This window comes from Vulpes lagopus, chromosome 6 (genome assembly GCF_018345385.1).
Source record: "Vulpes lagopus strain Blue_001 chromosome 6, ASM1834538v1, whole genome shotgun sequence".
In the NCBI taxonomy this organism is placed as follows: domain Eukaryota; kingdom Metazoa; phylum Chordata; class Mammalia; order Carnivora; family Canidae; genus Vulpes; species Vulpes lagopus.
The window spans coordinates 106,199,349-106,487,706 of record NC_054829.1 but is presented as its reverse complement, the minus strand read 5'-3'; the positions used below and the strand labels follow the sequence as shown (position 1 = coordinate 106,487,706).

Below are 288,358 nucleotides of genomic sequence, written 5' to 3'. Positions count from 1 at the left end.
TGAAGTGAAATTCAGGATTAGTCTTAGTACTACATAAGGTTAATGTTCTCAAGGACAACCATATGTGAACTTTTGACTTTTTTTGAGGGGGGACATCTTAGCACCCATTTTCCCTTCCTCAAAGCACTTTGGAGGAATTATTTCTCCCAGCTATAAGCAGTCTTGTTGGTATTATGTTCAGGATTTCTTCCTTCCCCTAGCAAAAGAGCATCTAATGCCAGCTAGTCTAATAGGAATCTCTCTCCTGGGACTTGGAATTACAAGCAAACTGAATTAAGAGGATGACAACAACTTTTGGAGCTTTTCCTTCTATCATGGAGTCCAGAGTATCCTGCTGCCTAGATATCCAGAGACTATTCGAAGTCTTGTCTTCATTCTTTGTCTGGTCTCATCTATTCTCTAACTTCCCTTCCACTCTGTGAGACACCCACTCCAAAAATCATGTTGGTACTTGTTAATTACAGCACCAGATTCTCAATTGCTAGGTCCCCAGCAAAGTACCATAGAGTAACCACTGTTAAAGCATGACTAAATGAATCATTAAGTTTGGGATTGAAAAAAAAAAAAAAAAAAGTTTGGGATTGAACAAACCTAAGGAATAATGTATGCTCTTCCACTGACTTATTTTGTGATTCTGAAAAACTTGCTTAACTTCACTGAGCCTTGCCTATGAAGTGAGAACAAAGCCCCCATTTCAGGTTATTGTTGAAATTAGGTGAGCATTTCCATGAAAGTTCCTGGTATACATAGAAAGAAAGCCTATGAATTTCCATATCAAAGTGGTCTGTTAATAATGAAAAATTGGACATTACTGATTTGGCCAGCGATGACAAGATAGAGTGTTGGGCAATCACTTAAAAGCAAAGATGTTGTAAAGAAAGTTATACTTAATAGTCAAAATACATTTTCCTCCTTTACCATGCTAAACAGAGGTCAGAACTAGCTGTGCATGTATCTATTAATTCTGGCAATCATTCTTGTTTGTTGGCAGTAGGTGACATAAAGTTTCCCATATGAATATTTTTAAAATAACTTGCTCTGAAGTTAAACACTTACCACTTCATTCTTGGCAGGTTTAAAACTGCATCTCTGTTTACAAAGAAATGAAAATGCTGCTTTACACAAAAGTTAGTTTCAGTCTAAAATAAAGAATAGACAGCACCAGTTTCTGAAGAAAGAAATTTTATCCTGGGAAGTAACAGTAGACAGAACAGGCCTTTCCGAGAAACAACTAGAACCATGACTGAGGGGTACTGCTCTCTTGCACCTCCATTGCTTTGTGTTGGTCAGTACATTCAGGGGCTTCCAAATCCTACGTCAATTCTCGGTAGAAACTATGAAAGCAAGAAATCAAGTCGAGTTACTCTCCTGTAACTAAGGAATTTTTAAATCTTGCATTGGTGTAATAGCAAATTTTTAAAAACAGAAGAACAGTAAAGAAAAAACCATCCTATAATAGGCCCCACTCCCTGCTAAGTCATTTGGAGCCGTGGGTCTATGCAACCAAGTGATCATGGCCCCAACTCCACTCCCACCGCATCAGGGGGGAGAAGGGAGCACAGTGCCAACCACTAGCCTTCCTTACCTGTGAACAACCTGGATCGAGTGAGCACATTCTGTTATGGAAATTTCTGGAAACTGAATAGTCTGTAGTAGGAACTAGCCAGAGAAGAAAGAGGAGCTCATCCTCGGGGCTCAGACGCCCATGCTCTCCCCGCGCTCGGCCCTGGGCCCTGGGCCCTGGGCCCCCCCCCCTCCCCGGGCCTAGCCTGCTCGCGCGCCCCAACTCGGGAGGGTCCTCCTGGACTCGAGGGCGGGCCCTGGTTGCAGTGAAGCCAGATGGGGTGCAGCGGCGGCTTGTGGGGATGTGATCCAGCGCTTGAGAGGAGGGGCTTCAAGCTGGTGGGGATGAAGATGCTGCAGGCGCCAGAGAGAGCCTTGCTGAGCACTACGGTGACCTGCAGAGGAAGCCCTTCTCCGCAGCCCTCATGGGCTACGTGACCTCCGGCCCCGGGGTGGCCATGGTCTGGGAAGGCCCCCCTGTGCTGTGCCCCCCGAGGACCATGATAGGACACACCGACCCAGCAGAGGCCGCCCCCGCACCAGCAGCGTCCACATCAGCAGGAGCATCATTCCCGCCAGCGGCTCTGGGGAGGCGCCCAGAGGCATCTCCAGCTACGGTTTCAGAGCCGTGGCCTGGGGGGCTGGGCAGACGGAAACCCCCGGAGCAGCATCTACGCAGCCTGCGCACTCAGGCTACCCTCCGCCACCCCAGCAGCCACCCAGGATCAACTACCTCTGTCGTCCAGAACCCCAGCCCACACCCACGGTCTGCCCTGCTGTCCCAGACCCCGTCTACCTTCCGGCCCACCCTACCCCAGAGGGGTTGAGCAGCCAACTTTATGTACTATTTACTATCCTGAGCCAGTAAGAAATTGGACCAAATCCTTTCTGTACCAAAGTGCCAGACAATCTTTGGGGTGTCTCCAAAAGTGTGTAGTGTAAGCGCCCTTCCCCCAAAGCGGGTGGGACATTAGCATTCACTGTGTTGTGGAGTGACATCTCTGAGATTAGGGATGAGGACTTCATGCAAAGTCCTAGGAGTTTGAGAGTATAAATAAAGCTCACCTGCTCACACACTGGTAAGAAAGAAAGAAAGAAAGAAAGAAAGAAGAAAGAAAGAAAGAAAGAAAGAAAGAAAGAAAGAAAGAAAGAAAGAAAGAAAAGAAAGAAAAAGAAAGAAAGAAAGAAAAGAAAGAAAAAGAAAGAAAGAAGAAAAGAAAAGAAAAATGATTGCACAACCACAACTTTAGGGCAACATTTTTCAACTGTGTCAAATGAGATGGTTCTTCAGCCAAATCACCTTGAGATTGTGAAAATAAGTGTATATCTAGATTCACTGTTGATTCAAGGAATCAGAAGCTCCGTGGTGAAAACTTAGGAGACTCTTTAGCTAAACTGATGTCAAAGAAACCCTGACCTGGAAGCCCTCAGAAATCTAATTTGTGCCGTTTCCAAGTTTACCTTCTAGTCAAAGACAAAACTAGAAGACACAATGCATTTAATAAACAATTATTGCTTCAGTTTTATGAGAGCCAAATCAAGAGAGAATTCTGCACAAATGGACCGTGAGAGACTTGTATTAATGATCGTTTTTGCCCCAGTACCACATCTCCCTAACCTAGGAGTCATTCAGTGGCCACTGGAATCTGGCACAGGTCATATTTTTCTCCCATAAATATTATTGGTCAGCACAGCCATTTTTGAAATTTCTGTTATTAACTAGCCTTAAAACTGGCAAATATGACATAAAAATCAATATCTCTAGTCCTTCGTGAGAAACCTAATTGACAACACTTGGTGGTCAGTGAGTAGCAGCCACCCCCACCTTAGGCATTTGGAGTTTGTTTCATCACATATCCAACATTCTCTTTTCCCCCAACCAACCAAAGGATCAGCTGATATTTACTATTGAGCGTATGCTGGTATTTTTGTTGCTGTTCAATTAAAAAGAAAGTTAAGGTACCCTCCCTGAAGGTAGTCACTCATTTCCTCCCCAGCCCCAACACCTTGAAGCATTTGAGTTTGAAAACCATCCAACAATGACGATGGAAACCCTAATCCTAGCAGTCCTGACCTTGCTTTTTGCAAAATTGAGGCATAGGAGAGCTCTTTATCAGAAATGTAGGCTTTCCATTTTGTAATAACTTGGCAAGTAAGCAGCATTCTTTTTCAAAACCCTTGGAGGACCGTTCAGAAGAGACTTTTGGATTCATAAAATCGCCTGGTTAATAGCAAGAGACGGAGAGACTTGGAAAATCCAGAACACTCAATTCTGGAGCTATAGGAGCAGTCTGACATTGACCATACAGACAGTAGTGTACTTAACTTCATTGCTCAAATAGGAAATGCATACTTAGGAAGGTTTAAAAACAGAATTTTTATAACATGCCAGTGAAACAATTCACAGAGTACAGCACTTTACAGGTTATAAAGTGAAATTATATTATTCCTTTCAGTTTTCACAGCAACCCTGAAAAGATTATATTATTATCTTCTTCTATAGACCAGGATTCTGCTTTTGGGTAGTCACCTGACTTATACGCAAACAGCTATGAAGCTGCAAAGGTGGAGTTTAAACACAGTTCTTTGGATCTATATGTATTTTTCTCTCCACTACACAACAACCACCTCCCATTATAATTTCAGAAGCACATCCATAATTTTCAGAAGTACATTCACATAAAGCCAGAAGAAGTATAACACCACAAACCATACTAGCCACAGGGAGAGATCTCACACTCCCAAGCACTCAGATCTTTATTTCCCCCAAATAAGATAGAGAAATACAGGGCTAACTGTCACACAATTCTTCTCTCTGTTCAGGTTTTAAAAGAAATGTGTCTCTTTCATTTGTTTTTTCATATTCTAGACAACTATCCAAGATATTTACTGGAGGCAATGAAAGGCCATGGAAATGCTTATGCTATAGTCAAGTTCAAAGATTTAAAAAGAGAAGGTTCTATAGGCATGGCATATTAAAGCTGAAAGAGATCCATAAAATTGTTTAACCCGCTTCTCCTATGTAGACATGAGAATACAGGGCCCAGAAAAATGACATCACTTCTAAAGCTGACATCTAAACTCCAATATCTTGAACCCTAAGAATGCACATTTCTTATTACATTTCTTTTGGAATTTATCTTTTTTTGTTCATGTTGTAACTCTGGTCTTTTCCCTCTCGCTATTCTCTGTCTTGGAAGTTCTTTCTTCTATAATAATTGGTCTGTTAGAGTTTATTTCTTTTCTGGTATCCATTTTTGTAAAAGAGTTACTTTTAATAAAATAATAGCCACCACTCATTCAAACAAAAAGCTAGAACCTTGTCCTTAACTTGCTACAGATTAACACATGTCCCCACCATCCAACCTCACAGCCTCACCTCAACCCAGGGAACTGTCATGATGGATCTCAAATTCATTCTTTCCTTCTTGTTTTCCTTAATATTTAGGTTTATTGCATCTACATGTATTCCTAAAATGTGTGTGTGTGTGTGTGTGTGTGTGTCTAGAAATAAATCATTTGGGTTTCCTTTTTCATTCTTTTATTTTTTTGCTCATTTCTTCTCTTCCTCCCACCCACTAACAAAGATATCTTCAAGTAGTAATTGACTCTCTACTTTTCTTTCCAGTGACTCTTTTCCTTGCAGACTTGATTCTCTCAGATTCCAAACTCCAGAACCTTCACCTCTCACCTGGGTTCTGATGATTTCTAATCTCTCCTCACCTCTAATTATGTCATCTTAATTGCACACATACTTGGACATTGTTCTTTGTATTCACAATTTTTAAAGTTATTAAAAACATCCCATAAAGCATCAAGGTTTGGTTGGATAAAGACAACTACAGTGACCCTCCTTAATCCACGGTTTCACTTTACTAAGTTTCAGTTACCCCAGGGCCCCAAAGCAGATAACCTTCCTTCTGAAGTATCATTAGCAGGTGAGTAGCAGCCTAACCACATTACAACACCTACATCAGTCACCTCACTTCATGTCATCACACAGGCATTTTATCATCTCTCATCATCACAAGAAGGAGATTGAGTAAGGTACAATGAGATATTTTGAGACAGGCCATACAGAACTTTACACTATATTGTAATCATTCTATTTTATTACTGTTGTTGTTATTCCCTTATGGTGCCTTGTTTATAAATCAAATTTCATCATAGGCATGTATGCACTGGGAATATATGCAGCGTTTTGTACTGTCTGTGGTTTCAGGCATCCACCGGGGGTCTTAGAACGTACCCCCTGTGGATGCAGAGGGACCACTGAAGTACAGATAGTATTTAAATTGGAAGAAGGGCTTCATGGAAAAAAGCCACCGTTCTAGTCACAAATAACAAAACACTGGACTTTTACATCACAGAGGATACATTCTTATCTTGTTGAAGCTACTGTTATTTGACTTCTGTTACTTGCAGTCATACCTAGTTATGACTAATACATTGAAGCCATGAAATAATAATGGCTGACATTAACTGATCATTATTTTCCAGGGTCAGTGCTATGTATTGAACATCTATTACCTCATTTAATCTTCACAACTCTCTGAGTTGGTTGTTATCATTATTTTCACTTTTAGATGATTTAGATGAGGGAGCTAAGCTTTTTACAAGCACCAGGGCCCCATATTGGTAAGTGATTGAATTGGATTCCCAGACCCCAATTTTTTTTTTTTAAGAGAGCAAGAGCAGCATGAGTGGGGAGGGGTGTAGTCAAAGGGAGAGCGAGAATCCCAAGCAGGCTTCATGCCCAGCACAGAGCCCACTGCGGAGTTCAATCTCATGACCCTAAGATCATGACCTGAGCCAAGAGTTAGTCGCTTAACTGAATGACTGACCAGGTGCTCCAGAAGTTGTATTTTAAATGAAGATTATGGTTTTGCTCCTATTCAGGAAGACATTTACTGGGACACCAGGGTGGCTCAGTGGTTGAGCATCTGCCTTCAGCTCAGGTCATGATCCCAGGGCCCTGAGATCGAGTCCCACATCGGGTTCCACATGGGAAGCCTGCTTCTCCCTCTGCCTGGGTCTCTGCCTCCCTCTGTGTCTCTCATGATTAAATGAATAAAATCTGTTTAAAAAAAGACATTTCCCTATGATATTTTCATTTTAATTTACTTTCATTAATAAATTTTTTTTTTAACTTTACATTATCTAAATCTGTTATACCTAATCGCAAAAAAAGAAGGGCTGACTTTGTCTATCCTTCGTTTAGCCACTTAGCAAACAGGCAAGCCTAATGTGGCACACGCACATGTATTAAAGGCAAAGCCATTACCTATGAATAGATTCTTTCTCCTGTTGTGCACAGTATAGCTATTGGTTTTGATAAATTGATCATGTTAGACCACTTTCTAGATCACATTTAACTTTTTTTTTTATAATAAATTTATTTTTTATTGGTGTTCTTTACCAACATACAGAATAACACCCAGTGCTCATCCCGTCAAGGGCCCCCTCAGTGCCTGTCACCCATTCACCCCCACCCTCCGCCCTCCTGCCCTTCCACCACCCCTAGTTCGTTTCCCAGAGTTAGGAGTCTTTATGTTCTGTCTCCCTTTCTGATATTTCCCACACATTTCTTCTCCCTTCCCTTATATTCCCTTTCACTATTATTTATATTCTCCAAATGAATGAGAACATATAATGTTTGTCCTTCTCCGATTGACTTACTTCACTCAGCATAAAACCTTCCAGTTTCATCCACGTTGAAGCAAATGGTTGGTATTTTCGTTCTAATGGCTGAGTAATATTCCATTGTATACGTAGACCACATCTTCTTTATTCATTCATCTTCCAATGGACACTGAGGCTCCTTCCACAGTTTGGCTATTGTGGACATTGCTGCTAGAAACATCGGGGTGCAGGTGTCCCAGCATTTCATTGCATCTGAATCTTTGGGGTAAATCCCCAAAAGTGCAATTGCTGGGTCATAGGGCAGGTCTATTTTTAACTCTTTGAGGAACCTCCACACAGTTTTCCAGAGTGGCTGCACCAGTTCACATTCCCACCAACAGTGCAAGAGGGTTCCCTTTTCTCCGCATCCTCTCCAACATTTGTGGTTTCCTGCCTTGTTAATTTTCCCCATTCTCACTGGTGTGAGGTGGTATCTCATTGTGGTTTTGATTTGTATTTCCCTGATGGCAAGTGATGCAGAGCATTTTCTCATGTGCCTGTTGGCAATGTCTATGTCTTCCTCTGTGAGATTTCTCTTCATGTCTTTTGCCCATTTCATGATTGGATTGTTTGTTTCTTTGCTGTTGAGTTTAATAAGTTCTTTATAGATCTTGGATACTCGCCCTTTATCTGCTAGATCATTTGCAAATATCTTCTCCCATTCTGTAGGTTGTCTTTTAGTTTTGTTGACTGTATCCTTTGCTGTGCAAAAGCTTCTTATCTTGATGAAGTTCATTTTTGCTTTTGTTTCTTTTGCCTTCGTGGATGTATGTTGCAAGAAGTTACTGTGGCTGAGTTCAAAAAGGGCGTTGCCTGTGTTCTCCTCTAGGATTTTGATGGAATCTTGTCTCTCATTTAGATCTTTCATCCATTTTGAGTTTACTTTGTGTATGGTGCAAGAGAGTGGTCTAGTTTCATTCTTCTGCATGTGGATGTTCAATTTTCCCAGCACCATTTATTGAAGAGACTGTCTTTCTTCCAGTGGATAGTCTTTCCTCCTTTAGCGAATATTAGTTGACCATAAAGTTCAGGGTCCACTTCTGGATTCTCTATTCCAGAATTGACCTATGTGTCCGTTTCTGTGCCAGTACCACACTGTCTTGATGACCACAGCTTTGTAGTACAACCTGAAATCTGGCATTGTGATGCCCCCAGCTATGGTTTTCTTTTTTAAAATTCCCCCGGCTATTCGGGGTCTTTTCTGATTCCACACAAATCTTAAAATAATTTGTTCTAACTCTCTGAAGAAAGTCCATGGTATTTTGATAGGGATTGCATTAAACGTGTATATTGCCCTGGGTAACATTGACATTTTCACAATATTAATTCTGCCAATCCAGGAGGATGGAATATTTCTCCATCTCTTTGTGTCTTCCTCAATTTCTTTCAGAAGCGTTCTATAGTTTTTAGGGTATAGATCCTTTAGCTCTTTGGTTAGGTTTATTCTTAGGTATCTTATGCTTTTGGGTGCAATTGTAAATGGGATTGAATCCTTAATTTCTCTTTCTTCAGTCTTATTGTTAGTGTATAGAAATGCCACTGATTTCTGGGCATTGATTTTGTATCCTGCCACGCTACCAAATTGCTGTATGAGTTCTAGCAATCTTGGGGTGGAGGCTTTTGGGTTTTCTATGTTAAGTATCATGTCATCGGCAAAGAGGGAAAGTTTCACTTCTTCTTTGCCAATTTGAATGCCTTTAATGTCTTTTTGTTGTCTGATTGCTGAGGCTAGGACTTCTAGTACTATGTTGAATAGCAGTGGTGAGAGTGGACATCCCTGTCTTGTTCCTGATCTTAGGGGAAAGGCTCCCAGTGCTTCCCCATTGAGAATGATATTTGCTGTGGGCTTTTCATAGATGTCTTTTAAGATGTTGAGGAATGTTCCCTCTATCCCTACACTCTGAAGAGTTTTGATCAGGAATGGATGCTGTATTTTGTCAAATACTTTCTCTGTATCTAATGAGAGGATCATATGGTTCTTGGTTTTTCTCTTGCTGATATGATGAATCACACTGATTGTTTTATGAGTGTTGAACCAGCCTTGTGTCCCAGGGATAAATCCTACTTGGTCATGGTGAATAATTCTCTTAATGTACTGTTGGATCTTATTGGCTAGTATCTTGTTGAGAATTTTTGCATCCATGTTCATCAGGGATATTGGTCTGTAATTGTCCTTTTTGGTGGGGTCTTTGTCTGGTTTCGGAATTAAGGTGATGCTGACCTCATAGAACGAATTTGGAAGTACTCCATCTCTTTCTATCTTTCCAAACAGCTTTAGGAGAATAGGTATGGTTTCTTCTCTAAACGTTTGATAGAATTCCCCTGGGAAGCCATCTGGCCCTGGACTTTTGTGTCTTGGGAGGTTTTTGATGACTGCTTCAATTCCCTCCCTGGTTATTGGCCTGCTCAGGTTTTCTATTTCTTCCTGTTCCAGTTTTGGTAGTTCATGGCCTTTCAGGAATGTGTCCATTTCTTCTAGTTTGCCTAATTTATTGGCGTATAGCTGTTCATAATGTTTTTAAAATCGTTTGTATTTCCTTGGTGTTGGTAGTGATCTCTCCTTTCTCATTCAAGATTTTATTAATTTGAGTCTTCTCTCTCTTCTTTTTAATAAGGCTGGCTAATGGTTTATCTATCTTATTAATTCTTTCAAAGAACCAACTCCTGGTTTTGTTGATCTGTTTCACAGTTCCTCTGGTCTCAATTTCGTTGAGTTTTGCTCGAATCTTAATTAACTCTCTTCTTCTGCTGGGTGTAGGATCTATTTGCTGTTTTTTCTCTAGCTCCTTTATGTGTAAGGTTAGCTTTTGTATTTGAGTTCTTTCCAGTTTTTGAATGGATGCTTGTACTGCGATGTATTTCCCCCCTTAGGACTGCTTTTGCTGCATCCCAAAGATTTTGAACGGTTGTATCTTCATTCTCATTAGTTTCCATGAATCTTTTTAAATCTTCCTTAATTTCCTGGTTGGCCCTTTCATCTTTTAGCAGGATGGTCCTTAACCTCCACGTGTTTGAGGTCCTTCCAAACTTCTTGTTGTGATTTAGTTCTAATTTCAAGGCATTATGGTCTGAGAACATGCAGGGGATGATCCCAATCTTTGGTATCACTTCAGACCCAATTTGTGACCCAGTATGTGGTCTATTTTGGAGAAAGTTCCATGCGCACTTGAGAAGAATGTGTATTCAGTTGAGTTTGGATGTAAAGTTCTGTAGATATCTGTGAAATCCATCTGGTCCAGTGTATCATTTAAAGCTCTCGTTTCTTTGGAGATGTTGTGCTTAGAAGATCTATCGAGTATAGAAAGAGCTAGATTGAAGTCACCAAGTATAAGTGTATTATTATCTAAGTATTTCTTCACTTTGGTTATTAATTGGTTTAAATATTTGGCAGCTCCCACATTCGGGGCATATATATTGAGGACTGTTAAGTCCTCTTGTTGGATAGATCCTTTAAGTATGATATAGTCTCCCTCTTCATCTCTCACTACAGTCTTCGGGGTAAGTTTTAGTTTATCTGATATAAGGATGGCTACCCCTGCTTTCTTTTGAGGACCATTTGAATGGTAAATTGTTCTCCAGCCTTTTATTTTCAGGTTGTAGGTGTCCTTCTGTCTAAAATGAGTCTCTTGTAGACAGCAAATAGATGGGTCCTGCTCTTTTATCTAGCCTGAAACCCTGCGCCTTTTGATGGGGTCATTAAGCCCGTTCACATTCAGAGTTACTATTGACAGATATGAGTTTAGTGTCATCATGATATCTATTCAGTCCTTGTTTTTGTGGATTGTTCCACTGAACTTCTTCTTAAAGGGGAATTTTAAGAGTCCCCCTTAAAATTTCTTGCAGAGCTGGTTTGGAGGTCACATATTCTTTCCGTTCCTGCCTGTCTTGGAAGCTCTTGATCTCTCCTTCCATTTTGAATGAGAGCCTTGCTGGATAAAGTATTCTTGGTTGCATGTTCTTCTCATTTAGGACCCTGAATATATCCTGCCAGCCCTTTCGGGCCTGCCAGGTCTCTGTGGAGAGGTCTGCTGTTACCCTAATACTCCTCCCCATAAAAGTCAGGGATTTCTTGTCTCTTGCTGCTTTAAGGATCTTCTCTTTACCTTTGGAATTTGCAAGCTTAACTATTAGATGTCGAGGTTTGAATGGTTTTTATTGATTTTAGGGGGGGATCTCTCTATTTCCTGGATCTGAATGCCTGTTTCCCTTCCCAGATTAGGAAAGTTTTCAGCTGTGATTTGTTCAAATACATATTCTGGCCCTCTGGCCCTTTCGGCGCCCTTGGGAACCCCAATTAAACGTAGGTTCTTCTTCCTCAGGCTGTCGTTTATTTCCCTTAATCTATCTTCATGGCCTTTTAATTGTTTGTCTCTTTTTTCCTCCGTTTCCCTCTTTGCCATCAACTTGTCTTCTATGTCACTCACTCGTTCTTCCACGTTAACCCTTGTCACTTCTAGTTTGGATTGCATCTCATTCAATTGATTTTTAATTTCTGCCTGATTAGCTCTAAATTCTGCAGTCATGAAATCTCTTGAGTCCTCTATGCTTTTTTCTAGAGCCACCAGGAGCTGTATAATAGTGCTTCTGAATTGGCTTTCTGACATTGAATTGTAATCCAGATTTTATAACTCTGTGGGAGAGAGGACTGTTTCTGATTCTTTCTTTTGAGGTGAGGTTTTCCTTCTAGTCATTTTGCTCAGTGCAGAGTGGTCCAAAACACGTTGTATTAGGAAAAGGAGAAAAAGAGAGGAGAGAAAGAAGGAAAGAAAAGAGAAAAAGAAAAAAGAAAAAAGGAAGAAAAAGAGAGAGAAAAAGAAGGGGAAAAAGGGTGGGGGAAGCAAACAAATCAAAAAGCCAAAAAACAAACAAACAAACAAACAAACAAACAAAAAACCACAGGGGAGTATCTTCTGATTCTGTATACTTTAAGTCCCTTGACTTCCCCTGGAACTGGTCCGTCCAGCTGGTCTTCTGGGGGGGGGTGGCTGTTGTGCTGATTTTCAGGTGTTAGCACTTTGGGGAGCTGCTCTGCCCCCTGCCTGGTGCAGGGCTCAGTGGGGGTTGTTTACCCCGTGAGGCCCCAGGAGGAACAACCCCAGTGGCAGCAGCAGCTCTGGAGCCCTGGAGTCAGCCCCCGCAGTAACTCTGGAGCTCTCTGTCTGCAGGGCCTGGAGGCTCCGGGGCGGTGCTGCTGATCTGCTCAGCTCGGGGCAGGAGCGTCCTTGCTGTCCTGGGCCCTCCTGGCCTCTGCCTGTCCCGGGGAAGGCCGGATCCTGGGCTGTGTCCCGGTGCCCTGTGCTCCGGAGCCTGCGCTGGTTGATTCACGCTCCCGCCCCGCAGCCCCCTCCGCGGAGCCGCCGCCCGAGCCCCTCCGAGCTGCTCCAGGGTCCCGCCGTGGGCGCTGCACCCCTTTAGGGAGCTCGGCGCACTCTCCCCGGGGCGCAGGTGTCTGTTAGTGTCCCAGGGATCCTGAGGGCATCCCCGCCCTCCTGGGTCCTGCTCTAACTCCCTGCGGGCCCCTTTCCGCGGGGAAGGTTGGTGCAGCTCCTGCTTCCCCGGGACGGGGCTCTCCTGTCCTGGGGACACTCGCCCCGGCCTCAGCCCGGCTCCTCGCGGGGCCCCTCCCCCTTGGAGGCCTTTTGTTTCTTTATTTCCCCCCCCCCCGCCCCCCGTCTTCCTACCTTGATAGAAGCGCGAACTCTTCTCACTGTAGCATTCCAGGTGTTCTCTCTTTAAATCTCAGGCCGAATTCATAGATTTTCAGGAGATTTGAAGGTTATCTAGGTAATTTGGTGGGGACAGGTGATTTGGAAACCCTACTCTTCCGCCATCTCGCCCCTCCTCCCACATTTAACTTTAGCAGTTCTATGAGTTGGTTGGTTCTGTGGATTTTTAAGATGGATGGTAAATATTCCATACAAATAAGTAATAACCACAGACTTAAACAATAAAGAGACTTATAATGCACATCCCTGGGGCACACACTTCACACTTGGTTTGATCAGCAGCACCTCAGGGATACCATCCCTGACCCAGGATTTGGTTTGGTTTTGTTTTGTTTTTACATCTTTCCAGTTCTAGTGACTAAGCTTTTTCTTAGGCCGCTTCACCTCATGATTACAAGATGACTGCAGCAGCTCCAGATGTCACGTTCACCATGACGATACACAGAAAAAAGGGACAAAACTTGGGTTCTCATTAGTGTGGAATTGTATGAAATTTCTGGACATGAGAGAATCCATCTGAAGCTCAATTTCCTCCCAACCAATGAACTCTTGAGCTGAGCCAGAGTAGCATAACTTTACAAGGAGCGGTTCATTAAGTATCAACAAGCAACTCACATCCAGACCAGGTGAGGACAGTGATATTGATTAATACATACCAGGGACAGCTTCATTTACTAGCACACACGCACAAAAAGTCAGTAAGATAGTAATGAGAAGCATCTCAACTAGTCAGCTCCAAATTAGCAGGGTTTTTTCTATCTCTTCTTTATTTAAATTGTATAATCACCCCTTCTTTCTTCCTCATAAAACCCCCTTGCCTCCCCTATAGGAACAGGACACTTTTCTGGTGACTCCAGAATCTATGTCCTCCAAATTGCAATTCTGAGACCCCAAAGAAAGGCCTTTGTTTCTTTTCAGTTTCCCACCCTCCTCAGGAGAACTTAGCAAGGAAGAGAGATGAATAAATGCTGGATATAAAACTCCTTTTCAAAATTTATACCTCTTGTTACCTTCTTTTATTTTCTGCCACAAACATTACCTGAGATTTCTTTCATAACACTTGAGCAATGGCAGCAATAGTGGGAATCCTTATTTGTGCACGAATTTAATGAAAATATACCTAAGATTTCAGTTTTTGAATATTACTAACTGTAGATTAGAGCTTGCCAGGCTAAGGGCTATTTGGCCCACGGCCTGTTTTTGTAGGGCCTGGGAGCTAAGAATGCTTTTTACCTTTTTAAAGGATAGTAAAGGGCAGCCCAGATGACTCAGCAGTTTAGCGCCACCTTCAGTCCAGGGCGTGATCCTGGAGACCCGGATCGAGTCCCACGTCAGGCTCCCTGCATGGAACCTGCTTCTCCCTCTGCCTGTGTCTCTGCATCTCTCTCTCTGTATCTCTATGAATAAATAAATAAAATATTTTTTAATAAGTAAAATCTTAAGAAAATAAAGGATAGTAAAAAAACAGGAGGAGGAGAATATGCAATAAAGACATTATGTAGCCCACAAAGCTTAAAATATTTACTATTTGTCCTTTTTTTTTCTATTTGTCCTTTTTTAAGAAGTTTTACTACCCTGCGATAGACTATCCTCTAACACACTAATATTCTTCATCAAATTTAAACAATTCCTAGTTTCCTAATTTTTTAAAATATCAAGAATGATTGTTCAATTTTATTAAATGGCTTCATACCATCTATTGAAATGATCATAAGCATTTAATCTGGGAGTGTACTGAATACTATTAATGGAGAACCATTCTTGGTTCTCGTTCTCTTTCTCTTTTTTTAAGATTTTATTTATTTATGCATAAGAGACATAGAGAGAGGCAGAGACACAGGCAGGGGAGAAGTAGGCTTCCTATGGAGAGCCTGATGTGGGACTCGATCCCAGAACCGTGGGATCATGACCTGAGCTGGAGGGAGACCATTAACCACAGAGCCACACCGGTCCCCCATCCTTGGTTTTCTGTAATAAATTTTTCCTTGGTAACAATTTCCGAACTGTAATGCTGCAAATCCAATGGCCAATTCTCACTGTTCAGATTAGGTGATATATGTATGGGTGGTATTTGACATTATACATCCTTCCCTCCTCCTTGACACATTTTTGCAATTTTACTTAGAGAACAAGATAGATTTATGGTTTTCTTGCTAGTTGATCCCTTTTTCTCCTCAGCCTTTAAACTCTGGTCTAATGGCCAACAAGCTCATGAGAAAATGCTCTGCATCACTTGCCATCAGGGAAATACAAATCAAAACCACAATGAGATACCACCTCACACCAGTGAGAATGGGGAAAATTAAAAGGCAGGAAACCACAAATGTTGGAGAGGATGCGGAGAAAAGGGAACCCTCTTACACTGTTGGTGGGAATGTGAACTGGTGCAGCCACTCTGGAAAACTGTGTGGAGGTTCCTCAAAGAGTTAAAAATAGACCTGCCCTACGACCCAGCAATTACACTGCTGGGGATTTACCCCCAAAGATTCAGATGCAATGAAATGCCGGGACACCTGCACCCCGATGTTTCTAGCAGCAATGTCCACAATAGCCAAACTGTGGAAGGAGCCTCGGTGTCCATCGAAAGATGAATGGATAAAGAAGATGTGGTCTATGTATACAATGGAATATTACTCAGCCATTAGAAACGACAAATACCGACGACCATTTGCTTCAACGTGGATGGAACTGGAGGGTATTATGCTGAGTGAAATGAGTCAATCAGAGAAGGACAAACATTATATATTCTCATTCATTTGGGGAATATAAATAATAGTGAAAGGGAATATAAGGGAAGGGAGAAGAAATGTGTGGGAAATATCAGAAAGGGAGACAGAACATAAAGACTCCTAAGTCTGGGAAACGAACTAGGGGTGGTGGAAGGGGAGGAGGGTGGAGGGTGGGGGTGAATGGGTGACGGGCACTGAGGGGGGGCCCTTGACGGGATGAGCACTGGGTGTTATTCTGTATGTTGGTAAATTGAACACCAATAAAAAATAAATTTATTATTAAAAAATAAATAAATAAACTCTGGTCTAAGGTTGTTCCAAAACTCAATCCTTAGAACTGTTCTTTTCTCTACCTTCATTTACTGAGTGATCTCAGCATTCCCATAGCTTTGAATTTCACATTATATATTAATAAGTCAAAATCAGTATATTCATTCATGAACCTCTCCTCAAACCCTGGATGTTTATATCCCCCGCCTACTCAACACTTCCAGTCATATTTTTAATGGGTCCTTCAAATTTAACATGTCCAAAGCTGAATTTGGCTCATCTTGTGCTTGCTTCAGCAGCACATATACTGAATTTGGCTCATCTTGAGCTCCAGTTCTGCTCCTCCCACAATCTTTTCCACATCACAAATGGTGACTTCATCTTTCTAGTAGCTAAGAACAAAAACCTTGGAATTGTCCTTGTCCATCCATGTATTCACTCAACAATTGTTGATTGTACAATCTAGATTTTATCATCTAGATGCTGATGATACAGCAGGTGAGCAAAGCAATCAAGTCATTGCATTCATCAAACTCTTCTTGTTAGGGATCCCTGGGTGGCGCAGTGGTTTAGCGCCTGCCTTTGGCCCAGGGCGCGATCCTGGAGACCCAGGTTCGAATCCCACGTCGGGCTCCCGGTGCATGGAGCCTGCTTCTCCCTCTGCCTCTCTCTCTCTCTCTCTCTCTCTCTCTCTCTCTCTGTGACTATCATAAATAAATAAATAAATAAAAATTTTAAAAAAAACTCTTCTTGTTAAAATAAACAAAATATAAAAACAATATATGTAGCATTTCCAACAATGAGAAGTGCTGTCAGGGAGAAGCAGGGAGGGAGGATAGAAAGTTCTGGTTGTAGAGAAGGCTTGTGATTTTAGGTGGTCAGGGATAATTTCATTGTGCAGGTGAGATTTGCCATTCACTGAGGGGGAGGTGGCAAGAGGAGCAGAATTGGTGGGGGGGGGACATAAAGAGTTCAGCTTTGAATCTTAAGTTTGAGGTGTTTATTAGACATCCAAGTGGAAATATCAAGTAGGCAGTTGAATGTAAATTTAGATTTCAGAGGAGAGGACCAGCCCAGAAACAAAAATTTAAGAGCTTTTGGCGTATGTATAGTACGTAAAACTTTAAAGCTGGATGGAATCAACTGGGAGTGGGTGTGGGTAGAGAAGAGAAAATGCCACCCAAATGTCTCTTGATATGCACCCCATCATTAAGAGATTAGGATATGAAACAAGTAGGGAGACTGAAGAAGCAGCCAGTTACATTTTCTCAGAAGAGAAAATCTGAAGAGGGATGGTTTTCTGGAAGCCATATGGGGCAGGTATTTCAAGAAGCACATGGTTTGCTGTGTCAAAGGCTGCTTGCTGCAGCTCATGGATGATGACCAGGAACTGACCATGGGGTTTATAAATATGGAGGACGTTGTCCAAGCAGACAAGAGTGGCCTCTGAAGTGTTGGGGCCATGATACCTATCATGGAGCAAGGATTCCATAGAAAATAGATGGAGATAATAGAAATTAGAGATCTAAAGTAGTGACAACATTTTTGAGAACTCTGCTATAAAAGGAAGCAGGAAAGTGGGGTCATACCCAGAGAGGGATGTGAGATCAAGAGAGGGTTTTGGGTTTTGTTTTTGTTTTTTAATGATGAAATATAATAACAGCATACTAGTAGGCTGATGGAAATGACTGAACCAGGAGGGAAAACCCAATGAGACAGGACAAAGGACAATTACCTGGGGCAACTTTCTGAGATGTGGGCTGAACTTGGACAGTGGCCCAGGCAGCTCACTCAAGCTGAGAGCCAAGGGGAGGGGTGCAGTGGAGGGAAGCCAGTAGATGTTGGAGGACATGTTCTGATTGCCTCTGTACCTCCAGTGAAATCAGAAGCAAATTTTTCAGCTGAAATTTAGGATAGAGGGAGCAAATATTGGAAGACAGAGGAGAGAGAGAAAGAGGAAGAGATAAAGGGTGGTCTAAGAGAGAAGAGTGACAGGTTGGCAAATGTATTAGGGTTGCTCAGAGGTTTCCTTCTCATTTTGTAATAAGCGGAATTATTTTTATGAACCTGTCTCTGAACACTGCTTTAGCTAAACTCTACAGACACCTAATGCCTCCCCTATTCATTGCTAAATATTTTGTAATTCTCTCAAATTCATGTTTTTTAAAGTATATTTTCAAATTTTTCAAGGATCATTTTGTTAGATTGTTTTGGTTTGGGATATCCTTTTGTTATTAATTTCAACATTATTGCATCATGCCAGTGAAAATGGTTTATATGATTCCTGCTTTTCTAATTTTGTGAAGATTTCCTTTATGGCTCAATACAGTGTGAAGGTTTAAAATGTTCTATGCATGGTTGAAAAAAAGTATGTTAATTTATGTGATGTATTAATATAGATTTTTGTAGAAGAATATATATTACCTTCAGGTCAAGATTCTTAAGTTTAGCATTCAGATTTTTATATACCACTGCTTATTTTTTTAGTCTACTTGACCTACCAGTTTCTGAAAGGAATGTGTGTATGAATAGGCATTTGGTCAATTTTCCCTGTACTTTCCTCAGCTTTACTCTGTATTCTGAGGTATAAAATATCAATGACTGTTGTATCTTTGGGGAATGATTCTTTCATTATGAAATACTGCTTTTTCTCCTTTAGTGCTTTTAATATTGATTCTATTTTGTATAATATGAATATTTCTATACTAGTTTTTCTGTTGCTGCTGTTGTTGTTATTAATTTAACCAATATTTTTCTACTAGTGTTTATTTTCTATTTTTTAGAGTTATTTCATTGTGAAGATATATTACTCCAATCTGAGAGTATTTTTCTTTTAATATATATCATAGATAGGTTTGGATTTTTGTGGCCATTATATTGATTTCTCTCTGCTATCCTTTCTTTTTATTTTCTCTTTATATTCCTTTGTTAGATTAAGTTGTCTTTTATTTAATACATATATGAAATAACATATGTATGGTATATATGTAATACACACACAATATCTATCCTTTTAGTGGTTAACGTTGCTTATACAACATTTTACTTTAATTGCTGTCCAAGTAATGCTTTCACATAAGTTAAAAAAATTAGATGGTACTCAAAATCTCATAAAGAACATTAGAAGGTCTCTATAATTTTTCTCCACAGGTTTTACCACAGCATGCCTCCTGAGATGGTGAGAGGAGGGCAGGATGAGCTTCCAGCAGACTGTCACAGGAGCAGGGCTTCTGGGCTCCTGGTTTCTCGTGGTGTGGCAGCCACAAGGACATCTGCTCCGTCTCTGGAGCATTCCACATGTGGCTCCTTCCTGGGGTATGCACCTCTCCTTGCCACTGCTAGGCACAGAACCCAGCTGCTCCAAGTCAGGTGCCCCAGTCCTTTCCCTGGGAGCTTCCACAAAGCTACCTCCTACTTCTTAAATTTTCTTCTGAAACCCCTCCAAAGCCACTCCCATCTTTGGTAGCAGTTCTCTGTTGAAAGTTGTGGACTGTAGTTCTTCCTGGCTATTTTCCATCTTTTAGGAGTTTCTCACTTTCTGGTCCACCAAAAACACCAAACACCTCTTCTTATTTTCCAGCACTGTTAGAGACATCATTTTTCATTGAGATGAATAGGAGGCAGGAATATGGATTCAATCCACTATTGAACCTAATTCCAGGTATTCCTTTAATATAGGAGGTAAAGTGTGACATGCTCCCCCTTTGGAAGAAAAATTAATTCTGAGTTTTTGATTGATCTGATCAAATGAGGAGAAGAGGAAGTTGGACCCTCAGGCTTCAAAATCTAGGGAATATGCAGTGAGGGTATCATTATGTCCTGTCTGACAATTTCAGTTTCTGCCTTTCAAGTCTCTCACTTGTAGCTTATTCACGTCTTCCCACTCCACATCCATGTTCTTTCCCAGTTCTCATACCAGCTGTGACTTGAAGCAGAAACTTTCCCTAAAAGTGTGGGAGATGATAAATAATTAATATATCCATAGATCAGGGGATATCACTCAACAAAATTCAGGAGATCTTTATCATCAATATTCTGAGAACATGGTTTAGACTTTGAACTGAGGATTGTGCTTCAAAGAATCTGTGTGTGGGGACGCCTGGGTGGCTCAGTGGTTGAGCATCTGCCTTCGGTTCAGAGCATGATCCCAGGATCTACTCTTCCTGTGGGGAGCCTGTTTCTCCCTCTGCCTGTGTCTCTGTCTCTCTGCGTGTGTGTCTCTCATGAATAAATAAATAAATATTTTTTTTAAAATGAATCTGTGTGTAGAAGAGAGAATATGGCCTGTGGGGAAAGTCAGAAATGAGATTGCACCCCAATGTTGCTGTCACCAGCTAGTTTACTTTGGGCCAGTTGCCTAGCCTCTCTGAGCCTCAATTTTTCAACTGATAAAACTGGAATAAGAATACTTTCTCTGATGCAGAGAAAAGGGAACTGTGTTATACTGTTAGTAGGAATACAAACTGTGCAGCCACTGTGAAAAAAAGTAAGGAGGATCCTCAAAGAGTTAAAAGTAGAACTACCCTATATAGTCACACTACTGGATATTTACATCAAAAATACAAAAACATTAATTCAAAGGGATCTTTGCACTCCTATGTTTATAGCAGCATTATTTTTAATAGCCAAATTAGGGAAGCACCCCAAATTTCCATCGATTGATGAATGGATAAAGGAGATGTGAGATATATAGATACAGATATGTACATACATGTGTGTATACATATATATATATATATATATATATATATTTAATGGAATATTATTTGCCCATAAAAAATAATGAAATCTTGCCATTTGCAACTACATGGATGGAGCTACAGAGTATAATGCTAAGTGAAATAAGTCAGTCAGAGAAAGGCAAATACCATATTATTTCACTTCTATGTGGAATTTAAGAAACAAAAAAAAAATGAGGAAAGGAAAAAGAGAGAGAACCCAACCAAGAAACAGACTTTTAACTATAGAGAACAAACTGCTGGTTACCAGAAGAGGGATGAATTAAATAGGTGATGGAGATTAAGGAGGATACTTGTCATTATGAGCAGAGGGTAACATATAGAAGTGTTGAATAATTATATTGTATACCTGACACCAATAGAACACTGTATGCTAACTACATTGGAAATAAAAATAAAATAAAATAAAATAAAATAAAATAAAATAAAATAAAATAAAATAAAATAAAATAAAATAAAAAATGTTTAGACCTCTGAAAATAGATACTGAGGCAATCCTACACCCTCTGGCCCAAACCACCATAATCTCTAACTGAAATATTGCAAAAGCTCCTGAAAGGTCTTCCTGCCCTCACTGCAGCTCCCCCTCCACTCTATGTCCAGCCCTATAGCTGGTCAGATCAGGTCACCAAGTCCCTACTAATACAGTCATACCAGATCTGTTCCATTGTTACTTCTCTGACCTCTTATCCTATTATTCTTCCATACTAGCTGCACACCAGCCCCACAGGGCTCTTTACCATCCCTCAAATATGCCAGGCACACTTCTACCTGAGGGGCCTTGGCACTGGCTCTACTCTCTTTCTGGGGTGTGCTTCTCTAGGTATCCGCACAGCTTTCTTTACTCAAATATCACCCTTTTAAGGCCTCTCTTTGATGCTGTCAAAAATTTCAGCCCTCCAAAAAAAAAAAAAAAATTCAGCCCTCCTTCTTATACTGTTTTCCCTTAGCAGTTATCAGTAGCTAACAAACTATGCATTTTACTTATTTGTATTTGCTTTTGTCTGTTTCTACAACTAGAATGGAAGTTCCATGAGGACAAGAATTTTTATTTTTTATTTATTTTTTAAAGAACTTTTTAAAAACTTATTTATTCACGAGAGACACAGAAAGAGGCAGAGAGAGAAGCAGGCTTCCTGCAGGGAGCCTGATGCAGGACTCTATCCCAGGACCCCGGGATTGTGCCCTGAGTCGAAGACAGACACTCAATCACTGAGCCACCCAGGTGTCACAGAATTTTTTTTTTAATTTTGATGGCTACTATCCTAGCACTGGGAACCATTTCTAGCCCCCAGTAGATGTTTCATATATATATATTAGATACAGTATTTGTTTATAAAGCAAAACAGTTTCATTTAGTGGTCAAGAATGCAGCTTCAGAAAGTGGATTTTAACCTACTGCTAATATTTACTAGGTATGTAACCTTGGGCAAGTTATTTAACTTCCTGGGCTTCAGTTTACCACCATTAATATGGAAGTGGTGGGAGCACCTGTGTGTGGAACTATGGAGAAGATTAAAGGAGGTAATCCCTGGGTGGCTCAGTGGTTTGGCGCCTGCCTTTGGCCCAAGGTGCAATCCTGGAGTCCCGGGATCGAGTCCTGCATCAGGCTCCCTGCATGGAGCCTGCTCCTCCCTCTGCCTGTGTCTCTGCCTCTCTCTCTGTGTGTGTGTGTGTGTGTGTGTGTGTGTGTGTCTATCATAAATAAATAAATCTTTTTTTTAAAAAAAAAAGGAGGTAATACATGTAAAGAATTCAGAACAATGGCTGACACATAGAAGCCATCAATAAAAGATAACTATTGCGACTGACATACCTAGTATACAGTAGGTGCTCAGTTTAATGGTAGTTGTAATTATCATCAAACTTAAGCTTTAACAGTCTGAGAACCTCAGAGAATGAGCGGGTTTAAGAGATGGAGAATGCAGTTGTCTCAGTTTTTTAGAACTAAAAAAGCCAAGCTTGCATCCCATCAGGAATGTGCTGCTAAGTTGACCGTCTCTGATTCAAGTTCATGCGTGCAGCTTAGGCTAATAATATCGGTCTCCAAACAGCTGATGGAGCACAATATGACTGAAGGAGAAATGGCAGCAACAGGACAAAGTGTCCAAGCTGAGGTCACAAGGTTGGTCTCAGTTAGAAAGCTCACTTCATCTGTCAAGCAGCGCCGAGTATAATTACCCAGAGAGGAGCACAGAAGCCTTCTTTTTTGAGTCTCCCGAGCAGCCTTGTCACGGCCCAGTGAGGAGGCAGGCACAGGATATTATTAACTGTCCTACAAGTGAATGCCCATAAAAGCAAAGTTGTGCTGTTCAGCAAATTCCATTGCAGACATATCCAGCAACAGAAGGTAATTTCTGGAAGCAAAGGAGCTATTAAACACATGATTCTGAAACAATAAGACAAAGCCAGGGCCTCTCCTTCATTCAATCAACTATTTCCCTTTCTGAATATAAACAATATTTTATAAAACAGAAACCCCAAACTAAAAAGTATATGAACAGATGCTCAAATTCAAAATGCAAATTAAAATAATGAAATATCCATTTACATGTATAAGATTGGCAACGTTAGGAAGATGGCCCATGCCACAGGTTGGAGGACATGTGCACACAAATACCGTGCAATACTGGCAGGAGGTGTTTGGAAGCACCATGTGGACTACTTCATCAAATTAGGAATATGAGTCCCTAGGAGCCCATGATTCTACTCCCAGCTATAGATTCCAAATATGCTCTTATGCAGGTCTATAAGGGGATATTTATGGAGATGTTTATTGTAGCTCTATTTGTGTGGCAAAGAGGTTTTTCTGGGCATCCATTACTGAGAAACTAAAGAAGTAAATTATGATAGATTTACTACTAAGCAGTTAGAAACTATAGATGAAGTATTCATATATTGTTTATTATAAAAAAAAACAGAATGACATATAATACAACATATTTGTGTAAATAAAAAATATATTCCTAAAAAAAAAAAAACAACTACTTCCCTTTCTGATGCTCAGTTTGTGGATTTAGGGGATTTTCTATAAATAATTAGTATTTTTTTAAAAAATATTTGTTTATTTTAGAGAGAGCATGTGTGAGTGGGGGTCGGGCCAGGGGGAGAGAGAGAACCCTGAAGCAGACTCCTCACTAAGGGAGGAGTCCAACTTGGGCTTGATCCCAGGTCCCTGAGACCACAGCCCAAGCCAAAATTAAGTCACTTGTTTAACCGACTGAGCCCCCCAGGTGTCCCTATAATTAGTATTCTTAAACTACATAAGCCCTTAGATAATCTAAAGGAATTATAGGCTTTTCTACAATTGTACTTCTAAAATAATAGCTAAATAATGGACAAAACAGGGCATGTGGGTAGCTCAGTGGTTGAGTGCCTGCCTTTGGCTCAGGTCATGATCCCAGGGTCCTTGGATCGAGTCCCACATTGGGCTCCCTGCAGGGAGCCTACTTTTTCCGCTGACTACGTCTCTGCCTATCTCTCTTTCTCTGTATCTCATGAATAACTAAACAAAATCTTTAAATAAATAAATAAATAAAAATATTGGACAAAGCTAAGGATTTTCTGTTGTTATTACATTGATGTGATGCATTTTTTTTGCCAATCTTTTATCTTCTACTTTTCAAAATTATTTAATTGTAAATATATTTTATTGTCCAGTCTGAATACATTTATATTACTATTACTGATTACTGATATTTAATATTTTTGATAGTTTGGGATTTTATGATCATTGTATTTTGTCTTATCTCTAATCTTTCCTTATTCTTTCTCTTTTTATTCCTTTGTTAGATTAAGCTGCCTTTTATTTCACTCACATAACATAGTTTAATACATACATTTTATATATTTAACAACACAATATGTAGAAAATTAGAAGTTCTCTGTAATTTTTCTCCACAGGCTTTACCACAGCCTGCCTCCTGAGGTGGTGAGAGGGGGGCAGGATGAGCTTCCAGCCAGACTATCTCAGGAGCTGGGCTTCTGTGTTCCTGGTTTTTCTCTGTGCAACAGCCACAGAACATCTGCTCAATCCCTGGGGCATTTCACACATGGTTCCTTCCTGGACAGGAAACAGAGTTTGTTTTTCAAATAACCAGTTTTACTGACCTTTTCTTGACTGATTGAACTGGTTATTGTGATGTCATGGAGACACAATCTACATAACACAGAGTTATGGGGAAGAAAAGAATGAGCCCTGGCCACATATCACATGAATCTCTGCATAAAACGCTACTTAGGTAGGTGTCCTGCCTCAACGCCCACGTCTCCTCTCCCCTTTCCAAGGAGGGAATTTTGGGGCTCAATCCTGCCCCTGGAAGATGTAAACTCTGGTGCAAGTAAACCCAGCATCAAAGAATCTTAGAACCAGACAGACTCAGAACCCTCTTTCTAACCGCATTTTGTTCTCTCATATTCCTACTGCGTGTCTGCTTAGAGACAGAGTCCCTATCTGGATGACAGCTCCTTCCTTAGGGACAGTCTCCTTCCTTTAAACAACAAGTCTATCCCTAATCCCCAAAGAGGGCTGTCTCATCTTTTTGTGGCAGTGTCTGAATTTAGCAATTCCTAGATGCCCCGAAGCTGTGTTCCAGCCATCAGTGTGACACTGTTTTTCTTTCAGCTGAGTTTTTCTGAGGCTGACATTTTGCCTTGATATACACCTTTAGTTCCTTGTCCTCTCTCCCAAGCTAGAGTTCTTTCTGCTGCTTGCAGCCCTTCTCTCCAGCTCCACTCCAAGAAGTAGATTTGGGTCTGGGTCTAGCATCTGCCACTGGACTAGATCAAGTAGCAGGCACTTTCACGTACACTCTCATTTTATACACACAACTCTGTAGCATGAGTGTCCAAACTGGTATAACTATCCTTATTTTAGAGTTCAGAAAATTGAGACTTAGAGAGGCTAAGTGTCTTGCCCATCTGAAGCCAAGAATTAAGTGGAGTCTATTCTCAAAACCAGATGTTATATCCACACAATAAAATATTATTTACCCATAAAAAGGCATGAAGTGCTGATACATGCTACACTGTAGATGAACGTGGAAGACATAATGTTAAGTGAAAGAAGCCACACACAAAAGGTCACATATTGTACTATTCCATTCATCCGAAATATCTATAATAAGTAAATCCACAGAGACAGAAGAGATTGTCAGCGGCCAGGGAAACTGCTTTCCCCTGGGGTGATGAAAATGTTTTGGGGCTATATACAGATAGTGGTTTCACAACATGATGAATGCACTAAATACCATTGAACCACTCACTTCAAAAATGGTTAATTTTATGCCACATGAATTTCACCACAATTAAAAAAGAAAAAGCAGACTTTTAGATTTCCAGAACCTGAGCTTCTTTCACAGAAATACTTGTTTCCTAAGTTTGAAAATAGAAAAAAAATAAATGATATTCTCTCACATCTTAAAATTAGAAATGGAGTGACTTTGCACATCCGTTCAACCTCTGTGTAGGCATTACTTAGTTCCTGGCCTTGCAGAAACTCAGTTTTCATCTTCTCCTGCACAGGAGACCTCTGCTGCAACCATGTTACACCAGGTCATCGGTCAGGCCAAGAAGCATCCAAGCTTGATCCCCCTTTTCATATTTATTGGGGCAGGAGGTACTGGAGCAGCACTGTATGTGTTGTGCTTGGTATTGTTCAATCCAGATGTTAGTTGGGATAGGAAGAATAACCCAGAACCTTGGAACAAACTGGGTCCCAATGATTAATACAAGTTCTACTCAGTGAATGTAGATTACAGCAAACTGAAGAAAAAAGGTCCAGACTTCTAAATAAAATGTTTCACTATAAAGCTGCTTAGAATGAAAGTCTTCCAGAAGCCTTCTGCACAATTTTCCACTTATCCAGGAAATATTTCCTCTCTAAATGCACAAAATCATGTTGGTATATTGTGTTGGAGTTTACACTGAATGACAAATATCTGAAACTTGAAAAATAAATAAATATATAAAATTAGAAATGGAAAAGCAATGTATTACTTTAATATTTAATCACAAAGAAAGATTTTAAATTTAAATAATTTGGGGGCTCCTGGGTGGCTCAGTGGCTGAGCATCTACCTTTGGGTCAGGTCGTGATCCCAGGGTCCTGGAATTGAGTCCCACATCAGGCTTCCCACAGGGAAGCCTACTTCTCCTTCTGCCTATGTCTCTGCCTCTCTCTGTGTATCTCTCATGAATAAATAAATAAAATCTTTAAAAATAAATAAATAAACTTAAATAATTGTATCATAAAAGTAAAACTGGTAAGTGAAAAAGCTCACACAGTATTGACGAGTGCAGATAATGATACAAAACTACACCTGGCCCAACCACCCAGTCTCACTCCCAAGAGATAAACAGTATTATAAGGTGTCTTTGTAAACTTCCAGAAGACTTTGTGAGCATATGTATAACCACATGGTTCTTACTTTGCTTTTTATTTTTTTAAATTAACAATAGTTCTTGGAGAACTTCATAAGAGAAAATATATCCATCTCGTGAATTCTAATAGCTGCATGATATTGCATTTTATGGGCTTACCAAAAATTTATTTACCTTTCCCCTTGTCCTAATACTTAGTCCTTTACTTCTCCATTCTTATGCATTATATCTAAAAGCTATTTGTAGATCTAGGCAATACTAGTGATTTTCAAACTTTAGAGTGAATGAAATCACCTATGAAGCTTAGTAAAAATAAGGATTCCAGAGCCTCATCTCAACATGGCCTGACTTGGCATGTCTGTGGTTTGTCCACTCATTTTCACTTTTTAATAGCCACCCAGGGTTATTCTGATGCAAGTGGTTCTTAATCCTACTCTGAGTAATACTGAAACAGAATGGAACTCATTCCAGCAAACCACTGTTGAGCTGTTGCTATGTTCCAAAATTTGTACAAGTGCTGGGAGTGCAAACAAGGCCTCTGCCCTGACAATAGAAAATACAAGTAAATCAGCCAATGTTATACCATAAGGGACACACGGTGGAAGTACATAAAAGGTGCTGGAGCTGGGGAACACTTATGGGCAGAGGCCAGAAGAGGCCTCATGAAGGAGGTGACAGATGAGCAGAACAGAAATGGATTAACATGCATTTTCCAAGGAGATGGAATTGAAATGCTACAGAGACAAAGATGCCAGGCTGCAGTAGCATCATGAATAGTCATGGCACTGACAGAAAACAGAGTGATCGCTAGAATAGCCTACAGGGGAGAAAAAAAAGTAATGGTCACATCACTGAGTGTGCCATGTTAAGAAGCTAAACTTTGTGGGTTATGGAAATCATGAATTGTTTTAAACAGTAAAGTACCAGGGTTCAACTTATATTTTAAGGGTCATTGTGGCTACAATATGAAGGATGGATTCAAGGAGTCCTGAAGATGGAGGAAAGGAGATTCATTTAAAAGCTGTCACCGGAACACCTGGGTGGCTTAGTCAGTTAAATGTCTGACTCTTGGTCTCAGGGTCTTAAGTTTAAACCCATGCTGAGCATGGAGCCTACTTAAAAATAAATAAATAAAAAGAAAGGCTATCACAATATCATGCCAAAATTATGATAGTTAAAAAAGAAATATGTGAAAATAATAGAATGAAATCACCTTTTTATGATTTTAGGTAGGAAAAATGCTCTTTATGTATGTTATAAAGCTCAGAAGTCAGAAAAGAATGATAAATTGGATGACATAAAAATGTAAAGTTCTATGTGTATAATAAAAAAAAGAAGATCAAAATATAAGCAACAAACTGAGGAAAATGTTTCCAACCACAAGTCACAAGGGCTAATTTCTTTAATAAATGAAGAATTTTCATTAATCAATGAGAATAGGGATGGCTCAGCGGTTGAGCATCTGCCCTTCAGCTCAGGGCATGATCCCGGGATCCAGAAGTCCCACATTGGGCTCCTTGCAGGAAGCCTGCTTCTCTCTCTGCTGTGTCTTTGCCTCTCTCTCTCTCTCTCTCTCTCTCTCTCTCTCTCTGTCTCTGTCTCTCATGAATAAATAAATAAATATTTTTTAAAAAGAGAATAGATTGATGATCGAATAGAAATATAAACAAAATATAACTAGACAGGGGCAGCCTGAGTGGCTCAGCCGTTTAGCGCCGCCTTCAGCCCAGGGCGTGATCCTGGAGACCCAGGATGGAGTCCCACGTCGGGCTCCCGGTGCATGGAGCCTGCTTCTCCCTCTGCCTGTGTCTCTGCCTCTATGTGTGTGTGTGTGTGTGTGTGTGTGTGTGTGTGTGTGTGTGTGTATTCTCATGAATAAATAAATAAAATCTTTAAAAAATAATAAAATAAAATAAAAATATATATATATATAAGTAGACAGTTCACAACATACAAATGGCTTTTAAATATTTGAAAAATATTTAATCTCATTCATAATTAGAGCCAATGCAAAATAAAACTATAATAAAATACCATTTTAACTTATTAAATTATATTACCTTTTCAAAATTTTAAACATTTTTTAAGAAAAAAATCCTCCCCAATGAATACCAAAAATTACAAGGGAATGAACTAATGAAATGCTTGTCAAGCAGATAAATGTAAAGCCAAATGCACCAGACATAGGATGGGGACAGGCATCTACATAACTGCCCATGCAAAAAAACCCCTAAGGTGTTAGCTGGCAATAAAAGTAGTAATGCTAGAGCAGAGCTGAAAACCAATGTTCTCAGTATGATCCCATTCATGTAAAAATGTTTTTAAGTAACTTCGCAAAATCCAAACAGTTTTATGATGTGATGTGGTTACAAAAAAAACAAAACAATCAAAAACAAAGGAAAGGATCACTTGGGGTTTTAGGTTGCCATAATAGAAACATATGATCCAGCTTAAGGGAGATAAAGGCTCACATAGTAAATATAGAACGACTTTAGATTGAGACATAACTGAATTTCAATCTTTCCTATTGAATGATTAGGGTCAAATAATCTAAGGTCTTTGATCTTTTGCTTTTCCTATCAGGAAAATGAGGCTACAATAACCCATTCTCAAAGTTTTAAAGTATTAAAGAGAGAACATGCAAAGCATCTTAATACGGTTCCTGGCACAGAATCTGTGCTTAATTAATGTCAATTCTCCTTCCCCTTTCCATCTTCTCTTTTTTTTTTCCTTTCCATCTTCTCTTTCCCTTTCCCACAATATCATATCATACCACTTCCCCATAAGAATACTATATTGCCATGAGAAGCTGGTGGGAGGTACTCAATCATCAAGAGACACTGGGAGAGAGTTAAAGCTATGGAATTAAAAACCACTTGAGTCAGCCCCAGCAGAGCTTGCAGATAATGGTGAAATAGAAAGATCTGGAGTTCCAAGTAGAAAGAAGGGAAGAAGGCCCAAAGGTAGTTACAGAGAAGTAGTGCTGGGCAAGCAGATCAGTAGTCTGAATCCCCTGCAGAAACTTGTAGAAATTACTCACATCAGCAGCACATTTTCAGAAATGTCTCCTTGAACGGTAAGAGGAGGATAAGAGACACATTGAGGTTTCTCTGCTCAGAGCCAAAATAGGAGCAATAACCATAAAAAGCCACCCAACTGGATCCAAACAGCTCAGAAGACCAATGGGCTGGAAGCCAAAGACCAATTAGAGCAGTCCTCTGGCAATAAGCTGTAGCCCTGATGAGAATATCACCTAGCTATCTTCTCAGCTGACAGTGCTGCTCTAAGAAATGAGGAAAAGTCAAAGGGAGATAAGTACAGGGGAGAAGTGAGTGCCTTTCTAAGAGTTTCCTAATTGTGGAGAGACAGAAATTGATTCTATAGAAAACTCTTTACAAATGAAACAAAAGTGCTTATGAACATGAGAGGAAAAGGTTAACCCTAGCAACAAAGGTCAATCCTATGAAATGACCTCCATAATCTACATGTATTAATCAGGATTCTCCAGAGAAATAAAACCAATAGGATATACAGAAAGAGACACATAAGATATTTATTATAGGAATTGGCTTACACAATTATAGAGATGTCCCTATACCTGCCATCTACAAGGTAGAGAAGAAGAAAAGCCAGTGGTGAATTTCAGAGTCCAAAGGCCTGAGAACCAGGGGAGCTCATGGTTTATGCCTCAGTCTGAGTCCAAAAGCCTGAGAATGGGATGAGAGCAAGATGATAGTGTAAATCTGGGTACAATGTCTGAGGGTAAGAGAAGATGTATATCCCAGCACACACATAGAAGAACAAATTTTCCCTTCCTCTACTTTTTGTTCTATTCAGATCCTCAGTGGATTGGGTGATGCCCATCTTCATTGGTGTGCATAATCTTTACTTGGGCTACCAAATCAAATGCTAATCTCTTTCCGAAATATCCTCAAAGACACACCCAGAAATAACATTTTACCAACATTCCTTAGCCCAGTCATATTGATACATAAAAATAACCATCGCACCATGAGATAACCCCAAGCATTACTGACAAGTCATTTGTCAGAAAATTTGGTGAGTGGGACACCTTCTCTGAGGATAAGGAAAAAAATATATGTCTTGGTTTCAAAGAAGTTTCAAAGAGTCAGGCCAAAACTAGAGTTAGAAACAGGCTCCTTAGCTCCATTCTCAGTCCTTTTCTCTCTTCTTTCTCTCTCACATGGTATTATAATCCATTTCTGTGGCTTTAAATACTACCCATAGTCAATGACTTCCCACTCAGACTTCAATACTATCATTTCCTTCCTACGCCACCCCACTCAAGCATGGATGCCCTTCTTACTTCGTTCAGGTTCTGAGGTTTAATATTTCTTCATAAATACTCAACTTCACATATAATTGCAGAAATAAAACTTTTTTAAGTTTTTATTTATTCATTCATGAAAGACAAGAGAGAGAGGCAGAGACAGAGGCAGAGGGAGAAGCAGGCTTCTTGCCAGGAGCCTGATGAGGACTCCATGCTAGGACCCTGGGATCACGCCCTGAGCAGAAGGCGGGTGCTCAACCACTGAGCCACCCAGGTATCCCAGAAATAAAACTTAAAATAAAAAGTTACCATGAACATAGAAGCAAAATCCTCAACCTTAATATTAGCAAACCAAATCCAAAAGAGAATTATACACCATGATCAAGTGATATTTATTCCGGGTATGCAAGGCTGGTTCAAAACTTGAAACTTCACTACTATCCATTACATTACAGGCTATAAAAGAAAAATCACATAATCATATCAATATACACAGGAAAAGCATTTGACAAAGTCCAATATCCATTTACGAGAAAAACACTTTGTAAACTAGGAATAGAGGGGATTACGAGAAAAACACTTTGTAAACTAGGAATAACTTCCCAACTTAATAAAGAATACCTAAAGCTAATATACCTTATGATGAGAAACTCATAGCTTTCTAACTAAGATCATGTAGAAGGCAAGGATGTCCTCTAACCATTACTTTTCAACATTATGCTGGACATCTTAGCTAATTCAATATGACAAGAAAAGGAAATAAAATGTATATAGATTAAAAAAAGAAGACATAAATTGTCTTTGTAGAAAATCTGAAAGAATTGACAAAAGACAACTCCAAGAACGAATAAGTGACTGTAGTATGCTTGCAGGATATGAGGCTAATATACTGATCATAACAAAGGAACAAATGGAGCAAAGATATTCTCTTCAACAAATGGTACTAGAACAACTGGACATCTACATGCAAAGAAATGAATCTAGACACAGACCTTACACCCTTCACAAATATTAAGTCAAAAAGGATCACAAAGCTAAATGTAAAATGCAAAACTATAAAACTCCTGGAAGATAACATAGGACAAAACCTAGATAACTTTGGATGTTGAGATGACTTCTTGGATACAACAATAAAAGCATGATCCATGAAAAATATAATTAATAGGCTGGACATCACTAAAATCAAAAACTTCTGCTCTGTGAAAAATGTTAAGAGAATGAGAAGATAAACCACAGACTAGAAGAAAATATTTGTAAAACATGCATCTCATAAAGAAGTGGTATCTATGATATTCAAAGAACTCTTACAACTCAACTATAATAAAACAATCCAATTTAAAAATGGGCCAAAGGTCTTAACAGATATTTCACCAAAGAGATATATAGATGGCATATAAGCATAGGAAAGAATTACCACAACATATGTCATTAGATAAATGCAAAACAAAACAATAATGAACTATTACTACACACCTGTTAGAATGGCCAAAATCCAGAATACTTACATCAAAGGCTGGAGGGGCAATAGGAACTCTCACCCACTTGTGGGAATGTAAAATGTAACAACCACTCTGGAAAACAGTTTGGCAATTTCTTTTCTTTTCTTTTTCTTTCTTTCTTTCTTTCTTTCTTTCTTTCTTTCTTTCTTTCTTTCTTTCTTTTTGTAGGATTTATTTATTTGAGAGAAAAAGAGAACATGAGCAGGGGAGGGGCAAAGGGAGAGGGACAAGCAGACTGCCTGCTGAACACAGAGCCCAACGTGGGGCTTGATCCCATGTCCCCGAGATCATGATCGGAGCTGAAGTCAGAAGCTTAACCAACTGGGTCATGCAGGTGTCCAAGTCTGGCAATTTCTTACAAATCTAAATATACTCTTACCATATGATTCAGCAATTGTACTTCTCAGTATTTACTCAGCCAGAAGAATTGAAAACTTATGTCCAACAAAAACTTTCATGCAGATGTTTATAGTGCATTATTCATGATTGCCAGAACTGGAAGCAACCAAAATGTCCTTCAGTAGGTGAATGGATAAATAAATGTTGGTACATTCAAACAATGTTATTCTGTACTAAAAAAGAAATGAACTATTAAGCCATTAAAAGACATGGAGGAACATAAAATGTGTATTACTAAATAAAAGAAGCCTACCTCCAAAGACTACATACTACATGATTCAATCATATGACACTCTGAAAAAGGCAAAACTACGAATACTAAAAATATCCATGGTTGGCAAGAGTAGGGTTAGAGGGTTGGGGAAAGATGAATTGTCAAAGCATAGGGGAGGTTTTTTTTTTTAAGATTTATTTATTTATTCATGATAGACATGGAGAGAGAGAGAGGCAGAGACACAGGCAGAGGAAGATGCAGGCTCCACTCAGGGAGCCCGATGTGGGACTCGATCCCAGGACTCCAGGATCAGGCACTGGGCCAAAGGCAGGCACCAAACCACTGAGCCACCCAGGGATCCCTGCATAGAGGAGTTTTAGGGCAATGAAAATACTATGTATAATAGTATAGTCATGTATATATGCCATTATACATTTGCCCAAAGCCATAAATATACAACAAGAGCAAACCCTAAAGTAAACCATGAGTTTTCAGTAACTATGATCTGTCAATGTAGGTTCATCCTTGGTCTAAAGAAAAAAGAAAAAAAATACCATTCTGGTGAAGGATGTTAATAATGGGGGAAGCTATGCATGGGTGGGAGAAGGAAGTTTATGTGAAATCTCTGTATCTTTCTCTCAATTTTGCTGTAAACTTAAAATTTCTCTTAAAAAAAAAAAATGAAGCCTTCCGGTGCACCCCGCCCGGAGCCACCGCGGTCGTGCAGTCCCCGGCGGTGCTCGTCACCTGCAGGCGAGTTGCGAGTGTCCACACCAGCGTCCGCCGCGGTGCGGGGCAGGACGATGTCCGGCCACGTGGGGCACAGCCGGGGGCAGCCCTCCTGGGGGCGTTCAGGCGGCCAAGCAGCGGCCCGCGGACCTGGTCCAGTTCTCGGGCTCCAGAAAGACAGGGAGATTGAGGAGCTCTCCCAGAAGCCGAGCGGCCGTCATCCCACGGCCAGCCTTCCCCCGCTGCCCCAGAAGGTCCTGTTGGCTGGGGGGTCTGACATCCGGGAAAGGAGAGCCGTGTTCAAGGAGATTCTGCGCTGTGTCCCCGAGGACGCCGCGCGGGCGGGAGGCCCAGAGCTGCCAGGGTTCCTGCGCGCCGGAGCTCCAGGGCCGCAGAGGCCGCTCTGTCCTGGCTGCACACCCCCGGGCCCAGGAGGACGGGAGGCTTTTGACTTCTTCGGGCAGCAGGACCGAGCGGAGGGTGAGGGTCTCCCCATCCCAGACCTGAAGGGTGCAGGATGCAGGAGAATCTGAGGAGGAAGAGGCAGAGGGACGCACTGGGCCCTCTGGGCATCATGCGCTCTAAGAAGCCCAAGAAACGCCCCGAAGTGGCTGTGAAGCCCAAGCCCTCACCCCGACTCACCATTTTTGATGAGGAGGTGGATCCTGATGAGGGGCTCTTTGGCCCAAGCACGAAGCTCTCCGCCCAGCACCCTGCAGAGGACGTGCCCCTCAAGGACCACCGCTCGCCAACTGTGATGGGGGGCTCAGCCTGCAGGCCTGGAAGGGGTCACGGATGGAACCTGCCATCCAAGTGGGGGTTCATCCGCTGCAGGCTAGCCTCCCTGGAGGCCTGGCACCACCTAGACACTTGAGTGAGGATGTGCACATCCCCAGATGATGATGCTCACTCTGTGGTTGGTTCTCCACCACAGGTCTGTGACCTACTGGTAAATTGATGACACCCAGTGATTCAATAAAGTTAATTTCCGTGACTCAAAAAAAAAAAAAAAAAAAAAGACTTTGTAAAAAAAACAAATAAATAAAAGTAAAATCCATTTAAACCAATTAATTTGTCAAAGATTAATAAGACTGAGAATACTTTGTGTTGGTAAAGGTATGGGAGTACTGTCATATATACACCTTACACAAAACTACATTACAGAGCAAACTCCTTGAAGAACAATTGGGAACTACTTTACAAAACTTAAAAATACTATGCTTTTGAACCAGCAATTCCATTTCTAAGAATTGTTTAAACAATTGTTTAAACAAATGCCCAAAAATAATTAGAGGAATTTTAATTGCAACATCACTTATAATCACGCATGCATGCACACTCACACGCGAACTAGCCTAAATGTCCAATAGAGAAATAGTTAAGTAAATCATGGTACAATGGAATAATGTGAAGCCATGAAAAAGAACGAAGTAGATTTTAATGTACTAATAAAGAGTTCCAGGAGACATTGTTCAGTAAAACAAAACAAAGCAGAAATGGATATGCAGTGCAATATGATTTCATTTGCTTTAATTATATATATATATATATATATATATATATATGTTTATAAATTGGAATTTTCTGGAATGATAATATAACCACTATCATAGTGTAATTCCATTTGTAATATATATAGAAAATTTCTGGAATGATGAAGAAGAAACTGTTAATAGTGATTTCCCCAAAAAAGCAAGACTGAGTCAAGGAAGAATGAAACAATCTTAATTTTTATTCTATATTATTCTGTATTGTTGAAAGTTTCTTATTATATATATGCATTGCTTTTATTATTAAAATTATTTTTAAAGATTTTATTTATTTATTTGACTGAGAGAAAGAGAACAAGCAGGAGGATCTGCAAGCAGAGGGAGAGAGAGAAGTAGGCTCCCTGCTAAGCAGAGAGCCAGATGTGGCTCCATCCCAAGACCCTGGAAGCATGACCGGAGCCGAAGGCAGATGTTTAATGGAATAAGCCACACAGGTGCCCCTAAAATTATTTTTTTGAATATTTTTGTGATTATTAGTTATTTCTATTTCTCTGGTCAATTTTCTTCTGGATTGTTTGAGTTTCATTATTATTTTGCATTTACGTTAGTCATACTCATGAAATATGAGTTTACTTTTGCCTTTCTCTGTTTGCCTTTGACTTTTTATTGGTATATATACACATACATATGAATATAAAATAAGTGCACCACTCAACAAGAAGTGTATTCATGAGATAACCAGCCCAAGACTAAGAAACAGACCACAGCAGCACCTCAGAAGCCCTCATATCCCTTCCAGTCTCTACTTGTATGGCTGCTTTTTAATTTTATTTACAACTTTTGGTTAGGAAAATTTTCCATGCTTTGGTTCTCAAACTTGGTGCTCTCTACCTTTGAGAATTCTTTCATTGTTTTTGTGCTTATAAAATTTTTCTTCATCTAGAAATCAAATGAATATTCACCCATATTTTTTATCCAGTATCAGTAGTGTTTTATTTCTTTACATTACTCTTTACTGGACTTTACATTAGTGTAAGTGGATGAGAATTTCAATTAAATTGTTTTGCCAAATAGCTAATCTTGCAAGATCTTTTGTTCCTGAGTGGGCACTACTGAAAGAAGTTAATCAGCTCTATCATCCTCAAGATCCCACAGCACAAGATTCACAATTTCAGTTCAGGGAGAAGAGAGAGACCTCCCTGAAGTATTGATTATGACTGCTTAGCACTGGAAAAATTAGAAGAAACATATTTATAACAGCATTCTTATGGTACAATTTTAAAGTTAATAAAAAACTTTACATACATACTTAGACATAGTTATATAGATGTTCTAAGAAGGGGCAGGGAGGAGTTTGGCTAAATGTCACCCCATAATATTAAGTGGATGAGAAAATTGAAACAAAGGCCACCAGCTCAACCATGGTACATCACAATGGCAGCCTTAGACTTTTTCTGGAATAAAGGCCACAAAAGTATTCATGAAGAAGCTAGGAGATAATTAAAAGGGAGGCTCAGTGAGGCAGTCTAACCACAAAGCATAAGAAAAATACAGAAGCGAGAAATCAAAATCTGGATTCTTTCTCTGCTCCTTACAAGCCACATACACTTTGGCTCTCTACCTTTTCAAACTTGAGTTTTCTGGCTCTGCTTTTTTTTTTAAAATCTATGTGTTTCTTAACTTCTCTTTGAACTTCACGTCCATTCTGTAGAGTGAAGAAAAGAGGAATACTTTTTTCATAGAGTTTTAAGGACATAATGCCTAACACAGAGTCGTCACTTAATTAATCTTTATAATTTCTGTGAATTGCTCATATTTGCCTCTACTGATTTTTTTTAAAAAAATTAGATTTTATTTATTTATTCATGAGAGACACAGAGAGAGGCAGAGGCACAGGCAGAGGAAGAAGCAGGCTCCCTGTGGGGTGCCCAATGCGTGACTCGATCCCAGGACCCAGGATGATGACCTGAGAGGAAGGCAGATGCTCAACCACTGAGCCACCAAGGCGTCCCCCTCTACCGAATTTTAAATATCAGTTTTGCTGTTTTAATGCCAATTAAATATCAACTAGGAAGCAATTAGATACAGATAGGTCCTCTAAGTAATGGTATGAAGAACATTTTCTAAATGCTTGGGAGTTTGGGTGGGTAATGAGTTCTACAATGGCCTTGTGATTCACCTCACAATGTGAGGATCTGCCTCAGCGCTATTTATAGGAATTCTCATGCTCATCATTGAAATGGAGACTCCTCCAGGGTGAAAACTGCACCTGTTTAACCATCATCAGTATTTATGCTGAAGTTTAGAAGCAAGGAACAGTATTTCCAATGAAGACCACAGGGTCACTTCACAAGTTGATAAATAGGGACTCTCAGGCAGCGCTCACAGCAAGGAATCTGCCCCTAGCCCTGTGATCTAAAAGAACCACAGCTAACCACTGAATGCCATTTCTTCTTTCTAAAACAACCTCTTCAAAGTCTTCATTTAAAACCTTTCAGAGGGGTGCCTGGCAGGCTAAGTTGGTAGAGCATGCAACTCATCTTGGAGTTGTATGTTCAAGTCCCACATTGGGTGTAGAGATTTTTTTTTTTAATTTTTTAATCTTTTTTAAAAAGCTGTTAAAATTTTTTAAAAATTCATTTGGAAAGATTTGTTATAGAAATAAAGAACTATATGAGGGTAGCTTTGAATGTCTGATATGAAGTCATTTATTTCTTCCACAAACAAGTATAACACTTGTTTGTTAAGTACTGCCTAGGGATTAGAAACAGCAGTAATCAAGATAGTTCAGTTTCTTCCCATTTTGTCTGGTGAAGGCGTAGGATCAGCATCAGGCAAAAATAAAGAAGTAAGATTTCTGTGTCTTTCTGGTCTTCCCCATTCTTGACCTCTAAGTGCACTTCAGTAGCAAGGCCTCAGGGAAATAATTCAGAGCACAAATTGTGAGATCTAGGTTCAAATTCTGATTATACTATTTGCTAGCTGTGCAACTCTGTGAAAGTACCTAACTTTTCATTATCCAGTTCCCTTATCAGTAAAGTGGAATGAAATAATAATATCTGTATAATAGGATCAATAAGGGACTGAATAATAAAATATATATAAACATTAAATACAAAGTAAATGTACAATCAGTAGTATCCAAAATAGCAATAACAACAACTGCACATTCATCCAGGACTTGGTATATCATGCCATATTTTGTTTATTCAGAGTTCTAAAGAATTTTTTTTAAGATTTTATTTATTTGTTTATTTGACAGAGTGAGAACAAACACAAGCAGGGGGAGCAGGAGAGGGAGAGGGGAGAAGCAGATTCCCCACTGAGCAGGGAGACCAATGTGGGCTTGATCCCAAGACCCTGGGATCATGACCTGAGCCAAAGGCAGATACTTAATTGACTGAGCCACCCAGGGGCCCCTTGTCCAGAGTTCTAAAGCATCACTAGCATCCTCTAGTCATCATAATTTTCAAATCAGATTTGCCCAGCCTCTCAGAGCTTGCACTGTAGATCACTCAAATTCTAAGTTTGGTTCCTTGCTTTCTTAGGGTTGGAATTGTTGAGAATGAGAGAAACTAGAAGGCATCCTGTAATTATGCGGTTGCAATAGACCTATACCACACTTGCTATGCTGAGTCCAAAAATGAAAACTAACAGTATTTAAAATCATGGTATTAGAGAAAATAGAGAAAAGCTAGAAAGCAGTTTTCATGAAATGTAATAACATTTTAGGACCCAGTAGAAATTCTGAATTGCAAAAGCTAGACACAGAAGAACACTTCACTACGTAATGAGTTTTATGTGGGTGAGATGAGAAACATCTACTGCAGTAGCATCATAGACCAACTACTAACTTAGAGCTGGCCCAATGAGAGAGAAGACCTACCTTCAGCAGGAACAGCAAAGAGTTGATGAACTATAGGTACTAGAAGTGGGTGCTGGGGTGCCTGTTTGGCTCAGGTCGTTGTTCCAAAGTCCTGAGATTCAGTTCCACAGCAGGCTCCCTGTGGGAAGTCTACTTCTCCCTCTGCCTATGTCTCTGCCTCTCTGTGTCTCTCATGAATAAATAAATAAAATCTAAAAAAAAAAAAAAAAAAACAATGAAGTGAGTGCTAGTCACATGGACTTTGCAGATATAATGCCCATAAGTGTCAGATTATATTTGTAAATTTAGCCCACTGGGAGCAAAAGGTTGACTTGAGGTCATTTGGTTTGATTTAGATGAAGGATAGTGGATGGATTCTATTATGAATGCCAATCAGAGCACATGGTAGTGGGCAACTAGAACAATGTATGGGAAAGATTATGTGAGCCTACATACCAACTCGGTACAGAGTGTGAACTGTTGATGATCATGATGGGCAGATGGAAGCATTATCAGCTTAATACTACCAGTTGACACCAAAGATTAGATCAAGTCTTCACCTTTTTCCCCATTTAATTAAAAAGTAGATATTTAGAATCCAGGAGAGTTTATTCAATAGATATATCCAAATAAAATGAACTTGATACAAAGAATTAGTTTCTCTTCATTTTTTGTTCAGCATATATATTTTACACACTGCGCTGGATGCTAGGGGAAAAGAGAATAGAATAAATATGGTTTCTACCCTCATGTAGCTTAAATGGAAAACTAGATCTTAAATAATCACCCAAATAAACACGGAATTGCAAACCAAAATAAATGTTCTAAAGGAAATTTCAGGGAGCTATGAGTAAAGAACAAGATATAACACTTCCTCGGGGACTACGTTGGAAAGAACAATGCATGGCACTTCCATAGGGGGCTTTTTGCTTTCCCTTTGTGACTAGCAGAAAACACTGTCATTGAACTGAAAAAAGTACTTATTGAAAGCCAACTGCGGAGTTAGATGTTGAAGACAGAAAAATTAAAAAGGACTTTGTCATTTTTCTACTATACTCACTGCCTCGGTAATCTCTTCTAATACCAAGGCATAAGAATACCATCTATAAACTGACAGCTCCCAAAATATTATTTCCATCCAGGGCCTCTTCAGTTGCCTTCACAGCATGTGCTTCTGCAATTGTAACAGAGAATTTGTGATTCTCCCCCAATAACTTCTCCCTCAGTCTTCCCCAACTTAGTCAATGGTAATGCCATTCAGCCTTTTGCTCAGCCCAAAATACTTGTTGTCGTCCTTGGCCTCTCTTTCTCTCACAACCCATATTCCACCCATCAAGAAAGTCGATCAACCTCATGTTTAAAATATTTACAGAATCCATCCACCTCTCATCGTTCCCTGCTGCAAATACCCTGGTCCATGCCACTATCTCTGACTAGCTCGATTATTACCTGGGTTATTAACTGGTTCCCCCTCCTGTCCACGCCCAATCATCCAATCTCTTCTCAACACAACACTCAAAAAGATCCCTTTAAAATATAAATCAGGTCAAAATATAAGTCAGAGTTCTTACAATAACTTTACATAACCCCACATGATCTGGCCTCTACCCACCTCTTTGACTTCACCTTTTACTCCTCTCCTGTTTGTTTTTCTCTTTGTACATGCACTTTAGTCATACTGGCCTCTTTGCTGTCATTCAAACTTCAAGCATCTTCTCACCTCCGGGTCTAAGCATTGCTGCTCCTTCTTCCAAGAATAATCTCTGTCCATGTATCAAACACATCATTCACCTCTTTCAGTTCAACTCAAATGATTATTTGCTCAGGAAACTTTGCTTCTGAAACACCCTATCTAAAATTTAAGCACCCCTTTCCCTAATACTTCTAATTCCCATTTTTAATTTTTTTCCAATATGCTATATGTTTTACTTTTAAAATCTTGGTTATTGTCCATTTCCCTCTAGGCTGCATATGACTTTCACAGATGCTAGGCATTTTGCTTTTGTGAGCCCCTCTTACTCACACACAAACACATACAAAATATTAAAAATTTCATATGATGACTATATTGGTACAAAGACATAGTCTGACTCCATTCATTATTTTACATTCTTTTTCTTCTGATTTTAAAAGAAATGAAAGTTAAAGGCCTTAGGCACTGTGTTTACTTTGTCTAATGGGTAAGTCAGCCTTGGTCTTTCCAACTAGAATGCAGATACCATAAGGGGCAAAGGTGTTTTCCAATATTATTCACTGCTGTGTCCCCGATACCTAGAATACTACCTGGCACATAGTAGACACTTAATAAATACTTATTGAATTAATGAATAAATTAATGCATTATCTTGAGATGCTTGAGTATATAAGAACATGCCCTGCAAATTTTTAACTTTCAACAGCATCAAACTGTGGTTTAATAATTTTAAAGCATGAAGGCCTTAACACTGCCTGCAAATGCCTTTGTGAGAAACTGCCCTATCTTTACTGATTTTTGATCAAGCACAGAGCCACTTGAGAGTACAAGACTTCAGGGCAAGTACACCCTGCCCTGCCCTCTATAAATTTGATACCACCCTGAGGCTTCAAAGTCTTGTCAAAATATAAATTGCTTTAACCCAGGTGATGTGAGAGGCAATGGCGATCCCTAGATTTTGCTAACGGATACCAAGAGGCCTGTTCATTCAAAGCACCCCCTCTGTGGTTGACTTCTTAATTTGTACCTTTGAAACTACAAGTAGAGACTTGGAAGCTGAGTGTTAACAAGTGTTGGCATGGTACTGAACTGGCCTGCAGACATCTTATAGAGACAGTTCCCTGCAAGTGTCCTCTGCTTCAGATGGTTTTATTTTAGAAGATGCTCACTTAAATGTCTGCTACATGAAATGATGTTGCCTTATCATCCAGGGCTTCTAAAAACATCAATTATGCTCAATCATGAAATGTCTTTGAAAGGCTCCATTTTCAAACTACACATATAAGGCAGTTTTGCAATGTATCCCCAAGGACATCTCTAAAACCACAGTTAGGTTGATGGAAAAACAAACAACAATGTCTTCTCTAAGTTGAAGATTATATTTGGGAAATTAAAATCTTTTCATCTTCAAAATAACAAGTTTACTTGACATTTTATCTTGGGTGATGTTTATGTGTTCTTTAAAATGTGAGACAGTCATCAGATTTCTTTGTTTTCAAGCAAAGGTCCCAATCTAATTTATTCTATGTTTACCCCCAGAGCCAAATGGAGTGAATCATCATAAGTCTATTTATACAGGCGGCCTAGGACATCTTGAAAAATAATTTTTTTAGAGAAAAAAGCATCACCGTTTCACAAATTTCATTCAAGAATAATGAAAAAGTTTCTAAAGGAAAGAGAGAATTGATTTGGGGCTCCATGTTTGTCACATATTTATTATCCTCTCCCACACCACAGACAAGAATACAAACTCCATGAGAGCAAGGACTTTATCTATTTTATTCACAGATGTGTCCCTAAAATCTAGAACAATGTGAGTACATTGCAGATATTGCAATGTAAATATTTGTTGAATAACTAATGTGCATTCTTCACCACCCCCCACAGATTTCTCTGAACTGTAGCATGAGGAAGCTACAAAAAAGAAAAGATTAGAACTGCTTAGCAAACTACCTGAAAGCGCAACATAGCCGCTGCGCTGGTGATTTTGGGCCACTGGCTTCAAAAGATACCCTCTTACACCATATCAATGCTCTTGGCTTCAAGCATGAGAGACCTAAGCAAAATTACTGGTTGGTATTGGAAGTCATGCCCTCAGGGGCCACTGACAGAAGACCTGTTGCTTTTCGTAGTGATGGGAACCATCACCCCCTGAGAAGCAGAGCTGAGAAGAGGAAAAAATGGATTCCAGAAGGTAGCCAATAAAACTAGTTCATGGCTCATGAAGCACTGAACTAAATTATGTTCTAAGGTAGTTACTTTCAAGCACCAGAGCCTGTCTTGAATTGGCTATTGTACTTTAAAGTTGATTTGCCCTGCCTATGGCTATCCAACTTTCTTCTTTAAACAGGATTCTAATCTTGGTGATGAGATGTTTTGTAATGTATACTGCTACCATGAATGGGAAACAAGCAAGTTTCAACACCACTCCTTCATTGGGACATTACTTTGCAATAACACTGCCCAGTGACATGATTTAACAGAGCATCAGGGACTCAAAAGGAACCAAAATGAACCACAATATGTTTTGACTTATAAGCGCCCATGAAGTCTCACACCCTTTCTCAGGTAGCATGTGTAGTTTAACAAAGACTTTCTAGAAACACCTATTTGTTTAATTTGCTGAATTCCAAAAATAATTTGGGGAAGGGAATTAGAGGCCCATCAGGAGGGATGCACAGTTCAGTGATGAGCAGTTTGGGGAGGGACTCTCAGGGAGATATTTCAGTGTCTCTCACAGCACACACAACACACTGCTGTAGGGGCAGTCATGGGATCATTAATCACTAGTATCTGTTAGCCATGGATAAATTCAGCTAGGATTTGAGAGAAACACATTCACCTTCCTTCTTATTGGGAGTCTTTTTGATCTTACGAGTCTTGGACTAGGGCTAAATGGACTAGGGCTTGGGACAAGAAGAGGAGCTACCAATGGACCTGGAGAAATAGCCCCAAGAGAGGCTGACATCTGGAGTGGTATCCCCTTCGTGAGCCATTTAACTTGCTTTTGGAGTTAGGAGCATAGTCTACAGTGTAAAAACAACGTGAAGAAAACAACAAACAAGAAACAGGAAAACTATGACACAGAAGCCAAAGGGAGGGTGTTTTGAGAAAGAAATGATCAATGGTATAGAATGTGCTGAAAAGTCAAATAACATGAGGCCTTAAATTGATGAGTAAATTTAGAGATATGAAGGTCCTGAGAAATAGAGAGAGAACAAGCCAGGCATGCAGAAATTTGTTGTATCCCAATATCTGTTCTCCCCTTACTCTTTGGTAATAGAATTTTTATTTGGACACATGATGCCCAGAATAAAAATTCTATTTCCTAGAGCCCCTTGCAGCTGGCTGTGACCATGTGATTGATTTAAGTTCTTAAGATATCAGTTAAAGTATCTTGAGCCAACTGCCAGAAATGTTCCTTATAAGCTAGCTAGCACTTGTCTTTGCCACCTCTTTGTCCTTCCTTCATCCCGTCTTCTGAAACATGGGTATAACTGCAAATTCAAGTTCAGCTCTTGAGGCCCAGGACCAAGGGATGGCAGATCAGAAAGCTGGAAACAGTCTTAAATCCTAGGGACCTTGTCAAGCAGGTCCAGCCTTGGATTGCCTACCTCCAGACTTTTGTGATAAAGAAAAATAAAATTCCATCTTACTGAAACTATCATTATAGCCATATCTAATCAGAGCTGAAGTCATGGCCTAGCATCTCATATATATCATGGCCAAAGCATAACTCTTGACATCCCTTCCCCCAAAAAAGTCTGCTCCTTACACATTCTGCTCCATCTCAATTAATGACACTTCTATAAACTCTGTTGCTTAGGCCAAAAATTAAGCATCAGCTTTGATTTCTCTCACAGCCTAGTTTAATCCATCAGGAAGTCCTGTCATCAGGGAGCACCATGATTACAGCTACTTCTACCTCCTCACCCCTACTACTCGAAACAGGTTGCTAGAATTTCCCTCCCAGATCATTGCCGTAGCATCTTCTCTAGTCTTTATGCTTCTATCTTTCCCTCTGTAATCCACTCTCCATGAAAGATTTGAAAAGATCTTTTCAAAATGTAAATCAGGCCATACCTAAAATTCTCTTCCAACCCATCCCATTGATGTGGGAAACAAAGGCAAAAGAAAAAATTAAATTTCCTTACTACTCATAGCACATCGACAAGTCCTTGAAACAGGCAGAATGACATTCCTCTAGGAACTCAGCTGCCTCAATGTTAATACTTTGCTAAGGGCAAAAGGCAATCCTAGCTTAATATTATCTCAATCCCCCAGGATCCTGCAAGTCTACTTTAACATATAAAAATTCCTTTTGCAACTTCCTTTATCTCTACCCCCTCAAGAGATATGTTAGCAATCATCCTCCAAGCATATGGCCCACGGATATACATCTAAAGGGTCTCCTGACTCAAGTTTTATTAGACCATAATAAATAACCTTTTCTAACAATTGCTTGCCCCCTCAAGGTCCTGGAACCTTGCTTCCAAAATTCCTTCGAGACTTATGCCATCCCTAACCCTCTCGAAAATTGAAAGTATATAATGGGCCACTCCTCATGACCCTGATGCAGCTCTTTCTGCCCCCAGGTCCTCTCCCCACGCTTTAATAAAACCACTTTTTTCTGCACCAAAGATGTCTCAAGAATTCTTTTATGTCCATTAGCTCCAAACCCCAACACTTCCACATCACCATGGCTTTCCTTATACTTTGAACAAAATTTTAAGTTTTTGCCATGATCTGCATGGACTTACACAATACACCTTCTGACTACCTCCCAATTCCATCTCCTACCTATCTCCTCCTGGCACATGTCATTCAGGTTCCATTGGCCTTCCTCTTGTTCCTTGAGTACCTTGCCTCATAATGATGTACACACACTTGTAAGCCAAGTGCCGTGGGTTTTTGAAAAGCAGTTATTACATATTAGTTGCTGTCCTTGTGTCCTTCTCTGTCAGCAGAAGCCTTGCTGCTTATCCCCAGCAGATCTCCTGCTTCACCTCAGTTGCCTTTGCCAACAAGCTCCTAGCACTGAGTGAGGAAGAATTATTAAGAATCAATACAAGAGGTGATATTTATGAAATGCTTACTTTGCACCAGAGAAGTTTCCAGATGTTATCTCTCTTTTGTTAAATAGCGAATATCATCATTTCCATCTTCCTGATAAGGAAACTAAGAATTAAACAGGGTAGGTGCCTGGACAAAATCAAGAAATAGGAGGAGGTGTCAACGGAAGTGTGTGTCCCCCCAAACATCAGTGTGATGCGCAGCTCTGATATTCACATGCCAGCGAGAAGGAAAGTCAACAGAAGAGATATGAATGCATCTCAGGGCTCAAATCCTGAGAAGAGGAATCAGCTGCCGAATATCAGAGGAATGAATTTCTATTGCCTGGAAACCACCGTGAAAGTGGCAATACTGAGTAGAAGGCTCTGGGAGAAAAAAAAAACAAAGGGAAACCATTTCCCTGTCTCACTTGAACTGTCACCAATTTAAACTTGTTTAATCTGTCTTACTTACCAAGCTCTAGAAAGAGCTCCAGTTGAACAGTAAGACCAGATAAAGTACCTTTTAAAGGCACTAACCCAAGCCAGGGCACTAAACTGTTTGGCTAAGATTTAAATTTGAACAAAACATTGCTATAGGAAAATTATATTCTGCAAGAATAATTTGTTGTTTCTACATTGTATCATCTAGTTATGAAAAGGAGTCATGGAAATTTATCTAGTAAAGATATCTATACATATATCTCTCTATATATTACTATTAGTTCGATTTCTCTGGAGAAACTACTACAGCACCCAAGCTAGCAGCCGACATAATCATAGGCATTGGAGCTTTATGTGCTCCAAAGTGTTGTCAATTATCTTCAGTCAAAACCAGCTTCATTTAAACTTACTTTGCCATGTTAGGCTCCAGATCAGAAAAACAACTTTTTATTTTTTTTTTTAAGATTTTATTTATTTATTCATGAGAGACACAGAGAGAGGAGCAGAGAGGCAGAGACACAGGCAGAGGGAGAAGCAGGCTGCACGCAGGAAGCCTGATGTGGGACTCGATCCCGGGTCTCCAGGATCATGCCCCGGGCCAAAGGCAGGCACCAAACTTCTGAGCCACCCAGGGATCACCCGAAAAACAACTTTTTAAAACAATGTTCTGCTTTTGATTTGTAAAAATCACAGGTAATGGGATGCCTGGTGGCTCAACAGTTGAGCGTCTGCCTTCAGCCCAGGGTATGATACCGAGGTTCTGGGATTGAGTCCCACATTGGGCTCCCTGCATGGAGCCTGCTTCTCCTTCTGCCAATGTCTCTGCCTCTCTCTGTGTGTGTCTCTCATGAATCAATAAATAAAATCTTAAAAAAAAAATCACAGGTAACACCGGCACCTGCAATCATAGCTTATATGTAGTACACATGCAGAAAATATTTGTTAAATATCTATTAGACTCTGTGAGCTAAGGTATCAACCATTACCTAAGGGCACCATATTCTAATTGCTAAGAAACAAATGACTCCTTGGGAGCTTAATCTGAAAATCTAAAGCTAAAGGAATAATGAAAATACTGTGTGGAACAGAGTAGTGGTGGAATTATGGACATCAGAAGTCCAGAGAATGGTCATAGTTTTTAATTCTTCCTAAAAAATCATTTTCTTCTGAAAAGTCAATTTTTCAAAAAACAACACCATGCAAAGAACACTTTTTTCTTCATAGCATACGTAATTACAGTTAACGTAGCCAAGGTAGAGTGGCTCCTGTAAACTAACAAATATTAGTGCAGGGATACAAACTGCTGAACCGGTGCAAGTCAGTTGATTTAAGATTTACGCATCTTCATGTGAATCATACAGGCCATCATCTCCAGCAGAGGTAGAGCTGAATGAGCAGGAACTGATTCTAGCATTCCAAATAAAGTCAGCTTTTTAAAATCATAGAAGTTACTGAAGAAACAACTGATGCTTTTGGTGGAAACAGAGGCCAAAGATCTTGTTTAAAAAAAAAAAAAGAAAAAGAAGAAGAAAAGAAGACAGAGTTCTTAAAAAAAAAAAAAAAAAAAAAAAAAAGGAGGACAGAGTTCTCTCAGAGGAAGAAACAGGAGAAATCTCTTAAGGACCAGAAATTTCAACTATTATCTATTACTAGGCGAAATCCAAATAAATAAATGCTGTCCTAACATTGCAAAACTCCCTGGTTTCCTGGCTAGAAGCTGGGCATGCTACTCACCAGAAGTAGCGCTGTCCTTTTAATTGGGCACTTACTCAGGGAGTTGCAAGAAGCTGGGCGTTCTATTTCCAAATAATAAAAAAAAACAAAAGAGCAACTGACACAATTCAATATTTTTTAAAATATTTTCTTTTTCTGTTTCTCTCACCACTGCAGAATTTAGTTCCAGCATGTTAACTAATCCCCCAGGGGAGATACTTTCTCAGATAAATCTGTTGGATTACTAAATTCAAAAGCATACCACTGGTCTTGGACTTCCAGCCATAATGGACAAACTGCTACAGCACTAGACTGCATACAATTTTTTTTTAATTTTACAACTGGAGAAAATATAAGAAATGATGGCTTTTAGACACTGGCAGCACAAAACTGTGTTTCCTAAAAGAGAAATATGATGCGTGTTATGATATCCTCCCACCCCCAGCTTTCGGTCTGAGCAGAGGCCCGGGGAGGTATAGATGCTGAGCTGGCTCTCCAGGGGGTTCAAAGGCCAAGTAAGTGCCCACCGTCAGAGAGCAGTAGTTCCCATATCTGGCCCTTGTTCTGCATTTCAAATCTCATGACTCAGAGACCCTTACTTTTTCTGAATTATGGATATTTCTTCCTAATTTGCCTTCTTCCTTTCAGTTTTGCACCTAAAAAGTCCATCCTTAAATGTATGTCACATGGATATTTTAAAATATAAATTTAGTTTCAGTTCTTCCAATTAACATTATTCAGCAGCTTCCTCTGCTTTTGAGATAAAATGACATTATTAGCACAGAACATTAAAATTTTACTGCTCTAGCTTCTAGGAATTACTGCCTATCCACTCTGCTTTACTTTTTCATGTCTTTTTTTTTTTTTTTTTTTTTTTACGATTCATTCTTACTGGAGGTTGCCTAAATAGGGAGCATTCTTTCACATGCCTATGACCAGCCTGGTGGCACTCAAGAACTATGGAATATCACATGGGATGGGGTGTTTACAGGAGCCGAGCACTTGGTTTAAGGCTCTGCTGCCAACATCTTGAAATTCCTAATATTTTAATGATATGCCCTAAATTTGTGTTTTTCACTGCATCCCACATATTATGCAGCCAGTCCTTTCTAGCTTTATATATGCTGTTCTCTTTGATTCGAATTCACACATGCACACACCCCACTAAGACTAAGGTAGGCATGATGGAAAATGGTGCAATAGAGTTTGAGTGAAATACAAAGAACACTGGCATATCTGGATTTGAGTTTTAGCTCTATCAGATTTTACTTCTTAACCCCTCTTAATTTGTTTCATTATCTCTATGGGATTAAAGTATTTTTTCTGCTTACCTTGCAGGGCTATTGAAAGGATTGACTGAGATAACATAAGAATTTTTAAAGAGTAAAATACAGATAAGGATTTTAACTGTATCACCACATATTAATTGTCTTACTTGCTTTACTTAATATCAACTAATACCTATTTCTAGGAGGAAGTATTAGGCATGTCAAAGCAACTTATTTTCTAGACTCCAGTAGAAACTAGGAGTGCTTCAATAATAGGCTTGTGAAGTCCTTATTCAAGAATTGCATGAGTTTAGAAAAAAATTGTTTATCATACACTTACATGGGTGAGCACATCCTGAGCATTGTATAAGGGCAAAAGTATAGGTCAACTAGAGCAGCAATTACGATGTATTTTACAACTGAATGATCTATTAATTTCTTTTGAAGAGGATATCAATTCCTGTGAAATGGGCACACTCAAATATTACTGGTGGAAACAGATAAAATGTAAATCCACACAATAAAATACTATTTAGCAAATAAACTGAAAAGAGCTACTGATTTATGCTACAACACAATGAACCTAAAAAACAAAAGCTCTTCTCTTTCATAAATGGACAGATCCAGCAGGAAAAAATCAGTAAGAACATGGTTGAATTTAACACACCATCAATCAACTGATTATTATTGATATCTATAGACTACTACTTCATCCAACAAGAGCAGAATATACATTCTTCTAAAGTTCACATGGAATATACACTCAGATAGACCACATTCTGGGCCAAAAGATACACTTTAGGAAATTTAAAAGAATAGAAATTATACAATGTCTGCACTCAGATTACAATGGAATTACACCAGAAATCAATAGCAAAAAGAGATCACAGAAAATCCCAAATTCATGGAGCTTAAACAATATACATCTAAATAATATATGGATCAAGGAAGAAACATCAAAATAAATTTTTAAATATTTTACTAAAAGAAAATGAAAACATAGCTTAACAAATTTTGTGAGATGTGGTGAAGGCAATGCTTGGAAGGAAGTTCATAGCATTGAATGCATATATTTAGAAAAGATGAAGATCAGGAACCCTGGGTGGCTCAGTTGGTTAAGCATCTGCCTTTGGCTCAGGTCATGATCTCAGGGTCCTAGGATTGAGCCCCTTATCAGGCTCCCTGCTCAACAGGGAGTCTGCTTCTCCCTCTCCTTCTGCCCTTCCCCTGCTCATGCGCCCTCTTGCACTTCTCTCTCTGTTTCAAATAAACAAATAAAATTGTTTAAAAAAAAAGAAAAGAAAAGATGGAAGATTGAAAATCAACAATATATGTTTCTAATGTTTCTACCTTAGGAAAACAGAAAAGGAAGAGTAAATTAAATCCAAAGTAAGCAGAAGAAAAAAATAAGAATTAGAGTAGATATCAGTGAAATTCAAAACAGAAAATCAATAGGGGAAAAAAAAAATCAATGAAACCGAAAGCTGGTTCTTCCACAGATCAGTAAAATAGATAAGCCTCTAGCCAGGCTAACTAAGAAAAAAAAAAAGAGAGAGAGAGAAAGAATACAGATTAGTGTCAGAAATGAAAAAGGGGATGGGACACCTGGGTGACTCAGTCAGATAAGCCCAGATCTTGGTTTCTGCTTAGGTTATGATCTCTTGGGTGGTGAGATGGAGGCCCGCATTGGGCCCTGTTCTCATCAGGGAGTCTGCTTGAAGATTCTCTCCCTTTGCCTTTACTTCCATTCACTCACACACTCTCTCAAATAAATAAATAAATTTTGGGGGAAGAAAAAGAAATGAAAGAGGGGAAATTAAAATGATAATAAAGAAATAACTATAAACAACACAATGCCCACAAATGTGACAACCTAGATGAAATAGACCAATTCCTTGCAAGACATAATTTGCCAAAACTCACATAAAAAGAAACGGAAAATCTGAATAGTCTATATCCATTAAAGAAAATGAATCAGTATAAGTAATAACCTTCCAAAACAGAAAGCACCTGGCCCAGACAGGTTCATCATTTAAGGAAGAAATTATCCCAATTTTCTACCATCTCTTTCAGAGTTTAAAAACAGACAGTATGTCCTGACTCATTCATTATATGAGGCCAGCAACTCTAATGCCAAAACCCAAAAAAGACATTACAAGGAAACTACAAAACAGTATCTCCCATGAACATAAACCACAAAAATCTTCAACAAAATATTAGCAAATTGAATCCAACAACATATAAACCAAATTATATACCATGACCAAGTGGGATTTATCCCAAGTGTGCCAGGCTGTGTCAACATTCAAAAATCAATCAATGTAATCTACCATATCACAGCTTTAAAAAGAAAAATCACAAATCGTATCAAATAGAAACAGAAAAGGCATTTGACAAAATTCAAGACCAATTCATGATTAAAAAAAAAAACAAAAACACTGTCAACTAGAAATAGCGGAGAACTTTCTGAACTTGATAACGAATATCTACAAAACCCTTACAGCTTGCAGCACTTGGGTGGCTCAGTGGTTGAGCATCTGCCTGTGGCTCAGGTCATGATCCCGCGAACCTGGGATGGAGTCCCACATCGGGGTCCCCGCAGGGAGCCTACTTCTCCCTTTGCCTATATCTCTGCCTCTCTCACTGTGTCTCTCATGAATAAATAAGTAAAATCTTAAAACAAACAAACAAACCTACAGCTAACATCATACTTCATGGTGCAAGACTCTAGGCTTTCCCACTAGCATCAGACACATGGCCAAGATGTCCCCTGTAACCACTGCTTTTCAACATCATGCTGGTCGACTTAGTTAATGCAGTAAAATAACAAGAATCAAATGGTATACAGAATGGAAAGAAAGGCACAAAACTGTCTTTGTTTGCAGATGGTATGATTGCCTATTTAGAAAATCTGAAAGGATAAAAAAAATAAAACATTCCTAGAACTAATAAGCAATTATAGCAAGGTTGCTGCATAGAGGCTAATAAACAAGAGTCAACTGCTTTCCTATATACCAGCATTGAACAAGTATTTTTTAAGATTTTTTTTAATTTATTTATTCACGACACACAGAGAAAGAGGCAGAGACGCAGGCAGAGGGAGAAGCAGGCTCCATGCAGGGAGCCGGATGTGGGACTCAATCCCAGGTCCCCAGGATCACGCCCTGGGCTGAAGGCGGCGCTAAACCGCTGAGCCACCGGGGCTGCCCTGAACAAGTATTTGAACAAGAATTTGAAATTAAAAACACAATACCACTTACATTACCACTCCTAAAATGCAATACTTACGTATAAATCTAACAAAATATGTACAAGATACATACTATACACTTATTAGAATGGCCAAAATCTAGAACACTAACAACAACAAATGCTGATGAACATGCAGAGCAACAGGAAGTCTCATTCATTGCTAGTGCGTGTGCAAAATGGTAGTCACTTTTTTTTAAAGATTTTATTTATTTATTCCTGAGAGACACAGAGAGAGAGAGGCAGAGACACAGGCAGAGGGAGAAGCAGGCTCCTCACAGGGAGCCTGATGTGGGACTTGATACCTGGACCCTGGGATCAGGCCCTGAGTCGAAGGGAGACGCTCAACCGCGGAGACACCCAGGTGTCCCAGTATAGTCACTATTAAGTGATAGTTTGGTGGCTTCTTGCAAAGTCAAATAAACACACTCTTACCATAAGATCCAGCAATCATGCGTTTATTTGCATTTACTTGGCACTTACGTACCCAAAGAAGTAGAAAGAAAACATATCCATGTGAAAATCTGCACACAGATGTTTATAAGCATCTTTATTCATAATCGCCAAAACTAAGCAACCAAGATGCCCATCAGTGGATGAATGGATAAATAAATAAATGATGATACCTCTCAATAGTGGCATATTACTCAGTGCTAAAAAGAAGTGAGCTACCAAGTCGTGAAAAGACATAGAAAAAACTTAAATATATATTCTTAAGCAAAAAAAAACCAATCTGATAAGGCTACATACTGTATGATTCCAACCATATGACATTCTGGAAAAGGCAAAACTGTGAAGACAATAAAAAAAAAAATCAGTGGTTGCCATGGTTTGGGGGGGAATAGTTAGGGGGAAGCACAGATAGTTTTTAGGACAGTGCAAATGCTCTGTAAGATACCATAATAATAGTCATGTCATCATATTTTCGTCTAAATCCACAGAATGTACAAGAGTGAACCTTAATGCAAACTATGGATTTTAGGTGATAATGAGGTCAATGCAGGTTCATTAGTTGTAACAAATGTACCACTTCCTGGGGGATATTGACAACAAGGGAGGCTGTGCACCTGTGGGGGTAGGAAACATACAGGAAATCTCTTTGCCTTCCTCTCAGTTTTGCTGTGAACCTTAAACTGCTCTAAAAAAGATTAAAATCTTAATTAAAACAAACAGTTGCAAGGAATGAAACTAAATGTAGAATTACATATTTTATGATTTATTTGAAATTTATAGAAACAGCAAATATATAAAGACATAAAGTTGGAACTGTGATTGTCTTGGCCTGAGGATAAGAGTGGGATTGACTGCAAATGGGCACAAGACAACTTCTGAAGTGATAAGAATGATCTAAAACCCATTGTGGTGATGGTTACACAGCTATAGATTACTAAATTCATCTAATTGTACATAGAGTGGGTGATTTCATGGTATGTAAATTGTGCTTCAATAAAGCAGCTCAAAAAAGAAAAGAGAGAAGAGAAGAAGAAAAGGAAAGGAAAGAAAAAAAGGGAAGGTGAGGGGAGAGGAAAGGAGGGAAGAGCAGGGCAGGGCAGGGCAGGGCTCATGGCTTTGCATCTGGCAGCCCTGGCCCAAGTTTTGCAGTCTTGGCCAGTTGCTTGATAAATGAAGACTTGGAACTCCTAATCATCTTCAAGGAAAACGAAATGGATTTTTAAATTATTAGTAGGTATTGAACTAACCTTCCATCCTCTTCATGAGAACTTAACTTTGTATCATTTCTGCTAAGAAAAAGATAATTCTAGAAAAAAAAAACCCTCCATTTGCTACTTAACACTGTTTTCACATATGCACCCTTATCCTTTGCAAGAAAATGCTTATTCTGTATTTTTGATTCTATAATCTTTTTTCCTTTTGTCATCATCCTTTTTCCTTCCATGGGTCCTCCTGGGCCTATAATTGTACTCAGCCATCTTAAAACAAAAAAGGTCATTTAACAATGCTACCTACCTCTACCTACGTTCTGTTCTCTGACACCGTTCTTAAAAAAAAAAAAAAAAAAACTCATAATCACCAACTGAACATGCCTTAAATCTTCCTGTATTGAGAACCACCAATAATCTTATAAATTCTAGATCAGTCGAAGGTTCTCAAACCTTTTATTAGGCTTTCTAAGGCTTGTATCTCTATGATGCAATACTTTTTGAAACCTTTATTCTGGCGCCGTTAGACTACTAAGTCTTTTCTCCGGCCTTGCTCACGTCTTCAAAAGCTAATTTTCATGCTTCACATTCTCTAGCTCTCCTTAATTGGAGCTTCCCAACTATGTTCAAGCACATATTTTCTGTCCTCCTTCTGTATTCTACACACTACCCCTACCACCATATTTCGTAGATTTTTTCAGCTTTTAACTCAGATTTTCCATCCTGATTTCTGTCTCTATCTCCAATCTGTATGTTTTACTTCTTTCTGGATAACTTCACTTGAATGTGCAACTTCCAACACAAATTTAACCTATCCAATCCAATTTCACTAGCTTGTGCCCATTTCACTCTGCCATAACAACTTTTTAAAAAAATATTTAAAATGCAATATCGATTTCCATTCTAACAGGGCATAGGGAATTTTAAAAGGAAGGGAAAAGGACATCAAGCTGAGTATGTTTCTAAGAGAGTTTGATGGACACAGAAAGAACTGAACATTCTGTAACATTGCAGAAAAAAGCAGGACTCTTTCCAATAAATCTTACTTTAATTCAATTTAGTTTTGATAAGTTCTCTGGACCCATCCTAATTCACCCTAACAGACAGCACCCTCAAGCTTCCCATATTGAGTCTTATTTACTTCCTTGAGATGACCAGACTAGGAAGTTCTGCACTTGATTGCCTGCAGAGAGACTATACCACTTGACTTGGTGATTTCTGTGTCAGAATATGCATCTTAAAGAATGAGCACCTTAAGATCTGTCTATACTTGAGTGTAGTTCTAAGTACTGCAGCAACCTGTGGAAGGTGGAGGCAATAACCATGGACAGAATACTAACACAGCTGCTGTTTGAAATTCCACTGTGGCCTTAGAAGAACAAGCAAAAGATAAGGCATCTTCCCCACCAATTTAGTAATCAATTACTTTAATTTCAGAAATCATTTGCATTTAGGGACACCTGGGTGGCTCAGTTGGTTAAGCATCCAACTCTTGGTTTCAGCTCAGCTCACTATCTCAGAGTCATGAGATCAAGCCCCATAACAGGCACCAGGCTCAGTGAGGAGTCAGCTTGAGATTCTCTCTCCCAACTTCTCAATTAAATAAATAAATCTTTAAAAAAAAAATAAAGAAATCGTTTGCATTAAAAAAAAAATGTTAGTCTCAGACTTAATAGTGCTTTGGTGGGCCTTGATTGTCAGCATACTTCAATTAGGTCAAGATGTCACTAGCTTCTAATCATATGATAGGAAAGGCTGAAATTATATCACTAGAAGTTTTTTTTTTTAAGATTTTATTTATTTATTCATGAGAGACATAGAGAGAGGCAGAGACACAGGCAAAGGGAGAAGCAGACTCCCTGCAAGGAGCCTGATACGGGACTCAATCCCTGGACCCTGGGATCACACCCTGAGCTGAAGGCAGCCACTCAACAGCTGAGCCACCCAGGTATCCCTAGAAGTTGTTTCTTAATTCTAAATACACATCACTTCTGAGGTTGAAAAAAGAGAAACAAATGCTTTCACAAAAGCCTCAGTCAAAATCACTTATTTCTCTCTTCACCACAGCCATATGCTTTAATCTATATTTTTTCTTTTAAACTTTATGGTTAAAAATTTCAAAATACCACCCACCACCCAGATATGGCAATTTTTAATATTTTCAATATTTCATTATTTTTTAAAATATTTTATTTTTTATTTGAAAAAGTGCACACATGAGCAGAGGAAGGGCAGAGGGAGAGGGAGGAGCAGGTTATCTGCCAAGATCATGACTTGAGCCAAAGGGAAATGCTTAACTGACTAAACCATCCAGGACCCCATATTTCATTAGTTTTCTCTGACATTTTTTTTAAAGATTTTATTTACTTAGACAGAGAGAGATAAAGAAAGGGGGGGGGGGCAGAAGGAGGATCAGGCTCCAATGCAAGGAGCCCAACGTGGGACTCAATCCAGGTCTCCAGGATTAGGCCCTTGGCTGAAGGCAGCGCTAAACCACTGAGCCACCCGGGCTGCTCTTTCTCTGACATTTTAATCCTAATTGTTTCTATGTGCTTCCCTAACAGATGAGAATCATTTCCTACTTAAACACAAGGCTACTACTGTGCCTAACCAAATTAATAATAGTTTATTATGATCAATAATTATTTATTTAGTATCCAGTCCACATTCAAAGTTACCCAATGTCCCCAAAATATCTTTTTGCAGTTGCTTCGAATTAGCATCCAAACAAAATCCACATTTTACATTTAGATTTCGCCTAAGTCTCTTTTAACGTATAAAAGGAAAAGTTGACACTTTGGAGGGTACTTTTTATTTAAAGTAAATAGGTTTTGAAATTACCAATAAAGTTTCTTACACAGATGAGTGTTAAGGGGCTAGTTAGAAGTGAAAAAGCTGGCGCATCTGATTGGCTCAGTGGTTAAGCATCTGCCTTTGGCTCAGTTTGTAATCCTGGGATCAAGTCCTGCATCGCGCTCCCCATGGGAACTTCTCCCTCTGTCTATGTTTCTGCCTCTCTCTCTATGTCTCTGGTGAAAAAATAAATAAACCCTTAAAAAAACAGGTCATATCCTGTGTAAACCTATTTATAACTCTCTATAAATGATGAAATCATAGAGATGGAAAATAGGTTAGTGGTTACCAAGTGTTAGGGGAGAGCCCTGGAGGAGAATGGGCGTGACTATAATGTCACAAGAGAGATATCTGTGGTGATGGAATAGCTCTGTATCTTATCTGGAGTAGATCACACATCTACACGTGTGATCAAATTACACAATACTATGTGACACATCGGTACCAATGTCAAATCCCCGGTATAAATATTGTGTTATAGTGCTGTAAGATACAACCAGTGGGGGAAACCAGATGAAAGATGCCTGAGACCCATCTGTCAGGTTTTCACAACTTTCTATGAATCTGAAACTTTTCCAAAATAAAAAAAAAAAGTAAAGATTTTAAAACTCTAGTGACCTTAGGTCTCTGGAAAAGGCAAAAAAAAAAAAATTCCAAGGATAAATATCTAAGGAAAAAAAATATTCCATTTATTTTGGAGCAGAGGCTCTCTGATCAGAGTTGATTTTAATTGAACATATTTATACTTCACAGAATGGCATAAAATTTTAAGTGTACTCTAGAATAGCATAGATTTTAATCAGAAAGAATGTCTAAAATATCTCTCTACAGCTTCTGAAAAAGTTGGAGTCTGACCTGATAACAGGCACAGATTCAGGACAACTCAGGTCCGCTTGACTTCTGTCTGGTAGCCGAAGCAATCAATCACCTCATCCTTTTGTTCTTCCAGGTCAAAAGAGATCAGCAGGTTTTGCACCTGTGGTAAGTAAAGGTCAGGCTAGTCTACACAAGCTGGCAAGAGCAATGTGGCTGTCTGTAATATGGCTGCTAGTCCCTTCTTTTGAGTGGCTGTGTTTGTAGAATGATCCTTGGTGTTTACTACTCAATTCAAGGAAGTTGTCACATTTATGGCCAATGGTTTTGGGTTGCTATATATTTGATTGGATTTAAAAAATATTTGATTGGACTAGTTCTCTACTCTTGGAAGTCTTATTTATGGCATTCAACTCAAGTGCCATGTCTCCTTCAAATTTTCCCTGATCTCTGTCCCCACCTCACACCCACTAGAATATATTGTTTTTCTTCCATAGGCTCTCAACATGTAACTTACGCCCTCAACCCCTAGGTCATTCCACCATGGCTGATAGAATTTCAAATCAACTATAATTCCACTGAATTTTAAGCTTTGGAAGGCAAACAGCCTATTATCAAAGAATCTACCATAGTATTTATCACAAAATAAGGAGTAAAGAAATCTTGGTTAAATTTAATTTATACAACTTGCATAATAAACTGCTGCTGCAAACTCAGGTCCTACAAATTAGGGGATTCCCAAGAGGTAAAATTAGAAAAGAAAATAAACTTTGCATTTCTAAGGTGAAAGAGGGAAAATTGTATTTTTTTTTTTTTAGAAAGAAAGGGAGTTAATTTTTATTTATTTATGATAGTCACAGAGAGAGGCAGAGACACAGGCAGAGGGAGAAGCAGGCTCCATGCACCGGGAGCCCGACGTGGGATTCGATCCCGGGTCTCCAGGATCGTGCCCTGGGCCAAAGGCAGGCGCCAAACCGCTGCGCCACCCAGGGATCCCGGAAAATTGAATTTATTGATAATTTAGTTAGAAAACTGTAAAGCAAATATCTTCCATTTTCTGAGGGAAATTTCCACATTCTGGACAGAACTTTAACTTGCATGCAAGTTCAGTGCATGGTAAGCATTTAGCATAGTTTCTGGCACAGAGTTAGTGTTTAATAAACGTTATCTAAAACTTATTTCATCAATTTTAAGAAGCATTTTTTTTCACATTTTGACCAGTAAAATTTAAATGCAATCTGTAATCCACAATAGTTTACAATCTGTCAAGCAGGGGCAGTCTTAATGTAGTTGTTTAAAACTTTTCTCTTGACGTGGTTTGGTAAGATCAAGAAAGCACCAATAGCAAAATATCTTAAGCTCAGTGAATTATGAGCATCATAATTGTGCATGGTCACAACCTGATCTAGTGACTGTCATATAGTAGGTGAGAATTTGTGTCGAGTAATAACTAATATGATGATCTTTGATTATAATCTAAATTTTAAAGTGCCTTATAATTTGGAAAGATGCATCTATAAGACAAGAGCTCCCTTCATTTGGTAATATCTATAAATGTGAGTAGAATGTCACCCTTGTTTTAGCTCATCTTCAGAAACATTCCCAGTTATAGGAAAAGTGCAAATGAGAAAGGCATTTTGCAAAATGACGCAAAGGAATTGTGTGGTATTTTGCAAATATATGCATTGAAGGGGCAAATACCTAAGTGCTGATGCAGACTGGTGCCTATTGCCCTTTCTTGTCAACAGAATTGATCTTGAACTGTTTCCTGCTTTCTATTCCCTATATTATTCATTACCAAAAGCAGTACAGGTTACTTCACCTTAAGAAGCAATGTGGGGGATCCCTGGCTGGCTCAGCGGTTCAGTGCCTGCCTTTGGCCCAGGGCACGATCCTGGAGTCTCGGGATGAGTCCTGTGTCGGGCTCCGGCATGGAGCCTGCTTATTCCTCTGCCTGTGTCTGCCTCTCCCTCCCTCCCTCCCTCTCTCTCTCTCTCATAAATAAATAAATAAATAAATAAATAAATAAATAAATAAATAAATAAATCTTTAAAAAAAAGAAGCAATGTGAATTTCATGGTTTCAACAGTAAAATAAACATAACTCAAGTGAGATTTATCTAAAAGAATCATAATGGAAAGAAAGTATCACAAGTTTTTCCCCCTAAACCCAGTAGGTTGTATTTCCCAGTTTCTTTGAGACTTTTTAGAGAATTTTATAGAACACAAGAGAACTGAGGAATGAATATACAAATATATACACAAAGGGAAAATATCTTCTGCAATTCATCTCTTCTATTTTACTAATGTCACTAACTACCGTATTATAACCCAGGCATGTAATCTCTTTCTCCCCCTATATACCTAACCAGCCATTAATGCTGGACCTTCTGCCCGTGCAATTATCACTGCCCTTCTCCCCATTTCCCTACCTACTGCCAATTCAAATTCAGGCTCTCATTATCTGAGCCTGGTTATAATCGCCTTTAGGCCATTTCCTCTATTCCAGCCTCTGCTCTGAGGCATTCCATGCTGAGTCAAAAATCTTCAGAAACTCCTTCTTGCCACTTTAATGGCTAATAGGCATCTTAAATTCAGTATGCCCAAAACTGTGGCCCTCATGTTCCCCTCCACACTCTTATTTCCCATAATCTTTCCACCTCAGTTAATGGTAGACATTTCAAAATCAGTATGTCCAGCTGGGCAACTCCTAATTATGCTGCAAAACTCACTCTTCCTATAGTTTTCCCTGTCATTCCAGTCAATCAAGGAAATACCCTTGAGATCTTTGACCCCTCTCTTATGCCCACACATAACATCCAATTCATCAGAAAAAAATATATATCTGTCTGCTCTAATGTAATAATATTCAATAAACATCCTGGTAATAAAAATCCAGATAAATAAATAGCTAAAATCCAGCTACTTTGCAATGCCTCCATTGCTAGCTAGGCTGAGCCACTATCAGCTTCTGCCTGAATTGCCACAGTAGCTCCCTGTTAGTTTCACATCAGTTACTCTTGGCACTCTACAGTTTGTTATTCTCATCACAGGACAGAAGGTTCTGACTAAGGGATGGGCAGAGCTAGGTAGGGCACCACGGAATCAGGCTCACACAAAAAAAATCCCAAAAATATGAAACCAGAGATAAACAAACCAGACCATCCTGTCCCAAGTGTTAGAGGTGGGGCCTTGTTATAACAGCTACTTGTGACCAACAAAGAATTACCAGACCCTAAAAAGGAGGTAAGCCATTGAAGGTGTTATCACTAGTCCTTACTCAAGGGTGTTATCAATAGAGATGTTAAAAGGATGTAGGTTCCCTGGTTGGCTTTTAATAAAAGACCAATCTTATAAGCCCTCAATGGCAACCCTGTCCAGACCCTTCTCACTCCTGAGAGCTTTTTCTGTATCCTTGTTTAATAAACTTCTATTGCTTTACTCACTCTCGTATGTCTAAGAGATTCATTCTTTGATCCGTGAGACAAGAACCTCCCTCTCTCGTGTCAATCCTTTAAAAACATAAATCAGGTTTTGTTACACCTTTATTCAAAACCTCAAATAGGCACTCTTTCTCATAATGCTCTGCAAGTCTTTGCATGATCTGCTTTTCACCCTACCTTTCTGATCTCATTTCCCTACTATCTTCCTCCTTGCTCACCCCACTGTAGCCCTGCTGGCCTCCCTGATGACTTCTCTCAACAAGTCAGACAGGCTTCACCTTAAGGTATTTGAATGGGTTATTCCCTCTTCATGGACTACTCTTTGTTCAGATATTTACCTGGCTATTTCCCTTATATCCTCATTTGTTTGTTTGTTTAAATTTCACCTTATGGGGCACCTAGGTGGCACCATCTTGATCTCAGCTTGGGTCATGATCTCAAGGTCTTGGGATCAAGCCCCACACTAGGTTTCACCGTCAGTGCAAAGTCTGCTTGAAATTCCCTCCCTCTCCTCTGCCTCTCCCACTTGTGCTCTCTCCCTCTCTCTGTCTCAAACAAATAAACAAATTTTTTTTAAAAAAAACCCCACCTTCTCAGTGAATAAACACCCTCTAAAAAAGTTGAATCCTCCCTATCATCCTATACTCTAAAGCTGCCTTATCATGCTCAACATTTATCTTTTCATGATGACACTCACCAACTTCTAACATTCTATACAATTTTCTTATTTCTTATTTTTATTGACTTTCTCGCTCTGCTACAATAGAAGTACCACAGCTATAGGAATCTTTACCTATTGTGTTCGCAGATATACACTAAGCACCTATTACTTTGCTGGACATATTGGGAACTGAATTAATTAATTACCAACCAATTAAGAATGGACTTTCTGAGCATGGTGAGAAAAATGCCCATGGCACAAAGTCCTACCCTATTATCTTATCTTTATCTCCTACTTCACTCCTTTAATTTTCTGCATTTCAGTCAATGAATAGAATACTCACGTAGATAGTTTTCATGAAAGTAAAATACTTGGAGAAAGACATGTTCCCATAAAAAGCATTTTTAACTCTAGGTCACTTGTTGAAGTTAAAATGCCAAAAGAGGGTACAGTTGCCACTATCTCTCACAATCATTTCTGATTGTGGTTGCTTATACAGTTCCTAAGAAGTAAAGATGGAACAGCACCATCTGCTGTCAGTCTGCTGATCTTGATGAAATAACGAATTTGGGGCTATCAGGAAGCAATGTGTTCTCTAAGATATTTTAATAGTTAGCTTTTTGAACTTTGTATTATTTTACCTCCCTTGCTGTCACACAAAACTTTTTTATCTGGCCATCTAAAATTTTTTCTCTTCTTTCATAAAAATATAAATTTGGGGTACCTGACTGGCTCAATCTGTACAGAGTATGACTCTTGATCTCAGAGTTATGAGTTGGAGCCCCATGTTGGGTGCAGAGATTACCTTAAAAAAAATCTTTATTTTTATTTTTTTAATAATAAATTTATTTTTTATTGGTGTTCAATTTACCAACATACAGAATAACACCCCATCCCATCAAGGGCTCATCCCATCAAGGGCCCCCATCAGAGCCTGTCACACATTCACCCCCACCCCCCGCCCTCCTCCTCTTCCACCACCCCTAGTTCGTTTCCCAGAATTAGGAGTCTTTATGTTCTGTCTCCCTTTCTGATATTTCCCACACATTTGTTCTCCTTTCCCTTATATTCCCTTTCACTATTATTTATATTACCCAAATGAATGAGAACATACAATGCTTGTCCTTCTCCGATTGACTTACTTCACTCAGCATAATACCTTCCAGTTCCAACCACGTTGAAGCAAATGGTGGGTATTTGTCGTTTCTAATGGCTGAGTAATATTCCATTGTATACATGAATCACATCTTCTTTATCCATTCATCTTTCCATGGACACCGAGGCTCCTTCCACAGTTTGGCTATTGTGGACATTGCTGCTATAAACATTGGGGTGCATTTCATTGCATCTGAATCTTTGGGGGTAAATCCCCAACAGTGCAATTGCTGGGTCATAGGGCAGGTCTATTTTTAACTCTTTGAGGAACCTCCACACAGTTTTCCTGAGTGGCTGCACCAGTTCACATTCCCACCAACAGTGCAAGAGGGTTCCCTTTTCTTCGCATCCTCTCGAACATTTGTGGTTTCCTGCCTTGTTAATTTTCCCCATTCTCACTGGTGTGAGGTGGAATCTCACTGTAGTTTTGATTTGTATTTCCCAGATGGCAAGTGATACAGAGCATTTTCTCATGTGCATGTTGGCCACGTCTATGTCTTCCTCTGTGAGATTTCTCTTCATGTCTTTTGCCCATTTCATGACTGGATTGTTTGTTTCTTTGCTGTTGAGTTTAATAAGTTCTTTATAGATCTTGGAAACTACCCTTTATCTGATACGTCATTTGCAAATATCTTCTCCCATTCTGTAGGTTGTCTTTTAGTTTTGTTGACTGTATCCTTTGCTGTGCAAAAGCTTCTTATCTTGATGAAGTTCATTTTTGCTTTTGTTTCTTTTGCCTTCGTGAATGTATCTTGCAAGAAGTTACTGTGGCTGAGTTCAAAAAGGGTGTTGCCTGTGTTCTCCTCTAGGATTTTGAGGGAATCTTGTCTCACATTTAGATCTTTCATCCATCTTGAGTTTACCTTTGTGTATGGTGAAAGAGAGCGGTCTAGTTTCATTCTTCTGCATGTGGATGTCCAATTTTCCCAGCACCATTTATTGAAGAGACTGTCTTTCTTCCAGTGGATAGTCTTTCCTCCTTTAGCGAATATTAGTTGACCATAAAGTTCAGGGTCCACTTATGGGTTCTCTATTCTGTTCCATTGATCTATGTGTCTGTTTCTGTGCCAGTACCACACTGTCTTGATGACCACAGCTTTGTAGTACAACCTGAAATCTGGCATTGTGATGCCCCCAGCTATGGCTTTCTTTTTTAAAATTCCCCTGGCTATTCGGGGTCTTTTCTGATTCCACACAAATCTTAAAATAATTTGTTCTAACTCTCTGAAGAAAGTCCATGGTATTTTGATAGGGATTGCATTAAACGTGTAAATTGCCCTGGGTAACATTGACATTTTCACAATATTAATTCTGCCTATCCATGAACATGGAATATTTTTCCATCTCTTTGTGTATTCCTCAATTTCTTTCAGAAGTGTATAGAACACTATACACTTTAAAAAAACTATAGAAGTTTTTAGGGTATAGATACTTTACCTCTTTGGTTAGGTTTATTCCTAGGTATCTTATGCTTTTGGGTGCAATTGTAAATGGGATTGACTCCTTAATTTCTCTTTCTTCAGTCTCATTGTTAGTGTATAGAAATGCCATTGATTTCTGGGCATTGATTTTGTATCCTGCCATGCTACCAAATTGCTGTATGAGTTCTAGCAATTGTGGGGTGGAGGCTTTTGGGTTTTCTATGTAGAGTATCATGTCATCAGCGAAGAGGGAGAGTTTGACTTCTTCTTTGCCAATTTGAATGCCTTCAATGTCTTTTTGTTGTCTGATTGCTGAGGCCAGGACTTCCAGTACTATGTTGAATAGCAGTGGTGAGAGTGGACATCCCTGTCTTGTTCCTGATCTTAGCAGAAAGGCTCCCAGTGCTTCCCCATTGAGAATGATATTTGCTGTGGGCTTTTCGTAGATGTCTTTTAAGATGTTGAGGAATGTTCCCTATATCCCTACACTCTGAAGAGTTTTGATCAGGAATGGATGCTGTATTTTGTCAAATGCTTTCTCTGCATCTAATGAGAGGATCATATGGTTCCTGGTTTTTCTCTTGCTGATATGATGAATCACACTGATTGTTTTACGAGTGTTGAACCAGCCTTGTGTCCCGGGGATAAATCCTACTTGGTCATGGTGAATAATTTTCTTAATGTACTGTTGGATCCTATTGGCCAGTATCTTGTTGAGAATTTTTGCATCCATGTTCATCAGGGATATTGGTCTGTAATTCTCCTTTTTGGTGGGGTCTTTGTCTGGTTTCGGAATTAAGGTGATGCTGACCTCATAGAACGAATTTGGAAGTACTCCATCTCTTTCTATCTTTCCAAACAGCTTTAGGAGAATAGGTATGGTTTCTTCTTTAAACGTTTGATAGAATTCCCCTGGGAAGCCATCTGGCCCTGGACTTTTGTGTCTTGGGAGGTTTTTGATGACTGCTTCAATTTCCTCCCTGGTTATTGGCCTGCTCAGGTTTTCTATTTCTTCCTTTTCCAGTTTTGGTAGTTTGTAGCTTTCCAGGAATGCGTCCATTTCTTCTAGATTGTCTAATTTATTGGCGTATAGCTGTTCATAATATGTTTTTAAAATCGTTTGTATTTCCTTGGTGTTGGTAGTGATCTCTCCTTTCTCATTCATGATTTTATTAATTTGAGTCTTCTCTCTCTTCTTTTTAATAAGGCTGGCTAATGGTTTATCTATCTTATTAATTCTTTCAAAGAACCAACTCCTGGTTTTGTTGATCTGTTCCACAGTTCTTCTGGTCTCGATTTCGTTGACTTCTGCTCGAATCTTAATTAACTCTCTTCTTCTGCTGGGTGTAGGATCTATTTGCTGTTTTTTCTCTAGCTCCTTTATGTGTAAGTTTAGCTTTTGTATTTGAGTTCTTTCCAGTTTTTGAATGGATGCTTGTATTGCGATGTATTTCCCCCTTAGGACTGCTTTTGCTGCATCCCAAAGATTTTGAACAGTTGTATCTTCATTCTCATTACTTTCCATGAATCTTTTTAATTCTTCCTTAATTTCCTGGTTGGCCCTTTCATCTTTTAGCAGGATGGTCCTTAACCTCCGTGTGTTTGAGGTCCTTCCAAACTTCTTGTTGTGATTTAGTTCTAATTTCAAGGCATTATGGTCTGAGAATATGCAGGGGATGACACCAATCTTTTGGTATCGCTTCAGACCCAATTTGTGATCCAGTATGTGGTCTATTCTGGAGAAAGTTCCATGTGCACTTGAGAAGAATGTGTATTCAGTTGAGTTTGGATGTAAAGTTCTGTAGATATCTGTGAAATCCATCTGGTCCAGTGTATCATTTAAAGCTCTCGTTTCTTTGGAGATGTTGTGCTTATAAGACCTAATGAGTATAGAAAGAGCTAGATTGAAGTCACCAAGTATAAGTGTATTATTATCTAAGTATTTCTTCACTTTGGTTATTAATTGGTTTAAATATTTGGCAGCTCCCACATTCGGGGCATATATATTGAGGACTGTTAAGTCCTCTTCTTGGATAGATCCTTTAAGTATGATATAGTGTCCCTCTTCATCTCTCACTACAGTCTTCGGGGTAAGTTTTAGTTTATCTGATATAAGGATGGCTACCCCTGCTTTCTTTTGAGGACCATTTGAATGGTAAATTGTTCTCCAGCCTTTTATTTTCAGGTTGTAGGTGTCCTTCTGTCTAAAATGAGTCTCTTGTAGACAGCAAATAGATGGGTCCTGCTTTTTTTTCCAGTCTGAAACCCTGCACCTTTTGATGGGGTCATTAAGCCCGTTCACATTCAGAGTTACTATTGACAGATATGAGTTTAGTGTCATCATGATATTTATTCAGTCCTTGTTTTTGTGGATTGTTCCACTGAACTTCTTAAAGGGGAATTTTAAGAGTCCCCCTTAAAATTTCTTGCAGAGCTGGTTTGGAGGTCACATATTCTTTCCGTTCCTGCCTGTCTTGGAAACTCTTGATCTCTCCTTCCATTTTGAACGAGAGCCTTGCTGGATAAAGTATTCTTGCTTGCATGTTCTTCTCATTTAGGACCCTGAATATATCCTGCCAGCCCGTTCTGGCCTGCCAGGTCTCTGTGGAGAGATCTGCTGTTACCCTAATACTCCTCCCCATAAAAGTCAGGGATTTCTTGTCTCTTGCTGCTTTAAGGATCTTCTGTTTATCTTTGGAATTTGCAAGCTTAACTATTAGATGTCGAGGTTTGAACGGTTTTTATTGATTTTAGGGGGGATCTCTCTATTTCCTGGATCTGAATGCCTGTTTCCCTTCCCAGATTAGGAAAGTTTTCAGCTATGTTTTGGTCAAATACATATTCTGGCCCTCTGGCCCTTTTGGTGCCCTTGGGAACCCCAATTAAACGTAGGTTTTTCTTCCTCGGGCTGTCGTTTATTTCCCTTAATCTATCCTCATGGTCTTTTCATTGTTTATCTCTTTTTTCCTCAGTTTTCCTCTTTGCCATCAACTTGTCTTCTACATCACTTGCTCGTTCTGCCACCTCGTTAACCCTCGTCGTTAGGACTTCTAGCTTGGATTGCATCTCATTCAATTGATTTTTAATTTCTGCCTGATTAGATCTAAATTCTGCAGTCGTGAAGTCTCTTGAGTCCTTTATGCTTTTTTCTAGAGCCACCAGTAGCTGTATAATAGTGCTTCTGAATTGGCTTTCTGACATTGAATTGTAATACAGATTTTGTAACTCTGTGGGAGAGAGGACTGTTTCTGATTCTTTCTTTTGAGGTGAGGTTTTCCTTCTAGTCATTTTGCTCAGTTCAGAGTGGTCCAAAACAAGTTGTATTGGGAAAAGGAGAAAAAGAGAGGAGAGAAAGAAGGAAAGAAAAGAGAAAAAGAAAAAAGAAAAAAGGAAGAAAAAAAAGAGAAGAAGAAGAGAAAGAAAAAGAAAGAAAGGAAAAAAGAGTGGGGGAAGCAAACAGAAATCAAAAAGGAAAAAAAAAAAACCACGGGGGAGTATCTTCTGATTCTGTATCCTTTAAGTCCCTTGACTTCCCCTAGAACTTGTCCGTCTAGCTGGTCTTCTGGGGGGAGGGGCCTGCTGTGCTGATTTTCAGGTGTTAGCACTTGGGGGAGCTGCTCTACCCCCTGCCTGGTGCAGGGCTCAGTGGGAGTTGTTTACCCCGTGAGGCCCCAGGAGGAACAGCCTCCTGCAGTGGCGGGGCCAGCTCTGGAGCCCTGGAGTCAGCCCCCGCAGTAACTCCGGGCTCTCCGTCTGGAGGGCCTGGAGGCTCCGGGGCGGGGCCGCTGATCTGCTCAGCTCGGGGCAGGAGCGTCCTTGCTGTCCTGGGCCCTCCCGGCCTCTGCCTGTCCCGGGGGGAGGCCGGATCCTGGGCTGTGTCCCGGCGCCCTGTGCTCCGGAGCCTGCGCTTTTGGATTTGCTCCCGCCCCGCAGCCCCCTCCGCGGAGCCGCCGCCCGAGCCCCTCCGAGCTGCTCCGGGTCCCGCCGTGCGCGCTGCAGCCCTTAGGGAGCTCAGCGCATCTCCTCCCGGGGCGCAGGTGCCTGTTAGTGTCCCAGGGAGCCCAAGGGCATCCCCGCCCTCCTGGGGTCCTGCTCTAACTCCCTGCGGGCCTCTTTCCGCCAGGGAAGGTTGGTGCAGCTCCTGCTCCTCCGGGACGGGGCTCTCCTGTCCTGGGGACACTCGCCCCGGCCTCAGCCCGGCTCCTCGCGGGGCCCCTCCCCCTTGGAGGCCTTTTGTTTCTTTATTTCTTCCCCCCCCCCGCCCCCCGCATCTTCCTACCTTGAGAGAAGCGCGAACTCTTCTCACTGTAGCGTTCCAGCTGTTCTCTCTTTAAATCTCAGGCCAAATTCGTAGATTTTCAGGATGATTTGAAGGCTATCTAGGTAATTTGGTGGGGACAGGTGATTTGGGGACCCCACTCTTCCGCCATCTTGCCCACCTGTCTCAAAAAAAATCTTTAAAAAAATAAGTTTGTGTTGTAATTATCACCTCCCCCAAATATAGTCTAATTGATATTGTGGAATTTAAATATGCTCCAAATAAGAAAATGATTAATCCATGGAAATGTAAAAAATTTCAGTACTTAGGAGGCTCAGCCAATTGAGCAAACTCTTAGTTTTGGCTCAAGTCATGGTCTCAGGGTCATGAGATTGAGCCCCACGGGGTTCCATGCTCAGTGGGGAGTCTGCTTGAAATTCTCTCTCCCTTTCCCTCTGCACACCTCCTTCCCCCCTCCCACCCCACCCAGCTCACACAGGCATGTGGCATCTCTCTCTCCCTCTCAAAATAAATAGGAGTGCCTGGGTGGCTCAGTTGGTTAAGTACCTGCAGTCGACTCAAGTCATGTTCGCAGGGTCCTAGGATGGAACCCTGAGTTGGGGGGAGGGTTGTTCCCTGCTCAACAGGGAGTCTGCTTCTCACTCTGCCCCTTTCCCTACTTTTGCTCTCTTGCACTCTATCTCTCTCAATAAATAAATAAAAATCTTTAAAATTAAATACATAAATCATTTTTTTAAAAAGACAATTTCAGATCTCACCTCTGGAAAATCATGGAAAGTGTTAAGGGGGTAATTCTAATTTTTCTGATGTATTAGTTATTCCACAACATGATTAAAAGTCATGAATAAAGAATATTTCCTCCCAGTGAAAATACTTTTTTCATGTCCTGATTTTCAGAAATACAGATGTCCCTCTTTTTTCTCCATAAGTAACTGTTAAAATTTTTGTTTACGAAAGAGTCTCTAAAATAAAGGCAAGATTGGGCTATCTAATCCTAAACATCATTAGTTCATCCAAGAAGTATTTACTGAATGCCCACTGTGTGCCAGATTTTGTTATAGGCAAGGGTGATTCAACAGTCAAAACTGACAAATTCCCTGTCTTCAAGGAATTACACTCCAGTTTTTATTCACTTGTTGGTTAACTAGTTTGGGAAGACTGACAATACTTGCTGTCCCAGTAGCTAGTATTCAACTAAGAGGAAACACACAAGAAGCAAAATAAATAAAATATATACTATGTTGGATAGTGTTAGGGATTGAGTTGTGTCCCCCATCCAAACTCATTTGTTGAAGTCCTTATCCTCAGTATCTCAGAGTGACCATATTTGTAAATAGAATCATTGCCAATGTCATTAGTTGAGGTCTTAGTAGAGTAAGGTGGGCCTTAATCCAGTATGACTGATATCCTTTTAAAAAGGGTAAATTTGGGGCAGCTCCGGTGGTTTATCAGTTTAGCGCCACCTTCAGCCCAGGGTGCGATCCTGGAGACTCAGAATCGAGTCCCACATGGAGCTCCCTGCATGGAGCCTACTTCTCCCTCTGCCTGTGTCTCTGTATCTCTCATGAGTAAATAAATAAAATCTTTTTTAAAAAATAAATAAAAAATAAAAATAAAAAGGGTAAATTTAGACATAGAGGCACACAAGGAGAATGCCATGTGAGCATGGCAGAGATCAGAGTGATGTGCCTACAAGACAAGAAATGCAAAAAAAAAAAAAAAAAAAGACAAGAAATGCCAAAGATTGCCAACAAATTTCAGAAGCTAAGAGAGAGGTATGGAACCAATTTTATCTTAAAGCCCTCAGGAAAAACCAGCTCTGCCAGCATCTTGATCACAGACTTCTAGTCTCCAGATCTGTAAAGCAATACATTTCTGTTGTTCTAAGTGCCTAGTTTTTGGTACAGTTTCTAGTGCTTTCTTCCTTAGAAAACTCAAATGGAGGAGAAGTATTGTGGCTTGCATACAAGGTTAAACTTCAGGGGATCAACAAATATTCATTTGTGTAAAACTATGGGCACAAAATTATGTAGTCCATACCATTAGATCTCTCTGATTCACAGTTTCCTTGTCTATAAAAGGTTAGGTTAAATAATCTCTAGCTCCAATTCTAGATTGCATTAGAAATAGATTCTTCTTCTCCTCAATTTGTATTTTCTGGGAAAGAAAGCACTAGAAGGTGGTTACTTCTTTTAGGTCAGAGACCAGTCTCTTCATAAGTTTTCCCTTTTGTTGATTACCTTCCAGCCTCAGGGAGTTATAGAAGTCTCCAAAATTGTGCTGGAGGATGAAGAACTTTTTTAAAAAAATTTTAAACAACTTGACAAGACGAATTAATAATAATAATAGGGGATCCCTGGGTGGCGCAGCGGTTTGGCGCCTGCCTTTGGCCCAGGGCACGATCCTGGAGACCCGGGATCGACTCCCACATCGGGCTCCCGGTGCATGGAGCCTGCTTCTCCCTCTGACTGTGTCTCTGCCTCTCTCTCTCTCTCTGTGTGACTATCATAAATAAATAAAAAAAAATTAATAATAAAAATAATAATAATAGTTGCCATCCATTAAAGATGTCCTATTCACAGCTCTGTGCTGAGTTTTACTAAAATTTCCTCATTTAATCCTCCCAACAACCCTGTAAAGTATTATTACTATCCTCATGTTTCACAGGAGGAAACCAAAGCATGGATAAAGTGATGGACTTTCCCAAGTGTTCACAATTAGTAGTTGGCAAAGTCAGAACACATTAACCCAAGATCCATTGGCACCAAATTCCATGGTCTAAATTATTATGTAAATGAAAGGGAAGGTTGGTTGCTCACTACTTTTATATGCCATCTGACTGAAGCCTTTCTCTTTGTAACCATGTCATTCCTAATTACTAATAGGAAACTCCTTGAGCACATTGTGCTCTTTCCAAAATCATCCTCTTCTGCTACATAATGATTTTCCTTCTGTGTCAGTGTACCAGGAAGAGTACACAATGTACATTGTAGTAGATAGTGACATTCCCCATTCATAAATACAGGAGCATCTAATTAGAAATTTTTATTCAATTTGAGTATTTGCAGAAATAAGAAATGTGTTACTGAGGTGCCGTGGTAGTACAGTTGATTAAGAGACCAACTCTTGGTTTTGGGTGGGTAGGTGGTCTCAGGATGTGGGGTCCAGACCCGCGTGGGGCTCTGGGCTCAGCACAGAGTCAGCTTGGGACCCTCTCTTCCTCTCCCTCTGCCCCTCCCATGCAGTCTCTCTCTCTCTCTCCAGAATAAATAAATAAATAAATCCTTTAAAAAAATGTATTACCTTATGCCCATATTCTTGCAGCTTTTACTCCTTTTTGTGAAAAAAAAAGTGATTTTTTTAGGGAAAAATCAAAGTTTCTGTCTTTTATAAAATTACTGATGCCTCCTGGGTTTGTTATTGTGAAATAGAAGGCTAAAACCACTATTCTCTCACATTTCTTCATGAACACTTCATGAAGGGTTCTATTCTAGTCTTCATCTTTCCCCAATTTATTTCATGTGTCTTTGCTTTGAACATACTTCTTTCCTGAAAAAAATGATCCTCTCCTTAAGTCATCTCTCATCTACTTATTCTCAAGCCTTGGTTCAAAAGTCTCTTCTGCAAAGCCCCTTCCATCTGCCCACCAAGAAGCCACTTACTTGGCCCCTCCGTTTCCCACCATGTTTGGTTCGGCTCTCTCTTAGGCCCTTCCCTCATTGGATTTGACCCATCTGCTAATATGGCTCTTTCCTCTAGGCTGACAGCAACATAACAACATGAACATGTCTTTTGCTGTTCTGAATCCTTAATACTTCAGCTAGTTCTTGCCAAATAGTAGGTAGATAAATATTCACTTATTGAATAAACGAATGAAAAAACCCAATGAGGGAAAATGGCATGTGACTGTACTCTTCTCTGGATACAGTAAACTAATAACAATATTTAAAATAATGAATTTGGGGTAGTTTTATTATTATTTTTTTATTTTTTTTTAATTTTTTTTTTTTTTTATGATAGTCACAGAGAGAGAGAGAGAGAGAGAGGCAGAGACACAGGCAGAGGGAGAAGCAGGCTCCATGCACCGGGAGCCCAATGTGGGACTCGATCCCGGGTCTCCAGGATCGCGCCCTGGGCCAAAGGCAGGCGCCAAACCGCTGCGCCACCCAGGGATCCCCAGTTTTATTATTTTTAAATATTGAGTTCAAAAATAATTTAATGTATAAGCAAGAAATTGCCAAAACAATTCCTCAAAGTCTTTTTTGTCATAATGAGGCTAGACATTTCTACTACATATTTGGGATTAAGTTTACAAAAAATGTAGATTTAAGGGGGTTGATGGTTCTGAGTTTTCTTTTCATAATATTCATATATTCTATCACATCAAATTCAAATGGAAATGTCAGTGGGAGGCACCCCGGGGTGCCTCAGTGGTTTAGCACCGCCTTCAGCCTAGGGTGTGATCCTGGAGACCCGGATAGAGTCCCACGTCAGGCTCCCTGTATGAAGCCTGCTTCTCCCTCTGCCTGTGTCTCTGTATCTCTCATGAATAAATAAATAAAATCTTAAAAAAAAAAAAAAAGAAATGTCAGTGGGTTAATAAATCATTACTTCTTTTACAGTTGTGAATTGTATTCCTTTCTAACCTTACAAAAATGCTAGATGTTGAATAATTTTGACCAAAACTAAAGGTGCTAATTGTTGAAGATAGTTATCAATTGTTTTTTACAGATGGACATGTTTAACTTATGAACATACAATATGAACATGACTGTATATTCTTTCTCTTATTCAAATAAATAATTATTCATATAATTTCTTGTATAGTTTCAAAATGTGAGTTATTTTGCCAAGAATGAAATCATTGAAATTAAATAGAAAGGGCTTCAAAATTGTGAGTGTAGTAATAAGTTACTCAGAACAATAATGCCCTTGAGATGATTAGCTATTATGTAGCTCATTGTCTCTGATAATAAAACATAATTTTAAAAGGAATCTTTTTTCTCCACTGTCTAGTTCTGAATTTTTTTCCTTCACCTGCCTGTCTCTAGAACAGTATGCCCATAACCCTTGCATTAGAAAAAAAGGTGAAATATTCCTGACACAGAATAACTTGAAAATCTGAAAAAGACACTTGCTCCTTTCATGAGCACATTTGTCTTCATGTAAATGTCTCTTAACTTATTTGCAAGGTCATAAAACATCTATATCTATTGCAATTACTTATATATTTATTTCCACCATATCTTCCCTGATTTCTACTCACTATGCTTCTTCTTTTCTTGCCTTGTAGTAGGCAAATATCTTCCTACTTTTCATCCTTCCTTCTGGAATATTCTATAGCTATGTTGTCCAATACAAACACAATGTGAGTCACATATGCAAGTCTAAAACTAAAGTAAAAATAAAGAGCTAAAATTAATTAGAATACATATATAATATTCAACCCAATATATCCAAAATGTTGTCAATTCAACATATAATCAATAATTATTTTACATTATTTTTGTACTAAGACTTGAAATCTGATGTGTATTTTATACTTACAAAACATTTCAATCTGAACTAGCCAAATTTCAATGCTTAATAGCTACACGTGGCTAATGGCTACTGTACTGAACAGTGTAAGCCTAAGATATACTCTTCTTTGTCAGCCTTAGGAAAACTTTATTTAAAAAATGACAACTTGGGGTCACCCAGATGGCTCAGTGGTTGAACATCTGCCTTTGGCTCAGGTCATGATCCCGGGGTCCTGGGATTGAGTCCCACATCAGACTCCCCACAGGGAGCCCGTTTCTCCCTCTGCCTATGTCTCTGCCTCTCTCTCTGTTTGTCTCATGAATAAATAAATAAAAATCTTACTAGGAAATGAAGCTTAAAAAAGAAAAACTCTAATGAAGTGTCAAACCCAGAAATAAACCCATACCTATATGGCTAATCAATTTACAACAAAGGAGCCAAGAATATAGAATGGGAAAATGACAGTCTTTTTCAATAAGCGGTGCTAGAGAAACTGGACAACCACATAGAAAAGAATGATACTGGTCTTATGTATGGTCTTACACAATACACAAAAATTAATTCAAAATAGATTAAAGACTTGAATGTAAGATCTGAAACCATAAAGCTCCTGGAAGAAAACATAGGCAGTAAGCTTCTTAACATTGGTCAATGATTTTTTTTTTCCATCTGATGCTAAAAACAAAGGCAACATAAACAAACAAACAAACAAAAAAACCAATGGGCCTACATTAAACTAAAGTCTCTGCACAGTAAAGGAAATCATCAGTAAATGAAAAGGTAACGTAGTGAATGGGAGAAAATAGTTGCAAATCATGTATCTGACAAGGGGTTAATATCCAAAATATATAAAGAACTCACACAATTAAATAGCAAACAAAACAAAACAAATCTGATTTAAAAATGCATAGATCTGAATAGACATTTTTCCCAAAAATATACACAGTCTACAAGTACCTGAAAAGATGCTCAATATCACTGATCATTAGGGAAACGTAAATCAAAACCATAATAAGATATCACCTCATACCTGTTAGAATGGCTATCACTAAAAAGACAAGAAATAATAAGTCTTGGCGAAAATGTGGAGAAAAGGGAACCTTTGTACACTATTGACAGGAATGTAAATTGGTGAAGCCACTATGAAAAGTAGTGTGGAGGTTGCTCAAAAAATTAAAATAGAACTACCATATGATCCAGCAATTCCACATATGGATATTTATCCCAAAGAAAATGACAACACTAACTCAAAAAGACATATGCACCACCTGTTCATTATAGCATCATTTACAATAGCCAAAATGTGGAAACGATCTAAATGTCCATTGATGGATAAAGTAAATGTGGTATATATACATATATATATATATATATATATATATACACACACACACACGCAAAGGAATATTATTTACCCATTAAAAGATGAAATCTTGCCATTTGTGACAACATGGATGAACCTTGAAGACATTATGTTAAGTGAAGTAAGTCAAAGACAAAGACTGTATGATCTAACTTATATGTATAAACTCAAACAAAACAAAACAAAACAAAACCCAACAACAACAAAATTAGTAGATGCGGAGATGGTTGCCAAGGCCAGGGGGGTAGGGGTAGTTGGTGAGGATGGGCAAAATGGATAAAGGAAGCCAAAAGGTACAAACTTCTAATTATAAAATAAATAAGTCACGAGAATATCAAGTACAGCATGGCAACTATAGTTACTAAAACTGTAATGCATATCTGAAAGTTGCTAAGGCAATAGATCTTAAAAATTCTCATCATAAGAAAAAAAATTTTGTAACAGTGATAGATGTTGATTTATTGTGTTGATCATTTCACCATATATACAAATACCAATCATTATGTTGTACACCTAAAACTAATATGATGCTATATGTCAATTATACCTCAATTTTTTAAAGTTCCTAAAAATACAATCTATGAAAACGAACACAGAAAAATCGTAAAATCTCTATCACAATTACTAACCTCTGCCTTAGTAATTGCCTTAGTGTAAATGTAGCCATAGGTAATATGCAAACAAATCATTGTGTTTGGGTTCCAATAAATCATTATTTACATAACCAGAAGAGAGTTGCAAATGGCCCCAGTGCTATAATTTGTTAACCATTGCTATAGTTGAATGGCAGGTAAAATTAGATAATTATATTACAGTGTATTTAACAACATGATCAAAGTTTTCATAAGTTTATGCAGAAATGTGGTCACTTAGCCTGACTTGAGACATCAGAGATGATAATCTGAAGGAGAAAGAACATAAACAGAACCTTTTTTTTTTTTTTCAGATTAAGAAGTTAGGCAAAAAGAGCAATTCCAGGGAGAAGGAAGAGCAACAGCAAAGACACAAAAATTGAAATAGCATGGTGAGTGTGAGGAACCAATCATAAGGGTAAAGGAAATGAGAATGGTGGTGGTGGGTGGTGATTGTGACAGCAGCTAGAGTTTAGTGAGTGCTTACTCTATGCCAGGAAAAATAGAATACAATAATGCACTATCACCAAACTACTGTTTGCCAAAGATTGTGTCAGAATTCATTCAGAAGTTATTCCAGAGGTGGGATCAAGGCCATCATAATATATATAATATATATAATATATATAATAACATCAAGAGCTCTAGGCGACTACAGGGAGTAGGAAATGCATTCATCAGAAGGTAAGATCTAAATTTTTTTGCCATTTTTTTAAGATTAACTATCCAATAAATCCATATTTGAATTCAATATGGATAAAAACCTGATACTGGCATAAATTGAAGAGAACAAACATGATATCATTTAATAATTTTGACATCATCAATTCCTCTGAGAACATGATAAATCCCCCCAGTGACAGGATCATTCTCCATTCCATGAACACAGTGAATAAAGGACACAGATTAACTTGTGCTCTGAATGCCCTCTACCCATTGCCAAAGGCATTCCATGTGCATTCCTTGGCCACATATAACATCTCTAAAACACTCAACCCACAGCTGGGGAGGTTATAATTCTGCTGCCAAAGTTCTAATTGGACTAATTTCAATGTAAATGTTGGACCTATCTTATCCCCTCGTTTTGGGTAGGTGCACAAAGAGAGAAAATGAACTATTGAAATAACTCAGTTCAGTGTTAACAGAAACTATTTCAAACTGTCAGCACAATTGTTCAAAATGTTCTCCACATAAATCAGTCTAAAGGAGCCTGTTTAAAGTGACCAAAATCAGGACGCCTGGGTGGCTCAGCCGTTGAGCTTCTGCCTTTGGCTCAGGGTGTGATCCTGGAGTCCCAGGATCGAGTCCCGCATTGGGCTTCCTGTGTGGAGTCTGCTTCTCCCTCTATGTCTCTGCCTCCCTCTCTCTGTGTCTCTTGTGAATAAATAAATAAAATTTAAAAATAAAGTGACCAAAATTGTGCCTCCACTGCCAGCAATTTGACAAGAAATATATAGAAGATTTTTTTCTCCTCCCTTTTAGAAGCTGTACTTCCAGGGGAAAAAAATCATACCATTTCCTATTGCATAAGATAGATATGGTTTAAATATAAATAATTTAAAATTTTAAATCGTTTTTCTCACAATTCATGTGATATTCTTTTCGTTTTTCTTTATTTCTTTAGTGATCTCTTATTAGAAGAGATAAAATGGTTACACATAGCACACAGATTGCATCATTAATGAGACTTAATTACATAATTTAGAGTGATTTTAAAAAGAAATGAATGCTTTCATAAATGCATTACTCAGTAATTAGGTTAAATATGAGCATGTAGTCAAAACCAATTGATAAAGGACCTATCCATTATTCTACAAATGCTCACCATGGCCCCTCTTGTCACATGGCACCCAAAAATCCTGTAGTTAATTCATCCCAGACCCTTACAGTATATCATGAATAATGTTTGGAATGGCAGCTTTCATGCAATCTTTTCATTTTCTCTACAATTTGATGCATATTACAATTTGATGCATATTCAATAAAAGATTATTGAAATATATTTGGCTATTTCTGTGGTTGATGGTTTAGATATATATATTTTTTTAAGATTTTATTTATTTATTCATAGAGACAGAGAGAAAGAGAAGCAGAGAGACAGGCAGAGGGAGAAGCAGGCTCCATGCAGGGAGCCTGACGTGGGACTCGATCCCGGGTTTCCAGGATCACACCCCCGGCTGCAGGCGGCGCTAAACCGCTGCACCACCGGGTCTGCCCGGTTTAGATATATTTTATGTATATTCACCTATAGCCATAATAGTCTATTACACTTTTCTTATTTACAGATACCAAATCCTTTTGAACCATATTGTCTATTCTTTATTATGGAAAGGGTAGTGTAAGCTACTCATTCATAGCACCTAATTCTTGAAACCAAGGCAACTCACAAAGGTGACCACCAATCACAAAATAAGAGAAAGTTGATGACCCAAGAAATAGCAATCTAAACATATTAAGGAAATGAAAAATAACTCTCAGAGTAACTAAAAATAAAAATTACTAGAAGAGACTGCCTTAGTAGAACAGAATTGGATATGAAAAGAATAGAGCCCAGAGTGAATGATTTCATAAAAATTATTTAGAAAGCATTCAGTAAATGGGTAGAAGACCCATTATTATTATTATACTATCATTACATGCTCTTCTATATTATTTGAAATTTTTAAACATACATTCATTACACTGGTTTAATTTTTTATTTTAAATGAAACAAAGGTACTGTCTTACTTGTAAATATTGCAATATTACAATCCAGAACTTTGTTGCCCCTCTAATTCTTACTTATAATACTTCCATTTTCTTCTTGGTATTTATGGTCTCTCTCAACTAAACAACTACTAAAACATCTGACCTAGGAACTGGATTCCTTTCAGTCTGGATTTATTTGAGAAAGCAGATCACTCTAAGGATTCCAGAAATAAAGGGTTTCTTATTAGAATCAAAATTTACCTGCAGGATGGAAGAGCTGGGGGAGCAACAGGCAGGGAATTTACCACCAATGGTCTGAAAAAAGCGAAACAGATACTAATGCCCACAGGTTGAAGCACTAAGGCAACAAGTTATCTACCTAGTATCTATTGTGAAACTTGGAATTTTCAAATTTCTCTGAAAAAGTTTCCTTCTACTAATTAACTCCAAAGCAGTGAAGCAGGTGGTTCTCAAATGCCTAGGTAGATCTCTTTCAAGTTTGGCATTAGCAAAATCTAACTCAGAATCATGAGTAGAAGGGGATTATAGAACATGCCGTTCCCTGGAATACAATACAGAGAAGACTTTGAACAGTTCTAATGATGGTCTTCTATCATCCAGCTCCAACTCATGGGATAGAGGCTCTACCTTTGGGGGAGTGCCCTGAGAATTTGGGGGTCCCAATTACCCTTGTTCTGGCTCTTTTTTTTTCATAAATATAGCTTTATTATTATAATATTTATTTCATAATCTAAAAACTTTTTCTTTTCAATTCTAGGAAAAGAACATTCCAACTTCCATACAACTGATCTACCCTGCAGAATGCTGGAAAACAGTGTCTAAGCAACCTGAATTTTGCAAATGAAAATCTATAACCTAGTTTGGGAAGAAAGAATGAAAGATCAGTTCAAAGAAAGATTTCTTCCTTACAAAACAAATAATAAAATTAGATCCATTCTTCAGTTTAGCCTTGAACATGTTTTCCCAGAAACTTTGGTAATTTCTTCAAAAATCAACTCGCAGGCTGGCTGCCCATGTGGACTATATATATATATATATATATATATATATATATATATATATATATATATTTAAAAATAAGACCCAAGTGGGACATGGTACATGGCTCAGGCCATGGCATGTAAGTGGAATATCCCTTAGAGAGAGCCAGCTCCCATGTTTCAACAGCAAATTTATGTCTCTAAGGAAGATACATTTCCTTATATGAAGGTGAGAATACATTTCCTTATATGAAGGTGAGAATTTAGTTGGAATTAAAAAGAACTTTTTAATATAGTAACTCTTAAAATCATTTGTCTTGGGTAATGTACATAGAGTAGATATGACATTATGGTGCTTTCTTAATAAAGAGAAATTCCTTGCCCAAGCTGAGAAGACCAGAGACTACAGCTGCACCCACCTTCCATGTGCCCAGTTGCTTTCACTCAGAAAGAAGCACATCACTGTTCCTCCCTACAATGCCAAAGAACTGGCTCAGAGATTTTGCAAAGCAGGAAAGGCAGGCCATAAATCAGAAGACTTTGGATATCTTCCCAAAGAAACCGATTTCACTTGCAACAGAGTAGAGGGAAGTTCAAGCCTAAGAATGCTCTCAAAAAATGATAGATCTTGAGTTGAAAAGCAATTAACAGGAGACTGGCAAAAGCATTGAAGGTATAAACTGAATAATCAACCAGTTAGTTTAGCAGAGAAAGTCAAGGAAAGAAACAGCTGGTAAGAGCTCTCTTGGACTCAGAACAAGTCTCAAACACTGGGGTAAAAACAACTCCTTCAAAGGAGCCCAAATTGAATTGGATCTGTTGTGGGATAATTGGGACGCTAGGGCATTGTTAAAAATAATATAGCAATCACATGGCAATTAGTGAAGCTTAATAGCTGAGTGTGGCCAAAGTCAAACAGAACCCTTGATTGTGTAAAGCCAATATTACGTTGATACCAAAACCAGACAAAGACATCAACATAAAAATTAAAAAGGATAAACCAATATCTCTTATGAATACAGATGAAAAATCCTCAACAAAATATTAGCAAATCAAATCCAAAATTGTTTAAAAATAATTATACATCAGAACGCCTGGGTGGGTCAACAATTGAGTGTCTACCTTTGGCTCAGGGTGTGATCCCGGGGTCTTGGGATCAAGTCGTGCCTTGGGCTTCCTGTGGAGAGCCTGCTTCTCCCTCTGCCTGTGTCGTCTCCCTCTCTCTGTGTGTGTCTCATGAATAAATAAATAAAATCTTTAAAAAACAAAAACCAAAAAATAAAATAAAATAATTATACATTATGACAAACAGTAGAATTTATTCCAGGTATGTAAGTCTGGTTCAACATTTGAAAATCAATTAATGTAATCCATCATATCAACAAGTTAAAGAAAAAAAAACTCCATGTGATCATATCAACAGATGAAAAAAAATTGACAGAATCCAGTACCTTTTCATGACAAAAACTCTTATAACACTAGGAGTAGAGAGGGTAAATTCCTCAAGATTAAAAAAAAAAAAATCTGCAAAAATCTACGACTGACATACTTGGTGAAAAATTGGGTGCTTATATCTGAAGATCAGGAGCAAGACAATGATATCTACTATCATCACTTCTATTCAACATTGTACTAGTTCTAGCCAGGGTAATTAGGCAAGAAAATAAAAGCATCTAGATCGGAACAGAAGAAATAAAGCTAATTCTATTTATAGATGACATGGTTATATACATAGAATACCCTAAGGAATATGCTTAAAAAGCTATTAGAATTAGTAAACTTTATCAGAATTAATAAAGTTCAGCAAGATTGTAAGATACAAGATTAATATACAAAAATCAATGTATTCTATACACTTGCAATGAAAATTAAAACAATTCCATTTACAACAGCATTACAAGTAATAAATACTTAAGGTTAAATTTCACAAAATTGTAAAATTTATACTCTAAAAATTACAAAACTCTGTTGAAAGAAATTGAACATCTAAATAAACAGATTCTCATGTTTATAGATCAGAAAACTTAACATTGTCAAGATGGCAGTACTCCCCCAAAATTATCCACAGATTCAATGCAATCCTATTAAAATCTCAGTTGACTTCTTTGCAGAAATTGACAGAATGATATATCTGGTGATATATCTATATAAACTCCAAGGACCCAAAATAACCAAAACAATCTTGAAAGAGGAAGAAGAAAGTTGAAGGACTCAAGCTCCCCAGTTTCAAAACTACTTTGTAACAACTGTTACAAAGCAACAGTACTGGCTAAAGACAGACATTCAGACTGATGAAATAGAAAGCCTGGAAATAAACCTTTGCATGTATAGTCGCCAAGAAAGAATAGTCTTGTTTGTTTTTTTGTTGTTTTGTTTTCTGTTCCAAGCTTCTAAGAGAATCCAGGTGATTGGATTCTCTGGCAAGTATCTAATCACCCTACTTCTTTCTTCTTCTTCTTCTTTTCTTCTTCTTCTTCTTCTTCTTCTTCTTCTTCTTCTTCTTCTTCTTCTTCTTTCTTTTAATATTTTATTTATTTATTCACGAGAGACAGAGAGGCAGAGGCAGGCAGAGGGAGAAGACTCTGGGATCAGGGATCAGACCATGAGCCAAAGGCAGATGCTCAACTGCTGAGCCACCCTACTTCCTTTTTTTTTTTTTTTTTTTTTTTGAGCCACCCTACTTCTATTAAAATCTTTTTGTCACGTATACAAACTATCCAATTGAACAACAGCTTCATCTTCATCTCCAAATAATTACCATATGTTCATTTTTGTCTCATTTGTGTACAAAACATGTGTGCAGAGAGGTGCTCAAAACCTGAAAATCCAAAGCTGGCAGAGCATATCTACCGTGTTTACTGTGGAGATTGCAAGAACTAATTGCACTGGCAGCTGGAGGGGCTGAGGAGAATGCAGTGCCTACATAACAGCAGGCCCACAATATCAGCTCTAAGATTGCAGCCTAAAATATAACATTACAAGGTAGCAGAAACCTAAGTAAAATGTTTAAGAAAGGAGGCAGTCATCCAAGGAGCATGCATGTAGGAACATAACTGTGCCAAAATTTCCTAGTACCCAGGATTCTTTCTGAATACAAACTATGCATTTGTGGAAGTTGGGAAAATCTATAGGAACAACTTTGATCATGAGACCGGGCTTGTTCACAAATTTGCCAAATGATCTGGAACAAAATAACCTCTTTAGCACCTCAGATTCCTCTTCTGATTTTTTTTTTAAGTCTAACTTAATGATCTCCAAGGGATACTATGAAAATCAAAGACAATCTAATATGTAAAGTAAACAAATACACATACACAAACACACAGATTAAAATAAAAGGAAAATTATTATTTCCCAAAGACTAACTCAATTAAACACTGAAAAAGTCAGGCTCATCTGTTTCATATTATGTAGTGATTAAAGTGGTAATATATCAATGTTTCCCTCTCTTTTCATTAATTTTATGTTTTTTTTTCTTCTTCAAAACTCAGCTCAAGAGTTCTACAAGTGTGACTGTATTTTTAAGAGAGTATATGGAAATATTCATAGGTGAAGTATCATTATTCCTGCAACTTATTTTCAAATGTAGCAAGATGTTGAAGTTGTGAATCTAAGGGAAAGATGCTCATTGAACTAGTCCTTTCTCTTGTCTCTAAGTTAAAACATTTTCAAAATAAAAAGTCGTTGGGAGGAGGGGGAAGCAGAATACATTCTTTCACTCACTTTAGTCCTCACACAAACTGTTCTTTCTCCTAGAGCAGCCCTTCCCTTCACCCTGGGTATCTACCCTATGAATGTATTCATTTTAGAATGACACAAAGTATCTCCAGTAACCTTTTGAGCTTCAACTTTCTTGCTTATAAGAGAGGAACAATGACACCTAATAAAATTGTGCAAATGAAAGAGATGAAAATTGTGAACATATTCTGCAAACCACAAAATTCTATTCTTATTATGAATATCTATATTATAAGGGTCTAATATTATAGTAGCCACCTGGTTTGAGCTTAGAAACAATTATGAATGGGTCTTTGAATTTTAAACTATTAGTAAAAAAACTTTTCTACAATAATCTGCTAAAATATACTATGCTCTGTTCCCCTCAGCAAGTGTATACCATTCATACAGCAAGAATTTGTTGCTTATGTACCAACTTCCCTAGTTGTTAACTGGTGGGAGGAAATCAAATATTGGTCATGCTGGGGGCCCTTACCCTCCCTCAATATTGTACAAAACTCCTAATATTTATACAGTTTGGGAAAGTTGAGGAAGATCTTCGATGTTCAGTCCATTATGCTCATGGCTGAGATGCTCGTTGTCCAAGTCTGCATGGTCCAGGTGAAGATTAGTAAGTCAGTTGGCACTGTATACACCTTCGGTGATAAGTTCTACAACTAGGACCTTTGCCACTCAACTAAGGCAACAGTGTGAGTGCTAGGTCTATAGGCATCCACACACAGACCCCCATCAGGCTGGTGCACTGGTCTCCATCGAACCCATCATCCCTTCATCCTTCTAGTTTTGATAAATCCAACTCTCTTCCAAAGGTAAGCCGTATCCATCTCTTACTCTGACCAAGCAAACACTTCCTTTCCCCACTAAGTAAAATCTAGCTTGGTCTCAGTGGTCATGATACACCCAGAACACAGAGACCCAGCTGGACATTCACAGAGGCAACAGGGGAACTAACTTTGATTCTTATGTTCGTTTCTTGACACCAGAAACCGAAACGCCAAGTTACTAGTCAGTAACTCATCCATGACTGCAGAAAATTACAGTAACTCTTAGTTGGTCATCAGGATAACCTTCTATCCAAGTTATTAAGTCCATGATATGACTTAAAAGAGATTTCTCATGCCGAAGTCATGTAGTTTCAGATATCCACGGGTCTCAGGTTTAACAAATAGTGATTTAAGGTAAGCAGGTACTGATCAAAGCAAGCAGATGACATCAGGACCCTGATAGGATTTCTTCCCCCTCTAGAATTCTTTTTTCAAAAGTACAAGAACCAATTTTAAATGTGGCTTTGTGTCTTTCTTCCTAGTCATCTTATTGAAAGATTTTCAAATGCCTGAGATTATTAAAACACTGAATATATGGTCTTGATAGAAGAAATTGGCATTAGAGCCTGTTACACCATAGAATTAAATGTGAGTTTTTTCCTTTCTTCATCTGTTCTCTTGACTCATCACTTTCATAATCTCTGACACCACTGCAGTTCGTGGAATCCTGTTATCTAAGAAGTTGGGATTGATAAGATCAAAACTAGAGGGAAATCTCCAATTTGCTGGGTTTAGACTATAAATATCTAAGATTCATTTAGTTCAATTCAAGATGAAAGGACCCAAAGAAGTTATTTGTATAAGGTCACACATTAAAATAGTTATTATTAAATGTAGTTATTATTAAGTTATTTGGTTCAATAGAAGGACATTTCTCATAAACATATCTAGCTGAGTGGACTGGTTTGCTATCATATTAGACTTGGCGATTGGCATTTCCTATTGCTTTTTTTGTTACTTTTAATTTAGAAAAAAGAGGAATGTACCTAACCTTTCAATTTAGTTTCTATATTTTTTCTTTGATTGCTTTCTTTGGCTAAGCCTTTTTTCACTTAGTTTTATCAACAAGTAAGCTGTGACTGTCCCTTTTGTGTAGACTTCCTCTTCCATCCCATACTCATTGAGATAAAGTCACAGCACTTAATCACAAAACAATATGCAAACCTAATCTAGAAAGCATTATCATTTAATGCAGATTTTGTAAATATTTATTTAAAACTCTCTTCTCAAAAATAAAATAAAAAATAAAACTCTCTTCTCAGGGTGTCTGGGTGGCTCAGTCAATTAAATGTCTGACTCTTGATTTCAGCTCAGGTCATGATCTCAGGGTTGTGAGATCAAGCCTCCTTTTCAGGCTCCATGCTGGGTCTGGAGCCTGCTTAAGATTCTCTTTCTCTCTTCCCTCTGCTGCATCCCCAACCCTGCCCCTGTTTGTGCACGTATCCTCTCTCTCTCAAAAAGAAAGAAAGAAAGAAAGAAAGAAAGAAAGAAAGAAAGAAAGAAAGAAAGAAAGAAAAAAGAAAAGAAGAAAAGAAAAGAAAAGAAAAGAAAAGAAAAGAAAAGAAAAGAAAAAAGAAAAAAGAAAAAGAAGAAAAGAAAAGAAAACTATCTTTTCTCTGGCTTCTGCTTTTTTTCTTTAGATATTTGTTCTCCTGATTTTAGACTTTTTAAGATTTTCTTTCCCCCTATTTTCGTCCACATGTAACATCTCTGCATCAGATATGTAGCTGTAGTCTCTCAGCTTCAAACCTGACCTTATTATAGCTTTGTGATACTGGGACTGGGCTTCTGTAAAATAGTTCTCCTTGGCCATCTGGATTCTGTTAGATTTCACCTGTGGGAGAAACTAGTGGGAAACTAGAAGGCAGGAGAAAGGAAAAAGAAACTCATACTATTTCCCTTTTGCTTTCTCTTTTTGCCCGGCCACTCCAGTGTGGCTTTTTACCCAAGCAGCACAGGTGGTTCCAGTTCCCAGTTTTGTCCCTCCTCTTAGTTAGAACCTCACAATGATGACCCTTAGAGATACACTAGCACCAGCCACACAGTTCTGAGGGCCTCTCCTTCAAGTTTCCAGGTTTTCTGAGAACTCCAATCTCTTCTTATGGTGCTCTCAGGACTAGGAATGAAGCTACTTCCTGACATTATCATCTCTATGTTCCTTTTTTTTTTTTTTTAAGATTTATTTATTTAGTTTGAAATTCAGAGAAAGGTATGCACACAAGTGGAGAGAGGGAGAGAGAGAGAAACTCAAGCAGACTCCCTCTTGATCACAGAGCCTTACCCAGGGCTCCATCTGACAACCCTGAGATTGTGACCAGAGCCAAAACCAAAAGTCAGACACTGGGGATCCCTGGGTGGCGCAGCGGTTTGGCGCCTGCCTTTGGCCCAGGGCATGATCCTGGAGACCCGGGATCGAATCCCACATCGGGCTCCCGGTGCATGGAGCCTGCTTCTCCCTCTGCCTGTGTCTCTGCCTCTCTCTCTCTCTCTCTGTGACTATCATAAATAAATTAAAAAAATTAAAAAAAAAATCAAAAGTCAGACACTTAACTGACTGAGCCACCCAGACGCTCTTCTGTGCTCCTTTTATTACTCATTTAACTGATTCCTAGAAATGTTCTTTGTTAAAATAGCTCTTGTGCTTTTTCTTTTCCTGATTGGACCCTGACTGACACATGTTCAACATCACTTCTATTGACTCTGTCATCTGTCTCTTGGTTTCGAAAACCCACCTATCAAAATGTTAAGAGAGGTATTTTCTTTCCATATTCTTCAGGTATGGGCTTCAGTTCACTCTGTATCATTCCTTTGATCCTCCATTTATAAGTGATGAACAGAAAAATTGTGCTGAAAGGAAATGAGTCCACGATTGTCTTGATTCCAAATAAAGAAGCTGCATGCTCACGCCCCTTACACTGGCTGACAGAAACTCTTCATCAAAACAGATGTCCTAGACCAATTTTCCATAAACCTTCAGCCTAAACCCAAGATATTAAAAAAGACTTGGAGATCTGCTAGAAGTCTTTTATCTGGGTAACTCAAAGGATCACAGATTAAACTTTCCCCAGAATAGAAAAAGGCGATATAACCCAAAAAGGCCGCTCAGGCTATGACACTTTTGTATGTATTAAAAGCTGTAACCAGGAAATTACACAGCTAGTAGGTTTAGGCCGAATCGTCCATTATTTAAATGGTTCACAGAATGAAATGGAAAAGAAGTAATTGACATACGTACCTTAGGCCTGAGAAATTACCTAATAGTTGTGAACTTTCCAAAAAATAATTTTGGAGAGTGTACACAATAAAGAATGCGTAGGTAATTAGATGTCATTTATCATCAACAGGGAAAATGCCCAACCTATAAATTACCATGCTGACAACTTTTAAATTATTTTTCTTAGACTCATATTATGTTTGATAACTGACAACAAAGCCTCTCAGGTGAAATATGATGCTTCATGAATCTTGATAACCTGACCTCCTGAATATTTCATTAACAGCTGCTTCATTTAGTAAAATTAATAATACAAAAGAATGAGCAAATCAACCGCAGTGTTCTGCATTTCATATATATAAAGCAATTAAACTATTCTACATATTTTTTAAAGACATCAATTTTACTGTGCATTTTTCACATTTAATAACTGACATGTAGGATAAATTTTTCAATCAGTAAAATACAAAACTGGGAAAACACTGGGTGCAGAAAAGCTGAAAATTATAACTAAAAGGTCTGTTCTTGGGCAGCCCAGATGGCTCAGTGGTTCAGCACTGCCTTCAGCCCAGGGCCTGATCCTGGAGACCTGGGATTGAGTCCCACATCAGGTTCCCTGCATGGAGCTTGCTTCTCCCTCTGTCTGTGTCTCTGTCTCTCTGTCTCTCTGTCTCTCTCTGTGTGTCTCATGAATAAATAAATAAATAATCTTTAAAAAAAAGGTCTGTTATTCTTGAGCAATTCTTATTTATTTATTAACTTACTCTTAGATTTACACTTACATTGAAAAAGGATTTGAGGCAACTGATAAAAATACATACAATTAAATGGGATAAAGTAGAATTTTTTAAAAAGTTAAAGCAAAGGAGTACCTAGGAAGAAAATTAAAATTTACAGGAAATTCCTACACATCTGCCAAAGGTAAGGAACAAGTTTGGCTCTGGGTTTCTTAGCAACCCAGAAACAAAGAAATTAATAAAATATATGAATACGGTATGCATTCAAAGCCTACCTGCTACACATGACAAGCATAGCTTTTTCTGGAATTATGGCCACTTCTTCCATGGTTCCTTATCAAGGTTGAGACATGGATATGTGGTAGTTGACACTCTCAACATCATCCATACACTAACTATGGATGTAATAGTGAATTCTTACTCTGTCTCTATTGAGTCTTATTGTGTGAAAGTGAAAGTATTATTTCAAAGTTGATTTCAGCAAAAATAGTCAAGGGTGAGGAAGATGTCTTAAGTATAAATTTCTCTGATCCAGGACAAGTAAAATTAATAATACACAAGGGGATGAAAAGATAGCATGACCTGTAGACATGGATGTCATTTCTCATAAAGCAGTTTTTGCCAAGGGGCACCTGGGTGACACAGTCAGTTAAGTATCCAACTCTTGGTTTCAGCTCAGTACAGGATCTCATGGGTCATTGAATTGAGCCCCCAGTTGGGCTCTGAGCTCAGTTGAAAGCTGCTTGGGATTTTCTCCTCTTCCTGACCCTCCTCACTCATGCTTGCTCTCTCTCTCTCAAATAAATAAATCTCTCCTTTTGAAGATTTTATTTATTTATCTGAGAGAAAGAGAAAGAACAGGAGCAGAGGGAGAGGGAGAAGCAGACTCCTCACTGAGTAGAGAGTCCAATGTGGGACTCCATCCCAGGACCCTGGGATCATGACCTGAGCCAAAGGCAGACACTTAACCAATGGCGCCATCCAGGTGCCCATTTAATAAATCTTTAAAAAAAAAAAAAAAAGTTTCCACCAAGAGTTAGAACTTCTCTGGAATTAAAGAACATCAGGAATGACCAAAGGCTTCTATTGACATTCTTTTGTCTAAAATAATTTGACTAACCAAAGGCCAACCTGAATGGATGTGGAGATGGGTTGATGGAGTTCTGAGGATAGGACCAGCATGTTCCTCAAATAATGATTATGAAATCCTACAACCAAAGACAAGTAGACTAACGAGGAACCGAAGTTCCACAAGAATATGTTAGCTAGAAACCTTCCAGAGCATGTTTTTCTAGTAGCCTATCAAGTCATAAAAACAAAAATTAAAATCTCAATAAAAGAATCATAAAATGGCTTCCACATGTGCTCCTTGACCTTCTTTAATGTGAGGAAAACCATACAGGTTTGTAGGATGTGAGCCAATTAAATTGCTTAAAGATGTGTGCCCAAAATACTAATTTGGGGCTTAAGTTAGTCATGTTCATAATAATTAGATACTATTCATTCATTCAGCAATAATCACTGACAATCTATTAGGTACTAGCAACTGCTCTAGACCTAGAGACAGAAATGCCAGCCTTTCGAGGGACTGAAATTATTACAGCAGAATTATAAGTAAGCACATGAAAGAGTGAAATGGAAGTGCAACAGACAAATATTAAGGTAGTGAAGGGGGATAGAAATACAGGGGTGAAAATAGGGTTGAAATTTTACACAAGAATGTTCGGGAAAAGCCATACTGATGCTGAATAGTTGCTCCCCAAAATAGCACTAGGAAACTTGTTGGTTAGACAAACTAAGCTTCTATTCACCTTGGGAAAAGAGAGCACAGAGTCTTAGCAGCATCTTATGACTGGGCAGGCAATGTTGGGATATTTGTTGAGACCCTCAGTCAGTTTAAGGCAAGGCTTTCAAAAACAGTGCTTGGTTAACATTGTTTAAGGATCAAAATTCGGTCCTTAAACAAATTTTGGTCCTTTTACCTTGTGGTCCCAGCAAGATAAAAATGTTAAGATGATCTCTTCCTAGAGTCATCAATTCAAGTAATCATGGGGTATAAGTTGCAATTTGATGCTTTCCAGAAAAAGCTGATAATCTTTCAGGAAGTTTTTGGAATGAACAATAACATTACTTGCAACTTTTCTCTTACTCAGCAAGAGTTTCCTGGACTAGTAAAGCTATGTTGATGAAAATAATAAAAAAAGTAAAGTCCTGTTAATATCACAGTAAATTATGTAAGTATATATGGTTTTGGTTCTCATTGAGGTAGGGAAATTTGAGCACATACCCAAAAAAGTAAGGGAATGAACCATGCCAATATATGAGGGAAAAGGGTTCCAAGCCAGGCCCCAACATTTGCATGGCCTGAGGCAAAAGTGTTAATGAGGGCCCACATACCATGTCTAAATATTTAGAAGTTTGAAATAATATATGAAGTTTGAAAATTCTTAAATAAAATGTTTTCATCTTCTACTTTGATACTTTATAATGACGAAATGTAAAACATGTAAAGTTCGTTCTTATATGCCTGAAAAATGTCAAAGACGATTTATTCATACTTGTGCATGTCTGGGTATTCTGTTGATATTTGGATAAATAATAAAAGAAAAACACACATCCTTTATAAATCAGTACACACTTTATTTATTTCATAACACCTCATTCCCGTAACTTCATTTCGGCAAAATCATGAATTAAGTTGATTTAATACACATTTTCACCTATTTTATTTTTCTATTGACCACAAGGATCTAAAGACATGTGTCCTTTATAGTAACTGCTAGCCATATGTAGTTACTGAGCACTGATATGTGGCTTGTCCAAATTGAGATGAGATGTAAGTATAAAATACACAATTCCAAGACTAAATATTTAAAAAATGTAAAAAAGATATAAAATATATTAATCATTTTATATTGATTATAGTTTGAAATACTTTTAATATATTGATAAAGAAGATATTACTAAAGTTAATTTCATCTTCTTTTACTGTTTTAATGTGACTACTAGAAAATCTTAAATTTCTTATACGGCTAATGTTTGTAACTCACATTATATTTCTACTGGATAGTGCCTATCTAAAGAATTATAAAAATCAAATGTCATTATATTCAAGGTAAACAATTTTATATTATAAAATTAATATATTATAGTATATGATAATATATTATCATTAAACTAAAGTACAAACATTTTAATTATTTGTCATGTTTTGGTAAAAATAATTTCTTCTAAAACACTCAAACTTGGAACGACTGGTTGGCTCAGTGGTTGAACGTATGCCTTGAGCTCAGGGCTTGATCCCAGAATCTGGGATCGAGTCCTGCATTTGGGCTCCTTGCCGGGAGCCTGCTTCTCCTTCTATGTTTCTACCTCTCTCTCTGTGACTCTCATGAATAAATGAAAAAAATTAAAATAAAATAAAACACTCAAATTTAAGTTAAAAAGCAAGCTAAAATTATTAATTAAAACCAAAGTTTTTTTTTTTTTTTAATTTTTATTTATTTATGATAGTCACAGAGAGAGAGAGAGAGGCAGAGACACAGGCGGAGGGAGAAGCAGGCTCCATGCACCGGGAGCCTGATGTGGGATTCGATCCCGGGTCTCCAGGATCGCGCCCTGGGCCAAAGGCAGGCGCCAAACCGCTGCGCCACCCAGGGATCCCTAAAACCAAAGTTTTAAATCAAAATGATTTAAATAATGCTAGATTGCTAATTATTTAAAATCTAATTGTATCTTATTAAATGTTTACAAAATAATCTGTTCACAATTCTGAAGTCCAAAGGCCATCGCATTGATCTTACTTCCTCCCACAGCTGTTTCTCTCGGCCTTCATTAACATATAGGTCACTTCTTGTTGAAGGGGTCTTACTCCCTCCAACCCTTTGCAATTTTATCCATTTCACTCCACAGACATTACCCCCTCAGAGATCTAAATAATTTTCTATTCATCAAGTTGAATGGCATCTTTGTGGCATTCTTACACTCCACCTTTCTGCGGCATTTGACCTATTCAACTTCTCTGTTGGAAGTATCTCACCAATTTGTGACGGTTGATTTCTTTATTTTCCTCCTGCCTCTCTACACATACCATTCTCCACTAGCTCCACCCTTCAGAACACCTTTAAATATTGGCATTTTTCCCTAAGCCCTTTCAAAATCTCACTATCTTCCTGGAGAAGGCGTCAGCTACTATTTATTTGCAGTGACTCACAAATCTTACCTCACTGACAAGCTCCAAATACAAATTTCTAACTCAACATTCCAAAGCCTTTCTTGCTCCTGAAAAACCGGTTCTCCTTCCTGTATTCCCGGTCTAAGTTAATGATGGAGGAATCCTTCCAGTGACTCAGGCTAGAGCCCTATGATAACCCTCCCTTTCCTTGATCTCTCACATCTAATCAGTGGCCACACCCTGTCATACTACCTCCCCAGTGATTCCCAAATCCTTTCCATTTGCAGAGCTTGTGTGTGGATTTTCATTCGAACAACCTCCTAAAAGGGATTGTCATTTTAAAAATCTTGCCCAATATGATAGGATAAAAAATAGTATTTCTCTATTGTTTTTATTTTCAAATTTTGGTTGCTAAATATATCAGATACCTCTTGTAACCTGTGTCACTTCTTCTCTGCCCACTTTTAACTCTAGTTTTTGCTCTGCTATACAGCTCTGAGCAAGTGCAACCCAACAGCACCCTGCCTCACCTACAAAGGATATTTCTTTCTTTCTGCTCTTGAATCTCTCTGGTTGCAGTGAGAGATGCTGTGGGGACCCACTGGCCACCACTACATGTGGTTAAAACTGGAATGCAAAGGAGCAGTTATAGGAGTAAGTGGATGGAGGTTTCCTTAACCTTCCTTATGGCTAATAATTTTAAGGTGCTTGCTATCCCTGTATTGTCCAAGATGGGAGCTACCAGACGCATGTGTTCACTGTGAAAGGATTTCAATATCTAAAATGTAATTGGAAGGTATGAATGGAAGAATCTTGTGCATGAGCTCTCAGAAAAATAGAACTTAAGAACTGAGAGAGACTGATTTTCTGTAAGTGACTTATTTACAAAAGACCAACACTTACCTCCTGACCAATGAACATCCACGAAGAATCTCTCCCCATCCTCAACCCAATGAACTTATTGCTTGGACTCTAGCTGGATTTCTCCCTCTTTGCACTTCTTGCCCATAAATAAAACCAGCCCCAACTCCTGACAAACATGCCTTAGTTTGCTACACTATACATTGCAATTCCCCTGCTTTTCCCAAATAAATTCCATTTCTGGTCATTCAAGCTTGTCTCAGTTTACCTCTTTATTTAGGTTGACACCACTGTGCACCTGAAATGTGAATAGCCCAAACTGATTATGCCGTAAATGTAAAATAAACAAACATCAGATTTCAAGGACAATATGAACATGAAAAAAAAAAGAATGAAAAACTCTCAACCAAAAAATGTGCTCAAGTCCTGCCCCCAGGACCTGTAAAATGCGTTCATATTTGGAAATAGGGTCTTTGCAGATGTTATCAAGTTATGGTGAGGTATTACTAGGTGGGGTGGAGGGGACCTGAAATCTAATGACTAGTGTCTGTACAAGAAAAGAGAGTGAGATTTGGATACAGAGGCACAGAGCCCACACCAGTACTAAGGTCATGTGATGACAGAGGCAGAGACAGGAGGGGTGCGGCCACAATCCAGGGACCCCAAAGACTGCAGGAGCCACCAGTGGCTAGAGTGGGAAGGAAACCTTTCCTAGGACTTTCAAAGGGAAAGTGGACCTATCAACACCTTGACTTCTAGACAAGAACTGTGAAAGAATAAATTTCTATTGTTTAATTCTGGGTTAAACCACCCAATTTGTGGTAAATTGTCACAACAATCCCAAGAAAACTAATACAGATTAAAAGTGTGAGGACTCAACATGTAGTTGCCCACTGGCAACGATAGGGGGCCACATGGAAAGCAGGAGAAGAAACGAGTCCATCAACATTTTAAAGGAGCTTGGCAGCAGATTCTCCCCAGAACTTCCAGAAGGAAATGTGGCCCCGGGATCCCTGGGTGGCGCAGCGGTTTGGCGCCTGCCTTTGGCCCAGGGCGCGATCCTGGAGACCAGGGATCGAATCCCACATCGGGCTCCCGGTGTATGGAGCCTGCTTCTCCCTCTGCCTGTGTCTCTCTGCCTCTCTCTCTCTCTGTGTGACTATCATAAATAAATAAAAATTTAAAAAAAAAAAAAGAAAAAAAAGAAATGTGGCCCCACCAGCACTTTGGTTTCAGCCTTGTGAGATCCTAAGCAAGGAATCCAGCAGCACGATAAGTGCTATTTTAAACTGCTAAATTTGTGGTAATTTGTTGTGAAACACAGAAAACTAATACACCAGGAAACTGAAGAACATGAAAGAAGCAAGATATTCAATATAATCAGTAGGAATTATTTCAGTGTATGAATCATAAGAGATGAATCTGAAAGAGCCTTTCTTTTCCCAAACCTCTACAGCTCATGAGTCCAGTGACGGATGCAGATGAGCTGGAACCCATTCTAAGCTAAAGAGAAGAGGGTCAGTCATTTGTCACCTGGTCCAAGATATCCATTCAGACATGTACGTATACATATACACACACAAACACACACAGATTGGGAGAGAGGGAAATTAACTGTCTTTGGAGGGATGCCCAGATCGATAATGGGTAAGCCTCATGCAACTGCAATGCCAAAGCTGAAGCTTAGAATTTCAGACTGATGAATGGCTCACTGAATGCATATGCTATCAGTGACCCGAGTCAGTAACCCTGGGGACATTATCATCTGTCATCTTGGTTCATCTGAAATACATTTGCCAGAATTGGTTTTTCTGTTCAGTTCTGTTTACGGACATCACGAAAGAATCTCGTGGGAAATTTGAAGGGCAGAAGTGAAGCCATCAGCCCACATGTCACTGATCTACTGGCTCACTCAGTTGGCGTGAGGTCGCAGCGGACCTACAACGTCTCTGGCTTCCCCAGGCTCCTCCTCCGCTTCTCTGACTTCTGGGCCAGGTGTGTGTGTTTATACCGTGAGGAGGGGCCTAGCTTCTGCTCTGGATCTGACACGGGCTTCTGTCTGTGCTCATGGGCTCCAGCTCTTGCTCGTGGTTTCCTGCTTGATCTTGCTCTTTCTCCCCTTTACTGTCATCCTCTTCCTGACTGCCTGCCCTGTGGGCTTCAAAACTCCTGCATAAGTCGGGGAGGTGACAGCCTTGGAGGGATCGCACATTCCCACCACTGTGAAGGTCACATCATGCACACATACATATGTGCAAACAGATCCTAGAGTTTCTTTTTTTTCTTTTTTTTTTCTTTTTAAGGAATTTATTTATTTACTCATGAGAGACACACAGAGAGAGGCAGAGACGCAGGCAGAGGGAGAAGCAGGCTCCCTCTGGGGAGGCCCCGCCCCCCCCATGCAGGACTCCGGACCCTAGGATCTCCGGACCCTAGGATCAGGCCCTGAGCCTAAGGCAGACGCTCAACCACTGAACCACCCAGGTGCCCCATCCTAGAGTTTCTACGTCTCTGACTAAAACCTGACCAAAACACCAATCCACACAGTAAGATTTTATAGTGTTTTTTTTTAATGACCATAGAGGAAAAAAACTCTAAAATTCTGAAAATGAGGGAGCACAATTTAGGTTATCTGTTGCACAAGTTTTTTATTAAAACGTCAAGAAAACTGTTAACACACCGATATCTTTACATTTGGTTTCTCCATCTGGCTATATCCCTCTAAGACATTTTATCCAATAAAATTTTCCTGACACTGATAATACCGCAAGAAATTTTGTTGACGACTTCAAACAAATTGAGGTGTCTAAATATGCATATTTAGTCATGGCATGTAAAACACAATATTATAAGCAATAGCAATAGCAAAATGCCAGGAAATTTATGAAGAAATTTTTAATTGAATAGCTATAATGAACACTAATTTTGAATTGAGAAAAATAAACAGAAAGCTATCTTATCATAGAATGAGAACTAAAGGCATTTGTCTCTACAATACTGAACTATTCTTATAGATCGAAGAATTCATTAATTTTGTCCTCATTACCCCTATGAATCTTTACATTAATACTATTGTGAAATATTATTTTTTATATGGTAGGAGGCACATTCTATCTACATATTCGGTGTAAAATTAATAAAAATTAAATTTTGAATATATATCATCACACATTTAGCCAAACATTCTGGGTGTATCTGTGAGGTTTTTCTGGATGAGATTAACATTCTTCTTTTAAAGATTTTATTTATTTATTCATGACAGACACAGAGAGAGAGAGGCAGAGACACAGGCAGAGGGAGAAGCAGGCCCCATGCAGGGAGCCTGATGTGGGACTCAATCCCATGTCTCCAGGATCACGCCCTGGGCTGAAGGCTGGCGCTAAACCGCTGAACCACCCAGGGATCCCCGAGATTAACATTTGAATTAGTAGATTAAGTAAAGAAAATTGCCCTCCTTGGTGCAAGTGGGCCTCATCCAATCAGTTGAAGACTTGAATAGAACAGAAGGGTCAGTAAGTGGGAACTCCTGCTGCCTGACTGCTTTGTCCTGGAACAATGATCTTTTCCTGCCTTTGAACTACAACTGAAACACTGGATCTTCTTGGGTCTGGAGCCTGCTAGCTTTCAGAATAAAACTACACCATTAGCTCTTCTGGGTCTCTAGCTTGCTGACTACAAACCTTGGGACTTGTCAGCATCCATAATCATATGAACCAATTCCTTATAGTAAAGATAAATATATACATATTTACTATGTATATATATTTGTTTATCTGGAGAACCTAATACACGATGTATTTCATCTTCTAACTACTTTGGTAAACTAAAGTTCATTGTGACTGGCTAATAGCATGGGTTTGGGGATCAAGGAAGGTATGGATTGAACTAGAAAGCCTTCAAGCATACAAAAAATACATAAATAGTATTTGTTATGTAAGATTATTGTGACATTTAATGAGTAAAAAATTAATAAGATCTCAAAAATTTTATAATAATAATAATCAGGATAAAATATTCCAGGACACTTTTACTGCCTGCTTATGTAGTGACAACCAGAGCATTAAAGCTTTCCCTTAGTGTGCTTGCTACATCAGCCTCAACCTAAGGAATTCCTTCCTAAGTGAGACAACAATGGACAAAATCAGAGGTAACAGTACAACTCCAAACACATTTCAGTAACCTTCACCAAGCTAAATATGCAATGCTTTTTATCTGCATTATCTCAGATTTACTCCTCTGATATTAATAGACCTGAAGATCACTAAATATTTACGGAGAAGAACAGAAACTTTCCTCAAAAACAAAAACACCTTGGGCACCTGGGTGTCTCAGTGGTTGAGCATCTGCCTTGGCTCAGGGTGTGATCCTGAGATCCTGGGATTGAGTCCTATATCAGGCTCCCTATGGGAGCCTGTGTCTCTGCCTCTCTCCCCGTGAATCTCATGAATAAATAGATAAAAATCTTAAAAAATAAAAAACAAAAATGCTTTAAGATGAAGTTCAATTTGAAGACTTCTGACCCTGACTGAAGTATCTGAAGGAAGAAAAACAGAGCTTTTTCTGTGAATTTTCTAAAAGATCATCATGAATAGCATGTCTACAAAAGAAATTTTTCTTAAAATTTTGGTGAGAGTAAGTTTCTAATTATTTTATGTCCAGTGTATTTTCAAAGATTTTAAAATCCAGATTAATGTCAATGCTTATGTGTAATTAAGGATTTTGCAAATATATTTTCTTAATTTCAGTTATAGATTTTGTGACTGTTTTCCCAAAAAGTAGTTTTTTTCAGTCTAAAATGCCTGATTTTTATTCACCTTCTTCTAGCCTTGTCTTCTGTTGTTGACGTGCATGGATGCATTTAATATGTACAGAGTTAACAAATGAGATTGGCTTTTCTGCCAGTGTGAGCCAGTCTTGTCCCAAGCCCCCTCCAGACCCTACACTGGTGTTCAGTGTAGCTCTGAGTCTCAGCCTAACAAATCACTTGTGAATGGCTCAGTGTACCATTAGAAGTGCAGAGGAGAGGGAGGCCTGGAGTGTTAGTCTCATTACGAAGGTCTTGAGAGAAGCAGAGGCCCACAAATAGTCCCAGTAAGAGCCACAGGGGTCAGAATCAGGCAAGAGTCAACACATTTGCCCCATCCCCTTGAAGGATCAAGACTGCTCTTATTTCTTTTCCCCATTCTGACCCTAAAGGTAAAGTAGTTGGAGAGAATGACAGGGGAAGGAGATGCATATAAGATCATGTGTATATCACATATTATTATATGATGCATGTATCATGTATTTTTACATCATATATTTTTTCAATATGTATCATGTGTTCTTTTTTTTTTTAAGATTTTATTTATTTATTTAAGAGAGAGAGGGAGAGAGTAGGGACAGAGGGAGAAGAAGAAGCAGACCCCTGACCAGCCAGGGCTCTATCCTAGGACCCCGGGACCATGACCTGAGCTGAAGCTAGCTGCTCAACTGACTGAGTGACTCAGGTGCCCTTCATGTGTTCTTTTAATCGCACAAAGTACGTAGTTTAATTTAGGATTCACTCTTGGTGTTCAACATTCTATGGACCTTGATAAATGTGGAATATCCACCATTACGGTATCATACAGAGTAGTTTCACTGCCCTAGAAGCCCTCTGTGCTCCTTCTATTCATTCATCCTCCCCCTTAGCCCTGGTAACCCCTGAGCTTTTTTACTATCTCCATAGTTTTGCCTTTCTTGGAATGTCATAGAGTTGGAATCATACAATATGTACCTTCTCAGGTTGGCTTCTTCCACTTAGTAATATGCATTTTAGATTCCTCCATGTCTCTTCAGGGCTTGATAGCTCATTCTTTCTAGTGCTGACTAATATTTTGTTGTCTGGATATCCCACCATTTATTTATCCATTCACCTACTAAAGGTCATCTTGATTGCTTCCAAGTTTTTCAATTATGAATAAAGTTCCCATAAACACCTACCTGGTATTTGTACAAGTTTTCAACTTGTCTGGAGCACAATGTAACTTGCACAATTTAAAATAATATGAAGTAAGTTTCCTGTTAATATTCTTATACCATTAAATCTGATTTCAGAAATGAATTACTAGAATTAACCACGAAATGCCTATCTATGCGTAGAAAATAAACTCAGAAGCAGAACCAACCTAGCACTCCAGCACGGACAAAGGAGTCACACAAAGGAGTTAGGCTCTCCTCTGACTTCATGTCTCCACATGCATAAAGGGACAAAAGACTTGTTCACCTAGAGCCCAGAGCTCATTCTAGGCTACTCTCTGAGTTCCTAGAATCTTGGAATTCCCCTCAGAGGAAGAACGGCAGAAGCAAAAAGGGATTTTGTCAGCAGAATCAGCACCTTTTGATGAGCTTCTAAAAACACTTTCTTCCCATCACTTCTACTTACATCTTATTTGCCAGAACATTGTATCAGATTATACCTCTACCTGTAAGAGAGGCCTAGAAATATAGCTGAAGCATTGCCACAACCAAAACCAAGGACGACGGGGTTTTGTTGTACTTAAGGAAGAAAGGGAAATTTGATTTAGTAAGGCAAATAAAAGTTTCTGCCATGGATGGGATTATTTGGAGGAGGAACTGTAATCTTCTCCCAAGCCATCATTCCCAAGTATTTTGTTTTTGTAGCTGGTTAACCTCACAAGTTCAACAGCAATTCAATGGTCAGTTAGCAGGGAAGAATATCAGAGTATGTTGTCAGGAAATAATCAATGCTTCCAGGTATCTGTCCTTCAATACCTTGTGAATATGTCTACTCTTAATCTAGAAACATCTGAAATAATCCAGAATGGGCTAATTTTTTTTCAAAGATTTTATTTAATTATTTAATTATTTATTTATTTAAGAGAAAGAACGAATGAGTGAAAGAGAGCAGGAGGGAGAGGAGGGACAGACGGAAAGGGAGAGGTAGACTCCCCGCTGAGCAGGGAGCTCATTGTGGAGCTTGATTGTGGGACTCCAGGATCACAGATCATGATATGAGCTGAAGGCAGATGTTTAACCTACTGAGCCACCTAGCACCCCCTCACTCCGGAATAGACTATGAATTCAATCTTAAAATCACACCATATACAATTGTCTGTACTGATCTCATTGACATCCAAAATTAAGACTGACTGCCTTTGGTTCAAGATAGCAGATAACAAAAGAGAACAAGGAGTCATCAGGTGATGTGAGAACTCACGCATTTCTAGAGACCAGAAAGAAGACAAGCATAGCAGGGTCTGGCAGGGAGAAATGGGAGGGATTTCAAAAAGAAAGAACCCCTGAGTTCTCAGACTCTGAATATGCAAGTCTGAAGTAGAGTGGAGTGGGGGGAAGTGATCAAAAGCAAGGGTGTAAGGACAATTCTGACCATGGAAAAGATGCCCCAGTCAGTGACCCACAGCCTGCCCTTTCCATCTCGGGATATCTCTATCTCTACTCACATGAGCACCAGCATTTTACCTATAGGAAAAAAATTGAGGATATTTTTTAAAATATTGATACCAATTTCCTGGAGAAAAGTAGAGCTTCTAGTGTGAGAGGCAACCCACAGAACAAAGGCCTTTCCATTCTGGTATTTGGGCCTTCCTTGTCCCCTGTAGATTAAAGTCTACACCTGCAGAAAGTAAAGTCTGCCTAACCAAATATCCAGTCCATATACATAAGGGTCACTGGGAAACAACCTACACATACCACAGCAGATAAAACTCATGCTAGATCTTCAGAACAATCTGAATAAGCTTTGCTAAATTTTCCAACCGAATTCACCAGAAGGGCTGCACAGCATAAATCACATGAGAACACAAACTTGAAATGCCAATGCCGCTGTATGAAATCCTTGTACTTGGCCACCACCCTATAAATTTGAGATGAAGCTCCTCCTACTAACAAGTCTATTTTTGTTCCAAAAATAAATTATTGCCCCTTCCTACCTGCAGATCTCTCCTTCAATTTTCCACATAAAGCTTCCAAATAGGTAAGAAATGTTTCCCTTCCCCAAATGATTTTTTTTCTCTGGCCTTTTAGGAGGGCTCACACACAGGTGCTTGGCTTGAGTCTTATCCCTACTTCAGCAGCTTACACCAGCTTCTATATTTTTATTTACTGGGTCACATTGGAGTAGCACCAACTTTAGCACCTTTAAAGCTGGATTGTTCCCAACCCCGTGGCTTCATGTGTCCCCTGTTTACCAATGTCCACAAAACCAGTCTCACTGAGTATAGAAAACTTTATGGAAGTCTCCAGAACAAAATGCAAAACCTATGTTTATATCTCAACAACCATTTACCACTAACAGCATTCCTTAAGTCAAAGTACATATTACAGATTTATACTACAACCTAAACACATATAATTGTTGCCAGCCATAGGCTGTAGCAGAGACAGTATTATTGAGTGGAAGAATGTAGACTATGGAGAACAATAAAAGCATTCTACTTATTGATGAATCATATCACTTCCTCAGTTAAAGGCAGCTGAAGACCTAGAACCAAGGCAGGCCAAATGACCTACTTAGGCCCTTATTCCCTAAACACCTGACTCTTGAACTTTTCCTTTTTTTTTTTTTTTTTAATTTATTTATTTATGATAGTCACAGAGAGAGAGAGAGAGAGAGAGGCAGAGACATAGGCAGAGGGAGAAGCAGGCTCCATGCACCGGGAGCCCGACGTGGGACTCATCCCGGGTCTCCAGGATCGCGCCCTGGGCCAAAGGGAGGCGCCAAACCGCTGCGCCACCCAGGGATCCCGAACTTTTCCAACCCAAAAGGAAAAACTCATCCAACAAAAAGGATTGAAAAGATAGAGCAGAAGAGCTGAGGTTTCCCCACAATGGCCAGAGACTCATTCCTTCCTCTGAAGACCAGAGGAAGAGTCAGGGCCAGCTTACTTCATCAGCTGTTGGAAGAGAATGCCCACAGAACACCAGAGTCTACCAAAGAGATGATAGAAATCAAAGTAGTGGGTACCTGGCAATAGAAAACTTTCAGGTCATGGAAATGTATGTGTTTTGATCTCGGTCATGACCACAAAAAATTTTCCAAGCTGTTCACTTAAGATTTGTACATTTCATTGCATATAAATTATACTTCAAGAAAAAAAGAAAGGAAAAAAAGAATTCACCAAAAGAGAGAGAGAGTCAAAGTTGTTGCCAATAAGAACACCCCCAGGGGAATCTGAGTGGTTCAGTTGGTTAAGCGTCCAACTCTTTTTTTTTTTTTTTTAAGATTTATTTATTTATTCATGAGATACAGAAAGAGAGAGGCAAAGACATAGGCACAGGCAGAAGCAGGCTCCCTGTAGGGAGCCCCATGTGGGATGCTCAATTGCTGAGCCCCTCAGGTGTCTGTAGTGTCAACTCTTGATTTCAGTTCAGGTCACAACCTCAGGTTGGTAAGATCGAGCCCCACATCACACTCCATGCTCCCCGAGGAGTCAGCTTGAGATTCTCTCTCCCTCTCCCTCTGCCCCTCCCCACTCCTCTCTCTCTTTCTCTCTCAAATAAATATACCCTTTTAAAGAAAGAAAGAGCCTCAGACTTTCTCTAAGTCTCCAGATTTCTAGAAGCCATAGATTCCAAAGACAAAATTACGCGGCAGCCAAATAGAGGAAGACAAGGATCCCAGGGCAGACTTGTTTCCATCTCCCTTCAATCTCATAGAAAAGCAAAAGTATTAAGGCATTGCCATACCCCCAGCCCCAATATATTTTTCCAGTTTCCCCCTTACTTTCTCACACACAAACCACTACCACCATCCAGAAACCTAGATTGTCTGTCTCCTTGACTAGGGAAAAAAAGTATGTGTCAGCAGATAACCAGATTTAGAGAGGCTCATTTTTAGAATGAGAATTTTGAAACTTAGGCCATTTGGGGAAAAAAAATAAAAGAGCCATAACACATAGAACACACATAGGGGAATACATGATAGGTTAGAGTAAATTGTCCCAGCCTCACCCTACTCCAACCTCTGGACTAGAAGAGTCTTCAGGCTAAGGGAAATCTCCATCTTACTAAAATGGAATAAGAGAAGTGGTAACAGCATCTAGTGGGGTCCCAGAAAGAGGAATTTTGTCCCCACCTCTTGGCTGAGTTCTGGGAAAGATTCAAAACCCCTATAATAGACTGATAATCTCTAGGAGGAAAAGAAACCTAGACCCATTGTTCAGGCAAAGCCAATAGAAATGGCAAGGCGGGAAGGCCTGGTGGATTAGTGGTTAAGCATCTGCCTTTGACTCAGGTCGTGATCCTGGAGTCCCAGAATCGAGTCCCATGTTGGACTCCCGGCATGGAGCCTGCTTCTCCTTCTGCCTGTGTCTCTGCCTCTCTCTCTCTCTCTCTCTCTCTCTCTCTCTCTCATGAATAAATAAATAAATGAAAGAAAGGAAGAAGAAGAAGAAAGAAAGAAAGAAGAAAGAAAGAAAGAAAGAAAGAAAGAAAGAAAGAAAGAAGAAAGAAAGAAAGGAAGAAGAAAGGAAGAAAGGAAGAAAGGAAGAAAGGAAGAAAGAAAGAAAGAAAGAAAGAAAGAAAGAAAGAAAGAAAGAAAGAAAGAAAGAAAGAAAGAAATGGCAAGGCGTCCAAGAAATGGCTGATGGTGCACCTAGCCAGATGGCACTGGGAACAATGTTATAGGTTTCCCGTGTCCCAGCACAGCCTGAGAACGGAATGATTTCCATGTTCACTCAAAAGAAGCACCGCAAGAGAGAGGAAGAGCCAGTGGAGATGAGAATGAGGAATTTCTGGGCAATTGCATGGACTGACCTCTAAGGACTAGATAGGATGATGACTATTCCAGTGGATGTCAGGGTCAGCAGATGACACTGAGGACCACATTGACCCTCTGCTTTCCCCTCAACAACCCAGTCATAGTCATTGCTATCACATAGGGTACATTTGTGCAACTTAGGAAAAAGAACACCAAAAAGTGTGTACTGCTTAGTAAATGGATTATAAGTTAGGTTTCAGCCCCCTTGACTCTGTACCCCATCCCCACCCCCAAGCTGTGGCACTTGAAAAATAGAACTCAGATGGTCTGCCTCTTAAACTTGTACCACATCACCCCCAAACTTGGCTGAAAAGTTAATATTATCCCATGTTAAGAAATTTATCTAAAGCCTTAAATAAAATAAATCAATAGCAAAATAAAATAGTGATGTTAAAATAAAAACCCAAAACTATAATTAAGAAAACTCCACAATGTCCACCAATACATGAAACTTCCCTTTATTGTAATAGGTGTTTTGGTGCTTAGTTTATTACAAAATTCTATCTCGCACACAATTACTTTTTTTTAAGATTTTATTTATTTATTTATGAGAGACACAGAGAGAGAGAGAGAGAGAGAGAGAGAGGCAGAGACACAGGCAGAGAGGGAAGCAGGCTCCATGCAGGGAGCCCGATATGGGACTCAACCCAGGGACTCCAGGATACCCCCTTGGCCAAAGGCAGACGCTCAACCGCTGAGCAACCCAGGTGTCCCCATAATTACCTTTTTTGTCTGATTATTTTTCCCACATTTATTGATATGTAATTGACTGTGTAAATTTAAAGTATGCAACATGATGATTTAACACAACCATGGAGAGGAACATCCAGTCCAAATTCTGAGTTCTATAAAAGAGAAAACTGAGAACAAGAGAAAGTTATATTAGTATAGAATTTAGGAATCTTTAAATCATTTTGATATATATAAATCATTTTGTTTTTTTCCTAGAATATCCCTGCTTCTCTGGAACAGAAACTACTACCCTCTGTTCAAAAGAATGGGATAGTATCTGGGTGGCTCAGTCAGTTAAGAATCTGAGCTATGGAAAAAAAAAATTAAAAAAAAAAAAAAAAAGAATCTGACCTGTGATTTCAGCTTGGGTCATGATCTCACAGGTTGTGGGATCAAGCCCAGTGTTCAGTTCCACACTTAGGGAGTCTGCTTGAGATTCTCTCTCTCCCTCTGTGCCTCCTTCCCCTACACCTGAACATGGGCACACTCTCTCTCTCTAAAATAAATAAATAGGGATGCCTGGGTGGCTCAGTGGTTGACCATCTGCCTTTGGCTCAGGTCATGATTCCAGGGTCCTGGGATCAAGTGCTGCATCGGGCTTCCTCAGGGAGTCTGCTTCTCCCTCTGCCTATGCCTCTCTCTCTCTGTCTCTCATGAATAAATAAATGAAAGAAAGAAAGAAAGAAAGAAAGAAAGAAAGAAAGAAAGAAAGAAAGAATATTTTTTTAAAAATTAAAAAAATAAATCTCTAAAACAATGGGATTAAAAAAATTTAAAAAGATTTTAAAATGGGATAAAAAGGTGATAAAAGGGGAAGCAGGAGATATCAAACTTTTATTTTCAAACACAGATATCCCTTGTGTTTGAAAAATGGGAAACACAATGGGAAAAATATGTGATAGGACTCTGAATGATCATTATTTCTTTACATTTTTCTACAGATTTTTAATATGTGGAAATTAAAGAGAAGGAAAAAGACTTAAAATTAATAACAAATTAAGTTTTAATTACTAGTTATTTATTTCTAAAATCTAGCTACCAATTACTTATCACAATAATGTCAACCCTTAGAAAGGAAAAAGCCCTGAAGTAAATGCATTTAACTTAAAGTAACTTCAATATGTTTTCTTTTTTCTGTTTGTGTTTTCCAAGTTTTCTATAACAATACAATATTAATATTTAAGATAAAAATAACATTATTTTTTTAAATTCCTGAATGAATATTTTTAAGTATACAAGTGATATCTCTTGCCTTAGCACATTTCTCAAAATACAGGTTTTGGGTACTATTGATTGGATGAAAACCAAGTAATGATACGCACACACAATTTTTTTAAAAGATTTTATTTATTTATTCATGAGAGACATAGACAGAGGGAGGCAGAGACACAGGCAGAGAGAGAAGCAGGCTCCATGCAAGGAGCCCAATGTGGGACTCGATCCCGGATCTCCAGGATCACACCCTGGGCCAAAGGCAGGCGCTCAACTGCTGAGCCACCCAGGCATCCCCCCGGCACACAATTTTTTTAAAGAAAATTAAAAGCAAATCATTGAAACCCAATGTGACTCTGAAGTGGCATAGACATCAGAATCAATTGGAAATCTACAAGTTTTACCCTAACCTGAGGCTTTCTAGGTGAGCTTCCTTATTCACGGAGAAGGCACTTCCTGCTCAGAACCTCAGTTTCCCTCTCTGTAAAGCCTGCTTTCCCTTCCTTTACAAGGAAACTGAGGTTTGTGGGAAGTTAAGCAACCTGCCCAAGATCACCATAGCTACTAAGTCCCCAAATGAGGGAAGGAACTCAGATGGCCTGACTGTGACACTGAGCAGGCACTTTCTAATGTGCCACAGGGTTACAACAGTACTCTCATTCCATGTCCCATGATCCTGTCTTTTAAGATAGTGATGATCTCTAAAATGAAAATGATAATATCTCTGGAAAAACCAACCCATTATACCATCAGGAAAACTATTTACACAGGACTGATCATTTACACATCCCTTTCAACTGGGGAACACAGATAGGAAATGGAACTTTTCATAACAAATGATGTTTAAAAAAAATTGGGAGAACTTCCACTTCTGTTTCATGTCAATCAATTAAACTCTGTCCTTTGTCTTTTGCCCATGCCACCCAAAGTGACATCAAATCTTGTACATACCTCTGACCCTTAAGAAACATTCACAAGGAAGTCATCTTTAAACACAGAAGTTATATCACCAAGGGATACACTTGTGTGAAACAAGAGATTCTAGATCTTCTCTGTCAAATTCACATGAAATAGAGGCCACTTTAAACTGCTAGAGCTGGGGCTCCTGGGTCGTGCAATCGGTTAACCTCGGACACTTGGTTTCTGTTCAGGTTGTGATCTCAGTGTCTTAAGATGAAGCTCCATGTCGGGCTCTGAGCTAAGTAAAGAGTTACTTTCTCCCTCTGCCCCTCTCCACACTCGCTCACGGTCTCTCTCAAAAATTAATAAATAAATAAGTAAATAAATCTTTAAAAACAATTTAAACAATAAATAAACTGCTAGAGCTAACTGCCAGTGATTCCTTTGCCAAAGGCCATTTCTTTCTCCTAAGGTATACTGATACAAAGATCTGTTCAGTAACATTAGAAAACTGAGGGACAAAGGCTAATATTGGTTTCAGAAAAGGACATTTTGGACGTAATGTTTTTTATTTTTTTTAAGATTTTATTTATTTATTCATGAGACTCAGAGAGAGAAGCAAAGCAACAGGCAGAGGGAGAAGTAGGCTCCTCACAAGGAGCCCAGTGTAAGACTCGATCCTCAGACCCCGGATCACACCCTGAGCCAAAGGCAGATGCTCAACCACTGAGCCACCCAGGTGTCCCTTGAATGTAATGTTAAAAAAAAAAAAGCAGAGTAAACATTTTTGGTACTAATACTGGTATTCCTCCCCCCACTTCCATTCCACCTTTTTGTTTAAGCATGATTTTTTAAAGAAGAAAATAATGTAATCACAATGTAGAATATTACTAATCCAGAGAGAAGAAACAGTCACATAATTTTAACACTATAATAAATTTTGCCTAACACCTTAGAGAATCTTTTCTAGATCATTTTGAAATTTTGAGAATAAAATCTTTACTATAAATAATAGAGCTCATTGCTGTAAAACTCACTACCTCTTTAAATTCATTCATCTCGGGGATCCCTGGGTGGCGCAGCGGTTTGGCGCCTGCCTTTGGCCCAGGGCGCGATCCTGGAGACCCGGGATCGAATCCCACATCGGGCTCCTGGTGCATGGAGCCTGCTTCTCCCTCTGCCTGTGTCTCTGCCTCTCTCTCTCTCTCTCTGTGACTATCATAAGTAAATAAAAATTAAAAAAAAAATTCATTCATCTCCTGATGTACAAAGGAGAAAATAAAGCAGTGGGAAATTTTTAAAAACAGGCCTCAGTACTGAGAGAGAAAACAGGTTCTTATTAATGAGATTTGGGGTGAGTCATACTGAGGTGCAATCAAGCTTCCCAGTGGTAGGAGACTGGATCAACCCTACTGTACTTAATGATGATATTTTATTGTTAGAAGGCAAGAGGAAAATAATCTAGCCCAAACTTGCAAGTCTCAAGGTTAAGAAACATTGCCTATTCCATATCTGAGCACAAAGAACCCCTGGAGTCCATGGAGGAGAGAGAGGAAAGATACTCATGTCTGTGAATGATTCTTGTAAAGTTCATTGTCCAGGCATACCTTGCACAACAACAAAACAATAGTAGATATAACATAAGGCATATTTTTCAGATCGGAGAACTGAAGTGGAAAGAGTAAAATGAAAATAAATAGGCAAGCTCAGAATTTAACTCGAGGATTCTCCTGTCCTCTCCTTTTTTTTTTTAATTATAACACAATTTTTGTTTGCTCCACTCGAAGGATCAAGCACCTATGTTTATGCTGACTGCCAGACCAAAAAAGGATTTGTTTAGATTTCACTTGAATTAAGGAAAAAAGCTAAATTTAGACACTTAAATATATCATCTTCTCTAAGCTGTTCCATTTGTAAACCGCACCACTTCATCTGAAATCCCAAGGACCGCTTAGTCATGTATATGGGTATATTTTGAGGAATACTACATTGTTCCAAGTAACATAAATATTTCCCCCCAAATAAGCAGATGTTTATGTTTAATAAAAAGATATTTGGAAAAAAAAGATATTTGAGCATGAAACTCCAAACGCTCATTTAAAAAAAAATTAAGACATGCCTAGTGCAAACAAAACTCAAAATGGATACCTGTTTTCATTCTCTTTTCTCAGGAAAACTCACACACACTCCTAGGGTGTTGGAATTTGCAAGGGGTTTGCCAGCATAAATTTGAGCTCAACATCACCTTTATAATTTCTACCTAAATGTGTTACCTTATCTTTGGAGGTGGTGTGTCCTTTTTTTTTTTCTCATCTGTGAAATGAATATACAAGACAGTACCTGTCTCAGCAAGACTGCAAACTTGTTTGCATTATGACCACCTTCACCAGTGGTTTTCCTGGATCCACTGCAGAGGACTGCTGCGGCTTCATTGGCAGTGAAAGCACCACCAACCCTCCTTTTCATACCATGCAGTTCTATTCAGTTCTTACTCCTCTCAAGCCATTTCCAATCCACTGCGAAACTTGCTGCCTTCACCTCACTTGTGATAGATGGCCTCATTGGCTCCAAGTTGTCACATTTCTTGATATCCACACCTTTTGTCATGGAACTGGCTAGCTCCTCTCTTTTCTAAGGCAAGGTGTATTTCCCCCTCATCTGCAGCTTTGAGGCCAGCATATGACTGCTTAGGCTTATGCAGTGATAGTAGGTGGGATGTCTCCAAGGGCATTAAAGTCATACGAAGGATTAGGCTTGCCCTCATATACCTCAAAGAGGAACATGCCTGGAATAGCCTGGTAGTTTAGAGAGAGAATGAGAAAATCATAAGGATGAATCCCCATTCACCTTAGATGCAAGAGCAAGCCTAGCTGAGACAACAGAACCACTTTCTTGAGCTCAGCCCAGTTCAGCTGAACCCCCTAATAAATGCTTATTGTTATAGCCACTGAAATTCTGTAACTGTCAGTTACATGGCATACTTGTGGCCACATTTAACTGATACATAACCCATAGACTGTTATATTAGTTATCTAGTTATCGATTGCTGAATAACAAATTATCCTCAAACTTCATGGTTTAAAATGACAGTATCTTGGGTACCTGGGTGGCTCAGTCGGTTAAGTGCCTGCCTTCAGCTCAGGTCATGATCTCAGGGTTCTGGGATTGAGCCCCATGTTGTGGGGCTCCCTACTCAGTGGCGAGTCTGCTTGTCTCCCTCTCTCCTCCTCGGCCCTGCCCCCCACTTGTGTGCATGCTCACTCCCTAATAAATAAAGTAAAATAAATGATAAAATGACAGTTATTATAATTTCTGTGATAGGAAGTTTTAAGAATCTTAGCTGGATGATTCTGACTCAGAGCGTTTCACGTAGTTGTAGTCAGGATGTTGGCAGGGGCTGTAGTAAAAAGGCTTAACTAGGACCGGAAGAGCTGCCCCCAAGATGGCATACTCACAAAGGTTTTGACAGGGAGCCTCAGTTCCTTACATGCTATGGACAGTACACCCCAGTCCGTTGTCATGTAGACCCTTTACATAGGCTGCCTCAGTGTTCTCATGGCAGGGTGGCTAATCTCTCCCTGCAAGAAAAAGCACAAAGGAAGCTTCAATACCCTTTTGACCTTGTCTCCAAAACTATATACTGTCACTTTTGCTTTACCATATTCATTAGAAGAGAGCCAAGAAGGCCAAACCCGATACAAGAAGAGGAAAATTAAGCTCATCTCTTAAAAAAGAAAAGTAGCCAAGATTTGTGAACATATTTAAAAATCACTACAGGAGGGTGCCCCAAGTGGCTCAGCAGTTTAGCGCTGCCTTCTGCCCAGGGTGCGATCCTGGAGACACAGGATCAAGTCCCATGTGGGGCTCCCTGCATGGAGCCTGCTTCTCCCTCTACCTGTGTCTCTACCTCTCTCTCTGTGTCTCTCATGAATAAATAAATAAAATATTTTCCAAAAAATCACTACAGAATGCATTCCATACATTCCTACTCCACTTAGGTTACACTTGCTCTTTTCCAAGGCTTTCAAAAGTCTCATCCATTATAGCACCAGAGGAAAATCCAGACCTCATCATGTAAATTCAGTTTTAGGGTCCTGAGAACAGCTCCTGGAGTCCAGTTCCTCTTCATCCAAAGGCCTGTGCACTAAAGGGACCAGTTAGCTGCTCCCACCATCATATACTCAACATATAATGGTGAGACAGGTATGGGAGAAAACTAAAATCATACTCAGATTTTCAGAAATAGGCAACATAACTTTTACAGATTTTTTTTCTCATCAAATCTTTAGGAGAAGTATTATTTATATTTCACAAGAGTAAATAGATTTATGAATTCATATTTAGCAACAAAAAGGTAACCCCTAGTGAAAGGACAAAATGATCATAAAGAAAACTAAGTTGTCAAGTCACTGGAAACTTGAGTAAAGTTATTAGTTAACAGGATAGTGGAAAAGACAGAATGCCTAGATTATAAAAGGCTTAATTAGTCTTATATCAGCGCTATTTAAAAGACTTTCCATATGAGCAGCTATGAGTAATGAGAAGATATCTATTCCCACTTTACTGGTATTACCTGCTAGAACAATGTTTTTATAGTATAGAATTTCTGCTTGGAATTCTACTGAATTCAAGACTATCAACAGACCAGGTGTGAAACCAAGTATCATATTTTTAAATCACGTAGAAAGATACACCATAGTATATCCATTCACAGTACAAAAATGGCGTGTAGGTAGAAAGGAATTGGAAAAGTACTTTGGAGCATTGAATTATATTAAATAGGTGTTTTATTTACACTCAGAGATAAAAAGACAGAATAGTATGCATTTTATATGGTTACAGTTCTCCAGGTACAGAAATCCTACTGAATCCTATACATAACATTGTATACAGTCCAAACTGATAAAAACATACCACCAAACCAAGTACATTCATAGAGATGGACCTTTCACGTAAGCCCCCTAAATAAGACAGCCTCCTGTTTATTTCTTCATTGCTTTTGGATTTCTTTTCTTCTTTATGAGTAACAATTCTTGCATTTAATTTAAAATAACCAATAAAGTCCTTCCTCCTGCTCCTCCTCCTGCCTCACTCCACTCTGCTTGCAGACGCCAGCATGGCCACCATGACAGCAAGAGGCAGGGCAACATGAGAGATTCTACTGTTCCCTGCACTGGACAGCTTACTGGAGGAAGAATTAATCCCTAAAGAGATTAAAATGGGTTTCAAGATGGCAAAAGAGGAGGCCCCGAGTATCTCAGAGGACTTGCAGGAGATATAAAGGAAGCCATCTTTGCTGACAGAGTCCATCCTGAATAACTCAAAGGTCAGTTTCCAATGAGGACATATAGTGGAAAATCCCAAAATAACACTAACTTAAACACCATAGAAAGTTATTTCTCTCTCAAATAGGAGAAATTTGGAGGTAAAGCAGGAATCTTTCTAGCTCACCACCCTGCCACGTCTAAATTGTGCCCTTCAAACTCATTGTCCAAGCTGATTGTTAGAGCATCAGCCATTGAATCCACATTCCAGGCAATAGGATGGAGGAGGGAGGAAGAGAAAGACTTTCAAACCAGTCTCCAATTTAAGGAGACTTCTTGGAAGCTGTTTTGTTTTTCTTTGAAAGTTTATTGTTATATATTAAAAAAAAAAAACCCCTACGGTTTTTACATTTTACATTCACCTCTCAGAACATTTAACAGTACCAGTTAATGATGATATGTAAAAAGCCCACTAGCTGCTTGAAATGGCTGCAAATTTTTACTGTGTTCTGGTATCAAAGTGGTTTGAACTCTTTGGAAAAAATTGGTGTAATATGAGGTCCTGTGATTTCAAATCTCCAGATTACAAATGAAATTTTTAGGTCAGGAGAAAATTTCGTAAAAATTCAAGGCTAAAAGGTAATGTTAATAGAAAAGAAAAACCAAAAATATAGTAAAAATAGGATTTCTCCTCACCCCCACATTAGGTAAAAAAAAAAAAAAAAAATTGCAACCAAGCCCCCGGCACACACACACACACAATATTTCTTTTAGAAAAATCAGCCAATCCATATAGGATCTCCCACAAACAACACTTCCAATTATACCTCATAGACAAAATCTAGTCTCATGACTATCTGGCCAATGCAATACTTGAGCTGGATACAGAGATGTGGCTCTCAGTCTGTGTCATAGATACCATCTTTTTTCCTTTGTTGTTAATTTTGATCTATTACCCTAAAAATGAGGGTCTAACACCTACTTTAAGATTTGATTATAGAGTTCTACTAGGAATCTAGTGTCTGATAAAAACATGATGTGAGCCACATACATAATTTAAAACTTTCTAGTAGCCATATTAAAAAATTAAAAGGAACCAGGTAAAAATAATTTTAATAATGTATTTTATTTAGCCTAATATATCTAGAATATTTCAATATGTAATCATTATAAAAATTACTAATTAAAATAAAATAGCCAATAATGCCTAAAACCGGCTTAGTGAAAATTAAGATAATGGTAATTAGGGGAAAATGTTTGTAGTATAAATAACAAAAAAAAAATGGTTAATACTCATATATAGAGATTCTCCTCTATAAAAAGGGAAAAGAGCGTAAGTTCAAAAGTCCACAACACTGTTTCCATTTCAGTTGTTTCATTTTTTAAAATCATATAAGTTGGTTCCTTTCCATCCATTCCACTAGCCTATCCATCCATCCATTCATTCATTCATCCATCTGTCCATTTATGTTATTCAACAAATAGTCTTTCTCTGTAGAATCCCTAAAAAACCTTCAGTATAGTAGAGGAGATGCTATTGTTGGCCCATCCACATGCCTTAGAACCTATGGCTGTCAGCCCACAGATGTATGCCTAACCTGAGGAGAAGGCCAGAAGCACTGAGTTCACATCTCTGAAGTAACCCTTCATCAACGGTGAGCAGCTGGGGATGAATACCATAATGCTTCACTCCCCAGATGGGACAACTGGGAGCATACAGTTCACTGTTTCCCAGTGATCCCTGTGGGATTGAACCCTAATTGCTCTGTAAACACATTGGCTTCCTTCCATTCCCTGACTCATTTCCCATTCCCTTTTCAGTCCTTCTTAAAATTGCTTCTCAAATCCTTGCCACAAAGTCAGCTTCTAGGACAGCCCAACCTAAGAAAAAGTCTAACTCAAACTTTTCCTCCACAAATGAGGGATTGCTCTCCCATCTATGCTCTCAGAGTATACATTTGTATTGTTCTCACAGCACATTTCATTTGTTGAATTGTATTTTTTTAAAGATTTTATTTATTTATTCATGCGAGACACACACACACAGAGGCAGAGACACAGGCAGAGGGAGACGCAAGCTCCATGCAGGGAGCCTGACGTAGGACGCTGAAGGCGGCGCTAAACTGCTGAGCTGCCTGGGCTGACCTGTTGAATTGTATTTTAAAGGTTTCTATCTCTCACCTGTTTTAGATTGTAAACTGCTTGAGAACAAGAATCTTTTTTTTTTAATTTTTTTATTTATTTTAATTTATGATAGTCACACAGAGAGAGAGGCAGAGACACAGGCAGAGGGAGAAGCAGGCTCCATGCACCGGGAGCCCGACGTGGGACTCGATCCCGTGTCTCCAGGATCGCGCCCCGGGCCAAAGGCAGGCGCCAAACCACTGCGCCACCCAGGGATCCCGAGAACAAGAATCTTGTTTACTTCTTGTCTACCTCATACCAAATGGCACTTTTCCTATAAAATTTATCTTTTTAATTCTTTTAAGTTTTTATTTTAATTCCAGTATAGTTAACATAAAGTGTTATATCAGTTTCAAGTGTACAATATAGTGATTCAACACTTCTGTAATTACCCTGCGCTCATCACGAAAAGTACACTCCTAAATCCCATCCCCTGTTTTACCCTTTGGTAACGTTCAGTTTGTTCTCCATTGTTAAGAGTCCTTTTATTTCTTTTAGCTTTCTTCCACATTTTCTTTCATTTTAATTATTAGGTCAACATTGCCCTTTTTCCTTGAACATATTTGTCCTCTTTTCCTCAGAGTGTGTTTATTGAGTATTCCTTGGAAGCCTGATACATAATTGTTGAGGGAAGTCATTGAGAAGACATGACCACCAGTTAACCGGTGAGCAGGACCCCAGCCATCAGAGGCACCTCACCTCCACTTTTGTCCTTGGAATGTGTGTATTGCTTGCCTTCCCTGCTAAGCAGAGGCTGCTCCAAGGACATAGCTTTGATATAGCGATGTGGTGTTGAGACCACCTGGACAATATATGTGACTGAACCCAGGTAAGGGCTGTATATAGACATTTAAGATTTAGTGGTTCGGGGACAGCGTATGGAGATCCACTCACCTTGCTATGCCTAAGATAACCCTTGAATATAAGTTCCCTTGCTTTTTAAACCTGCCACCTACCAATGTGGAGTGGCTTGCCTTTCTTGGATCTCTCCCTGCCCTCTGAATAGAAGAGCTCGTTTCAGAATATACCTGAAACCAAGAAGCTGAGAAACCAAAAATAATCATATTTTGTATCTTTACTATGGACATTCTCTAGTTTTAATACCTATCAATCAAATCTACTTTAGTGTAATGGTATTTAGGTATTTTATATCCTTACTTTTGCCCAGTTGTTATATTTTGAACTGAGAGGTTAACCAATGTCTATTAACGTTAACATATTTCTAATTCTCCTTTCTTTCTCATAATTTTGGCTTAATGAATATCATGGTTATTCTATTATATGCATAGATATTCATGATTTCTATATCTTCACTGAACTCTAGTTTTATAAAGTCACCACTTGTCTCTTAATTTCAATTATACTTTGATCACAGCCTCTATTCTTTTCTGCTCACATATGTCTGTTAGAATTTTATGCATTCTTTAACTTTTAATCTGTCTAAATTACTTTGCTACAGGTAATTCCTTGTGTACAGCATTCAGGTGGGTTTGATTTTGTGATCCAACCCATTATTAAGTTCTATGAATTTATTGTTATGCCTTCCTAATGAATTGAGCCTTTTATCATTATGAAATCTCCTTTATTTCTGACAATACTCTGTCTTGAACTCTATCATAGCGGATATTAATATAGCCATTCCATCTTTCCTGTGCTTATTGTATGAATGATATATCTTTTCCCTGAATTTATTTCAACCTATCAATATCTTTATATTTGTAGTGCATCTGCAATAAACAGCATACAGTTGGGTCTTGCTTTGCAATCTATTTGGAAAATCTTGCTTTTTAACTCTCCCATCTGTGCTGTGTGTGTATGTGTGTATTTTAAAGATTTTATTTATTTATTCATGAGAGACATAGAGAGAGAGAGGCAGAGACATAGGCAGAGAGAAAAGCAGGCTCCTCATTGGGAGCCTGATGCAGGACTCGATCCCAGGACCCCAGATCACAACCTGAGCTGAAGGCAGACGCTCAACCACTGAGCCACTCAGGCACTCCTGTGCTTGTATGTTTTGAGTGTTTGAATATTAGTATTTAATATAATTATCAACCATTATTAAGTTTAGATCTACCATTTTACTGATTTCTGTTTTCCCCCTTCTTTGTTTGTTAGAATATTTTTCTGTTTCATGTTTCCTTCTTTTGATTTTTTTTTTAGAATACTTTATCTATGGGCTTATAAACTGTATCTGTGTGTATTAATTTTAGTGATTATGGTAAAGATTTCAATGTACATCCTTAACTTTTTGCAATTGATCTAGAGTTAATATTATACCACTTGTAAAACATAGAGATCTTACAATCCTATAGATCTACTTATGGCCTTCTAGCTTTTATTCTACAGTTGTCATATATGTAACGTCTGCATGCATTATAGTCCCTACATGACAATGTTATAATTTTTGGCTTAAGCAGTAATATATTTTAAGAAAGGGAGGGGAAATATTTTATATTTACTCAGGTACTTATGATTTATTCATTTTCTCATAAAATGGATGTCTGAAAGAAAGTGGTAGTACCAGAGTTGGTTCAATGGCTCAATAAAATCATCAAAGACTAGAGTTTTTGTTTTTGTTTTTCTATCATGCCATCACATCAGATTGGTTTGGACTCCAAGCTTGTTCCTTCAAATGCACACACTGTAGGTGTCAAATTTGAGGAATCATCCTTTATAGGTTTACTAACATTCAGCTGAAGAATAAGAGTGTTTCATTCAATATTTTTAAGAAGCCCAGTAAGATCCATGCCTTTGAATAAGAATCTTAAGAAAGCATATTGTAATATATTTTCATCCTCTATCATGGGAGGCAGGGTCTCTAGTAAGGAGATAAGAAATAAAAATAGCTCCTAGGAAAAAAAAAAAAAATAGCTCCTAGGTAGGAAGTCAACAGCTCCTGCCATTCCCTCTTACATCTATTTATTTATTGGTAGTGGCTGCTAAGTGTGCTATATTTAAAAGAACTGATGACTCAACTTAGAAGAATTGAAAACTGATCAATATGCAATATCGGCCATGCATATGAGAAAGAAGAATGCTGGGGGTGTTTTTCTTCCATTGGCCTAAAATATGTCACTCAATCCTGGAACTATTGCCTTCAATGCTATATTGTCAAGTCACTGCTTTAGAAAGCCACCGTCTGAACTGAAATTCTAGTTTTAGTACACACCACTATTTAAGACACTCACCTGCCTCTAGAACTCCTGATCTGCATTGAAGGTTAGCTTTTATATCCAACTTTAGGTCCAAACTAGATACAAATTCCATGTTACTCATTATGGAATAATAAGAGCCCAGTCTTAACCTGAACTGAACTAGCGTCTCACATAAATCTACATATAACTGACTCCCCCAACACGCCCACATGCTCTAGTATAATACCTAAAGAGTAAAGCTTAGCATAAAGTAATAATTATTACAGGTGATGCTTCTGAACATGTTAATTAAGATCATCTGTGGTAGAGGAAACTTCCTGGAGACCCTCAAATTACTTTGCATATTTCAAAGCCATGCAGATTAAGACCAGATTTGAAATTCCTCTATTGTTTATTAAGCTACAGAATATTTTTAATATTTACTGAATTGGTCTACTGTATCATAGAAAACTATTTTTTTTATCAGTAAGTGCATACAATTAAAGCCAATGATTACCATTTCAAGCATCAGCTCATAAATCAAATGAATAAACAAGCCATCTCAGCTTCAATAAAGTTAACATTTGGCCTGGCTTTAGCTAACACATAGTTTTTTTGCTTTCCAACCTCTAGTTTACATAAAAGATTTTTAAAAGGAGAGTAGACTGTGACTGCTGGGCCATTCTTCAGTTATCTATCATAGTCATCATGTCACAGTCCTTATATATTGTATTTGTACATTCTGAAATTATACAGTGCCATAAAAATGTGATGGAAGTTATTCGCTTTGGGAAATAAATTATTTTAAGTAAATCTATTCTATTGAAAGCAGAGGAAATGCAAGTGTTACCTGGAAACTTTGAATATCAGTGAAATGATTTAGCATATAGTTTCCATTTATTCATGAGCTATAGCTACACAATGCCAAATTTCCAACTGTCTGATATTACAAGGAAGGAAAAAAACGGATCTGACACATATAGGGTTCATTTGATCTTAAAAGAAAGTGTTTCCAAACCTTAACTTCCCCCAAGTTTATTCATTCTTTCCCATGGGGAAAAAATAAATCCAGGAAGGAATTCACTCCAGCTTGTATCACATAAAAATCTAAAAACTCTAAAATTCTAAATAAAATGTTTCTCTAGACTGAATAATGGCCACCCAAGGATATCAGATACTAATCCCTAGAACCTGTAAATATTATGTTCTGTGGCAGAAGAAGTCTTTGTAGATGTGATTCAGTTAAGGGTATTGAGATAGAGAAATTATCCTGGTTTATCCAGGTGGGCCAAAATATAAATCACATTTATTGTTATGTGAGGGAGACACAGGGAGATTTAACACAGATACCCAGAGAAGAAGGTGATACAAGACAGAGCAGATAGAGATTTGAAGATGGTGGTTTTGAAGGATGGAGTGGCACTCCCAAGGAGCCAAGAAATGCCTACAGTCATCAAAAGCTGGAGAAACTAAGGACCAGACTCTTCTCCAGATTTCCCAGGGAGCATGGCCCTGTTGGCACCTTGATGGTGGCCCCATGATACTGATTTTGGGCTTCTGGCCTCTAGACCTGTGAGAGAACAAAGCTTTTGTTTTAAGCCACCAAATTTACGGTAATTTGCTACAGCAGCCATAAAACAAGTATTTTACCAGTACTGTTAAAATCTGAGCCTGCTAGCTCAGTTGCTCAAAGCAATTTTTCTTCACTGACATGTTGCCACAGAGCATGAGAGTGTGCCAGTTGTACAGATGAGAAAAGTGTGGGTCAGATATATAACACAATGATTAAGATCACACAAGGCAGGCAGTGAAGCAGCAAGGCTTTCTGTTTGGGTTGTTCTGTTCCAGAGGCTGAGCACTTTACCACACTAATCCCTGAACACTGGGATAGAGGCTTCTTGTCTTAGCCTCTGGAATCATCTTCCATTCTACTCCTAGCGGAAACCCTGGTTTCTTCCTCAATGTCTCCCTCTTCCTCATGTCCACACCTATTCAATAATGCAGTTCTTTCTATCCAAACTCAGTTATAGTTCCTGAATCCATCTCTTCTACCCATCCCATTGCCACTTCCTTAGCTCATGCCTTTATTATATTTTCCTAAATCATGGCAATAGTTTCCCAACTCTCTCTCCTTACTCAATGGTTCTGTTACCTAAGCTATAACATCACGACCTCAGCATGGCATAAACAACCCTTCATCATCTGATCTGACCTATTGTTCTTTATTTCTCTCTCACACCAGAACACTAGGTGTTCTTTATTTCTCTCCCACACCTAGTGTTCTGGTGTGGGAGAGAAATAAACCATGCTAAAGTTTGCATCCCTCTCCTGTACACTAGGCTTTCACAAATGTATGATTTTTGTCCTGCTATTCTTTCTGTGTGAAATGAACTTCCTCTTTTCTACTGGCCATCATGCTTGCTCATTCTTCACAATTCAGGACCAATGTCACCTGGTTCATAAAGCCTTTCCTGATTCTTCCAGGGAACCCTAGATGCTTTCTCAAATAACATGTACCACAGTGCATATACTGACAGGATCATGAACTCCTCAAGAGTCATATGGAGATATTATAGACTTTTTATTCTGGTTCAACGATCTCCAAACTAGGGTAAAGAATACCTGTTTGGTGAGCACGAAGAAAATCATTTAAATTTTTTAGTTTCTATTTTTCTTTATTATTTTAAATTTTGATTTATCTAATGTTTTATAAAATATACATAAAATATACCAGTAGTACATGTATGTAATTTTCAAAAAAGAAATATATACAGGGAGATGATCACTATTTTTTTTTAAGATTTTATTTATTTATTCATGAGAATACACAGAAAGGAGAGAGAGAGAGGCAGAGCCACAGGCAGAGGGAGAAGCAGGCGTCATGCAGGGAGCTCGACGTGGGACTCGATCCAGGGTCTCCAGGATCGCACCCTGGGCTGCAGGCGGCGCTAAACCGCTGAGCCACCGGGGCTGCCCGATCACTATTTTTTTAACTGATAAAAAAGCACCATAACATGGCAACCTTTGGTTTTGCCTCTGAGGGGATTCAATAATAAATCACTCAGATCCAGCAGATGAATTTCATTGTTTCTGAAAAATTAGCATCTAGGACAGTTCTCCACATTTGGCAGATACTCTGTTAATGTTAACTGAGTGAATATAAATAAGTACATGAGAAATGCATTCTTAGCATGCATGTTTTCATGGAAGAAATAACAAATAGTCTTTTGATCCTGATGGTCTTGAGTTAGAATTCTGAACTTCACACTTTAGAAGTTTATGTCTTTGGGTAAGTTACTTATCATTTGAAACATCAATATTCTCATCTTGTGAAATAAAGACAATACGGCAAGGTGACTACGAAAATTACAAGATATAACAAATGCTAGCCACTTAGCCTGTTCCCACGACACATGAAGAACACAGTGCTTGGGGATCCCTGGGTGGCGCAGCGGTTTGGCGCCTGCCTTTGACCCAGGGCGCGATCCTAGAGACCCGGGATCGAATCCCACGTCGGGCTCCTGGTGCATGGAGCCTGCTTCTCCCACTGCCAATGTCTCTGGCCTCTCTCAAAAACACAGTGCTTGAAGCCATGTCTGCAGTTCTGTGTGACAGTTAGCCCAAACCAGAAACCCCTTGGACCTCATAAGTACACCTTTCCTTTTACCAAAATTACTTTGCCTTACAGTCACCTGAGAAAAAGGCTTGTGTCTGTAGATGTGGATGAATTACATGGCTGAAATCCAGGTAATTTTATTTATTTATTTATTCATGAGAGACAGAGAGAAAGAGGCAGAAACATAGGCAGAGGGAGAAGCAGGCTGCATGCAGGAACCCCAATGTGGGATTTGATCTCAGGACCCCAGGATCATGACCCAAGCTGAAGGCAGATGCTCAATCATTGAGCCACCCAGGTGTCCCAATCCAGATAATCTTAAAGTCAGAGAAGACTCTTATAAAGTCAGGGTTACTGAGGCACCTGGGTGGCTCAGCTCAAAGCACCTTGAGCATCTGCCTTTTGCTCAGGTAGTGATCCTGGGGTGCTAGGGTCCTGAGATTAAGTCCTGTACCAGGCTTCCCACAGGGAGCCTACTTCTCCCTCTGCCTATGTCTCTGCCTCTCTCTGTGTGTCCCTCATGAATAAATAAATAAAATCTTACAAAAAAAATCAAGGTTACTCATGAACTTCCCCATTCTGCCACACTTCAAAAAAAGTTTGCTGAAATGAAGTTACTTTCTTCAGAATTTAGACCTGTGTGCTCTCTGAGCTCATCTCGGTTAAAGAGTGACATTGCTCCTAATGACTTGCAGGTAGGAAGGGGATAAACCTCTTCATTTAGTCATTGATGGGAAGTCCCCAAGAGCAGAAAGAAGGTCATCATCTTCTATGACCTGTGAAAACACAACTAGGTCCAAAGGCACTTAACAATATCAGAGAGGAGGCATGGAGAGAGAAATCAGGTAGGCTGCTAAGTCCTGAGTGATAACAGAGCAGCTAACTGGCAGAGCTGTTTTAATAAAGTGTTAACCTATGAGATCCCCAGAGGACTGACTTGTCCAGGCCCTTTCCAGATGGACTAGGAAGTTGTATGGCAGGAGTCTAGGGCTGTTCTTGCATACAGCTTCCTAAGGGGATTATGAGTCAGTCCAAGTTACAGCACAGGTGCCGAGTGTTCAGTCACCAAGTCCCCGGAGGACAGGACAGGAAAGGGCAGAAGAGGAGGGACAGAACAGTTAAACCAAACCAAATGGCCTCTGAGCCTTCCAGCTCTTAGTTTAGTAGCTCCTCTTCTGTAAAGTCCTTCTTGATCCCCCAGGACAGAAAAGCTTGAGAGCTGAACCTTCACCATCTCCATAGAGGTATCATTTAGGGTCTGCTCCCCAAATGTGCCTTTCCCAAGGCCCACTCTCCAACACCATACTGGGCATGGAAAAGTTTCATCAGTCTATTCATAGTTGTAGCTTAGTTAATGGTACCTACTCAGAATAGAAATCTAGGGATCACTGGTGATGTCTTGTTCTCTTTCTTTCCAAAGAGTCACAAGTCCTAAACATTCAACCTCAGATTTTTCCCTTAGATGTATGCTCTTTCTTCCACATTGCCATGAGCTTAGTTAGCCTTCAACGTTTTCCTCTCCAACTATAAAATTCCTTTTCTAGTCCCCAGTCCCCAGACAAGAATTTGCTCTCTCAGGGCTTTTTCAGGAATGTAAGTCTGGTCCTGTGACCCTCATCTCAAGCTGTTTTAATGATTTCCCACCCCTATACAATGATTGCAAACTGATCGCCCCTTGGGTCAAATCTGGACCACAGACATGTTTTGTTTTGCCTCAACAATGATTTGTTTGAAAAGAAAATTAATTTCTGGCCAATATTGAAAAATCTTAACATGTCATACACCTACATACACAAGCATATTTAACTTTTTCTTAGGAAATTAAAGATCTGGGAACACTGGGCCCAATTCAAACAGGGCCACAGCCACAGCTGCTGCCTTTTTTAAATGGGGCCTAATTCTCAAGTTCTTTTTTTTTTTTTTTTAAATTCATGAGAGACACACAGAGAAAGAGAGAGGCAGCAACATAGGCAGAGAGAGAGGCAGGCTGAATGAATGCAGGGAGCCTGATGTGGGACTCGATCTTAGGACTCCAGGATCATGCCCTGGGCCAAAGGCAGACATTCAACCACTGAGCCACCCAAGCATCCTAATTCTCAAGTTCAACATAATACCCACCATGCCTTATTGTTTGTCTACACCGAGGCTGCCATCAGCTGCCATTTATTATTACTTTTGTGGTGTTCTTTCCTCAGACAAGGAAGAGGAAAGAGAAAAGTAAAATATTATGATACCTGAGTTTATGTTAATTGGGAAAGCAGAAGAAAAATTTGAAATGGCAATGAATTCAGAAAAAAAAAATGAGAAAAAGTAGATTTCTATCAGAAGCAAAGACATACACATGATGTGTATCTGAGTCAATATAAACACCATTTTCTAATAACCTACTTAAGTCATTCATTTGTCACCTAATTCTGGTCCCTGGAGACATTTGTGTTTTTGACACTGTCTTAAAGAGTGAAGCCCAGGGATGCCTGGGTGGCTCAGCAGTTGAGGGTCTATCTTTGGCTCAGAGCCTGATCCTGGATTCCTGGGATCAAGTCCCACATTGGGCTCCTTGCATGAAGCCTGCTTCTCCTCCCTCTGCCTGTGTCTCTGCCTCTCTTTCTGTGTCTCTCATGAATAAATAAATAAAATCTTAAAAAAAAAAAAGAAGCCTTAATCGCTTACCATGACAGACAGAGCCTCTCACCTCATCAGCTCTCAGTTTTTTCTTCTCCCATCTCTACCCTACCAATGTTACCCTTAATCCATTCTTCCCAGATAACTGCTATGCATGGACATAATAAGAACAACTACTACTGAATCTTTCCTATCAGCTAAAAATAGGTAGGTGTATAATGGGTCTGTTTCCCAAGGCCATTTATTCTCACTACTAAAATCTTTCATAAGCAAGACAATAAATCTAAAAAATCTAAATTGAGGCTTTAGGATGCACTTAGAATTTTGTGCCTGGTACTGCTTTAAGCTCTATCTACAATACTCTTAAAAAATAGGTTCTGACATCTTGTATTATAGCTGGGAACACAGAATCCTAGAGGAGTTTAGGAGTTCCAGAGATAATATGGTTAGTGAGAAGCTCAGGCAGGAATTGAATTCAGGTTTATCTGATACCAATGATTCTTTTTTTTTTTTTTTTGATACCAATGATTCTTGACCTTAGTTCCTCCCCAAAAGTATTCCTTGATCTATAGTGCACTTCTCTGTCATTATCTACATAAAATTTTTACCAATTCTCGGTGACTCAGCTCAGACATCCTCTGCTATATGAAATCACTCCTGAGTTCCCCTGCCCTTCTTTGGCTACAACATTAATTCCAAAAAATACATATTTATTGAGTTCCTGAGATAATATGCATAAAGAATTTATAAGCCTGGCACATAATAAGTGAAAAAGCAATCAATTCTAACCCTTACTACCCACTTACAGTACATTGTGATTATTTGGAATTATTTTACCTCTGATGGCACTTATAATCTGGAAGGAAAGAAGTGTGATCAAAGAATGCTAAATCCATTCATATGTAGGGCAATGGAAAGTTGTTTTGAAAACTGTAAAAAAGTGGACAAACCGAAACCCCTTTTAGCAGGGTATCAGATGGTTTCAGCAGATTTGAACATTGAAGTCTGAATGAATATTGAAATTCTTTGAGTAGAGTAATAATGCTCTAGAAAGGAACCTGAAGTGATTATTGAAAACACCTACCCAGTAGAATAGGAAGAGAAAAGAACAATAAAGTGAGAACCTAACTGAGGACAGAAATAAATAAGCTGTCGTAGGCGGGATCCACATGGAAGCATTGTGTTTCAGAAAATGCCAAGGGCAAAGATTCTGAAGTCACAATGAGCTGAGCTTTATGCTTTTGTGAACTGAGGATTTTTACAAATCTTCCTGTATTGGAATGTTGCAAGAATTAAGCTAAATGAGATAATCTATGTGAAAAGTTTTATTCTTTGCCTGTCATTTGATTAAATCCATCCAAAATGTGTGTTCCCTGCTCCTTATCAACCTTTTCTGAATGCTAGTATCCAGCTTGTCTATTTTTTTTTCTTTTTGTAATAGCTTTATTGAGATCTAAAACATACCATACAATTCACCCATTTAAAGTGCACATTTCGGGATCTCTGGGTGGCGCAGCGGTTTGGTGCATGCCTTTGGCCCAGGGCGCGATCCTGGAGACCAGGGATCGAATCCCACGTCTGGCTCCCGGTGCATGGAGCCTGCTTCTCCCTCTGCCTGTGTGTGTCTCTGCCTCTCTCTCTGTGTGTGACTATCATAAATAAATAAAAATTAAAAAAAATAAATAAAGTGCACATTTCAATGATTTTAGTATATTCACAGAGTTGTATGGTCATCATTACAATCAATAGAACATTTCTATCACCCCTCCCAAGAGGAACCCCATACCTTTTAGCTATTACCCTGACACCTATGCTTCCCTGCACCAGGCAGCTAGCAATCTAATATCTGTCTCTATAGATTTGCCTATTTTTGAGACTTTATATACATAGAATCACATGAGAGCTCTTGTGACTAGCATCTTACACTTAGCATGCTATCTTTAAGATTCATCTATGATGTAGCATGTAGGGAAATCTGGGTGGCTCAGTGGTTGAGCATTTACCTTTGGCTCAGGGCATGATCCTGAATCCAGGGATCAAGTCCCGCATCCGGCTCTCTGCAAGGAGCCTGCTTCTCCCTCTGTCTATGTCTCTGCCTCTCTCTTTGAGTTTCTCACGAATAAATAAATAAATCTTTTTTAAAAAAATAAAGATTTTATTTATTTATTTGTGAGGGAGAGACAGAGATCACATGTGTCCATGGAAGTGGGGTGGGGGGAGCAGAGGGGCAGCAAGATAGAGGGGGAAAGAATCTCTAGCAGACTCAGCACTAAGCACAGAGCCTGACTTGGGGCTGATCTTACGACCTTTCCATTTTCTCTGATTCCTACACCTTATCCCTTCTGCATTCTGGAAACTCCCTTAAGGTATAAGAAACCCTGAATGATCCCCAAGAGACAGAGGCCCTTTAGCCTGACTTGAAAATTGTCAGACCATGATTTAACTTAGCTTGGAGCTCTTCATGGACCACGAATGGCTGTATGTCTAACATACCAACATAATGTACGGGTCAGCAGGGTTAGGTCACTCCAAGCTTCTCTCTGAAGAGGAATCATGAAGATAGCTGAAGTTCATTGAATCAGATTTACAGTATTACCCTAAACAAAACTTTTATTGGTTCTACTTGGGCTTGTCTGTGTCCACCTCTGGAACACTAACCAGGCCCAGGGATTGGGATGCTATGATTCTCAAGCCTGATGAGTCAAATGCTCACTTTATCCCTGTGATTGAGGAGAACAAGTTGAGAGGGAAGCTTGCCCCATGATGCGGTCCATGTAGAATTAAGGAGTTTCCCAAAGTTCCCCACATAGAAGTAGGATGCAGTTACCAGAGGGGAAGAGGCAAAAGCAGGAACGTCCATGTCCATATAAAAAAAATCAGAGTATAGGCTCTGTTTTTCTGAAATTTTTCTGATACTCCAAACTGATACTGCAAACTAAGACTTTTATATCATTGATTTTCTTATCTCCCCAGATCTTCCTTTGGCTTTGGAAAGTTTTTCTTTCAGTGTTGCTTACTTTCAAATCTCTTTTCAAGTTGATGCTGCACCTCTTCTGTGTCCAGTTCCATATTATCTATCTCCAATTATCTCATTTTTTTCTTTCTCTACATCCTGATTGAAAAGTCACTTGTAAAAACTCAAAATGATTAGAAAATGCACTCAAATTCATGACACCCCATAAATCATACTTTATAACTATTATTATTTAATACTAATTTTTAAAAAATAGTTCATAGCTTTAAAAGCCTAAAGTATGACATTTCAAACCAAGAGTCCACACATGAATAAATCAGTGTGATCTTGGAAAACCCACGTTTTGGTACTATTTTACTCACATGGCAGTTTGGAAACTATTATTTTCTCGGTGGCATTTTTTTTTCAAGGTAATCTTAATTTTCAACACCCTCTCATCTCTTCCAAAGATTTTTCTCAAGAATGTTGAGTAAGTACAAGAGTTCTCCACATAGTCTAATTGAGAAAGACTCTAGGTCGAAGTTGAATTGGTTGAAAGGAATTTGCTCCTGTGAGAGCCTGCCACACTCAGAGCACATGAACCATAGATGGTCAGACTAGGAGTAGCAAAGCTATCTGCAGGCTGGCCAGTTTGCAAAGTCATCTCTCCCTGCCTCCTTTGCCTGCTAAGAACCATAAAACATTAGATCTGGACGCAACCTTACTGTTCACATTGTCCACTGTCCTCATTTCACGGAGGATGAAACCAAGGGCCAGAAATGTGAAGGGTTTTGCCAGGATTGCCCAGTACGTTAATAGACGGGCTAGGAAAGAACTCAGGCCTTCTGACAATAGTCTAGTACTCTTTCCTGCCTTCATTTGAGGCTGTTAGGTCTCTCTCCCTCTCAACCTCCTCATTCCCTCCCTTCCTCCCTTCTATCTTTTCTTACGTCCGCCCATTTGTTTCCTACTCTGCTGTATATAAGATACAGCAGAAGGATGCATAAAATACCTCAAGATCATAAAAACAAGTAGAAGAAAAAGTAAGGGTAAAATTATAAGGCGAGAGGAACGAGATAAAAAATGTATATTGTATTAAGCTAAATACCTGCTACAAGGGCAAGTCCCAGATTTGCCTCCAAACATCCTAACAATGAAGACCTGATACACAGGAGTCTTTCTAATAGATCAATTACTTAAGATGACACAATTGGTCTTAGTACTGAAACCAGATGTATATATTCTACAGAAGTTCTTCATAAGAAAAATTCTTGATGCTTTCCCCCCACCCCCCTTTAGGTTTTGGTATATGTCCTGCTGAAGCAAGCACCCCCCCCCTTTAAGTTATCTGGCCTGGAACAGGCTGAAAATAAGCCTTTAGGAGTTTTATTGGTATTCATCATTAAGGAGTCTTAGCCCAAGTCACAGAGATGGTAAACGCCCTCCTAAAACTTACGTGAGAGTGACCTCTATGCTGGTCCAACGGCCCAGTCCCTGCCATGATGTCCCCAGCAGGTAAAATGTTGTTCTCTGCTACTCACTACCAAAGTGAAGAGCCTCAGCTTGCAGACTCAGCCAGTTCCAGGCAGTCTTCAGTGAGGAAGGCACGTGCCCACAGTGTTGTGAAAACCCCAGGGTAAAACTAGACTTGTGAGCACCCGTCACATTCTCTTATTACATTTTTTTTTTCTTTTCTTTTAAGATTTAAATTTTTTTTTATTTATTCATGAGAGACACACAGAGAGAGGCAGAGGCATAGGCAGAGGGAGAAGCAGGCTCCCCACGAGGAGCCCAATGCAGGACTTGATAGCAGGACCCCAAGGATCATGACCCCAACCAAAGGCAGACGCTCAAACACTGAGGCACCCAGGCCGTCCCCCTTATTACATATTCATAAGTGAAATTTCTTCTTGAACTGCTGTGCTCACTGTTCATTTAATTAAACTTCTGTAGGTATCTATTTTAGAGTATGACTCCATTTTTGCCTAATTATTTGCACTTCTCTTATTTACGTAAAATAGCTGATGTCTTTTATATTTACCTCAATTCTTTCCAACATCAATAAGGAACGCTTGTCAGTATAATAATATCTCTTAAGGCAGGTCTATTTGGGAAAAGTTCTGAGGTAACCCAGGCCCACCCCAACATGCAGGGTCAAGGGAAGGAGATACTCAGAATTCTGATAGGGAGATTGGAGATACTACCCTGGGCCTCACAAGCATCACTGGAAGGCAGTAGCAAGATCAGAAGGTGGATACCTAGCTTAGCTAGTTCCTCTTACTGCCTGGGAGATGGTTCAGTCCTGCTGGAGTCTTTAAGGAAGGCCTGGGCCTCAATGCCCCTGTTCCAGCCAAAAGCCTTGTGAGGATGTAAAGAGCCATCTCTACTGTCAGGTTTTGTTCAGGAAGGGGCTTAGAGGTAGGCTAAAGGCTCCTTGGTCTCTTTGGTTTGTAAATAAATTATGTCTTTGAGAAAAAAATAATTCTTCCTAGAGTTCAGAATTTTCAGAGAGGTCTAAAATGAAAATGTTCAGGAACCAAATATTGATTTTTCTTCTCTATGGCAGTTATCCGTTTATAGATGAGTTTTTAATATGCAATTTCAGGAACACAAAGAGCATTTCTCTTTTACAAAACAATATGCTGTCCAACTTTTGAAAATATCTCCAATAAACAGCACTATGCAACTCTGGGAAGATGTGATGGTTTGTGGTAATTTGTTACAGCAGTTCTAGCAAATTAACACAATAAAAAAATCATCGTCCCTGCCCTTAAGGAAATTTATAATCTACATGGAAGTGGATGGCTCAGGCAGGGCCTTAACTAACAAGAGCTAACAAGGGCTTGAAGAGCAGAGCTGGGGGGATCCCTGGGTGGCTCAGCAGTTGAGCGCCTGCCTTCAGCCCAGGGTGTGATCCTGGAGTTCCAGGATCGAGTTCCAGGATCGAGTCCCAGGATCGAGTCCCAGGATGGAGTCCCACATCCGGCTCCCTGCATGAAGCCTCCTTCTCCCTCTGCCTGTGTCTGCCTCTCTCTCTCTCTGTCTCTCATGAATAAAAAAAAACAAAACAAAAAACAAAAAAAAAAAAACAAAACAGAAGGATTTCTGGTAGGCCCTTTATTTAAAAAAATAAAATAAAATAAAATAAAATAAAATAAAATAAAATATAAGAGCAGAGCTGGCAAGAGAGTGAAAGATGATCCCTGTCAGCAGGAAGGGCCTCAAGTATGGGGTAGCTTGTGAATATCTAAAGCATGGACTGAATTGGATAGAAACGGAAAGTTTGTGATGGAATGGTATTCTGAGTAGAGGGAATTATAGGAGAAAAAGTGTCCAAACTTAAGATGTTCAGAGGATCTTAAATGATTCAGCTTGGTTAAATTCTACCTATGGAATAGAGTTCTAGAAAAGTAGGTTACTCCAGTAAGGCCCAGAAACAATGAGTATATTTTAACATATGATTTCTGTGCCAGAGAAATTTGAGATGGTATTAAGATCATCCAGCTTAGTACTGTTATTTTACATATAGAAATCAAAGGATAGATTTCCTTTACCTAAGATCTGATATTTGGGTTTGAAATAAAGTTAGTACTAAAATCCAAATCTTTTGCTTAGTAATTAAGTCATCTTTGCAGTAAATTTCTGTCTTTTAAATACTCCTTACTCTCTGGCCTAATTTTTAACAATTTTACTACTAAATATCAATTAACCGTTAATTTTTGAGCTCAGTTATTTATATTCAATAATAATTACCTATCTGGTTATGGGTCAGAAACACCTACAATAAGTCTTTTCATAAAGATTCCTAGTGGTGTTGCTGGGCACCCTCCCAACCAACCTTCCCCTCCATCTTTCCCAACTGTCTATAGCCCCTAAAATAAGTCTAGAAAAGTCACCATATAGAATGTTTTATTTCTAATAATAAACTACATTTGAAATCTTTCAATATAGAAAATTAAAAACAGAATGCTATCTCACTACTCTAATTCCCGATGACTTTTTTTTTAATGAAATACAAATACATCATAAGAAAATTCAAATGCCTCAGAAAAATAAATTGTATAAATAGCAAGTAGGGAATCTCTTTAGTTTGCTCCCAGGTCTTTCTCCAAGCATGCATCACCAACAGATTCTTATTTGTCTTTCCAGAAAAAAACATACGTGCAATTGTAGATGCTTTTGTTTCCTTTTTCTTTTTTCTTTTTTTAAATATTTTATTTGTTTATTCATGAGAGACACACACAGAGACAGAGACACAAGCAGAGGGAGAAGCAGGCTCCATGCAGGGAACCCGACGTGGGACTCGATTCCGGGCCTCCAGGATCACGCCCTGGGCTGAGGAGGCGCTAAAGCGCGGAGCCACCTGGGCTGCCTAGTAGGTGCTTTTCTTGATGTAACACTAAACACAATGTGTTATACTTTGCTTTTTAATTTTTCCTAAAGATATATCTGGAAACTTTCAATATTACAACCTACAGAACCATTTTATTTAACAAAGCTTTATAATATACCATTATAAGGATATGTTGTTATCCTTTAGTTAACCAGCCCCCTTTATTTCCAGTGTTTTATTATTACAAACAGTGCTGAACAATATCTTATACATACTTCTAGAATGTTTTTTGTTTTGTTTTGTTACATCTAGAATGTCTTTGCAAGTCTACCTTCAGAATAAGTCCCTAGTTGTAGAATTACTAGGGATTATCATGCAATATTGCCAAGCTAAACACCCTGCAATACTCCCCCACCCTGCTGAAGGTAGAATCAAATCCAAATATCTTATCTTGATTACCAAGTTGCTAAGACCTAGTCTGCCTGTCTCTCTAACCTGTCAGTTACTCTTTATTATACCCTGGGGTCACAGCAGCCTTTTGCCCTTTCTTACCCCAAGGCTTTTGTACTTGCTCTTGATTCTAGCTAGTAACTTTCTGGAAGAGGTTTCAAATCAAAGTCATTTACTCTGTGAGGCCTAAAAGGGCTTAAATCATGACTTTTACCCCTTCACATCATACTGATTTTTATTTACTTATTTTTAAAAAGATTTATTGCTTTTTGAGAGAGAGTGAGAGAGCAAACTGGTGTGCGCATGCACGTGCCTGTGGCAGGAGTAAAGGGGAACATAAGGAAGGAGCAGAGGGAGAGAGAGACAGTCCTAAGCAGACTCTGCTAAACACAGAATCACGTTTGGGGCCTGGATCTCATGATCCTGAGATCACTACTTGAGCCAAAACCAAGAGGCTTAACCGACTAGGCCACCCAGGCACCCCTGATTTCATGTTAGCATTTCACTCTATATGAAATTATTTTGCCTTGCCCTCTGTGATGTGAGCTCCAAAAGAGCAAGAGCCCTATCTCATTTCCACAGAGTCACAAGAGCTCAGAAGAGCACAGGCTCAAGGAATAGCTGGTAAATAAATGGTGAGAGGGTAAATGAGTTTAAAATGACCAAAAATGGCTTGAAAGCACATGGTACTACCAAGTATTTACCATTTTTTGTAATTGTCCATTTTAAAAGTAAAAAATAGGGACTTATACCCTACTGCGGAGTAATTTTTTTTAGATACTGTTAAGAACAAATCAGATATTTTAATTGACCTCATATCTATCTTTGAAAAACAGGCAATAATATTATTTGAGTAAGAAACATAGTAATTGAGAATTTTTCATACTGGTTTGAAATTGATGTGACGACTAGTAAGAGCAATGAATTTGAAAATCAAATCTTTTTTTTTTTTTTAAGATTTTATTTATTTATTCATGAGAGACACAGAGAGAGAGGCAGAGACATAAACAGAGGGAGAGGCAAGCCAGATGTGGGACTGGATCCTAGGACCCTGGGATCAGGCCCGAGCTGAAGGCAAATGCCAAACCACAGAGCCACCCAGGTGCCCTGAAAATCAAAAAAAATTTTTAAAGAAAATACCCTTGCAATATACTGTAAAAGGTTCACTAGAATTTCTTTCTCAGTTCCCTACTTTCTTTCATTTATTTAATCAATCATTCATTCAGCCTACAAATATTTATTGATTGTTCACAGGCCCAGGTGCTGTTAGTAAAATCTTTATCTCTCACCAGACCACACCCATCTTCTGGGTCAATTATCCCCAAGCCTCTGGCCTGGGCTTTATTTATTTATTTTTAAGATTTTATTTATTTATTCGTGAGAGACACACACACACAGAGAGAGGCAGAGACACAGGCAGAGGGAGAAGCAGGCTCCATGCAGGGAGCCTGATGTGGGACTTGATCCCAGGACTCCAGGATCACGCCCTGGGCGGAAGGCAGGCGCCAAACCGCTGAGCCACCCAGGGATCCCTGGGCTTTATTTTTAAATTCATTCTGACTTGTACTGCGGAAGTATTTAGAATGACACCCTTAAAGGGAGAGACAAGGAAAGCCTATACATGAAATCTTTGGGAGGATCAACTTATAAATTAATTTTCTAATCATCAACTAGCGTAGCCCTTTGATTTATGCAATATTGCCTGGATTTTATAAACCCTGTCCTTCATGTCTTATTATACCTTCCTCCTTTATAGAGATATTTCTTCCAGTTCCCACTGCTCAGAGGTTCCAGGCAACCTAATTTTGAATGAAAATACCCTCTTCTGGGACTACAGGTGAGGGAAGGGATTTTTCTTCTTGGTCCTAATACCCACCTAATTTTTAAAGCATAGGTTCCTTGACATATGTTAAGCTTACAGTTACAGCCATAGATGAATTATTAGATACCTCCAGGTCTCCTACAACTCCTTTTCTGAACCTGTGGCTAATGAGTGGAAAATCCTTTTCCTCCTAAGAAGACAGAGGAGTGTAGACAGAAGCTGAGTTTAGGACAGTGCTAGGAGGCTGGGGGTTCAGCAGGGGGTCAACATTACATTTAGCCTTCTCCTCAACATGATTCTCTTCCACCTACCCGTGCAAATATAGAATATAAAACGGGATTTCTCGTGCATATGAATGAAGTTTTTGCATTGGTCCAGTTGGTCGAGTTCTCTCTGTTAGTTAACTCCTTCCCCGTCTTTGTCTCAGTTCATCAACTCTAACCTCCTGGGGGACCCAAACCCTCCACCTATCCTCCCTCTCTGTCTCTCTTCCGGCCACTGGTCGGTCGCTCTCCACCTTCCACCTCCTCATCCTCAGCATCCCCGGCCCGCGAGTGACTGAGGAGCCCTGGGGGCCGCCGGGCCTCGGGTTTGCGTGAGTCAAAGCCCTCGCTCTGGGGCGGGGGACCCCCCCCCCGAGTACCGCGGGGGGCAGGGAGGCGGGGAGCGCGTTCGTTTCACGAGTGACCTCAGCGCAAATTTGCCCGGAGCTGTCCCGGCGAGAGGGCTGGCAGGTTTTGCTGTTTCCGTCCCGCCTGCTGGGCGAGCTCGCCGGTCCGCGTGCGAAGGGCTGCGCCCCGCAAGCCGAAACTACATCCAGAGGCAAGGCTAGGCTGCCCTCGAGGTTGGGATGGGGGTTGGGGGTGACCTCGAGGCCACTTCCTCCTTGTCGGCGCCCTTCCTCCATTCCCCCAGTCACCTTCACGTCAGCAAAACTGCCCCTCGGGGCGAGAGGTCTCGCTCTCTCTCGCAAAGGGTTAATTTTCCGATCGCACGAGGGGGAGGAGATTTCCCCGTAGACAAGTAAAAAGGGTGATGGACAAACGTGCGGGCACTAAGACCGCAAGGCAGTCATTTCCTCCGACGGTGGATGCGGACGCCGGGAGGAGGCGAGCCCCGGAGCGAGGAGCTGCGAGCCGCGGCTGCACAGGCAATGCTCGACCCTGGATGTAGCTGAGAGGCTGGGCGAGGCCGGCCCCGGAGACCCAGCGGCGCGGGGAAGACGAGGGGGGCGGGCGGGGAAAGCAGACAGGAGAGCCCCCGAAATCAAGCGCTTTACAGATTATTTTATTTTGTGTAGAGAACACGTAGCGACTCCGAAGATCAGCCCCAATGAACATGTCAGTGTTGGCTTTACAAGAATATGAATTCGAAAAGCAGTTCAACGAGAACGAAGCCATCCAATGGATGCAGGAAAACTGGTGGGTGATGCCTTCGCGTGACCCTCTCCCCGGGAGCCCTGCGCGTCCCCCGCGTGTGCCTTAATGTCGGGGTTTTCTGTCCGGGGCGTGGACCGAGCGATGAATCGCGGGCAGCGGGGAGCTGGTCGCCCAGTTCCCGGTCTCCCGGGGTGCGGGAACCGCCGGGGCTGCAGGGAGCGCGTGGGTCTCCGAGTGCCCCCGGGCGACCCGCGGCTACACACGCATCTTTAACACCGATTATATAACGTGTCACATACGTGAATGTATAGAGTCGATGTCTGCGCGGCGCGGAAGGCGCGAGGGATGCCGCGGTTCAGGCTCCCTACCTGGGCTCCCTCCCTCCTGGTTGTCGCCGAGATTTGCGTTTTCTTGCTTGGCTTCCCGCAAACTGAGTGTGTGTGAAAGGCAGTGGTGGAAGGAACCCAGTCCTCTGTTCCGTTTAACCCTCTCCTGCCCGCGCTCCCTGGTCCTCGCCCTCTCCCCATCCCTCGTGTCCTTCCTTTCTCCTTGCAGCCCTCCGACTTCAGCGCCTGCCCTGCTCTGCTCCGCTGCTCCCAGGCCGGATTTCTCCTTTCCTGGACCCTTTCCCCACGCGGATCCCTTTCCGGTTTCATTAAGAGGCGGGGGGTGGCGGCGGGGGGGGGAGGGGAGGGGACAATGAAAACAGTAATAAAAATGAATGAACCCGAGCAGTGCAGGGAGCCACGCCATTATTTAAGTTTGTTTTACGGAAACGCCTTTTGGACACACTCCGCTCTAATTCGGTAGGAAGCTGTGGATCGGAGTTGAGGCACAGACGACAAACCCCTCGGCCCGCAGAGCCCTTGGGGGCTCCTCCCCAGACAAACTTCTACTAGGGAGAGAGTTGGCTTGTTTGCGGGGTTCTCTCCGCCGGCCCTTTTGAAAGTCCCCGTGTGGGAGGCGAGCCTGTGTCACCCTGCAGGGCTGAGCAGGGGAGGAGGGTGTGCTCGCCTCGCTTCTTCCTGGCAGAGCGAGCTGCACACATGCCGGTCCTCCCTCTGCTTGAGCCTGGGTCTGGCGGGCGATAGCGTGCGAGCTCCAGGCGCCCGGGGCCGGGCGGAGGGGCTCTGGGCGCCGAGGGGTCCCGCCCGCCGCCGCGTGCGCAGCGCGGGCCCCGCGCCGTCACGACCCGCCTTCCCTCCCCCATCTCATCAATGGGAAACCCAAGACGCCGGCGCTGGGAGTGCTGCAGTGGGAGGGGGCGCGGCGGGCCGGAGCCGGTGGAGGAGGCCCCACTTCCTTTCCTCGGGTCCGCGGCAGTTGCGCCGGCCCGGGGAGCCTTGGCCGCGCTGCCTGCCTCCGCCCGCCCGAGGCCCGCTGGCCGTTTGCGGCTGCAGCCGGGCGGAGCCCGCCCTCTGCGCCGGCTGGGCCCGGCCCGCGGGGGGCGGGTGTGCAGGGCTCGGCGTGCTCACACCCGCTGCGGCTGGCCTGGGGGCGCGCGGGGCGCGGGGCCGCGTGGGGCCAGCCCGGGAGCCCGGGGGACGCGACCCGCTCCGAAGCCCAGGGCGTGCGGCAGCCACTCGGGGCGCGAGGCCGGGGAGCGCCGGGGGAGGGTCCGGCGCGCGTGCAGACCCTGCGAGGCCCTGGCCCGGGAGGAGGCCGCCCCGCGGGGCCCGAGCGGCCCGGGGACCTGCCCCGGAGGCCCTTCCTCCTCCCGCGGAGGGGGTGGCGCTGAAGGCGGGGCGGGGGCGGGGGCTGGAGGGGCCCGCTCCTCTCTGCCGCCGTGTGCCCCGCTCCCCGCCGCGCCACTCGAGCCCACGAGCTTCCCCCGTGAGCGCCTCCGCCCCGCCTTGCTGCATCTTTCCTGAACCTGCCTTCCCGGAGCCGGCGTCCCCCGCGGCGGCTGCCCCCGCGCGCCCCGCCGGCCCCTCTGCCTCCTGTTTACCGGTTGCCTCTCCCCCGAGGCCAGGTAACCGTTTCCCGCCTCTTCTCTCCGTTCAACTCCACAAGTACACAATGCGCCGGACCGGGCCCGGCCCTCAGCAGGACTAGGCAAAACGGCAAAAATGCGCCAAGTTATTTTCTCCTGTTGAGCTCTCAGCACTTCTAGCTCTTGGCAGACCTTTCTTCTGGCAGCACCTCCCCTGGCCTTCCTTTGTACACATGAATGGTCACAGGTATGCCTGTGCCTCCTTCCTACCAGACCGGCAGCTCTTGAGGGCAGGCTTCTTGGCTCATTCGGAGCACGCTGAAGGTGCGTTTTGTACATGGTAGATGCTGGGGAAGAGGCTTATCCAGGGAGTTAAAATGAGGACTGGGGCCTATTGTCTTGCCAGCACTACCTGTTAATACCTGAAGTTTAACATATTTGGCCTCCTCCTGCCTTTGAATACTACATCGTAGGCATATCCTGGGATTTTTCCTTTCTTGACTTTTTCTTTGTTGATCCTGGGTTTCTTAGCTCACTTCTTGCAGTCAGAAAGCCCTCCTGGCCGTTACTCTTTCCTTCCATATATTTCCGACCTTACTTGTCTTCCTTTCTCCTTTTATCTCAGTGTGTGCATTTCTCCCCGCATCCTGGGGGCCCCATTTTATAAACCACTTCCACCAAAATCCCAACAGCAAAAAAAGTCTTGAACAAGGTGTGTAAGAAAAAGATTTTTTGTTTCCCGTGTTCACAGGAGTAGGGAGCTCTGTAGCCAAGGCTTACTAACCCTCCTGGAGGCAGGGAAAGTTTAGGAAACCAAAGACACACCTTTTCAAAATGGTTTGAAATACCTTCTGGAGGGAAAACACGATGTTGAAGCATCTACTCTCATTGGAGCAATCATTTGCACTTGTCCTTAAAGATGTCTTAGACATGGCCTCAAACAAAGCTTATTAATTTAGAGAATTATAATAACTTCTGTCTCGAAACTGAGCTACGTGGTCTTTCGAAGAATTGTGAGAAAGGCCAGGAGTGCTGTTGTGTCAGTATGCTGTCTGCACTGCTTAGTATTATTTAATGAGGGTGGTTTATTAAATAATATTTTAAAATCCATATTCATCACCTTATTACATTTTAATGTTATGGTCTCCTTATTTTGTTTTGGAGTGGTGTTTGTATAAACACTGAAGTGTTCGACGGTGGCAAGTTTATCAGGTTCATTGCTGCCTTAACAAATGATTAACCCTACATTCATTGTTATAAACACAGGATAAATACCGCAGACCTTTTTAATTTTCTAGCAAATAGTTTCGTGTGTAATAGAGAAGCCATTGAAATGTAAAGTAATACAGAGAGAATCATCCTGAGACCTCATTGTGAAAGTACAGGTCAAGTTAAAAATACCTGAGGTCATGGTACCCAGTAAATGAAGAGAGAGGTAGAGGAGGGTGCGTGCTTTACTCAGTAGCCTTTTTGACTTCCAAGTTTACACTGCAAAGCCCTGTGATTTTACAACAGTGAAAAAAGGGCGTTTTGTCCCTAAATGAGATATCTCGCCTTTACCTGTTATTTTCACTAATAGCTAATTATTGAATGTGTAAGTGCTCCTTTTGCTAGCAAGGAAGCGAGATCACGGAGTGACTGGTAGGGCAAGGCGACATAAAATTCATTGAGTGAGAAGGGCAGCTGGGGTCGGCCTTCTCTCTCAGCAGCCTGCCAGGTTTGTGCTAACAGCAGTGGATGCTAGTTAGTTGCTCCAGTTGTAATTGCCTGGCCAATGATGATTATCTTCTGATGTCGGCTGACACGGTGTTCGCCAATAGGAAAACAGGAGGCCTGTGCTGACTGCTGTAACATTATGGATGTGAGGTGACGTCATCACAGGGCTTGCCTAGAACCTCATGAAGCCCTCCCCCTCTCCTCTCTGGCATCCTTCACTTACCCAGCCTCTCAGTGCTTTGTATATTTTTCTGACTTTCTCCACTCTCCCCACCGAGGTATTGGTTTTAAGCGTTTTTATTGTTTACATTTTGTGTTCTGTATTTTAGGGTCTGTAAGATAGTGTAGGAATTTTTAAGATTAAATACTATCTAAGAAAAACCTTTCCACAGATTTGTTTTTATTAAGAAAAAAATTAGAGGAAACACTATTTAAAAGGAATTGTACATCTCTACGTTCTTATATGTGAGGTTCAGGAAGTAACGTGATGTACAATTTCCGTATTAAAGAACATAAAGACATTATAAGCCTGTATTATTAGTATTTTACTCAAAATACAGCATCGTAATGTATGCCAAACTTTTAAAATGCAAGCAGAGTATTAAACTGTTGTTTCTCCGGTAGTGACAATTGTTCTGCATCGATCCTTAAAATCTTTAAGACCTGTATTCGTTTATAAGAAAAATGATTGGAGAATTGTGCAATTCCTTCTCATGAAACAGGAAAGGCCAGACTCTCGTTTAATCAGTGCCACTACAGCAAATACAAATTTGGTCAGCTACCTAGGAAAATACTATGTCCACATAATAATCATGTTTCTTGACACTTTGGGGAATCACAGTTCATATTAGTCTTAGGATTGAGAAGTCCTAAGTGTGAGAAATTTAGCATGTCATTCAATAAACCTTAGAAAGCACTGGGATTTTGGCCTGATAGCACTAGGTTAAGAATGAGAAGACTGAGAAAACGTACAGGGAAGAAAAATACGATCTATGTTACGGTGTTAGAAAATAATGAAATATGTGGGAACTGTGATCTGAACTTTTATGTATCTTTTTTTTTTGTATCTTTTAAAAAAATGATGTATTTTCATGCAGTCCTTGGTGTTTTAGGATTCCCGGGGATAATGGAAATTATTTTATGATATCTCCCATCCTTATACTTGTATTAGTCATAAATAGTATATGATGATAAAATTTTTACATAGAGCCTTTTGTTAAATTGAGAGTTAAATTTTGTGAAGAAGCCTTGTTCCTTGTTGCTTTTAGGGTTGGATGATGATAATTCTAAAGGTATCGTGATCACGTTGTCAATTAACTTCAAAGTCAACCCATTCCAGATCTCAGAGTTGTTTTGCATACTACCTCAAAAGAAGATTCTTTCAAGTTAGATGGGAAGAGCTGTGGGGTGAGAGGTGGGGGATGAAGACTTAGAAATACTAGGAGGGCATAAAATAATCATCTAGTCAATCTTTAGCCAACAAAGCAAAATGAAGGAGTGTGGCACTCACTAGTCATTTAATTCAAGAATTCATCTTTGCTTCAGTGATCTGGATATTTTAGGTCCAAGTATTTTCTTAAATGAATTATCTGAAAATTGCCCCAGTGATCCACTTAATTTTTCACGTATGGACATACATAAGCTGAGCTGCCCTTTATTAAAAAGTACTAGACAATAGTTCACAACTTTGCTTTAGCTCTTTACCTTTACCTGATCTATGGTCTAGTCTCTACCTTCAAATCTTCCTGCTCCCATTTACTTTTCATTTCTCTTTGTTATAAGAGCACAGGTATTTACATCAAAAAGTTACCTACAGGGACACCTGGGTGGCTCAGAGGTTGAGCATCTGCCTTTGGCTCAGGGTGTGATCCTTGGGATCTGGGATTGAGTCCCACATCAGGCTTCTTTCAGGGAGCCTGCTTATCCCTCTGCCTATCTCTGCCTCTCTCTCTGTGTGTGTCTCTCATGAATAAATAAATAAAATCTTAAAAAAAAAAAGTTACCTACATATACCACAGATGGGTATTTTTATTGATAACCCTAGAAAATCTGAATGAAAATATAACATGGCTTTATTGAATTGTTACAGTTCATAACTTTATTTGTATTTGAATTGTGTAAAGAGGTTCAAATATGTAACTTTTGGCATAGTTACTCATAGAACTTAAATAGCATATCTAATTATATTTAACTTCCAATAATTTTTTTTAAAGATTTTATTTATTCATGAGAGACAGAGGGAGAGAGAGAGAGAGAGAGAGAGAGAGAGAGAGGCCCAGACACAGGCAGAGGGAGAAGCAAGCTCCTTGGAGCCCAATGTGGGACTCCATCCTGGACCCCGGGATCATGCCCCGAGCTGAAGGCAGACGCTCAACTGCGGAGTCACCCAGGCGTCCCAACTTCCAATAATTTTATTTTAGACATAGATTTGTTCCGTTAAAAAAAATTATTGTTCTAGAATCAAAAATGAATTAGTACTTTTAGGCTTGTTGAGCAAAAGCTATTCCAAAGCATTGGGTCTGTTTAAGGCATCAAAGTTCAAGCTTATGTGTTAATCGTGATTCATTTCTATATTGAGCCCTCACAATTTTTAGTCTTAAGGTTCATTATCCTACTATTTTGGAATGATAAATACTTGTAGGAAAAACTTTTGTTTAATCAGTCGCTCACTGTGAACTTTCTACAAATTTAACTTTAAGCCTGTCTGCTCCCTGCCCCCCCCCCCCCAACCAGTCAAAATATACAAGTGAAAAAGATTTATACTTACCTTTGCTGAGATGAATAAGACATCCTGGATATAAGCAATTTTGCTGAATGATACTTACATAGTTTTCTAATACTTTTATTTCCTCCATAATTTCGCATTTTTAGTATTTTTCTTTCTAAAAAGTTTATAGCTAATTGCAGTATGATTAGGGGAATATCATTGACAGAATGTATTTTGGCCGGGGGGGATCTCACTGTTTATATGTTGGTTTATGATCACATTTTAAGTGAAATAGGTGTTACTCCATTTCTTAAAGATAAATTTCGAATGTGTTAGTTCAACCCTTTTCTTTTTTCTTTTTTTAAAATTTTATTTATTTTATTCATGAGAGACAGAGAGAGAGAGAGGCAGAGACACAGGCAGAGGGAGAAAGCAGGCTCCATGCAGGGAGCAGGATGCAGGAATCCATCCCGGGTCTCCAGGATCACACCCTGGGCCAAAGGCAGCGCTAAACCCCTGAGCTACCCAGGCTGTCCCACCCTTAACTTTATTAACACCCATCCTTGGAGCTAGTGTTTTGCTTTGTTTGGTTTTTTAATTGATCCTTTGATTTCTGAGGCTGAATTTTTGAATTGACTATTCATTAACTCTCAATGGACAGTATACATCATTCTTTGAAGACTATGAAATGACCCATGAAATGCATGTTTATTATGTGTCTTTGTTAGGAGAGATGCAAGCATTTACCTGGAAAAGTACACTCCACATAAAGCTGTTAGTGTCTTTCAAAAAATGAAAACTGATACCCATTATAGACTATTTGTTTTTTATTTCTTAGTATTTCAAAGAGCATCTTGCTGAACTGGACATACTTATAAAATTTGCTGCAAAATAGGTTCCAACTTAATTGACTTTTGTCATTTTTAAAATTTTTTTAAGTAGGCTCCAGCGTGGACCCCAACCATGCTGAAGTCAGGGCTTCAACCCGTGACTGAGATCAAGACCTGAGCTGCTAACAAGGGTCAGCCCCTCAATCTACTGAGCCACCCAGGTGCCCCTTGACTTTTGTTGATGTTTTTTAAAACTAGTTAAATAATTTGATTTTACTAAGCATTTAAAAACCGCAAAAGTTGAACGTTTAATTAATTGGATTTATCCCGATCAGTACTTGGACTTATCCCGATTATAAATAAGTTTAAAAAATCTTCAAAATAGTTAATTATAGCCAAAACCTTCAAGGTTTTTTGTTTTTGTTTTTGGTAGGCCCAGTTGTTCCTTTTACATGTAAGGTGATGTTAATAAAATGTAAAAGTTTTTAAGATTCTAGGCCCACTCCAACTGGGTTCAGGTGTAGTTAACTTCAGTGAAATTGAATGCTTTGAAGTTGAGAATTTTATGATCTTGTTTTAGGAGGCTCAATGGGGAAGAAAGCTCTAGATAAAAAGGTTTACTCCTGAAACTTTTTTTTTTTTTAATTTGTGTGAGATTTCTATTGAAGTCTGGGTGCGTTAAGCATTTAAAAGCTGGACTAGTAGGGGTTATCATTACAATAAGAGGGAAGGACGCTCAATCAAAGCATTGTAAATATCAACATTTATGGTTTTCTCTCAATTTTATGACTTTTTAACAGACTTAATTTAAAGATCTTTTAAGAGTAGGGTAGAGTTTATCTTAAAGTAGTGATACTAATAGTTGGTACGTAATTGTTTACTGACTGCAGGCATTTTTTTAAAGATTTTATTTATTTATTTACTTGAGAAAGAGAGTATGAGCAGGGGGGAGAGACAGAGGAGAAGCAGACACCCCACTGAGCAGGGAGTCCTACAAAAACTGGCTCTAACCCAGGATCCGTGGGATCTTGACCTGAGCCCTAGGCAGACTCTTAACTGCCTGAGCCACCCAGGTGCCCGCTGACATTCTTTTAAAATCATTTACATATGTTAACTGTTAAACATCCTCCCAACCACTCTTTGATGTATTACCTTTTTGATTTTTTACAACAGGAAATGGGGCTCAGTGTGGTTATACAGGTTAGGATTTTCATGTAGGGATAAAAGGACTGGAATGGGCTCCAGGCCTAATGAAGAGTTTGTCATTAAGCCCTCAATCATCCCCTCATTTGAATAGGAATAAATACACTGTGGATCTAAACTTGTAGCACTATAAACATATAAGAAACTTGTGGTTTTAATCAATGATCTCCCAAATGCCTCTAAGAAATTTTAACTAAGGTATCCTCAACACATTAAGGCCAGGATAATTACGAGAAACACCTATAAACGTAGTGAACATTAAACTATATAGGTAAATAAGTACCTAAATCATTAAGAAATATTTTTGAAAGTTATTTGTTTATCCATCAACACTTTTAGAAGTGGAGAAAGCAATGTCACCTTCAGTGTTGCTTCTATCATAAAACATTCCAATTTCGTCATAAGTGATGACACAGATTCGGAACCTTTCTTATAAAGCATGTTTTTCTGTCTGCTTCTCTTCCACGAGACTCATACATTTAGCTTGGTTCTAGACTCTGGGAATTTATTTCCATCTGACTCTGCCTGTACCCTTCTTTCCTTCAGGCAGTATGGGTAAATAGCCATCCATAGAAGCCACCCACAGTTGACAGAAGAAAAAAAAGACGTGTGACTTGGGGATGTCACTATTCTTTGAGGTCCGTTTCTGCAGTATGAAGGATTAAAAAGTACTTTCATTTGTTTTGTTTGTGAGTCTTGAATTCTTTTTCTAGTTCTACAGAAAGAAATACAGGAAAAAAGACATGAAAGCATTAGAAAATGTAAAGATGCATGAAATAAAACAACTTTAATTCTTATCCAGAGGCATCCACTGTTATTTTGCCACATTTCCTTCAGCTTTGTTTCCAAGTTTTTTATATGGTATGCATTCAGTGCATCCATTGACAGATTGAGTTCCTTATTATGTGCCAAGGATTGTGCTGAGCACTTTACGTTTACATATTATCACATTACAACTTTGATGTTGCTTATTTCCCTCTTTGCATTATAAACATACCACTGAAACCTCTCCATAAGTATGTTTTCCATATATTTTATTGTTTGGGCTTAAATTAATTTAGATAACCATCGCCTTATCTTCAATCATGCTAAGTTTCTAATATTTTGCTCTTAGAACTAGTCATTTGTTTATCTTTGTCCATTAATTTTTCTTACTTATCTGATCATTTCCTTTGTAGAAGTATAAACTGTAGCATCCAAGGGTATTACCTCTTTTTTTTTTTTTTTTGAGATTTTATTTATTCATTCCTGAGAGACACAGAGAGAGAGGCAGAGACATAGGCAGAGGGAGAAGCAGGCTCCCTATAGGGAGCCCAATGCTGGTCTCAACCCTAGGACCTCAGGATCACACCCTGAGCCAAAGAGCCTAAGGCAGACTTTCAACCACTGAGCCACCCAGGCATCCCGGGAATTACCTCTTTTTAAGGATTATGATATCTAGACATCTGGTTGATGTCTAGAAAAGTTGAACCAGTTTGCACTCCAGCAAGGAAAGACAGTTTTCACATCCTTCATCTTCAGCCTGAAGATGATCTCTTAAAAATCTTTGATAAATCAATGTAAAATGGGACATCTCGTTGCTTTAATTTATATTTGTTTTCTAGTGAGATCCAAAAAATTTACTTGGATTTATTTTCCATTTACTTTTGTAAGTTATCTGTTCCAGGCCTTTTCTAGTTAACTATCATTTGCTTACATTTGGGATACATTAAGGATCTTTGCTTTTGTTCAGCATGATTACTCTGTTGTGAATAATTTCTTCTCTAGATTGACTTCTAGGAACTAGTTGAATATATGAAATAGAAATGTATTTTCCATCACCCCCTGAATTAAGGGATACAACTGTGCTTATCTCTTTATAAATAACCTTAAGTCAACAGCCCCAGGGAGTAAGGGAGAGAGGAGAGAAAACCTGGGCTTCTGTTCAGTGTGGAGAGAGAGGAAGTAGTCTCTTGGACTTCCTGCTAATTTTTAGACTCTCTTATTTGCTTTATTTTTCAGTTTTCCACAGATGTGGTGATGAGTGTTCACTGTAGTATTATAGTATGGTGGTTAGGCACAAGGGCTCTGGAGCCAGTGTGTTAGGGTTCAAGCCCTCTTGCAACCACATAGCAACTGAGTGACCATCTCGCCAGTGGATTAATTAACACCTCTGCTTCAGTTTCCTCATCTTTAAATTGAGAGATGATAATAATAGTATTGGGAATGTTAATGATGGAATCTACTTTAGCAGGTTGTGAGGATTAGACAATTTATACATTAGGTCCTTACAACAGTGTCCAAGACTGTATATAATTTTTATTATACCTTTATTGTTATCTGCACCATAGACTCAGTGGGATCAAAAGGGAAAAGGGAGGAACTGTAAGTTCTCGTAGAACTGAGGTATCCCAAAATGGCTATGCGATCAATTCTCCAAATAGGACAAAAAGGCCTATTACCCAGGAGCCACTACCAAGGTATAGGCATTGGGAGGAAAAACCAAGAAAAAGAAAAAGTATGACATCAGCTTTGCTTTCAGGAAATCTGTAATTCAAAAGATCTCAGCAAAGGGACACCTGGGTGGTTCAGTGGTTGAGCATCTGCCTTCAGCTTAGGGCGTGATCCCGGGGTCCAGGGATCCAGTCTGGCATCGAGCTCCTTGCAGGGAGCCTGCTTCTCCCTCTGCCTATGTCTCTGCCTCTCTGTGTCTCTCACGAATAAATAAATAAAATCTTAAAAAAAAAAAAAAAAGATCTCAGCAAGAGAAAACATTTTTTTTAATTTTTTTTTTAATTTATGATAGTCACAGAGAGAGAGAGAGAGAGAGGCAGAGACACAGGGAGAGGGAAAAGCAGGCTCCATGCACCAGGAGCCCGACGTGGGATTCGATCCCGGGTCTCCAGGATCGCGCCCTGGGCCAAAGACAGGCGCCAAACTGCTGCGCCACCCAGGGATCCCCGAAAACATTGTTAATATAAATGCAGTTTAAAAAAAAGTGTGGGAGCCCACTCTACTATGAATGTTTGGAACATTTTCAAAAGCTATGCTTTATCTTCTATCACATGTAACAGTGTGAAATCGAGGGAGTCCTGGAATAGATGCTGATTACTAATTTATTTCCAATAAAACACTTGAGATTATCCCATTTAATAATTTATGCAGTGTGATAGCGTCTTTATTATGTTACACACACTAAAGGTAAAATCATTCTAAATCCATAAGTGAAATGATAGTGGCTGAAAATTTGGAGGTTTTTTTTTTTTTTTTTTTTTTAAGATTTTAATGCATTTTTGGGAGAGAGAGAGAAAGAGAGAGAGAGAGAGAGACAGTGCATGAGTCAGGGAGGAGCAGAAGGAGAGAGAGAAGGAGAAACAGACCCCTGGCTGAGCAGCAATCCATCCCAGGACCCCAGGAAAATGACCTGAGCTGAAGGCAGATGCTTAACTGTCTGTTTAACCCACTGAGCCACCCAGGCGCCTCAAATTTTGGAGTTAGGTGCTTGTAAGTTTATGCTTCAAATAAGTATTTAGTCATTGTTTTTCTAATTTCAATGAAAGAAGCATGGCTGTTTGGTTTCTTAGTGAAGTCAAATAAGAGAGCAAAACACATCAGTTTTCTCTTATGTACTTGAATTGCCATGAGCTTGTGGTAGAGAAACCCAAGTGGAGTTCTTTCTTTAAGGTTCCCAGTTTTCTTATTCTTGAGACAAGGAAGTCTGTCCCTTAGAGGTTCCCATGAAATGGGGGAGATTTTCTTCCATGTGTTTATTCCTTCCTCTCTTAGCTCCTGTTGAAGGAGGTCATGGAGAACACATAACCACATGTTGACCCTCATACTGGACTTGGGCATTTATTTGGAGGATCTTCATCCCCTCCCTTACTTTTGCAATGTATGGTTGTCCCATTATTCTCATACTCGAAGCCACTTCAAGGGCGCAGCCTTGAGAGAGTAACATATTGTAGAGCCTATGTATATGACTGAACCCTTGAAGGCCTTTGTACAAACTCTTAAGATTCTGGAGGGCAGGTGAAAAGATCTGCTCATCCTGCGACCTCTGAAGACAAGCCTCATCTGTAAATTCCCTTGCTTATTAAAACTGCCACCTACCAATCTGGAGTGATCAACCCTTTCTTCAGTCTGCATGCACAGGGGAGCAGTTTCCAGTTTCACCTGGAGAACTCCTGAGGTTACAAACCAGCAGCTCTCCATCCAGACCTGGAGCTCCCATTGCAGTGGGCTACTTGCATGCCTCCTTGTGACGGCAACACAGGTAAAGTGTGCCGTGCTATGAGAGCTGTTTTATAACTAACCTCTAATTTGATAAATGCTTAAGTTGTAAGTGAACTGTCCTCCTAGGCCTGTATCAACTGTCGAGAATTTCTTTCAGGCCTACTGTTGTAGATACTTGGAATTTGTGGAGGGTTTTTTATGTTTAAAATTTTTAAAAATATTTTATTTATTTATTCATGAGAGACAGAGAGAGAGGCAGAGACAGAAAAAGCCTGCCTGCGGGCAGCCTGATGTGGGACTCCATCCCAGGACCCACAAGATCATGCCCTGAGCTGAAGGCAGATGCTCAACTGCTGAGTCACCCAGGCATCCCGAAATTTGTGGTTTTAACAATAGCAGCTTTAACGTGGAATGACCCAAAGGTCCAGGCAATGAATCAATTAAAAATTTTTTTTTCTGCAGTCACATTTGAGAAGCAATAGCAGAGCAGTTATGCTGTGCTTTATTATTGTCCTGGAGGTAGGAATTTTCATGAAGTGTAGAAACTATGCACCTATGAGAAATGGCCTCAAAGCAGTATAACACTTAGTGCTGACATGAAAGTAAGGGATGAGATAAAATCTTAGAAAAACCTCAACTGGGTGGCTCAGTGGTTGAGTGTCTGCCTTTGGCTCAGGTGGTAATCCCTGAGTGCGGGGATTAAGTCCCACATTGGGCTACCTGCATGGAGCCTGCTTCTCCCTCTGCCTGTGTCTCTGCCTCTTTCTCTCTGCGTCCCTCATGAATAAATACATAAAATCTTAAAAAAAAAAAAAAGTTCTTGGGCAGCCCCGGTGGCGCAGCGGTTTAGCCCCGCCTGCAGCCCGGGGAGTGATTCTGGAGACCAGGGATTAAGTCCCACATCGGGCTTCCTGCCTGGAGCCTGCTTTCTCTGCCTGTGTCTCTGCCTCTCTCTCGCTCTTTCCGAATGAATAAATAAATAAACCTTTAAAAAAAAAAAGTTCTTTTGCCTCGTTGCATCCGAGAGAGCAAGATGGGTCACCAGCAGCTCTACTGGAGTCAAACGAGAAAGTTTGGCCAGGGCTCTCATTCTTGCCTTGTGTGTTCAAACTGGCACGATCTGATCTGGAAATTTGGCCTCAGTATGTGCCACCAGTGTTTCCGTCAGTACACGAAGGATATAGGCTTCATTAAGTTGGATTAGATGAACTTCCTTAAATGGGTCATCCAAGATACCTACCTTAACTGCAGATGTCCAAGATACCTACCTTAATGCCAACTCATTGTACATAAAACAAAAATACTGAGTGTTTAAAAAAAAAGTAAGGGATGAAGAAGAGATCTAGGAACAGCGGGATGCTTCATCAGAAAACAGTTTTATGGAATTTTGTAGGTTAAAGGAATGTTCTTCAAATTTTTTGCTCACTTCCTTTGTAAAGAAGTTTCAAAAGCAATGTACTGCCTGACACTTTAAACACTTTAAAGTTTTCATTATAAGCTGAATTAATTTCTTATTACAGAATAGATAAAGATGAGGATTAGCTAGTTACAATAAGTATTTTATAATGTGAGGGCACCTGGTGGCTCAGTGGTTGGGCATCTGCCTTTGGCTCAGGGCATGATCAGGTCCTGGGATCAAGTCCCTCATCAATCTTCCTGCGGGAAGCCTACATTTCCTTCTGCCTGTGTCTCTGCCTCTATCTCTGTGTCTCTCATGATAAATAAATAAAATCTTAAACATTTTATAATTTTGAGGACAGGTTTACCTACTTTATTGAATAATGCACAGTGAATCTGAAATTACATAAACATATTTATTAATGCTTTTATTCAATCAATGGCCCCCCCAAACATGTCATATTCCACAATGAAAAAAATCAATGGTACTAACCTATATTGCCTCTGTTTGTTATGAAGTTTGAACATGTCAATGTTCATTATGTAAAGGCTCTAAACAGAAGGGGAAAAAATGGATATTATGTTTCTGCCTCATATCATTGTTCATTTTTACTTTGTGCTTTGGACTAGAAGGAAAGACCTAGGCAGGCTATCAAGTGTCTATGTTTTAAAACTGCAGAGAAGGTTATAGATAGGATTACCATGTGTATTGTAGTCATTAAGACTAGTTTCCTGATGGGTAAAGCAATTTCTTTTTAACTTGGTCATCTACTGTTAGAACCTGAGGACTGCCTTAAGCCCCCTAAGTCCATTCCATGTGGGGTGGCTCTGATTGGTGAAGGCTGTCCTACATATCAACCTGAAAGTTGTATCCCTTTATCATTCCTCCATTATAGTCCTAGCGCTGACTCTACCTGTATTTAATTCCCACTTCCACATAACTAACGTGTATGCATTTGAAAATTGCTATTATATCCTCTCTAGGCCTTCTTTTCTAAGCTATTTCTCATATATTATTTGCAGTCCACTGGGAACCCTGAATATCTGAAAAATAAAAAAGTAGGACTCCCACACTTTTGGTTTGGACAATTAAATGTGACCGACTAGGATAAACTCTAATAAATTTATTAAAGCTTGGTTCATATACATTAAAATGAACAAGTTTGCATTAGAGAATAATACAGATGGAAGGAATTATAGTTTTAATCTACTAGAAGGTCTGCCATATGGTCCTTTGGAACATCACAGGCTATTGTACATATGACATTCTGGAAATTTTAAGGACTTTTGTCAGAGAACTGCCAGGATTACCTTGAGTTGTAGTGGTTTTCAATTACTGCTCATATATTCACATTTGCAGGAATTCTTTTTCGGACCTGTGTATTGTGATTGCTGATATTGTTTGTGATGACACCATTTTGGTTGGTATTTGGTTCTTTTTTTTAAAAAAATTTTTTATTTATTTATGATAGTCACACAGAGAGAGAGAGAGAGAGGCAGAGACACAGGAGGAGGGAGAAGCAGGCTCCATGCACTGGGAGCCCGACGTGGGATTCAATCCCAGGTCTCCAGGATCACATCCTAGGCCAAAGGCAGGCGCTAAACTGCTGCGCCACCCAGGGATCCCTGGTATTTGGTTCTTCTCTAGTTCTTCATAATTCTTGAGTTCTTTTGCTGCTGATGAGGGTAGCTTGGGGTTAAAAAAAAAATGGGAGAACCATGCTGTATCCATGATCCTTAAATAGGTATTTGGCCAGACTCATATAGAGGAGGTTGTTTCTCTTCAGAATACACAGGCACAGGCTTCATGTCAGAGATTCAGAATTAGTATGTCCATGGAGAGGCCCAGGTACTGTGTAAAGTTCTTCTCAGGTAATTCTTTTTTTAAAAAAGATTTTATTATTTTATTTATTTATTCATGAGAGAGGCAGAAACATAGGCAGAAGGAGAAGCAGGCTCCCTGTGGGTAGCCTGATGGAGGGACTGGATCCCAGGATCTTGGGATAACAACCTGAGCCAAAGGCAGACCCTCAACCACTGAGCCACCCAGGTGCCCTTCCCAGGTAATTCTGACACTTGCTTTAACAAGTACTGCTCTGGATGATGCTGATTCCATCATACATTCTTCAAGTTTGTCTTCTCAGACTATTGGTTTCACAAACTGAACCTCTTCCAATATGCTCTACTTCTTTGTTGTCTGCCTCTGGACGGATTATCAGTCTTTTCAACGCCCTTGTTTCCCTGCCCTCTTTCCCCAATTCTAATTCACAAGTCCTGTGTGATCTGGCTCTCGCTTCATTTCTCTTGGCTCATTGCCATTGCCACTGTTCTCCTGCAGGCCTCCACCCTACTTTTTGTCTCCTCACTCACTTTCCTACTTCTATCCTCTACCTGGTCTTTCAGCGGGAAGTCACAGATGCCATCCTGTCACTCTTGCCCTACAAACCTTCCCCGGTTTCCTACTGTCTATATGACAAGTCTAAATTGTTTTGGTTGGTTTGAAAGGCCATTTATTTATTTATTTTTAAAAAGATTTTATTTGTTTATTCATGAGAGACAGAGAGAGAGAGAGAGAGAGGCAGAGAGAGGCAGAGACACAGGCAGAGGGAGACGCAGGCTCCATGCAGGGAGCTGGATGTGGGACACCATCCCAGTACTTCGGGATCATGCCCTAAGCTGAAGGCAGACGCTCAACTGCTGAGCCACCCAGGCATCCCTGAAAGGCCATTTAAAATCTGGCTCCCAATCACCTTCCTAGTGTTACCTATTGAAGTAGCCCTGGTCCCAGCCTATCTGTTCAAATGCAAATTAAATATCCTTTTCCCTCCTCTCCCATCAGAATCCACTGGGTCTTCCTTTGCGGTTTGCAGGCATTTGACTCATAAATAGATTAGTATTTTTTCTTCTAGCTTTGAAATCAGTGCCTGTCACAGAATTTGGCATATATAGTTGCACTATATGTGTGTTAAATAGATGAATGCATATTGGTATGGATACCCAAGCCTGTTCATTCACATTCCAATGTATCTGATTTATTATCCATTACACTTTCTTTTGTCTTTAAGTGAATCATGAGACACTACCTGGTGCCTTATTGAAACAATAATAAAAGGGGCAACTGGGTGGCTCAGTGGTTGAGCATGGCTCAGGTTGTGATCCTGGAGTCCTGGGATCGAGTCTTGCATAGGGCTCCCCGCAGGGCGTCTGCTTCTACCTCTGCCTATATCTCTGGGTCATAAATAAAGTCTAAAAAGAAAAAAATAATAATTAAAAAATAATAAAAATACATATTCTCTTCTAATTTTATTTTTGAGAGAAAAGGTATTAATTTATCATGACTAATTTGTAGTGAAAGTGTGCTAATTTGGGGGGGACTCTTCTTTTTTAGGCACTCAAACCATCTAATTAGAAAGAAGTCAGACTTACTTAGAATGAGGGGTGGGTTGGATTGTATGTACAAGGAACAAAAATCAGGTAGAAAATAATACCAAATGATAAAAGATACTTGTATCAAGATGGCAATATGGTGGTTATTTCTTCTGTGTCTTCCAGTTTTCTATGATCTTTCTTATGTTATATTCTGAGTATGTACAGGTGGTATGGTTATGCATGTGGTCTTTTCCCTGTTTTTGAATTAACTATAATGTGTTTACTGTTTTTATAATAAAAGTTGCATTTTATAATGGTGTATTTGGTATCAGGTAACAAGCACTTTTTTAAACGAATGCATTTTTAAATAAACATTAAGAACAACGTAGTTAAACAGAAACACGGTTTGTGGACATTGAACTGCACAATCTTCAAATAAATACACTTTCTCAGATTAAGGTAGAAATGAACCATACTACTGATGTCCAATTGTAAGTTATACAGTTTAATTATTTTTTAGTAGGAAGGGGTTATACCTCTTTAGCAGGGTGGGGGCGGAGATAAAAGACATAAATTTGACTTTAACATTGCAACTTCTATGGCTGGGCTTCAGGAATGTATCTAATAGGGCAAAGGTTCCCCAGAGACAAGAGTCATCTAATCTAATAAAGATAAAAGATTAAACATAAACCTGTCTCTAGAGAGAAAAAAATGAATAGGATAATTGGCTTAGGGACCTGGTGGCACCTGGAAACAGATGCTGTATATATACCTGGAATACATCATTAACAAATGCATCCAGAATTGCAGAAAGCCTGGAAGATCAAATCTCATTTAGAGGAGTTAGAAGGATTTTGTTTCTCTCTGAAATGAAGGTTAGTCCAGAGGCCATGCTGTGTGGATCCAGAGAACCTGGTGTGTCTTATCTGGTGCGAAGCCCCAGGGATGAGGTTAGGAAGAGTGTGTGACAGAGCTTTTTTTACAGAACTGCTTTGTAGAGGAGATCTTATCATTCCTGGGCGTTGCTTTGAACTCCTGCTTCTTTTGAACTTCCTTCTAGAAAAAGAGGAATTGCTGTTTGAATACAGGAAAAGTAGCATTTTCTTTTGTTTTTATGTTACCACTGTTTAGGAAGACCTACCATTCCATATTAGTCTTTTCCTCTCTGTTGTCTCAGCTAGTAAATAAAAGGGCACAGGAGAGAGGAGAGATTGGAAGAGAATGGTTCCAAATCATATGCGATGCAGTTTTTAAAGGTCTCTGCTCTTAAGCTATAGACAACTCAAGTATCCTTAAGTGTTATTTCCTCAAAAGGTATTTTTTCTTGAAGTCAATTTAAAAATTTTACTAGTAAACATTTGTGACTTTTTGTAACCTAAGAAGAAAAGGTATACCTATCTCCTTTCGTTAATTTTTTTAACGGAAGCTTTCTCCTGCTATAGAAATTTATTCTTTTTAATTTTGAAAACCACTCCAAAATAAATAGTACATAGTTTCAGATTCTAGAGTAACATGTTTTACCAGCCTAGTTTAAAAATTACAATTTACTAAGCATAAAATGTTCTGACCAGCACAATATCTGTGGATATGTAGGTGCCCTTCCTGCCAGGAGAGAGCAAGGACTGTATAATTTTATTTGACTTTTCTTTTTCTTTTTTTTTTTTTTTGAAGATTTTATTTATTTATTCACGAGAGACATAGGGACAGAGAGAGGCAGAGACGTGGGTAGAGGGAGAAGCAGGCTCCACACAGCGAGCCTGACATGGGACTCAATCCCGGGACTCCAGGATCATGCCCTGAGCCGAGGGCAGATGCTTAACCCCTGAGCCACCCAGGCGTGCTTGATAAACATTTACATTTATTTTGAAAATAAGCTTCAATTTTAGTGCTGTATAATATGAACAGTATGGTGACTTAAAAAAAGGTCTACTAAATATTGGGCTTTTTTTTTTTTTTTTTAATGAGCAAATGTTGACAGTAATCTCTTCAGTTTTGCTGTGACAAGAGGTGGGTCAGTACACTGTAAGCAATGGCTGGGCTCAGATGGTAGATGTTATTTCATATGAGTAATTCAGACAAACCAGACAATTTTTTTTTGAACCAGCACTGCATAGAGGAAATAATAATCACAGTGGGCAACTACATGAAACAACCCCCCCAAAAAAAGATTATCATGTTTTTGAGAATTCTATCATGGCTAGAGAATAGCATGGTTGGCCTCAGAGATCTAAGAGTTCATCATCTGACTGAACTTTCTGTGGAGAATATTTCTTCCCCACAAAGGATTTGGTGTCCAGAGGTTCCTTCTTTTCTCCATAATGCTGAAGGGACAAGGTGTAGGGATGCTGAGGCTAGTAAATTGTGCTTGTCCTCCCTTCCCACAGTGTAATACAGAAAATGACAAAACATTGTGCAACTGGATGCCCTTTCTAGGATTAAATTTCACTTTGAGAAAAGAATATTTAGGCCCTTTTTACTGTTTTTAGTTTGTCATAGATATATGTGCTGTTATTGATTTAAGCTGTTTTCCTTAGGTAGCTACAGTATGATAGCTCCAAATATTGTTTTTCTATGCAAAGTCTAAGACATTTGGAATATAGTAGTTTCCTCAAGTATCCTATAAATTATATTTTCATTGATCTGGGGCCAGACCTTCAATAGTTTACCAGTTGTCTTTAGTAGTTAACTTAAACTGTTCTTCATGTGAAAATGACCAGTGACAGTCTTGTTTTCTCATGAATTCAGCTGGGTTAAAAGGTTTACTGTTTCTACCATCCTTTCTGAAATTTATGTAGATATTGTTTTGCTTTATCAATTAAATTGTATGCACATAGAGGCCTAGAATTATGAAGATATACTTAAAACCTTTATTTTTTCCCTGACAATTTTACTTATGTAGTAAGTATTAGGATTATTTTGATAATACATAAAGACATGTACTGTCACAGAAATTTTTTTTTAAGATTTGATTTATTTATTCATGAGACACAGAGGGAGAGGCAGAGGCATAGGCAGAGGGAGAAGCAGGTTCCCCTTTGGGAGTTTGATGGAGGAGCCTGATACGGAACTCGATCCCAGGACCCCAGGACCTGGGGATCATGACCTGAGCCAAAGGCAGACACTCAACCACTGAGCCACCGAGGTGCCCCTCACAGAAATATTTTTGAAAGCAATAAACTTCAATCAGTTGTAATTTCTTCTTTCAATGGATAGGCCTGGAGCAAGTTTAAATAATATTGTAGAAAACTTAGGAAACCACAAATAAGCAAAAATAAGAAAATAAATGTTACTTTGAGATAAACAGTAGCATTTTGGTGCAAATCTTTTTAAAACTCTTTCTTGCCATCTGTCCACTTCCATTTTTCTTCTTAACAAAAATTTTACTATAGGGTTCATACCATATTTTTCTGTAAACTTTTTTCTTACTATAGAATAGACATTATTCCATGTTGTTAAATACTTCCCTCACTTAGTTGTAAATGGGAGAATTATGTTTCTTTATTGTGATGTTCCAGTTAACATGTAAAAAGCTTCAGTAGACACATGTCACTCTTTATAATCAGTGTATGATTTTTTTGTCATTTTTTAGAAGGAAAAAGAAAGCTAGTAGCTTTTTTTTTAAAGATTTTATTTATTTATTCATGATAGACATAGAGAGAGAGAGAGAGAGAGAGAGAGGCAGAGACACAGGCAGAGGGAGAAACAGGCTCCATGCCGGGAGCCCATCTCGGGATTCGATCCTGGGACTCCAGGATCGCGCCCTGGGCCAAAGGCAGGCGCCAAACTGCTGAGCCACCCAGGGATCCCCCAAAGCTAGTAGCTTTAAAAGAACAAAGGAACACACTAATATTATTAAGATGGTTTTAAGTTTGACTGGTGGAATAAAAGTATAATATAGTTCAGATTATTTCCTTCTATGTAATATGTTCTCTTTGGGTAATACTCATCAGTTCACTTTGCAGAATACCTACCAATCAAGGAACTGTCTTGAGATGCTTTCAAATGCTAGTAACAACATAATTAACTGTGGCTTAAAACATAAAACATTTAACTATTTCATATAAGAAGAAGTCTGATTGGAAGCCTCTGTAGTCATTTTGTGGTTTAATAATGTCATCAGTTTTCCAGATTCTGAGTTTTTGTCTTGCCATCCTTAATGTAAATCAAGTGTTTTCTTTGCAGTCACAGGATGGCTGCCCATATCACCAAGCATCTGTCCTCACTACAGCTTTCCAAGCAGAAGAGAAGTGGCAGCAGCAGTGCCTTCTTTCAATGCTCTTTGATGAGAAGACTCCAAGATAACTTGCTTTTAATAAGCTTATATAAGCATTTGCTTCTGTTGCTGTAATGACATCTCATTGGCCAGGCCTGGGTCACATGCCTTACTCTTGGACCATTCCCTGGCAAAGAGGGGGAAACTGAGTTGGCTGTTGCATTATACTCCACCATGCTAGTACAAGAACATACAGTCTAAGAAGACAAAAGATTTGAAGCTTCAGTAAATCTAATTTTGGTACTTTTTATGTGGCTTCTCACAGAATAGTCTTTTTTTTTAAGATGTTATCTATTTATTCGTGACACACACACACACACACAGAGAGAGAGAGAGAGAGAGAGGCAGAGACACAGAGGGAGAAGCAGACTCCATGCAGGAAGCCTGAGGTGGGACTTGATCCTGGGTCTCCAGGATCAGGCCCTGGGCTGAAGGCGGCGCTACACCGCTGAGCCACCTGGGCTGCCCAAATGGTCTTATTAAAAAAAATGGACACACTGGGGCGCCTGGGTGGCTCAATTAATTGGTTGAGTGTCTGACTCTTGATTTGGCTTAGGTTGTGATCTCAGGGTCGTGAAATTGAGCTCCTGGTGTGGGGCTCCGTGCTCAGCATAGTCTGTTGGAGATGCTCTTTCCCTCTCCCTCTGTGCCCCCGCTCCCCCACTGCTTGTGCTCTCCCTCTAAAATAACTAAATAAAATATTTTTTAAAAATGGATACATTGACTTATTCATGGTAATATTAAATGTAAATTATCCTGTGAATTACTCCTTGATCTTTAAGGATAGAGATTGAAATACTAATCTTCTAATGGAAGTGTAAGAATAATTTCTTAACAAAGTACCAACAAATGATTATGAAAGAATAGTTCTACATGTTACTTGACACGTCATAGTCCTAAAACTTGACCCAACATTGACAAAGTACTGGGATCATTGATATCAGCATGTATTAGTCATCTTCAGTGACTTTACTCAGTATGTAAACTCAGTGCAGATCTTACCTACCCACTTAAAGCCAGGCAGGCACTCCTTTGGATTAAGCACTGTCTCTGTTGGATCAAATAGAATATGATATTTGTTCCAGTAATACTAATGTTGTACAGAGGCAGGATGCAATCTGACTCTAAGGCCAGACTGCCTGTGTTTGAATCCTTTCTTGTTCAGGCACTCACTAGCTCTATAATGGTAAGAGGTTATATATCTTCTCTAAACCTTAGTTTCCTTATTTTTTAAAATGTGTAATACTGATCCAATAGAGTTGTTGCACTGATTAAATGAATTAATGCATGTGAAGCATTCACTGGAACAGTACATTTGTTTTAGTTCTGTTATCATTGAATAGGATAAATACTGACACTTAACATTTTACAGTTACATTATCTCATGGTCCCCTCACTGCAACCCTGAGAGCTAGGAATTTTCATCTCCATGCAAGAATATTATGAGCCCAACAATGATTATTTCTTTTTTGTTAATTATAAATTTTACTTAAGAGTGTAAGCAGAAATTACAATATATGTGGAATTTACACATTCTTAGACTGTATGGTCCATAAGGTCATATTAGAAGTATGGAGAAGAGAAAGAAAGAAATACTGGTTAATAGACCAGTAAAAAAAAAAAAAAGAAAAAAAAAAGAAAGAAAGAAAGATGACAAGTATCCTAGGAGTTAATTGCACTCAGTAGAAATAATGATGTTTATTATTAGGGTGAGAGAGTAAAAATATAGATAAAGATCATGGTATATTATGTGATAGTTTCCTGTGTTTTAAATCTATTCTATACCTGTAGATTCTGTACATGTGACTACTGATAGGTGTAGTAAAGGGGAAACAGATTCAGTCTGGTGAACATGTATTGACACTAGGAATATTCGGCTTAGAGAAGGAAGGAACTGAAGGTCAATAGAAAACTTTTAATCGGCTTCAGTAGGGCCACAGGCAAAAACAGATGCCATCTGAACTCTTAATGTTTTCTTTTGACTCATGTTCAAGAGGAACAACATTCTTCATTTTGAAGATATGAGTTTAAAATGGGTGAATTGGGAGATGCCAGGGTAGCCTCTGACTTCAACTCAGGTCATGATTTCAGGGTCCTGGGATGGCTTGTGTTGGGCTCCCCACTTAACAGGAAGTTTGCTCGTCCCTCTCCCTCTCCCTCTGCTCCTCCCCCTGCTTGTGCTCTCTTTCTCTCTCTCTCTCTCTCTCAAGTAAGTAAGTAAGTAAATAAATAAATAAATAAATAAATAAATAAATAAAATGGTGGAATGGCTTTACCTCCCAGTATTTAAGATCATATATTTTTAGTTTTTATTTTGCATTGAAGGTAATGTCATTTTATTTGACTCTATAGTTCAGGAAGTTTCAGCAGAAGACAGCCATAGGCTGAGTAACATGGGCTATTTGCTAACAGCATAAATTACATTAGGATGACTTCCAACAGATCTAGAAATCAGGTAAAGAATCTATTCTCATCAAATCTAATAAAGTTTTAAATGATGGTTAGGAGTCTTTTGAAATGTTTCAAAAGAAATGTTTCAGACGTGGATGTTCTAGGATGAGAAAATGACGGGGGAAAGGGGTGAGAGTATCGGGCATTAATACATTAACATAACTCGGAGCAGTTATTGCCATCCTGGGACTGGTACTCAGAGAACAAACTGGTCTACTGGGATCCCATTCTGCCTCCTTTCTTCTATTACTGCCTGCTCCTGGGCCTTGACAGCCTGAGTTACATTTCCCTGTTTATGTGCATTCTCACGCTTGACTAAGTCACACCCAATAATTTGTGTTGTTTTGGTGGAGAAGCAGGTCAGAGGTGCTATTTGAATACATAGATAAGCAGATAAAGTCAATGGATGAAATACCATACTATTATGGTGATGCAGGGCGTGCTTTTTCTACCTCTTAAACAGGCTTATAAGTTTATTCAGCCCAGGGCCGAGTGAAAGGTATCACCTGAACATGTGCATTGTGTAAAGTCAGTATGACTGCAGATTCTGCTTTCTCTCTGTCCCTCTGTACTTAGAACTTGAACAAAAGCAGGTTTGGGAGATCCAAGGGTGTTGTTTTTTTATTTTCCTGTGTTTCCCCTGTACTATATAGCAAGCATAAGGCTCAAATACAAAAGTCACCGTACTCCAGGGGACATATGTCCATTTTTCACTGTAATGAGACTGAAAAGCTCCTTGCAGAGTATTAAAAAAAAAAAGAGAGAGAGAGAAAAGAAAGAAATCAGAAAGAATTTTAAGTACATTGGGATAATACAAATGTTTATTTTTGCAAACATTTATTTTAAACTAAGCAAAATCAGATCACATTTCTTAAGAAGATAATCATTCACCTAAGCAACTAGTATCAAGTATGGATTATATTCTAGAAAGTGCTTTCTTCCCAGGGCCTAATCTATTGCTTAGATGGATTAATACTGTCTCTCTAATCCATGTTCCTTGTCAGAGGTTCAGTCGATTCTCATTACTTGCAGTAGTTATGTTTCATAAAGTCTCTGGGAACACTGAATTAGCAAATTCTGAACCACTGCTCACAGGGGAAATACAGGGTTAGGTTCCTGCAAGCTTCTGGTCATAACGATTTTGTCAACTGATCAATATATAACTTGTTTTATGTGTGCTTCTGTTTAAAGACACTTTATTTACTATGTATTGTTGATTCATTAACATTAAACTCACAACCATAACTCATGCCTGCATGAAGCTTATCTAACACACATATTTCTCTGTAAGGCACATCACAGCCTTTTTGCATGAAGGAGCACTGGACCACATTTCAATACTGGGGGCCATTTTAAACAGTGAAATCACCAACAAAAGGCACAAAAATGAAAAAAATGTAACACTAAGTAGACCAAAGAAGGGGTGCTTGTTTACTGTATGAGATTTGAAACAAGAAGGCAGAGTGTTGCCTGGTTTGACCTCAGCTGGGAACGTGGGCATTGGCAAGTCAAATTATTCACTGCTGTGCACATGACCATGAATGACTATGAAAGACTTTTGAGTATAGACTTTGAGATGAGAGATGGACCTCAATGAGTAGGCGAATTTGCAGTAACGAGGATCATCTGTATTCAGCTGCAGGAAGTAGCATCCAAATTTCAAGTCTTCCTACTGCTCTAGATGACTCTAACTTATAATGGCAGCACTCACCTATGTTTAGCGGTGAAAATACTTTTTCACAGAATGCTGAGAAGGCAAGTGTCTCTTTACACACGGAACTTGTCTTTTCCAATTTACATCACAAAGCATGCCCTTAAATCAGGAGATTTAAATTTTTATTTTATTTCATTTTTCAAAAATTTGAGAGACAGAGAGAGCACAAGCATGGGGGCAATGAAGGGGTGAGGAGGGGCAAGGTGAGAAGCAGACTCCCCTCTGAGCAGGGAGCTGGAAGTGAGGCTCCATCTCAGACCCTGGGATCATGAACTGAACCGAAGACAGATGCTTAACCAACTGTGTCACCCAGGTGCCCCTCAAATTTTATTAAAGGATATAAGAATTAGGTCGAAAGATGGTTGCAGTTTCCTTTTTTTTTTTTTTTAAGATTTTATTTATTCATAAGAGACACAGAGGGAGAGGCAGAGACATAGGCAGAGGGAGAAGTAGGCTCCCGTGGGGAGCCCGATGTGGGACTAGATCCCAGGCCCCTGGGATCACACCCTGAGCCAAAGGCAGATGCTCAACCACTGAACCACTCAGGTGCCCCTTGTGGCAGTTTCCTAAGGTAGAATCAGGAGAAAGTTTTAGAAAAGGGTGGATAATTGCAAACATGCACACTTATACACACATACACAGCGAATGCTTTGCCATTGCATTTATGGTTGTGAAAGGCAAATGAAGTGTTTACTGGAAATTGAAATGTTTCTTTAAAGATTTCTTTTGGGCATTTTAGCTAACGTTATTGAGAGCCTATCCTGAGCCTATGAAGGGCTTTATGAACGTTGACTCACTAACCCTCTGTTTTACAGAAATGCTTTGTGACTGGGCATGTTTTTCCAGCTGAAGAACCTCAGGCACAGGGAAGATCAGTAACTTGCAAAAGGGCACAGAGCTGGTAATCAGTAGAGATGAGCCTTGAACCCAGGCAGGCTGGGTCCTCTTGCTATGCTTTATACACTCCCCCTTCTGCTTTGGCTATATCTCAGCACTTACTGGAAAGATCATAAAAACCATTCGCAAAGGCAATATTTTAAAATGGTAGGGATGGGTGGGAGAGAGGGCTTCATTTTGTTAAGGAAGCCCATATCAATGGAAATATATCATATGAAGGAATTTTTGAAAATATTCTGATTGTATCTTTTGAGTTGGACTTTTAGTTTAATGATTTATATAGCAATATCATGCTCATATGACAAGCTAAAAATACAGCCAGAAAATGCTGATTCCCTTTTGAAAACTCTTAACTTTTTTCCTTGACTAATCTCTTTTACGTTTACTTATATTCCAGGCTCTATTCATAAAGTGATACAAAGGCAGGTTTCTACTAAAACATTAATCTTAATTAATAAACACTCCCTAGCAAGATCTTCCAATTGGAATCAAGCACTAAATCTAGAACTTGGTACCGAAAATACAAGAAAGGACTTTTTTTTAAGAGATTTTATTTATTTGACAGAGCACAAGCAGGGAGAGAGGCAGAAGTAGACTCCCCACTGAGCAGGGAACCTGATGTGGGGCTCCATCCTAGGATCCTGGGGTCATGACTTGAGCCTAAGGCAGATGTTTAACTGACAGAGCCACCCAGGTGCCCCAAGAAAGAACTTTTTTAATTGATTTGACACTTGTCAGCACCTAAAGGCCCCAAAAAGTTTTAGATACAAACAGTAAGAACAGCCTTAAACTTTGGCATGGCATTATGTTCTGATGCCTCTAAAAAAAATAAGAACTCTACACACATTTTTCAACAGATAATGTATGTGAGTTACTTGTATGTTCTTGACAGAGATCAACTGTAGACAAGAATATTCTGATGGAGGGGCACCTGGGTGGCACCACTGGTTAAGCATAATCTCAGGGTCAGATCATGATCTCAGGGTCATGGGATCAAGCCCCCTCAGCAGGCTCTGTGCTCAGCATGGAATATGCTTAAGACTCTCCCTCCCCCTCTACTCCTCGCCCCTCAAATAAATAAATCTTTTAAAAAAAGGAATATTCTAATGAAAAGGTCTTCTGTTCCCCTCAGAAAAACACCTTTACCTCCACAAATCTTTAGTAGACCCTTGTGTACTCATTAAAATTATATTACTGAAGAATATATCTTGACAGAAAATGAACATCTGCTAATGGGAAAAAAATGCCCGCCTACAAACAACATGGCCAATTTGTAAAACATACACTTATCACACATATACATATATACAAACAAATATACACAATTTTAACTGTGTGTATCAAAATTCTTATGATCCTTTTAAAGATGGGATTAAGTTTTTACTCCGTTTGTCTCGATACATGTAATATATTTTTGCCAGAGGAAAGACCTTCAAGATGCCTTGGTCTTGAGCAGCTGTGTGCATCTAGGCCATTCAGTCTGTTCTTGGGCCAAGCCAGTGGGTGATTACTAAGAGATCATAGAGTGTCTCACAGGCAGGAGACAGGCAAGAAAGACAAGAATGTGCTGTGTTTGGCAGAGAGACCCTTTGTAAATATCTATTTGAATTGTGATCCATTCAGGAAGGCAAATATACATGCAAAATACAGGTAGGATGCCATAGGGGACAGCGAATACTCAAGTGCTATAATATCATCGGGTGAGTGCTAGTAACTCAGAAAAGAAAATCACTATGTAGTGAGGTGTTTAGGGAGATTTCATTAAGAGGCAAGAACCTTGGGAGCTTATAGTTGGATTGACAAAAAGGAGTAGTGGGAGTAGTGGGAGTAGTGGGAGTTTCCTTTTAAGGTGATAGCAGTAGAATCCCGTGCGCTGTCCAATATGCCAACCATGACAGATTACAGAGTGCTGATACCAAGATTGTGCTGTTCAGCTGCTTTCAGGCAGTCAGGGCAAAAGGGGAAACACAAGAACTCAAGAGGGTTGTTATTTGAAAAGAAACGCCAGTGTCTGTTGCTCAAGAGAGCTTGTTGATTTTTCTGGCAGTAAAGGACAAAAGAAGGTCCAAGACCAAAGAGTTGTAGCAACCTCTCGGGGAAAGTCATTGATGTAATGTCAGTGAACACAAAACCCCAGAGGCCAGATTAAGAAGACTGAAAGTCACTTTCCAGGGATCTTACCTAAGAGACAGGCTGGAAGTCACAGTACCCAGGAGTATCCATAATGCTGTCATTATCTTCCCTGAAGATCAGCTCTGCGCTGGACTGTGTTGATAAGCTGTCCTACTAGTGCCAGACTTTGTGTCACCGAGGGAGGAGATGGCCAGGTGTATTGAACACAAGATCACCAGTTGATAGTTTGTTAGGAATATAGAGACGCCACTAGAACAACTATGTTCTTGTTGCTTGAGAAAACCACCCTTTCTTCTTTCTTCCCACACTCCCTAGTGCACCAAAGGCTTTAGACAGATGATGCAGGATTGTTCTTGACAATTCTTGAATTCTCTCCCAGGTGTGGGTAAACATTTGGTTCTTCAGAGGAGGTGTTACCTGGCAACCTCCACATACCTTATTTAATCTTTGATAAGGCTGACAGGAATCATTAATAATTATTACTTTATAGTTGAAGAAACTGAGTCTCAAAGAGGTGATTAATTCACCTCTACCCCATAGTGAGTGTGTGACTAATTTGGGATTAGAATTTGAGCACACCCAGGCAGCCTGGGTGGCTCAGCGGTTTAGCGCCGCCTTCTGCCCGGGGCGTGATCCTGGAGACCTGGGATCGAGTCCCACGTCAGGTTCCCTGTATGGAGCCTGCTTCTCCCTCTGCCTGTGTCTCTGCCTCTCTCTCTCTCTCTCTCTCTCTGTCTCATGAATAAATAAATAAAATCTAAAAAAAAAAAAAAAAGAATTTGAGCACACCCACCTCCAGAGACCAAGAGCCATGCTTGTCCTGCCCACCACAGCATCCCATGTTAACACACAGCCCTGCTACACCTGTGAGCTGGGCACCCTCACTTTGTTGCAATGCTAGTAAAGCATAAGATTTGATCTGCTTTCATAGCTGAGAGGAGACGCAGCCCAACTGAGGAATTGGAGTAGCTCTGGGAGACAGGAAGGAACCCCATAAATCAAGGATGAACGTAATGGTGGAACTTCGCTCTTCTTTCACAAACCCAAATAATATTGAGGATGAACTATATGAAATGGCCAATGCTTAATTAAGCATTTAGACCTGTGAAATGGCAATATCATATGGTTCAATGGAAACAGAGTCCCTGGTATGGTTTTATTCTCATTCTTAGTTCACATATACTTTCAGCTTAGAGAGTAGAGTACTGCAGAAGATTGCCATTTTGAGTTCATTGTTGGCAGACACCAAGCAAAAAATCTCTATTTCTTGTCCAACTACTTCGAAGCCGGTTCCCTTTTTTTTCCTTTTGTAGAATAAAAGTCAAACCTGTTGCACAGCTTTCATGTTCGCCATAATTTGGATGGACATTATAAAGATTGAATGCACAGGAAAGGCCATCACTTTTCAGAACTCCTTCCTTTCATCAAAAACAAGCAGCCTGGGATCCCTGGGTGGCACAGCGGTTTGGCGCCTGCCTTTGGCCCAGGGCGCGATCCTGGAGACCTGGGATCGAATCCCACGTCGGGCTCCCGGTGCATGGAGCCTGCTTCTCCCTCTGCCTGTGTCTCTGCCTCTCTCTCTCTCTCTCTGACTATCATGAATAAATAATAAAAAAAAATAAAAAAAAAAAACCAAGCAGCCTACCTGCCTGTTTTCTATCCTGTTTTCTTTCTTTCAGCAAATCTTCCTGGCATCTCTATAGCAGACTTAGTGTGATGGTTGCCTTACACGAATGTACGTCCCTGGTGCTGGGGTCCTCATACTTATGCTAAGGAGTGCCATTTCCTTTTTTCCTTTTCTGAGCTATGGCCTCGACTTCCCTTCTGCACTTGTCATTAGAGAAGCAGTGTATGAATGCCTGGCACCTGTAGATTCAGACATAGCAAGTTCCAGTTCCACCCTTGCCACTTAATGGTTTGGTGAACTTGAACGCACTCATTAGCCTCCCTGTGTCTCCATTTCCCAGGGTGAAATTGTAATAATCAAATTGGGTTGTGGAAAGAATCGAACTAGAGAAGTTGTGTAAATGGCTTACAAAATGCATGCCTGTGGGCATCCATTTTAGCTTTGCCTTGCTTTCAACATAATAGTGTTCCTAATCGAACAGTATGTTTTAACTTCCACTAATCACTCAGAAACATCTTTTTACAACTCTGCCTAAAAACTTGTTATTGCTCCCAAACTGCCTATTCCATGGACTCAGATTTCTCACTCTGATACACAGGGTTCTTTGCAGTATGACCTCAACTCACCATTCGGGTCTTATGGTTACTTTTCCTCTTTTCCTATGAATAGCTTATAAGCCAGGCAGATTGGAACCACTTCCTATTTGTCATGTGTTTCCATCCCATCTTTTTCCTTTGTTTCTCTCACCTGGAATATCTGTCCCCATTCCTTATTATTAAAACTTACCCAGAAAGCCCAACTTGACGCCATTACCTTCAAAAAACCTTGGAAAGTTTTCTAAATGGTTTTGGTACTTGTAATCCCTCTTGTTTACCTCTGGCCAGTTTTCTCCTAATAAAGTCAGTTGTGATTTGTATTATCACCCTTATTGCATTTTATATTTATTGATGATAAGCCTTATAATCAAACCTGCTACAATATACAGTAACTATTTGCAAAATTTCATTTACTCACCAGACACTGTTTCCGGGCAAGGCTCTTACTCTCATGGACCATATATGTCCCTGGGACAGAGAGGCATTAAACATGTAAACAAATACAGAAACAAAATAATCTTAGACGTTGATATGTGAAAATAAAATAACAATGTGAAAAGAGGCAACAAGGGGCCACAAGGAGCCCATGTTTTAGCTGAGGGGAGAAAGGGTGAGTGGATAGGGAAGGCCTCTCTGAAGCTATCATCTCTGATGTTACCAAATGAGAAGACCATGGAAGCATCTGGAAGAAGGTTTCAGATGGGACACAATAAACACAAAGCCTTCGTCAGATGAACTCTATGGCTTGACACGAGAATAGGCTTCTGCTTTCTATTTTGTTTCTGAACGCTACTCAGCTATTGATTGCACATTTGAGTCATATTTGTTTGGAGTTCTTTATATTCTCAGTGTGATTCTGTATTTTATTGGTATGACTTGGTTCGTGTTTGTTCACAAGAAGCCAGTTTTCTCTGCACAGCCTTGGACACAACATCTCATTTAAATAGTAGCTCTGCCACTTGCTACCTGGGTGACCTTAAGTATATTATTCACCCCTTGAAGACTCATGTTCCTTGACTTGAATGAGTATCATGGCAACTGCTTTTCAGAGATGTGAGGATCTAATTAGAAAAACGTATTATCAACTGCCTGGCTTGTAGTAGAAGTTCACTAAAGAGTAGAACTTATGCCATGTGTTGTGTTTTGAGTACCTTAAAATATGTTATTCATAGGGAATTGTACATCCAGATTCTAAGCTTGTGTTTCTATATCATTGCAATTAGTTCTAGTGGTTAAGCATTCATCCTTATGAACCTTTCATCTTAAAGCAGATTCACTCCTGCTGAAAGCAGAAGTGCTGCAAGTTTTCAGGGAAGGTGCCTACATGGCCCCTCCCCAGCAAGGGGAGCTGCTTTGATAAAGGAATAAGGTGTTAACAATACAAGTTGTAACATGTTAAATGAAGTGGAGAGACTGTCAATAGATGTTTCTTTAACCAAAATACTACTCAGTTTGCCTTTAGCCCAGAGTCCAGATAAAAACATTTCAAGACCTCCTATTTTGTATTTAGGGCATGGAGGTAAGAGGGAAAATGGAAAAAAAAAAATCTGGTGGAAAAAGTTGCCCAAAATACCTATAGTCAGTACAGTTCCTTGAAATAGCCATATTAAAACTTTACTGAGTCTGACTAAAAACAAGAGACAATTTGGTTAATTAGTTGTCTATTATCTTTATAATTCAACTGTGGATGGCCCATAAAAACCATTTCTTCACCATTCTATGGTTGGCATACTTCTACTTTAACTTTAATTTTATTTATTGAAAAAAATAAAAATAGGCCTGGTAAAAATTAAAAATAACACAAGGGCAAGGGCATGCACTGAAAAGGATATTCAATGTAAAGGAACATATCCCTTCGGAAACCACAATATGCCCCTCCCTGTGGATAACCAGTGTACCATTATAGAGATGCTCTACACAGGTACAAAGCAATTACAAATACAGTTAGCTTCTCATTACTCATGGTAGTTATGTTCTATAAAGTCATCACAAACACTGAATTAGCAAATGCAGAACCATTTATTACACATACAGGATTGGGTTCCTAAGAGCTTCTGGTCACAGCTTTTTTGACACCTGATTAATATATAAACTTGTTTTATGGTTATATCTGTTTAAAGACATTTCATATATATTGTTCATTCATTAACACTGAACTCACAGCTAACGACACTAATTCATGCCGAAATGAAGCTTATCTAACACACCAAGTTTCTCCATAAGACATATTACAGCCTTTGCTTAGGAACACTAGACAACATTTCAGCACTGGAGGTCATTTTAGTTTTTATTTTTTAAAGATTATACTTATTTATTCACAAGAGACACACAGAGAGAGGCAGAGACATAGGCAGAGGCAGAATGAGATGCAGGACTCATTCCCAGAACCCTGGGATCACAACCTGAGCCTAAGGCAGACGCTCAACCTCTGAGCCACCTATGTGCCCCTGGAGGTCAGGTGAAACAGCAAAATCACTAAGAAAAAGCCCCCAAGTGCCAAAGACATGGCAGTAAATAAGATCTTGAAAACCTACTTCTTTAGAATATGAGGGTGGAGATGAGAGGCAGAAAGAACAAACATCACCTTGTTTGACCTTAGCTTGGCATGTGTGTGTCAGGTAATTCACGTTCCCCCCCCCCCCCTGTGCATTTCCACAAATGAACATGAAAGTGCTGTGGGTATTGATTTTGGGTTTGGAAATAATTTTAGGGGCGCCTGGGTGTCTCAGTTGAGTGTCTGACTCTTGATTTGAACCCCAGTCATGATCTCAGGGTCATGAGATTGAGTCCTGTCTGGGTCCCCAGCGTGGAGTCTGCTTGTCCTCCCTCTCCTCTTTCCTACCCCACCCCACTCTCACTCTCTCTATCTCTCAAATAAATAACTAATAAATAAAATCTTAAAAAGAAAGAAATTGGGGGTACCTGGGTGGCTCAGTGGTTAAGTGTCTGCCTTTGGCTCAGGGCGGGATCTTGGAGTCCCAGGATTGAGTCCTACGTCAGGCTCCCTGCATGGAGCCTGCTTCTCCCTCTGCCTATGTGTCTGCCTCTCTCTGTGTGTTTCTCATGAATAAATAAATCTTTAAAAAAAAAGAGAGAAATTGTTGTGAGTAGGAAAATTTGCAAATACAGAATCTGCAAAAAATGAGGATCAACTAATTTTTTTCTAATTTTAAAGACACAAATGGTAGTATCAATAGATACTGTTCTGTATCTTGATTTCTTCACTTAACACTACATCTTAGACATATATATGTGCATATTTCATTTCAGTAAGAAGAGATTTGCATTGTATATTGCTGAAGCTGAGCATTATTCCTTTATGTGAAAATTTGTGTTGTTTCCCTTTATTATTGGAGATCTGCATATCTGTAGGACATACATGGATCAAACTGCATGCCCCCGTGAGGGTTGTACGTTATACAGGTCTACTGCCATTATAAGAAGAGATGGCATTCTTTCACAGAGCAGCACTCTTTGCTGGTTGTACTGGATGTTCCAGCTTGAATTCTATCTTAATACAAATCTACTGTGTCAGAGGAACCGTTTTACCAGTTTTCCAGTAAGGGACAAGAATCTACTTACCAGAAAGCAATAGTTAAACCTCTTAAAGAGTGAGTGTGTGAGACACTCGCTTTCTTCCCTCTCTGTACACCTATTTCCTCAACTTTCTATGTGATACATGACCGTGCTCAGTGTTTCACATGAAGCAATTTGTCATTTCCCACTCTAGTTAAACTTTCTGCAGGAAGTAGTGTGTTTCAAAAATCAGCACACATTGTAACAACATATGGGCAACATGCGTGCTCTCAGTATTTTATTGTTAGAACAAGCCTAGAGAGGATAATTTGAATAAATTAAAAATATCTGAAACTTTACTACCATGATGTTGGTGTGGATCCAAACTTGTAAAATGGCATAGGTGTACAAATTATTTAATAAGATACCATTTTTCAATCCCTGCCTTCATGAAGTTTACATTTTAATAGCAAGAGATAGACCATAAACAAATAAGTTATCCATATAGTATATATAGTTTATATAATATGTCTGATGGTGATAACGTATTATTAAGCAAAACAACGTAGGAAGGTCAGGGTGGATTCGGGGGCAGTTGGAAAGTTCAGCTTTTCAGGGACATTAGGAAAGATAACATCTGAGCAAAGGCTATAAGATAGCGAGGATGAGTTATGTAGTCTCTGAAATGCCAGGCTGAGGATAGGGTCTGTGTAGAGGCCCTGTCCAGCAGGATCATATCTCGTAAGGGGCCAGGGTGGCAAGAACAGATGGATCAGGAGACTGACTAAAAGAAGACTATAAGAGTTGAGGATAATCTAGATGTAAAAACTTGATCAGTATCAGAGGATTGAGGGTGTGGTAGAAGGGCAGTCATGTGCATTACTGGTGGGATAATCCGTGGCCATAATCTTGGAGAGCTTCTGGCAATATCTGTCAAGGTTTTTAAATGTACATAGATTTTCCCCATGTACATGGGTGTACCAAAAGATGCAGGTGCAAGAATGTTCTTTGTAGTGATGTCTGTAATAGCAAATAATTAAGGGCAATCTAGATATCTTCTAATACAGAAGTGGTTTAGTAAAAATATGGCACATTGAAGCCATGGAATACTATGAATCTGTACAAAGATAAGGTCAAGCCCTAAGTACTATCATACAAAGATCTACGAGATCTGTTGTTAAAGATCAACACAATTCAATTGTATATATATGCTTGTGTGTGTGTGTTTGTATGTGTGTTTCATGAATGGCAAACAAGCCTTCATGTGTTCTTTAAAAAAAAAAAAGACAATAAATTTTATTTAAGTGCCAATTTTTCCATTGTTAAAAGATCTTATACATCACTAGGAAAATAGCTCAGTAATAATGGAAAGTTCAGGGATCCCTGGGTGGCGCAGCGGTTTGGCGCCTGCCTTTGGCCCAGGGCGCGATCCTGGAGACCCGGGATCGAATCCCACATCAGGCTCCCGGTGCATGGAGCCTGCTTCTCCCTCCGCCTGTGTCTCTGCCTCTCTCTCTCTCTCTCTCTCTGTGACTATCATAAATAAAAAATAAAAATAAAAAAAATAATGGAAAGTTCATAACAAAGGAAATGTGTCTTAGCCACGTGTTTCAGGAAAAATGAGAAAATGCTTAAGTGAATTCACAACTAAGAAATAAAAGAAAACAGCAGTGGGGTACCCTTTCACCTTTTCAATTATGAGAGATTAAGTTTTTTGAGCAATCTCAATGCTAGAGAATATGGGACAGTGTTGGTGGAAGTATAAATTCTTGTACTTTTGCGAGCCATTTTAGAAGGTGATTTTGCATTCCCTATCAACTGTTAAAAAAACTAAGGTAGACTCTTGTGTTGATCTGAAAAGATCTCAGAGATAAATTGTTTTAACTGAAAAACATCAAGATGCACAATAGTATTTAAAATATGACTTCTAAAAAAACATAAAAAATAAAATATGACTTCTTAGGGTGCCAGGCTTGCTCATTCGGTAGCGTGTATGGCTGTCCGGTTCAGGAATTTGAGCCCCATGTTGGGTATAGATTGCCTAAATAAACTTTTTATTTTTTTATTTTTATTTTTTTCTAAATAAACTTTTTAAATTAAAGAAATAAAATCTAACTTTTTAAAAAGTGTATATGCATATATTAATATACACCACTATGCATAAAAGTCTGAGGAGTGGAATTGGAAGTCCGTGGGAATGGGAAGATTTGACTTTCATTTTGTACTCTTCTTGTACTACTTGAGCTTTCTTTCTTTTTTTTTTTTTTTAACCATGTGCATGTATTATTTTTATAGTAAAAATTAAATCTCACAATCAAAAAGAGAAAACATTTTTCTCTATACAATTAAGCAAAATAACTTTAGCCATCAAGTCATTGTTACTGTCCTCATGTATATTATTGACTGGTGGTGTCCCTTGTATTAGAAATTCCTTGACAGTAAAAAGTTTCATCTGTACTGTTGCCCTGGGTATGCCCTGGTATCTTGACATGGTAGGCCCTCGATAAAAGTTTGTTGACTAAATAAAGAAGAAGTTTTTTTTTTTTTTAAGATTTTATTTATTTATTTGAAATAGAACACAAGCCAGGGGGTTGGGGCAGAGGGGGAGGGAGAAGCAGACTCCCCACTGAGCAGAGAGCTCAATGTGGGGCTTGATTCCTGGACCCTGGGGTCATGACCTGAGCTGAAGGCAGATGCTATCTAGGCACCCCAGAAAAAGGTTTTTTTAAAAATAAAATGTCAGCATTCCAGTACCACTATCATTCTGGCTGGTACATTTTGTCTCAGTTTTATATAAGTAAAGGAGAAAAAATGGTGTAAATCACAAAGTCTGGAGGTGATTAGAATAGATGTGCCAAGTGAGTTTAGCATTAGAGCAGAGGCTAAGATTTTGTGAGTCATAACTATTTGTTTAACTTAATGTATTATCCAACTTCTTGGTCACTAATTTGAGAATATTTGTTAAATTTTGTCCTGGTTCTTGCTAGTTCTTGATAGTCCCTCTGGGGAAACAGAAAAATGTTAATGACTGTGGAGTTTTTCTTTTTTTTTTTTTTTTTGGAGTTTTTCTTCATCAGAGCGGTGTTTCTGTCTCAGAAAACAGACTACAGTGAGGGGAATGTGTAGGGCAATCCCATAGGTGGTACAAAGTGAGTAAACTCATGTTTGCTTTCAATTTTTGTGATACTCAACATGGGGTTAAATTATGGACCATCCATACAACGGTCAGTCATGCAGCCTTACATTTATTTGCATGGATGAAAATATGTACTGACATGGATAGATGCACCCTTATCTAATATAGGGTAAAGTAGGAATATTACTATGATTAGATTTTTGTATGTAATATACATATTAATAAATTTGCCAAATTGTAAATGTAAGTGTAAGAAAATAAAGCTTTTCTTAAACTGTGCATTAAAGCATAATTGAAAACTTGGATGTGAACTACATCCATGAACTTTGGTTTACCTTTGTGTTTCTATTTAAGGTAATTGAGTATTTCATTACTATTTAAATGTATTTGTTTGATCTTTCCTGTTCTTAGAAAAGGTTTTGTGATTAGATGTCAAAATATTAAGCACTGACTTGTAGTATGCTTCATACCATCATGAGTGTATATATTTCCTACTTTTTGAAAAAAATTTACTTAACAGAATGAAACAAAATGTCAGTTATTCTAATTCAACATGTACAACTCCCCAAGGATGTTTTTATACCCTCCATAGCAGATAGGTAATTCCTTGAAGTATTTGACACTTGGGAAATGCTTATTGAATTACTGTTAGTTTTCTTCTTCTTCTTCTTTTTGTTTGTTAGTTTTCTTCTTAAAGAAAGGTAAAATATCTTTAAGAAATACCTTATGGGCGGGTGCCTGGGTGGCTCAGTCGGTTAAGCATCTGCTTTCGGCTCGGGTCATGATCCTAGGGTCCCGGGATTGAGCCCCTCATCTGACTCCCTGCTCATTGGGGAGTCTGCTTCTCCTTCTCCCTCTGCCTGCTGCTCTCCTTGCTTGTGCTCTCTCTCTCTCTCTCTCTCTCTGTCAAATAAATAAATAAAATCTTAAAAAAAAATACCTTACAGATTATTCATTCATTCCCCCCGACCCACCTCCCCAAATACTATGTAACAGTAATTTTGGTATCTGATCTGCTCAAAGTAAAAGAACCAGATATTTTTACTTCACAATGCATATGCCAAATTATTTTCCTATTACGCTTCGGTTAGCTTGGGGAAGGGAAGAAGTGAAGTTGGTGGTTATTTGACATTAGGGGTGAATAAGATGTTGGAACCTTTCTAATTTAGGCTTTGGCCTTGCTATAAGAAGACAGAGGGGACCCTGCCTTTTCCTCTTGGACCACTGTCCTCTCCAAATCTTCCAGAAAAACAAGCCCTATTAAGAATTGGCCAGTGTGCACAGAGTGGTACAGATCAGTGAAGCAAGTGACGAAAAGACCTCTTTTACCGGTGTTGCCATGGCTTCCTTTAGTCACAAATATCGAGCCACAGACTACCATATGAAAGACTTTTAGGAATAATTTTGTGCTTTCCATGTAGATGCTGTTTTAAGTTTCATGATATATTTTGTTCCAAGGCAGACATCTATTAATCAAATATTTATTTAAATAACCAAGGCAGTATGGTACTGCTCAAAGAAACTAATTCAACCCTTCTGTCTCTTCTTTCCTGTAAAAGAATCATGTGTTTCATCACACAGGGAGTCCCTTTTCTGTCTGTTCATGTATGCCAGTCAAATTTTAGAGGGAGCACAGCTGGTCATGGAAATCTCAGACAAGCCCTTACCTTTCATTCTCCCCTCAGCAGCCGTCCTTTGGGGACACTCCCATCCTAAGCCTGGGTCACTGGTTACCTAATCCTCTTTCCCGATGTGCCTTCCACTCCCAGAAAGCATCTTAACTCCCCGATTATTAGGTTTTACCAACCACATCATGTTCAGTAACAGCTACCAACCCTTTGAATCTTCAAGGTTGTTACAGAATCATATTCTTCCAGCAGGTTCTGGTTTTCTTTTGTCTTCCTCTTCTTTTTCTTTTCTTTTCTTTGTCTCTTCAGTAGGTATTTACAGAAAGGAAAACAGGCGTTTTGGAGGTATGCCCAGTAAGGCACTCTTCCTAAGAAGAGAATGATTTGTTCAGTGTCTTTTTTCAGTGCTTGTGTGCTTGCTTCATTCCCACCCAGCATTGTAGCAAGTCTCCTTATTGAGCATAGTGGTTCTTAACATGACTTCCCACGTAGTAATCACCTGGGAAGCTTTTACAACCACCTGTGCAATCACTTCAGCATGTCTGGAGGTGGGATCAGGAGTTTTAAAAACTTTACCGGGAGATGAAGTAATGAGAACCTGTGGTTTAGGAAGATACTAGAAACAAGGGCATCTATGTATCTGCTCAGGTGATTCTGGTTATCTTAAACATATCTGGAATGTGTACCTATTCTGTCCTGGATGACATACTGAGCGCTCTCTGGATTCAGATATGAATAGAGGCACCAGGACACCTTGAGTCTCTCTTAACTGACTGGAAAGAATGAAATCGTGTTAGAGGAAAAAACTAAGTAATCTAACAAATGCCTATAGCATAGTGGAATCCTGAAATTTGTGATACACATTTTAAAACTTGATTTTGTGAAATATCCAGTTTGTAATAGAATCTGCTTAAATATTTTGGTACATGTTATAATTACATTTTTTGTTTTCTTTTCTATTATACATTTTTTTTTGCTATAAATAGAATATTTCCTATACTCTTAGTCCCCCAAGCTAATAATTTTTGGTGCCTATTTTTTCAAATAAGTTTTTAATGATATGCCAATACTCGCCTGGGTGGCTCAGCCATTGAGCATCTGCCTTTGCCTCAGGGTGTGATCCCAGGGTCCTGGGATCAAGTCCTGCATCAGACTCCCTGTAGGAGCCTGTCTCCCCTGCCTGTCTCTGCCACTCTCTGTGTCTCTCATGAATAAATAAATAAAATCTTAAAAAAAATGATATGTCAATACTATTAACACACTAATAAATACTGTGTGACAAAAAAATTTCTAAAACCACAAAGTCATTAATAAATGTAGTAGGATCATTATTTAATTCTGAGCAAGCAATTATAATAATTTATCATTTGAAAGACATGAAGAACTAAAAGTTTTCATGTATCTAAACATGGTCAACATGTACTTAAATTATATTTTCATGCAATTTTTTAAATTTTATTTATTTATTTATTTTTTATGATAGTCACAGAGAGAGGAGAGAGAGAGAGAGGCGGAGACATAGGCAGAGGGAGAAGCAGGCTCCATGCACCGGGAGCCTGATGTGGGATTCGATCCTGGGTCTCGAGGATCGCGCCCTGGGCCAAAGGCAGGCGCCAAACCACTGTGCCACCCAGGGATCCCCATGCAATTTTTTAAAATCAGTTATGAGTTGTGCTCAAAATTTGCTTAAAACGTATTGGGTTTAATAAAGTATATTAAGTACCTATGATGTATTTAAAATACATTGCTCACTTAATTTTAAGAATAATGCTATAAGGAAGATATTATCTCCATTTTACTGATGAGAGAGCTGAGGCTCAGTCACAGAATCAGTAACTGTCAAATGGACTGGGTTTCAACTTAGATCTCTTTTTCTGGAAAGCCCTTATCTTTTGTACTGCTGCCACATGTTTGGCTTTCCAGCAGCTAGAATAACATTTCTCCTCCAAGTTAATCACAAAGAAGACATGGAATTTTATGGTTACAGAGTGGTATGGCACGTGATTCTCCATCTTTCTCAATATGTTACTGCTTCTCTTACATGCAGCACCATGCCATCTTGTCTACCAAAAGTGACATTATAAGACAGAGGTTGGCAGCTGATAAAAAGTTCAGATAGAGGGACACTTAGCTGGCTCAGTCAGTAGAGCATGGGACCCTAATATCAGGATTGTGAGTTCAAGCCTCACACCGGGTATGGAGCTTACTTTAAATAAATGAATAATTGAATAAATAAAATATTTTAAAAAAGAAATTGAGACAGAATCTGGGTTTGATGATGGGAGGGAGGCAAATCAGATGTTAAGCTGAAGAAATTAATGTTGATGACACAGTGCCTAGTACTTTTTACATTTCTTGACTTTTCTAAATAAGAGAGGAATCGGTAGTTTTAGTAGAGAAGTCTATGCTTTGGAATAAAATTATAGTTGGAAAGAAAACTATTTCTATTCCACTGCAAATGAGGTAAAGAATGCTATAAGGTCAGTGGAGACAGCTAAGCCCTGTAAAGCTGCTTACTTTGCATTAAGAAACTACAAAGTAAGAAACAGCCCATTATTCCATCTCTAGAGTTATTTCAGGAATGGCATTGGAAAGTTCAGTGGATCCCATCTTAAACAAAGATTTGTTAGCTTTGTTTAAATCTGTAAAACCACCCTTAAAAATGTTAAGATTACAGTACTTTTCACTTTCCTATGTACAGGTTTAAAGGTTTAAATTTTAAAAACCCCAAAAAGAAAACTGCATCTTTTAGGAATGCGATTTACATGGAGGATAAAATGTGTCAACAGTTTATGAATCTAAAAGGAGCTTTTGTTACATTTTACTTTCTTTACCTGGCACTTTAAACCTGCCCACTCTTGTGGATTTTATATCAAGGAATGAATTTGTTAAAGAATTTTATAGATAATATTTCTCATCCTGGTCCACTATTAGTTGTTTTAACCTACTGTCTAATAATTATGTATTTAATTATCCCGCTGTCAAAGTTTAAAGCATTCAAAAGAGATCTGTAGGTGTAAATGCTGTCGTTCTGTTTCAAAGATAAATATTTTATATAGGAAATTAAGTAATATGTAAGGTCTCAGAAGTGATATGAGTCACCTACTTTCTGCAGAATGGTGTATTTCTACAATTTTACTGTAATTATAGTTACTTATTACTATTACTATTATTAAATTTGAAAAACCTTCTCCATGACACTAGGAAATTTCCCTAATATACATTCTGTTCAATTTCCTCGTATCTGTCAGTGTTCTGGCTGCCTGCTTACAAGCTAACATAGGCTGACCATGACATTAAAAAGTGACCCGGGGCATATCAGAGAAGTAGTTCATCATCTGCTGTTGTCCTTCTTGCTCTCTACTAGACTACTATCTTTCCTCATGGGAGGGTCACATAGGTTTGACATCCTCATTTTGAAAGGCAAAAAAAAAAAAAAAAAAAAAAAAAAAGTTGTCTTTGCCAATTTGAAAAAGCAAATTTTAAAGAACCAAATGTTCATTTTGAAATAAGGTTTCTAGGACAGTGTAGGAAGGTGCTTCCCCCTTCATCTAAAATTTCCTGAAATATTTTTAACTGTCTAAAACACACACACACACACACACACACACACACACACACACACACCAGTGACCTAATTGTCTCAATCTTCACTACTTATAAGTGTGACCTGTGTGTGGACCAGCAGTATCCTTGGGGAGTTTGTTGGACATATAGACCCGATCCCAGACCTACTGAATCAAAATCTGCATTTTAACAAGATCTCCAGGTGTTTCATATGTTCAGCCATATCCAAAGTTTGACAACCTGGTATTAAGAATCACTCACTGCTTGGTAGAAAGGCCAAGCATGGCACTATCTGTATTTTCACTGAGAGAGTTCTTTTTCTCCGCTTGAGACAATCCTTCCCTCTTTCCTAAATGAGGGAGATCCTGACCCCGGATAAGAGAGACATGAGGCTTGAGCAGGTAAAGGTTTTATAACTGTAATAGTGTGATAATAGGTATAAAATAATGTCAGGGAAATAGTTGATGAGAATCCATTATGACACAGGAATTTTTTTCTCAACAACTTCCTCTTTGATGTGTCTGTGGTTAATGATCTATAAAGAGAAGGGTTCGTGATTGGGATTGGAATGAGTTAGGTGTGACCTCTCTATGTTCCCTAAAGAAAACTGTTTCTTATTATAGTGTGATCCACCAGTTTTAAACTTTAAAAATATTTTGGGGTCAAGTGAGAGTGCCAAGAGCCAAATCTATAGGAGTCAACCATTTAGACTCAAATACTCCTTATATGAATATTAATCTTACTGTTACCCAGTATTAGTTAAATCTCCCTTTTTTATTTTTAAGATTTTATTCTTTTAAGTTATCTCCACACCGAACATGGGGCTTGAACTCACAACCTTGAGATCAAGAGTCGCATATGCTCTACTGACTGAACCAACCAGGTGCTCCTGGATAAGTGTCTCTTTTACTACTAGGATTTACATACAGCTTAAAATTTAAAGATGTTCATATTTTCAGGTAATGACTTCCTTGTTGACTGCTGAAACTTCTCTAATAAGATTAATATTCATTAGCTGGTTACTAAATGCATTCTGCACAATTCACTAAGTGAATCTTTACAATACTCCTAGGCGACACTCTTATTTTCTCCTTTTTACTGATGAGGAATCTGAAAAAGGGAGACATAAGTAGGCTTCCAAAAATGATACACCTAGTAAGTGGCAGAGGCAGGTATTAAATCCAGTATCTCCCATTCCAAAGTCTTCCTCTTAACTGTGACTCTAGACTGTCTTCTAGACTTCCTGTGGCCAAGAAGCCCTGTGTCTTAGGAATGGGTAGGCATATCAATCTCATTGTTGCTTCCCTAATTAGCAAAAAACACTTTGGTAAATAATTACATATAAGTCTTCTGCTGTGTCCAAACATCTTTTCTATTGGTCACACCCAAATAGTAATATTATTGGCAATTCATTAAATAATAATGATATTAAGAAACCTCAAAATCTCTCTTGTCATGCAGAACTTACGCAATTAAGAGGCATAGAAATTCAGCTTAAGAATTTTAAGGTTTAATTTTACAGTTATATTTTTAAACTAACAATATGTATCATTACCAAATAATAAGATTAAAGTGTAGAAATGAAAAGATCACACCATGGATGAGTATCCAAAATTGTTTAAATTGTGTCAGGTTTCAAGTATACTGCTTTAAAAATTTTTAAACATTTTTAGCTTCTTAATATGTAAATTGAAGAATTTTTTAAAAAAATATTTCCTTTACTTAACTGCTGAGATATCAACTGTTTTTTTGAAATTGGCTGTTGATGGGGGATAGGAGTTTGAGATTCCCTTTTGCCAGACAAAATTGTAGTAATATACAATAATATGGAAATTATCAGTATGTTTGAACATATATAAGAAACTATCAAAAACAAATCTAGATCAAGTTATAAGCAAAGAATCCAAAATTTAGGAGTATAACTTACCGCCTGTTTGTTCAAATTTGGCAGTTCAGGCAATGACTGTTGTATGAACTTGAGTACATGAATTTTCAGGGTTATTTTGGAGTATAATGCAGAAAAAAGGAAACAATTTCCACTCAGATTTCTACTTTTCAGCATCACCACAATTGTTCTCTTTGGTTTCACAATGTGTTTGGGGGTTTTTGTTTTTGTTTTATTTTTAAGGATTTTTTAATTTACTGACAGCAAGAGAGCACAAGCAGAGGGAGAGAAAGGCAGAGGGAGAGGGAGAAGCAGACTCCCTTGCCAAGCAGGGAGCTGAATGTGGGGCTTGATCCCAGGAGTCCAGGATCATGACCTGAGTCGAAGGCAGACACTTAACTGACTGAGCCATCCAGGCATCCCACAATGTGCTTGTTTTGAAGAAAAAATAAAAACTCAACTAAGAATTTGATTAGGAAAACATTAAGCTCACATATCTATGAGATTTAGTCTTTGAAACAATAAATTCGCTTATCCATTTGGGGGTGCTTAAAATGTACTCTATATGAGTCTTTTCTGAGTGGAAATTTTTCTATGTAGGCAGGTAAATAGCAGTGTTAAGAGGACTTTAATAGAAAAATAGCAGAAAGTGATCCAAATAGAAGTTATATATTTGTATCTGTTTTATTCAAAAATCTTTTTCTGTCTCTAATAATTGTCTCTTTCTTTCTCATTATCGTCCTCCTAATTTATGATCTCGAGGTGGACAGACTGATTCATCTCTTCTCTAGAACCAAATTGGAAGCCCTTACTATGGTAAACCACTCAGTTCCAGAATGGTCTTGGTGGCATTCTTCCCTCAGTGTCCTGAGTAGGGGGCCACTGACCAGGATTCATTGTCTGGATATCCAGTATATTTGGGTTTCTCACCTTGCAGAATGAGGGCTGGGAATGTGTGGCTCAAAAACAATCCTGCCTTGGTCCCCAGGGGCTGGCTGGATTTTTGTTTTTCTTCTTTATTCCTGCCAGTTCTGTGAACTAGCTGTTAGGCTCTGTTTTCATCTCCTAATCGCTTCTCTCTTATCTCTTCTCTATGTAGTTGACCTTTGAACAACACAGGTTTGAACTGCGTTGAATATACTCACAGTTTTTTCAATAAATAAAAGTGCAGTATTATAAATGTATTTCTTCTTCCTTATGATTTTCTTAATAAACATTTTCTTTTCTCTAGCTTATATTATATGCTGTATGAATACAGCATGTAATTACATATAACATACAAAATATGTGTTAGTTAACTGTTTCTGTTCTCACTAAGGCTTCCTTCCAGTCAACAGTAGGTTATTGGTGGTTAAATTTGGGGTTTTCAACTGCAACAGGGGGTTGGCATCTCTCACCCCCACATTGTTGAACTATACCATCTATGTGGTCTGCTGCCCCAGACAGGCCATTTCTCTCCACCTTGAGCCATCCTGAATTCCAACTCCACCTGGCATGGACTCTCTTGCATTGCCACATGTGGACACCAGCCTTCTCAAATGAGGATTTTAACGCCCTTCTGGAAGCTTATGCAGAAAATGAGAGTCCAAGTCCAAAAGGAGAGAGGTGACTGCCTGATGACAAGAGAGAAAGATTTCAATAGTCCATGGATTCTGGCATCTAAAATTAGATCTTTTGAAGTACTGGAATTTCCATCTTTAATAATGTATTTCTTGGCAGACATTCTCTTCATAGTGATGATTATAGTTGTTCCATTTGGAATAAGTTCAGTTTTCAAAGCAAAGAGTCTCTGTTTAAAGAGTTAGCTACAGATTGTGTTTTTACTGGCAGTGGTCACTTCTGTGCAACACTCAACAGGGAAACACTAACTGCATCCATCCCAGCTCATTATGATTAGGATCCTTGGGGCACCTGGGTGGCTCAGTCGGTTAAGCATCCACCTTTGTCTCAAGTTATGATCCCAGAGTCCTGAGATGGAGCCCCACACTGGGCTCCCTGCTTAGCGGGGAGTCTACTTCTCTTTCTCCCATTGCCGCCCCCCTGCCCCCCACCTGTACTCTGTCTGTCTCTGTCAAATAAATAAATAAAATCTTAAAAAAATAATAGTTTAGGATCCTTTCTTGCAGATTAGGTACCAATGTCAGGTTGGAATGAGGAGGGACCTCATGAGTCTTCTGTATTCTCTGGGGCTCATCACTTCGCTGATGGTTGATTATTCCAGTTTTAATAGGAAAAAAACGGTTATTTAGATAAAATATTAATGTTCATCATCTAAAAATTGGAAATAGATGTAAGCAAATATTATTTTAATGCTAGCATAGTATTATATGAACATACTGTAGGTTTCATGCCAAGTTTATTGATTTACAGTGAAAGATACCTTTTCCAGTATCTGAAATATTCTTAACTATTCCCTATGCCTCTCCATTTCTTATAAAAGTACCTACATAAGGATTATGGATTGGAGTGGAATCAAAATGCAGGGAACTACTTAATCTTCATCTGTAACAGAAACAAACAAACTGTATTATTAATATCTAGTACGTCATAGAGAATGCCTCTGTGTGACAGATTTTAGGATTTTTGCTTTGTAATTGCTATGTCACTTCCTTGACTTAGAATTTTCTCAAGATCAATCTTCTTATCTTATGAAATTGACTTATTTTTGTTCCTGTTGCTATTGTTTTCTTGATGGAAAGCTAAGCTTCCTAGTGTAGTGTTGCTCAAATTTTAATATGCATCCAGGTCCTCTGGGGAATCCTGGTAAATGTGGACTCTTGCAGGAAATCAGTATGTAAAAATATAGATTCTTAGATGATGCTAATGATATTGATTGCTGCCACCTTTTGAGTAGCAGAGCTCTAGCATCCTAAGAAATGCCTGACATTTCTTGGAATGGGTCATTTCTATACAGCCTAGCTCTTTTCTTCTGAACTTGATAGGCATCTCCTCTATAAACACAAAACATGATATCAGAGCACGAAAGTTTTTTACCTTATCTACAGATTCAGGAGTGCCATTAAAGAATAATTGAACTAATGGAATACTTGGAAGACTTGTATTATATATTGTATATAATACATGGAGAAAACTATCAATAGAAAAATTAGGTATATTTATAGACTATCTATAGAAAAATATTGATTGGAAAGACAAATGAAAACCAGCACTGGAGTCTAGTTTATATGAAAATTGCACTGCTATTTATTTGAGCTGGCATTGATAAGAGACACATCTAGCAATGTCCAGTGAGGTTGTTTGTTTTGTTTTTGTAATGATGTGTCCTCACCAAATCCTGGAATCAGGAGTTTGATGTCCCTTACACAATATTATAGTTCTATCTACAATAACTACCCACTTGATAGGCACATAGAAGAGAGGGTATACTTTTTAACTGGTAGGTTTAAGGGTCTATGAAATTTGACAAAGGGACAAATCATTTTGTGTATGCTCAGGGGTGGAGGGGTGGCAACCCATTACAATATGTAGATTTTAGATTTAACATTTGCATCTTCTTCAACATGTAAAACCACAACTTAGAGATGAGTTATATTGAAGAATAGGTATGTGTTGGAATTGGTAACTGGAAAAACTGGCAACATAGCCAACAAAGCTCCCAGCCAAGTGGTTTGAGCAGGAATTAACTAAAGTCAGTAATTATGTTGTTTACTTATTCAGTCTGAGGGAGGAAATGCCATGATCTACCGAGGGAGGAAGGAGCAAGTTGATTATCAAGAAAGCAAAAACATCGTTCTTACTTTTGAAGATTTGAACTTCCTGGTTTTTACATTAATTTATTTAACTAGTTGTCCAGAAATTCTTTAGGAAGACTAAATGAATAGACAGATTACATCAAATGGCATTTAAATAGGCATAAGTGGGAATGTAAGCAATGTTCGTAAATTCCAGTTTGAATGGGAGCAAGATTAACCCTGTTAAATCCTGTTAAACAGGTCAGGCAAATTCCTGTAACCTAGGATATTACTAAAATGTAGCAAGGGGCAGGATGTCCAGGATAAAGTTCTTTGGACTGCAGAGATCCCAGGAACAAATGACATTTGGCCAAATTGCAACTGAAGAATGGCTAGCAGTCAGACATCAGACCCCTTACCCTATGTGGCTCCATGCATTTTCAAGTTCCAATACTGGAGAGAAATGGAATGCTAATCACATCCTGCTAAATTGGCAGAACAGTTATTCTCACAGCCAGAGTCACCAGCAGAATTTACTAAGCAATCTGCTTGAGAGGACTTCATAAAAAAATAATTAACAAAAAGCAAAAAAAAAAAAAAAAAAAAAAAAAACCAAAACAAAAAAACATACTTTTTTTTTTTTTTCCTGGAGTAAAAACTGGGAATGCAGTAAATACTCTTAAAACATATAACTGGGAGGGATGCTTGGAAGGCTTAGTCGGAAGAGCGTGCAACTCTTGAGCTTGAGGTCATGTGTTTGAGCCCCACGTGGCTGTAGAGATTCTTTTTTTAAAGATTTTATTTATTTACTCGTGAGAGATAAACAGAGAGGCAGAGACACAGGTAGAGAGAGAAGCAGGCTCCATGCAGGGAGCCTGATGTGGGACTCGATCTCAGGTCTCCAGGATCATGCCCTGGGGTAAAAGGCAGCACTAAACCACTAAGCCACGCAGACTGCCCTAGAGATTTCTTAAATAAATAAAAACTTAAAACAAAAACAAAAATGGACGCCTGGGTGGCTCATCGGTTAAGCTTTTTCTATCTTTGGCTCAGGGTGTGATCCTGGGATCTGGGATCAAGTTCTGCATCAGGCTCCCTACAGGGAGCCTACTTCTTCCTCTGCTGTCTCTCTCTCTCTCTCTCTCCCTCTCTCTCTCTCTCTCTCTCTTTCTCTCTGTCTCTCATGAATAAATAAATAGATCTTTAAAAAAGAAAAAAAATACATAGTGGGGAATCAAAACCTTTTTGATTTTGAAGTCTAGTCAAGCTATTTAAAACAAGCCTGGGAGATGGTAAGAGGAGGATAACAATTAATGAAACATGCCACAAGTCCCAGCACTGTCCCTTGCAATCCATATACCACATAAATCACAAACACTCCAACCCTGTTTCCTCATCTATAAAACTGGTATAAAATATCTGGGTTGTTGCATTTTGACAATATGGCAAGTTAAGTGAAATCACCTTGAATAGTGATAAATTTTTGAAAATACACATACAAGAAATCTGCAAATCTAACATTTACAGTTTAAACTATTTGCGTACAATAACTTATTCTCTGGAGAAAGTCTCTAGAATAAGTAAGCTACTCCAAGTAAGTGAGTGTAATCAGCTCTGTAACATGGTATCAGAACCCACTGAGAAATGCATGCCCCACTTGCTGTAGCAGAAATGGTGACTCTGGAAATGTGATAACGAACTTATTTTGTGATGAAAGAGAAAAAAAAACCTGTTTTAGAATGATAATATCCATTTGGGCAATTCAGTCAGGAAATATCTCTTTTTGTTCTTTTGTTTTTAAAATTTTATTTATTCATAAGAGACACACAGAGAGAGACAGAGACACAGGCAGAGGGCAGCAGGCACCCTGCGGGGAACCCAAAGTAGTACTGGATTCCAGCACTCTGAGATCATGACCTGAGCCCAACGCAGATACTCAACCCCTGAGCCACCCAGGCTTCCCAGGAAATACCCCTTGGAAATGAAAAAAAAAAAAATCCTGTTTCTATTAGAATAGCTACTCATTTCAGAATCAGGAATTTTATGATATCTGAATGAAAAAGGAGGCATTTCCACCAATGAGGAAGATATGAGATAAGACGCCAAGTATTCCTCCAATCCATATCAAGTTTTATTTGGTTGTCAGGCTGCCAAGGCCACAGGGCTATGAAACATAAAGGGCATTGGTCATATTTGATAAGAGCTAAAAAGAGGCCATAGAGTCACCAAAACAAAATGTATAGACAAGGATGGTTGACAATCCTAGCATATATATAGGGCACTTTCCCAGGGCCCTTGCCACTACTGCTGGTACTGCTGGTATTTGATCCACCTAGAAAGACGTTTGCAATTTTTGGGGCAAGTTGCTTGTTCAGAAGTGGGCAAAGGGAAGATAATCAGAGAAGCAGGACCAAGTTAAGGAGAAATTGGGAACTGAAGTCTTGCTACAGCAGGGCTAAACTATCTACAGGGTAGTCATTCTGTTTCAAAGCATATTCTCACACATTAGTTGAGTTTCTTGTATTCCAAAAAACTTTACCCAAAACTCCAAAGCATCAGAAGATTCTTTTCTACTAATAAAACATGAATACTGTAGTATTAAAAGTTCAAATACTTCTGTAAGGATTACAGTGATTCTTGAGATAGGGACCTGCCTCCCTAGGGGGGACTACCAGTCCATAGTGCTCCTTCACACCTACTCCCCCAGCCCCTAGCTTTTCTGGTCTATGTGGCCCCAGTGAACCTCTGTGCTGTATTCCTCAGGTTTTCTGGAACTGAATGTTAAAGTGAACCTGGGCACTATTTAAAAATATTAATGGTCCATTATGTTGTACACCTGAAACTAATGAAATTTACACCTCGATTTAAAATTAAAATACCAATGTCCCACTCCTTCCCCCAGGCAAATCAGATTCTCTTAAAGTCAGCTTTCATATACTATAGTTTTTAAAAACTTTCCAGGTAATTCAAATGTGCTCCCAGGGCTCAGACCATGCAACTTTAAAGATTGTAAATGATAGCTGTCAGTCATTCATGCTTCAGGGCAAATCAATTCCTGTGAACTGAGTTTTTCCAAAACCAAGAGTAATGAGAATAAGTGAATGAGAAATTTTAATTCTGGTGGTGGGCCATTACACACACACACACACACACACACACACACACACACATTTTAACAGTTTGTAAATTGGGATAACAGAACTTAGGTCAATATTTTGTTCAGACATAACTCTTTGACCAGGTTGCAAACCACTTGCAGAAAGAGAGCCTAAGGCTTTGTAGTCTTCCAGAGAGTTAAGAGAGGGATATTACTGCCATGTATTCTTAGTAAGTTTTCAAATGTCTCTTTACATGTTATCTATCAAGGTCATAATAAAAAAGATTATCTAAAAAAGTATTAGAAAAACTAGTCATTCTAGGGGCACCAGGGTGGCTCAGTGGTTGAGTGTCTGCCTTTGGCTCAGGTTGTGATCCTGGAGTCCTGGAATCAAGTGTCACATCGGGCTTCCCATAAGGAGCCTGCTTCTCCTTCTGCATACTCTGCCTCTCTCTGTGTCTCTCATAAAGAAATAAATAAAATCTTAAAAACAAAAACAAAAACTAGTCATTCTAGAAGAGTCTCTATAATGGTATTTTTATGATGCCCCACAAGTGACTCTAATGAGTAATACAAAAGAATATGCACAGTATTACTCATATTTTGTCAAACTTTAGGTACATCTTGAAGACTTTAATATATTCCTTAAAAAGTATTACCCTGGGTTGCAAGTAATACGTAATTATTGAAGGCGCTTGGGCAATAAGGACATGCTCAGTTTCACTCAGACATTGCTAAGATCATTGAATATCTGTTGATAACCTTAAGAATTCGTTTAAAAAATATCTGTTGGTTGCAATTAAGAAGTGCTCAGAATTGAAGGCAGAAAACCATCCAAAAAGTTAAAAAGAACTAGAATATCAGAGTCTATTCATTCTTTTTAGCAGAATAAATGATAGAGATTGGTTAGAATTTGATACTTAAGTGCACAAAAGTTTAGAAGTGTAGGAAGCACAAACTTCCTCTAGCTTTATCTTGTGGAAGAAAAAGAAAGAATGAAAGAAAAAACACCCAACTTTTCCACCTTCCTGTGAAACATGAAGTCAAGTTTGGGGTGTATAGAAAGTGCTAGCTCTGTCCATCTCCACAGTGGTATGGGAATAAAGGACACACAAGTCAGGCCAGCACTCACCAAGTCAATGAATAGGTCAGTGAGCTCCATCTGTGGTGCTTCGGATTGTGGGGGTGTGGGGGGTGTCACAGATCATCACCACCTATTAAGAGTGTCAGGAATATCAAGCAAACTGGGTGGCACAGCTGTCCCCCAAAGTGCCTAATGACTAGGTAAATGTTCTGCCTAGAAGAAGAAGAGACAGGGCAAAGCCACATCCAATGCTTAGATATTAGAAACAGTTTATGGCCAGTTGGTGTGCTTTGAGGTTTTTGCTATGAAAACTGAGCACTAGTAGAGCTTGTTGCAGCTGTGTTAGAGATTGATAGCCTCCAGAATGACAGCACTGGCCGAAGTTGATTTGGGAAGGGGGAAGAGTTAGTTTAAGAGCATGAAAAATTTCGGGGCTGCTGGGTGGCTCAGTCGGTTGGTTAAGTGTTTGACTTTTGATTTCGGCTCAGGTCATGATCTCAGGGTTGATATCCAGCCCCAAGTCAGGCTCTGTGCTCAGTGTGGAGTCTGCTTGGGATTCTATCCCTTTCCCTTTCTCTTTCTCTTTCTCTCTGTCTCTCTGCCCCTCCCACCTGCTTGGCATCCATGCATTCCCTCTCTCTCTCACTCTCTCTCAGATAAGTAAATCAAAAAAAAAAAAAAAAAGACCTGAAAAAATGCTTAGACAAATAAAGCTCCCTTTGTCTTAAAAAGTTTAAGTTAAAACACTCCATAGGACAAATAGAGTCAACTACAAAGTCATTCCTTTCTTTGCTTCCAAATCATTTCTAAAAAGAGACAGAGTACACATATTAAGAGAAGAGATCCACGCCCAGCAGAAGAAGGGGAACATTTTTTATGTGCATGGTTATTTTCTAAAAATGTATCTGTAAGCACCCCCCCCCAAATCATCTTTAACAGGCAAAAATAACCGGAGGGAAAATGAATTTGAATAAGGAAAAGCATGTTACTGAGGTCACTGACATTCTGCACACGTCTGCCTATCTCTGAGAAGCAAAATATTGACAGCTCCATGAAGATAAAAATTCTCAGTCAAATAAAAATATATTGGACTCAATTCCACAGAACATTCTTGGATTTTATTTTTTTTGTTTTTAGCTCCCTAAATTTAACCAGCTGAAATTTTTCATAAAACCAAGCTTTCCTAAAAACAAAAAGGTTTTTTTTTTCAGTGTATTTTCTTAATTTACAAAATATATACAATTAGTCCCTATAATAGTACTTTATTTAAAATTTTTAAGAAGTGGAAGTTTCATTACCTTCTAACCTTGAGAGGTGCTTTTTTTCTAGAACACTAGAGATATGTATCCATATCTATCTGTTCATCAATGTATATATATACCAGTATCTATAATTACAGTGATTTCACTTAATTCAACCTTCATTAAAACATGGAATACTGTGAGGGCACCTGAGTGGCTCAGCTGGTTAACTTCTGACTCTTGACTTCAGCTCAGGTCTTGATCTCAGGGTCCTGGGCACAGAGTCTGCTTGAGATTCTCTCTCTCTCTCTGCCCTTCCCCCCACTCACACTCACTCTCTGTCTCAAATAAATTAATTTTTAAAAAGTAGAACATTGTGTTCTTGCTTTAGGTCATCTATTATTGTTACATTTTAGTTTTATATGCTTAATCTGTTATAATTTCTGGATTACAACACACTTAATTCAAGTCATGTCTGATAGAAGGCATGGAAAGCAGGCACCCGGGATGCACACTTCAGAGGGTTTAAGACTCCATTCTTACCTCAAACCATCCTTCACCTTGATTATGTCTTACCTACACAGTGGCCATTTCACAGATCCTTACACAAACCAAACTAGTTTTGAGGCTTGTCTGTAGGCAGTTCCTTCCTCCTGGAATGTTCTTTCACTCTTCTCAAGGCCAGCACTTCAGGAGACGCTCTCATCCTTCATTTAAAGAGCTCCCTGCCCACAAATGTAGTCCCTCCCAGGACTCTACTTAGTTTGCTCTCAAAACCACATCATAGTGGATATCAAGCAAAATTCAACTGAGTAAATTGGATTCACTAAATGATTCATGTCCCAGGCAGCACCCCATCTAGCAAACAGAGAAGGTTTTTATAAGGAGGGTGCTGCAAGAAAGTTACAAACAAAAAGAAAAGTCCAAGTGACAGACTGCCTCATTAGTACTTACCAGAAAATTCCTGATTGACAGATTAATACTTAGATTTCTAGTGGTGCCATCAGGTTAGGTATTAAGCCCTGGTTTGGTGACTTGGCCTGCCCTAAAAATACCATTTGGGGCCTGTGGGTTTTTTTTTTTTAAACAGGGGTTGTTTTTACTGATTAGTGTCTATCTCCCCCCTACTCAATAGAACAAGCTCTCTGAGGCTCACAGTGGTGCCCCTCTAGTTCAGTACCAGGCATAGTCTGCCAGATAATAGGTGTCCAGTAAGTATTTGTGAGATACATAAACATTAATCCCACATGAAGTATAGTTAAACTCTGCCATAATTATAGAAGTGAATATGCACAGCCTGGTTATTTTGAAAATAATGCAAGGAGTAGCCCATGCAGCTATCTGCCTGGGAATTCTGGGCATCGGTAAGCCCATTACCACAAATTTGTTACCGTTTCACTGTGGGTTGTTGAGGAATTCATGTAATGGTAGTGAATGTGTTTTGTGAGTTGCTAGGGCTGCATAAATTTGTAGTCTTATTGCTATTCTTATTATATGGTTGAAAACAATACAGTCTATTAATAAGAAATCTGTTCATAGTGACTTACTTTTACTTAAAAAAAAGGTTTATTTGAGAGAGCATGCATGAGCAGGATAAGGGAGATAAAGAGATAAACCTCTTGAGCCACCCAGACGCCTTAGCTTTCACTTTTTTTTAGCTTTTATCTTTTAAATTTTATTTATATATTTATAAACACTTAATTTTTAAGTTATCTGTACATCCAACATGGGACTTGAACTCAGGATCCTTAGATTAAGAGTCACTGGCTCTTCTGCCTGAGCCAGCCAGGCACTCCTACCTTTTAAATGTGGATAGCCTTAATAGAAGAAACATAGGCTTAACTGACATAAACATAATAACATTAATAGCAAAATCAAAATAGATGATAAAATCTTGGCCAGAGCTCATGCTTCATAATGAAAATGCCCTCTTCAGCAGGTGAGTTTGCTCCATTTCTGATTTTGACCTCTGCTTTCCTACTTTGCCCGAAAGAAGTCAGTCAAAGTTTTAAACTTCTTTTTTTTTTTTTTTAAGATTCTATTTATTTATTCATGAGAGACACAGAAAGAGAGAGAGGAAGAGACATAGGTAGAGGGAGAAGCAGGCTCCATGCAGGGAGCCCGATGTGGGACTTGATCCTGGGTCTTTAGGATCATGCCCTGGGCCGAAGGTGGTGCTAAACCACTGAGCCACCCGGGCTGCCCACAATTTTAAACTTCTTAAGCGGAAGCAGACATAATGTGGAAAATCATTAAAGGCAACTAGCCAGGAATCCAGGCTCAAAGTCCAAGAAATCCCTGAATTCTAGTGCTGGAGGGAACTAAAATTTCTCCTTATGAACCCATAAGTCTAACCTAAAGTTCTGTGAACTTCCAGTCTTCCAAATAAACCAAAGACATTCATTTTATTCTATTTCTTGCCTATATATAATATAAGTCTGCATTTATGGGAGTTCCACAGCTGTTTCACTGACAGTTCTGATGATATCTGGGCATTTCTGTGATAAGACTTTCTTTTCAGGCTTCTATTTCTTCATCTCCACTTTTCTCCCAACTTCTCTCTGTGCTCTGTGGACTTGGTGTGGCTGCTGTTGTAGCGGCTAATTTTGTTAATTCAGCTTCAAATAGCAGCTTTACAAATAAATTAAAAATTTGGTGACCTGAAACACAAAACTGATATGACGTTCAGAAAACCACAGCTGACCTTAGCCAGCTTTCAGAGGATAAAGTAATTTTTTTCAGTGGGTAAAAATAATGTTCAATGTGGATATTGGGTGCAGCTGGTATAATTAGAGATCACTGGCAGATCCTACAAGAATTAGTTATTCTGGGTAAATAAGAAAATATTCATAAACTGATTCGAAGACTACATCTCTAGTCTTTAATTCAGTATGAGGAAGTGCTGATTGCTCCTGATTTAGACGACTGTATCTGTCAGTCAACAGAATACATAATCAGTCCTAGCTTTTGTTGATAGAGCAGCAAACTGTATGACAACTCTACATTTCTTTTTTTTTTTTAAGATTTTATTTATTTATTCATGAGAGATCCAGAGAGAGGCAGAGACACAGGCAGAGGGAGAAGCAGGCTCCCTGTGGGGAGCCCCATGCAGGACTCAATCCCAGGACCCTGGGATCACACCCTGAGCCGAAGGCAGATGGTCAACCACTGAGCCACCCAGGCGTCCCACATCCACATCGTATAAAGGAGTGTCCTGGATTCTACTTTCCAGGTCTGTTAGTGAATATCAGTGAAACGAAAGGCTTCACATTTTTAGCCTTGAATTCAAGGCCTTCTACTATTCTTTCCCCAGGCTCCTTCTTCTGCCCTATTTCCCATATCGTCCCTTTCAGACATGGAACGCATTAGCCAAACTGAGATAATCCTCATTCTCTGGACAAACATCCTCTAGGCCTTGTTTTATGCCATTCCTTCATTCTGGAATGTTCTGTTCCTGCCCTCCACCATTCCCTGTCCTGCCATTGTGCCAGTCCTACCAAACAAAGGCCTTGTTCTCTTATAGCCTGAAATAATTCCTCCATCGGCTGATTTAACATTGTTTTGTTAATAATTTTATTATGACTGACCATGTTCTTCCATGTGTGAGAATTCCTACTAGTTAGGAGAATCTGGGGGCAGGAAATGGTTGAATGCGTTTATCTCTCACTATGCTTAGCATGGTGCTCGGCAGCTGGTAGGTCTCAGTGATGGAGTACTGAGAAATAATGTATTGCAGGGATCAGAACAAGATAGCAGTCATGTAGTCAAATAAATTCTCCGTAATCATTTCAAACGTTTATTCCCACATATTTCTATTCAGTGTATGAGAGGCCTTCCCTGATCAGCATACTGATGAAGCCCTGTCACTCCTGTGCTTTGTTTTTGTATATAATGCGTATTGTTAGCACATTGGTGGGGAGTCTTGGTTCCTTGTTAGTTTGTTTCCCACTGCAGTGTAGGTTTCATGAGCTCAAGGACTTCATCCATGTATGTATATATGTATGTATGTGTTTTTCCTTCTCCACCCAGGGCTTTATCTGTTTTTCTAGTTTTTTTAAATCCTATATCATATAGCTGTCACTAACATTCATTTTTTTTTTTATGATAGTCACACACACAGAGAGAGAGAGAGAGGCAGAGACACAGGCAGAGGGAGAAGCAGGCTCCTTATGAGGAGCCCAGTGTAGGACTCGATCCAGGACCCCAGGATCACGACCTGAGCTAAAGGCAGACGCTTAACTACTGAGCAGCCCAGGTGCCCCAATAGTACTTCATCTTAATTCAGCAACCTTATTCCCTACTCCTGTATCCTGTGCTGATCCAAGCTCCCATGCTTGTCCCCACCATACTTCCTCCCATTCTCTAGTTGTTTACTACCCTTTAAAACTGGTTATTTCTGTGGGAGAATTGCTCTTTTGCCCTCCTTTTGATGCCTTCTCTTTCTTCTTCATGCCTCTTTGGATGTTTTTAAAATGCATTGTAAAAATTGTTAACTTGTCTATCTCACTAGAGGAAGGTGTTTGGATTTGTGTCACCAGCACCTAGAATGATCTAGACCAGTGCTTCTCAAAGTGGGGTTCACAAGAACCTCCTATATCATATAGCTGTCACTAACATTCATTTTTTTTTTTTTAGATTGTTTATTCATGACAGACTGATAGAGAAAAGCAGAAACATAGGCAGAGGGAGAAGCAGGCTCCTTATGAGGAGCCCAGTGTAGGACTCGATCCAGGACCCCAGGATCACGACCTGAGCTAAAGGCAGACGCTTAACTACTGAGCAGCCCAGGTGCCCCAATAGTACTTCATCTTAATTCAGCAACCTTATTCCCTACTCCTGTATCCTGTGCTGATCCAAGCTCCCATGCTTGTCCCCACCATACTTCCTCCCATTCTCTAGTTGTTTACTACCCTTTAAAACTGGTTATTTCTGTGGGAGAATTGCTCTTTTGCCCTCCTTTTGATGCCTTCTCTTTCTTCTTCATGCCTCTTTGGATGTTTTTAAAATGCATTGTAAAAATTGTTAACTTGTCTATCTCACTAGAGGAAGGTGTTTGGATTTCCAGGTTACCTTCCTCCCAATGCCCTCTGTATAACTGCTGCCTGGCAGGTTTTCTTAAAATTGAATCTAACTCTGCCTCTCCTGCTTCAACCCTGAGTGGTCTCCTATGCCTTCAGGATAAAAAGTTAAATTCAAGACAGTACCCCATCCTTTTTTTTTTTAGATTGTTTATTCATGACAGACTGATAGAGAAAAGCAGAAACATAGGCAGAGGGAGAAGCAGGCTCCTTATGAGGAGCCCAGTGTAGGACTCGATCCCAGGACCCCAGGATCACGACCTGAGCTAAAGGCAGACGCTCAACTACTGAGCAGCCCAGGTGCCCCAATAGTACTTCATCTTAATTCAGCAACCTCATTCCCTACTCCTGTATCCTGTGCTGATCCAAGCTCCCCATGCTTGTCCCCACCATACTTCCTCCCATTCTCTAGTTGTTCTACTACCCCTTTAAAACTGGTTATTTCTGTGGGAGAATTGCTCTTTTGCCCTCCTTTTGATGCCTTCTCCTATCTTCTTCATGCCTCTTTGGATGTTTAAAATGCATTGTAAAATTGTTAACTTGTCTATCTCACTAGAGGAAGGTGTTTGGGATTTGTGTCCCCAGCACCTAGAATGATCTAGACCAGTGCTTCTCAAAGTGGGGTTCACAAGAACCTCCTATATCATATAGCTGTCACTAACATTCATTTTTTTTTTTTATGATAGTCACACACACAGAGAGAGAGAGAGAGGCAGAGACACACAGGCAGAGGGAGAAGCAGGCTCCATGCACCGGGAGCCCGACGTGGGATTCAATCCCGGGTCTCCAGGATCGCGCCCTGGGCCAAAGGCAGGCGCTAAACCACTGCGCCACCCAGGGATCCCAACATTCATATTTTTGGGTCCTCCTCACCATTATAGGATCTAGAGAATTAGAGTTTCTGGCTTTTTAAATAGACTCCCCAGGTAGTTTTTGTAATTATGTATTCAATACTTTTGAACAAACAAATCAGCTGGAGATTTTGATCTTATCATTTTATTCACATACACTGTAGTAAGTTGGATTTGTAGCTGATAATTCTATACTCATCATGTTGTAAAAGGTAACTTAATTCTCTAGAGAAGAGATTGCTTATATGTCTTAAAATGAATTAGGGATTTGGAACCCCTCTGGCCAGTTTTAATCAGTACAAACAAACAATCTGAATAATCCCGATTTAAAAATAATTCAGACAACTCTAGATTAAGCAGTTTAAACTATTCCAGTTCTTTTGGTGAATGTCTTGCCTCAGGGCTTTGGAACTGAATTTCTCTCCATGCAAATTGGAATCAGTAAGTACATAGTGACAAGTGGTTTGCAGGGCTTTGAAAATCACTGTGGCAGATTTTTATGAGTGATTCATCATTTTCAATTCAATGTCCGAGGTAAAGACCCTACACATAATATGAGAATTAATTATTTTGAAGACTTTCTTAACTATAAAAGATTCTGTTACAAAGAAAACGGAAGAACAGTGCCACCAGGGCTTCTATAGGTAAGTGGGAGTAAGAAATCTCTAACGATCCTTATACTGTGTTAAACTCACATGCTATCTCCTTGAACAGAAATAGGTGCTTCCCTGTGTTGATATGCATTTAAATACCAATATAAATGTATACTTGTGCACAAATACAAATTTGTCTTTGGTAGCCTACAATGATTTATAGTCTCGTGCGTATAAACAAGTCTAAAAATCTGAATCCAGCCAAACAGGTTGTACATTTGAATAAATACAGCTGTTGCAACCTTGAGCCCACATGATATGTTTGCTTAAAGTGAACTGTTCAATTCCCGATGACTGACACTTGATGAGCATGTGCAGTACTTATTATTGTGCAACTTTAATTTGTCTAAAATTGTCTACAAAATATTGTCCCTTCTGTTTTTCTGGGAAGTTACTTTCCCTTGGATCCCTGTGTTGCTTCAGCTTTAGCATCAGTGATGTAGTTTTGGAAATGTAGGTAAGGTTTGGTGGGGTGAAGTCCGGAGCCAAGGGCCAAGAAAGAATTCTGCAAAATTGTGGTTTTATTAAAGCACAGGGACGGAAGTCCTAGGCACGAAGAGCTGCTGCTACAGCCAGCTGCTCCCTGCTGCCCGGGAATTATCAGGAACAACTGAGTATGTACTTTGGGGTTGGGGGAAGTAAAGATAAAGAGAAGTTCTTAAAGGATTTTCATATGCTAAAGAAGACACAGGATGCCAGGGGCCTTCCTAGCTATTGTCAAACCAAGGTTGTTTTTTCCCTCTAACAGAGTATTAACATGAAGACAGTTGGGGGCTTCCTGTGAGGAACTTTATACTCTGTCTGCCTCAAGTGCTTGTCAATTGGCTGCGGGTTAGGAGGACATTTAATGTTATCTGCATTCCCTTCTGCCTGTATTTCCCTCATCACCGGGACTTGGTCATTTTAAACACATGATCAGTCAAGCTCAACTAAATAAAATAATTGTCGCCAAAATGGCCAGCAAGTATGTGGAGAATTTTCTGCATTTTGTTTTCCTGCTGTTTTTTGGTAATAAACACAACCCCCGTGGGTCAGGTAGCTCCATGTCTTATAGGCGGCCATACCATAACCATGAAAACATTTAGGTTTTGCAGGTAATGGCTTTCTGGTTCTCATCCACGTTATCAAATGAGCACAGAATTCCAAGTACTGTCAATAGCAACTGAGCTTGGTACATTATAGGGGCACCTGAGTGGCACAGTCTGTTAAGAGTCTGCCTTCTGCTCAGGTCATGACCTTGGGGTCCTGGGCTCCAGTGCCTCAGGCTCCCTGCTCAGTGGGGAGTCTGCTTCTTCCTCTCTCCCCTCCACTCATTGTCTCTCTCTCTTTCTCTCAAATAAAATCTTTTTTTAAAGAAGAAGAACTTGGTACATTTTATTCAGAGAAGTTTAAATAGAAGTTGAGGCTGTACAGAGGGTGTTGCGCTGGAAAGAACAGACAATGAACAAATAGAACCTTAATTAAGTAGGGGGATTTTCTCTTTTCATTCCACAAAAGTCTAGAGACTTTTACACAATGTAGAATTGATAAGAGCCCAGTGATGCTCTCAGGAAACCAAGCTCCGTTCATCTTTCTAAGCTACCACCTGTCTTTCTCTTGGCTACAAGACGGCTACTACCACCAGAAGTCAGGACTGTGACTAGGTAGGAGAGAGAACCAGAAACCTGTACTTTCAAAAGACTGGTTTTACCTTTAAGTCCTGGATATAAAATCTTGGTGACTCAGTCACGTGCTTTATTTATCCTCATCAGTGTAGCCTTTCCTAGATCTCCAAGAATGTATTGCAGGTAAGCTGAGAACTTTCCTTTACAAGTTCTGTCTTGTTGACTGGAAACATGGATGAATGTTCTCTTAGTCCTGAAACTAACATTGCATACCGGTGGCTGACACGTGACGGGAGGGAGCATAATTTTCCATCTAACAACATGATAAGCACCAAACCAATGCGGGAAATACTATACTTTGCTATATGCCCTACGCTCAGCTCAGCAGAGAAATGTTTGAATGAAGTCTTTTGCAGAAGGCGCCTGGCTCACTTCGTACTCCTGTGCACGGAACATTTGACTAATATGATGGGTCACTGTGAAATGACTCCCCAACAGGGGATGTGTACAGTGGGGAAGTTCTGTAACCACATTGTTCGTGCCTGCCCTTCCCTTGTCTAAAACCTACGCCAATCCACAGGCGTCTGGATGGCTCAGATGGTTAAGTGTCAGCCTTCAGCTCAGGTCAAGATTCCTGGGTCTTGGGATCCAGCCCTGCTTGGTGGTGTGTGTGTTTGGGGGTGGGGGAGGGGGCTGCTCAGCGGGGAGTCTGCTTCTCCCTTTGCCTGCTCCTGTGCACGCTCTCTCTCTCAAATAAGTAAATAAAATCTTTAAATAAATGAAACCTATGCCACTCCCTTACTCAGGACTTACTCAAGCTCCTGATTTTTTTTTTTTTTAAATCAATGAGGAATCTATATATCACAAATAAAAGCACATTGACCTCCTTCACTGAATCTCTTCAATAGCATCCCATTCGTTTTAGGATTACAAAGAAACTTTTTAACATGATCTATAAGAACCCTCATGGTCTTGCTTCCACCTCTTTCTTGGACTTATAGCTCAACGGTTTCCATCCTACTCTGGATTTCAAGGTTGAGCACACTAAATTTTGAATACTTGTTTGTGCTTTTTCTTTCTTGTCTCTGGCTCTTTGCCCATATTGTTTCAACTCACCTACTCATCCTGTCCAATCAGAGTTAGACTACATCCTTCTTCTTCTTCTTAGAATATTTCCTTATTTTCTATTCTCCACTTTTTCATGTACTTGCATATTAGATACTCCAAAAAGATGTTAAAGTTTTGAGGGAGCAGGGGAATATGTCTGTTTTGTTAGGTCTACTCAATACCTTGTACATAGTTAGTACTTAATTACTTGTTGAAAATATTTGTTGAATAGCAGTATGAAAGAATGAACCAATCAGAATTCTCCTTTCTCTGAGCCCAGATAAACTCTCAGTAATACTGATTCAGCAAAGCCAAAAGGCTTTGCAAATTTTTGTTAATTAGGAGGTAAGTAAATATCTTTGATCTCTGTTATTAAACTATCATCCTTAAAGCAATTCCTGGAAAATTAAATCTTTTCCCTGAAGTAGCTCATTACTTATGAAGAAAAATAAATATGTTATTCCTAGGTTTCAGTTTTAAGAGCCAAGGAATTTTAGACTAGTTCAGTGGTTTTGTTAAATTTCACATAAATGAGAAGCTTCAGAAGCTTAGTGAGACACAGACTTAACCTTCTCATAATCAAAGTACCAGGACAGACAACTTAAGTGCAATGTCCTGTCTGTGTTGCTAATGCAGAGCACAAGAGATTGTCTGCCACTTTTCCATTCCTTTTGTTTTCCTCCTGTCAATGTCTTTTTCCAGTTGTAATACACTGATTTTTTTTTTTTGTAAATAGGATATTAGCCAGAAGTTTTTTGATTGTAGGATAGAATTGATTTTGCCATGTATTATAGTTGTGTTATCTCTGAGATAGGAAATTGAAGAATCCAGAGGGGTTTGGGATGGTGGCTGACGATTCACAGCTAAATAATTGTGATCTTGAAGTTCAGCCTCAAGTGTAAAACTCTCCTAAGAGTCATGTTTAACTACAGACTTTCGGAGTTACCCTTTCTTAGTTCAGGCTGCTATCACAGAATACCACAGACTGAGTTGCTTAAATGAATTTTTTCTTACAATTCTGGTGGTTGGGAAGTCCCAGATCCAAGTGCTGGCAGATTCATTGTCTGATACAAACACGTAGCTACCTTCTCTTTTTGACCTCACGTGGAGACTCCTTGGGCCTCTTTTATAAGTGCACAAACTCCATTCAGAAGAGCTCTGCCCTCATGATCTAATCACCTCCCAGAGGCCTCACCTCCTACTGCTATCACATTGGAGGTTAGATTGCTACATGAATTCTGAGGGGGACACAAATATTCAGACTATAGCACTCTTCTACCTTCAGAAGGTCTGAGGTGAAATCTGCAGTCTTAACAAGCACCCTAGGGGATTCTGAGGCACGGGGTTAGTGGGCCACACTGAGAAACATTTAAGGTTAGCTGGGGAAAACGTTTAGTTAGAAAATGTGAACTGGCAGATAGATGTTAGAGGACCAACACCTGTGAATCCTCCTATACTGTTTTTTTTCTTTTTCTTTTTTAAGGATTTTATTTATTAATAGGAGACCCACAGAGAGAGCCAGAGACACAAGCAGAGGGAGAAGTAGGCTTCCTGCAGGGAGCCCGATATGGGAACTCGACCCCAGGACCCCAGGAAATAACTGAATTTTTGATGCCCTGAGCCGAAAGCAGACCCTTCACCACTGAGCCACCCAGGTGTCCCTCTTACACTGTTTCTATAGCCATGGCACCAGCGAGCAGTTAAAAGGTTGGAGAAAATGGTCATCTAATTTTCCACCACCCACATGTAACACTTCCTTGGCAGGGCTCCAGAGAACCACCAAGGGGCCAGCATTGAGTTACTAATTTGTCATTAATGGGAATTCCAAACTTGGTTCCCTTTTTTGATGCCAGCATCCCTCCCCTAAACTCCAGCTAGGATCTGACATCTTTTGTTTAAGACTGGTCAGTGGGCGGTGCGGGGGTGGGGGGTGCGGGTGTCTGTGCCTGCATGGCCCAGGTGGTTGAGCATCCCCCCGATTCTTGATTTCAGCTCAGGTCATGATCTTGGGATTGTGAGATCCGAGCCTTGGGTTGGGCTTTGGGCTCAGCATGGAGTCTGCTTGGGATTCTCTCTCTCCTTCTCCTGCCCTTCCCCCAACTCATGCACACACATCCTGTCTCTCTCTCTCTCAAATAAATAGGTCTTTAAAAAAAGACTAGTCCCTGGGGCCAGTTTATCTCAGTCTAATTCTCACTCCCAATCTCTCTGTCTTCACTCAAATTAAAACTTACATTTTTTTACTTTCTATTATCAAAGTAGTAAATATACCATCTTTGTAAATCTATGTTGCATAAACACAAGCAGAAAATAAAAATTACCCACAAACCTAGCATCTCAGAGTATCTCTATAATTTAGAAAATTAGTTTTTATTCTCTCCTTTCTTTATATTGAGGTAGTTTTGGCCTTTTGCTTGCAAATGGAGATATCTGAGTTTTGTACGATTGTGAAGATATTTTTTGTGACATCAGAATGGATAAACTAGGAAGATGTAGAAAGAGATTCTTTATTAAACAATTTAGTCTGGACTTTAAAGAAACTATTTTTCTTTAATTCTATTTTAATTCCAGTATAGTTAACATACAGTATTAGTTTCAGGTATACAAGTCTATATTATTCAGTGCTCGTCATGATAAGGATGCTCTTAATCCTCTCCACCTATTTCACCCATTCCCCCCATCCACCTTCCCTCCCTTTGTTCTCTGTGGTTAAGAGTCTGTTTTTTGGTTTTTGTCTTTTTTTCCTTTGTTCATCCGTTTTGTTTCTTCCACATGTGAGTGAAATCACATGTGGTATTTGTCTTTCTCTCACTGTCTTGTTTTGCTAAGCATTATACTCTAGGTCCATCCATGTTGTTGTAAATGACAAGATGTCATTTTTTTAAAGCTGAATAATACGACGTGGTGTGTGTGTGTGTGTGTGTGTGTGTGTGTACCACATTTTCTTTATTCATCTATTAATGGACACTTGGGCTGTTTCCATAATGTGGTGATTGTAAATAATGCTGCAATAAATATAGGGGTGCGCATATCCTTTCTGACTAATATTTTCATATTCTTTGGCTAAATACCCAGTAGTGTGTTTGCTGCATTATAGGGGTAGGTCTATTTTTAAATTTTTGATGAATCTCTACAGTTTTCCACAGTGGCTGTACTAGTTTGCATCCCCACCAACAGTTGCACAAGGGTTCCTTTTTCTCCACATCCTTACCAAGTTGGTGTTCCTTGTGTTGATTTTAGCCATTCTGACAGGTGTGAGGTGATATCTCATTGTGGTTTTGATTTGCATTTCCCTGAGGATGAGTGATATTGAGCATTTCCCTGAGGATGAGTAATATTGAGCATCTTTTCTTGTGTCTGTTGATTATCATATGTCTTCTTTGGAGAAATGTCTGTTCGTGTCTTCTGCCCGAAAAGAAATATTATCTTCAAGGTGTTTATGTTTCTACTTTATGATAACTTTATGATAACTTCCTAAAACTATTGGTTGAAATGCAAAACTTTACCTCAATTCACTTAAGTCTTGCAGTAAAAGGCCTAATTTTTTTTTTATTGGAAGTAGACAGTTGTTACAGTATATGTATATTTTAAATTAGTTCCTTTTTTAGTCTAAAAGTTGTATTTTACTCATTTTCATTTGCCTTTTTTATAAAATATAAAGTTCTGATTTCCGCATTACCATTAGACTGTGCTCCTAAATAAGTACATTTAGAGAAATACACATTAAAAAGTCACTTGTGTCCTACACTCCCCTGCTGACTCAGGAAGAAAATGGAAAACCTATTTCCTTGTCCTTGTCAAGAATTATTATCTCTCTTTCGCAATTTGGACCTAAAACCAGTTTGCCAGTGAAGCAGAATTAATGTGCTTGTAGAAAATCAAATTTTGTCTCTAGTTCATAAATAATCCTGCTAAATTCTTGAAGAACCAGCCATTGCTTTTGTATACTCAAGTTTAGGTTTGCAAGAGGAAATCCTGAAAGAACAGCACACACCTTCTTTATAAGAAAGATAAAAATAAATTTATTGCTAGTGTCCAACTACTTTTAGATCTATCTTAATTCAAGACCCTGCCATGGTACTTTATAGTCTTCTATCTACAGACTGTCTTAACTTCTTTTACAAGAGGTTTTATCAGAAATTCAAAACTTCTGGAATTACTTTTTTTTAAGATTTTATTTATTTATTCATGAGAGACACAGAGAAAGAGAGGCAGAGACGCAGGTAGAGGGAAAAGCAGGCTCCTTGCAGGGAGCCCGATGCAGGACTCGATCCCGGGTCCCCAGGATCACACACTGGGCTGAAAGCGGCGCTAAACCGCTGAGCCACCCGGGCTGCCCAGTTCTGGAATTTCTTAGTAACTCAGATTTCTAATTATCCCCCGAATAAGAATACTTCTACAAATTAATAAACTTTTTAAAAACCATAGTCTAGGGGCGCGGGGTGGGGGTGACTGGGTGACGGGCACTGAGGTGGGCACTTGACGGGATGAGCACTGGGTGTTATCCTATATGTTGGCAAATTGAACACCAATAAAAAATAAATTTATAAAAAGAAAAAAAGAAAAAAAACATAGTCTAGGTACTTTCATGCTCATTAGTCTTGAATGACATTTATGAATATGCAAACAGTTGTACTGACATGAAAATTTACTGGAAAAAGCAGAATTATTGCTCAGATGCACACTTATAGACACATTCTCAAGGGATATTTTTAGATACTGAGTTTTCCAAAGACAAAATTGGCACCATCTGCTAAATTCACTCATTGGAGATAGTTCTTGCCCTGGCGAGTTCTCTTTGCCTCACACACCGTTTCTCACAGTGTTCCACTCACTCATTCCCTTAAAGCTATTTGCTCCAGTTCACCTCACTGTGTCTACCTTGGCTCTCCTATTTTAAATTCCCATCTACCCCTGACTCCCTACCTTACTTTCCCTTTACACTGCATAACTTTTTCTTCTTCCTATTGTATTGATAATCTTCTAACACACCATATTATTTATCACCTGTCTTCAGACTTGAACCTCCATGAGAGTCAGCTTTTTTTGTCTGTTTTGCTCACTGATGTATTCCTGGAACCTAGAATTGCACTTGGCACACAGTAAGTGCTCAATTAATGCCCTCTCAGTGAATAATTAGGAATTCTGACTGGAATTGGAAAAGAATATAGAAAATTAATTTTTCTACCTGACTATTGGTGCTGTCAAAACTCACAACTTTTCTTATTTGGGCCAGCTCTGGAGACTAGACATGAGTTTTCAGTGAAATAGGCCATATAAATTTTTCAGTGACTATATGATATAAACTGTTGGATTCAGTCAGCTTATCCCCTGGAATTCATCAATTTAACCGGAAAAAGGAGTCATGGTTTTCGTGTCATTTAGGTAATGCTTTTGTTTTATCATATATAGTTATGGATGAAAATTCTTGATCATGCTGCCCATGTCAGACCAGACTTCCTTTGCCTATAGTTATACCTACGTTCCATTATTGACGGTTTTATACACTGAAACACTTCAAAAGGACGTAGACACTATGAGCTTAACTGGAAGACAGATTTAACTCCAGAAATAGAGATTAGAGTTTTGGCATCACATACCACTCTTTTTTTTTTTTTTGAAGATTTTATTTATTTATTCATGAGAGACAGAGAGAGAGAGAGAGAGGCAGAGACACAGGCAGAGGGAGAAGCAGGCTCCATGCAGGGAGCCCGATGTGGGACTCGATCCTGGGACTCCAGATCACACCCTGGGCTGAAGGCGGCGCTAAACCGCTGAGCCACCTGGGCTGCCCCATCACATACCACTCTTGAGATAAAAACTTCCTGTTGGCACTACTTGCTGCTGAGAACTGCCACACAGATCTCTCTACCCCATGGCCGTTTAGGTAAGTGAAGTTCTAGTGCTGCTGCAGAGCTGGGTTTAGCTCTTATTGCCCACTTCTCTGCCCCAGATAACCAGTAGGAGCTAAATGAGGAAACTGAGAAGAGCACTTTCCTAATTTTGGCGCTTTTGACTTATACTTAAATTCTCTTGGAGGTTCTCTTTTCCTGTAAAGGTCTAAGGGAAGTCATGGGCAAGAGGCAGTACTAGAAGTTGAAAACCAATCACCTAAGATCATCAGCTATTGTTAGCCCAACCTGCAAGGTGCACCTCAGTTCAGGTAGCTGAGGATCGTTCAGGTTCACCAGTGGCAGATGTGTGGCACTGGGCAGATTCTTGGGCAATAGCTGGTCTGGAATCATCAGATAGTGCATATCTGTATCCTGCAGATGCCCTTTGAATGTCTGCTGACATCAGTGTCAGTTTTACAAATCTGGGTTACATCAAACCTTCACCTTGCTGCTGGGTTTGCTTTTCACTCTCACCTCCAAGGCAGAGAGCAATGACCTCACAACACTATTGACCTCTCCACTCACCTAGTTGCATGGCCAACCTGATCTCCCTCAGACTTGCTACAGTCAACATTTTTTAAGTTGTGAAAAGAAGGACCAAGGTACAACATTAACATCCTAACATTCCATGGGCCTTTTAACTGCAGCATAAATCAGCCAAATGGTTACATTTAATTCCTGTCTTTATTGATACCTGAGTAATTAAATGATTATAAACAGACCATTTTTTTCCTCCCTCTGTATAAGGTCAGAAAAAAAAGAGTATCTACCCATAACATTTTAATTTTCATTTTACTTTGGAAATATGTAATTTAGAAGACTCTTTTATAGCCATTTTGGTTACTACTCTTTAATAGACTGCTTTTAGCTGGTTCAGCTAGCTTTTAGCTCAGTTCAAGAGTTACTTGTGGGTGCCATCTAAGGAACTTCCATCCTGCATCCTGTTTACAAGTTTTCATGAGATTAAAGTGTTTAAATTATTGTTTCACACTGTTACTTCTCTCCATATTCAAGCTGAGATATCAAGGTGACTTGTGTTCATAAAAGCTCTTGTTTACTTATAAACCTAAATCGGGCTAGTTTGCTTTTTTATTGCTTTTTGAAGTACACAAATGGGCAATATCATTCACAGGACTGCTGCTGTCATGTGTAACCTTAAAGTGACAATAAACAAACAACTTGAAATGTCTGTGGCCATGAAGACCCAATTAGCCTGATTTTGCATTTGATTCTATTCTTATGTCTTTTTTTTCCTTGATAATAAGCAGTAGCATTAAGTATCATGTACTGAGTACCTACAATGCATCAGATGCTGCCAAGTCCAGTATTCTGGTGATTTACAATAAGCCTGAGAACAAAATTATTTTCATGGTTTTTTTCCATGAGGACATTGAGACAGATAAAATTTGTAATTTATTTAAGATCAAGATCACAATATGTGATAGCCAGGATTGAAATCCATATTTTTTTTAAAGATTTTATTTATTTATTCATGAGAGGCCCAGAGAGAGAGAGAGAGGCAGAGACACAAGCAGAGGGAGAAGCAGGCTCCATGCAGGAAGCCCGACGTGGGACTCGATCCTGGGTCTCCAGGATCACACCCCAGGCTGCAGGCGGCGCCAAACCGTTCCGCTACCGCGGCTATCCGAAATCCATATCTTTTTTACTCCAGTTGGTGTGATAGTGGGTGACTGCTATATCATCTTCCAATAAGACTGCAGAAGTATGAGGAATAAAACCTGTGTAATTTTATATAATATACATGCAACCACCATCATAATACTTGGTTTATTTGTTCCCATTTTGTTCTTTTAGAAATAAAAACACATTTTTTTATCATTTAGTTTTATTTATAAAATCCTCAGTTCTCATTATTAAACTAGTAGGAAAAAACTTCAGTACATAATAAATTGGAAAAAAAGCATACTTAACCTTGATACCCAGTAATAACTCCTATAAATTGGGGGTGGGGGCATTCTTTCAATTTGTAATTACCCTACATTTTGCTTTTTTCCTCCCATAGTTATTAAAATTATATACACTTTGCATAATTCTAATGGCTGTATAATAGTCTTTTGAATGAATATACTACAGTATATCCCTGACTTTTAGAGATTTAGTCTACTTTTTTTCACTGTTGTACTCTAGTCATTTTCTTGCTTTTACCATATTTATTATTGGCTTTAGTGAGATTCCTTGAAGTGGAATTGCAAGATTAAAAGATATGAGTGTTTTAAAGTTTTTGATAAGTTTTTCCCAGAGATAGGTCATTTTACCTTCCCGTCCACCAGCAAAAGCTAGGAGTCAGTGGAAGGTCTCCTGAATCAGGTATTCTATTGTATTACCTCTTTCTTTACTTGTTGATAGACATCAAATGGTATCTTAGAGGTTTCTTTGGTTATAGAACGATCCTGATGAGAACAAACATGTTTTATTTAGAATTGTAAAATTATAGATGTTTTGTGGTCATTGTTTTGATTTCAGATTAAGCTTGGCCCTTTACAGAATTTGTCTTGAAATGTGTTGGTGAATTACAGATTCTATTGATGGCAGATGAGGGAATAGTTATCAGGTGGAAAGTGATGCTGTCACAGTGCCAGTCTCATTTCATACCTGTCTATTTTGTCTTTTGTTTACTTTATGCGAACAATTACATTGAGAAAGCAACACATCAGTCTCTGCCCAGCAAGAACTAAAGAAATTAGCTAGTACTTTCCCAACATTCCTGAGCCATGCTTGATACAGTATGCTACTCTAGGAGCAGCATGACTCTCGGTAGGAACATAATCATATTTCCAAAGAAAGGTTTTCTGGGGTTTTTTTTTTTGTTGTTGTGTTTTTTCAAAGTAGAGTTGAATTCAGATTAATTTGTTAGGGTTCTTTCAGTTTCCAAAGGAAAAAAAAGTTAGAATTTTTACAGTGGGGACTTAGAATCAAGTGGATATGAAACATAAATTCATAGACGACTTGAGCATTGGTTATCCTATTTAGTCTCTCGGTTATATCTTTTTTCTATTCCCTTAAAGTGTTTACAAAATTTAAGATTTAAAAAATACCCAGCATATCATACATCCATTCGGATGTCAGGAGCCCACTTAAGGCCAACACAGATATAGAAGGCCTTGGGCATTACAAAGTTGAGAAGGACACTCTTTTTATACTTCAGGATTACAGACCTGTAAACTTAAAGACTATAGACCTGAAATATAAAGAGATAAGTGCTGATATTAGGTATGCAGAAGGTGTATAGAAAGCACAGTGGTGATGAAGGATGAGTAATCAACTTGACATAGAAGCAGTCAGGGAATATCTTCCCAGAAAATGATGATGAGGGGAAGGGCATTCAGGGTATGTGTAAATGCAAGGTGGGGCAAAAGTGTGATGTCTTTTGAAAATCACAGTATGGCTATAACATAGGATGTCCCTGGAAGACTTAGAAGACACTATTTCAGAGTAGATGTGTAAAATCGTTTGAATCATGTAAAAGCATTTGGAGACAGTCTGAGAGATGAAATCAAATCTGCTAAAATGCTTAGAGAGCCTCTAACCCACTGTGTGACATTAATGACATTTCTATTCAAATAGACAAGGTGGTTGGAAAATATAAAGTACTTGTCTTTGTACAATTTAATGTTTATACTTTCTATATATATAGTCGTATACATGTGTTGTCAATTTTTCAGTACAGATTTTGGGACCTGAACGCATAGGAACATTGCATGTCCATTTGGACAGCTGGAACTCCAGGAAAAGGTCTAAGTGGAAAGACTAAAGGCAGAAAATTGTGTGATGTGCCAAAAATCTTCCAGTGTGTCCAGCCATTAAGTCATCAAGGGCAAGTGGCTGTCAGCAGACAGAACAGTAGGTAAACATGCAGACTAGAGAAGAAGTAGTCAGCTTCTAGCATGGGATGACTCTGAGGGAAGCATTCACTGGGGACTTGGACCCGATAAGCAGGGGTACTGTTTATTTTCCTCAAGCTCTGTCTCCCTGTTAAAATCAATCACCTATGAATATGATTCATTTTTTATTTTTTATTTTTTTAAAGATTTTATTTATTTATGCATGAGAGACCTAGAAAAAGAGAGAGAGTCAGAGACATAGGCAGAGGGAGAAGAAGCAGGCTCCATGCAGGGAGCCCGACATGGGACTCGATCTTGGGTCTCCAGGATCCCACCCTGGGCTGAAGGTGGCGCTAAACTGCTGAGTCACCAGGGGCTGCCCATGAATATGATTTAAAGAAAGACATGCTTTCGTAGAGAAAAAGTGAATTTCAGGTGTGCGTAATAATTTACATTTTTTAAAATGATTTATTTATTTATTCGTGAGAGACAGAGAGAGAGAGAGCAAGAGAGAGAGAGAGACGCAGAGACATAAGCAGAGGGAGAATCAGACTCCATGCAGGGAGCCTGACTCCGGACCTGATCCCAGATCCTGGGATCATGACCCGAGCGAAAGGCAAACACCCAATCACTGAGCCACCCAGGCGGCCCTAATAATTTACATTTTTGAATGTGGGAAGGAGCAATGAGATGTGAGAGCAAGCTGGAAAAAGTGATGATAAACACCACTACTGTTGAAAGGACCAACTGAGAAGCAGCATATGTTCTAGAATGCCAATATAATGTAGTGGTTCAGTGTACGGGACCTGACCCTTGGCTGCCTAGGTTTAAGTTCAGCACTGTCATTCAAAAGCTCTCGGTTCTTGTTCAAGTTACTTAACCTTGTTTCTTAGTTTCTTTGTCTGCAAAATGAGGATGGTGGTTGGTTCTTTGAAATATAAATGAGACTATATATATATATACATATATATGTGTGTGTGTGTGTGTATATATATATATATATATAGTGCTTGGAGAACCAAGGGCTAAGTTCTAACCACAGGGCCTGGAATCTAGTTAGTCTTCCCTTTAGAAAGTTAATATTACTTTCACTAAATTGAAACGCACTCTCTTTTACCGGTCTGGAGTAATGCACAGGGTTGCATTCCAAGCCAGCCTTCAACTTTGTGTCTATTATGGACCAGTAAGTTCCTGTTGCAGAGATTTGTGTAGATAGTTGCAACCTATGGATGTTCAAGAAATACTTTTCAATGTTGTTGTAGCCCTTAGGCATCTAGTATTTCTCAAATTGTCTCAAAATGCTTTAAGCTTAAAGGACATATCTTGAGTAAATACAGGTCAATCCTTTTTCTTTTAACTTTTTTTTTTTCTTATGGTGGGAAGCCTTGCTGTGTAAGTACAGACCATTCTTTCAATCCACCCAAATCTGTTGCTTACAAAATCAGTCTTGACAAATAAGAAGAGTAGAAAAGAGTAGTAAAAGCAAAAGCTCAGGTTTACTATACAGAGTGATTGCTCTCTATTGACATAACATGTGTGTGCCAACATGAGGAGTCTGAAGGACGCATTACTTCCTGATGCATGCCCCAAAGGGAATGCTCTTGGGATTGTGGGAAGACACATTAGCCTTCTGGCTTTCAAAGAAACCATGAGTCAGATACACTCTCTTCTCTTCCTAAGCATTTTCACTTTCTTGTGAAACGGATTTGGAAAAGGCTGCTGTGGGTATTGCTATTTTGAGAATCTCTTTCGTCAGAACCCATGCTTAATAAATCCCACCATACCTTAGATGGGCCCCAGGACTCCTCTGACAAAGAAGTAAAAAGAAATTACTTTTGTCTCACAACCTAGTAGTACAAAGAAACTTGTAAAAATAAAACTAATTCCTCTTTCATCCTCTTAAATGAAAGCTATGCTCTTAATCTTTGAGTTTTCTAATAATAGATCTTGAGATTTTTACTATTATACTTTATTCCCCAAAAATCTTTTTTATCATTTTTTCTAGCTTTGAACCTATGAATGAAGAAGAAAAAATAAAGAAGCAAAGTGAAGGTCTTTGTGGGAAATAAAGTAAACAGATATTAAGATTAAAGACTCCTAAACCGGGATCCCTGGGTGGTGCAGCAGTTTGGCGCCTGACTTTGGCCCAGGGCGCGATCCTGGAGACCCGGGATCGAATCCACGTCGGGCTCCCGGTGCATGGAGCCTGCTTCTCCCTCTGCCTATGTCTCTGCCTTTCTGTGTGTGTGTGTGTGACTATCATAAATAAATTAAAAAAAAAAAAAAAGACTCCTAAACCAGCTTTGGGCACTATCTGACTGGCAGGTTTCACTCTGGTTTCCCTGTAAGAACTGAAGATATGAACATTATAGTGAGCAGCTCCGTGTTCAGCTTGTTCACCTTTGTACATAACCATCAGAGGAGAATCAGTGTTTCCCAACAAGGCCTATGTTGGGAAGCAAAGGCCTGAGAGTTACTAATGAAAATAACCAATAATTTGTTCTAAGATTTAGAAAATGGTGTGATTGATGTTTTCATATTTGGCATACTTTATCATATGAGAGCACCTACTTGCCTTATATACTTCTGACACTTACAAAATAGAGCTTTTCCTACTCTTTAATTTTAAGAAGTTTGTGTCATAGAAACGTTTATTGTTATCAAGTTGTTGTACTTTAAAGACCTAGAAAAGAGTAAGAACTTCTAAGACCTACATAACAGTTGCAAATTCTGATAGTCTAAAGTATTTTTATGGCATTGCTCCATCCAGAGCTAAGTTAGGATTGGCTTTTATGGAATTATCTTATCCTGTAGGATTGGTTAGTAAAGAGATGACTGAAAACAATTGGAATTCTACTTCAAGAATTTGAACTCTGTGTGTGGGGTAGGGGGTTGTCTTGGCAGTGACTAACCTTCATTGAAGATTATTCCTAAAAAAAAAAAAAAAAAAAAAAAAAAAGAAGATTATTCCTTTCTCTTGGAGACAGACTATAAAAACATTTCTGGGGGATCCCTGGGTGGCGCAGCGGTTTGGCGCCTGCCTTTGGCCCAGGGCGCGTTCCTGGAGACCCGGGATCGAGTCCCACGTCGGGCTCCCGGTGCATGGAGCCTGCTTCTCCCTCTGCCTGTGTGTGTCTCTGCCTCTCTCTCTCTCTGTGTGTGACTATCATAAATAAATAAAAATTAAAAAAAAAACATTTCCGAATAACCTCCATGATAAGGAAAGCATTGCAACAGATGGAGAGTTTGTAAGAATTGATCACTTACATCTTCACCAGCCTAGACCATGTTTCTATCATAGGCAGAGGTGAACCAAATTCGAGAACAGTGAAGGAAAAATTGACCCGAATTGATCATTTTGTCTTGTCTTCAATTTTAAATTGAATTGCTGATTTGAAAAGAGAAGTTTGCTCTGTGCTTAGAATCAGTTTGAAGTAATTCAGCCTGAGTATATCTGAAGCATTAGTGACTTCATCCCAACAGTAAATGTATTTTTTGGAGCTGTATCTCATTTCAACATACATTCTCTTGAGTTTTCCGATTTCTCTATTCTTAATCTTGATATTTATATTTCTCTTTTCCACGATTTCTCAACCTTAGCACTACTGACATTTGGGGCTGGATAACCCTGTGCAGCATCCAGGGCCTCCACACACTAGATGCTAGTAGCCAACCCCTATCCAGTCATGAAAAACAAAAATGTCTTCAGATGTTGCCAAATGTCTTCTGAGGGGCAAAATCATCACCCCATTGTGAACCACTCACCAGTGTAAGTAAGTGTAGGTAAGAGTAGATAAGAGAAGAAGTTCATATATTGAGCCCTGGGAACACTTCGAGTTTTAGAGATTGGATAGAGATAAAGAAAGAACCAGCAAAGGAGAATGAAAAAAGAGCCGATAGTGAAATTGGGGGAAGAAATAAGGGAAAATAGGGCTCCAGAAACCAAGTGACAGATGGACAGACAGAAAAGAAGGAATTAACATCTGTCTCAAATGCTGCTGCTCTTAAGCCACCTGAGATGAAGACTCATTCTTCATGGATTTAACAGTAAGAATGATGAAGCATAGGACAGTGGAGTTGCTGCAAATAGGAAAATGTGCTGGATGTAGCCTGTAATGTATATTTTAAGATTAAAATGCAAGCGATAGTCACAAGCCAAATCGTCTTTGTTGTCACAAAAGAGTATAAGATGGCAATTTAGAACTTGTGACAGTGGGGATAAAGTGAATACATATTAGTTATTTCTAATAAATTGTGTGTGTTGCTAGAAATTCCAAGCTTTGGTGCCTAGTCCATTGTAAGATATATGATAAATCATAAGTTACTACCAAGAGTTCAAGTACTGATATTTGTGAGTTTATATGCATATGAGGGACAATCCTCATAACAGTGTGACTCTCAGCCCCTTGCATTCTAAAGTGCTTTCTTGACTTGGAGGGAAGAGCAAGGCTGGCTTTGGATCTAACAAGCTAAGAATAGAGAATAAAGGTTTGCCCTCTTCAGGGCTGTCCCCTATGAGTTGCAGCAGAAAAATGGCTTTAAGACCTTATTATTATTTCAAATTAATCCATGTGGGAAAATGAATAATAGTCCCCCAAAGACATCCATGTTTTATTTGTGAATTTGTGAACATGTTTCTCTTACATAGCAAAAGAAACTCTGCAAATATGACTAGGTTAAGGAATTGGAGAAGATAAGATTGTCCAGGAATATCTGTGTGGGTCCAATCTAATCACGTAAGTCCTTAAAATTGGAGAACCTTTCTTTCCACGGTGTGGGCCTCAATTATCTCTCCGACCCAATGTAATCACAGGAGTTCTTTGGAGGGAGGTAAAGATCAGAATCAGAGGAGGTGATATGATGACAAAAGCAGAGTTTAGAGAAGGCTTGGGACCCTGGAACAGAGGTAGGAGCAATGCATTTTGAATGTGGTGAAGGCCAAGGAATGCAGGCAGCTTCTGGATGCTGCCTAAGGCAAGGAAAGAGAGTGCCCCCTAGAACCTCCAGAAGGAAAGCAGCCTGGGTGCACCTTGAGTTTAGCGCCACAAGACTCATTTCAGACTTCTGACTCTGGAACTTTAAGATGATCAAATCATGTTGTTTGAAGCCATTACATTTGTGGGGATTTGTTACAGCAGCATTAGGAAAGCAACACAGTCCAACTCATCAGACAAATTGTCCTCATTACTAGAGTTCTTTCTAGTGTCTTCAGGCTTTATCTTATGTCACTGAACAAGTATTGTGAAAACCCTAATCAAAATCTTGCCGCATTATTACTTTCAAGATCAAAAGAGAGTTCTTTCTTGGGTTATTGGGTGATATCTCATGGGTGAAAAAATGTCTGTCATTTCCACCGCCTTGCTAATAATATATTTCTTCTTGTCATTGCCAGTTTTTTACTCAGGCTTAATCTTTTACGTAAATTTGATTTTGGTGACAAAAAAGTATCCATGAGCTATACTACAAAATAGTCTTTATCACTTCTGGGCTATTTTTTTCTCTAATCCAGAAATAGCAGTTGGGGCATGTTTTCTCATTGCTTCCCCACCCCTCTTGTTTCAAAATTTGTATCCCAGGGGAAAGTCAGTACAACAGTATATTTAATCATTCAATAGTTACCATGAAAACATGTGGGTTTTTTTTCCTTGATAGTAATTTCTAGCTTCTTTACAGTTGTCTGAAGCAATGAGTGTAAACTAAAACTCTATAAACATGAGGTGGTAGTAGACTGCGGCAGAAATGGATCATCTTTCCATTCAAATGAGTAGTCCTTGAGTATAAAGCTCTCATAAATTTGGATATGTTTCTGCTTGTTATGAGCTGGTGTCTGTGCAGCTGTCATTTTGATTTGAAGTCTGGGAAAATTGTGTGTCTGAATTGGATTTAATCTTGTAAACCTGAAATCCGGTTTCCGTTCCATTGTGAATAATCATAAATGCTTTTTACAGTGTTTTTTCACTTCTGCTTTTAGTCTCCAACTCTCAGATAATTCTATTTTCTACAGAACATTTCAGGGCTTCTTTAGGATGAAGGCAAGTAGGAAGCAAATTTCTGTATTTGACTCTAGTTTTTATTTTTATATATTTTTAATATTTTATGAAACTTCTAATTTTCTATTTCTATGGCTAGCAGGCCATTAGAATAGATAACACATTTCAGAAACAAGCAAGCAAACAAGCAAAAACCTGCAGCCTAACAAATTTCAAAAACAAGCAAGCAAACAAGCAAAAACCCATAATTGTACTTTGTGTAACTTCTGATCCAAGAAAACTTTATTTTCAGGAAAAAAAAAATCACGAATGCTCATTTCTATTTCATAGTAGATTTTAAGACTTTAAGAGGTAAAATTTAATTTGATAATGGGGAGTCACTCACTGCTGTTATTTCATAGGAGACATTTCAGAATTTTAGTATGCTTTCTGTATTCATCCTTATATTCATTCTTATATTCTTAACGGGTGAGCATTTCTTCATTGGAAATTCAGATGAAAGCTTTCTTTTTCTTAGAACAAAGGGCATTTCTTTAAAAGAATTAGCACAATGAAAGTGAAGTGCTGATGGAACCACTTTCTGAATTCTATTTCTGCATGCCATCTCCTATTTAGAACTTACTGTTGTTTTTTTTTACATGGCCTCTAGATTGTAATGTTTTGCCATGACTAGTATCAGTAGCTGATATATTATGCAAGACAGTTACTTGGTTATTTGGCAATTCTAACTCAAAGAGACAAGCAGTACTCGGTAATCAAGTTGAGCCACACTGTCAAAACAAACTATAAATGAGTTTGTCGATACACAGCTCATTATTAGTTTGCTTTGAAATGGGAGATTTGTCTACCAAGATTACTGGCAAAATTTTTATTCAGAGAGGGTCACAAGCTTTACTTTTTCTAAGTAGATAAGAAACTCTAACCTTTGTCAAAGAAAGAATCTAATTCTTTCTTTGTTTTAGTGTCCTCTTAAATCTTTAATTCTAACTTTGAACTTCAATCTTTCTGATCAGTTTTGTGAAACCATGTCTTCTAAAACAAAGAAAATATATTCTCACATCTCCATGAAACATGATATTTTAGGATTAAAAGTGACATTTGCTCTGCAAGACAGTTTGTTTAGGACAGTGAACCGAATATCAGTGTTATTGAAACAGTGCCACAGTTGGCCTAGCAATTGGCTATTCTTTTCCCAGGACAGGAGAATATTCATTCTTTTTTTTTTTTTTAAGATTTTATTTATTTGAGAGAGGGAGAGAGTACGCAGGGGGGGAGGGTCAGAGGAAGAAGGAGAAGCAGTCTCTCCTGCTGAGCAGGACCATCTCAGGACTCTGGGATCATGACCTGAGCCTAAAGCAGACATTTAACCAACTGAGCCACCCAGTGCCCCAGAATATTCGTTCTTAAGTGAATAAAACTTCAAGGCGATCCCATTTGATAATTCCTGGGAAGAGTAGCAGTTCGTTAAAGACGTTCCTTCCGTTCACACTACTGCACTTTACAGCTACAGATGCTGGCCGTGTGGTTGTGGGGAACATGCCCTTGTGTTGACTTTAAAGATGCAGTCAAACTTTATCCACATCTGCCCACTGGAAGACGAGTAATCAATGCCAAGTCTCCCCATGAACTTATCTCTTTTTATTCTGGCCCCCAACCCAGCTATAAGACTTTGAATGCTCTCCATGGCCTGAACCACCATGTCTCCATCTATCTTTCCAGGGGCCATGAGCAGTAATACTTCCCCTTCTTCTCTCCCCCAGGCACATAATGGTATACACATGAGTGAAACTATTCTTCTGTATTTAAAAAAAAGGAAAGAAAGGAAAATTAAGTCACAGATTCCAGTACTATACTTCAGCTATTCGTCATAACACTTTACTGACCACACATCTCACTCCCTATCACAACTTTGAGGAGAAGATGCAGACCTAATTCTGCTACCAGAGCTCTAACAAGCTGACTTTAATCCACATTTCCAAACTGACTCTCTCCCATGTCTCCCTACCTGCCGTGGAAACATCAGGTGTGATATGTGCTCAGCTTGGCTCATGCCTAAGGTACTGCTGTCTTTCCATTTCAAATTTTCACTTACATCTAGGTATCCATTCAAATCCTTAAAGGGTCTACCTCAAAGCCCCCCCTCCACAGGACATTTTCTCATCACGTTAATATCTCCTGCACCAGAATTTTTATCAGACATTATTATCTATAGCATCTTTTTCTTGTCCTTCTAACTAGATTGATAGGAGCAGAATTTACTCTTATGTAAGGATTGGTTCATTATCATTTTTTCATTCAGGGGCATGCTAAATACCCTGCAAATGAAAATGATGAACGTTCATTTAAATTGTGAACGGATGGATGGATGTCAGCATTTTTTATCAGCAACTGATAAAAGAAAGGTAATTAATCAGTATCTTGCTGATTCAGGTGTTAGAGAGGTGACATTTTTAATGGAGCTGTATATGTATGTGATTTTAACATTTTGAAAGTAGAAAGATCATACTTCCCGTTGTAAAAAAAAAAAAAGCCAACAAGAAAATAGAATTCATCAACATTTATAAAAAGGTGACAGAAGGCAAAAATGGTATGTTGACATATATGTACAAGCAACTTTGTGTAGCAGTTCTGTTTTAGAAGGAGTGTACTTCCCTAGAAAGAGATACGTAGCCACGACATTCAGTCCATTGTACTAATGCAACTCCACTTTGAGCATGGCCCTGCTTCAACAATAGAAAAAAATGAATTACAGAAAAATGGGTTTCTCAGCTTTTTTTTTTAAATAAATAAGGAGAACCTGTGATATTTCAACTCACATCTGAGAGGAAGGCGAAACAGGAAAGAGGGTGTTTGCAACTTAAACTCAGAAATCACACATTATTTGGCTTCCTGGGTCACACATAAGTGGTTAGAATAACACCCTTCCCTTTAGTCACAGCTTTGTCTTGCAATTATAAAGTCACTATTCATTTGCATTTATTATGGACATATTTCCATTATTTTTTAAAGATTTTATTTATTTATTCATGAGAGAGACGGAGAGAGAGGCAGAGACATAGGCAGAGAGAAAAGCAGGCTCCTTGCGGGACCTGGGGATCAGGCCCTGAGCCAAAGGCAGACACTCAACCACTGAGCCACCCAGGTGCCCCTGAACTAAAGAAGTCTTAAAAGAGACATGGCCTCGCCAATTAGCATTTTTTCTCAGTTTCAGTCTCTTCGTCTAGAAAACTTTCTGTGCTTGGTAACTATCAGCCAAAGCCCATGAGGTGTTCCGGTGTGCTTTCCTTGTCTTCCTCAAAGCTTTGTTTGTATTTTCGCTCTGCCTTGTACCTTACACATGCATGGTAGCCACAAGAACCAGGCCCAGAGGAGTTCAGGCCATCTTCCCAAGGTGTTCATTAGCAATTAACCTCTGTTGAAACGCCACCCACAAGAAAGAAAGTCTCACCATTCTCAAATGAACTTGTTTGACTCTTAGAAGAGCTCAAGTCAGCCAATAGAGATCTTGATTTGAGTGTTAAGAGAGTCAGGTCCTGGTTTCAGTGGAAGCTCAGGGGTTGACCAAAAAAACCACACACACACACACAAGCAACCCACAAAAAACACATTTGAATGTATATGCATATAGTCATTCTTTGATAGGTGCTATTAGATAGAACAATAAGTGCAAATAATTAGCAGCTACTCTGTGAGACTAGAAAAAACACCTCCTAGGAATGTTTTGGACCTGGGTAGAATGATAGAAAAATGCAGCTTTCTAAAGATAAATAAGAAAGCCATTATTTATTTTTACTAGTTATGGGCTAATGTCCATTCACATGGATGACAGAAATGGAAGGGGGCAAAGAGTAAACAAACCCAACAAGTTCAAAGCACATCAGTATTTCATTTGGGTGATCTTTACTTAGTTGGTTACTTTGTAATTATAGCTACAGAAGCAGTGTCCTGAAAAGTATTAGGCACCTATAGTGAAGGGTTGGGCTCTATGATATACATTTAAGATTCATTAAACAGGAGGAGTCACTACCCTCTGGAAATTGCTAGTTATCTAGTAATAAAACAATGTAGTGTTACCATTATACCCAGCTATGGAGGCCTGCCAGAATATGAAGAATTATTAGATTAACATTGAAGCATTAGAGAACTCCTCTCTCCCCATTAAATAGTAAGTGGGCTAGCAGGAAGTCATTACTCATCTTGACTATAATTAAACATTTACCAAAAAGATGGCAGAACCAAAAGGTAATTTGAATCCATTTAAATCGCGCAGTTGGCTAAAGAAAATCTTACCTTATTCTGAGCTAAATGGAAAAATCATGATACATTCAACTATAAATGATACATTTTGATTTCTCTGTTGGAAGAGGTAAGAGTTAATGCTTTCTTAGATGACTCCCTCTTACAGAAGAAGTCAAAGCTTCATTCTAAGTTAACTTAAACCATAACATACTTGAATTTCACCACAGTAGATTTATAAGGTATACAATAAGCACTTTTTATTACAGCATGTGACTCTGCTCTAACCTTGACAATTAATTAATATTTACCTATCTGCTTGAGCAAAATTTTGGTAGTTTTGGCCCATATACAGGATGTGGCTATGTGATTATAAGAAACTAATGTCATCCAGCACCTCCCCCCAGCCCCTGTTCCCTCTTCTGTAGAACAAGAAGATTGGGCTCCATCTCAAAGATTTCTTGGAATTCTCAAATTCTCTGCATCTATGTTGATTGACTTGGTTGCCTTAGCTGTGGAATTGAAGGTTGGTAAAGATATCTTTAGAAAACACATGGAAGAGAGAATGGTCTGTGCCAGGATGTTAATAGTGCATTAGGACTAATTTTCATTCCATAGCTGAAGAAATGTAGAAGAAAAAAATCCCGAGGGAAGATTTTTGTATTTTTCTTGGTTCTTCAAGGCACTATATTTTTCACTTAATGGCTAGAATGATAGGATCGTATAAAGACATCTATTTAAGTTGGTTCATAATTGTAAGTAATACAATTAATCTATAACCATAACCAAAATCTGAATTAGATTGAGCAAGAGCAAGAATGATAGATAATTTAAGGAAAAGCTTTCGGGGGTCATATATAATTCCTTTGTATTCTCTATGAGATAAACAGGGTTTGGATCAAAGTGTTCCAAGCCCCAAAAATATGATAGTTGAAATGTGAAGGCACAGAGATTCCTCTTGGTCTATTCACAGTTAAACAATGTGCCATACAACAATGATCATGCAATTTAGTAGGAGGGCTTGCAGAATTCTTACATGCCTATAAAATAACACATCAGGTATGCTCTTTCCCTCCTGGAAGTTTACCACAGGAGAACAGGGAGATCTGAGGCTTAACCTCTAAGCCTGTTTGCTTATCCATAAAATGAAGATAATGCTCTACCTACATTAGAGGTGATTAGGAGGATCAAAGGAGAAAGCTCTTTAGCACTATGTGTGTCCACCCACAGGACTCACTCCCTAAATCATACTATGAATATTGTCACTCATTATTACCTTTATCGTTTAGAGAAGAAGAAGAAGAAAATTATTTTAAAAGATTTAGAGAAGAATAATAAAAAATATATACTATTTCATATTACTGTTGCTTATATTAACTTGATAGAATTTGTTATCTAATGAGTCCTTGCATATATTTATATACATATATATGCATATATATAAAAATGTGTGTGTGTGTGTGTGTGTGTGTAAATGCAGATAATGATTAGGACCCAATTTAGTGACATACACTTGCAAAATTCCTATAACACACACATGAGTATACTTATATATACTCATTCACATTCATGTTTATATTTATTATATGTGCACATTTGTAGCCAAAAGTACTTTCCTCTTGAAATGTTTAATAAAGTTTCCATAAAATTGTCTCATGTTTCCACCTCTCTGTGAAGTATAGAAATTACCTGTTTATGTAGGATGAAAATGGATCGTGTTTTTTTGCAAATATTTCAGTTTTTAGTAATTCATATGTTACTGGGAGAGTACAACCATTCATTCACTCAGTTAATGTTTGCTGAGTGCACAGATGCATAATTATTTTTTCCTATCAGAAAATTTGATAGAAAAAGACCATGATCATCCAACAAATATTTATCAAGTGGTTCCAATGGGCCAGGTCTTGGGTGTTTCCAAGAGAAGCTGCAAACCTCAGTTGGAAGTGGCTTATTCCACCTTTGTGGGTTGATTACTGGAATTACTGCTTTATTGGGTGTTGTTCACCACATTTGTCACATTCATTCATTGAAGTAGGTGTGTTGCTTGTGTAAATAATGAGAATCCCTCTTTAGTCAGCAATATATACTAGCTGTATATCAGCAATTAGGAAGAAGCATTTTGCAAAAAATGCTCTTAAGGTTAATTCATTTTGCTTTTTGCATTATGCTTGTAACTTTTCAACGATTTCCCTTTTAATCTAATTGAGGGGTGAATATCTATTTTAAGAGAAATACTCCTTTTTTAGAAAGTTCATTCAGGTGTTTAAATTATTTACAAGGCCTCTGTTACTTTCTTTTGAATCATAGTTCTATAGAATCTTGTTTTTGTTCTTATTGGTATTATCAATTCCACTGTTTACTTGGTACAGTAATAAACCAGGAAGACCTAAAGATTCTAAGAGTCCTACCTAAGCCTGATGAAAAGAGAGAGAGAATAATGAGCCCCTGTGTTCTTTTATCCTTTTGTTAATCTGGTTTCATTTCTCTACGCTGAATATTGTTTTGGTTTTGTTTCTTTCCTGGGATATTTTAAAGCAAGCCCAAGACATGCAATTTCACCCATAAATATTAAATAAGCACTTTTAAAATTATTACTAAGACTGTCTGATTTTTTTAAAAAGTCTTTTTCCCATTGATTTGCTTAAATAAAGACCCCCCCCCAAAGTATACTTATTGTCTTTGACTATAGTCTTTCAAATCACTTCTTAATCTAGAAGAGTCTCATTGGATTCCACACTCCTAACTTAATTGAAGAAATAAGTTCAGTTGTCCTATGGAAGTTCCCACAGTCTATATTTCCTGTGAATAAGTAGTAAAATCAGATTTTGATTAGATTCAAATTCAAGCTTTAAGGCAAGTCTGCTTTAGGTAGTTCTGTGTTCTTCTTATTGCACTGTATGATGTCTACCAGGAATCCCTAAGTCATGTAGCTTGATTTTAGTGCTTTAGTTCCCCCAGTGAAATTTTTTCTTTTTGTTATGTTAATGTTACATTGTAGAAATTTTTAAAGTCAAAGAGCCCCAAAAGAGCATGCCTCTATTCCAATATGTGTTGGTTAATCTAGAATGACCTAATTTGTCGAGGAAGGTTTCCATGGAATGCCATGTCATCAAAAGGATTAAATAAATATTCTCTCTTCAGCACAGGGGCACATTCCCAAGAATATGCCTTTTGTGCTTACTGCTATAAAATATTATAAATATAATTAATAATAATTATAATAGTTAATACAATGATATAATTAATAATTTATTTTAAATATAAAATATTATGAATAATTAATAAATAAAAATTTCTGATGAATAAAAATAAATTGCCTGGAAGATTTTTATTTCCTAAAATACTGGCTTTTTGTTTGTTGCAGGAAGAAATCTTTCCTGTTTTCCGCACTGTATGCTGCCTTTATCTTTGGTGGTCGGCACCTGATGAACAAACGGGCCAAGTTTGAACTGAGGAAGCCATTAGTGCTCTGGTCTCTGACCCTTGCAGTCTTCAGGTAGGTTTCTCTTCATTTTCCCAATGCAATCCATCCATTTCATCAGACTTGGCTGAAAGAAGCAATGCTTGACTATTTTATCTTATACCGTCTATTTTTGACTGTTCAATACCCTGAGGATAACATAAAGCCATGCCCAGAGAGTAGGTCTTCTTTGCAACCAACTTGTCATAGTATACTCAGTCTGTTATTTTCAGGCTATTTTTATTGTCTTGTCCAAACTGCTCACCCAGTGATCCTGTTTATCTCTCAGGCCTAGAAGCAATGTGTCAATTCCATCATTTTTGTTGCTTAAATATAGCTGAAGGGTTAAATGCAAAACCACACGGGTAAACTATTGATCTATGACAGAGTAGGATTTAAATGTGCTGGGGATGCTGTTACTGACTAATGTGTAATCAAAACATGGCACTTAGACACATGACTAGATACTGGACACCTATCTATGTCAGTATTACTAGACCAGAGAATGCTTTTAGCGGTGCATCCCCCAAAGCACCATTTACCCCCATTGCCTGAACCGACTTGCTGGTTTATGTGTATGCAACCAGTTCTTACTTTGTATTGGCTAGAACTCATCTTACAGGCTGTCAGACAAGAGCTATCTCCTCGGGGCATCTCCCAGCCAACATTCATACACATTCCTGGAAGCTTAAAGGAACATTTCTAGCTTTGTAATATTTAGTGATCTAGTCCATCACAGGACAAATTAGCACCCAGCTGGTATCCATACAAGCGCCAGAAAAATGTTTTGCTTGTCAAAACCCACAAGTTTATAACTCCACTTGAAGGAAGAGGAAGTGGAGGAAGAAGATGTAGATATACTACAAATAAGTAACTATTTTAATATTTATGAATATGCACTCGTATTTTTATACTACATATTAACTGTCCCACCACTAAGCAGAAATAGATGGTATCATTAAAAGCCTCGTTAGTCACTCAAGGTTTATTAAAAATGATCAGGCAGGAAGAGGATTTTCATTAACTCCGATGATCTGTGCATTTCCATTATGTCAGATCCCTGCATCCACTCATTTGCTTGCTACCACTGGCTATACTCTAATTTGGTACATTTTGTAAGTTCTACATTTCAAGTGCTCATGATTTGGATCTGTCACTAAAAAAATTCTTCCGTTTTAATCAGTATCAGGACATGATTCTCTGTAATACAAAGGAGCATTTTCATTTTTGTTCACATCTAAGGTTCACAAAGCATGCCTCTACTAAAGTATTTTGCTATTTGAGGAAAAAGTTATCTTTTTTAAATACTTTATTTATTTATTTTAGAGAGAGAGAGAGAGCATGTATCATGGTGGGGGGTGGGGAGGGAAGAGGAGGGAGGAGCAGATGGAGAGGGACAAGCAGACTCCCTGCTGAGGGTGAAAACCTGACACAGGGCTTGGTCCCACAACCCTGAGACCATGACCTGAGCCAAAATCAAGAGTCTGGCGCTAACCTACTGGGCCACCCAGGTGTCCCAAGGAAAAAGTTAATTTTTATCCTAATGATGCCTTTCAGTATTTTAGAGTTTTCAACAAAAACCTTTATCTTTCGTTTTTTAAAAACTTGCATACATATGAGCAAAGAGTTCAAGGAGCCCCCCCTCCCATGCACCAGTTACACTGCTTAAACTATTATCACCAAATGGATCAATCTTCTTTCATCTACCAACTTTCCTCTTTCCCCCAAATTATTTGGAAATAATACAAACTGAACTACTTTTGAATGAAATGATACCACTTCTAAAAGTTAACTTCTCATTTTTAAAAACCAACCAGAGTATTATGATCTCACTTAAATTAGTAAAAAACTTTATCCTTTAGTGTTCAGATTTTCCCACTTGTCTCATAAAAAATGTTTTTCAATTTATTTTTAAGAATATGGATCAAAATAAGATCCATGAATTTTCATTAGTTGGTTTCTATTAACTTAGAGGTTTCTCCTTGCCTTTCTCCTCAGCCCTCTGCCAACCCCCAGCTCCCCATCCATCCATTTGCCCTTTATAGTTTCTTCAGAACTCCTGATTATGCTGACTGCATTCTTCTGTCCCCTGTATTTGTTATTAGTTGGTAGTTTGATCTAGGCATTTGACTATATTAGTTTTAACATTTGACAAGACTTTATACAAGAAGAAATTACCTTTATCATCTATTCAGTTATCCTAAAGTATATATAGTTATTATAGCAAAGGCAGGATAAGTGTTTGATTTTTGCCATATTTAGCAATTTCAAAAAAGAAGACAATTTGGTTACCTGGCATGTAAATAATAATGTTTTTTGGTTTTTTTTTTAAGTATCATTATGAACTCATGCATTCATACTTCATGTGTCATTGATTTTTGGATGAATTTGATTTGGATACATTTTCATTCATTGCTATTATTCTTTTTGATGATAAATTATCCATATTTGACCAATGTGAATCTCTTCACGTGGGCTCCTGACACCCTTCACATGCATTGACTAGTGCTCATAGCTTGATTGGGGTTGTGGTGGGGATGACAAGATGTTTCAGGCCAGGCATTGACTAGTGCTCATAGCTTGATTGGGGTTGTGGTGGGGATGACAAGATGTTTCAGGCCAGGCATATTGCATATTTCTTATCCAGAACTACAATGACCCATTTCTCCAAGGAGCCCTAGCTCCTTGTATTTACAAACTACTGAGTTTTGGGGTGGTTGTTGGAGACTAAGGTAGTTTTTATTTCTAGACCTTTCAGAAGCCAGAAATAGAATTTTTTTTTCAAAAGTTGCATCTAGAGTTGGCAGTGATACTTCTAATTCATGTTTGCTAGTAGAGAGTGTTTTACTTAAGTTCTTGTATCTCCTTCATCTCATGCCAAAATCCAGGTTCCCAAAAGAATATGGTTTTGAATGGCTTTTACCTTACTGCATTCACAGATTTTCAAGTCCATCTGTCAATAGCTCCTAATAGAGAAGTTCAGAAATTCCTTGCTCGGGAGATATTCTTGAATCAGATGGCCTGCATCTATTCCACTTACCCCTCTTGCCCACTACAGGATAAGATATTCTCTATTTGGAAAAAGAAGGAAAGAGAAAGAGAACCAAAACTTTGGGTTTGAGGAATTAAAAATGCGGGGAGGGGAGGAACAGTAAGATTTTTTTTTTTTGGTAAAATCATTGAAAATGTGATTTTGTGTGTGTGTGTGTGTGTGTGTGTGTGTGCGTGTGTATTGCTGTTTAGAAATAATTTCTGTTCCCCAACTTCTCAAGCTTGCCCATTAGCTTTTTATAGTAGCCAGAGGCTCAACTATGACTAATTTGCAGGTGCCACACACTGTTTACTCAGGAAGACAATTGAGATTGATATTAATGTGGATACGCCAAGTACTTAAGCAAAAATAAAAATCCCGTCTTCATACCAATTTACTTCAGAAAGTGGTACGCAGTTTTATCTAGTTTGGCAAGAAATACCTGTAGAATATTTTTCTTCCTCTTTACTTTTGGATATATGATAGTAGCCTTCATACAAGCCATAGGCTATTTAATTTATTAACTGTCATAAATTTTGATTGAGAAAGTAGAATGTGATTGCAACTGAGTTTTTTCACCTGGCCTGCAATATATTTGTTTTATTTAAGTATAATTTTTCTGATTTTTTTTGGGAGTTTCTCCCATCTCCCACACCCTGCCCCACCCTTTTCAGATTCAAACTATCATTGTTTGGTGTCAGTGCTTGGGAATATGACTGGGATGATGACATAGTGCCCAACTTGAGGACAAGCATTTCCGTATTTGATGAACTAATTCTGTGTGGCATTTGGCACTAGATATTTGAACATTTCCTTAGAATAGATACTGAGAAAAATTCTGGTACTTTGAATTAGTAAATCCTTTAGATGAGATTGTTTCTCGGCAAAAATCATCAAACGCCTCGAGGTACCTCTGATCCATTCTTCTCCAACGCTGCTGAGTCATTAGATTATGTTGCTATGGTATCTCGGCTGGGTTACTACAGTTGATTTGTAAAGCACTTTCTGTGTATTTATTTAATAACTCCAAGTCTTTCTCAATTGGGTGGAGATGTGTGTGCTTCTGATTCAAGCAGCCTTTACCCAGTATCTGACTGGCAGTGTTTTCCTCTCTTTGGTAGCATCAGACATTTCAAGGAGCCTTCCAGGTCTCTGATCCAAAACAGGTCAAAGCAGGTTGTCTAGTCAGTGTACATCAGAATAAGATGTGCTGCATATTTATAGATGGCCAGTATCACACTTGCTTCATATTTGCTTACTCATGTTTCCTGGTGATTCACTCTGGCCTCAGTTGTGTGATGCTTTATTTACACAAAGCCAAATGTTCTATGCTTTGCAGTTTGACTTCTCACTTTGTTATTAACTGGCAGTTTTTCCCATTGAAATTCATTTTATTTTCTGGCCATATTTTTATTTTGTCATTAAATTTCAATATTGGCTAAAGTATAAAATATATTCAAGCTTAATTAAAAAGAAACATTTTTTTCCTTCTTCAGTGAGATTTCCAAGAACAAAGTGTTTAAATATAGCAGAGGAGACATTCCAAAAAGTATGTTTAACAGTGCAGAGCAGCAGATGAATGGTATTTAATCAAATCTACTTGTGATTCTTTTATATACACATCAGTGTCTAATCTCTAGAGAATTATTAGCAACTGTCTTACTATCTGTCAACAGATATGTAATAAAACCAACTGAAACTATTCAGATGAGAAAATATGACATCTAAAAACTTGTTGGATGGGCTGCCCAGGTGGCTCAGCGGTTTAGTGCCGCCTTCAGCCCAGAGTATGATCCTGGAGACCTGGATCAAGTCCCATGTCGGGCTCTCTGCATGGAGCCTGCTTCTCCCTCTGCCTGTGTCTCTACCTGTGTCTCTGCCTTTCTCTCTCTCTCTCTCTCTCTAGTCTCTCATATATAAATAAATAAAATCTTTAAATAAATAAAATAAAATAAAAACTTGTTGGAGGGGACATATATTACTGACCTGTAAAATGATGGAACATTGAATGACAGATTTCAGAATAACTTAATCAACTTATCTTCAAGCACTTCTTGTCTAGTATTTTGTTCCATGGTTGCCAAAAGTGGTCCCTCTTGATCTACAAAGAACATTACAGAGAATGATTCCAGTGATAATGGTAAAAAATAACTGAGTACATCAGCTATAAATGTGGTAGGAGAAAAGCTCCAGTTGCACTGATAACAGGCTGTAAATTTCACATTTTAAAATGTGGCACCAAGGGGAGCAAAGGTAACAAAGGAAAAGATACCTCTAGAAAGCATATGCTTAGTAAAAAAAAAACAAAAAACAAAAAACAAGCTGCCGAATAATCACAGGAATGTGATGCCATGAATGAAGTTTCATAACCCATAAATTAACCCTATTTTTATTTATTAGCATATATGCAGTGATAGCAAAAGAATAACATTTGAAAAGTTCAGCCCAGTGATTATCTCTGTTTCTGGGGAGGCAGAGGGAATGATGGTATCAGAAGGATCCAAAGGAGTCTTGAACTTTTTTGTAAGATTTTTATGTCACTACGAATAGGTCAAACAAGAAGAAGATAATTGCATTTGACACAAAGTATGGATGGCAGGTTGTTTTTTTCTTTTTTAAGTTGAAAGCAAATAATGAGAAAAATCTACTTTTCGGGGTGTCTGAGTGGCTCAGTTGGTTAAGCATCTGCCTTCAACTCAGATCATAATCTCTGGGTCCTGAGATTGTGTGAGCCTCTCATTGGGCTCCCTGCTCAGCAGGGAATCTGCTTCTCCCTCTCCGTCTGTCCCTCCCCCTCCTGTGCTCACTCTGTCCCTCTCAAATAAATAAATAAGGTCTTTTTAAAAAGATCTACATTTCAAAAGAAAAGCTAGCAGTTGTAAGATTCTGGTGAAATGCCAGTGTACATTAAATAAAACAAGCTTATATCAAAACACAAAAATTTTGTCCTATTGATCCTCACACTTCCCCTCCCTGCCTAATGGCAAGTTTATAATTAGAATTAAGAATATTTTGTATTTTCTCTTTTCTAATCACAATCCTGAGTTAAGAATGTATGTATGGCTGAGAGTAATTTTAGGATCTTTCTCTTCTGTCCATTTGTTTGACTCTTGAAGACTATCTAGTATTTCTATATTGTATACAGATATATGGTCTGATTGATAGCTTATAGACAGATGGAAGTCAGATGTTGCTCATTTAAACATTTGTTCATCATCTCATTTTGTCAACATGTTTTGTTTTTACATAAAGTCTATTTGAAAGTGTAAAATAGCTATATATATATATCAATACTTTGTGCCTTTCTTCCTCTCTAGATTTTGTGCCATTATATCAAAGAACCATAGAAATCATTGAACACTTTGCTTCTGATGCCATATTCATAAATCACAGGTTCTGTCTTATTTTTTTTAACTGTAACTAACAGATGTATAGAAAAATCTTCCTTTCTGAGGGCAGGGTGTCTACAAGTTTTCTTTGCAGAATCAAATAGATTTTTCTCAAAAATAAATTGTTTATTGAGATATAAAACCACAGAGACTAGAAATAACACAATAGCCAGATGACATGATTGTTTAAAAGGTCAGATCAAAGAATGACAGCAAAAGACATTTTATTTCCCTTTACATCAGGAAAAATGTGAAGTATCTACACTGAATAAAAAAAAACATAAATTATTAATATAAGAAGCCTAATAAACAGTAAAGACAAAAAAGTCCACTGCCATAGGAAAACCAATCCCTGCATTTACACAGTACTTTCAGAATTGGCTTCCTTCCCTGGTGAAGGGGACTGTGTTGACATTTTCATAAATGAAGATGACAGTATGTAGTGTGAAAGATAATGGCTTTCTTTAGTATTTTGGGTTGTGTTTGAGTCCCTTGCTATTTGCCAGAATACTCTCCACAGTTCTACTCAGTTCGAATACCAATTTTGTTCTTCTGTTAAACTAGTTTTGCAGCAAAGGAACTACCATACAAATCACCACTACAGGATAAAGAGAATTCTTTCCCTGTCTGCTCTTCCCCAGTGTGTGTGTGCATAAGGCACATGCACACACCTTTTAGGCACTCTCCCAGCTTCTTGGGAATGAATGCCATCCTTCAGTTTTCAGATACAACCCAACCCTAGCGCCAGCTAGGACCTTACATGAGTTTCCAGTGCTCAAATACAGTGAGTCTCCACTCCACACTTTATTAGTTTACCAGGATCATCAGTAAGAATTACAGGACATAAGCTACTTCATTAGCATTGTGTTTATTTTTCAGGTATCTAAAACTGGGTCCTATTCCAGAATAGACTGTAGCCTCAAATTACAATGAAGTGACATTAATTGAATCACTTGACTCCTTTTGAGAAAACAAGCAATAATAAAGATAAGGAATGGGCAACTCTCCATCCTTTAAAAGTAAGTTAAAGTTTATAAACTGGAATCTGTTCACCCTCACTTACTGGGGACAGTCCTTGTTCTATGCCCATTGTCCCAGTATAATTATTAATAGCTCCCCTCTTGCTCTCAAAATGTCCCAGTTTGAATGGGAAATGAAGCAGCCCTTCTATTTATACCCACTGAGCAATTGTGTTGGCTCAATGAAACAGGAAAAGGAAAAATACCAATAATCATTTGCCAACTTAGCCCTAACAAGTTTATTTTTAGCATTGCCTCTCACCTGAAATTTGTTCTTCTGTCTGTAACACTTCCAAATGTTTGACATATCACCACTCAAATTTAAAATATTTAAGCCAGATCCCTTTTTGTTAACCCCATAGAATATCTCAAAATTTGTTGCCCTTTTCTTAGAGAACATCTTTAAGTCCTTCAGAATATACAAATGACTCTTTTAACCAGTCACTACGTTGTAGAATTCTTCTCAAATATCTGGGGTAGCTGTCTGGGGTAGCTCTCTATTTCCATGCTGGCCACTCCAGTCACCACCTTTGCTGCTTCACTTCTTAAGTATTTGCGACCACTAGTTGCTATCTCCCAAATGTTTTCTCTATCCAAGGGACTCTACCTACCATAACCATTTTCCTCTCTAAACTTTAATTGAAACTCTTTTGCATATAAGTCAGAACTTCAATCTGCCCATAAAAAAGTAATGATCTTCTCCCGATCCACCTTTCACCCCTGCACTGTACACATTTTCCATTCAAGCCAACATGTGTTTGATTATTGCCTGCAAAACAAACCCACTTTGCTCATCCTAAATTCATGTCTTTGAACACCCCACACCTCCTTCTCTTTCTCCATTCCTCTTTCATTTTCTTTCTTTAAATATTAGCCATCCCTTTGGGGTGCCTGGGTGGCTCAGTCCGTTAAGCATCTGCCTTCTGCTCAGTTCCTGATCTCAGAGTCCTGGGATTGAGCCCCCTCAGGCTTCTGGCTCAGTGGGGAGTCTGCTTGTCTCTCTCCCTCTGCCCCTCCCCCCACTCGTGCTCACACGCATGCTCTCTCAATAAATCTTTTAAAAAATAAAAATAAGCAAATAAGTATTAGCATCACCTTGACAACTTAGAATGCCACCTCTATAAAGCATTAGCACTTATCACTTCAAGACATATCTCAGCTTCTACGAAACGTGCTGCCATGCATCATTTATCCAGACCATATGCTGCCTTCGCGGTGTGCCTCCTGGGAGACCATTTGAGTTCCTTAAGGCCACACTGGGTCCCACCATTCCTGGAACACTTTGGCATACAGAGTTTCCAAATTAATAGATTTTTAAAAATCTCACATTTTGCCATTGCTCTAGTCACAAGCGATCGGCATTTTCAGTCATTTTACTTATTCACCCTTGATATTTCTTGTGGTCAGCTGCATTGGACATACCTCAGTCCAGTCTTCACTTGGTATGATAAGGCTTTATCTGTGAAATGACAGCACGCTTTAAGAAATCTGGAAAAGACCAGAAACAGTAAGTGTTGACAAGGCTGCAGAAAAAAGGCGACCCTTGTTGCAGTACTGATGGGAATGTAAATTGGTAGAACCACTATGGAAAACAGAATGGAGGGTTGTTAAAACATTAAAAATAGAACTACCATATGATCTAACAATTCCATTTCTGGGTATTTATCTGGAGGAAAAAGCACTAACTTAAAAAAATACAGGCAGCTCTCTGCTCATTGCAGCATTACTTAGAATAGCCAATACACAGAAGCAACTTAGGTGCCCCTCGGTGGATGAATGGGTAAAGAAAATGTGAGAGATATATAGAGTGGAATATTATTTGTCTCTGAAAAGGAATGAAATCTTTCCATTTGTGACAACATGAATGGACCTTGAGAGCATTGTTAAGTGAAAATGAACCAAAGACAAATACTGTATAATCTCACACACATGTGAAATCTTAAACAAAAAAACTGCAAATTCATAGACCGAGAATATATTGGTGGTTGCTGTTGGCAGGAGATAGGAGGTGGGCAAGAGGGTCGAAAGGTACAAACTGCCAATTATAAAATAAGTATGTCATATGGATGTAAAGTACAGCGTGGTGACTATATTTAATAATACTACATTGCATATTTGACAGTTACCAAGAGAATAGATCTTAAAAGCTCTCAGCACAAGAACAAAAATTATAACTGTGTTGATGGATGTTAACTAGACTTATTGTAGCAATCGTTTTGCAATATGTATAAATATTGAATTATTCGGTTGTACACCTAAAACTAATATAATGCTATATGTCAGTTATATCTCAATATTAAAAAAAAGAGAAATCTGAGATTGATGTTACATAATTGAAGGGGACTTCCAAAGGCCTGCAAAGCTCTACACAATCTGGTCTTTGTTACTTTCTGACCTCCCCTTCCCTCCTTCTCCTCCCCCTGCTCCTCCTTCCCCACTGCTTGCTGTTCCTTAACCATACTAGTTAGGCTGCTCCTTCAGGGTTCTCACAACTTCCCTCCTCTGCCCAGAACATTCCTTATCCAGATATTCCAACGGCTTATGCCTAATCTCCTTCAAGTCTTTGCTCAAATTTTACCTTCTTGGTGAGACCTTCTTCAGCCTCCCTAAAATCACGACAGTCCTTCACCACACACTCCTTACCACCCTTGTCTGATTTATTTTTCTCCTTGGCATTTAGTACCTTCTAGTGTACTCTGTTTTTGCTAATCTTGTTCATTCTCCTCCTACTGAACTATGAATTCTATGGGGGCAGGAATTTTTGTCTGATATTATGCTGCATCTTTAAGGTCCATATAGGTACTACATATATATAAAGACATATATACTTATTTTTTATATATATTTATATATATTTTTTTTTAATTAAAAAGGGAAATGAACATAGGGGACTTGTACATGGTTGTTAGTAACTCTCCTTTTCTATTTTGGAAAGTCTTCTTTCCAAAGGTGGAAACAGGAAACATTGTCTGCTTTTCCCTTGAATCCAGGAACTACCAATTAATATTTCCAAGAAAATAATAACTAATTAAGTAAATGTATGATATTTTGATTTTTTTTTTTAATAAAAATGTGCAATGCGAGGGAGAATTCCAAGTTGCTGTGAAAAAGACTTACTGAAAAGGAGCCAGGGAAACAAAGGTCCTTCTGCTTTGCAGGTGGCACCTTGGGCTCTGGCCAAGGTGCAGGCTGGCTGGCCTCTCTTGCGTTAGGCTGGGCAGTGACCTGCAGGTCACCCTGTGGCTCCAGACTTGCCTGATTTATCTGTTTCCCTCCAAATTAAAGGAAAAACAATTCACTCATTATGTAGTGATCACATCCAGATAGGACATAAGTTTATGATTTATGACAGTTTGTTATAAATATAAAAAGTTTAGGAGTGCCTGTCAGTTAGTCAAACGTCTGACTCTTGGTTTTGGCTTAGGTCAAGATCTCACAGTCATAAGATCGAGCCCCCTGTTGGGGTCCGAGCTCAACTCGGAGTCTGTTTGAGATTCCTTTTTTTTTTTCCTAAGATTTTATTTATTTATTTATGAGAGACACAGGAGAGAGAGGCAGAGACACAGGCAGAGAGAGAAGCAGGTTTCCTGCAGGGAGCCTGATGTGGGACTCAATCCTGGGACTCCAGGATCAAGCCCCAAGCCAAAGGCAGATGCTCAACTACCCTGAGCCACCCTGTTTGAGATTCTTTACACCATATCTCTCTACTCCTCTGCCCCTCCCCTTACTCTTGCTCTCTCTCTCTCTCTTGCTCTCTCTCAAATAAATAAATAAAAATCTTTAAAAAGAAAGTTTATAGAAAACTCAGACCATCACCAATGGAATACATGGAAACAACAGCAGGTTAATGTAAGCACAGGCAAAGAATGGCCTCTCCTTCTGCCAGAAAGACACTCCACTCGACAACATTTGCCTACTTATAATTGGAAACACTATTCAGTAGTAGTTTTTTTATTAAATAATTTCTTTTTCTGGTTATAAAAGTGAAAAGTCTCTCTATATAAGACTGAAACCACAGGAAACAGAGAAAGCCTTTAATCTCACGACACACAGATATTTATTGTTAATATTTTGGCACATGCCTTTTCCATAATTTAACACTAAGCTTGAGATTCTTTCATTGTAATTTTAATTCTCTGTAATCCAGTTAATATATTTGAGTTAGGACAAAAATAAGACTTCAGGAATATGTTTGTATTACTACTGCTATAACAACTTGAAACAGCTGACATGTAACATTTGAAATCATTTTACCAAAATGAATTAGTATTTAAATAGCTGGAATATGATAGCTTTTCTGAAACTTGTGTGAGAAATAACATGAGCATTCTTGAACAGATCACATGGTAATTTAGGCTATAAGTATAATAACACCTGAAGCATTTGTTAAGGATTATTTTGAATTAAGACTGAAGAATTACAGCGTTTAAACTTCCCGTTACCTCACAAATTTTTAAACAATCCTTTTTGTTAGCAAAGTAAAACAAACAAACAAAAATTCTATAAGGCTTTGAATGAAAAACCAAGTCCTTAAAAAAATGTTCAGACCTAACTTTATGAATTGCCCAATTGCATAATTTGAAATCTATCAGATGATGCTGACATTGATAATTTTTAAAAATTTTAAAATACTGAAGCATAGTTGAAATACAGTGTTATATTAGTTTCAGATATACATCATGGTGATTCTATTCTGTATATCACACGGTTGCCCTCCATGATAAGTCTAATTACCATCTGTTACCATACAAAGTTATTATAATACCATTGAGTATATTCCCTATGCTGTACTTTTCATCCCAGTGACTTAATTATTTTATAACTGGAAGTTTGTACCTCTTAATCCCCTTCACTTATTTTGCCCATCTCCCTGCCCCCATTATTAAGTTGACTTACCCACAGTGGTAGACTGGCTGAAGGAATCTGAAAAAGGAATGACATGTGAAAGTACTAGAAGTTTATTCTGGAGAGGGCCATTTAGTGAATGAACTGAAAATACTGACAGATGAATCTTCCTTCCCTTCATGGTCCACATGTCCTCAAGGACAGTGGAAAACTGTAGAAAAGATATGAAATTAGGGTTCAATAAACGCTGGTCACTTACACAGTGCTGTTAGATAAGTGAAAGTCCTCCTCCTAAATATAATGCCTTTCCCATATGAAAGAATTTGCATGCCTCTTCTGACCTCAATCATAAAAGTACTGGCAGTTCTTTCATGAAAGCTATCAATTTTTCTCCTCTGTATTTCAACCAAGAACTCCACATAGTACCTGCTCATCTATTTTTAATGATGCTGTGGATATGACAGGTTGCCTAGCTCTCACTTGATTTTGCATGTGAAATAGAGGGCCTGGGTTTCTTCTCCCTTACAACCAGCAGTTCTATTAGCCAGGGCTACCAACAGTTCAACTGGTAGCTAGGTCTCCTTGCAACTCTTTCCCTTCCATTTGTTTCAAAACATTTGCAGGTGAAAATTGGTGAGGGTTGTTTGATCCCTTCTTAACCATCACTTATGACTAACTTGTCCTGCTTTCAGGCATCTGTGGTATTCACGCAATCCTCACTGTATATATTTACATCTGCAACAGTTCTTCAGTTTTCAGAGCCCTAGGATTTAGAATCAAACCTATATATTAAAATACTTCATTGTTCACACATTGCATTTCCCTAATAGCATAAGAAAGCAACAGTTTACTTTTCCTCCTTTCCTTTCATTACTAGTGGTATTAGGGTGGACAGAGAAGTGGCCTTTTTACATTATTTTATTCTGAGAAGTAGATAAGCATCACAGACTTAGAAAGAATGTGCAGGGTGGGATCCCTGGGTGGCTCAGCGGTTTAGCGCCTGCCTTTAGCCTGGCACGAGGTCCTGAAGTCCTGGGATTGAGTCCCACATCGGGCTCCCTGCATGGAGCCTGTTTCTCCCTCTGCCTGTGTCTCTGCTCCTCTCTCTCTGTGTGTCTCTCATGAATAAATAAATAAATAAATATTTAAAAAGAAAGAAAGAAAGAAAGAAAGAAAGAAAGAAAGAAAGAAAGAAAGAAAGAAAGAAAGAAAGAAGGAAAGAAAGAAAGAAAGAATGTCCAGGATAATTGAAGTAGCCAAGAGAGATTGTTCACTGTTTTAGGAATTTGTTTTAACCCAGAGCTGGAGCAGAAATCTTCAATACAGGGCAGCCCAGGTGGCTCAGCGGTTTAGCACCTGCCTTTGGCCCAGGGTGTGATCCTGGAGACCGGGGATCGAGTCCCATTTCGGGCTCCCTGCCTCTCTCTCTGTGTCTCTCATGAATAAATAGAAAATAAAAATCTTTAAAAAAGAAGACCATTAAAAAAAAAAGAAATCTTCAACATAGCTTTATATAATTGTCTACAGCTTGAAATTATGAGTCATTAGCTACTCAAGAGTTGTCTTCTGGGGAGTAGTGATCTGGGTTCTCTATAAAGGTTTAGCTTTAAACTGGAGGTACATTAGGTTGGTTCCAAAAAAAATTTTTTTTAATAAAATCAAAAGGGTCCAGGGCAAGACTGCAGAACTTAGGAGAGAACTGAGAAGAAAACCTAATTCTTGCCTTTAAAAAGAACGTGTTTCAAACTCTACAGCTTTTGCAATCTTGAACAAAGCAGACAACCTGGCTCAAGAGATTTTATCTTAACTTCTTATAATGCTTCTTGTCATCCCATATGTTTTTGCTGAAACCAAACCCAGTTTTAATCACACCCAAGAGTTAAGGAATTGGACTAGAGTGTTCTCTAATCTGCTGATTGATATCTCTAGGATGTATATGTAATTTTCTGTGCTCCTAAGGACTTTGATCCTTAAATTCAGAGTAGAACTAGGTTAAAGCTTGAAGTCATTAAAAGAAAAGGCAGCTTCCAGATCAAGATGGCAACGTAGAAAGATCCTGAACTCACGACCTCCTATGGACACACCAAATCTATAGCTATATATAGAACAGTTTCCACTGAAAAAAATTCTTAAAAGCAGCTGAGAGGTTCCTCTACATCAGGCAAATGGGAAAAAAAATCCATTATTGAAGTTGTAGGTGTGCCTTGAGACACAGTCTCACCATAAAGTCCACCATAGGCACAAAGACCCATAATGGGGGGTCAACTAAAAACCTAGAGCTTTTCCCTGAGGAGTGAAGGGTTTGAACCCCACATCAGACATCTCAACTTTTAAGATGTGCACCTGAGAGATGAGACCCCAAAATATCTACCTTTGAAAATCAGTGGGGCTTGAGCACACAAGAGCTTCAAGTCTATATCAACCTGAAAAGCAGCTCTTAAAGGGCTTGTGTGCTTAGACTCACCCATCCCAGGGCCGAGTGCAGAAAGAGCTGATCAAGAGGCTCATTTGCTTATTTTAAAACATCAGACCAAAGGACAAGCATCGAAATTAACACACATGTAGGGGCCTGCTGGGGTACTCTCCAGGGACCGAGGTTGGTGGGCTCCATCTTTGTGTTCTCCTCTGCCTTGCTACAGTTTGCACGTATTTCCCAGAAAGGTCCTTGTAGCCTCATCTGCTGCCCTGATTTTTGTGGCTGCTGCCAGGGGATACCTCCAGGTCACCTTGCTGTGGTTACCAGCAGGCTTCTGTTTATGGTCTCACAGGACTATATTTGCACATGTTACAAGCTGCTGCCTGAGGGGTTATCATCCCATCAACTTAAATCCAAGTGCTGAGAGAGATCCTCTCATTTGGGACATCAGTAGACCTTGGCATATCCTCAACTACTGAAATACATTAAAAGTAAAACAGACTAAAAAAAAAAAAAAAGTAAAACAGACTGCTTGGATAATCACAAAGGTTTGTTAGACCAGATGGATTTAACAGATATATACAGAACATCCCATCTAAAAGCAATAGAATACACATTCTTCTCAAGCATATATGGATCATTCTCTAGGACAGACAATATATTGGGCCATAACACAAGTCTTAATAAACTTAAGAGTATTAAAATTCTATCAGGCATCTCTTCCGAGCACAATAATATGACTAGAAATCAATTACAAGAAGAAAGCTGGGAAATTCACAAATATGTGGAGATTAAACAACATGCTTCGGAACAACCAATAAGTGAAAGAAGAAATCAAAAGAAAAATTAAAAAATAATACCTTGAAACAAGTGAAAATGGAAATACAACCTAGCAAAACATATAGGATGCAGCAAAGGCAATAACAAGGATTTATAATGATAAATGCCTACCTCAAGAAAGAAGAAAATCTCAAACAACCTAACTTCACATTTTAAGGAACTAGAAAAAGAAAGCCCAAAGTTAATAGAGGGACATATATAACAAAGATCAGAACAGAAATAAATGAAATAGAAACTAAAGGAAAATAAGGCCAATGAAACAAAGAGCTGGTTCTTAAAAAGATAAACAACTGACAAATCTTTATCTAGACTAACCCACTAAAAAAGACAGGATTCAAATAAATTCAAAAATGAAAGAGGAGATCTTACAACTGATACCACAGAAATACAAAGCATCATAAAGGATTACTATGAGCAAATTGGACACCCCCCAAAAATGGGTATATTCTTAGAAACATACACCCTACCAAGTCTTGATCATGAAGAAATAGAAGATCAGAACAGATCGATTACTAGATCAGTAAACAACAACAACAAACCCAACAAACAAAAGGCAGCTTCACTGGTAAATTCTACCAAACATTCAAAAGAATTAATAGCAATCCCTTTCAAACTCATGCAAAATGTGGAAGAGGAAGGATTCTTCCAAACTCTTTTTACAAAGTCAGCATTACCCTGGTAACAAAACCAAACAAGGATATTGCAATTAAAGAAAGTTACAGACTGATAATCCTGATGAACATAGATGTAAACATTCTCTACAAAATGTTAGCAAACTGAATTGCACAATACAAAGTGGGCATAGAGGGAACATACCTCAACATAATATTAAGACCATGTATGGCAAGCCCACAGCTAACATTATACTCAGTTATGAAAAGCTGAAAGCTTTTCCTCTAAGTTTAGGAACAAGACAAGGATGCCCTCTCTTGCCACTTTTATTCAATATAGTACTAGAAGTCCCGGACAGGGCAATTGGGCAAGAAAAAGAAATAAAAGACATCCAGATCAGAAAAGAAGAAGTAAAATTGTCATGCTTTTCAGATGACATGATATTATATACAGAAAATCCTAAAGTATCTACCAAAAACCTGTTAGAGATAATAGATGAATACAGTAAAGTTGCAAAATAAAAATATTATGTTTTTATACATTAATAATGAACTAGCAGAGGGAGACAGAACATGAGAGACTCCTAACTCTGGGAAATGAACAAGGGGTGGTGGAAAGGGAGGTGGGCGAGGGGTGGGGGTGACTGGGTGACAGGCACTGAGGGGGGCACTTGATGGGATGAGCACTGGGTGTTATGCTATATGTTGGCAAATTGAACTCCAATAATAAAAAAAAAAAGAACTAGCAGAAAGAAAAACTAAGAAAAAATCCCATTTACAATTGCACCAAAATGAATAAAATATTTAGGGATAAATTTAACCAAAGAAGATAAAGATCTACACACTGAAAACCATAAGACATTGATTTAAAAAAAAAAAAGTTGAAGGAGATGCGCAAATAAATGGAAAGATAATTTGTGCTCATGGACTGAAAGAGTTAATATTGTTGGAGTGTCCATACTACTACCCAAAGCAACTACAGATTCAATGCAATCCCTATCAAAATTCTAATAGCATTTTTAGCATTTTTCACAGAGGTAGAACAAACAATCCTAAAATTTGTATGGAAACTCACAGGTTTCCAAATAACAAAAGGAATCTTGAGAAAGGGGTGAAGCTGGAAGCATCACACTTCCTGATTTCAAGCTATATTACAAAGTTATAGTAATCAAAACAATATGATATTGGCATAAAAGCAGACACAAAGATCAGTAGAACAGAATAGAGAGTTCAGAAATAAGCCCACATATATGGCCAATTAATTTATTATGACAGAGGAGCTGAGAATATACAATGGGGAAAGGACAGTCTCTTCAATAAATGGTCCTGGGAAAACAGTTCAGCCAAATGCAAAAGAATGAAAATGGACCTCTATCTTACACCACACACAAAAAATAACTCGAAATGGATTAAATACATAAATGTAAGATCTGAAATTATAAAATTCCTGAAAGAAAACAGGCAGTAAGCTCTTTGACATCAGTCTTAGCAATAATTTTTTTGGATCTGAAACCAAAAGCAAAAAATGAGCAAATGGAACTACATCAAACCAAAACAGTTGCACGGTAAACGGACCATAAACAATGAAAAAAAACAACCTGTAGAATGGAAGAAGATATTTTCAAATCATTTATCTGATAAAGAGTTAATATCCATAATAATATGAGGCTTAGAAAATTCAATAGCCAAAAAAAGGCAATCCAATTTAAAAATGAGCAGAAGATCTGAATGGACATTTTCCAAAAAAGACCTACAGATTGCCAACAGGTACATGAAAGGTGCTCAACTTCACTCATCATCGGGAAATGCAAAATCAAAACCACAATGAGAGGACAACTCACTTGTTAGAATGGCTATTACCAAGAGACAAGAAATAACAAGTATTGGTGAGCATGTATAGAAGAGGAACCTTTATGCATTGTTGGTGGGAATGTAAATTTGGTGCAGCCACAGTGGAAATCAGTATGAAGGTCCCTCTAGAAATTAAAAAAGGGGGGGGCACCTGGGTGGCTTAGTCGATTGGCCGTCTGCCTTTGGCTCAGGTCATGATCCTGGAGTCCTGGGATTGAGCCTTGTGTCCAGCTCCCTGCTCAGCAGGGAGTCTGCTTCTCCTCCCTCTGTTTGTTCTCTCTCTCTCTCCAGTAAGTAAATAAAATCTTTTTTTTTTAAAGAGAAATTAAAAATAGAACTAGAACTACCATATGATCTAGTGATTCCTTTTTTAAATATACTTATCCAAATTTGAAAAGATATATATACCCTTATGTTAATGGTAGCATTATTTACAATCCCAAGATACAGAAGCAACCTATGAATATTTTATTGATCCTCTTCCTATTAACCCTTTATAATATATTCTATAATTCTTCCTTCACATTCATGAACACAGGCTAAGATTGCAAGTGGAATTGTATCCAAAGTAGTTCCAAAGAACCAAAGTCAAATTTTTTTGTTGTTTCAAAGACTACTTCTTGTGGCTTAGGAGGGAGCAACTGTGTCACTCTTCTCCTGAATCTCCATATTGGAGCACGAAGTAGGATTCACCATAATGTCTCAAATCAGTAAATGACCAGATGGATAATATGTCTTACAAGCAATATATGGTATGTACATGTGAAGAATTCTGTTGGTGATGGGCACAAATTGCATCTTTAAGAGTTATAATTCATAGAAATATGAATAAAGGACACCCCACTTCTAGTTGCTATTGCTGTACCCACACTTTGATAGAAAGTAATATACATTCTCATTTTGACTCTTATCAGAAATCGAAGCCACAACACCATGATGTTGGTTTTGGCACAAACATTCCACACATAGTTCCACTGAAACATCTGAGTGGGAGTGATTGGACAGACTGGAAGCTTCTGGATCAGGGTCACCTTGGCCTGGCATTCGATTATTTCTTGTTGCCTTAAAAACTTCTAGGCAAAGCCCATGATAACGCTTTACAAATCCTAAATAGATCTACAATTTTAAACACTTCAAAAATTAATAAAGTCATGTATCTGTAATCTTTTTTCAGAGAGGCAGGAAAAAATGGACTCCTCCTTCATCCCACTATAAATTTTAAATGATTATTTCTTGATGCAGCTTAAGTAACTACAAACAAAGGAAAGGGTGACTTTCTCTGACGTGACATTAACGGCAGGTGCACACTAAGAAACTCATTCAAGAATTTTTATAGAACGAAGAGGAGTGTCAGAGACAGCTGGGCTTGCAAACCACCGGAAGTCTTTTATTGTTTCCTGAATTGGACCAAGTCCAAAAATGAGAATAATTACTCTAACTGCCAAGTTTTCAGGCTGTTCAGATAACCCCAGTCTTATAGTAAGAAAGAAATGTGAGCCAAGGTGCAAGAATAGCAACTGAATTTTATAAAAAATATTTCTAAGGGAGTAGTTTTCTCAGAGTGGTCTGTTTGTTTTAACTAAAAGAATACGAAATAAAGGACTATGTTATCAAAACCACAAAAATATGAAGGAGAGACAAAATCAGACTTATTATCCACTCTTAGGCTTTAGAGTAATACAAGAACTAAGGATTTTAGCCAAACTTCTTTGGGTCTTGCAAGTAATTGTGAAAACCTTTGTGGGAGGAGAGGGACAGGAAGTAGTTCTCAATATTAAATGAAAACTTTTATCCTGAAAACTTTTCATTTTCCAAAAAAAAAATTGGATTACTCTACTTTAAAACGAACGTGTCCCCTCTGTTCCAACAAAGAAGAAATCCTAGGTTTTGCTCTAAATTTCCAAACTTAATAACCAATTTAGATGATATAAGCTAGGTGCTTTATTGATACTATCTTAATCATCCTCACAACAGACCTATGAAGGAAATACTATTATAAGGGTGTCACTTTTTTTTTTTTAAGATTTTATTTATTTATTCATGAGAGACACAGAGAGAGGCAGAGACACAAGCAGAGGGAGAAGCAGGCTCCCAGTAGGGAGCTCGATGTGGGACTCGATCCCAGGACCCTGGGACGACAACGTGAGCCAAAGGAAACACTCAACCTAAGTGCCCAAGAGTGTCACATTTTTTGAGATAGATGAGTTCCTTGAAAATTTCAAAAATATTCATGTATTTCAGAACTTTCATGATTCAAATCCGTTTTCCCATAGGAATAATTTCATTCTTTTAAATCTTTTTTTTTAAATAGGTAATACCTTGCTTTATTTAAAGTAAGCTCTATGCCCAAAGTGGGGCTCAAACTCAAAATCCCTACATGACGAGTTGCATGCTCTACCTTATGAGCCAGCCAGGTGCCCCCACTCTCACCCCCATAGGAATAATTTTAAACACACGGTAAGTTCCTATCTAATAGTAACTTTACATTGTGTCTAAGTTTTGTTTCTTCATTCCAAAGTTCTTGGTTTCTTATACATACATGTTTCTCTGTTCTACCACTAGCACCCCCACTTAATGAATATTTGTATGGCATTGTTATAATTTATCAGCAGTAATTGTCAGAATAACAGCTTAGTAGTCACAAAAAATCACACCTCAGACTTCTGAGGCACCTAAAGAACAACATAGTTCAGAAGATACTGACCAAAGGTGGTATTTCTGGTTCCCACTAATATGGAACTCTAGTGTGGCAATATTATCATTTCTATCAGTTTGGCCATCAGTTTTGAAATTATGTCATTCTTGAGTATATTTTAGATGTATAGATGTAGGGCATTCATATTCCTTCAGAATTTACATACCACATGTGTCCTTATTAATCTCATATATACCAATTTTTCAAAATATCATGATGCACAGCTATGTAAAATGCAACTATGTCCCTATTGCCAGATGAAGGAACTAAGGCTTAGAGATTAAGAAATTTACCCATAGACACACAGTTTATAGGCAACGGTGTCAGAATTAGTTGGTCTGACCCATACCCTTTTTTCTTTGCTCAATGCGTGCTGCTTATTTAACCACCAGGGTCAAAACTAAAGTTGCCAACCCAGACAGTCTTTGTGATGTCCATAAAAGGTGAATATGAAAGAAGGGAGGGGTGGAATATGATTTTATAAGCCAGGGAAGGAGGAGAAACTTTGCTGAGTTTCTCAAACTGTAACGTGTGGACCATTTGCATCAAAACACTTGGAATGTCTTTTAAAAATTTTCCATTTCTGGATCTTCCACCAAAGTTATTAAATTGGATCCTGGAAATCTGCATTTGTACTAACCTCCATGGTTCACTACAATTAAAATTCTTACATAATTTCAGGCATCTTGCATGCTCCTTGAACACTACACTCTCCTCCACCCTCAAATTCAGAGACTCCCTACACTGACAATACGTGTTTAATAGAGATTTGGGGGACATGTTCAGTAGCTAGGAAGTCCAGTGCATGATAAACTCTGGATAGGCATGAGGCTATGACTTTGGTCAATTATGGCATACTTGATCCTTACTCATGCATTTCTTATTTGTCTCTGACCTTTCCATAGCCATTTTATCCAGCTCCATGGACTATTAACTGGATTCTTGCACCTGAAATAACATCAGTGTTCTGGTAACCTTTCATGAGAGCATCATATATCAATCAGCTTCCTGGTCGGCCTAGTGCCATCTCCACAGAGCTGTGAGAAGCAAAGAACCCCCTAAACATTATCTCATAGTTCTGCTAGGTCTTCCTGTGAGTGAAGTGTCTCCATGACTCTAGTTTCCCCCACTTCACATCTCTCCTCTTACATGCATATATGATTTGCCATATCTCTTGAGTCCCTGTTTCGTACAGTGTGCTTTTTCTTCTTTGGATGTCCTATCATGCGTCAAACTCAGAGTGATTTGACACAGAATTTTATGACAATTTCGTAGCTAGTCCTTCACTCAGTAATTCCACTGTTGAGAATCTATTCCAAGGAATTAATTCAAAACAATGATTTTTTTCTAAACAAAGTTAACTCACTTGTGTAGTCCCCACTCAGATCAAGATCTAGAACATTATCAGTACCCCCAGAAGCTTCTCTTTCCCCTTCTGAATTATTATCTCCCCAAAAGTAACCAGCAGTCTGACTTACTTTTTTTTAAATTTAACATTTTATTCATTTATTCATGAGAGACACAGAGAGAGGCAGAGGGAGAAGCCCATTCCCTGTGGGGAGCCCAATGCAGGACTCGATCCCAGGACTCCGGGATCATGCCCTGAGACAAAGACAGATTCCCAGCCCCTGAGCCACCCAGGCATCCCTCTGACTTCTATCAATCAATTTTACCTATATTTGAACTTCATATGAACACTGTACAATTTATACTCTTGTGTGTCTAGATCCTTTAACACTGTATTTGTGAGAATTCTCTGTTTTTGCATGTAGTGATAGTTCCCTTGTTCTCATTACTATATATAGTACTTCATTTATGTCATTCTCTTACAGATAGACATTTGGGTCATTTTTACTTTGCAGATAGTTATGATACAACTGTGTCTTTAGTGTGCGGTTATGTTGGCCTTTCTGTTAGGTATCTAGCTAAGAGAGGAGTTGCTCAGTCAAAGGGCTTAGCTTTAGTAGATACTGCCACTTCCTTCAGTTCTTTGTTCAGATGTCACTAAAAGTTCTGTACCAATTCACACTTCCACCATCAGCATATGAAAATTCTAGTTGCTCCCTATCCTCACTAACATTTAGTATTGTTAATTTTTCTTAATTTCTTAATTTTACTGGTGAGTGGCTTAGTAGCTTCCTTTAAAATAAACCAGCTGTCTGGATGAATTAAGTCTCTGAAAATATCATTTTTTCCCTCCTGCTGTGCATTTGTCAGCAGATCTTAAGAACATCCACACTCTGAGGAATAATAAAAGCGGTAGCCATAGCTAGGATAAATTTTTTAAATAAATAAACTAAGAAACAGTCTGATAAATCAGTTTTCTATTGGGGTGTCCATGCTTTCTGATTTTGCTCATGTTAGGCACCATGTTTTTGTCTCAATGTTAAAGTAAGATTTACTGGTTCTGATATTTATATGTAACAGCACCCGAAGGAGTTCCTTAATTTAAGATTTCTAAGGTGCTGCTAAAGAGGTTCATGGATGACACTTATGATGCTATAATAAATGCTTTTGACACCTTACCATATATAGTTATATACAATAAATTATAGATCATAGTTCTGAGTTCATCCTCATCCTCTTGTGCTTCGTAGCATTTTTGTCCCAAGACATTGCACTCTCTTTTCTTCCATCCTTGTCACGAATTCATTTTTATTTATCAGCAAATTCAGTTTATAGCTTTAAGTTCTGAGTCATCATCAAGCAATTTCTTCAACTCTGTTGGTGTTGATACTGGAGATGACTACTATACTGTTGCTCAGTTTCCTAGTGTGCTTGTACTATATTACCAGCTCTATATCATAATCCTTCCATGTAACACCACCTCACTTGCAATAATTTTGATCAAGTTAGGTTTCATTCTATCATCTCTTCATTGCAGTTGCGCATCTGCCTTTGGCTCAGGGCATGATCCCGGAGTCCTGGGATCGAGTCCTACATTGCTCCCCGCAGGGAATGGATTTCTCCTCTGCTTGTGTCTCTGCCTCTCTGTGTCTCTCATGAATAAATGAATAAAATGTTAAATTTTAAAAAAATGGAAGTCAGACTACTGGTTACTTTGATTTATTTCAGGAAATAATTTTTGCATTTTTATCAAAGGCATATGTTGCTTCCATTTGGATTTTTTGATTTGTCTTTGGTTCCAATATTTTAAAAGTCATTTAAGTAGAAAATCCACCTAATTGGTATTGTTGAAGTGATTGCTTGAAGTATAGGAGTTTGAACTAGGAAACATCTAAGGCTCCTTCCTTACTCTCAGTTTAGGTATATTACTCCTAGAGTAATAAAAATTGGAAAGTATGGGATTTTGGCTTCAGCTTACTTCTGTGGATCTATCCTAGCCCATTGGAGACAGAACTCATGAGCATAAATCTTTTGCTGACATAAGGGACTTGATGGGTCAGTCGCAGTTCCAGCTCCAGGAGACAAAGAAATAGGGGCACAGTTTGACCTAGGGATCCAGTGGAAGGATATGGTCAAGGTCATAGGATAGAGGACAGCTGTGGGGCTCACTGCATCACTTCCTTCAGGTCTTTGCTCAGATGTCACTATATTATTAAGTTTTCCATTTATACATATGGAAATAACATGGAATATATAAAAATAATAAAACAACAAGCCCAATCCCCACCCAGCCCTCCCTAATCTTTCTTATCATCACCTGGCATGTTATATATTTCTTGATATATTATCTCTGTCCTGCTTTAAAATGTAAGCTCCATGAAATGCAAGACCTATCTGTTGAGTTTACTTTTGTAAATAATATATCCATATTCTTTTCCTAATATCCTATCCTAATGATATATTCATTTTTTTAAATTTTTTTTAAAAATTTTTATTTATTTATGATAGTCACAGAGAGAGAGAGAGAGAGAGGCAGAGACACAGGCAGAGGGAGAAGCAGGCTCCATGCACCGGGAGCCTGATGTGGGATTCGGTCCCGGGTCTCCAGGATTGCGCCCTGGGCCAAAGGCAGGCGCTAAACCACTGCACCACCCAGGAATCCCTGATATATTGATATTCTTTTTAAACTTCTCCAAGTCCTAAAATTTTGAGCCTCTCTCTCACCCAAAAGAGTACTTGGCACATACAAAATTGGTTGAATAAATGAATGATTAATAAAAAGCCCTGCCCCTTCCCTGTCTGGAATTCTTCAGAGACTTGGACTCTATGCACTTCTATCACTTGAAACTTTCTCTAACTTCCCAGAAAGAGTAAGGGAGTTTCATTCCATCTCTCCTTTGATCATATTGTCTTCTAACAACTAACTGAGATATTATAATGAATGAAATAGAGAAGCAAAAGAATCTTTACTTTCAGGCTCAAAGTTGTGAAGGACCATAGATTACAGGAAAAGAAAGGAGCAAGGACAAGGGAGAAGGCCAGAAGGTGAGACCAGAAATGCCAAACACAAACCAACAGTCTTCCATTTGTGTTCTGGCTATATCTTTTTATTTCCCTTCTCAAACATCAGATGGAAACAGGATTTTCCTCCAGAAAAGAGAAAACCCCTAAAACTTCAAGGACACCATCTTTTTATTTTTATTTTTTAAGATTTTACTTATTCATGAGAGACACACAGAGAAGCAGAGGGAGAAGCAGGCTCCCTGTGGGGAGTGTGATGCAGGACTCAGTCCTAGGACCCTGGGATCATGCTCTGAGCCAAAGGCAGATGCTCAACCACTGAGCCGCCCAGGTGTCCCAAGGACACCATCTTATTTGCTGGTATGACTGGGAGGTCAAGGGCCAGAGGAGGAAGGAATCCTCTTTGTTCCTCCACACTCACAGGTAATATTGAAGTAAGAAGGCCTTCTTCTCTAAGGAAATTTATGGAGGCCTGAGGAGTTTAGGTATGCATCCTAGGGCCATTTGGAAAATTCAATAGCCTGAAAATATGTGAAGCAAGAGAAGACCAGCAAAGTGTCTAGACTTTTTCAAACCTGTGTTTGTATTACCAGTCTTACTCAGTCAACATTATGAATCTCACAACACACAAATATCCATGGAGTTTCTATTATTTACAGATGCCTAAGGGCCATGGGTAATTCACAGGCACAACTTCCCTGTCTTATGTCTCACAAACCTTTAGGATAATTTGAGAAAGCACACTTAATGCCATTTTAAGCTTTTTTCTGCCTTGAGTATTAAAAAATAAAATTCCTCTGTGGAAAGAACCCACCTAGGATAGAAGTGGTCAAAATGCGAAGCCAATCCAGGTGCACTGTGTTCCAGCTATCAACTCCTATGAGCTCGGTGGCACATGTGTTATAGAAACATAAGAGATGGAAATATTTCCAGAAACTTGTGATTCCAGCCAAGAGACTATATGGGCTTGACATTTTTTCCCGTATCAAAACAAGGGATCTGAGCTTTAATGCTCTCTGTCTTGTTTTTGGTGGCACTGTTTTCAATTGTTAATCTGCTAGTAGTCAGATAAGATTTTTTTCTAAAAGACAAATGTCTACCTAGATGTCTCTTCTTGAATGTTACCAAAATATTGTCATTAAAATCTAACAGGTTGATCTTGAAAAGAATTTTTTATGAGAAAGAAAGAAAAGCACAAATAAATAGGACAATTTAAGCATGTTCCCAGCCCTTAAATTAGAGAGATTGTAAATGAGAATGACATAGTCAGAAAAAGATTTGTTGAGGAAAGAGTGATAGTAGTGGTATCAATAATAATGTTTTACTGTCGTCGAGTCAGTGATTTTAACATCCATTAGCCTATGTGATCTTCGTGACAACTTGTGATGTAGGCAGAATATTAAACAGTGCCACCTCCATTTTATAAAGAAAGTGACAAGATTTATGAGATTATGAGACCTTTAAAGCACTCAAAAAGTAAAGGAGATGATTAGAAATCTGATTAGCTGATTTTCTTGGCCTAACACCAGGCTGCCTTTCTGATAATACCTTAAACTTCTAGATGATGCCATAGTTACTAAAAATATTTTCACATGTATAATCTCAATGGATCTTATATTTTATTGGTCATTAACATTTTAAGTCCTCATTACATTAACAGTCTTTTTTTTTTTTTTTAAGATTTTATTTATTTATTCATGAGAGCCACAGAGAGAGAAAGAGAGGCAGAGGCACAGGCAGATGGAGAAGCAGGCTCCACGCAGGGAGCCCGATGTGGGACTCGATCCCGGGTCTCCAGGATTACCCCCTGGGCCGAAGGCAGGCGCTTAAACCTTTGAGCCACCCAAAGATCCCCATTAACAGTCTTTTTGAAGGATGTGCATGTCTTACTTGATGAGATCAAGATAGGTGAAATTTTATGCATAAAACTTTTCATAGGTATATTAAATAAGCAGCCATTTTGGCCATTTTCTTTTTTTGCTGCTAGTAGATAACAAACTTGTCCCATCTGAACTCTCTACTGAAACAATTTGGATTAACAGGAAAGGTGGACATGGGAAGCAAGTGATGATCTGTAGAACAATTAAGGAACAAAGTGAATTTTTCTTCTTTAATTAGACCTGGTATACACAAATGTATAAAAATGTCCTTATCTGTGCTATGATTTTTGTTTTTAAAATCATTTTGTGATTAAATTGGAGCCATGAGTTCCTATTGCCTTGTTGTGCTAAACTATGGAGGCTCTGGTTTGGCTGTTGAGGTGCAGGAGAGGGAAGGTTCTCGGGCTTCTTGGAGTAAAAGGAAGTTTAGGATGTGGAGGTGAGAGGCTCTCAGACCATTTGGATGTTTACAAATGTCAGGGTAGCCATGCCAGCATCTTGGCAATTCTAGGATGGGAGATTGTGAATTGGCCACAAGTTTAGGGACTGGTAAGGGCAACCGAGGGTTTCTTCTGGGGGAGCAGATGAACTCTGCAATGCAGTCACTGCCAAGTGCTACCACCACGACACATCTCCAAGGGTGACCCATCAGGGCACCATCTTTTCAGTTGAAGAGTTTAATCACCTGCAAGACAAATTCCAAATGATTATTAGGAATAACAGTACAAGGGATTTTTATAGTTGCCACATTTCAGCCAGCAGAGTTCAGATGCTAAGAACTAGGTGCTCTAGCAAGTCAGTAGCTATCATCAAAGGACTCTAGTCCATATCTGTCTGTCTGTGCCATCCCTCTAACTTCATAATGCTGGTGGTGAATTGGTCTCATTGGAGAACTTCTGTATTTCTGATGCAAAGGACTTGGGTAATGGGGAGGCTGACTCTCAGATCCCTTATCAAAATGCTTGCCGGATATTTCAGGCTCTGTAAATCTTTGGAAAATTCCCCAGAAATTTCCCTGGAGGTCTGTATAAGCCTATCTTTAAAGATTTTCTGTATTTATTTATGAGAGACACAGAGAGAGAGAGAGAGGCAGAGACACAGGCAGAGGGAGAAGCAGGCTCCATGCAAGGAGCCGCATGTGGGACCCGATCCTGGGTCTCCAGGATCACGCCCTGGGCTGAAGGCAGAGCTAAACCGCTGAGCCACCAGGCTGCCCAACAAAACTCTTTTGATAAGAATGAGATTTGGCTCAGGGCTTGTCACCTAGTAGGCATTCATACTTAATAAATATTTGTAAAATGAATATTGTTTAAATTGACTTTCTTTGGTATGTCTTGTGATACAAGTAATTCAATTCCTGCAAACAACTATGAAAATTCCAGAAAAAATAAGTCAATGTGTTGATTAAAAATGTAAAAACGTATCTAATGGATTTGAGATCAATAAGCCCAAAGGAATTAATTGAGCATATAAGGAGCAGCAACTTTCATGACTTGTATTTCCTCCCTTTCTTATAATTACTACATGAGCTCACAAAAGTTTAGGGCTAGAATCCTAAAGGATATTCCCATTCCCTAAATTTAAGGATGTAGAAAACAGAGCCGTAATAACCTTTTCTCTTTTGTTTTTTTTTCCCTTTTCTTTCTTTCTTTCTTTCTTTCTTTCTTTCTTTCTTTCTTTCTTTCTTTCTTTCTTTCTTTCTTCTTTCTTTCTTTCTTCCTTTCTTTCTTTCTTTCTTTCTTTCTTTCTTTCTTTCTTTCTTTCTTTCTTTCTTCCCTTCTTTCCTCCCTTTTTATTTTGTTTCTTGGCAGGGAGGTGTTTTTACAGTTTTTATGGTGTTGACCTTAAAAAAATAAAAGAGCCAACTGTTTTACCAGCAAAATGAGTTTATTCAGAAATAGCAGAGAGTTGCAGTCCAGCACTTGCAAATACGGGCATACCGTAGCCAAGTCCAGAGAGTGGAGAGGGGCCTACTTTTATAGCAAAAAGAAAAAGAAGAAAGAAAGAAAGAAAGAAAGAAAGAAAGAAAGAAAGAAAGAAAGAAAAGAAAAGAAACTGGGAGGGGTTGCTATGGCCTCTCATTGACTGAGTGTGATGGTTTCTGGTTGGCTAGGCTGTTGCTAGGCCAGGAGAAATTCTTCCTCCTGCCTGAATAGGTAAAGCAGGTTTTTTCCGGTTGGGGAGGTTGAGGAATGTGAAGTATGCTTCTTATCATAGGGAGTAGTGTGTGAGAGCTGCCCCATCAGGGCTTCTGGACCTTGTTTTTTTGTTTTGTTTTGTTTTTTGTTTTTAAGATTTTATTTATTCATGAGAGACACACAGAGAGAGAGAGAGAGAGAGAGAGAGAGAGAGAGAGAGAGAAGCCAAGACACAGGCAGAAGAAGCAAGCTCCATGCAGGGAGCCCGATGCGGGACTCGATCCCGGGTCTCCAGGATCATACCCTGGGCTGAAGGCAGGTGCTAAACCACTGAGTCACCTGGGCTGCCCTGGACCTTGTTTTTTTTAAAAGAGATTCCCTTGGGATCCCTGGGTGGCGCAGCGGTTTAGCGCTTGCCTTTGGCCCAGGGCGCGATCCTGGAGACCCGGGACCGAATCCCACGTCAGGCTCCCGGTGCATGGAGCCTGCTTCTCCCTCTGCCTGTGTCTCTGCCCCTCTCTCTCTCTGTGACTATCATAAATAAAAAAAATTAAAAAAAAGAGATTCCCTCTACTTTTACAACAGATAATGTTATATTTCGATTTAAGTACTCTCCCAAAGAAATTTTCATTTATTGTCCCTCAGAAATAAAGAAATTTGGCTTTCTCGTGTAGCTGTGAAACCTAGTGAAGACTGTGCAATGGAGTTAGTGGGGCAGTGCTATTAGTTTTAACACTGGAATTACCACTGTTCTCATAAAGTCACAATGTTCCAAAAGGGATTAAGAGCTTTTTTCAAAGGAACGAATTTTTTGTAGAAACAAGATGACTAACCACTTCTGTGATCTTGGTGAGTTTTTTCGGCTTCAACATTAATCTTTGTTACTGCCCACATTTATTTTTAGGTTCCTTTTAATTCATACAACTCACCTATTTTAATTTTCTGCTGTACTTGGGGTCACTTGTACTTGGGGTCACTTAAGGGTAGTACTTTATCTCTTTGTTCCCATTGTAAAAGTCTGAAAACCAGCACATTGTTCTCTCCAAATGTCTTTGAAACTTGTGGGCCAGCTCCACTTGCCCTGGAATGCATTAGATGACATTCTCAATCAGTGGTTAAGGCAATGGCAGAAAACATACCCATCAAAAGACATTAATTTTATAAACCTTACCAGAACTCTAAGGCTCAAAATTCAGGGACAAGGGTTCTCTCTAGCACAGCACCAATGCATAGTTAAGTCACTTTCTTCATCACCTTCTGAACAGCTTCATCCAAAGGTTCATGAAGTAGGAATGATGGGTGAGGGAGGGAATAGGCAGGAAGGTGTCTTGGAGGGTAAAGTCTACAGGGTGACCCTAACTCAGACCCATTCATGCCTCCAAATCCGAGGTTCGTTGGAGATGGGTCCTAGATGTTAGAGCCCTTTTTGGTGATTGCAATAGTATCCAATCAGGCTGAGAAAAATTACGCTAAATGATAGCCTGGTAGGGAGTTCAGTATCGGCACTGGAGCTATGGTCAGAAGATTGTGGTGCTTAGTAGCTAGGTAACCTTGGGCCCGTGTGCCCTGCCCTTTCTGTGCCTATGTCTTTGTCTCTATAACCAGGATAGTGATGTTCCATGAAGTTGTAAAAATCAATTTCATAATAGAGGAGTTCAACAAAATTCTTCAAGTGTGAAACACTATGCCATCATCTAGCACAGTGCTTGCACAGTCAAGTACTCGTCTACTAGAACCGAAGCTGACATCGTGTGGTCTGAGAGTCAGGGTGAAGTAGGCAGTGGCTACCTTCCACTCTAGGCCCTGATGGGGCTGAGGTTACTAGTTCCAAAGAGTTGAAATTCCTATGTCTCAGATTAAAACATAATGATAGTAGCTCAAATAAAAGTGAAAGAAAATCCTGTCTGTTTTATGAGACACTGTGGAATCCTAAAATTTCAAATTCAAATTAAAATGTTAGGAGTTCTGTAGGCAGATATTATGTTTTTTGCGGGGAGGGAATTCTAATTGGACTCTATCATCATACCAATTGTCCTTACCATTATTATTTTTTAATCTCCCCACTCCTCTTGCTTCCCCACCCTGCGAGGCTGTTTTTTATCAGGTGATTTTTTTTTTTTTTTAACTTGAGCCAACATTTCTTTGCCTTGTCAGATACCTGGAGCAAGTGTGTTATATCCAGTTGCATGCTCCAGATGCAAGGACTATACCCACAGTATTATCTAAGCAATACTCAGACTCATAAGGCTTTTCCTTTTTTTTAATGCTTAGTTTTCCAAGTTGAGAATAAACGGATACATCAGAAAGTGAATTGAGTAAACCCTTCCTGACAAAGATTAAATAAGAACATCTGTTTGAAAAAAAAAAAAAAAACATCTGTTTGAGACTGAAATTTTCTAGATTCAATGAGCAGATTTGTGGGGAGTGGAGAGAGCAGTCCTAGAGTGTGCACCCACTTCCTGTTTGTCTGTCAGGGAAACATGTTACCTATTAAGATACCTTCTATGTAGTCTCTGCGAGACTTCCCTCACCTACCACTTCTTCCATGAAGCCTTTAGGTCCGATAGATTGCACACTGCAACATGAAATATTTTATTTTATAAAGATTTTATTTATTTATTCATGAGAGACACACAGAGAGAGAGAGAGAGGCAGAGACACAGGCAGAGGGAGAAGCAGGCTCCCTGCAGGGAGCCTGATGTGGGGCTTGATCCCCGGTCTCCAGGATCAGGCCCTGGCCTGAAGGCAGCACTAAACCACTGAGCCACCCGGGCTGCCCAACATGGAATATTTTAATTAAGAGTTCATGCATATCATCTGTGATACTATTTGACAGTTAGGTACCATCACAAGAAATGAAGGGGGAACCTACATCATGCTTCAAGGCTTAAGTGATAGTTCTCCACAGAGGCCATATGTATCCTCCCCTCCTGAACTAGGCTCAGCTTTTCTACTCAGTACTTTTACTCAGTTTTCAATGATTAATTTCTGGTCTTTTTCATGATTGCTTATTGGCTATCTGATTCCTCTCTAGACTAAAACCTCCGTCTAATCTGACTGATCTCTATAGAAGCAAAACAGTCATTACCTAAGACTGTTTAGACTTTTAACATATCCTTTTTTTTTTTTTTAAAGAATAAAATCCCAAGACTTATTTAGCATCAGATTATAAATATTAGAAATGGGCACTAAAAATTAGGTTTCTAATAGCTTCTGAGAAAGAACAATACATGGCTGTTGTAAAACAAAATTCTGGTAAGAATCATTGTTAACAGTTTGAAGGGTTTTTTTCCATAAGTATTTCTGTAGCTATGAGTACATGTATGTGTAACCTTATAACCTTTTTAAAATGTACACCAATTGGATCATACCATACTGAATGTTTCACTCCTTGTATTTTTCACTTAATCATCCTATATCTTGGAGCTTCTCCATGTCAGCACCTAAGGCAGATATACCTGGCACACTTTATAGTTGTATTATGTTTGTTGTAATTTATTTAACCCTTCTCATATCAATGGACTTTTAGGTTATGTTCTAACCATCTTTTCTATATTATGAAACATACAGTATGGCTTATTTTTGCAAGTTTGCCTAAAGGGTATGTTGTGTTTCCAACGATGGAAGTACTATAATAGAAGATGTGTGTACTTTCAATTTTGATATATATAATGTGCAATTTTAGCCTCTGTGTCTTGGTCCACAAGTTGTTTGAAAGACTTTCTAATGGAAATGTCTGGTTAAACATTCCAATCAAGACAAGTGAGTCAAACCCAGAAATGATCACTCAGTAACTGAGATGAAATTGTACCTTCCTCTACTTGTTAAAGAGTAGGGGAAGTAAATTATCAAAAACTACAATGTATATTCCCATTTAACTGATGATATATTGGGCAAAAAAAGTGTACATCTTGTTGGTTTGTTATATTATTTTTAGAAAATGTACTTTTAACCTACGCTAAATATTAGACCAAACTTTAAGTAGACATTCTCTATTAAAGATACCTGTCATCAGGTGTGGAAAAGCTTTAGAAGCCAGATTGCACTTTGTCTAAATAAATAAGTAAATAAATAAATAAATAAAAGGATGATGTGACATGGAGATGCCATTATTCCACAACACAAGCACTGTGTTAACTGTATTTACTCTGAAATCGAAAGGCATTAGAATGCATTGTGGGGTTGTTGTTAATTTGCTTTAACCTCTTCTGGGATCATTGAATATTCTACTACTCTGAAAACTGTCAGAGTCTATGACAAATGGTAATTCAGGTTTCGATATCAGGAAAATCAGTGACCTCTCCTATGTTTGTAGAGTTGCTACTGTTGGATCAACTGTTGCCATGTTCTGACATCTGACAAAATCTCACACTTTTTTTTTCCTTTTTCTGATTATAGGATACAAGTATAATAAAACATTTTCATTGCCCAATCCTAAAAGTAATTACACCTTTGGTTGTTGAGTTAGCAGGGTGAGGGGTTCAGGTGGTTGGCACTTTAGAATAAAAATCTTTCAGAAACTTTGTTTGGATTCCAAAATCCCTTGCATGTAAGTGGAGGCCCAATAAGAGAACAGTGTAAAACTAAGCTTCTCTACCATTGATGTTCAAGCTGAAATAATTGAAAGGATTATTGATGATTATACCTAAGAGTCCTTCTACCCAGAGCAGAATTCTGGAATTCTGTGATTATTATTGGGATTATTCAGAATATCCACTTGGGATGGCAGTAAAATTGGAAGACTGGAATACAGTTATTCCAGCTTCTCTCAAGTTGATAAATGATTAGGCCTCATGGTAAAAGCCGGGGTTTGAAAAAAATTTGCCATGTCTCTCACTTTTTTTTTTCTCTCACTTTTTTTTAAGAAAGATCTCCAATACTTCCCTTGTGAAGGGAAAAAAACTAATAAAACCTGAAAATGAGAACTTGTTTTCCAAACTTTTACTCTAAACATTTCAACATGTGTGTAATGTAGCATATTATGTGTCTAAAGAAGAATCCAACCGGATATACATGTATTGCCTCCCAGTGTTTCCCACTAGTCTCAATGGCCATGTGTATGGGCTGGCTGGTTAGGGATTAGTGTTTTATCTCAACTTCACACTAAAAAGTTTCTATAAAGCCTTGCAAGCTAGGACAATTGTGATTGTTTATTAATTACATTAGTTGTAGCTAAGCACACATTTAAATATTTTTCCAATTGTCAATTTAATACATGCTTGTTTTAAAACAGTCGAGCAAAGGAGAAATGTATGTATAGTGTAAGAGAGAAGGCTCCTTCCCTCTTCCACTCTGATTACCACAATTTACAGTCCAATAGGCATTCTTGGTATTTCCTTGAGTGCATGCCATGGCAAATGGCTCATGATGAAGAAGCAGACTTCTTCTGGACTAATGTAGAACATTTGTTTGAGAAGAAGCACCTTAGTTAATAAGGGCCATGCTTTCTTCCAGATCTTGCTGGCTTTGTGCCTACCGTAGCTGAAAAAGAGCAGAAACATTCACTTCTCCCTTCACCATGCTTTCTCCTAGTCCAATATCTGTTAACAATCAAAACTGGACTACAACAAGAAAAATTAATGTGTTTCTTGGGGCACCTGGGTGGCTCTTGGTGGCTCCCCAAAGGGAGCCTGCTTTTCCCTATGCATATATTTCTGTGTCTTTCATGAATAAATAAATAAAATATTTTTAAAATATATATATTTCTTAATAAAAAATACCAGTGTAACCTTAGAGCTGGAATAGACATGCAGTATTGCACTAATCTGCCCTCACTAAATATGATGGCCCAGACTCTCAGCCTCTTTGAGGTCCTAGATTTAGAATAATCTTTATCATCTGATTGAAAAAAATTTTACATGAACCAGAGGTCTTTTCCATAAAGAAAAAGATGTTCTCCTTTAAGATGTTCTGTGGAAAATGCATATTTCACATCCTATTGTGAACTTGCTGGCTGTCATTTGTTTTGTGCAAAGTTGGCTCATGGAATGAAACCCCTTGACAGTAAACACTTTCTACAAAAGGCTTAATGATGTGAACAGTCATCAGTGCAAATCAAATTCTCTGTCTATATATTTTCTTCACTTTCAGTTAGGGCTAATTAGCTTTGACCTCTCTCACTTAACACAGTGAGATTAGATAGGTAAAAGTGCTTTTCCAAATTGAAGGACAGACCAAGTAAAGTGGCATTAATAATAATGATAAATAGTAATAAAGTAATAATATAATAAAAACCATTTTATTCAGCACCTAGAAATCAGAGGCTCTATGCTAACTAAAGACCTTACTTATATTGTCCTACAAGATTCATAGAACTGCTATGCACACTAGACACTATTAACATTTCAGATGAATAAAGACTTACAGAAGTTAGTTTGCTCAGTCATAAAATGAGCAAGTGAGAGCACTGTGTGACTAGAATTTGCAGCCCTCATTTGTCAGAATGGTTTAGTGGTTGAAAGTGTTGGTGCCCAGTCCAGGCATGGCCAGAAAGAGTGTCAAGATTGATCAGAAATATCTGCCACGAGTATAAGCAAGGACAAGACTGCAAGTAGCAAAACATAAGCTGCATATTTGCCTTTTACATAACACTGTCTCTCAAGATAATGTAACTTCAGGGGCGTCTGGCTGGCTCAGTTGGTAGAGCATGCAACTCTTGATCTCAGGGTTGTGAGCCCCACATTGGTGTTGAGATCACTTAAATAAATGAATTAATTAAAGAAAAAAAGATGATGTAACTTAAGAAGAAAATGTCTCCTGACCTAAAGTATATTTTGGTAAAGTATCATAGCCTAACGGCCCATGCCTAGTTAGAATAAGAAGCCACATGGTTCCAAAGTATACCATGACTGAGATGTACCAGGGGCAGAGCTACTGGCTTCTCACAGATCACAGATGACAATCATCCCTTTGGCTAAGTAGCTCCCTGATGGCTCCCCGGCAGGAGCATTGTCACATCACAACAAAGCGCCTTTGCCCACAGACACATAGGCCCGATGGCTGGCACTGATGGTTTCCCTGAAAAATGCACTGTCCTCTGTTCTGAGTCGGCCTTATTGTTCAGAGCTTAAGGAGTGAGGCTTATGTCCAGATATGGGGCAATAATATGTGATATACATTTGTTGCCAGCAATATTGTGGCAACATCATATCTAAATTTTTAATTCTGCGGTGCTCTGAAGACCTCCTTGTACCCTGACCTCCAAACTTCAAACACTTATTTGTCTCTAAGTCAAATACCACTTCATCTGAAGTCTTCAGGTACCACCACCACCACCAGCCAGAGTAAGCTTATTGATTCTTATCACCCTGGCACCGGGGACATTGCCAATAAATATTTAACAGCTGAAAGAATAAATTAAAACTGTGCCAATACTTAAGAAATAGGGTGTAGGGACACCTGGGTGGCTGAGAGGCTGAGCGTCTGCCTTCGACTCAGGGCGTGATCCCGGGATCTGGGATCAAGTCCTGCATCAGGCTCCCTGCATGGAGCCTGCTTCTCCTTCTGCCTATGCCTCTGCCTCTGTGTCTCTCATGAATAAATAAAATCTTTAAAAAGAGAGAGAGAAAGAAATCAGGTATAAACTGCAACGATTTTTGAGACTCAAGAAGATTAAAGGACAGTGACTATTCCAGAGGCACAGTCTACTCTGATCATGTGTAAAGCACAGAGTCTAGCAGCAAAACACAGTAGAGGAGAGGCTCTACCTGCTGTGTACAGTGGGCTGGCGTTAGCTCTGGGTGTTTTTTGTTTGTTTGTTTTGTTTTGTTTTTGAGCTTAAACTCTGCTCCTTTAGTGAAGAGATTTTCTTATCCATTTCAGTCTTTGAAGATCATTCAACAACAGTGATGGATGTGATTTATTGATAAATTGGTTACTAATGAAGATGAGTTTTTACACTATTTCCTTACAATTACCTAGTTCACAGAATGAAGAAAACAAAAAACAAAAGCAACACCCCAATCTTTAACGCCTGAACAGAACGTTCCCCTTCCACTTACCTGAAAATATAAAACTATAAATGACCATGTATGGAGCTGTACCATTAAATTTACTTAGTGGTTCTGTTTTTTTACTGAGAATTTTACTTATTTACTTTGAAAAAATGAGAAAATTGTCATTTTGAAATCAGAACCACTAACATTGGAGGCAACAAACTAAAAAAAAAAAAATGGCTAAAAATAACTCTGTTGTAAAAGTACAATTTATAATATCACATACTTCAGACAATATGCTAATGGTTCAGAAAAGTCCTAGACCAGGGGCTAATGAGCAGAGAGTGATATATACTGAAAGTTGTGTCACTTGTGTGTTTCTCTGCTTTGGGCTTATTCAAAAGTCATTGACTTATTTCCTTCCCACTGGTTTATGGAAAGCAGATAACTTACGTAGTAAGTAGCTGACCAGCAGTATTTTGACTTAGATGCATTGCATAGCCACAAAATGTTAACTAGTGTTCAAAGGTCTACTGAAAATCAGATCTTGTGTGTTGTGTTTCCTGGAGTGCAAGTAATTGAAAGCAGAAGCCCAAACGCTTGTACGATAAAAAAGTTTTATCAAAACCAAGAAGCCTTGCAATAGGGTCATTGAAAGATTGGTTAACTCCATAGCTTGGTCACATTTTGCAGGAATACTTTGCCATCCTCTCTGAGTTAGTTTTGTCCACATGGTAGCCCCCTCCTGTTGGGAGATGGCTGCTTCAGTTCCAGGCAATACGTAGTAAAGAGCAAGGAAACCTTCCCCAAAGGTGCGCAACAGCCCAGTCCTCATGTCACGTTGGCCAGAAGGGGGTCAGTGCCCACCCCTAACACATCACTGGCAAGGGAAATAGGATTACTATAACTTGCTGAAGTATTTAGGATTTACTCCTAAATTGAAGATAATGTCACCTTCCTTAGGAGAATTATGAATTGAGAGAAACTGAACAAAATCAGGATTCTTTTAAAATGGAGACAGAGGAAGGACTTGGCTCTTGGAGGCCATCAACAGGGTCTGCTACTTATGCTCAGTGGAGATGCTACATCCATATTTCCATGTTACCTTCATAGCAGCACTAAGGGTCCAATGTGCCAAGTACCTTAACTTGGTAATGGTGGCAACTTTTCATATTACAATTTAGCCATCATCCGACGAGGTAGACAACACATAAAAAATTAATTCCAGTAAGACAGAAAAATCTCCATTACCTGACTTTACCAATGAAATCCAGCTCCGCTCTACAGTTAGGACAGTTTATTGACTATACGTCAATAAAGACACAGGTCATTCCACTAGGAGGGGACATTTCTCTGAGATAAAGTGAGAAGGAACAGCCTTGGGGTGAATAGGGAGAAAAGCTCCCTGGGAGGACATATATGCAAAGTTCCTAAGGCAGGAAACAGAACGGATAAGAATAAGAAGGTGCTAGAATGATTGGCTTGCACTGAGCAGGAAGAGAATAGCAGGTGCAAAGGGTGGAGACTGAGGACAGAGAGGCCATTCAGAACTTTGTAGGTCCTATTAAGGAGTTGGGGGGGCGGTTCTTATTCTGTAGGCATCGGGAAGCTACTAAAAGATTAAATAGGATCTACAACTGTAAAGTGACACCAAAAATCCTATGCAGGATCATTTTATATGTTGGAAAGAGTAACTCCATTTAATGTAGGCTGTGCATCACTTGAGAAACTACTTACAAAGTCCCAACTTAATAAACAGTTGCCAGGAATGCAACTTTATTACCTTGGTTTTATGGAAAGTCAATCTTTAGTTCTGGTTGGTGGATGCATGTGTGTGGACCCCATGGCCCTAGTAAATGACGTTTTTTTTTTAAGATGTTATTTATTTATTCGTGAGAGACACAGAGAGAAAGAGAGGCAGAGACACAGGCAGAGGGAGAAGCAGGCCCCATGCAGGGAGCCCGATGTGGGACTCGATCCCCGGTCTCCAGGATCAGGATCACGCCCTGGGCTGAACCACCCCAGGCGTCCCTAAATGACTTATTCTGAAGCAACTCCTAAGAAATGTTAAATAAACAATAATGCCTCTGAAGAGAGACGAAAACTCCTGGTCCCAATTTGGTGAGGCTGCTGCACATTGCAACAGCTGTTTACTGGTTAATCTCCTAACTGACTTAGACCCTTGAAGGGATGCTGCCAGAAGAAGGATGGCCAAGGACGGCTCCCCACGAGGTCAGCCAACTTTGTTTCCAGTCATGAGCGTGGTCTGCGTGCTCTAGGACATATGCCTAGGGGATCACTCCGGAATGGAGACTGCTTGTTCCAGCTGCAAAGCTCTCTCACACTCCAGGTTGCATTATTGAGCTCAACACATTTCTGAGCTCTCTTGTTTCCTTGGCAGTTCCTTGATAAAAAAGCCATAAGTCAGTTTACTTTTCAACGATCTTTGAGTACCTTGCCTGTGCGGAGGCAAACACGAGATGGGACTTGGAAGAACAGGGTTCGAACAGTGTTGGTATGTGGTTACACTAGTAGGAGGAGTGAACTTGAGTGGAGAGCTAGCTTCTCCTGCTGGCTTCCGGGAGAGAGATGGTTCAGAGAGTATAAGGGGGAAACCGATGATGGTTGTGGTTTAGAGGCTCCCGCACGGGTCCAAAAGGATAGGTAGCTGAGGAGGTCTACGCTGATAAGGCCAGTCCAAATGTAAAGGAAGAGTTGGCTGAGAGAAACAAACAGGTATTCAGGCAATCAAGCTGGGAGCAGGGCGGGGGGTGGGGGGTGCTTCGAAAATGATTAGACATAGGACAGACTTGAGATCGTTCCAAGAGTTTTCAGCCAATCCCATCTCATCCCTAAGGGAGAGTTCTCAAGCTGAAGCGTAAAGGTCACTAACTTCTTCATTCGATCCTGCCCTGAATCCATTCTGCTTTGCCGTGACCTCTTTTTGGTACATCGTTGGGGAGCAAGGAGCACCGTGTATGGATGGTCTTCAGAATAAAACACTGAGAAGTTTTGTTGCTCTTGTTTACAAAACATTTGATGATGCTTCTGGATCAATGCAAATGAATATGAATCATCTGTATATCTCTTTCCCATCAGTGGCAGACAGTCTTCTAAGTATGGGTAATGTCAGAAATGAAATTTTTTTCCTGAATGTTGTTTCTTTTCTCTTTTCATTATGAAGTATATTCGGTGCTCTTCGAACTGGTGCTTATATGGTGTACATTCTGATGACCAAAGGCCTGAAGCAGTCAGTTTGTGACCAGAGTTTTTACAATGGACCTGTCAGCAAATTCTGGGCTTATGCATTTGTGCTAAGCAAAGCACCCGAACTAGGTGAGTGTCTTCTCTCCTTCCGTTTCCACCCCCTGCCCCCCTTGGTTGCTACACACCCATGGTATTTATTTTGAAACGAACAAACAAACAATTTGAAGGTCCTGTGTTGTTGGTTGCAGGAAAGTTATAATTAATGAATTTCAGTGCTTGATTAACTTTTTCAGTCTTTTTCTCTCCTCTCCTCCTCTCCGTCTTGACAGTTGTACATCGTGTATATAAAGAGCAAAATAGTTTACAGAAGCATGTGGACTTCCAGGCACTACTGAAAATACCCTTCCAGGGGCATATGTAATCTACACAGTCCCTTCTGTCCGGCACACCGACGGCTGTGCTAAAATGAGAATATGGAGGAGAATTCATTCGCAATGCAGCTCTCTCCCAGTCCCACGTGGAAACAGTCTTTCACCCCAGCCTTAGGATTCAGACAAGGAGACTAGGCTTTCCGTTTGGGTGTCCTCATGTTCTAATTAACAAATACTAAGGGCTGGTTTCTGGTGTTGTTTGATTTGAATCATCGAAGAGATGGGCCTTGGAGAAGAGGAGTATGGCTATCCTTCTAGAACTGAATAAAAAATCCTGGCTATGTACATAGATTCCTAAGGTTTTTCCTTTAGCCCTTTAATGGTTTTGAATATGAGTGTGGTTCAGGTTCATGCAAACAGTGGCAAATTAGTGGCAGGGATGTGATATGAATGTGGTTCACCAGGAAAACATCTTTATTGCTGGAGAAAGGGATCTGCTGGTGATCATAAACTCTGGGTTCATTCATGAGCAGTACTGGCCGGCATCTCACAAACTCCTATATATCCTTAGGGAACACCTATTGATTCTCTGAGTTTTTAAATTTTTTATTGGGAATTAAGAATTGTATTATTTAGTTCAAAAGACTTATAGATTGTGTTCCCTCTCCTCTTTCTCCTAAAAAGGGGGTTAGAGGTTGTACTTTCCTTATAAGCCACATACAATACAAACTATCCACAGTCTTTCTTTATAAGGTATCTTTAGTTCATGTCCTGCGTCACTTCACAAAGGATATGACATTTCTCCGATATGGAGGTTGGCAACCTATCCACTTTCTACCAGCTGCTGTACACCTGCTGCCTACAAAGAGCGGGCAGTTGGTTTGACCATTGTTTTCCCAAGTCAAAGTCAAGGGAAGAGCAGCAGAGGAAGACTTCGGAAAACCTTTGCTAAGAGGAGCAAGGGTATGGAAATGGTTCCTCTACAGTCCAAAATAACTAGATCACTGTTGTGTGTGCACGTGTGCACACACACAGCCCATGAAAGCAGACTTAGATTGAAATGCATTTGTAAGGATGTAGTCATTCATTCACTTAACATATTTAAACCCCTACAATAGGCATTTAATAGGGGCTAGGATGGAATGTCTAATTCCTCTAAAAAAAATTTAGGATATGAATTGTATGAGCCAGGCCCCAGGAGGCTATTTTTCCTATTTGAATTGAGAGCACAAGCTGCCAAATTTTAGGCTAGAAAAATGTTTTTTAAACTTGGAGCTACAGACAGTGCCTAAGACAGATGTGTTTTTAGGAATTTCAGAATTCTATGGGAACATTTAAATTCTGTGTTTTCATTTATAGATGGAACAAAAGACCGTCTTGCCAGATATATTTCTTTCATAATGATTCTTTAGATTCATAGCGTTTCTGAATCAGATTACTTTTTCTCAAACTGTTGGTCTGAGAATGTGAGCATGTATTCTCATGTATTCTATTGGGGTTTTATGACATTTTCTTTAAAATTCATGCATTATTAATGTTTGAGAATTATTCACTATGAGAAATATCACCTCTCTCTGACTTTTCATTTTTGCTGTATAATAAGTATCTTTATTATACTCCTCATCTTTTTTGATACAGTACTGACTACAGATGCATGAATACAATAAAGGCATGAAACATGTGACTCCCCCTACAGGCCACCACTGAACACTTTCACAATTTCTACGTTACTACTGTCAACAGTTTTGAAAAAAATTAGCAATGGTGCCTGTCTGCTTTTGGCCCTTAAAACCTTAAATCGCAAAAGAGGAACCTCTCATTCTTTGCTTCTAGAAATCCTTTTCCTTGCAAGGGCTGCTTGTCTGTGCTCTGAATTTCATCCAGTTGTATTTGAAGGACTTGAAACTAAAATAATCGCTTTTACCTTTAGAATGATTTCTTGAAGAGCCACCTCAACCTATTCATAGTGGTCATTTTTCTTCAAAGACATGAGTAGACCTGTACTGTATGTCCTCCTATCTTCTGTTCCAGATTGACATCAAAGTTTTAGGATGGCGGACAGAGTTAGGATTTCCAGATATGAGCCATTAGTGAAACCCTTAGAGATATTTGGGCTATTGTCCTCTGTCTTGTTAGAGTGTTGGTCTGGATCCTGCTAATTAATCACCTGTCTTAATTTAATCAAGATCCAGACATGCCACTCCTTTCTGCCCCAATGTTGACATTATAGTTGAACACAATTCTATTCCCTCTTGAGCCCAGAAGGAACTGTTCTGTGGTCCCTTGTGCCATTATTCTGATAATCCCTTTCCCTAAGAAGCCTCACTCACCATAGTGGTTTGTAGGTTGGATATCAAACAATCCATTTCTTCACAGTTAAAATAAAAGGATTGAGGTGTTGACAATGAGCTAAAGAGTTGGAAAAAAAATAAAATCCTAAACTTGATCTAGTTCTTTAATGAGGCTAGTGATATTCTTTATGTGGTTTCAGATTCATTATGTGGTTTCAGATTATTTTCATGGTCAGAGTACCCTTTCTTCAATTTTAAGATATGCCTATTTTCTTTCAAGTATTCTGGAGCTTATTGACAATGGCATTCCCAAACTAAACCGCTGAATCAAAATAGATCCAAAAATCAGGGCCATTTGAGTGCTTCAGAGATAACCAGCCCCTAGCCCTAACTTAGCGAACACATTTTCTTGGATGCCTTTTTGTTCATTTTGGAAGTAAAATCCCTTTTCAGTCTTTTCACTCCTAGAAGACATTACTGCTACTATTTAATTAAGAAAGATCTACCCACTTGGATTATTGAGAACTTTTCTTATTTTTAGGTCCTAAGTTCTGTTTTACAATACTCTAAGATTCTAGACTCCCTTCTGTACAGCAGAAAGAGAAGGTTCTCTTGAGAAGGAATAGTTGTTCTGTGTTCAATACCAAAACTCTATTTTCCCATCAAAATCTGCATGCCTGCAGTTTTCACTATACTTTTTTGTGGGAGGGGGGCAGACAAAATACACATAACATTTACCATTTCTAATTGTACAGGATTGTGTTATTAAGAACACTTGCATTATTGCACAATCAACACCATCATGCTTCTCTAGCACTTTTTCATCTTCTCCACTGACACTACCCATAAAACACTATCACCATTCCTCCTTCACTGAACTCTTTAATAGCAAGAAGAGCTTTCTGTTTCAGCAGAAAACAATGAGCTCATTTCAGTGAATTATAGAGTTACGATCCATTAGAACAAATGAGAAGAGAACCACCAACCTGCTTTGTGTGCCAAAATCTTTGCGCGCCTACTGTTTGAATCATATTAAAACCTGCTGAGATTTGCTTTTGTTAATACTTGGAAACATCTGCTCTGAGTCTAGGTCCTTGCTCAGTTGAGCTTGTCATTGTTTTTGAAACTCTGACTCAGCAGAGCTCCAGCTAACTCTGCGAAGAGGGGCACAGCCATCTATGACAAACCACACATAGTGGGCTCCCCCGCCTCTTGGTTACTGTGAGTGCCCTGGGGATTTCTAAATGCTGATTGACTTCTCCAAAGTGGCACAGACATCTGTACTTAACAGGGACATGGACTAGAGGTACATAGTTTAAGAGGGACACTTGGACTGCGAATGCCATGTTCTCCCTGCCCACTGGCTCTTGGCCGAAAAAGGCTGAAACAAAAGTTAGAGAGACTGGGGTAAAGAAAACATGAACCAGCGGTCACTAAAATACGTGACGTGGCCGAATCGTTCAAGAGTCAAAAGTCCCACTGCTTATTGTTGGTCAACATTCTTCCCATAATGCCAACCAGACCTTTGACCAAGAAAGATTGGTTGGCCAACATCAAATACACAGTCCCTATCTTTGGTTTGCATTTCTAGGTCGTTTAGTAGCTTTTGGCAGGCCTGTAAATACATATCTTGGTATGACTGGCTCATGACAAATCAAGTGCAATATTATGCAGTTTCCCCAGAAGAAAAATAATGTATAACTTCCAGGGTTGTGTGACTGATGCATCTCGGCTGCAATATTAAGAACAACAACAAACGACATAGGAGGTCTTAAGAGGCCCTTTTTAAGAGGCCCTTTTGGAACCTCACCAGTCTCCCCTTCCCTTACCCAGTGGAAACTACCATTGCCTACATCAACAGCCTTCTTGGGGACAGTAACCTTGATATGGCATTGGAATAGTGGTCCTGAAAGGCTCTAGGGCTATTATTGAAAAATACTCCACCTGCCATCCTGTATGTCTGTTCCACAAAAAAATTCTTAAAGGAACTCAAAGATCTCATGTTTTAAAGATCTTATAACATCGGGGCCCCTAGTTGGCTCAGTCGATTAAGTGTCCAACTCTTAGTTTCAGCACAGGTAATGATCTCAGGGTTGTGAGATCAAACTGTATGTCAGTATCTGTGCTTAGCATGAGTCTGCTTGAGTTTCTCTTTCCCTTTCTTTCTGCCCCTACCCCCCCTTATTCTCTCTTTCTCTTTCCCCAAAAATAATAAATCTTCAAAAAAAATGATGCCATGATATGTCCTTCACCTCCAGCTCCCTCATATTAAATGGAAAGGCCTAATCTGTCTCATTCATGCTGCCTCTTCGTGAGATCTGAGACTGCCTACTCAGGCCAACAGGAAAAACACAATACAAGTTTCAATACTAGCATTATACGTTCCGCTTTTCATTCCAGGTTAGCCCATTCTAATAGGTGTGTCTTTTGTTCCCTATTACTCTTCTCACACTCAAATTGTTCTTTAGACAATAAAGTTTTAATGTAAGGGTGATGATTAAGGTAAAATTAAATCTAAAGAATTAGAAAGGATAAGAGACTTATTTCTCTATAGCAGATAACTTAATACAATGCATGTGGATATTGTGTGGCTTATACATTTCATTCTTGCTTAGAGGCTCATAAAAAAAATCTCAATTATGAATGACTGAATTTGTTTCATATTGTGTAATTCCTTGGACTTCTACCTTCTTTCCACTGTGAACAAAAGTAGGCTGAAATAATTGTGTCTACATTATAGTTTACTGAGCAAAGGGAGGCACAGAGTAGTAATTACACAGAAATGGTGGCTCTTTGACAGGCACACAAAAATAGCACAGTTGAACACTAAGAAGGTCTCCTGATACCAGTTGTGTCCCTGACGTACACAAGTCAGAGTTACTATCACCATCAATCATGATCAGTCTGTCTGACATTTATAGGCATAATATGTCAGGCATCTCACAAGGGAGAAAAGGAATTCAGAGGAAATTTTATAACAAACATGTTTGAAAATGCAGCAACTGGTGGTAGCTCTCCTTTTCTGTTTTAAACAAATATGAAGTAATAATATTTAATGATTCAGTAGAGAAACAAATAGCTCCTGCTGAATGGAATGGGGTACCACCTGTGTTATTCCAACCATGTCCATCAGAACTTTAAAAACACTTCCCGAGGCCTCGCACTCCTTGACCTTTACTAGTGACAAATGTTTTGGAGCATCCATGAAGTATGAGGGATAAGACAAGGATAAGTACTAATTCCCTTTGTGTTTAATTAGATTTCAGAATGAGAAGAGGGACCTGCTAGCTCTCCTTGTTGTACTGAAACGAATTAAGTGTGATTTCACCAAAGGTCCTGAAGGAGATTGGGTTTTCCCATACCTGAGAAGAACACAGAGATAGCAAAGATAATGGAGCATAAGTCCTATTTTTGTCCCCCATGTCTCTTCCTTTTTTCATACTCATTAATGGAATTGTGTACATGTGTTACTTTGCTTTTTCTTCATCCATTTGTACGTGAGTGTTCTACAGTATATTTTTCTATATCCCTAAGGCTTTTTAGAGACTCATTACATATAAATAGCGTCTACCTACCTGAGCATAATTCTAGCTTCTATAACATAAATTTCCTACCTGAGAAATGGTGGTCTTTTTCTTCAAAAGGACATTGTTAATAAAGATTCCAGAGAGCTTTCTCACAGTTAACTTCACAAAAATGTGTCATTCTCAGTTCTTATCACTCGATTCATTGGTATGAAATACTCAGGTTACTATCTTCAGCAAATATGGTAGAAGGTGACTTTTCTTCTCTTTTTCTATTTTTGCCTTTTGTTTCAATTTCACTTTTCTGACTGCCAAGTGTCTGCCAAGGCTTCACCTTTTACAGGGCGCTCACACAGATAGGTTTTTTAGGGGTAGCTTTCACCATATACCAAAGAAAGAGACTCTAGAGCAGCCTGTGAACCTTTTGCTGGGCACTTGAATTCTAATCTGTTTCTCTTTATTGACAGATGATCTGAGAGAGGTCACTTGAGTCTTCCAGCTAATATTTCCTAAACCTTATTGTCGAATTAGAAATCGGGTAACGTGATTGCTAATGTCCCTTCTAGGTCAAAGACCGATAAGATTTTGTGTAAAGCCATCTTTCTAAAAGTCACATCTACTGTGTTTTTTCCATGGGCCAAGATGGCACACTGCTTATCTTAGTCCTCAGACAATTCCAAGCTACTGTTGTTCCCTCCATATTATGGAAACTGGAAAACAGTGAGGATAAGTAGCTTGCCCAAGCCCACAGAGCGAGTAGACATCAGTCCAGGATTCTAACCCAGCCCATCTCACTGTCAAGGGCTAGTTCAAGCTGTCTACCTCGTCGTGGAAACATGAATTATCGTTATGTCATGGCTGAGGGGCTCACGTTCGTCTTTTCCCTTCTTTGTCTTTCAGGAGATACAATATTCATTATTCTGAGGAAGCAAAAGCTGATCTTCCTGCACTGGTACCACCACATCACTGTGCTCCTGTACTCCTGGTACTCCTACAAGGACATGGTAGCCGGGGGTGGTTGGTTCATGACCATGAACTACGGCGTGCACGCCGTGATGTACTCTTACTATGCCTTGCGAGCGGCAGGCTTCCGAGTTTCCCGGAAGTTTGCCATGTTCATCACCTTGTCCCAGATCACTCAGATGCTGATGGGCTGTGTCATTAACTACCTGGTCTTCTACTGGATGCAGCATGACCAGTGTCACTCTCACTTTCAGAACATCTTCTGGTCCTCACTCATGTACCTCAGCTACCTTGTGCTCTTCTGTCACTTCTTCTTTGAGGCCTACATCGGCAAGAGGAGGAAAACAACGAAGGCTGAATAGTGTTGGAACTGAGGAGGAAGCCATAGCTCAGGGTCATCAAGAAAAACAATAGACAAAAGAAAATGGCACAAGGAATCACATATGGTGCAGCTAAAACAAAACAAAACACATGAGCAGACACAAAACCCAAGGCAGCTTAGGGATAATAAGGTTGACTTAACCCAGTAAGTTTTATGATCCTTTTTGGGTGAGGACTCACTGAGGACACCTCCGTCTCAAAGGACTGCTGCTGGGGAAACCCCATTCCCTCCTTACCTGTCAGCTCTAGGACAGAGGAGAACAAAAGTGAACCAGAGGCACAGAGAGAAAGAACTAGAAGGTAAACAAAAGCTATTAACACTCTATGGGGAAAACATATGTACTAAGTGTTCTATTTCTCTAAGAATGAAAGAAGTTTGCTTAAGCAACTGTGCCAGCACATACCCACACAATCCTTTCTAATCTTTGTTGACACTAAGCTGGAGCCAATAGAACAGATCAAAATGGAAGAGACACAGGGTGGATATCTAGAACCATAATGCTTTTGCAAAAATTAAAGCCTTTTTAAGAGAGGTTAGTAGCTGTAGCCCCTCTTGAGAAAAGACGTCTTAATCACCTCTCGTGAAAACGGATGTAAACAATTGTATTTCAGCTAAGAGATGGACTGGTGTTTTCTCCCTTCCTAACACAGTCTCGGGCTAGCCAGTTTGCCAGCACCAAACGGGCATGATATTTTTCCAAGGTTCTTTCTGGGAGGATGGAAACAGTGCAGACCAGGTCCTAAAGGGGTGGCTGCAGCTCAGAGCATAATTTCACTGTAATTTCTACTCAGAAATGAGCTGTAAAGAATTTTCCTTGGTTCAGTTGCCCCAGGCTTTCGAACAGAAGAGTAAATACAAAATAGAAAATTTAAAACTCAACCAAATGATTTGAAAATTGATTCTGTACCACCTGTAAAAAGGACCAGCCCCATACCGTTCTTGAGCTGGGAAAAGGAGAGTGGGGAAAGAAGGGAGCCAATCAATCCAACAGACACACTCTGTATACCCCCTCTATTTGTCTTCACATACACACTCATGACTTCCCAAATGAAACCCTGTTGTACAGTCCATATTTTCTATATTTTTGTGAATCTCAAAAAGAAATCTGCAGGGCTCTTCCTGATATTGGGTGAACACTGTGTTTCCGCATCATCTGCATTTGCTCCCCGAGCAATGCAGAGTTGTGTAAAGTGCCCTCTGCTGGTCAAGTGGAGATACTTCAACAAACACTTCATGGCAAGTTTGGCTGGAACAGTTGACAACAAAGGGCCCCCTATAGACTTATCCTTCAAATTTTAAATGATATTAAAATACTCGTCATATTTTTGGCCAAATCAGAAGATCTTCTTGCTTCAAGTCAGCTTCAGAAATTTTTTTAAAAGGGACTTCTGCTCTGGAACTCAGAAAATCAATTTATTAAGAGCCATATTCTTTAAAAAAGAAAGACAGAAAAGAAAGCTAGATAATATAATATTATCTGTAATACAGTCCTTTACAAGCCAAATAAATGTGTAAACATTCCTAGTATTTCAAAGAAGCAATTATGTAAAATTGTTCAATGTGATATGCTAGTATTCTAATTGGTTAAGTAGCTTCATGATTAGACAAACTAGATGAAACGATTAGCGGCTACACTGCATAGATTATACATGCATCACCACACATACATGCACGCGGATGTGGGGTACACTCAACTTCAAAGCCCAAATGAATAGGAACACATTTTCTGGCTAGCAGAAAAAGAAAACCGTTGTTTATCTTTCTTGCTTTATTTGAGAGTGTACAGTAAAAGGGATTTTTTTCAGATTATTTTTATATTATTTTAGCTTTAATTGTGTTGTCATTCATGAAACAGAGCTGCTCCGCTTCTCTGTCAGAGATGACAAGGGCTTTCTCAGCATCTTGTTTATGTGTGGAATTTAAAAGAATAAAGTTTTATCCCATTCTGTGTGAATGGTTTGAACAATGAACAAAGAATCCATGCAAACCAGGTCATGACTGATAGACCCCAGGGTGGGGGTGGGGCTTTGCGGGGTTGGGAAATTGTCACATCCGTGTTAAACTTTTTGGACAGTCTATGATGTCTTGACATTGGTTCATAGATGTGAAACAATTGATGGAGGGATGTGTTGTGATTATTAGGGCAAAAACTGACACAAGCTAAAAAGATAAATACTGCTATACCAACTACTAGGTTCTTAGGATGCAAATAATGTTTTTGAGCTTTGAAACTGTGCAATAAGCTTTTTTTCTTATATAAGAAAATGAGCAGAATAATTCCAATGAGGAAAAGGCCAAATAACAGCTGACTTGAGTTTAATTGAAGGACCAGTTCAAGCTTATCTGGTTGATTTAATTTAATCACTGAATCCATTGATTAATCATTGATCCTTTAATGTGGTTAGAATAAGAGGAAATGAGCATAGACCTTAAATAGACTCTAAATAATGCTTCCAAAGCACTTTTATCTTGATACAGATTCATACTTATGTTCATCTGTGAGAGAACTCAGTATTTTTGTTTACAAGTTGAATGTCTAATAAATAGTTTTTAAATTGGCTACATATATTTAAAGGCTTTTCCAACCTTTCTCATGGGAGGAGAGAAAAACACTTTAAAAATTCTGGTATTACAGGTTTAATACAGTGTTTTTAACATCTCAGCTTAATTGCTTAATTAATTATATGAAGATAGGAGGCTGGACCACTAGCCCATGGCAAATCTCAATCCTACCAGAGACTTGACTGCCACATAGATAATCCTACTGTCAGTTAACATTCCAGAAAAACTTGGGCAGGCAAGTTTTTAGAACTGCCCCCACTATGCTGCAGTAGATTATCTTTCTGTTGGAGATTTTCTACTGCATTTCAATCCCATTATGGTGAAAACATTTCTGGATTGAAAAAAATATATATAAGTGCATGCAATTTGATCTGAGTATCAACCCAAGTCTAGGAATTTGCAATGAAAAACATTCTAATGAAAAATGCTCTATTCATAGAACCGAAGGTTTTATCTGGGCCTTCTAGTTTTCCTAATGAGAAAAGAGTAACTACAACGTTATTTAAATCCATGCTAGGCCAAAGTGCCAAATTAAAATCATGTATTGAGGTTTTTATTCCAGATCATTTACTCTCCTCCTTCTAATCACACTCTACAATAAAAATTAGGGGGGAGGGATAATACACACATATATCTTGCTTCAGGGGAAGGGAAGGATTGATTAGATCCCTCTCACTTCCTCACCTCTCTGCTAATGTAGCTCAGGACTGAGTCAGAAACTTCATTTGAGTCGGGGTTTTGCAGAACTGAATGGAAGAACACTTCTGGGAAAGAGATCTACAGAAATTAAAAAAAAAAAATCAGATGTGGTATCTTTATGATAAAACCTGTCACATCAAAGAAACAAAGCACCTGGAGTCCACTACATGGAGTAGAATGCTCCAGAGAAGTCTGGCCTCGTTCCCAGACTGCTAAATTACCTGGGAGAGACAACATGCTCAGGTTACTATCTTTTCTTTATACTGATAAAACAGCCTCCCCTCAGAGACTATGTGTAGTACAGCTGTCCGCTCCAGCACATTCTGAGGACTTCTTCTACCCCTCAGAGTTGTTGGATTGGCCACGTGCTGATTCAAGAGAGCTGTTAATAGAATAGAGAAGATCCAGTAGATTTTGCCTCCCAGAGCTCAGCGCTCTAAGTTGTGTGTGGATGGTCCATGCCTGTCTCCTTTAGACGCTTATTTCCCTGAAAAAGTTTCCATCCCTAGAGTGTAATTGTCTAAAAATTTCATGATGAAAGCCCAGAACTTTCCGGCAGTCCAGTCTTTGTTTCCAATGATACTTTGCTATCAATTCAGGATGATAGAGCCTATGTTTGTGTTGTGAGCCACTGTCTCCTGTAGCTGTCTTAAGTCTTTCTCTGTTTTGTATACAAGGTCTGATTCTTTGGCCCCAGACCCATTACCATCATGAAGAGATTTTGCTATCAGCCCACAGGGTTTGGCCTGTAGTACATAACACACTAAAGTGAGAGCTAATAAAGCAACAATTCACTCTTTTGTGCCAACCATCAGTATGAAGTGTTAGGTCCCAGTTTTTCGATAAACCAACAGCTTCTGTCTGCTGGTACCCAACACTTAAGTAAAACAAGTGTCAGGGCATTTTTCTGAATGCCAGTTGTGACAGACTCCTGATTATAAACCTCCTCCTGCCATGTGGTGGAATCTATAGCTAAAGAAACCAGTTAAGAACACCTGCGCCGAATATCAAAGAATATTCACAAGCCTGTTGAATTACTCTTCTCATCCTCAGATACTTTGAAAATTCAGGGCTCACAGAGGAGGGGAAAAAAATCCCCAGGCTTCCCTTCCTCCAGAATTATACTTAGAAAAAAGCGGAACAGAAGTTGTTCTAACAACAGAAGAGACCATGGGAGCACACTCGTGTGGGTTTGAGAAGGTCTTAAGAAGGGCATTTGGATCTCCTGTTGGGCAGACAAAAGTCTTGCAGTCAGGTATACTTCAGTGGAACTGCAAACCCAAACTACACTCTAGTCAACTTTTTCTGAAACAACTGGTTAAATGAAAGAGACTGGTCCCATATGTCAGGGTCAAGCCATAACTGCAACCCATTTAGGCCAGGATTGCGGGGTCCTGACTCACGTTGGTATTTAAACACTGCTACTTTCCCAACGCTTGGCAGCACTTGAGACTTCTCTCAGTGGGCAAGGATCAAAAACTCTCCAGAAGTAGCCTAATAGTGGTCCCCAGGCACATCATTTTCAGACAAATCTGACTGTCTGGGCACGTTCAGGTCGGAGGTTGCTTGCTGCTAACTTGAAAACAAACTGGGAGCTTCAGCCTCTTCCGGGGCCCAGAGCCCATAGTCAGACGTTCACCCATAGAAGCCTCATAGAGCAAATCACAGCAATGTTGGAATTGTTATTTTCAAGTGCTTATTTCACGACATTCAAAGAAATATTTTTTCTTGGTATATTAAAATTAAAAATAAAATCGTAACTTTTGATTTAAAAACCAAACAATGTGTCTGGTTTCTTTGATCTCTTGCTCTGGGCAGTGGAGAAGGGGCAGGCATCCTGGAGCACTACGGGCTACTCCAAAGTTTCAGGTCGTTCCACACTTAACACCAATCTGCTCCTGGGGTGCAGTGGGTCACTTCAGTTGTCGAGAACACAGAGTCCTTGAACACCGCTGATGGAAATCTCACAAGGTGCCTAGCCCTTCGGTGGTGCTTCACAGACTGAACACGGAACAACTTAAGTGCTTTCCAGACTTTATTAGCTCACGGAAGCAGTCCTCCCTCACAGGGCAGACAGTCCAAGTCAGATCCCTCATTTTACAGACGAGGAAAATTTTCCTGGTAGATCGAATGTCACAGAAGTAGAAGGAATGGAATTCTAACATCTTTTTGTATCTTAACCTCAACTTCATTGTTGCCCCGCAAATCTTTTGAAAGAAATAGAGTATACATGAATTAAATTCCAGTGCTCAGCATTGAAGTAGGAGGCAATTTGCCATGTCATTGGAAAAAGGGTTTCAGGACAAAATGTATGTGGCAGAAAAGATTTCGGAAGCACAGCACCTCTTTCCTAGAAAGGCACATTACCTGCACACCCACGGGCTAATTGACGAGGGTAGTGCCGCACATCTACTCTGATCCCAAAATTTGACCTTCAACTTCTCATGGATGTTCTTGTATGTTTTAGCGTATACTCTCTAGGTTAAACATTTTATAGCATTCCTTGTGGTTTGGGGAGCATCTATACAATGTGTATAACAGCAAGGGCTTTACAGCATCTGAATTTAAAACCAAGAACCTGTCATTTGGGGATATTTTCTATAGCCAAATTACAATGAACATGCCTCTTTTCACATCAACTCAGAGTAAATAAAGACGGAACGTTCTATTCCTTTTACAACCAACTTCATGTATGTTCTTAGCTCAGGACAAAATGGGGGAGGAGTAACCCCATGCTACACACAAAGTATTTTCATTAATTTCACTAAAAAGAAAAATAGAAGCAATGGAAGGAGTGTCTGGTTTTGATAGCACTCTCAGAAACCCACTACGAATGGCTGCACCATCACGTTTTTTTTTTACCGTCACATTTCTGATAAAAATACAGTCTGATATAATGAGAGCTCCAGAAATTAATAAAGCAAGCTTTAAAACATACAAGCATTTTATATCACTACCTAGCTAGCAAAAAGGCTGCACTTAATGTAATTTCAAAACCAGGGAATTTACTACACTAGTCATCCTAGAAATGAAAAAAGTGATTGGGATCAGAATACCAATATTTCAGCAACATGAGCACTCTTGGCTTTTTTTTTTTTTTTTTTTTAAATGAATGAGATTATTTGGAGCCCGTGAATGCCCTAAATCAGTGGTCAGGACGGCTAAAATAACTAAGAGCTCCCCACTGGTCAGTCCATAGCTGATTAATCTCCAGGCCTGGTAGATCTGGGGCAGGATCTCTGTTACTGTCCAGTCCCTCTCCTGAGACTACAGGGAGGCCTGCCGAGAAGCAGTGGCGATCAGGGGCATGGGCACAGCAGGGGGATGGGGTGGGCCACACTGGCCGCATCCCGCACACACGCACACAGCTGGATACTCACACATATACAGGATCGCTTGTGCTCTCTGCCTCAGTCCATGCTGTCCTGAAACACCATGTCACTCACTCATAAAGGACTCCAGGCAAGAAAAGAAGCTCTGGGTCAGGAAAAGATCAGATCCCACTGATGTAAAGAGACTGTTATCTAAGTCACTATCCCATTTTGTGCTGTGATCTTTTACATTTTCTCCTGCTTCTCGTTCGACCTCTACATAATAATTGAAGGAAGTAACCTTTGGTATTTCATCTTATTTATATATGCATTATAGAAGACGTATTTATATGGAAAAATCATTCACATACTCGCTATGAAAACAGCGCTACAGTCTAAGGGTTAAACGCATGTGAAGGCCCCTCCTGACACCACTGCCCCGACCCTACCCCCCACCCCTACGATCTCACTACTGGATTCTGCAATCTTTGGTATTTTCAGGCCTCCAGGGTGAAAACCCTGGGCTCCACCCTGGGCTTTCATACACAGCCTCGTTTTCTACCAACTACACTAATTCCTTTCATACTGGAGGGAATAACTGCCCCCCTGGGTGTTGCTCTGCTATGTTTTATTTATGAAAACTCTGATGGGTGTTTCTTAAGGCAGCCAATATCTCTCTACAAAGAGAAGGCAAACAGTGTTCACTCTTCCTGCATTCTCCATGGCTCACAGTTATATGGGAATTACTGTAAAATTCCAGAGCAGTTTTGTAAAACGAGCACTTTGTCTCCACGTTAGCAGCAGTTCTAAATTTCGATGTATGCTTAGAATAATCAAATCAATACAACATAAACAAACTTCCTGAGTTCCCAAATGGACTTAGGCAGCCATGCCAACTCATTTGTTCATTTACCTGTAACTTGAATTTCCCTTGGACCCACCAGCCAGGAGAGACAAATTGTTTACTAGTTTGTAGCTTCTCCTGATGCAGGACCTCTGACTTCCTGCCAAGTCCCTTGCATCTAATTCTGGAACTTGCCAAGAGGAGTCTCATAGCCTCTGTCAGGCGTTTCCACCTCACCTACTTCCCTCCCTCCCATTTCCACACAGCTCAGCTGCTACTGTATCTCTCCGCTGGGCTCTGAAATCTTGCTTGATGCACAACAGGCTCAGCAGTTCTCAGCAGGCACCCACCACCCCTCAGGAGAGTAGAGTGCCCTCTGCTCTGCCTTGGGGCAAGACACCTCTTTCCTCTCAGTCACATGGCCCATGTGAGAAAGCTGGCCCCTTCTCTCCTCCAGGGCCTGACACGCCTCCAGGGGGGCACCGGGGGAACAGCCATCAGAATGTCTTTTCCTCCTCCACATGGGCAAACCTTTCCCCTGGCTTGAGCCCCATGAACCTGGTTTCTTTCTCCACTTGGGTAAGTACTGTCCCTGGAGAGTGCATAGCCCTGTGTAAATGGACCCTGTGGCCCTCGCATCTGCTCCCCAGACTTGCCCACGCTTATCCAAGCTTAGCAGAGGACACAGGTAGAGTTTCCTTTTCAAGAAGCTCCCCAACTCTCCTGCAGACTCTGTTACCTGCCCGCACCCATAGGTCCAGACATCTCTGTGACTCACTTAAACTCAACCCAGGCATCCCTGCCACCTGCACAAATAAATAATGAAATGCATACATAGTTAAAACCACCTTTTTCTTTCCAGTAAAAAATGGTTTTGGAATTAAACAGGCAAACTGCTGGAAGTCACTAATAATGTCTTAGAACTCCTGTGTTTATTTCTGGCTGACCGCCTTACCATGCGTCCGTTTCCCCTGCCTCAGAGTACAGGTTAGGGTACTTGCATTTTCTTCTCTAGGCACTGTGCTTTTCATCACAGTAATTCAAGGATGAGTGACTTGTGGACTATTTAAAGTCAGTCATCTTCAATAAATAGATTGTAAGCTCTACAGGAATTGAGTTTGCCTGCTATCTTTTGCAAGGCCAAGGCTATTTGTCAAAAGGATAAATAAATGTTAGTACATAGTTGTGGCCGTTATCTGTATCATTTTAGAGCTCTCACTTTTCTCTCATACTTGTGTGTTTAGTGTGTATGTTTATAAATGTGTGTGTTGGCATATATTGGGAAAGTCCTCATACTCTATCATTGTATACTTATGAATGGGCTGAACTATATTTTCAGCTCTTAGATTATTTGCTTGTTTACTTCATATTTACTCATTCTACTGGAAATGTTAAAATTTCATGTAATATAGCAGTTGTGATTAGCAAAAATTCTTGTCAGGACTCCAGAGCCTAGGCTCTGGAATTCAACTGCTTTGCTTTGCCATCTGCTTGGGGGTATTTATTTAGCAATCCTACTTCTTTTCTTCATCTGGGCAAGATTTAAACATCTGAATTAATGGCACCTACTGCACATAGTTATCAGGAGGATTAAATGAGATAATCCCTGTAAAGCGCAAGCCTAGTCCTTGGTATGAAGTAATTGCTTAGTAAATGTTAGCTAATATTACCACTATTGCTAATGTTATTTTTTACTCTCTCTTTTCTGGGTGATGTATACATGAGTTTCTCTTTATTCTTCATGATGACCCTTGAGAAATTTGCCTATAGAACTTCACTATCTTCTTATTTTTATTTATTTATTTTTAAGTAATTTCTACACCCAGTGTGGGGCTCAAACTCACAATTCTGAGATCAAGAGTCCCAAGCTCTTCTAACTGAGCTACCCATGTGCCCCCGTTCATTGCCACATTATAATACAGTCTACAAACAAAGAAAGTATCTTTTTCAGGCTAAAAGAGAATGAAATGTGAGGCAATTTATTTCCACTAGAGCAAATGTAAAGTTCTTTCTAACATTTTTGTTTCCTTTGGTATTCATTCATGATTAGCCAAAACCCTTGAGAGGAAAATATCTTTCACCTAAGAATCCACTGTTTGGGACCAAATATTATTGTAACCTGTCCTAAAAGATCATTTTTCACCAAAGCATGAATATTGTAATAAAAAAAATTCTTATGGAGATAGAGATGAGTCCCTGCACTTCATAGCTTAAACATCATTTTTTGGCGTTAATACATTTTGAAATTGCCAGGACTAATAATACAACACAGACATCTAAATTTAAACATCTTAATTAAAATAGTGTGGCCTATTTGTTTTTTTGGCTCTGATAGGCAAGTCTGTCAAGAACATGTCCCTTGTTGGGAAGTTTCCTAGTAAAAGAAACTTAACTCCAGGAACACAGACAACTTGGAACTGACGATTATATTCAAAATATCCTAAAACTCGGATGCCTGGGTGGCTCAGCGGTTTAGTGTGATCCTGGAGTCCCGGGATTGAGCCCCACATCGGGCTCCCTGCATGGAGCCTGCTTCTCCCTCTGCCTGTGTCTCTGCCTCTCTCTCTGTCTCTCATAAATAAATAAATAAAATCTTTTTTAAAAAGTCCTAAAACATATAAAATTCTAAGCTGATTAAGTATGTACTTGTCATTCAAAAGAAGCAAATGAAATATTAATCTCTAAGCATCATTCAATGTAGACTGATTCACTTACCTTTAAGCTCACAAATAAACTTTTAATTTGGAAATGTCTTTAGTGAGTTGTGAGAACTGTATGAATCGTCAGAAGCTGCACTGGTGTTGAGGAAGGAAACCCATTTGCTTGTTTGTCCATTCCAACTAGATGGACTGCATTTTGAAGTTTAGGTTATAGATTTTGCTTTAACTATGGGACTTATGTAAACCTCATTAAACTGAGGTATAATGCCACTAAAAGGGGTTCTCTTTGTCTAGAATTTTGGTGTACTTTCTGTATTACTTTGCAATTATGTTACAGTGACTGCATTTAATTAAAGTGGTGTGGTTCTTTCAAAATTGCAATTCCTCTCAGTGGATTTATCAAATGTCCAGCTCTGAAACTAGAATAAAGCCAGTATCCTCAATAAATAGTCTTAGAGGCTGTTTCTCTCCCTTTTCTTCCTTTTATTACATATAGGTTGTTTCTCAAGAAACATCCTTATTATATCCGAAAAGCTATTTTAGTTCTTCCAAAAATGTCCCACATTTACATATATATGTACATTTTAAGAAACAACTTGAAGTTTTTCTATATTCTCAACTGTTCCTCAGGGCTTAATTCATAGGTAATTTTATTGCATCTAACTACTGATTAAACCTTTCATCATGAGAACTTTTAAACATACATCAAAGTAAAGAGAATAGTATAATGACCCCTATATTCCTACAATCTAGATTTAACATTTACTAACATTTTGCTATATTTACCATATTTGTTTTAAAGCAAATCCCAGGCATTACAATATCTTATTCTTACATACTTCAAGAAGTGTTTTTTTTTTTAAAAAGACATGTTTCTTACATAACCCCAGTATTAATATTATGACACCTAACAAAATTAACCATTTCTTATTACCATCTAATGGCCATTTTTCAAATTTTCCTAGTTATCTCCAAAATGTCTTTTTACAGATAGTTCCTCCTACTTTTTTTTTTCCAGGCCAAGTGTTTTATTAGAAAAACAGGGCCAATGGTCTTATGAAATGTCCCACATTCTGGATTCTCTGATTTTTAGCTTGTGGTGTCATTTAACTTATTTCTCTGTCCTTAGTATTGCCTATAAATAAGAAAGCAGATCTTAAAGTTTCATTATACTCAAGCCTAAGATTTTCAGCAAGAACATCTTAGGAGGCATGGTGTATTTGTAAAGGCGGCATACAATGTCTGGATGCCTCACTTCTAGAGAGCCTCAGATCATCCAGGTGGCTCAAATGGCAATCTGCCCCCATTCTGTAACATCAACCCCCTGCCCCAATCCCAGCATATGTTGTAGACTGGCACTTAGAAATCTTTCAAATGTCCAGTTCTCTATAAAGCTTTTCATTTAATCCTTTTGCCATCCATTCTGATAATAGTTGCCTGAATTCCTTTATTTTATTAAGGGATTAAAAATTGAGATGTTATCATTTATTTTGTCCACATTAACTAAAATTCTTTTGCTTAGTTGAAAAGCATTCTTCATCAACTCAGGCCATTTGGGCATCCTAAAATAAAATTTATGTAGGGAATTATATAGATAGGTGGGATTTCTTTTCTTTTCTTTTCTTTTTCTTCTTCTTTTTTTTTTAACTTCTTTCCTTAAATGGCCATTTCCAGAGTACTGGTTTGGTGCACCAACTACCTCTGATAGTGACAAATGAGTTTTGAGATTTTTTTTTTCCTTTCACTCCCTTCTTTTTCTCATTATCTTTATGAACTCAGAGATTTTTATATATTCAATATGTTTCAAGCAATTGTAGTCATTTTTCTTTTTTGGCTGCTCAGGTTATCCCATTTTGGGTCAGTGGGAGCCCTTTAGAAAAATGGCTACTTTATCTTTTTTGTCCTGACCTCAGAAGTCTGATAGCTTGCTTTCGTTTTTGGCACAACAGAATGTTTCTGTTAGTGGGGATAAGTACTAATTTTTACTCTAAAATATTTATATTTCACAATGAATCTGAATTTAACTACATTGTCAGGTTGAAAATCAACTTATGTTAAAAACTAAAAATGCACTTGTGTGCTGCTCACAAAAGACATTTTAATTAACATAATAACCAAGCACACACAAGTAAGATTATCAAAGCACTTTCGGCATTTCCTCACCGGTTCTGCAATATTCCTATTAAGTTGGAACAAGACCATTTTATCCCCATCTAACAAGGTGAGCTAAATAAAAAGGTAGAAATTTAATTGTACAGAATGTGAGATGCATGTAAAAGGCATCAGTCGTATTCTCTCACTCACTATTAACAGAAAGCTAGTCAACACTTTAAAGAAATTGTACAGATTATTCCAAAAAGTATTATGCAAATGAGACTGGCAGTTATTTAATTAACTCCTTGTTAAGCCATTTAAAAGAAGTGTTTTGACCATAGTTTAAAATATGAATTCCATATAAAAAACAGGTAAAGGTTGACCAGAGATGCAATGTCCTGATTAGAACATTCATTTATTTGTGCAGTCAGTAAATATTTCTGTGCCTCGAAATATTTACTAAATGACACTAAAGTTTAGTCCATGTAGCTATGATATTTTAAATTAATTCCTAGAGATAGGACACTTTATCTGCAACTTTAAACCAATCACAATCAAACTATTTCACAATGGTCAAAGGTAGGATTACAGTATCGTGATGTATTTTAAAGACAGACATATGAAGAAGAAATTGGCCTAATTTCCCAAGATATCAAATCCCGGAGGTCTTCAGCCTTGGCAATTGATAGTCCTTTGTTTTTCACTGTGGTTGGGTTAGGGTTTCAAGCCATAAATCTAGTTTATTCTCATTTTGGTTGCCAACTTGTCATTATCGTCACTCCAACTGGCCCCAGCCACCTCATTGTCAGGCATCCTTTGTATCAAAGAGTAAGCTTGAGCCAAATGTATTCTTCCTCAGAGGACTCTTCATGGCTGAATAGCCCAGGTGACTTCCAATAGGTGGATTTGCCATTCAATTTTACCTTCTTGTCAGCAAACGCCTTGTCATCAGGGCTGTTACATTTCACTCTGATTTTTCAAGTGTTGCCTGATGGCCTGCTTCAGTTTACAGGGCACCACTGTGGAAAGAGCTCTGTTCTAGCAAGTGAACATTCTAGGCTGCTTCTAAGCCCCTCTCTAAACTATTACATGTGATCTTGTGCAAGTCACTGACCTTCGGTGACCATTGGTTTTCTCAACTCCAGATGATCTGTGAAGGTCATAATGAGTCCAGCTTTTTTTCCCCCAAATAAATTAAATACTCCTCTCCATAAACATCCTAGAAATCCACATTGGCCAAGGGAAACATGCTGAATGTCAGATGTAGGCTATCTTCCTCATTTGCATCACTGTGCTTTGGTTCTTTTCAGCTAGTACAAACTCAAAATTAAATCAAGAATTTAGGAAAACAAGAATCGAGGACTTAGAAACATCATCAACAACTTGATTTTTTTAAAAGATGGGCTGCCAAATGGAATTGACTAAATTCATCAGAAAATAACCCAATTCCTTGTTCAACTTTTTTGCAGGGATATGGCCTTGCTTCAAAGTAACTTGAACATTGTAAGCCTATAGCTTCCTTCTTTTAGTTGTGGCTATACCCTTGGAGGCTGTATAGCAAAATAGTAAAGAACATGTGCTCTAGAGTCAAACTTTAAACCTAAGTTTAAATTTTACCCTATTACTAACCATCTGAGAAACCATGGGCAAGTTACTTAACCTCTCTTTGCCTCAATTTCCTTATCTATGATAAGTAGGTAGGAATAGTATCTCCTTCATAAGTAAATACATTAAAGTTCTTAAACAGTGCCTGCTATATCCTGAGTCATCAATAAATGTTAGGAAGCATGCAGCAAGCCAAGCCACCATTCCTGACCAAAAAACAGAATTTTTATTTCTTTCAACATACCACCATCATCCTTCATCACCTACCACCAAAAGCTCACAAGTCACTACATTGTTTTACAGATCATACAACACCTTCAGGAACAGTTAAATTTTCAAGGCAGTTCAATAGAGAAACCATAACTTCCAAATATTTCTAGAACACTTTCTTCAGGTTAATACCTACCCAGTTGCAAATCAATCAAACCAATGTTGGGCCATTATTGCTCTCCTGAGAGCTACTCAAAAATTCTGTCTCCTGGCAAGGGAACAATCCACCTCTTTGGCACTTTTTTCCTGAAAGGTCATATCTACTTGTCTTAGAAATGTCTGCAAATACTGAAATGTGTAAGTTTTTCCCTTTTAACATGATACTTCAGCCCACCACTCCTATACCGCAGGCCTCAGCAGCTTTGACTTCAATATTCATAGCCATTAACTTGCACAAAGATCGATCGAGCACTTCCTTTCCCTATGATTGTTCTAATGGTTATACTATTTTCATAAGAAAAATTTATGAATAGGTTTTACAAAATGCAAAATTTCCCCCAAATTCCTTCACGTATGCTGAATGTGGGAAGAAAATTAGAGTCACTTTCAGAAAAGTTCTTTTATCTTGAAACCATAAGAACATGCCTGAGGATTATTTGCCTGTAAATTATAAACAGATTCATGTTGATGACTCTGGAAGTTTCCCAGCAGCTTTCAGCAAAATAATTTCTCAGGTCCTTACATGAAATGATTGAGGCAAAAAAATGGATTTTTTTTTTTTACACAAAAGGTTAATTAACTCTTGTTCACATATTAAAGCCTGTATTTTGGTGAATAAATAATGTGATACTGTATTCTTTTTAGCCAGTCATAAGCAGGAGACAGTGGATTAATTCATCAACTTGGAAATCTTTGCTTGGCTTATAGCTGACCAAAATGAAAAAGAAAAAAAAAAAAAAAAAAAGACAGAGTTGCGCTTTTTTTTTTTTTTTTTTTTTTTTTACCTCAGAAACCAATAGTCAGATATTCTTAGGAAAACAGCGTATGGGGGATGTGTAAGGAGGCCTTGTGGGAAATTACTCCAACGATCCTTCTTTTTAAAAAAGATTTTATTTATTTATTTGAGAGAGAGATGGTTTGAGAGAGAGCACAAGCGTGAGGGGAACAGAGGGAGAGGGAGAAGCAAACTCCATGCTGAGCTGCACACGAGGCTCAATCCCATAACCCTGAGATCATGACCTGAGCCCAAATCAAGAGTTGGCCACCCAACCAGCTGAGCCACTCAGGCGCGCCTCCAAAGATCCTTCTTATTAACACTCTGTTTATTAAATTCTTTTGCTTTTCCTGTTAAAATTAAAAGGCTTTCCACTTAGACACTGTTTAATATTAAGGAAAACATAACATTTGTTGAAGGAAAAATGACAGCATCATTTCACACAACCATTAAAGGGAACCTTTCTCTAGTTTAAAAGCTACCAAGGGCTTCCCCATAATACTATCCATCACGATAATGACAGAGATGGCCGCAGTGGAGCTGGTTGGTGTCCTACTCTCTTTTGCACCTTAAGCACTCATATCCCAGCTGCTGCGTGTTGGCTGAGTTCTAAAATTGTCAAAGAAGACAATTTAAATGTTACAAACACTTCATGGAGAGTCTCCATGTGGAGAACTGCAAAATGGGCCTAAAAGCAGGAAGCTCTTGTGAACAGGAATAAAGGGAAAGCTGATGACAATGAAGTTAGGAGGTTCTGTAGGGAGAGCTCTCAGGCCCCAGTGCTTGTCATCAATTGAAGACCCAAAGGGAAGAAACAGATCTTGCACAGGGACACTACTTTTCTGTCCCAGCTGGTGGGAGGAAGCACAGCCCAGCCAATGACATGATTATAATTCAACCAATGAAAATCCTTGATACGTCCAGCTTCCAGTTTACTCTAATGGACTTTTCCTTTATAATAGCCATCTCAACTTCTCACTTTCCTTTATAAAAGAGCATTTCTCTCCTTTGTTCTCTGGAATTGCCTATGACGTTGCTGTAGTTTGCTTGTCCTGGACTGCAATTCTCTGCTATTCAGGAATAAATTCATCTTTTGCTGGTAAAATAACTGTCAATTTTATTTTGATTTATTTTTATTATTTATTTATTTGTGTATTTATGTATTTATTTATTGAGAGTGAGAGAGAGAAAGTGCATGCGTGTGAGCAGGGTGGGGGTCCGGGGGGGCAGAGGGAGAGAAAATTGTAAACAAGCGCCATGCCTAGCCCACTCGGGGCTCAATCTCATGACCCTGAGATCATGATCTGGGCCAAAATCAAGAGTTGGATGCTTAACTGACTGAGCCACCCAGTCGCCTCATGGGAGTTTTATTTTTTAAGATTGACATTACTTAGTGGCCTGCACAGGGATCCAGAGAAGGCCCCCAAATGACTTTCTGGCTGGTGAACAAATAGGTGCCAGTGCCCACCAAGCTGAAGGGTCTTACTGCTTTCTGGACAACCCTAGGGTTTGAGGGTAAGTTTTCTCCCGGATTTCAGCCTCCATGCTTTGTGTCTGGGTTCTCCAGGCTTTATTCAGGATCTGTTCTAAGGCCTTGGTTTTTGTTTTTAACTCCAAGAGTACACATTTAGTCTTCGGTTTGAGTCCTGTTTGGAACAGGGCTCTTCTACTGAAATTGTGCTAGCCTTCGGTCTGACTCCTTTTTGATCCAAACTGTTTCTGCCAGAACTGTGCCACCTGGAACTGTGTAGGCCTTTTGTCTGATTCCTTTAGTGGATCAGACTGTTTTCAGGAAGAACTGTGCCTGTTGGAATTGCATCAGCCTTTGGTCCTAGTCCTGCTAGGATCAGACTGTTCCTACTGGAACTGTGCTAGTTTTTGGTCCGATTCCTTCTTCAGCCAGACTGTTCCTGAAAACCTCTAATAAAAGGGATCCCAGTCATTATAATGTTTTGTGGGTGCCCTCCTACTGGGACTCTGGCTAGCTTTGTTTAAAAACCATGACCCTTCCTCGGGGACACTTATAACTAAGTGGACTGACTTAGCCAAAAGTAACTTAGAATTTCAATGGTCATTATGGAGAACTTTGGATCTCCCCAAACTGGTGTTACTCAAAATTAAATTAGAAAGCCATGGCTCCTTAAAAGAAAAAGAAAAGGCAGGGGGAGAAAAAAACGAGCTCAGTCCCCACCTCTGGTACCAGTTTCTTCTGTTATTTCTGCTGAACTTACCTTCTCCTTGAAATCTTTCCCCACTCCCTCCTCTCTTGAACCTATTAAAATCTGCCTCTTTATTTTCTTTAATTTAAATTCAATTTGCCAACATATCGTATAACACCCAGTGCTCATCTCATCAAGTGCCCTCCTTAGTGCCCATCACCCAATCACCCCATCCCCCCACTCACTTCCCCTTCAGCAACCTTCAGGTTGTTTCCCAGAGTTTGGAGTCTCTTATGGTTTGTCTTCCTCTCTAATTTTTCCCCACTTAGTTTCCCTCTTTTCCCTTATAGTCGCTTTCACTATTTCTTATATTCCACATATGAGTGAGACCATATGATAATTGTCCTTCTCCAGTTGACTTATTTCACTCAGCATAATACCCCCCAGTTCCATCCACGTTGAAGCAAATGGTAGGTATTCATCCCTTCTGATGGCTAATATTCCATTGTGTATATATATTGTATATATATATACACACATTACATCTTCTTTATCCATTCATCTGTCAAAGGGCATCACGGCTCCTTCCACAGTTTGGCTATTGTGGACATCGCTGCTATGAACATTGGGGTGCAGGTGTCCCGGAGTTTCACTACATCTCTATCTTTGGGGTAAATACCCAGTAGTGCAATTCCTGGGTCATAGGGTAGCTCTGTTTTTAACTTCTCTTTTTTTAAGATTTTACTTATTTATTCATGAGAGAGAGAGAGAGAGAGAGGGGCAGAGACATAGGCAGAGGGAGAAGCAGGCTCCCCGCAAGGAGCCCGATGTGGGAATTGATCCTGGACCCCAGGATCACGCCCTGAGCCAAAAACAGGCACTCAACCTCTGAGCTACCCAGGCATCCCATGTTTTTAACTTCTTGAGGAACCTCTACACTGTTTTCCAGAGTGGCTGCACCAGCTTGCATTCCCACCAACAGTGTAAGCAGTGTAAGCACCAACATTTGTTGTTTCCTGCCTTGCTATTTTTAGCCATTCTCACCAGTATGAAGTGGTATCTTATTGTGGTTTTGATTTGTATCTCCCTGATGACAAGTGATGTAGAGCATTTTCTCATGTGCCGGTTGGCTATATGCAGGTCTTCTTTGGAAAAATGTCTGTCCATGTCTTTTGCCCATTTCTTGACCGGATTTTTTGGTCTCTTGGGTGTTGAGTTCGATAAGTTCTTTTTTAATTTTTTAAATTTTTAGAAAATATTTTATTTATTCATGGGGGCGGGGCAGGGACACAGGCAGAGGGAGAAGCAGGCTTCCTGCTAGGAGCCCAATGTGGGACTTGATCCCAGATCCCAGGATCATACCCTGAACCAAAGGCAGACGCTTAACCACTGAACCACCCAGAGCTCCCTGATAAGTTCTTTATAGATCTTGGATACTAGCCCTTTACCTG

The 288,358-nt window shown here is 39.1% G+C and overlaps 2 protein-coding genes, 1 long non-coding RNA gene and 3 pseudogenes across 4 annotated transcripts; 5 read left to right on the top strand and 1 right to left on the bottom strand.

Annotated features, from left to right (window-relative positions):
- Positions 1–1,088: 1,088 nt before the first annotated feature.
- On the top strand, positions 1,089–3,312 carry LOC121492697 (annotated as a pseudogene).
- Positions 3,313–24,778: 21,466 nt separating this feature from the next.
- LOC121493316 lies at positions 24,779–26,764 on the top strand (annotated as a pseudogene).
- Positions 26,765–30,675: 3,911 nt separating this feature from the next.
- Positions 30,676–35,095, top strand: LOC121492696 (annotated as a pseudogene).
- Positions 35,096–105,386: 70,291 nt separating this feature from the next.
- LOC121493317 lies at positions 105,387–129,069 on the bottom strand. Of its 2 annotated transcripts, XR_005988446.1 has the most exons (4): positions 128,867–129,069; positions 111,093–111,215; positions 109,978–110,432; positions 105,387–105,653 (listed from the first exon to the last, which is right to left on the bottom strand). It is a non-coding gene; the product is annotated as an uncharacterized LOC121493317 (long non-coding RNA). The 2 variants fall into 2 exon arrangements; XR_005988447.1 differs by lacking the exon at positions 109,978–110,432 and having other exon boundaries at positions 128,867–129,052.
- Positions 129,070–135,017: 5,948 nt separating this feature from the next.
- On the top strand, positions 135,018–271,723 carry ELOVL6 (ELOVL fatty acid elongase 6). The gene is made up of 5 exons (XM_041759980.1): positions 135,018–135,165; positions 135,316–135,436; positions 221,919–222,050; positions 262,216–262,367; positions 269,325–271,723. Exons 2-5 carry the CDS (start codon positions 135,348–135,350, stop codon positions 269,747–269,749), a joined length of 798 nt encoding a protein of 265 aa, XP_041615914.1. The 5' UTR covers positions 135,018–135,165; positions 135,316–135,347; the 3' UTR covers positions 269,750–271,723.
- On the top strand, positions 148,927–149,290 carry LOC121493751 (40S ribosomal protein S29-like). Its single transcript, XM_041759981.1, has one exon. It carries the CDS (start codon positions 149,029–149,031, stop codon positions 149,197–149,199), a length of 171 nt encoding a protein of 56 aa, XP_041615915.1. The 5' UTR covers positions 148,927–149,028; the 3' UTR covers positions 149,200–149,290.
- Positions 271,724–288,358: the final 16,635 nt, after the last annotated feature.

Coding starts and splice junctions, on each gene's coding strand:
- LOC121493751 (XM_041759981.1), top strand. CDS start 149,029: ATGGGTCACCAGCAGCTCTACTGGAGTCAAACGAGAAAGTTTGGCCAG.
- ELOVL6 (XM_041759980.1), top strand. CDS start 135,348: ATGAACATGTCAGTGTTGGCTTTACAAGAATATGAATTCGAAAAGCAG. Junction 222,051..262,215: donor CTGACCCTTGCAGTCTTCAG/GTAGGTTTCTCT, acceptor TTCATTATGAAG/TATATTCGGTGCTCTTCGAA. Junction 262,368..269,324: donor AAGCAAAGCACCCGAACTAG/GTGAGTGTCTTC, acceptor TTTGTCTTTCAG/GAGATACAATATTCATTATT.